Raw genomic sequence first — 288,358 nt, 5'->3', positions numbered from 1 at the left:
CTTCTCGCTGTAGTACGTGCTCTTGAACTTCAAATACCTCTGCCAGAATTGATGGTTATTTATACTGGTTAGAAGCTCATTTGTGCCAACGTACTGCTTATAGCCACGTACAGAGTTACAGATCCATGGCTTAATAAGGTAGAAAAGGTCTGGTTTGCCATTTTAGAGCTTCATCTTTTTGCTGGGCCGACAGGATTGCAGTGCTCGGCCTGGCCCGCTTCATAATGCGTAGACAGCTCTGCTGCTGCAACTGCCATACCGACGCCTTGGCGCCCGCCGGCTGCTTGTGGCTTCTTCAACCCCTGTGGCAAAACCTCTGTTTTCCACAGAAAAACCCAAGAGACAATGAAGGCAATACAAAAGTGAGAGAAAGGAAGTGGGTCTGAAAGCGAAAAATCTGTACAAAAAACCTTAGGAAATTTATGAAACCGTGAACCGTAGGTGACACACAAGTGCTCAGCCTATCGAATTTGTTTACCGTCAGCCAGAAACCCGAAAACGGACAGCAGGAGGACCCAATCTCAAAAGAAACATGTTCAGAAACTTATTACCCGAAGCTGGTTTCGTCAGAAGTTGAGGAGGGTACAATGTCATACGTTAATCACACATACATAAGCCATAGCTACAATCGATATCAACTGTATCGTTTTCGATATTAAAATATTGGGGTTTGTTAATTATATTAGGATGGCAGATGAGCTTTAATATAAGGTGATAATTCAACAAATAGCAGTGCCGGGGTTTGAGGTCGTTGTAAACATTGAAGGCAAGGTGGGAACGGCCATATTGTTTAAGGAAGGCATCTCTAGTACCCCCAAATCTTTGTTACTAAACTGATGTGGCAGAGCAGTGGAGACTTTCAATACGCAGTTATACATGTACCACTGAGCTCCTATAATAAATGTTACTGGGGGGCTGTCTACAACAGACAGATCGTGGTAATTTTTAGAAGTGTGCATATGACAATGGTTTCTCGGGATTTTATTTTGTCTTGCAAAGAGATGATCAAATCCCCAGTTTTAAGTTCTCTGAGGGGCTAAGAGTTTTAATCCAAGAAGTACAGTGTTACGACACATGGGTGAAAACTCTACATCTACATCTACACATGTACTAGTCTAAAATTGTGAAGTAGATGACAGAGGGTGCTTCGCATGTACCACATGTTATAGTTTCAACCTGGTCAAAATTACTGCTCAAAAGCCCGTGCGAGTGTTGTAATTAGTGTAATTATGTCTTCACAGACCGTACAGGAGCATTACGCGAGGTATCCTTCACTCAAAACTTATTTACAAGCAGTCTCTTTTACTGAAATTTCCCAGTTCCTGTGAATTAACTAACGACTACCACCTGCCTTTCCAACGGCTTAGCATATGTGATCTTTCCATTTCGGGTCCTATCTGATTGTTACACTGTAGTATTTACAGGAACTGATCCATTCTGAATGCGAATTACTGATATTACAGACATAAGATACTAAGTTTCTTTGCCTTACGAAGTACACAATTATACCTTTCTATACATTTAAGCAAGACGCAATATTTTTACTGTTTCAGCTGTTATCAAGATTACTTCTGCAGACTGTTTCAGACGGTCTTTCAATATAGATAACTGCATCATCTGCGAAAAGTTCACGGTTGCTAGTAATATCCTCCGCCAAGTCATTAATGTACAAGAAGTACAACAAAGGTGTCAACATACTTTCCTGGGGCAAGCATGAATTCACTCCTACTTCCGACGATGTCCCTCCGTCCAAGACCACAAGCTAGTTTCTGCCTACATAGAAATCCTCAATCCAGTCAGGAATTACTTTTTATACCTCTTATAACCGCACTTCTGTTAATAAACAGTCGTGTGATACCAAGTCAAAGGCTTTTTGAAAAACAAGAAATACAGCGTGTACCTGACAATCTTGTTCCATGGCTTCAGGATATCATGTGAGAAAAGTGCAAATCCGGTTTCACTTGACGGAGGTTTTCGGAATTCATGATGGCTGGTATGGAGAAGGCATTCTGTTCGATATGCCTGTTTATATTTGAGAATATGTTCTTGGATTCTGCAAGAGATGGACGTCGATGAAATTAGATGGTGATTTTATGGTTCACCTGCCTTAACCTTCTTGTAGACTGTGCTTTTTCCAGTCACTGGACGCAGTTTATTTTCAAGAGTTCTACAGCATATTATGGCTATACTGGGAGCTAGTTCATCCATATATTAAAACGTATTTCTATGCTAATGATCAGGCAGCAAGTACGTTTGGACAGGCTTTACGCGCAGGAATACCTACTACCCAGCTATAGGTAAGCAAAATTCTGTCCCTTATATAGTCGGACCATACTGATTACCACATCCAACTGACACTCGCGCCACAAAAGAGTGTTTAGAGAGACAGAGATATCCGTGGACACTTAATTGTGAGGTCTTGAAAGACATGCATCTTGAGAAACAGATGTTACAGCTCTGGGAAAACCTCTAAAAATATTTAAACAAATATGCCAGTGCCATCTGCTGGTGGATGAAACTAGCCAAATGGAAGATCATCCACCTATTAAAATCGAGCGCTTTGGAGGTGACTCATTGGTAGCGGCGAAGCGGTATTACTCTCTGCCATTACGGTAAATCTATGAAGATCCCATGCTCATAACGACAATGATTTAAATATTCAAAAGATAAAAAGCGGAAATCTTAAGTATAGCGTGAAAGGCTACAAGATTTGTGCACGTTATTGATCGGGCCAATCTTCACATTCAGCTTTTACACGCTAAATCTCGAAGAATCTCAGAGGTCAGCTGTGAGATGTAGAAGACAGTTGCTACATAACACAAGGGCAATAGAGGAGCAGATGATTAAGGTTACCGACTATGGATGTTTTATAACGCATGACTGTGCATTCAATACTGATACGTGGGACATTAAGGAACATAAACAAAAATGTTCAATTGGTATTGTTCCCGTCGTTAAACCAGGAAAAGGCAACACAACTATTATCATCTATAAAACAGATTATGTTAACAGAACTCAGAAATTCTTCAGATACAGTAACATAAAAGAGATAGAATATGACTTTACTTTCAAATATCAATATAAAGTTAGGAAGCTACTTGAAAACTGGAACTTCCTCTTCACACCAATAGAAGCAATGTATTGTATAGTGATAAACCCCTTCAGCACCAAAATTGAGATCACAAACCAAGCTGTCTCGTACATCCCATTATAATTCCGTCAATAGCCGAAGTTATAAGCTCACCAGGAACCTTAATGACATTAACCATAAGACTTAAGTATTTCATAATAACTTCTCTTTCAAAAACAGTTATGAGCTCTTTAATAACATAAACCCAACCCAGCCACAACTAAATTAGCGTCTCTTGAAACAGACAACTAATACAACAACATATCTATCAAAGACACAATAAATTTAATAAGAAACAACATAATAAAAAGCAGAACAATGGTTTAAGTGATAAGCCTTTACTTGCGTGTATGTTATCATAAAAACAAAACTGGGAATGTGAACTGACAATCTAAATGTGCTACTGAGCTCAAAACGACATTACTTACATGGAATTGAAAAGAATCCTGTGTGTGAAAACCGGTCTTATTCATGAACAAATAAATAAGCAAACCAATAATTTCACAGTCAGTAGATTTGGTCAGTGGGAACTGTTTGAAAAGAAACGTAACTGCACAAAAAAGAAAAAACTGTAATGTCGACCTGTATAAGAATGTAAACTGCACTAACATATGGCTCTGGTAAAATAAAGAAACTGGCAGAACCTGCATTGCACAAAGGAAACGAAACATTACGTATTATGTATCTCATCTTAAAAATGGAATACTGGCAGAAACAGTAACACAGCAAGACCCCACCATCTAAAAACTAACTACAGTTGGCCCAGGGAAATTGGATTCATAATCTTGACACAGAATGTCAATGAAACACATGATTCAACCTTTAAGATCTGTAACTTCAGTTAGGTAGGAATTTATAAAAAGTTATAGACTCTAATAAGAAAATTCATTTAATCTAATAACTTTTGTAGTACAGTAAATTAACTCAGAAGATTAATCAACAAAATAATTATCAAAATCTCGACTGTGACGAGAGTGAAGCGGACCAACAATACAAGACAACAAAAATAAAAATAAACTTCGTATCTCACCGAATAATACCTTGTTCCACATTTCAAAGCCTTTTATATGTCCGCATGCTATCCAACCATTGTTCTGAGTCATCATTCCTCCTCGTAATAAATCAGCAACTCTTGTAGTTCCAATAGTGAGTCCATACATTACACTGTACACTCAACAAACTCCCGCCTCCTGCACACAGCAGCTATCCACTACTGACTGTCATAGATTTTACGACTACACAGTGCTGCCCTCGCAGACAGACATACTGTTGGCTAACAACTGTTCCTCTGACAACAATTCTTCAAACATATCATTTTCGTTTACATATATTAACGCATTCAATAACATAATAAACTAGCCATTTTACAATGGTTAGAGAAGAAACTAAGAACTTATAGAGAGTCTGGAGTTAATATCGTCACATAACTACTTCCTGTTTAGTGACAAGTTTTACGTTCAGTAATATGGATAGGCAATGGAAAATATATTTGGCGGCTTGCTAGCGGACATAAGTGTTAACAATGTTTTGAAAACAAGTTTTTTAGATCTCAAACCAAAGTGAAAGATGAAAAGCTGCTTTACTACTAACGCTATGTTGATGACACCATTATCTTGTCTACTGGAACAACAGAAGAAATGGTAAATAATTTTACAAGTTACAAAACAAAACTCAGTTCAGGGTAGACATGAATCATGAGACTGTGTTAACTATCTTGACTTTAAAATCTCAATATAGATCAAAAGTATAATTTTCGGATTTTCAGAAAACTAACAACTACCAGCATTACCATTCGTAACTCTTATTGCTGACATGACCAACATGAAAAGACATTGTTCCTAACGATGCTTAATCTAGTTCTTTATAGTCCAATGAATGCAAGTGAAGGACATAATGAATCAAAAATTATAAAATCATATACCTCCAGTAATGGAGATAATCCTGCTGTAACAGATAGAGTAATGTATAGAACAAAATTAAACAAATTGCTGAACAAACACCCACAAACAATAAAACAACATTTATAAGCCTCTTTAAGACATACAGCATAAGAATAAGCTACTTCAGCTACAATAAAGTACAAAATAAAATCATCCACAGTACCAAAACTACTACGCAATAATATGAAAAGTATGGGTGCGCAATCTCATTTGCAACGGTGTCCAAACTTGTAAAATGGACAAAATTGTAGAATCCTCATAAAAAAATTCAAGTAGCACACACATCAACTCCATGTTAATAATGTGATCAAATCCAGATTTGACACGTTCTGCAAACAGCACAGAATGTAGCTTCCAGATACGTTACCCTTCTAACTTACTTGACCTTGAAGAAATGGAAATTTCGATCAACACAATTATAGCAATAGACCGCCTTCTCACTGACCAGTCTGAAATGGGAAACAAACTTTTCCTTCAGAACTTCGAAGGCTTGTAGCTCAAAGCATGAGTCAGGCAACACACCTTCCCCCCACGAATCCCCCCCCCTTTTGTTCCTCCATTTATATCTTAACTACATTTATATCTATGCTAGTAACCTGCCAGAGAATAAATCTTGTACTATGTAGGTCAATACCCAAACCTCATACTATTAATGTAACTTAATACTCATGACCATAATATTACGTTAGCTGCAATGCACCGAATGTGTGTTTGCCGGAGGAATTCTACGTCACGTTAACATAAGAATAGAAATAAGGCAGCAGCTGAATTTGAAGTTTGGTTTTTAAATTTCATGTTCATTTTTTATATATTTATAAAGAAGTGCAGTTCTCTGAAACGACTGTAGCGCTAATTTTCTGCATTCATATTAACACCAGTTCAGGTCAAAGAATTTACGCATACATCGCTTTTATTGCATGCATTTAAAACCAAATAATAGTCTCTGAGTGAAGAATGTCATATCTTTGACTGATGATCTTTGTAAAATGCTTCAGCTGGATGCTGGCGATTTACAGAGTCAATCGGTACATATTAAAATACATGGAGAAAAGCCATACTGTTGCAGTAAGAAACAGAATTAATTTTTCGCTGCAACTCTCTGTATAAACATTACGCATGGCAATACATTGAAGTCTTTATATCAGTCTCCTTGTCACAGAACCAGTATCCAGCATCACGCTGCGGAAATAAACATGGAACTAATTATCTGTGTCCCTTCCGGCTACGTGTGGGAACCGTGACAGTGTGGAATAATTATTTGTTTGTATTTTCCGCTACCAATCACTTCTATTTATATCATATTTAATTTAACACATTGCAGCATGTTTTGAGCGTTTTCTACTTTTCTTCAGGCGTTTATGCATAAAAAATTGTTATTTAAGAATAAATAGAACTACTGTTCGCTGCTGGAGTGGCTGTTGGGGTATTTAGTGGTAGGAATGGGGGAGGGGAGGGGGCGATAATTTTTGGCTCGAAATTGATACCACATATCTCGCCCAACACAGTTATTCCGCAAACAACATAGAACTTCCATATACTTTACCTTATTACCTTTCTTGACCTCAATGAAGAAAGTGAAATGTTCATTAACACAAATCTATGACCAAACCAACTTCTCCTGAGATGGGGACATCAGTTTCTGGTCAATCACCTTCCTCCACCCTTCCCTCCAAGTACCCACTACAGGAGCGAAAAGTAAACAAAAATTCAGTGTTTTTGTTTTGTTTAAAGGAGTTCATTTTTAAGTAAAAATTTTCTGCATGCTTAAACACCTGAAGATAGGCAGAACACGCTCGAACACGTTACAATACATTAAATTAAACATAAAGAAAAGAAAGGATTGGTAGCAGACAACACGAATGAATAATTAAACGTGTAAATTCCATGTGCACTATCTGAAGATGAGCTCGAAATGTTTCGAAAACTAGTTAATGGAGTAAACGAGTATTTAAAAAGGTGACTTTGTAGTTATGTGTATTTATACATGTATGACTTAGGGTCTTATAGGGGGTAATGGTCGCCTCGTCCGTGGCATTCCATAAGAAATACTTGCCTCCTGAGTTGTTCGAAATGGCGAGCACCTCAGGGAACTCAGTCTTCGTTGGCTGTGTAGGGGTTTGGTGAACCAAGGCGTCTTGAGATGAGGACTGGTGAGCGCCGCCAGCCATCTGTAACCGTAACACTCCCGACAGGATAAGTGTATCTTTGCGAACATAACACACAAAAAAAGAAAAATGTCTTCAGATAAACCACCGAGAACTCAAAATATAAAGTTTATGAGTAACAGGACACTTATTGCGTCCCAAATTTCTTTTCCATTATTAAGATACAGGAAGGGTGCTGCAAAAATGTGTCACCTGTCTCTGTAAACAAAGGATCTGAGTGTGTAGCGCACACACCAAAACCTATTCGGGAACAGTACTGTCACAATGTACTACAAACTGCTTGAATTCACTGGAGAAGTAACGCTCGCCGAACGAGGCATCCCGCCCATCAATGCCACACGATCATCTCATTTTTTTACTACAGAAAGAGTAAAAAGCACACTAGTGTCCAGGTTTTGACAATAGTAGCAGGTCAAATACTTCTTTTTGTTATTTAGACCTTAAAAATAATAAGAGTGAGTTTTAATTAGATGAAATTGATTTATATAAAATAAGGTAGCTCGGATTTTAAGTTTACATGGTTCACATGGCTCTGAGCACTATGGGACTTAACATCTGAGGTCATCAGTCACCTAGAACTTAGAACTACTTAAACCGAGCTAACCTAAGGACACCACGCACATCCATGCCCGAGGCAGGATACGAACCTGCGACCGTAGCCGTAGCGCGGTTCCAAACTGAAGCGCCTAGAGCCGCTCTGCCACACTGGCCGGCGGATTTTAAGTCAGTTACCATATACTACTTGAGTAAATTGATGCTCTAAGCGTTGACTCACTGGGAACTAGCCTGTTTCTTCTCAAAGCTATGGATTTAATCACTTCTTTGTGATCTCGACAGCGCGAGCCCCTTGGCGGCCGCGGCTACAGAATGCTGTCACAGACTTCTTACCTTTCGATATCCATTCATTCTACTTGCTGGACAGGACCCTTATGATGGGCGAATAATCAGTGCGGATATTTGCGAGTGCATCGTTAGCAGTGTATGTAATCACACAAATCTGCAGTCAATGTCCAATCAACAGCTGTATTATCTCGTTTGGAGAGTGTACCATGGATACACAAAACAATAGCTACTGAACGAGGTGCTGAAGCCCCTCATGCTTTGTTTTCATCAAGCTCCGACATGTATTATAGTCCCGTAATACAGCCACCAGCCAGCTCAGTCTAATTCACAGTAAGCTTGTAAACACTGCTCTTGCTGCGAACGTCCCAAACGATGTAATAACTCGGAATCAGCTTTCAACTCATCGAAGTCACGTCGTTTAGGTATTGTTTTTGCAATCCTAACTGTATATTGCTATATTTCTTCAGTTTTACAATCTTCGTTCCACAAGTTATCACAGTTCTAATCGATTTACTATTTGTACATCATTCTTCGCTATACATCGTCTTCGGTTAGTTCCCGAAATATGGCACAACTGCGCCGGAGCACTCACTCTCAGATCACAACATGTATACCGCCCTTCGTGAGCAGCACCAATCGATCAGTTAAACTGGTGAATTACGCTCTGTCTCTTTAGATTAATAAAATTTGTGTTAAAAGTTGGGGGGGAAATTGCAGGAATCGTGTGAATGTGCAATCTAGCAGAAATTTTAGCTCAAACATATGTCTAAGGGATGGTCACACGTCGCTCCATTTATCACCCTTTGGCCAATATGGCTGCAGAATCGTTATTTATGAATTTGCTAGAAATTCACAAATACTGCTACATTTGCAAACAAAATAAAAAATAGGATAGTTAAGTAACTGAAGGAAGCAAGTATTTGTGGTTCAAGCTAAACAAAGTTTATTTGATTAAATGAGGACGTATGGGAAATGCACAGGAAAGGTACCGTAATGGATGAAATAGAGTGCAGACAACTTTTATGGTTTGGATACTTAATTAAAAATGGGACAAGAAAGAATACCTGGAAGTATTATTGAATACAGACCGGTAAGTTGAAGCTAGTGATACATCAAACCTGAAGAAAGCAAACAACCACACCAAGAAATATTCACACGTGGATGCTCAATACAAAGTACGAAAATGCCCCAACATCATCAAAATCGGAAACTAAAGGTCATTAAATGAGTTATAGTCACTGAAGAGTTGTCATAAAAGTGTGTTATAATATCTAGTTCCTCATTAGCACTACTAGTTCAGGAGAAATACATTTTAACAGGCCTTCTTTCACTGTAGCACATCATGGGACACTGTAAAGCGTATCGCTTCAGCTCGTTTCAGTGTAGTAACACAGATCGGAAGTTAAAGTTCTCGCAGTCTGCGAACAGTTTTTGCCTGCGAAAGACGAATTAACACTTTCCACTTGATTTTTTGTCACCCTGTATTGCCACTGCACTCGTAATATTTCCACTGAAAATAACATCTATTACATATAATGAAATTATATCAATACTAATTATGAACTAAACAATAAAACAAAATACACATACATTATACCACTGTACATGTCATGTTTTGTCTTTAATTTCATGTATTTCGTTACTTAGATCCTGTATTTCTTAAAGATGTACTTTCTGAGACATTGGCCCAGCTGAAGTACTGGTTTTCTGGAGCACGTGTTGCAATAGCAAACAGTTTCCCTTCTATCATCTTTTATCTCTCTGTTATTGCAAACAGTACAGTCCTTACTGTTAATCTTTGTATTGGAGCACATGAAGTGTGGTTGCTTTGATAGTCTCTCCTGTTATCGAAAGAAGATGGTCTTCCCCTCTTTCTTTCGTTCGTGTCCGTACATTTTCAACCAGCGTCTTCAGAAATGCTACTCTTTATCTCTCATGACTTGTTCGTATTGTAGCACTTGAAAATGACGCGCCTCTTGAACCCAGCAGTGCTCTCATAAATGCTTATATGCTTTCCTGAAACATAAAATTCTCTGAACTTGTTGTCAAGATATAGCACTATACTTTTCATTTTAGTCCTCCTCCCCGTTGTGAAAGTTCGAGGTTCCAGCTAGAGGTCGTTTTTCAATTGGTCCACTCTGCAACATCCAAAACAACTTAAAATATCTTTCTCTACCATCGCCTTAGGAGTGAACTAGAAACTTGAAAACAAAACAATCCCGGTACGCTTTCGACAATTAAAGCGTTCACTCATAGTTATGTCGCAGACCACTCCAGTACAACAAATACGGCGTCGAGGGCCAGATAGAGTTTAGCACATAGCGTAAAATTTCAAGTCTTTCACACTCTGCGCAGCCGATACGACGCACAAAAACCTCCCTCGGGCGCTGCCTATTGGCGAACTCACTGCCTGAGACTGCGACCGCGACTCAGGCACAAAAGCGTCGCTGACGTCAGACTGACCTGTTCGTTAGAGCGAAAATTACTTTTATTCAAATTTAAAAATAAAAAATTAATATTATAGACGTATAAAAATAGATTTCTCTCCTGCAGTCATTTGTCATATACCTACTACATTATTAATCTACTGGTTCACTTATTATTGGCAGAATACATAAAATACGTATTAAAATATTTAGTCTTTCCGTGTATTAAGACATGGCACTCAGATGTTGTCTTACAACGTCCTATATTTTATTTGTCACCTCGTTTGGGTTCATATAAACTCAGGTTCTCAATCAATTAATTTGTCAAGGAAATTACCGTTCGTGACAATTGATAACACTGATGTAACGTGCATAGTTTTTGGTTTACAAAAACATTCTAAGTGGTGATGGACTCGTCTCATCGCTGTGCTCAGTTTGGTAGCTTGGAAATTACTGTAGCGTCCGTGGATCGTGTGACAACGAATATGAAAGATTTCTACGTAAATATATTTCGAGTATCCTCGACATGATTCCACTTTCTGCTCCATGCGTGCAAATTTTATGTATCTTGGCGGCAAAGAAATCCATCTCGTGTTCAGTGTCTCTCGCGCCTTGCCGTTTAAATGACAGCGAAGAGCCGTGGTTACGTTCCACCCCTTGGCCAGGGCCATCAGCACCCTTCTGAGAGGTGTACACATCGAAAAAGAGCGCTCCTGTGTGCATCCTCAGCATATGTTATGTTACAATCGCTATTAGTTTGTATTCAAGCATAGTATCCAGCGCGTTCGCCAACCACTACAGTTCCTCCGTTTCTGGCGTCCCTTTGGGCCTTGTTCTGCCTGTCACTGTACGACGAAAGTCTGCTGTGGACTGTTCTATTCACCTTCATTGACTGATGATTTATACAGGGTGTCCCTCCTAAGAGTCGCCATAACCATTTTGTCTCGTACTTCGGCAGATGTTTGCAATTTGGTTTTTGCACTGTATAGCTGCAGTCAGCCAAAAAAAAAAAAAAAAAAAAAAACACCTGCTCGTCACGCCTTTCATGCGACGCCCAGTGTCGACGGAAAGCGTTGGTATATTTCTTGTAACCAACGAAATGATTTTTAGAGCGGAATTTTACGTGTCCATTCGATTCAGCGATTCCAAATTAGTCTAGTGCAGGAGTAATGGTTAGTCTTCGTCTTTTACTGTCCCTCTTAATACATATCGATAAACCAAACATCGTACTAGACTAATTTGGGACAGTCCTGTGGACTGGGCTTTGCCGTGCGGAGTGGCCGTGCGGTTTGAGGCGCTATGTAACAGATTGCGCGGCCCCTCCCGCCGGAGGTTCGAATCCTCCCTAGGGCATGTGTGTGTGTGTGTGTGTGTGTGTGTGTGTGTGTGTGTGTGTGTGTGTGTGTTGTTCTTAGTATAAGTTAGTTTAGGTAATGTGTAAGTCTAGGCATCGATGACCTCAGCAGTTTGATCCCTTAGGAGTTCACAAACATTTGAACATTTTTGAATGGGCTTTAAAAATCATTTTGTCTGTAAAGGGATAAAACTGACGCTTTCCGTCGACGCTGGGCGGTGCATGAAAAGCGAGATGCGTAGTATTTGATTGGACTGACTCCAGCTGCACGCTGCAAAACAATGTTTCCGAAAGAGCACACATGTCTCTACCAGAGTCGGAAAAAATGTCAACTTCAACATCACAGAACTGAGCTTTAATAACTGGCTTAAAATTACCCTTTTTACTTGTTCATCTTGTCATAAAAGATATTTTATTACTTGTTCATTATCAAACTGCATGCTCTGAATCAGTAATTGCGGCACCATTTCTGTAATTTAGTTTCGGAATGGGTTGCATCAGAACTAAGTCTGGTTTTCCCTCGATCTGCGCTGCAAAACATCGTCTTCATTTTTTCTCTATCGTAGAGATCTAAGCGATCTACCGTGCACTTGTCGCTCCTTTGAATATCACGTCAAAAACCTTGCTGACAGCCATAGCACGGCCTACATTGGTTAAATCTTCTTAGATCGTTGCGCTCGTTCCACATATATGACACTCAATAACTCCTTTCATCTCGGTGATCATTATGCGATGATTCCAAGTCGCGGTCCCGTGCATCTGCATTGCTAGTTTATGTACGCCGCCGATGACTAGCGAGTGTTACAATACGATCAATAAGCAAGCAGATGTCTTCACTTCCCTTGTACTTTTCTGAGTGAGGGCTAACGTTTCAGGTACTGATAATGGCACTCACTGTATTTAAATGCCAGCTAACTCAGAATCCTTTAGCGAACCGTCAAGGTATACGTTCTGCTCCCAGTATTTTTTGGAGAAATTCGTGGATCATGCCGTCACTGCTGCTGTAATTTGGAAGTGTCAACAACTTTCATTACACAGTGCACTGCTGTTCCAAAGATCAAAATTTATTCCGGAAAGCCGTTCTGAGTTCTTCAAGAGTCTGAAAATCGTCAGCTGCTCTCATTTCCCATGCGTGTGCCCTCTCCGTCAAACAGCTAACACAAATATCAATTTTCCGCTTTCCAGTTTGCAATGGTGAGAATGTTTGCTTCATTTCTCTCTCGAATGAGACTAAATTCAGTACACTGTTCGGTCTCATCTCCTGAAATTTTCTCGTATCACCAGTATTATTAACAACCATATTGGGAACAGCGCTGACTAATTGTCGAAGTCTTTCTTGTACCGAGGTATTAATTTTGTCTTCTAACAGAGCTTCATCTAATTCAGGAGGACAAAGGTTCCCATCCACAACACCTATCATATTTTGTCAACCTCTGTTTTCGAATCTGCTCGTTGTTCTTCTGAACTGGATACTAACTTCACAAGCGACAGCCGATTTCGGAAGAGTTGCCTTTTGTGTTCGAGATTTCCGCTGTATGTTCATTTATTTATTTATTTTTGTTATTTGATTGAGTGAACACTAAGTATGCTATAGATTTTTTCCTTGCTGAGTTGTTATTTGCGCAAGGATGCGTTTAATTTTTTACTACTTAGCAAGAACCTAGTTACATAAATATGAATGATTCTATTTGAATGTTTTTGTAAGCTAGTACCGCGTGTCGTCGAACATCTTCCAAACTCCGAGAAAGTTCTTCCTAAGAAGATTTTCTAACCTTTGGTGTCTTTGACTGTTTTGATTTAACTCCCGTTACAGGTCATGACTGAATTTAGCCTTTTTTTTTGTTGAGAAGTTTGTTTACCAATTTTATGTTCTTCTGGGCGTGCTGCATAGTATATGTCTTTTAAAAACATTGCATTCAATTATACATGCAGTCCAACATTTCTTTCTTGTTATTTATGTGTTATGAGTCATTTTTAATTTGCATAGGTGCGTGTTTCTATCTGCTTTTTGAAAGATATCCCATCTGTAAACGAGTACAAAGGAACACATATGACTAAACACAGGTCATACCGAAATCCATCTGCGAAAATAGATTACAATGACAGCATCCAACGATGCCGTATGGACATGCCAAGATCAGTACCTACATATAAGTAATGATAAACAGTACTGCCTGTAACCTTAAAGTATCGCTGAATTATCTGTCCAACAACCTGTCAGGTAAATACCCATGTAAAAAATATAATCTAACAACCACTTAAAGTAATAAGTCAGATAAGGTGTAAATATATATATAAGACACCCATTTAATAATTACCTATAAAAATAGAAATATTGTAGCACAATTTTGTACCATTTACTTACACATAACCTGATGACGGCATTTCAGTCGAAACAGGCATACTGTAAAATAAATGACATCAAAGTTAGCAGTATGCTTGGAAATGTAAATTATAGTTATACAATTTAGTTTACCAGTTGCTAGATTGTAGTCAATTGCTTCGTATTTCAGAGAAGTGACGAAGATCGCCACTTTTCTAAACGTCGGTTTGACTGCTTTCATTATTGACCTTATTACTCGTTCTCCAACTTCTTGACAACCACACATTACGTTTTCGAACTCCAGAATCCGTGCTCGATTCTACATCTATTGTCTAGCTCAATTACATTGTCCCCGTACAAATTTCACAGTTCACAGTTAATTGTAAACCTCCTATGTAAAGTACGAGTGCGTGTTGAAAAGCAGTGCCTCCGAATTTTTTATGTGAAAACTCTTGAAAATTTATAAATAAAACAATCATTAGTAACATTACACATTTTTATTTTTCACGTCTGCATATTTATCTGTCAACATAGTCACCCTGGTGGAGAACAAATTTCTCCCAACGAGAGACCAGTTTGTTGTTACTGTCACTGTAGAATGTCAGATTTCGTTGACGGTCCCAAAAACCTCCCCTTCGCTTGCACCGCTTCATCTCTTTGATAGTGAAGTCCTCGAAGGTGTTCTTTAAGTCTTGGAAACATGAAAATCGGATGGGGCCAAGTCGGGACTGTACGGAGGATGATCGATGACAGTAAATCCAAGGCGTGGAATTGTTGCAAATGTCGCTGCGCCTGGTATTGTCATACTGAAGTTGAGGGTCCTCCGTATGGGGACGAGCTCTTCGAATTCGAAATTCGATTACATCACGCTGTTTCTCACACACCGACACAGTTATGAAATTACAATGAAATCCAGACCATTAGCCGCTTAGAGGCGTTGATAAATATCAGTGGAGACCACTGAAAATATGTGCCCCGCCCGGGTGTGAACCCTGGATCTCCTGCTTACATGGCAGACGATCTATCTAATTTTTTTTAAACATTTATTTAAGAACAATGTCACATATTCCAAATACATACTAAGTACATGTACTAACCATACGCACATATTACACATGAAATGATTTAAACAAAAACAGTCTGATCATTGCAATTATGCTAATGTTAAAGAAATAAAACAGAACACTATGTTACTGGTTAAATTACCAGAAAGAATTAAATTGAATATCAAGAAAAGTTACTGGTTAAATTACCAGAGAGAATTAAATTGAATATCAGGAAAAGTTTTTTAAAGACTTTCAGACTTCTTCAAACATGAATAAAGAAAAAACTGCACATTGAATTACATGTGCTACAATCTTTACAGAAACAGAAATAACACTTTATGAAGGATATCAGGAAGTTTTTGGGTTAATTTTTAATATATTAATATACACAAGGAAATCGTCTCTGTGAGAGACAGGTTAAGGGAAGAAACTGATCTTTAACCTTCTCAGCTCAGTCAGACTAGCTATGAGTATGAATATTACATTATATAAGATACAATCTTCTGGTTTTAAACAATCGATATAGACATTTCCATAAGAACTGTCAATTTTTGCTTTAATGTTTTGTGTTTTGACACTATTAGACACGAAATCTGACTGTCGCATAAGTTCTATACATTAGCTTATGTTGTTGTTGTGGTCTTCAGTCCTGAGAATGGTTTTATGTAGCTCTCCATGCTACTCTATCCTGTGCAAGCTTCTTCATCTCCCAGTACCTACTGCAACCTACGTCCTTCTGAATCTCCTTAATGTGTTCATCTCTTGGTCTCCCTCTACGATTTTTACCCTCCACGCTGCCCTCCAATGCTAAAATTGTAATCCGCTGATGCCTCAGAACATGTCCTACCAACCGGTCCCTTCTTCTTGTCAAGTTGTGTCACAAACTCTTCTTCTCTCCAATTCTGTTCAATGCCTCCTCATTAGTTACGTGATGTACCCATCTAATCTTCAGCATTCTTCTGTAGCAGCACATTTCGAAAGCTTCTATTCTCTTCTTGTCCAAACTATTTATCGTCCATGTTTCACTTCCATACATAGCTACACTCCGTACAATTACTATGAGAAACGACTTCCTGACACTTACATCTATACTCGATGTTAACAAATTTGTCTTCTTCAGAAACGCGTTCCTTGCCATTGCCAGTCTACGTTTTATATCCTCTCTACTTCGATCATCATCAGTTATTTTGCTCCCCAAATAGCAAAACTCCTTTACTACTTTAAGTGTCTCATTTCCTAATCTAATTCCCTCAGCATCACCCGACGTAATTCGACTACGTTCCACTATCCTCGTTTTGCTTCTGTTGATGTTCATCTTATATCCTCGTTTCAAGACACTGTCCATTTCGCTGAACTACTCTTCCAAGTCCTTTGTTGTCTCCGACAGAATTACAATGTCATCGGCGAACCTCAAAGTTTTTGATTATCACTGTTAGCATTCAACCGCGATTCTTATACATATATTTTAACAACGCGTTTCAAGAGACAATGCTCTCATCATCAGGTTGTAAAGTCTATGTCATGAAATGAAACGGACTAAAAAGACAAAATATCATCACAAATAGTTGGGAAATCCATAGTGTAAAACAGAATTAAAAGTATATTGGACTGTGGGTCCTCGTCTTACATTGAAGTTGTTGACACAAGTCGATGGCTGTCCCATAGCTACCAAATATGCTGTCGCAATGTGCCGGCTCGGGAGCTGTTGTGGACTGACATGCCTAGGTGTTGTGGCGTGGTTACAGCCGTGTGCTTGACGGTAACGTTATGCTATTGGTCGCCTTATTTCCTTATTGCATTGGTCTGCCATCGTTAGCCTCTCGCAACTCCGTCAGTGACATGCTACAAGTTTAAGGTCGCATACCTACCCTAAAATATTTCTAAAAACCCGCTAAAAAATCTCATTTCATTAAAATTATCTTATGTATTTAGAATATTGCTTTGTTTCTTTTCATGGACAGCTATCTCGAATTCCTTTAGTAAATCCAGTTTCCTCCCTTTCTTTCCTACATGCAATATTTCTACGTTGTCTTCTATGCTATTAAGGGGATGGCCTGTTTCATATATATAGTTCGCAACAGCTGATTTGTCATAATTTCCTAACCTGAACGCATCTTTATGTTCTTTATACCGGATCGCGAATGATCTTCCTGTCTGCCCTATATATTTTGCATCACAAGTTCTGCACTGAATCTTATAAACTCCCGATCTTTCAAACTTATTTCTCTTCTCGCCAATATCGTGCTTAAGGCTATACCTCACTAGGTTATTAGTCTGAAAAGCTATTTTAACATCGTGTGGCTTAAAAATATTTGCTATCTTTTGTGAGACTGTTCCGTAGTATGGCATCGTGATAATTATCACTTTCTCTCCATCAGGTTTTCTCTTTTTGCGCTTATTACTTTTCCGTAACAGTTTTTTAATCATATCTATTCTGTAACCGTTATTCATCGCTATTCTCTTAACGGTATTAATTTCAGTCTCCCCATCTTTTTCGCTCATAGGTATATTGACTGCCCTATGCACGAGACTACGGAAAGCAGCTTCTTTATAAGCCTGCGAATGGCATGAATCATTCGGGATCACGGCATCAGTCGTAGTTTGTTTTCTATAAACGGAGAACGCATGTTCGTTGCCCTGCTTTTTTATATTCAGGTCCAGGAACTGTAAAAAATTGTCAATTTCATACTCCACGGTAAATTCTATTTTATTATGTGCGTCGTTGAACTTTTTTACTATTTCCTCAATGTCCTCACGGGAACCATCGACAAGTAGCAGAGTGTCGTCAACATAACGTTTGTAATAAACAATTTTATCCATAATGTTATCGTCAGAATTTAGAATTTTATCTTCAAGGTCGTTGATAAAAATGTCCGCCATAGTTCCTGAAATACTGGACCCCATGGCCAACCCATCGTCCTGAATATAAAATTTGTTATTAAACGTAAAATAATTAAAACTTGTAATGAGCTGTACGAGTTCAATAAATTCAATTCTCTCTTGCGTTGAAATTTTACCGTATTTCAGGAAATTTCTCTTAATGATTTCTATAGTTTCGTTAACCGGAACACTGGAGTATAGGTTCTTTCGTTGGATGTTAAGAACCTATACTCCAGTGTTCCGATAGCAAATATTTTTAAGCCATACGATGTTAAAATAGCTTTTCAGACTAATAACCTAGTGAGGTATAGCCTTAAGCACGATATTGGCGAGAAGAGAAATAAGTTTGAAAGATCGGGAGTTTATAAGATTCAGTGCAGAACTTGTGATGCAAAATATATAGGGCAGACAGGAAGATCATTCGCGATCCGGTATAAAGAACATAAAGATGCGTTCAGGTTAGGAAATTATGACAAATCAGCTGTTGCGAACTATATATATGAAACAGGCCATCCCCTTAATAGCATAGAAGACAACGTAGAAATATAGCATGTAGAAAAGAAAGGGAGGAAACTGGATTAACTAGAGGAATTCGAGATAGCTATCCATGAAAAGAAACAAAGCAATATTCTAAATGCACAAGATAATTTTAAAGAAATGAGATTTTTTAGCGGGATTTTAGAATTATTTTAGGGTAGGTATGCGACCTTAAACTTGTAGCATGTCACTGACGGAGTTGCGAGAGGCTAACGATGGCAGACCAATGCAATAAGGAAATAAGGCGACCAATAGCATAACGTTACCGTCAAGCACACGGCTGTAACCACGCCACAACACCTAGGCACGTCAGTCCACAACAACTCCCGAGCCGGCACATTGCGACAGCATATTTGGTAGCTATGGGACGGCCATCGACTTGTGTCAACAACTTCAATGTAAGACGAGGACCCACAGTCCAATATACTTTTAATTCTGTTTTACTCTATGGATTTCCCAACTATTTGTGATGGTATTTTGTCTTTTTAGTCCGTTTCATTTCATGACATAGACTTTACAACCTGATGATGAGAGCATTGTCTCTTGAAACGCGTTGTTAAAATATATGTATAAGAATCGCGGTTGCATGTTAACAGTGATAACCAGTAGAACGACAACTGCTACCTCGACTCCATAATGGATTATATTAAATCAAAGTTTTTATTTCTACTACATGGATTTTAATACCTACACTGAATTTTTCTTTTGTTTCCTTTACTGCTTGCTCAATATACAGATTGAATAACATCGGGGAGAGGCTACAACCTTGTCTCACTCCCTTCACAACCACTGCTTCCCTTTCATGCCCCTCAACTCCTATAACTGCCATCTGGTTTCTGTACAAATTGTAAGTAGCCTTTCGCTCCCTGTATTTTACCCCTGCCACCTTTAGAATTTGAAGGAGAGTATTCCAGTCAACATTGCCAAAAGCTTTCTCTAAGTCTACAAATGCTAGAAACGTAGGTTTGCCTTTCCTTAATCTTTCTTCTAACACAAGTCGTAAGGTCAGTATTGCCTCACGTGTTCCAACATTTCTACGGAATCCAAACTGATCTTCCCCGAGGTGGGCTTCTACCAGTTTTTCCATTCGTCTGTAAAAAATTCGCGTTAGTATTTTGCCGCTGTGACTTATTAAACTGATAGTTCGGTAATTTTCACATCTGTCAACACCTGCTTTCTTTGGGATTGGAATTATTATATTCTTCTTGAAGTCTGAGGGTATTTCGCCTGTCTCATACATCTTGCTCACCAGATGGTAATGTCAGGACTGACTCTCCCAAGGCCGTCAGTAGTTCTAATGGAATGTTGTCTGCTCCCGGGGCCTTGTTTCGACTCAGGTCTCTCAGTGCTCCGTCAAACTCGTCACGCAGTATCGTATCTCCCATTTCATCTTCATATACATCGTCTTCCATTTCCATAATATTGTCCTCAAGTATATCGCCCTTGTATAGGCCCTCTATATACTTCTTCCACCTTTCTGCTTTCCCTTCTTTGCTTAGAACTGCGTTTCCATCTGAGCTCTTGATATTCATACAAGTGGCTCTATTTTCTCCAAAGGTCTCTTTAATTTTCCTGTAGGCAGTATATATCTTGCCCCTAGTGAGATAAGCCTCTACATCCTTACATTTGTCCTCTAGCCATCCGTGCTTAGCCATTTTGCACTTCATGTCGATCTCATTTTTGAGACGTTTGTATTCCTTTTTGCCTGCTTCATTTACTGCATTTTTATATTTTCTCCTTTCATCAATTAAATTCAATATTTCTTCTGTTACCCAAGGACTTCTACTAGCCTTCGTCTTTTTACCTACTTGATCCTCTGCTGCCTTCACTACTTCATCTCTCAGAGCTACCCATTCTTCTTCTACTGTATTTCTTTCCCCCATTCCTGTCAATTGTTCCCTTATGCTCTCCCTGAAACTCTGTAAAACCTCTGGTTTAGTCAGTTTATCCAGGTCCCATCTCGTTAAATTCCCACTTTTTTGCAGTTTCTTCCGTTTTAATCTACAGTTCATAACCAATAGATTGTGGTCAGAGTCCACATCTGCCCCTGGAAATGTCTTACAATTTAAAACCTGGTTCCTAAATCTCTGTCTTATCATTATATAATCTATCTGATACCTTCTAGTATCCCCAGGATTCTTCCATGTATACAACCTTCTTTTATGATTCTTGAACCAAGTGTTAGCTATGATTAATTCTACCAGTCGGCTTCCTCTTTAATTTCTTATCCCCAATCCATAGTCACCTACTATGTTTCCTTCTTTCCCTTTTCGTACTCTCGAATTCCAGTTACCCATGACTATTATATTTTCGTCTCCCTTCATTACCTGAATAATTTCTTTTATCCCATCATACATTTCATCAATTTCGTCATCATCTGCAGAGCTAGTTGGCATATAAACTTGTACAACTGTAGTAGACGTGGGCTTCGTGTCTGTCTTGGCCACAATAATGCGCTCACTATGCTGTTTGTAGTAGCTTACCCGCACTCCTATTTTTTTTTAATTATTAAACCTACTCCTACATTACCCCTATTTGATTTTGTATTTATAAGTCTTGTTCCTCCTGCCACCTAACTTCAGTAATTCCCACCATATCTGACTTTAACCTATCCATTTCCCTTTTTAAATATTCTAACCTTCCTGCCCGATTAAGGGATCTGACAGTCTACGCTCCGATCCGTAGAACGCCAGTTTTCTTTCCCGTGATAACGACGTGCCCTTGTGTAGTCCCCGCCCGGAGATCCGAATGGGGGACTATTTTACCTCCGGAATATTTTACCCAAGAGGACGCCATCATCATTTAATCATACAGTAAAGCTGCATGCCTTAGGGAAAAATTACGGCTGTAGTTTCTCCTTGCTTTCAGCCGTTCGCAGTACCAGCATAGCAAGACCGTTTTGGTTAGTATTAAAGGCCAGATCAGTCAATCATCCAGACTGTTGCTCCTGCAACTACTGAAAAGGGTGCTGCCCCTCTTCAGGAACCACACGTTTGTCTGGCCTCTCGCGGTACGTCCATCTGTATCGCTGAGGCACGCAAGCCTCCCCACCAACGGCAAGGTCCATGGTTCATAGGGGGGGGGGGGGGGGGTGGCACTTATAAAATTTCAAAAACCACTTTCTGAAGTAGAAAAAGCATACACCAATAATTTACAGTAAAAATTTAAATAATAGGTAACTACAATACGTCACTGTCAACACAGACTTCTTATATTATATTAACCAATGCCCATTCTTTCAAATATAATTTTTAACATATTACCGAACTTTATCTTGTGATTCGAATACGTTCTAATTGTGTGGTAATCACACAAAATGTGTACCCTGAACTCTATGGTGCTGTCGGATCCTAGTTTGTTAATGACGAAATGAACAAAATTTCCCAGCACAGCGTTATTTTTTGCCTCTGGGAAGTAGCGTGCTTCAGGCCTGTGTATCAATGACAGCGATATACTCTAAGGGGATGTCCTTGTAATCCGAACTATTTGCTCTTGGATCCACTTTCAACTATTCACGTAACCGCTGTAAGTGTATCTATGAATTACTGTGTCAACTAGATGGTATTGTTGACTTAAATTTGTTTCACGGAGTCCCATTACGTACAGTCTTTCATTGGTGCTAACTATGTTGTTATCTGTCTTATACAATGGCGTTTTTATATTAGACGCGAGCCCATTAGAACTAATGTTTTTCCAAATCTCTGTCCAATCAATGTTTGTAAACTGTCGTTCCATTTTGCTCCTTTCTTCGCTTTTTTTCGTTCCCGCACTATGGCTCTTGATGTTGAGTGTCGTGACTCTGATTTTGGCACTTACATAACTGAAGTCAACATAGAAAACAATCACATGCTGTAAACGACTGTTGATATTTTGCACGTCAATCGGGGGAAGCAGGCTTCGAGGTTTAATGATCACGAAAAGTTGGCTGGTTTTGTTTCCTCGCGAGTCTCTTATTAAATTAACTTGCCTTTCGATAAAAAGTGCAGAGGCTTTATCCGTTATATCAGTTAATCCTAGTTCACCATATTAGGATCTAAAGTGGTTCTAGTGAAACGTCGAAGAGCGACATGGACAGAGGACTTCCTTGAGGAACACCTCGTTTTATTTGTATTGGCCTGGATTGTTGACAATTCACCGCTGTTTTTGCATTTATTCCAGTTGCTATGTTCTTTATCAACTGTATGACCCTATCGTTGAAACGCATTTTAGCTGGTACTCTGAACACTTCACCTTTCCACAAAAGTTTGTGATATTGGACATTATTCTCCTCGCTATCATTCTCGGTATTGCAAACGGCTGGGTGGTATAATGAGCTTTGGCAAGGATGCATGAGTTGATATACTTTGTTCTTTGAACTTGGTTCATTTACCAACTTAAATTCTCTACAATGGGTCCTTTCACTTTATGCACTGGAACTATCCAATTTAAAGCCATCATTTTCATTGGCGTGCTGTTAGGGTGATCCCAAGTGTTTTATGTTGTGGGACTAATTTTGACCACTCGACGTTGATATTATCAAAACCTCTGAGATTTAACATCTTACTTTTTCTTCGTTTGAATTGGCTCCAAATGCCCTACAGTACGAATCAATCACTGTTGCTAGCCTGGTTACCTCTTCATTATTCTTTATAATGACCCCTATATCGTCAACATAGTCTCTTATAACTGTTTTATTCCCTGATAATGTTAAGCCATTTAAGCTAGCATGGACATGTCGGAGGAAAGGTTCTAGTGAAACGGCGAAGAGCGACATGGACAGAGGACTTCCTTGAGGAACACCTCGTTTTGTTTGTATTGGCCTGGATTGTTGACAATTCACCGCTGTTTTTGCATTTATTCCAGTTGCTATGTTCTTTATGAACTGTATGACCCTATCGTTGAAACGCATTTTTTTCAACGTCTGTAGAAGATATTCATGATTTACTACATCGAAGGATTTATAAAAATCTTAAAAAAATAAAGCACACTTTGTTTCTTACAGAAGTAATTGCAGTGATATCCCTGAATTCTGCTAGATTTTGAAAAACAGTTCTGCCTTGCGCGCAGTTCTGATGTTTACTAATAATCTTATCTTTAAGACATGAAATTCTCTTGTTTACTATTCTAGCTATGAGTTTATAATCAGAATTCAACAGTGAAAATTATTTAAATCTTCGTTTCCATTATTTTTTGGCCCAAGGACAATTTTACTCTCCTTGAACTCGGCTGGAATCATTTTATCCTAAATAACCTCATTTACAATGTCCGTGATTTTCGCACCCACTATTGGCCAGTAACGGATGTAAGACTTTGCTGGCAGACCATACAGTCCTTTTTTTGTTTTTTTTTTTTGTCGTTAGGTGCAAAGAGTCTTATACACGTCCTCTTCACTGACTACCTCGAGAAAATATTCGTTGTCATCTTCTGTCAGCTGTGAGGCTAGGATGTCAACGAATTCTTCCAAGGATGCATCACAACTTTGATTTACAGAATATAGCTCGTAATAATAGCGATAAATTTCGTCCATGATATCCTACTGGAGTCTGAGAATCGTACCGTTTTTTGTTCGAATTTCATCAATAAAACTCCTTGTTCCGTTTTTCGTATGCTTTACTAAATGAAGTTTCGTCATCTGACACCGAATTTGCCTTCGATTTCATTTCCAACACTTCCATTTGATTTCTCTTGATGTTAAGTAATTTGGCTTTGACTTTTTTGATGCCTGCTATCCGATGTGAGGAACCCGCTGAGACCTGATCATATAGATCGCTCAAAACGGAATACTAATATTCGATATTGCATTTCATTTCTCTTGCGCTCTCGGCACTGTATTGAATAAGAACCTTCCTCAACCTTGTCTTTGACATTTTAACCCACCAGTCGATAGCAGTGGCATATCTACTGCGAGCACGTAGGCGTATTGCCCATGCTTCTTTAATCAGGTCTTCCAAATCATGATTTACTAACAAGGAAATGTTCAAATTCCACTGGTTCCTGAATCGGCGAACTGGTTGTCTTGTTAGATTTATGCAAGTTAAGACACTTGAATGATCTGAGAAGTACGTAGGAATGGTGTCTACTTTTGTCACGTAAGTTTCAAGATTTTTAGAAATATATAATCTATCAATCCTGCTACGAGCTGTTGCCGTGAAGTAAGTAAATTCAGCAATGGAGAGGTATTTCATTTCCCATACATTCTTTAATTATAAACCAGTAACTAGTTGTTTTAATTCACTTGAGAAATTAAAAATGGTAACTGATCTTTTCAATTTAAAACACAATTAAAATCACCTCCAAGTAATAACTGTCTTGGATTTTTCCTTAACAAGTACATCAGTTCAACTCTGAAGAAACGTGCCCTGTCAGCTCGGTGAGAGCTTCCTGAAGGGGCATACAAGTTGATGATAGTCACATCATAGATATTTAGCTCTATTCCCCTTCCGGATTCCAGTCGATTAAACCTCACTTACTGGACTCCCGTCCCTCACCAAAACAACAGTTTCAACACTTGTTTCGTGAGACACATTAATGTAATTGACATAATCGGTAATAACTAAATCCGACATTAGAACTTCTTGTAAAAGGGAAATATCAGACGCGGATTCGTACAAAAGCGCCTTAAGTGCCGATAATTTCAAACCGGACGTAATTTTATTTATGTTTATAGTGGTGACAGAATAAGACTGCGTCATTGCGCTGCCACTGTGTTAGTTGTTCTGATGAACTAATTTAGTTTCATGTGGTTCAGGGTTCAGTTAAACTATTAACAGTTTTCTCGGAAGACTGAAAGTGAAATGACACTTCAATCAGTTTATTATTTATTATCCCGTTTTTTTTCTGCTTCTGAGTTTTCTCTTGTACCGCTTGCAGACTGATTTCCTTGTAAACTTTATGATTTTTCCTCCTGTGATTCGTGTAGGACCGTTTCGTACCGAACATTCTTTGGGCTTGGGTCGCCCTTTCCGGATTTTCCCTTCCCTTGGTTACGAGCTACATTCACACTTGGTTGCGGTTTTATTTGACTTCGCGGCTCCTCTGGAGCACCAGCAGACGCTGTCGCTTTTTCTGTTGCTGGCGCCTGCCCTGCGGTGTTGCCGTGATTTCATTTTGGGCACCACTTCCTTGTCCTTTATTAATATCACTTACTTCCTGATCGAGGAAAACAAATGAAGACTGCAGTTTTGCAACCTCTCCATGAATTTGTTTACTAACAGATAGGTGCTGATCTTTGCAATCAGCTAATTCAGCTGTTGCATCTTGCAAATTAATATGACTACACTCCCTTCATTTTCTGGTACCGCATATTTATTATCTTTCTGTTCATCAGTTTCCATTCGCATTCTGCCTTCCGGTTCCTCTGCCTCATCATCGTTCTGTTTTTGCTTACGAACTGAGGGAGTTGTACATGACAGCTCGTCTTCTGAACAACTATCACTTGTCTCCAGAGGTCGTTTTTTCGGTTACATTTCAGTTTCACGGGTTGTGGTAACAGGGTTTTCCTTTGTTGTTAACGGGGGAAATCGATTGTTATCATGAAGAAGGACATCAACTCCAGCTGCGTTAACAAATGGGTCAAATGGCTCTGAGCACTATGGGACTTAACTTCTGAGGTCATCAGTCCCCTAGAACTTAGAACTACTTAAACCTAACTAACCTAAGGACATCACACACATCCATGCCCGAGCCAGGATTCGAATCTGAGACCGTAGCGGTCGCGCGGTTCCAGACTGTAGCGCCTAGAACCGCTCGGCCACTCTGGCCGGCTGCGTTAACATCCTCAACCAGTAGACCTGGGCTATTCTTTGGTAACAGATCATTTAAAGTAAGTTTCTGATGCTGTATCAAATTACTTTTAAGATCAACAGTTCGCCGCGGACATTCCTGTTCGAAGTGGCCGGTTTCGTTACATATATGACATGTAGCTTCCTGACCTGTATAAACAATTTGCGTCTTATACCCACAAACAGTTATGTGAGACCGAATATCAAAAATGTTCAAATGCATGTGAATACCTAAGGGACCAAACTGCTGAGGTCATCGGTCCCTAGACTTACACACTAATTAAACGAACTTATGCTAAGAATACCACACAAACCAGTGCCAGAGGGAGGACTCGAACCCCCGGCGGGAGGGGCCGCGCAGTCCGTGACATGGCGTTCTAAACCACGTAGCCACTCCGCGCGGCAGACGAAATATCTGTCTTAACTTCCATCTCTACACAGCAGACCCCGTTGAAATATTGCAGTTCAAAGCGAGGCGACCATCTTTTATTTGCAATTGATTTAACGTCCGCGTAGTGTGAAAGAGCTTCCTTAATCTTATCATTTTCAGTTTCAATGGGAAGATTCAAGACAGGAACGGTTTTGCAGTCAATGTCAGCTTTATAGATGGAAGCCTTACTTTTATAACCATTTCTGTGCACAAAATCTACTTCATAGCCCCACTTTCGTAACACTTTATCAACAGTCACAGCACTGAATAACTTGACAAAAACACAGTATTTTTCTTGATCCATTTGCCAGGTATGGACGGTTTCAGAATTGAGACCAGTTACCTGTGTAATCCAGTCATCTATTTCCAGGGATGTCGGCTGAACAGGGCGCTTTTCCTTGTCAAAAGAAAATGCCAGAATATTTTTCCTGAGGTTTGTAGCCATGGTTAATCCAGCGACGCAATTTCGGTTAAACAACCGAAATTCGAATTAGCAGCAGCACGACCAGAAGGAGCGAGTAGATCACAAGGAATATGAACGAACACGTAGATTAACGGACGGTCAGCACTCGGTGAAGCGCAACTACAGCGATGTAAACACGGAAGTGCAGCGCAGCAGTAAACAACGTCCACTCGCTGGCGCGGCTGAAACGGAACTAAGCCATCGAGGACACAGTGGATATTGCGACTGCAGAAGTTATGTGTGGCACGCTCCACGTGAAACCCACATTTCCAACTTACTGTCCACAAACTACATTTGAAGTGTCCCTTCTCACTATACTCATTAATTGTGGCAGTCAATCTACCGATTCCCCTCAGAGTTTGAGCAAGGTGTGTGCAATAGCACTGAAGAAGACCATTGGCCGAAAAGCCTTTATCTACACTCCTGGAAATTGAAATAAGAACACCGTGAATTCATTGTCCCAGGAAGGGGAAACTTTATTGACACATTCCTGGGGTCAGATACATCACATGATCACACTGACAGAACCACAGGCACATAGACACAGGCAACAGAGCATGCACAATGTCGGCACTAGTACAGTGTATATCCACCTTTCGCAGCAATGCAGGCTGCTATTCTCCCATGGAGACGATCGTAGAGATGCTGGATGTAGTCCTGTGGAACGGCTTGCCATGCCATTTCCACCTGGCGCCTCAGTTGGACCAGCGTTCGTGCTGGACGTGCAGACCGCGTGAGACGACTCTTCATCCAGTCCCAAACATGCTCAATGGGGGACAGATCCGGAGATCTTGCTGGCCAGGGTAGTTGACTTACACCTTCTAGAGCACGTTGGGTGGCACGGGATACATGCGGACGTGCATTGTCCTGTTGGAACAGCAAGTTCCCTTGCCGGTCTAGGAATGGTAGAACGATGGGTTCGATGACGGTTTGGATGTACCGTGCACTATTCAGTGTCCCCTCGACGATCACCAGTGGTGTACGGCCAGTGTAGGAGATCGCTCCCCACACCATGATGCCGGGTGTTGGCCCTGTGTGCCTCGGTCGTATGCAGTCCTGATTGTGGCGCTCACCTGCACGGCGCCAAACACGCATACGACCATCATTGGCACCAAGGCAGAAGCGACTCTCATCGCTGAAGACGACACGTCTCCATTCGTCCCTCCATTCACGCCTGTCGCGACACCACTGGAGGCGGGCTGCACGATGTTGGGGCGTGAGCGGAAGACGGCCTAACGGTGTGCGGGACCGTAGCCCAGCTTCATGGAGACGGTTGCGAATGGTCCTCGCCGATACCCCAGGAGCAACAGCGCCCTAATTTGCTGGGAAGTGGCGGTGCGGTCCCCTACGGCACTGCGTAGGATCCTACGGCCTTGGCGTGCATCCGTGCGTCGCTGCGGTCCGGTCCCAGGTCGACGGGCAGGTGCACCTTCCGCCGACCACTGGCGAGAACATCGATGCACTGTGGAGACCTCACGCCCCACGTGTTGAGCAATTCGGCGGTACGTCCACCCGGCCTCCCGCATGCCCACTATACGCCCTCGCTCAAAGTCCGTCAACTGCACATACGGTTCACGTCCACGCTGTCGCGGCATGCTACCAGTGTTAAAGACTGCGATGGATCTCCGTATGCCACGGTAAACTGGCTGACACTGACGGCGGCGGTGCACAAATGCTGCGCAGCTAGCGCCATTCGACGGCCAACACCGCGGTTCCTGGTGTGTCCGCTGTGCCGTGCGTGTGATCATTGCTTGTACAGCCCTCTCGCAGTGTCCGGAGCAAGTGTGGTGGGTCTGACACACCGGTGTCAATGTGTTCTTTTTTCCATTTCCAGGAGTATATATGAAGATGGTATCAGTTCGTTCAGACATGTGCGAAAGAACTGATACCATCTTCATATATGCATACCGACATAGTTACGTTAAACACCGCCTTGTTACACGCTACAATTCGGAGAGTTTTAGTGGCAGAGGGCTGTAAATACGTAGATGTGAGGAATGAAGATGTAGAATGTTAACGTTTGTTTAATTAAAAGAACTATAAGAGTTTTCACATAAGAAATTTGGAGAGACTACTTCTCGACACGCCATCGTCGTTCGCCTGAAAAAGATGGGCTGATATTCTGACACCAGATAATGTTCAGCTCCATCGGCCGTATCGGAAGATCGTAAGTTGTGGTTGTCTCACTGTCGTAATATGCAATGTCCCTGATTTATACGGTCGTTGCTCGCCGTCTTGTGGTCCTCTTCCTTTCCACTTGTCCTAAGGAGCGGAGCATTATGTATAGGGGGATTGAATTTAATTTTCTTAAGTTGGGGTTCCGATAACTACCATGCATTTATTGTAACTGGTAGCGTTCTCCTCTGTAATCAAATTTAAGAGAACGCTATATGCCGCTGTCTTTCTATCTGATCAACAGTTAAACTCAAAAATTGAATCGTTTTGCGTTACCTACCACTATGTTAGAAAACTTTCATACAGTCTGTAGACGAATCCTCATTCGTAAGGCTGTGATAGCATAATGACTGCTGGTATTACAAGAAATATTATAATGCAGGAAAATATGTTTATGTGAAACAGTGACAGGAGACAGCATATAAATAGTCTTCTTCAAATATTTAGCTCTGATGGGAAAGATGCCGAGCACAAATGGGTAAAACTCAGAGGCGTTTTATAATACGCCTTAGACAAGAACGTGCCGAGAAAAGTTGTGAGAGATGGGAAAAACCCACTGCGGTTCAATAGCCGTGTTAGAAAGTTACTGCTAAAGCAAAGAGAGCTAAATCTCCGACTTAAGCGAAGTCAAAGCTGGCGGGCAAACAGAAGTTAAATGAAGCCAGAAGCATTCACCGAATTTCGAGCAAAATGTTGCCAAACAATATGACTAAAAGTCCCGAGAAGCGTTGTTCTTACCTGAAGTCAGTAAGCGGCTCGAAAAAATCTATTCAGTCGCTTGGTGACCATAAGAGCACTGAAACAGAAGACGACAAAGAGAATACCAAAATACTGTATATGATCTCCAGAAATTCTTTCACTGCGGAAGACCGTCCTGTGGTTCCTTCTTTCAATTATCGCCCGAATACGAAAAATCAGTTATTAAGATAAGCGATCATGGAAAGGCTACTGGGCCCGATAAGGTACCTGGGAGTTTCTGCAGAGATTATGCGAAAGAACTTGCTTCCCCTGTAGCAGTAGTTTATCCTAGGCCACTGCAGCAACGAAATGTACCTGGTGATTGCGCTGGTCATTCCCGTTTTCGCGAGTAGCCCTTGGAGAGACGCGCATAATTATGGGCCTATATCGATAACGGAAATCTGTTGGAGGCTTATGGAACATGTTTTATCCTCAAGAAAACATAATGGATTCTGCAAGGAGAGTTCTTGCTGAACTCAAACGCTCTGTTCATCCACGAGAGGAGAGCGCCGTAAGCAATGGCCCCCAGGTTGATGCTATCTTCGTTGACTTTAGAAAGACATTCGATACAGATCGTCCGCAGCTCGTGGTTGTGCGGTAGCGTTCTCGCTTCCCGCGCCCGGGTTCCCGGGTTCGATTCCCGGCGGGATCAGGAATTTTCTCTGCCTCGTGATGACTGGGTGTTGTGTGATGTCCTTAGGTTAGTTAGGTTTAAGTAGTTCTAAGTTCTCGGGGACTGATGGCCATAGCTGTTAAGTCCCATAGTGCTCAGAGCCATTTGAACCATTCGATACAGATCAATACTGTTATTTAGTGAACGAAATACGAGCTTACCGAGCTTCGAACCAGATTTGTGGCTGATTTAAGAACTTCGTTTCAGATAGAACTCAACAGGTATTCTTAACGGAGCAATACAAAGCTAATTTTAGGATTACCTCGAGGGAGTGTTATAGCGCCGCTACTAGTTACAATTTATGTTAATAATGTAGTGAGCCGGCCGGAGTGGCCGAGCGGTTAAAGGCGCTACAGTCTGGAACCGCACGACCGCTACGATCGCAGGTTCGAATCCTGCCTCGGGCATGGATGTGTGTGATGTCCTTAGGTTAGTTAGGTTTAAGTAGTTCTACGTTCTAGGGGACTTATGAGCACAGCAGTTGAGTCCCATAGTGCTCAGAACCATTTTTGAATAATGTAGTGAATAACGTTGGAGACCTTCTGCGGCTATTCACGGACGATGCCGCGTCCTTTAGAATGGTTACCACACCTGGGCAGCAAGATCTGCAGAATATCGACTGTTAGTGCAGGGACTGGCAGTTGACCCTGAACGTAAATAAATGTAGCCTAGTGCACATAAATAGGCGAAGAGATTCAATACTGTTCGATTACGTTATTGGCGACAAATCACTGGAAACAGTAACTAGCGTGAACGAACTAGGAGTAACTACTCCGAATGAGCTGAATGGGAATGACGACATGAAACAAACAGTAGGAAAAGTAGATCACAGATTGCAATACATTGGGAGAATCTTAAAGAAATGTAATTCATCCTCGAAGTAAAAGGATTATGAGATACGTTTTCGACCGAATGTTGAGTACTGCTCATCTGTCTGGGACCATTACCAAGAAGGAGTAATTGATGAGATTCAACTAAAAGCGCCGTGTTTCGTCGCGGGACCGTTTTGTCGGCGCGAGAGCGCTACTGAGATGCATATGTTTGCGTGTGTCGTTTATGGACTCTCAACGTTACGGAAATGCTCAACAAATTCCAGCGTCAGGCACTACAAGAACGGCGTTGTGCATCTCGGAGGTTTACTCTTGAAATTTCGAGAGCTTATGTTCCAAGAACAATCGAGCAGCATATTACTTACTCTCATATATGTCTTGCGAAATGATCACGAAGAGAAAATTAGATGTCGTACGGAGCGTTACCGGCAGTTATTTTTCCCACATGCCGTTGTGAATGGAACAGGAAAAGAAGGAGAATATGGTGGCGCTAGAAGATCATTCTTTATAATACAGTGCAGCATTTCTGTGGAAACACCAAAAGAATCCTACTAGATCCGTTAATTTCAGTTTTAAAAGGGGGAAAGTCCCCATTCCACGCACAAGCCCAAGTACTTGTCTCACGAACTACAAGGGAAAGATCTTGGAGCGAATGATCAACGCCACCTGGTCTGGATCTTAGACTCCAGGCAACTCCTTAGTCAGTTTCAGTGTGGATCCATTGATAACGTGACTACTGGAGTCTGATATATAACTGGCTTTCTTACGCAGATGCCACCTAATAAGTATCTTCTTCGACCTTGAGAAGACCTATGACACTACTTGACGTTTGTGATTTTCAGGTGCGTCTTCCACTTTTACTGTGGTCCTTCCTATCTACGCTTTTCTTCGGAGTCAGCAATGTCCTCTGAGACTGTTTTATCCATGAGAATGGTGTCCCTCAAGGTAGCTTTGTAAGTGTGACGCTCTTCCTAATAGCTATTAATTGAATAACATCCATTGTAAGGAGTCCAGTATATTACTTCTTGTTTGTAGACGATTTTTTGATTTTCTGCTGTTATTCATCCTCCCAGGAACTACTGGGCAGTCGCAACTAACCGTTAAAGAGGCTGCAGAAATGCGCAGACAATGGTGGTTTTACATTATCTACCGAAGAAACTGTGTCTTTTTAACCGTTCCAGAAGCTTTCAAATCTTCCAGAAGTTAAAATGAATGACGTCATTAAAGTTTTAAAAATGCGGCGAGGTTCCTGGCCCTCATATTTGACGAGAAATTAAATTCGTTGCCACGCTTGAGAGACCTGAAAGCATGGTCTCTTAAGGAATTCAGTATTTTAAAACTTTTATGCGATCCCAGCTCGAGTACGGTTGCACCGAGTATTGGTCTGCTAGGTCTTATTACCTGAAATTCCTCAACATGGATCAGCAAGAAGGAACAAAGCTGGTCACGTTGGCATGAAACAGGAGACCCGCCACTTAATAGAAGACAGCAATTCGTCACGTGTGGCACACCACTGTTTGCTTCGCCTGGCACCGGCCCCTTCGTCTCCGCCCAGAGTAGCCTCTTCTTCAGAATTATGTTAGAGCAGGGAGACCCTTTGGGATTCGCGCAAAAAGCTACATTTTACAGACTGGTGTGGCAAATATTAGTGTCTTCCGCCGTGGTTGGAACAAATCGACGCCTTGGCTTCTTAAGAAGTCTAGATCTCTTTTAGGTAAGACGAATTTTTAAAAAATGCATCTCATGTCACTCTGAATCAATTTTAGCAATACTCTCCCGAAGCTCCACAAATGTACTCCAGTGATTCCAGTGTACACTGGCAGGTCTAAGCAGGGGGCTGCACTTGGCTGCTCAATGGTTTTCTCTGCCAATATTCTCAGGCTTCCGGCACCAGTTAGAATACCCACCAGTTTGTGGATTGTGAATCGTCAAGACACTTATCCTAACTGTTACTTTGAACGTTTTAGTACGTTACAGAGTGGTAGGCGTATCCTTTTCTGTTTAGAGGTTAGTCAGCCACATGTATATGTTATTACCTTTTGAAACCTTTTCCAAGAGCCTTCCCGTTTATCTGCCGTTTAAGAATTGCTACGTGACAAATTTTTACGGCAATTTTTTTATATATTTGTGTGTGTGATCGCAGGTGAAGTTTTAGGAAATATTTTATACTTTTTCTATAATTTTTTAATATATTTACTGATTTTAACTGCGTTCGTCTTCCCACACTTTGGTATGGGGCTAAACACTTTGATGTTGTGCGTGCAAATCATTCTATCATGGTCATCATCAAAACCTTGCACTCGCCAGAAATTACCTCAGCAGCCAAAGTAGAGCTTCGGTTGCATTCCAGAGATGGATCATGGAAAATTTCGGGACAGCACATTACATATTTGATGACCGCATTTAATTCAGGAGAATTGATGGCAATTGTCAGAGCAGACCATAGAAATAAATCTCCTAGTAAAGATTGGACCTCAGAGGATAATTATAAACAAGTCTCTCACATCTCATGTACACTACCCCACAATGTACAACCAGTAACATTCTCGGAAAGGTGCCACAGTACTCATCTTTAAGCCTCCAAAACGCGGTTTAATGTGGAACTGCACACTTATAGGTTTGTTGAAACCCGTTTCAAGCTTTTCACAGAGAAGTCAAAGTGCCGCGCACAGGGGAGTCAACATTCGACTCAGAGGAGGTAACTGAAACATACTGGGTGCCTATCAGATAAGGGCAATTCCCAAGAGCGCAGAGTACCTTCGGGGATCAGGTACGTGTGTCTTGGACAAGGGACACCTACGCGATCTTGACTTTCCTAGGTTTTCGAATCGCAAAAAACAGAATTGAGCATTCTTATGTCACAGAGTCTGTGAGAGAAATGGATTTCCAGCAGGACCTTAGTACCACTGTGCGGAGGTGCATGACAGGGAGTCACACAAACTTCAAAGTGAACCAAACTCTGACTGCACAAGCGCCACTCTGGAGAGTTTTGAATCAGACTGCCCCTGCAAGCACGTTGTATGCGATCTCCAGGAAAAAGCTAGTCTCATTCAGCTTTATCGGAAATGATATCAAAATGACCTGTAAACATACTTCTTCTGCACATTTGTCAACTGCTGTCGAGTTTTGTGGTCGCGCCGAGTAGAAGTTTCACTCACAGCAATTTCAGCTGTGCCCTTATCTCTGTGCTTAACTATTCCCTCGGAAATCGTGACATATTCGGAGATAAATAATCAAATATTTGTGACATAGCTCAGCGGAAAACCCGGAAGGACACCATTAAAAATATAAATATCATCGTTGCTCGTTTCACTCTTAGGTTCCTGCTTAACCACACCACCAAAATTGGGTCACGTTCGGAATAAAACAGCGAAATATTTGTGACAAGCTAGAAGTCACATGTCCCTGCTGCTCACTTCACTCGCATTAGTTTAATATTTCTTTTAATCAGCGTGAATTAACAAAATCGAACAAACTCATTCCTGAGAGAGAGTGCTCTTATATGTAAATAACATCGAATATTGTATAATATCCTTTTATTACATTAATACAAAAATCTAAGGATCTCCTGAAGGCTTTTACCGCAAATATGTCATTGACTCACGCTTAATTATAAGAAAGTATACCAAGAATCACGTGCTTGTGGTCAATCTTCAATGCACAGTTTCCCTGAAAAGGCGTACTGTCATAACACACAAGTTATAATAAAAAAAGAAATCGAACTTGGCGTCTCCATAGTTCTTCAGCTGTCGACCGCTGCTGGGTTTTATAGAAGACATACCATTTCGACGTTACACCCCACTAGGGAGAAAGTGACAGTGACTTCCCCCCAACAGACACGGAGACAACAGTGAGGAAATTTGCCAGTGTACTAATCAGGATAGCGTTTCAACGAGTGAAGCTGGCAGAAACTGGCTATGCAGACGATACTATTTGTTTGTGCAGCTTAATATGCTAGTCTATTCTGTGCAAGCCGCTTCGTCTTTCAGTTACTGATACAGCCCACATCCATTCCAACCTGCTTGGTGTAGTCATACCTTGGCCTCGCTATACAATTCTTACTAAACCCCCTTCCACCCTGTTCCATATCCCCCCCCCCCCCACCTCGAAACACACACACATATCCCTCTATTAGCAAACTAACGATTCCTTATTCCTTGATGTCTCAGGATGTGTTCTGTTAATCGAGCCATTATTTCAGTCAACCTGCGACATAAATTTTTTCCCCAATTTAATTGAGTAGCTCCCCATTAGTTACTCGATTTCCCTTTTTAACCCTTAGCATTCTTCTGTAGCACTATATTTTAAAAGCTTCTATTATCTTCTTGTCCGAATGTTCCCTTCTTATCTACACTGCGTATTGTTCACGTTTCACTTCTGTACAAGCCTACCCTCGAGACAAATACCTTAAGAAAAGACTTCCTAACGCTTAAATTTATATTCGACTATCTGCAGTGCCCGGAGTTGTGCAGGATGTTTAATATCCGCCCTATGAAGCGATTGGCCCTGTGCTTATAAGTCTTTTTAATTCAATTCTTCAAGAAAATTTTTGCAAAATTCCTATTCCTCTGTATGAATAGATGATTAGTTTCCCCATGTATTGTTTCATTTTGCGATGAATGTCTCTTTATGTTTTAGGAGAACTCGTCTTCCATTACGTCTGCTCAGTTTTCACTGTTTCAAGTAGGACTGTGGTTGAGCACGACTCGAGCTGTTCGAACAGTTTGCGTCAAAGTTCGGGAAATCTCTGGTTCTCTTCGATCTTTTGATCCGTCCGTGATCTAGTGACTTTTTTTGGTACTATATCCACGACCTGCCTTTAGCGTTTGTAGGGCACTGCGGATTTTAATGATGAAAACACGGAATAAAATATCTTTTAGGGATATGTCATTGTAACAACGGCAACTAATCCATAAATAAGAGTTTGCAATCATGCTTCTATCAAATTCTCGAAATTTCTCTCGTACTGCGATCTGATGGTACTACCTCTAAGGCAGATATTGCCGCTGTAATGTATTCTCCAGATGTGAATTGCAGTACGTTTACGACAGTATAGTCCGCCTGGTTAGCTGGGTGGTAACGTGCTCGCCTCCCATGCAAGCGGGCCCAGGTTCGACTCCCAGCTGGGTTTGAGATTTTCTCCGCTCGGGGACCGGGTGTTGTGTTGTCCTCATCAGCATTTCATTCTCATTACCGGCGCGCAGGTCGCCTAATGTGGCGTCGAATGAAATAAGACTTGCACTTGGCGGCCGAACTTCCCCGACTACTGGCCTCCCGGCCAACGATACCATACCTCATTTCCATTTTTTTTTTTACGACGGTATATTTCGCATGTTAAGGATTTAATTTTTCATTAATTTTCTACATTGTTTCATCTGATTGTAGAAATTTGAAGTAAATCGGTCAAGTACTTCTCGAGATGTTTGGTAGCAACGTTTCTCCTTTATATACGTACATCGTACAGTAAAAAATATATATTCTATGTCCACCCAAATATTTATTAGGGGTCGTATAGAAATCTGCCCCCCCCATGAACCATGGACCTTGCCGTTGGTGGGGAGGCTTGCGTGCCTCAGCGATACAGATAGCCGTACCGTAGGTGCAACCACAACGGAGGGGTATCTGTTGAGAGGCCAGACAAACGTGTGGTTCCTGAAGAGGGGCAGCAGCCTTTTCAGTAGTTGCAAGGGCAACAGTCTGGATGATTGACTGATCTGGCCTTGTAACAATAACCAAAACGGCCTTGCTGTGCTGGTACTGCGAACGGCTGAAAGCAAGGGGAAACTACAGCCGTAATTTTTCCCGAGGGCATGCAGCTTTACTGTATGATTACATGATGATGGCGTCCTCTTGGGTAAAATATTCCGGAGGTAAAATAGTCCCCCATTCGGATCTCCGGGCGGGGACTACTCAAGAGGATGTCGTTATCAGGAGAAAGAAAACTGGTGTTCTACGGATCGGAGCGTGGAATGTCAGATCCCTTAATCGGGCAGGTAGGTTAGAAAATTTAAAAAGGGAAATGGATAGGTTGAAGTTAGATATAGTGGGAATTAGTGAAGTTCGGTGGCAGGAGGAACAAGACTTCTGGTCAGGTGACTACAGGGTTATAAACACAAAATCAAATAGGGGGAATGCAGGAGTAGGTTTAATAATGAATAGGAAAATAGGAATGCGGGTAAGCTACTACATACAGCATAGTGAACGCATTATTGTGGCCAAGATAGATACGAAGCCCACACCTACTACAGTAGTACAAGTTTATATGCCAACTAGCTCTGCAGATGACGAAGAAATTGAAGAAATGTATGATGAAATAAAAGAAATTATTCAGATTGTGAAGGGAGACGAAAATTTAATAGTCATGGGTGACTGGAATTCGAGTGTAGGAAAAGGGAGAGAAGGAAACATAGTAGGTGAATATGGATTGGGGGACAGAAATGAAAGAGGAAGCCGCCTGGTAGAATTTTGCACAGAGCACAACATAATCATAACTAACACTTGGTTTAAGAATCATGAAAGAAGGTTGTATACATGGAAGAACCCTGGAGATACTAAAAGGTATCAGATAGATTATATAATGGTAAGACAGAGATTTAGGAACCAGGTTTTAAATTGTAAGACATTTCCAGGGGCAGATGTGGACTCTGACCACAATCTATTGGTTATGACCTGTAGATTAAAACTGAAGAAACTGCAAAAAGGTGGGAATTTAAGGAGATGGGACCTGGATAAACTAAAAGAACCAGAGGTTGTACAGAGATTCAGGGAGAGCATAAGGGAGCAATTGACAGGAATGGGGGAAATAAATACAGTAGAAGAAGAATGGGTAGCTTTGAGGGATGAAGTAGTGAAGGCAGCAGAGGATCAAGTAGGTAAAAAGACGAGGGCTAGTAGAAATCCTTGGGTAACAGAAGAAATATTGAATTTAATTGATGAAAGGAGAAAATATAAAAATGCAGTAAGTGAAACAGGCAAAAAGGAATACAAACGTCTCAAAAATGAGATCGACAGGAAGTGCAAAATGGCTAAGCAGGGATGGCTAGAGGACAAATGTAAGGATGTAGAGGCCTATCTCATTAGGGGTAAGATAGATACCGCCTACAGGAAAATTAAAGAGACCTTCGGAGATAAGAGAACGACTTGTATGAATATCAAGAGCTCAGATGGAAACCCAGTGCTAAGCAAAGAAGGGAAAGCAGAAAGGTGGAAGGAGTATATAGAGGGTCTATACAAGGGCGATGTACTTGAGGACAATATTATGGAAATGGAAGAGGATGTAGATGAAGATGAAATGGGAGATACGATACTGCGTGAAGAGTTTGACAGAGCACTGAAAGACCTGAGTCGAAACAAGGCCCCCGGAGTAGACAATATTCCATTGGAACTACTGACGGCCGTGGGAGAGCCAGTCCTGACAAAACTCTACCATCTGGTGAGCAAGATGTATGAAACAGGCGAAATACCCTCAGACTTCAAGAAGAATATAATAATTCCAATCCCAAAGAAAGCAGGTGTTGACAGATGTGAAAATTACCGAACTATCAGCTTAATAAGTCACAGCTGCAAAATACTAACACGAATTCTTTACAGACGAATGGAAAAACTAGTAGAAGCCAACCTCGGGGAAGATCAGTTTGGATTCCGTAGAAACACTGGAACACGTGAGGCAATACTGACCTTACGACTTATCTTAGAAGAAAGATTAAGGAAAGGCAAACCTACGTTTCTAGCATTTGTAGACTTAGAGAAAGCTTTTGACAATGTTGACTGGAATACTCTCTTTCAAATTCTAAAGGTGGCAGGGGTAAAAAACAGGGAGCGAAAGGCTATTTACAATTTGTACAGAAACCAGATGGCAGTTATAAGAGTCGAGGGACATGAAAGGGAAGCAGTGGTTGGGAAGGGAGTAAGACAGGGTTGTAGCCTCTCCCCGATGTTGTTCAATCTGTATATTGAGCAAGCAGTAAAGGAAACAAAAGAAAAATTCGGAGTAGGTATTAAAATTCATGGAGAAGAAATAAAAACTTTGAGGTTCGCCGATGACATTGTAATTCTGTCAGAGACAGCAAAGGACTTGGAAGAGCAGTTGAATGGAATGGACAGTGTCTTGAAAGGAGGATATAAGATGAACATCAACAAAAGCAAAACAAGGATAATGGAATGTAGTCTAATTAAGTCGGGTGATGCTGAGGGAATTAGATTAGGAAATGAGGCACTTAAAGTAGTAAAGGAGTTTTGCTATTTGGGGAGCAAAATAACTGATGATGGTCGAAGTAGAGAGGATATAAAATGTAGACTGGCAATGGCAAGGAAAGCGTTTCTGAAGAAGAGAAATTTGTTAACATCCAGTATTGATTTAAGTGTCAGGAAGTCATTTCTGAAAGTATTCGTATGGAGTGTAGCCATGTATGGAAGTGAAACATGGACGATAAATAGTTTAGACAAGAAGAGAATAGAAGCTTTCGAAATGTGGTGCTACAGAAGAATGCTGAAGATTAGATGGGTAGATCATGTAACTAATGAGGAAGTATTGAATAGGATTGGGGAGAAGAGAAGTTTGTGGCACAACTTGACCAGAAGAAGGGATCGGTTGGTAGGGCATGTTCTGAGGCATCAAGGGATCACCAATTTAGTATTGGAGGGCAGCGTGGAGGGTAAAAATCGTAGAGGGAGACCACGAGATGAATACACTAAGCAGATTCAGAAGGATGTAGGTTGCAGTAGGTACTGGGAGATGAAAAAGCTTGCACAGGATAGAGTAGCATGGAGAGCTGCATCAAACCAGTCTCACGACTGAAGACCACAACAACAACAACAATAGAAATCTGAAGTAAATTGGCCAAGAATTTGTAGGTTTTTTTTTGTAAGAACGTCTCCCATTTGTATATTACGTACATACATGTTTCAAGTCAGATTACGAATTTTTTTGTAGACAGTGATATTCCTCTCGTCTTGAAGGCAAAGTGTGCAAAAGTTCATCAAGATCGGAATAAAGCTGCAGATTTGTATTACAAGAAAAAAGACACCATTCGTTATATACAGGGTGAATCATCAAAACCTTGGGCCACAAATGTTTCGATAGTCGAAGGAGCCATTGATATGCGGATTTCACAGATTGGAATGATAGGCAGGGGCCCGCATATGCAGCCTACACGTACAGTCTTAAGAGTTTTAGATGTATATTTATTTAAAGAAGATACATATATTTCAGTATAATAATGCCTAGTAACAGTGCCATAATCAAGGGAGAGATACAGTTTCCGAGATATCGTTGTCTGAACATTGCAATCACTAACGGTTGTTTGTTCGTGTTGTAGCACAAGCGAATGTGAATTTCACATGGGTGCGTATGTGCAGCTCTACACAGATATTAATAAGTGTCCGGAGGTGTCGTGTTAATAAACGGGACATTGCCTAAGACAAACGAAATACAAATAGAGGTGAATTCAATACATCTGTGGGGTCTGACAATTAAAGAACCATTGTATCCTCAAAGCCTGTGCTCAAAATGACCACCACGTGCGTTAATACAAGCTTGTCGTCTGTCATGCAACGATTGGTGCACACTTTCTGGTATTTCAGCGGAAGCTGCAGCGCAGGCAGTAGTAATATGCTGTTCCGTACCATCTGTAATTGTTTAAAGAGGTTGACCTCTATTGGGATATCTTTCGACGTACACGGTACATGAATGAACGGAACATTTCCTTCATTCACCATAAACATAAGCATGTTCGCTGTTTTCACAGTGGGAAATACCATCTTCCAAGCATGACCTACTACGTCCAGTATTACACAATGTGTGACGAGGTCATTGCGATACAATTACAGTGTACAAACACAACACAATGTAAATAAATATAACATCGTCAACTAGAATCTAAGGAATAGGATGGAACAAACAGCTTTCGGTGTTTACAATGTTCGCAGTACGATAAATGGTAAACTACTTGCACTAGCTTCCTGCAACAAATACCTTTGACATTCTCATTTACGCTACTTTTTGGACTTTCCTGTCAATAGGCATTGTCCCACATACAAATTTGTAAACTGCACTTTCGTCAACGTCTCAAAATCCGTGTATTGGCTGCAAATACGCGCCCTTGCCTACAGTTCAGGTCTGTTAAAACAGCGTATCGATAGTGCCTTCCATGTTCGAAATATTTGCGGTACTGTTGTTAGGTGATTCACCCTGTATACAGATAGTTGTTAACATATTCCTCTTTTTCAGAAATGATTTTCTTGCTATATCCTCTCTACTTTTGCCTTCATTAGTTATTTTTCTGCCCATGTAGAAAAACTCATCTATTACTTGTAGTATCTCGTTTCTTAATCTGATTCCCTCAGCATTGACCTTCCTCGAGGTCGGATTCCATTAGTTCTGTTATTCTTCTATAAAGAATTCATGTCAGTATTTCGCAACTATGACTTAGGCACTCATCAGGTACACTGAAGCACAGGGAATTCACTTGAGCTCAGTCACATGTCCTCAGCTTCTGAGTAATTCAAAATGCTGCAGCGGCCATTGAGCTCATCTGTGGGTGATACGGGATCAACTGTTGTTCAGGCAAGCTTCACAAAACAGCTGTCTGATTTGTGTTCAGAAATCGTGCAACGCAGCGACTACTAGAGGCAGGACTGTCATCAATCAAGTGTAACACATTCTCTTCCACATCGTGTCTTCTAGCATACATCTCATTGCCAATATCTTCTATTATCACATGGAAGGATCCAATTACTTGTAGGCACCTTTGTGCAGTTGATAAAGTACTATTATGTGGTTGCCGTCGGTGCGAGAACAGCTCAGCATCAGATCGTTGAGTCACTCTTCCATTTGTTACGCCACAAATTAGGAAGGAAGCGGGAGAATAAATTTTCTAAGTTAGAACTGCTGGCGTTACTCAACCACGTGGAACTATCAGCAGCTGCCAGCCGGTAAATGTAAACATTTCGACATTGTTACTCGGTCGTGAAGACAGCAACCTAAACACTGTTTGGCGAGACTGCGAGCGAGCTCAGCAGAAAGTCGTTAGAGGAGTGCAGACCGAACTGCCTTCGCAACATTGTGTAAGAGACACTAGATAGGACGTAACATCGCCTAACAGGGGTTTGACTAAGCAGTAAAGGCACTGTAAGTGCAGCGAAACCGAAGGCCGTTGACGATTCGAGAAGAGCAGAACGGTTTGGTAATTACGAATGAGGTCGTAAAGCTGAGCCTCCCCTCCAGGACATAAATCGCCACCCCCACTAGCATAGAGCACTCGATCAGTAGGATCGATGGCGTTCATGTCGTTCAAACTCGATTATCTGGTTATGGTATGGTAACATCTTGTATGTGGGATTTTTCTGTGTTGGTCTTACACTTGCTGCCTTACTAGAAGATCAGTGATCTGTAGCCACGGATAATGAAGTACAGCATCCTCTACCAAAGTCAGCACAGCAACCAGCACTGATGGTTAGTCCACGGGTCTACCATCTCAGCTCTGGTCCATTGCAGAACCTACCCTTTACTCCAGTCTCGTAGGACTCTGACGGCCTACCGTAAGGACGGGTCAGGTTCAGCATTCAGCACGACGTTACGGCATCTGACATCGTGCTCCACATGTTGTCACAACGGGGAAATGGTATGGAAGAGATTGAGTACTCCCCGAAACAGCGCATAAATCAAACACACACGTCGTAGTCACTACCATCTCCAAGCGGGGCTACCGACGGGCCGTGCCTACCTCGTCAACGGGCGCAAACTGCCGCTCCAGGGTGTCATCGACTCCCACTCCGAGGCGATGCAGCGTTCTCGGCAGCCTTGAGTCCACTGTTGGATTCAGGGGATTCTTCTCCGGATTACGTAGCTACCAGCTGTCTCGGAAGACATTGCAACTACTTGTATTCTAAGTAATATGTGGAACAACTACTTGTATTCTAAGTAATAAGTGGAATAATCTTGAGTACTGTTTTATTACATCTAATGACGCCACACAGGTCCCCGGACTGCCTTCTGACAAAACAGTAGGGGGTTTCCAGCCGGGAAGTGGGCGACTTCTACACAATGAATTCTGTGAGCTCATGCACGAGGTGCATATCGACCAACTCTTCATCCATTTTAACGCACAACGAACACAACCGGAAAATAAAAAAAACTAGACAGAATCGAGCAGTACTGAACGCAATCTTGAAGGTAACGTGGTAAAGAGGGCAGTACTGTTGTCACCATCAGGTACTGTGAGCCAGTGGAAACGAGATACACTACGCATACCGTCGACATTTGCACTGTTGTGCGCGAATTTCAATGCAGTAAAGATACAAAGATATATTGGGGCAAGAAGCCAAACGAAATGCGGTAACTCTGTAAAGAGTTGCCGGATACCATGGGTCTCTTACTCCGAAATACTCAGAAGATATCCGTGAACAAACTCTGAAAATTTTTCGGTGGAGTTGTGGTTAATCCTGTATAAGATTGATCTTCCCACAGTACTGCCTCGTAAAACAGTGCTCTATGCAGATCATACAACACTAACTGTACAAAATGCAGCCCGGAACAACTACAACTTCATGTAGCAACAGAAACAGGCAGTTGCAGCACCTGGTTTAAGGCAAATGCGCTGCAGTTAAATGGTACAAAAACTCAAGATATTTGGTTGGATCCAAACGTACAGAACAATTCTGCAGTTAGCTTCAAAAATTTGTATTTTTTAGGAAAAATAACCGTTTTGCTGTGGTGTGCAATCGGTGTCCAACCAACAACTGATAATCCAAAATTACTTCAAGTAAATCCGATCGTGCATTATGTTTCCCTCCCAAGATAAATTTATTAGAACAAGGTGGTGCAAAGACAAGTGTCTTGTCTCACACGATGGGTGCACGTTGTTTAACATGGGACTCCGCAGTAGACGACCCTTACATATTAGCTCAACGACGTGGGTAATTACGATTGCAGTGAGCACGGGGCCACCGAGAATGAACCGCGAATCAATCGAAACGAGTCGCCTGGTCGGATGTATAGCGTTTTTTCAGGTCCACGGCAGTTTCCAGATACACCGTCATCTGGGCAAACGGCTACTCGAAAACTGCTCCGCGCCACATACACAGGCCAGGGAGATCAGTATTACACAGCTATGGGGACATTCACCTGGGCTTCTATGGGACCTGTGGTAGTAATCGGAGGTACCATGAAGCACGCGCCACAGCATCGTCTGCCACCACTTCGTGGGAAACGAAATATCTCAAGTATAAGCCAATATAAAATAAATAAATAAATAAATAAAATAAAATATTGGTTATTGTATATGTATGATAGTGATTGGTTGTAATTAATATTTGCTTATCTGGAACGTGGACGTTTAATTATTTGGTATCAGACGCTTGACAATGGCTTTTTCGAAAATGCAATGTTATTCGTAGTTGACCGTGAAATGTGATTCAAATAATCGGACTTCGTATTTAAATCGTTTCCAAAGACTGCTGCGGTAGGTGCGGACTCAAATTCTTAATATTAGAATAATTTGGCAGCCATGTCAATACGTCGTGCAGAGGTGACTGTCTACTAAATATAAAAAAGTTTACACAGTTAGTTAAATCAGATATATTCAACGAATAAGCCTACAGTTAAATAATTCAACTTACTTTCAAAAATATAGAATCTTTACAGAGTCGAGTGCCTAGTGAGATTGCAACTCGCAGTGTTCTTATATAACATCAAAAATGGCGGTGTGCCAGTTAATAAAATATGCGTGATTCCGCACCAGTTATTGTACATGACCTACTTCTTCTTAATGAAACATTTGTTGTCGTTCAAATGGCTCGGAGCACTATGGGACTCAACATCTGAGGTCATCAGTCCCCTAGAATTTCGAACTACTTAAACCTAACTAAGCTAAGGATATCACACGCATCCATGACCGAGGCAGGATTCGAACCTGCGACCGTAGCGGTCGCGCGGTTCCAGACTGAAGCGCCTAGAACCGCTCGGCCACAACGGCTGGACGACATACCTCCGGAAAACTATCAAGGACATGTATAACCCATGTCAAGCACAGTCTCCGCGGTACTGTGTTCGGAAGGTAGATCAGTACCCTATCAAGCAGGTGCTCGTTATACACTCCTGGAAATTGAAATAAGAACACCGTGAATTCATTGTCCCAGGAAGGGGAAACTTTATTGACACATTCCTGGGGTCAGATACATCACATGATCACACTGACAGAACCACAGGCACATAGACACAGGCAACAGAGCATGCACAATGTCGGCACTAGTACAGTGTATATCCACCTTTCGCAGCAATGCAGGCTGCTATTCTCCCATGGAGACGATCGTAGAGATGCTGGATGTAGTCCTGTGGAACGGCTTGCCATGCCATTTCCACCTGGCGCCTCAGTTGGACCAGCGTTCGTGCTGGACGTGCAGACCGCGTGAGACGACGCTTCATCCAGTCCCAAACATGCTCAATGGGGGACAGATCCGGAGATCTTGCTGGCCAGGGTAGTTGACTTACACCTTCTAGAGCACGTTGGGTGGCACGGGATACATGCGGACGTGCATTGTCCTGTTGGAACAGCAAGTTCCCTTGCCGGTCTAGGAATGGTAGAACGATGGGTTCGATGACGGTTTGGATGTACCGTGCACTATTCAGTGTCCCCTCGACGATCACCAGTGGTGTACGGCCAGTGTAGGAGATCGCTCCCCACACCATGATGCCGGATGTTGGCCCTGTGTGCCTCGGTCGTATGCAGTCCTGATTGTGGCGCTCACCTGCACGGCGCCAAACACGCATACGACCATCATTGGCACCAAGGCAGAAGCGACTCTCATCGCTGAAGACGACACGTCTCCATTCGTCCCTCCATTCACGCCTGTCGCGACACCACTGGAGGCGGGCTGCACGATGTTGGGGCGTGAGCGGAAGACGGCCTAACGGTGTGCGGGACCGTAGCCCAGCTTCATGGAGACGGTTGCGAATGGTCCTCGCCGATACCCCAGGAGCAACAGTGTCCCTAATTTGCTGGGAAGTGGCGGTGCGGTCCCCTACGGCACTGCGTAGGATCCTACGGTCTTGGCGTGCATCCGTGCGTCGCTGCGGTCCGGTCCCAGGTCGACGGGCACGTGCACCTTCCGCCGATCACTGGCGACAACATCGATGTACTGTGAAGACCTCACGCCCCACGTGTTGATCAATTCGGCGGTACGTCCATGCCCACTATACGCCCTCGCTCAAAGTCCGTCAACTGCACATACGGTTCACGTCCACGCTGTCGCGGCATGCTACCAGTGTTAAAGACTGCGATGGAGCTCCGTATGCCACGGCAAACTGGCTGACACTGACGGCGGCGGTGCACAAATGCTGCGCAGCTAGCGCCATTCGATGGCCAACACCGCGGTTCCTGGTGTGTCCGCTGTGCCGTGCGTGTGATCATTGCTTGTACAGCCCTCTCGCAGTGTCCGGAGCAAGTATGGTGGGTCTGACACACCGGTGTCAATGTGTTCTTTTTTCCATTTCCAGGATTGTATTTTAGCGCTTCAATGAATTTTTATCAGTTAATTGTTATCCATTTTAAGGATGTGAGGTAGCCTTTGTTATGTTTTAACAGTAATAATGGGCAACATTATATTGCTTTATGTTCTACATGGTTGAATTGTGTGCAGGACATGTTACCAATCAGTATTCAGTTTATATCGCTTTGTCATCTTGGCCAATTAGCTGCAGTGTACGAGTATTTACATATAATTTTCGATAGTACCATTAGATTTCTAAGCAACGAATATTGCAATGAATTACATAACGACCCACGAAATTAGTGGCTTTAAACACTCATGTAATTAGCTAAATTATTTTCAGCGACCTCAGAGTTACCATCGTAACACTTGTCACCACCCGGACGTCAGGGCTGGCATTAGAAAATACGCTAGTCTACTCGTGGTTGATGAACCAACAATTTGTTGTCAAAAATACTTACAGGGGGTGTAAAGAAAGGAAACACCGAAAACACAACACATTACCATGCTTAACACAGTGTAATAAAAGCGTAAGCAAACAAAACAGCTTCCAGGTGTCTCTCAGTGGATAAATACAGCTCCTGTATAGTTATCAAGGGAATTTTATACCACTATTCCTGCAAAATAATAGAAAGTTCAGATAACAATTATAGAGGGGGATAACTATTACGCACCCTTCTCTTTAAAGCAGACGACAAAGCGTCAATAATATTGAAATCTAGTGACTGTGATAGTCAGGGGAGATTCGACAATTCATTCACATTCTCGCAAAACCAGTCCTTAGCCGTGTGAACAGACGCTCTGTCGTCTAGGAACACAGCTCGACCACTGGGAAACAAACATTCTACCACGGGTTGAGCCTGATGAGAAGAAACAGTCATATTATCCTTGGCAGTAATGAGACATTTGGGCCAATAGAATACCACGATGTGGCTGCCGAAATCGCCACTGAACCCACGGGGTGTTTACCTCTTCGGACTAAAGCCTGCCAGAGATCGGATACAGTGTGAAAGAAGATTGATACGACCTAATGACTTCCTTCTATTGCCCCATAAACCATTTTTCCTGGCTTCCACACCACAGTTTCTGTTACGGACATTTTTATCATTGATGAGTGGTTTTAGAATTCCAGTTCGCCATAAAATTCCCTGCTTATAGAGCTCCTTCCGTGAGGTTTTGCTGCTGCCAGTGTTCGCGAGTGCGACATTCAGTGCTGCAGTGACTTTTGCAACTGCCGTCTTCTCATTTTTCGTCGCAGTCCTCTTCAGTGAACCTCTGTCACGATCACTCGACACACACTTTCGTCCGAGTTTCAACAATCGTTTACCGTCTTCCTGCATGTGGTATGAATCTTTAATAAGGTGCCTTTCGAAACACCAAACACTTCGGCTACCTTGGTTACGGAAGCACTCACCATACGTCCAACAACAATTTGATCACTTCGAATTCACTTAGCTTCGAAGTAAAGCACTCACAACTACATAGAACACCGACATCTTGAGGTGTAAGGTGTTATGCCGGATATTAGTGTCACTTTTGCACGATATTTCGACAGTCTCAAGTAGCACCTGATGAGAATAACGAGTCACGTTGTCGAAATATCGTGCAAGTACGGCGCTGAATAGTCGGCACCCCAAGATATCCACAGATCGCAGGGAAAATCTGAATAGTTACACAGAAAACTGATCTGACCACGAGGGACACTTGTAATGTATTGAGTATATTGCACAGGTGTCGTTCGTGATCAAATACAACAACGCAAGTTGGAGGCTTGGTTGGCTAGCATTCGCATTTATATTTAAGCACACTTTTATCGCAATGCTCCCATAATTTTGTACAGCCGCTTTAGATTAGTAATGAATGAGTATTCATCGGTGTAGTACTTAAATCCAGGAAAATTTGTTTTATTTTGGCAAAAATGTAGAAACGTGGAACAGTTACCGAGCCATGTATGTGCGTTTATCTTCAGTCTAGGTATTGCGTTGTTCTTTCTTCCACATGAGGTCTATTTTTTCTGAGTGTAACATTTGTAACTGCAATTTGACCTTACTGTTTTGCATTGTACAGAGCTTCTTCTGCTTGGGTATAACAATTCGTACTTTACGAGAGTCAGCATCCTGACATTTCAGTCCCGTACTGGTTAAGCTTTCTGTCTATTCTGCTGACTGTGTCCGACTACATCTCACTGATAACAATATTCACAGATCTACATCTACATCTACGTACATACTCCGCAGTCCACCATACGGTACGTGGCGGAGGGTACCTCGTACCACAACTAGCATCTTCTCACCCTGTTCCACTCCCACACAGAACGAGGAAAAAATGACTGCCTATATGCCTCTGTACGAGCCCTAATCTCTCTTATCTTACCTTTGTGGTCTTTCCGCGAAATGTAGGTTGGTGGCAGTAAAATTGTTCTGCAGTCGACCTCAAATGCTGGTTCTCTAAATTTCCTCAGTAGCAATTCACGAAAAGAACGCCTCCTTTCCTCTAGAGACTCCCACCCGAGTTCCTGAAGCTTTTCCGTAACACTCGCGTGATGATCAAAACCTACCAGTAACAAATCTAGCAGCCCGCCTCTGAATTGCTTCTATGTCCTCCCTCAATCCGACCTGATAGGGATCCCAAACGCTCGAGCAGTACTCAAGAATAGGTCGTATTAGTGTTTTACAAGCGGTCTCCTTTACAGATGAACCACATCTTCCTAAAATTCTACCAATGAACCGAAGACGGCTATCCCCACAACTGCCATTACATGCTTGTCCCACTTCATATCGCTCTGCAATGTTACGCCCAAATATTTAATCGACGTGACTGTGTCAAGCGCTACACTACTAACTGAGTATTCAAACATTACAGGATTCTTTTTCCTATTCATTTGCATTAATTTACATTTATCTATATTTAGAGTTAGCTGCCATTCTTTACACCAATCACAAATCCTGTCCAAGTCATCTTGTATCCTCCTACAGTCACTCAACGACACCTTCCGGTACACCACAGCATCATCAGCAAACAGCCGCACATTGCTATCCACCCTATCCAAAAGATCATTTAAGTAGATAGAAAACAACAGCGGACCTACCACACTTCCCTGGGGCACACCAGATGATACCCTCACCTCCGATGAACACTCACCATCGAGGACAACGTACTGGGTTCTATTACTTAAGAAGTCTTCGAGGCACTCACATACTTGGGAACCTATCCCATATGCTCATACCTTAGTTAGGAGTCTGCAGTGGGGCACCGAGTCAAACGCTTTCCGGAAGTCAAGGAATATGGCATCCGTCTGATACCCTTCATCCATGGTTCGCAAGGTATCATGTGAAAAAAGGGCGAGTTGCGTTTCGCAGGAGCGATGCTTTCTAAAGCTGTGCTGATGCATGGACAGCAACTTCTCTGTCTCGAGGAAATTCATTATATTCGAACTGAGAATATGTTCGAGAATCCCGCAACAAACCGATGTTAAGGATATTGGTCTGTAATTTTGAGGATCCGTCCTTCTACCCTTTTTATATACAGGCGTCACCTGCGCTTTTTTCCAGTCGCTCGGGACTTTACGTTGGGCAAGAGATTCGCGATAAATGCAAGCTAAGTAAGGAGCCAATGCAGTAGAGTACTCCCTGTAAAACCGAATTGGAATCCCATCAGGACCTGGCGATTTATTTATTTTCAACCCATTCAGCTGCATCACAACCCCAGGGATGTCTATCACTATGTCCTCCATACGGGAATCTGTACGAGACTCAAATGGCGGTATGTTTGTACGATCCTCCTGCGTGAAAGATTTCTCAAATGCTAAATTTAAAATTTCAGCTTTCATTTTGCTGTCTTCCGTTGCCAGGCCAAACTGATCAGTGAGTGACTGGATGGAAGCCTTCGACCCGCTTACCGATTTTACGTAAGACCAGAATTCCCTTGGGTTTTCAGCAAGATCTTTTGCTAAGGTATGACGGTGGTAGTGGTTGAATGCTTCGCACATCGCTCTTTTTACAGCAGCGCGAATCTCTACTAACTTTTGCCTGTCCTCATTCTCCCGATCTTCCTTGTACCGCGAGTGCAACTGCCTTTGCTTCCTGAGCATTCTCCGAATTGCGCTGTTAAACCACGATGGGTCTTTTCCGTCCGTAACGCACTTTTTCGGCACACACTTGTCCAATGCGTGATTTACAATGTGTTTAAAATTTTCCCATAATTCTTCCACGTCCATCGTACCGGAAGTAAATGAAGTCGATTCATTTACTAAGTGGGATGCTAACAACTGCTTATCTGCTCTTTCTAGTAAGAACACTCTCCTAGCCTTCTTGACCGACTTTTTAACTTTCGTAACCATAGTCGTAATGACAACATCATGATCACTAATCCCTGTCCCAACACTGACACCGTCAATGAGGTCTGATCTGTTCGTGGCTACCAGATCTAAAATATTTCCATTACGCCTTGTCTGTCGATTTAGCTGCTCAAGACAGTTTTCGGATAATGTGCTCATAAGTAATTCACACGACGGCTTGTCTGTACCACCTGTAATGAATCCATAGACATCCCAGTCTATACTAGGTAGGATGAAGTCGCCTCCGACTGATATAGCATGATTCGGGTACTTCTGCGATACAGAATGTAGACTCCCTTTGAATGATTCTAGAACTGTCACGGTGGAACCTGGTGGCCGGTAATAAAACCCCACAATTGACTTTATTTCCCCTGGCCCTGTTAAACGTGTCCAGATAACACCACAATCACACTCTACTTCGACCTCAGTAGACACAATATTTTTGTCAACTGCAGTGAAGACAGCCGGCCGGGGTCAACTGCAGTGAAGACAGGTTCGAATCCTGCCTCGGGCATGGATGTGTGTGATGTCCTTAGGTTAGTTAGGTTTAAGTAGTTCTAAGTTCTAGGGTTCTAGAGGACTGATGACCTTAGAAGTTAAGTCCCACAGTGCTCAGAGCCATTTATTTATTTATTTTTTTTCAATGAAGAAACCACCTCCTACGGTGTCTAATCTGTCTTTCCGATACACGTGCCAACCCTCACTAAATATTTCAGAACTTCCTGTCTCAGGGTTCAGCCAGGTCTCAGTCCCGAGAGTAATTTGCGCGCCACACGCGTCCTGGAGGGCAGTAAATTCAGGAACTTTATTCCGAAGTCTCTGAAAATTTACTGCTAATATCTTGATAGCTGAAGTGTCTTGATACTGAGCGCGTCCTGATTCCCCTGGCTGCCCGTCGACTGGTGAGTGCTCACCAGGACACCTCGCACTACTGCCTAGCCTAAAAAAAAAAACCGGCCGGCGTGGCCGTGCGGTTCTAGGCGCTACAGTCTGGAGCCGAGCGGCTGCTACGGTCGCAGATTCGAATCCTGCCTCGGGCATGGGTGTGTGTGATGTCCTTAGATTAGTTAGGTTTAAATAGTTCTAGGTTCGGGGGGACTGATGACCTCAGATGTTAAGTCTCATAGTGCTCAGAGCCATTTGAACCATTAAAAAAAAAAAAAAAAAAAAACCTTGTGCACGCCACAAATACTCTGCTACCCCAGTAGCCGCTTCCTTCGTGTAGTGCAACCTTGACCTATCTAGGGGCATCCTACAATTCCCCACCCAATAGTGCAAGTCTAGAAATCTGCAACCCAGACCGTCACATGGTCGACGAAGCCTCTGGTTGAAATCTTCCACTCGGCTCCAAACCAAAGGACCCCGATCCACTCTGGGAACGATGCTGCAAATAGAGAGCCCTGCTAGCACCCCACGTGCGAGGCCAGCGGTCTTCACCAAATCCGCCAGCCGTCTGTACGGACTGAGGATCGCCTCAGAATCCAAGCGACAGGCATCATTGGTGCCGACGTGAGCAACTACTTGCAGACGACTGCACCCCCTACGCTCGACAGCCGCAGGCAAGGCCGCCTCCACATCTAGGATGAGACCCCCCCGGCAGATAAACCGAGTGCACGTTGGATTTCTTTCCAGCCCTGTACGCTATTTCCCTAAGGGGCTCCATCACCCGCCTAACGTTGGAGCTCCCAATAACCAGCAAGCCTTTGCCCCCGTGTGCCTACTCGGGCCCTGCTGAAGGAGTGGCCACCTGTCCACTGACAGGACGAACGGGCGAGGCCAGCCGGACAGCGTCTACATTGACCCTCTTCATCGAGCGACGCGAACGCGTTGCAGTCCGCCACTCTGAGGTGAGGGCGGCCCCAACGCGCCGGGTACACTATAAGGTGCCTCGGCGGCTGAGTCAGCGGACGCAGCAAGCGACACCTGGGGTGTCTCAAGCGACACGCCAGACCCTCCGCCGTCGCTGCACCTCGAGGTTGCAGCCTGAAGGCGGCTGACCGTGGCCAACAGCACGCTCAGCTGCTCGCGAACCGCGGCCGGCTCCTCCTGCGCCCTCACACAGCCTATCCATCCTACTGCTAATATCTAACGACTCCGCGAATTTATACTCTACAGCTATCAACAAACGATACTACTCCCCTCAAATACGAGAATTCGCAAGGAGTTTATGTAATGAAATATGCAAGCGCACAAACACTCGGAAAGAAAATAAGAATCAAACTACAAAACAAATATGAAACCTAAATATGCGACTCGCTACTGCACTGCTGCTGCACTGATACTTCACCAGCGACTGCTCAAGGCTCACTCCAGTGATGACAGTGGCTCAGCAATACTAACATCATAGTCAACTTTCAAAATGTCACAGCACTGTTCGTGTTCTCTGCACAAGTCGATGTAATACTCATATATTCTTACCAGATATTCTTGCTGAAATGGGTTATTTTATGGTTGCAACATATGCCGGAATGCTTTCGCCTACTCTTTCCAGCGTGGTGCTTTGGTACCATTCTCTTTCACGTTGATCGAATTGTTGTCCCATAAATCCTTGAGCCCTAATTGCTAATAATTACACTGAGAAGCATTTAAAATATTTGTGACACAATGCTACTCTCCGACACACACAACATCGATTGTGTGGAAAGCGACGGACAGTCATTATGTGAATCTACAAAGATAAGTTCTTATAACTAGATTAATTTCCAAAACCTACTATTTCCTAAACTTTGCTTTTCATATTTATGAGTATTTTAAAAACATTATTTTCCGGCAAGGTTTCTCCAATGCAATATGCTGAGCTTGTATGAATGTCACAAACAGAATGGATCTCTTCCTACTCGATCCTTTTCGCCTCTGGAACACTGCAAGTTCACAAGAATCATCGTTTACGCCTGTAGGACTATAACCGATTACATTCTTAAGGGACTACGTGAAATGTAAGTAAAGAGTATTGGTAGTGTCAGCAGCGCTATTATTGTAGTTTCACCCGGCTATCAGAAGTACGTATACCGATTTTACTCATACATGGGACATATTTATTACCATAATCAAAACTGTGAAATCATGTGTGTATACGGTTTTGATTTGCATGCTGTAAATTCATTTATTTATACGTAAAAGGCAGAAAAACTGAACTAATCAATTACAGGCAATAATATTTTCATTAACCTTTATGGAAGAGTACCCACGAGTTGAAAGCTTAATTACGCACGCGGAAACAATTTCCTATTTCTGTGTACTCGTAAAATGCCCATCTCTGAAATTAAATACAAACAAGGATAGCAACGTTATGTTTTGCTTCTCTGACGTCTGTTGTAGCTTTATGACGACTTTGCGTACCGCATTGTTCAATAACAGGTATCCGCTTCTAATGTTTCTTTTTTCATTTATATGCTACTTGCGACATTTTAAATACTTCTGACGAATCATAAACAGTACTAAAAGCATCTCTCGTAGGATCTTTGTTACCCTCGGACGTATTACAGAGCATAGACAAGTAGTCTCATAGATTCGTATGCGGCACAGAAAAGTAAAGTAGTGACAACTGAATTTTATCTGAGGGATATACATTTGTTCATACCTGCTTCTTACAGGATCTTTGCTATTTGTCAAGACTGGTAATTGTAAAATACTGCTTAGTGGCTAAACGGCGCAGTTAACTAAAGTTGACTATTTGCAATGAATCTCTGAATCTCCTTTATTTTTTAGAATGTGTCTAGTCTGCCACAACTAAAGAAAAATTTATTCTGTGTGTACGAATGCATGTTGATGCTCCATTATGCTTACATGTTATCAGCAATGTCGAGTAATGTGATTGCTGTGTAAGATAGGGGAATTTTTGGGAGCTTACATGTTATCAGCAATATCGAGTAATGTGATTGCTGTGTAAGATAGGGGAATTTTTGGGAATTAATCTATGAGGAAGCAAATCAAGTTTGCTTTAAATACACACTGTGATGGCAGTGAGCGTTAGTTACCCTTGAGACTGGACATGGTGAGCTGATGTTAGACAAGAATGTCTTTAAGGTGATAAGCACACCATTATCGAGACCTCATTGAGTTTGAACGAGGTCGCATAATAGTGCTACGAGAAGCTGGATGTTCCTTCTGTGATACTGCAGAAAGACTTGGCAGGAATGAGGCACTGTACATTATTGCAGGAAGCGATGGTCACGAGAATGTACGCCCGCAAGAAGACGGGTCTCCGGACGGCCACGTGGTACTACCGAGAGGGAAGACCATCGTGTTCGTCGTATGGCTCTGGCACATCATACTACATCTGCAGTAGTAATCTGAACAGTAGTTGTTACCACAGTGATACAACGAACTGTTGCAAATCGGTTACTCCAAGGACAGGTCTGATTCAGTCACCCTGTAGTGAGCATTCCACTGACCCCAAACCACTACCGTTTCCGACTTCAGTGGTGCCAAGCAAGAGATCATTGGAGGCCAGGGGGAGGGCTGTTGTGTTTCCTGATGACAGCCAGTGATGGCCGTGTGTTGGTTTGGAGGAGGCAAGCTGAGAGCTTGCAACCAACGTGTCTGCGTGCTAGACACACTTCACTTTCACCTGGAGTCATGGTCTGGGATACGATTTCATATGACAGCAGGAGCATCTCGTGGTAATCCAGCGCACACTGACTGCCAGTCCGGTGATTCGACTTGTTGCGCTGCCATTCATGAACACCATTCCAGGGAGTGTGCTTTCCAGCAGGATAAAGCGCACCCGCATACCGCTATTGTAACCCAACATGCTCTAAAGAGTGTAAACATGTCGCCTTGGCCAGCTCGATCACCAGATCTGTCTCCAGTCGAGCACATATGGGATATCATCGGACTATAGCTCCACCGTCATCCGCAAACAGCATCAACCGTCCCTTTATTGACCGACCAGGTGTAACAGGCATTAAACTCGATCCGACAAGCTGACATCCGGTACCTGTACAACACAATACATGCACGTTTGTATGCTTGCATTCAATATACTGACGGTTACACCGGTTATTAATGTACCAGCATTTCACATTTGGAATGGCTTATCTCGCGCTTACATTAATCTCTGATCTTGCTATGTTAATCACTTAAATATTTTACTTACACAAATGCATTCCAGAATTTTCATTACTCTACATTGACTATTTTCTGGTGTTGTGTTTGTTCTTCATCAGTGTATATTATGGTTTTAATGACGATCAAAAAAGTAATGGTTAATTTCACTGAATTATCGAGGTTTTAAAATAATTCAGAACAGCTACATAGAAAGTTTAATGATCGTTTTTATTACAGGATTAAATTAACACAACTCTTTTGTCTGCAGGTTGGAGCAATCGTTGGAGCTGCAAACGGCATGAAGTGAGTGGTTACGACGTTTCTCTTACGACAGTTAGTACTTGTGGTTCTTCTAATTGTTGCCAGAAGAAGTTAATACAGAACATTAGCAGAGATTAGAACAGTCACATAGACAACAGTTTGTATGTAAAGCTCTTGCGCAAAGTGTAAATTGAGTGATGTTCTGTTAATCCGATAACCTTTCAATTAGTTACGGAAAAACTTTATTACACATACAGAAAATTGAGTAGTATGTTGTTTTATAAGCGTTCATTTTACGTAACTAACTTACTAAATAACTGTCATTTATATTAGTCTTGAGACTCGTGCAAAAAATTTCATTGTAATTTCTTAAAATACTTAAGTGACTGAAACGTATTCAGGAGCAACACAACACAAATTCTGGCATTCATTCGATGAGTTATACCCACAACGAAACACTATTATAACTATAAAATTTTATCCGAAATTTCTATCGAGAGTGGCACAACAAGCGGAAAAGTTCTCTTCGCCTGTGCACGGAAAACGGCTAGGCGAAAATTTGTTTCTTCGTATTTTACTTAGGTCTTCATTTTTAATAGACATATTGAGTAAGGTGAAAGAAATGAAACAACACAAATTACGAAATGTTCGCACAGAACACCATCCGATGCATTTTTGGGACTACTGCGATAATCAGGAAATATCCGTCGTATGCAACTATCAAGAAACTGGCCTTAACTGCAGGACAAAGTCCATCCAAGCTTAGAGAGGAAGCAACTGTTGCAGTAACTCAACTAACTATACACAGGTTCGTAGTTTTCCAAGGCCAGTGTCATTTTAGATAAAATAATTTTGGATACTGGGCCGCGTCATTGTAAATACTAAAACAGCTAAACTGCCGATGTTTCGACGGACTTGCTGCGGTCCTCCACCCTGAGGAGGCCCGCTGCAAGTCGGTCGAAACGTTGACAGTTTAGCTGCTTTAGTAGTTACAATATCGCGATTCCAAACACAAAATTATTTTATGTATAAGTAATTCAGACAGACAGTTCGTATCCCTCGGACGATATTGCAGAGACAGATCTGTGCTGTGATATCGCACACGGCAAGAGTTTCTGCTGCTTGATTTCGTACTTACCGTACCCTACCTTGGCTAGCAAGGTCGCCGGATCCCTCCCCAGTTGACAACGTTTGGAGTATTACGGCCGGGGCCCTCCAATCATGTCGGGATTTTGACTATCTAACGCGCCAACTACACAGAATTTGGCACGATATCCCTCAGGAGGACATCCAACAAGGCTATCAATCAATGCCAAGCCGAACAACTGCATGCATAACGGTCAGAGGTGGACCAGCGTGTTATTGACTTGCTCCATTTGTGACGCTCTTTCTCTTGAATAAATCATCCAATTTTTCTGAAAGTGTAATCATTTATTTGTCTGTACATGTACATCATATGCTCTGATTTCTTTCATGGGACGTTCGTTTTCTTTGTACCTGAAGAACTCCGAGAAAATGCCAAAATAGGAGAAAAAGAAGAGCACAACAAAATTCAGTGATAGCTGAAACTGACAGCCTGAAGACTGGAAACTTGACATTAAGAACAAATGTGCGCAAATCAAGGAAGGGTGAGTTTCCTTATTCAGCGACAAGAAAACAAGCAGCATAGCACCTAAAACTGAAGTACAAGCACCGAACACATCAGCAACACAAACCAGCTCTCCACGAACATTCGTTCTGTGCAATGTCAGGGTGCAGGGAAAACACACAATAGAAACACATTCACATAAAACAGAAAAAAACAAGTAATTGTCAAACCTCGGAACTTTATTCCAGTCCGTGTTTTTCATCAATATGTTCAGTCGCCGACAGACAAAATAATTGTCATATAGGTATTGGTAGAAAACAAACTAGAAAGTTTTCTGTGCTGTGTCAGACTGTGTATTGTTTGTAGGAAGAAAACCTGAACATGGTGTGCTTTCCAGTTATTACGTTGGTAAATCATTTTTGTACAAAACTGCAAAATTATTGTGGTAGTTATATCTACGTAAACAACAGAATAAAATTTGTACCTGTTAATTCTCAGAAAGAGCACCATGGGATAGGGACATAGAAATATCACGAATTGAATTAATAAATACAAAGTTCCTGTAAGTTGTATGCAGCCTTTCTGAGTGATATGTGTGTCTTACTAAACAATATTGAATTGACTCTTCAGAAACTAACAAAAAGAAGCAGAAACATAATTATATGTGTTAGTTTCTACTTCTGTCCATACTCTTCTAACCACTGTAAAGAGCGTGATAGAAGATACTTCCAGTGTACCAGTTAATAGGGCTTCTAACGTTCCGTTTACGCATTGGATGCGGGAAGAATGAATGTTCAGACGTATCTCTGCACGCTGTAGTTAGTCCCAAACTGTTCTTGCGATCTACATTTGTATCTGTACTCCACAAATTTCCTTACGGTGTGTGGTGGAGACTACTTTCTGAACCACTGACTCTCCCCTTCTTTCCTGTCCTAGTCACTAATAGTTCGCGGAAAGAACGATTGCCGGTAAGGGTCCGTGTGGGCACTATTTTCTCTAATTTTATATTCATGGTCTTTTTACGAGATACACGTAGGAGGAAGCTATATATTTGTTGACTTTTCTAGAAACGTACGCTCTCGAAACTTTAACAGTAAACCACACCACGTTACGGAACGTCTCTATTGCAGCGTCTACCACTGGAGCTGGTTGGTCATCTCTGTGACGCTTCCGTGCTTAATAAAGGAATCTGTAACGAAACGCGCTGCTCTTCTTTGAATATTTTCTATTTCCTCTATTAATCCTATCTGCTACAGGCCCCATACTGACGAGAAATATTCAAGTATCAGTCGAACGAGAGTTTTTTTAGAGTACATTTCCTGATGATTCTTCCAATGAATCTCCGTCGGGCACCTGCCTGGGCATCAATGTGGCCTTTCCTCATTAAATCGCTCAGTAAGTCTGTTCCTAGATATTTTATGGAAGTAACTGCTTCCAGTGATCGTTCTGCAATCGTTTAATCATACAGTAATGAGTGTTTCTGTCTATGTGTAAGCCATACGTTACGCTTGCTTCTGTTGAGCGTCAGTTGCCACTCACTGCACTAAGCGTCGATTCTTCGCACGTATTCCTGCATTTCGCTATAATTTTCTAGCTTTGAGACATCTCTGTATACAACATCATCCGTGGAAATCCTCATGGAACTTCCGATGGTGTCTACTATATCATTTACGAGTATATGAAACGTAATTGACATATAACACTCATTTGGGGTGTCCGAAGTCACATTTCGTCTGAACACTTCTCTCGATTGAGAATGACATGCTATGTTCAGTTTGCTAGAAACTCTTCGGACCAACTAGAAAGCTGGTGTGATGTTCCTTACGCTTACAATTTTTTGATTAGGAGGCAGTACGTAACTCTGTCAAGTGCCTCCCAGAAGTCAAGGAACACGGCATCTATCTGGGCGCCGGTATCTACCGCTTTCTGGATCTCATCGAAGAACAGAACCGGCTGAGTTGCACACGATAGGTGTTTTCGGATCACACGGAGATTTTTCGGTCTCCGTCAGTGTCAGAAGACGCAAGCATAAACATTCTGCAAAATTCCACAACTGACCGACGTCATAGTTATAGTGACCTATAGTTTGTTGTGTATATTCGACGACTCTTCTTGAAAACGGGAATGACCTGTGCATTTTTCCAATCACAATGAACACTTCTCTACTGTAAAAACCTACGGTACATTGCTGCTATAAAAGGGGCAAGTTCTATTGCATATTACGTGGGTTGGAGCTTTAATAGTGGCAACAATTTTTTTACAGCTCGTACGAAATAGATACGTGGTTCCAAGTTTTGCTGACCTTAAAAGTAGACACTAGCATTGTGTATGACCCTTTGCCAGCGATGTGGAAGTCGTAGGATACTCATAGCAGTGCCAGTTGTGTTGACAGTTCGAGCGGCGCCGTCTATTGCCCGACGAATTTGTAGCAGTTCTGAAGCGAATGCCGTGAAGTGTTTCCTTCAGTTTAGAAATCAAGCTGAACTCACGAGGGCTTAAGTCAGTGGAGTGCAATAGGTGGTGTAGCACTTAGCAGCCCCATCAATCAAACAAATCAGTAACAGTTTGCACTGTACGTGCTTGAGCATTTCTTGCAAAACGATGGTCAGGTCCTGCAGAAAGTGTCATCACTTCTGTCTCTAAGCTGGTCGTAGGTTGTGTTCCAAAAATGAACAGCATAGAGACAGAAGTGATGAGACTTTCTGTAGGACCTGACCATCATTTTGCAGGACAACGCTCAAGCACGTACAGTGCAAGCTGTTACTGATTTGTTTGACTGATGGGGTTGCTAAGTGCTGTACCACCTACTGCACTCCCCTGACTTAAGCCCTCGTAAGTTTAACTCGATTTATAAACTGAAGGAAACACTTCACGGCATTCACTTCAGAACTGCTACAAATTCATCGGGTAATAGACCGCGCTGCTCGAACTGTCAACACAACTGGCACTGCTGAGAGAATCCTACGACTTCCACATCGCTAGCAACGGGCTATACATAATGCTGGTGACTACTTTGAAGGTCATTGAAACTTAGAAACACGTATCTATGTTTTACGAGCTGTAAATAAATAGTTGCCACTATTAAAGTTCCAACCTTCGGGTATAGAAACGCAATGGTATCTCGTCAGGTCCAGTGGCCTTACTTCTGTTGATCGATTTCAGTTACTTTTGCATCCCATGGTCACTTATTTCGATATCAATTATTTTGTCATTCGTGCGTGAGCGTTACCTATGAGTTTGTAGTATTTTCATAGATTAGTCATTTCAAGCTGGTTCTTGAATCTTTGTGAGTAGACTTTCTGGGGGTTGTTTTCATCTGCCTTTAAGAGTCCCCAGTTCAGTTTCTTCAGCACATTCGTGACACTCTCCCACGAGTCAAATATACCCACTGAGGGAGGTGGCGCACTTGTTCTCACACTGGGCTCGCATTTAGCAGAATGACGGTTCAATCGAGCCAGCCATCTAGAGTTAGGTTTTCTGTGATTTCCCTAAATCATTCTGAACAAATGCCGGGATCATTCCTGTGAAATGGTACCTCTGGTTTCCTTTCCCATCCTTTTAACAATCCGAGATAGTGCTCCGTTTTTAATTACCTCGATGTCGACAGGACGCTTAACGAAATCTTCGTTCCTTCCTTCCTTCCTTCTAATAAACCGGTGAACATTTGTGTTGCGCTTCGGTGTGTATGTTCAATATCCCGTATTAGTCGTATTTGGCACGGGTCCCTAACACTTGAGCAGAATTGCAGAATTGGTCGCACGGGTGTTTTGCTAGCAATCAAAATGGTTCAAATGGCTCTGAGCACTATGGGACTTAACTTCTGAGGTCATCAGTCCCCTAGAACTTAGAACTACTTAAACCTAACTAACGTAAGGACATCACACACATCCATGCCCGAGGAAGGATTCGAACCTGCGACGGTGGCGGTCGAGCGGTTCCAGACTGTAGCACCTACAACCGCTCGGCCATTCCGGCCGGCTGTTAGCTATCACTTTTCTAGATTGATTACATCTTCCTAGCATTCTGCCATTGAACCGTAGTCTGCGTCACTTACGACCGAGCCCATGTGGTCGTTCCATTTCATACCCTTACAAACTGTTACACGGAGGTATTTATTGAGTTGACCAATTCCATTTGTGACTCCTTGATGTATACGATACTACACTTTTTGTTTTGCGAAATGCACAATTTATCATTTCTGAACATATAAAGCTAGTAGACAACCTTTGAAGAAAGCTTGAAATGTTATCACGGAACAAATGACTGATTGTGCAGCTTTCATTAGATATGAGTGAATCAGCTGCGAAACGACTGAAATTACTAATAATATCGTCCACAGAGTACACAATGAACAGCAAGCGTACAAACACACTACCTTTGGCACACCTGAGTTACATTTACATCTGTACATGAATGTCCATCCAAGATAACATGCTGCGTCCTCCCTATCAAGAAATCTTCCTCCACTCTCAAATTTCATTAGACACCACATACTATCGTACTTTCGGTAATAGGTGTACTTGTGGTATTGAGTTAAATGCTTTTTAAAAACCGAGTAACTCAGCGACTACCTGACTGCCTTGATCCATGTCTCTCACAATGTCATGTGAGAAAAATGCTGGCTGGGTTTCAAATGATCTATGCTTTCAGAATCCATGCTGGTTGGCATGAAGGTGGTCTTCCTTCTCTACATACCTCATTACATCTGAGCTGATAATACGTCACAAGATTCTTCAATAAATGGATGTCAAGAATTTTGGATGGTAGTTGTGAAGGTCACTTCCGCAACTTTTTTTGCAGATGGATGTGACCTGTACTTTCTTCCAACTACTGGGCATGGTGTTTGTTCGAAGGATTTATTGTTGAAAGAGGGGCTAAGTGAACCACACATTCGGTGAAGAATTGGATAGGCATTCCGTCGAAGCCTGGAGTTTTTTTCTTCAATTTTAGCGATTTCAGTTATTTCTCAACAAAACAGACACTAATATTTATATCACCCATGTCTGAAATGCCGCAAGAATTATACTGTGGCAATACTCCTAAATCTTCCTGTGCAAAGAAACATTTGACAACACAGTAGAGTCTCGTTAATGATTGTCTGGATACTAACTCTGCTACCACTAACAGCCTTTTCATGTGACCGCAGTATCTTTTGGTTTTTGTGAGATATCTGTCGATAATATCCCTCTACGTTAATCGTTGAAGGCTTCATGCATGGTACTCTTTGCGGGCAAAGGCGTTTCATTCTTCTAAAATGGTTCAAATGGCTCTGAGCACTATGGGACTTAACTTCTGAGGTCATCAGTCCCCTAGGACTTAGAACTACTTAAACCTAACTAACCTAAGGACATCACACACATCCATGCCCGAGGCAGGATTCGAACCTGCGACCGTAGAGGTCACGCGGTTCCAGACTGAGGCGCCTAGAACCGCACGGCCACACCGGCCGGCTTCATTCTTCTATTCCCTATCAACAGCCCTATGCTTTGTTTCACGTTTATTATTCAGCAGTATCTGTTTCTTTAGAAGAATCTACAGTGACTGCGTACCATGGGGGTCCTTCCATCATGAACTGTTCTACTATGTACATATCTATCATGTACATGGTCAACTACCCTTCTAAACCTGAGCTAAAGGTTTTCTGCACACTCTTCTCACACACGCGGTTCCAGACTGAAGCGCCTAGAACCGCACGGCCACACCGGCCGGCTTCATTCTTCTATTCCCTATCAACAGCCCTATGCTTTGTTTCACGTTTATTATTCAGCAGTATCTGTTTCTTTAGAAGAATCTACAGTGACTGCGTACCATGGGGGTCCTTCCATCATGAACTGTTCTACTATGTACATATCTATCATGTACATGGTCAACTACCCTTCTAAACCTGAGCTAAAGGTTTTCTGCACACTCTTCTCACACACGCGGTTCCAGACTGAAGCGCCTAGAACCGCACGGCCACACCGGCCGGCTTCATTCTTCTATTCCCTATCAACAGCCCTATGCTTTGTTTCACGTTTATTATTCAGCAGTATCTGTTTCTTTAGAAGAATCTACAGTGACTGCGTACCATGGGGGTCCTTCCATCATGAACTGTTCTACTATGTACATATCTATCATGTACATGGTCAACTACCCTTCTAAACCTGAGCTAAAGGTTTTCTGCACACTCTTCTCACACACGCGGTTCCAGACTGAAGCGCCTAGAACCGCACGGCCACACCGGCCGGCTTCATTCTTCTATTCCCTATCAACAGCCCTATGCTTTGTTTCACGTTTATTATTCAGCAGTATCTGTTTCTTTAGAAGAATCTACAGTGACTGCGTACCATGGGGGTCCTTCCATCATGAACTGTTCTACTATGTACATATCTATCATGTACATGGTCAACTACCCTTCTAAACCTGAGCTAAAGGTTTTCTGCACACTCTTCTCACACACGCGGTTCCAGACTGAAGCGCCTAGAACCGCACGGCCACACCGGCCGGCTTCATTCTTCTATTCCCTATCAACAGCCCTATGCTTTGTTTCACGTTTATTATTCAGCAGTATCTGTTTCTTTAGAAGAATCTACAGTGACTGCGTACCATGGGGGTCCTTCCATCATGAACTGTTCTACTATGTACATATCTATCATGTACATGGTCAACTACCCTTCTAAACCTGAGCTAAAGGTTTTCTGCACACTCTTCTCCACAGCTAAATATTTCCCCGTTGTTTATTGAGATACGACACAACTGCCTCTTTATCTAGTTTGCTAAATATCTACTTGTTTTGGTTGCCATTTTTACTTTGGTAATTATTGCTGGTACAACTTCATCATGGTCACTGACATCAGTTTGAACGTAGGAATCCTCAGTGAGGTCGGTGTAATTGTTTACCTCAGATCCAAATAATTCCATCATTAGCGGGAGTTCTAAATATCTGTTCGAGGTAGTTCTCGCAAAAGGCATTTAGTAATGTTTCGCATTTACATAGGTAGCAGTCTTGCTGTGTAGTGCAGACCCGACCCATTTGGAGGGACCCTACAGTTCTGAACAGTATAGCGCAAATCTAGAAAGTCGCACCTAGCTTGTCAGAGAACATTCGAAGTCTCTGAGACAAGGATTCCACTCGAACCACAACCAGGGGGCCATAATCAGTTTTGGGAACAATGCTGGAAATAATGAGCTTTGTTGAAACTCAGCGAACAAGAGTGGTTTCCTCTACCATCTTTGCTAGACGCTGAAATGATCCAAATATAAACTTGCATCCCAGGCGACAGGCATCGTTTGTTCCAACGCTCACCACAATCCTCAGTTGATTCCACACTATTCCCTCAATTGCTGCCGAAATAGCCAATTCACCATGTTGATTGAGGCTCCCAGGTATACACAACGAGTGCATCTGGTATTTCTTCCAATCTCTTTCTGCCATTTCCGTAAACGGTACCCTTATTTGCCATACGCTTAAACTGCCCATGATTAATAAACCCCTATCCTTTTGCGTTTATCCTCTCTTGGTACAGGTCACAGCAGGTTTCCCAACGGGTGAAGTGAGTCTCATCTGCCGTTTTGGTTACCGTGGAAGACAGCACCTCGAACTTGGTGCAAAACCCTAGGTTCTCCCTGGAGCCTGTCTCCTCTGTACAGGGCGCCTAGCTCTACCACTGGCGCGCTAATCACAGCCAAATGCACGAGCAACGTTACATAACACACTTCCTGTAGAGAAAACACTGTACTAGGGAGAGGATAATACTTAAGTCGCCTTTGGTACCTCTGGTATACGAATCTCGGGACTTCTCACAAATCACCTTTTGCAGCAGGTTTCAATCGCTTGTCAGTAGTCAGGGGAATTATCAGATACTTACGAACGTTGAATAACTCGTCCTGCGCATGACAACAGAATTCACAGTGTAGCTTTATTCTATCTGATGGAACATTTTATGAAAAAAGTGAACAATCAGCCTTATAATAAGCTGGAAATGCTCTATTAGTTTTTGAATCTTTTAAACTAGATTTATTACTAATCCTCTTTAAGAAATGGAATAATAAATACAGAATGTAGGATTTCCATTAAACGAACAAAAAACTCTAGGATAAAAGTAACTATTTTTCTGAAACATTCTCTAGAACATAGTCTCTAGCAATCTCAGAAATAGCGTTAATTTACGATAAACACAGACAATACAAACTGATACGATACGAGGATATTGCAGTGCCTGTATTATTCCAAAATACAATGCAGTCTTCCTTCGGACGTACATGCACGTCTCAAGGAAAACGCCCTGCGGCGACTAAGCCTTATGAAATACATGAAATGTATTCGCAGTTGCGAATATGGACAACCGTCAGCTGTGTAATGGAATGACGACAATGAAAACTTGTGATGGACCTGGGATCTAACCTGAATTTCCAACTTCTCGCGAGCGGTCGTCTTACAATTTTTTTCATTTAATTTATTTTGGTTGTATGTCTGGCTCCTCAGTTGGTACCACGAAGCTAACTGCACCCCGCACCAGTCCTCCACCATTGGCAGTACCGGGAACCGAACACGGGTTCTCCACAAGGCAGCTATATACGCTTACCATTAAGCTATTCCTTTTTTTAGCACGTGTTAGCTACCTCGGCCACTTTTTTAATTTTAACTTTTAATTTTTTTTAAATTTTTTTACGGGAAAGAACGGACACAGTCAACTTCAGGTTGAGTGGAGACAACATGGACAGAGATCGAAACCCGAGGTCTGGCCGCGATGTACCCCACCCGCCCTTCACTCCCCGGCCTGTCACTGAGCTAGTCCCTTCTTTCTTTGGTTTTTTAATGAAAACTTGATACACGTAAACTCCGGGACCCAAAAGAAAACAATTTTTTTCTCTAGGGAGAACACAGTGAGAGAAGGCTCTAGAACAAGGAAAAGGGTAAAAAACAAAGCTATCCAATTCCTTGACGATTAAAGACAGGATGCACGATAACGTGGAAACCCCTACCACTTCCAGTGAGCATTCATCATATATTGGCAAAAAAACACGGGGTCGGAATCGTCACACACGACTACATTGTGGGCGTAGTGTCCGAGGAGCCAAACGACCGATATAGTCTTCGTTCGGGGGAAAACGGAAAGTCCGGATGCAGAAGAAGTTCAACCGAGATAGCAGTTGCAGCTTATCGGGTAAGGAAAGCGAGCTGTCGGCACATCCAGTGCCAGTGGTGTCGTCCACAAGAGACAAGACTGTGTGGTAATGGATCAGGTTGATGATGTGTGTCGCAAAGACCAGTCAGGCTAAGACCAATGTGATGGAGGCTTTAGTTGGTCTGGATAGGATTGTGAATGACCCTGTACCACGATGAGGCGACTTATATCGAGAGGATAGGAAGACTAAGGTGAAACAACACTGTTTTCCAGGTTATCAGGCTCCATTGATAAAATGCCGGCTCCTAGAAATCTTATTACAATATAAAATTCAGTATGCGCCGCAGTTTTCAGTTGACCCGTCAACATCGGCAGGGTGTATCGGACTCGCCTGTCTAAGTCACGTAAATAAGCGATATGTAATACAATGGTAGCGCGAGTACATGTTACGACGGATAAACAATACTGAAGCCTTCACTTTGGTGATGGGAAGTTCCAACACTCCCAGGAGAAGGAGCCTCGCAACCACTTCCTACAAAAGTAGGAAAATATGACTTTTCCAGAGGAAACGACCGGATAATGGCTTCAATTTGCGCACTATCAACGTGGGGAACGAGAATATCTGAGCAACATAGTAAAATGTAGGAATTTAAGATCCGCACTTTGTGAAGAAGACTAAGGTACAGCGTTCGTGTTCACGAATTGCCCCTTGAATTCGATTCGTCACGTTCCGCCAATTGAGTGCAGCTATTTTCATCGGGCAGCGATCCACCGAAATCCCCAACGATTTGTGGCGAGCAACTACCGTTGCCCATGGGATGACAACGTGATGAAAATCCCCGCAGTAGTAACAGGGTACATTTTCATTCATTTATGCGGGCCCCAGAGGAAGAACAAAAGGAATCCGATATATCTTTGAGCAACGATATGTCATCGATATTACGTAGAAATACCATAACATCACCCGCGTACACTTGTACCAGGAAGGTTTATCCTAATATCGTCCAGCCACATAATTAATCAGGAATACTGCGAAAAAGAGGTTCTAGGGACAAGACAAGAAGCGACATGGTGTAGGGTAAAGCCCCGTCGGATGGGGATCTGGGGAGTCAGTTGTCCATTCACTACGAAAGATGCTTGAATACCAGTAAAAAGATTGGATAATACCTGACACGCAGTATGACTGAGACCGGTCACCTTGAGCACATGCATCAAGAAACAGTGAATTAACCTGTCGAATGCCTTATTAAAATCAATAAAAAGCAAGGCTCCGAGACAACGTCCCGACATTCGACTGCAGAAGTCAGAATCGTGCGCCCAGGAACACAACTTTGATGAACAATAGGAATTTTCTCTAACGGTATCAACAAACGGCTATTAAGCACTCAGGCGTCCGTTTTGTAATCGGAATTAAGTAACGTGGTCGGGCGGAATTTATCAGTGTCTTGATGTCCGGTTGTCTTCTATTAGAACGATTTTACCAACTTTGGAAGGGTCAGGAGTCAACCCCCCCCCCCCCCCCCCCCGAATCATCTCATGTATTAGTGACGTAATGGTACTACTTACAAGAGGCCAAAAATGTGCATAAACTGCCTTAGGTATATCGTCGAGTCTCGGTGATTTTTGCGATAGAAATCATCGCAAGTACAGTCACTTACAAATTCATCATTTAATGTGGGAGTTACCACGCAGTCCAGGAGAGGAGTAAATCCATCAGGGCAGTCGTATCAGTAGCAGGGACATCATAAAGGTCGGCAAACTAATTATAGATTGCTCTGGAAACGTCACCTTGGGATGCCAGTACGTGATCATCAGTGTGAGTTACGGACACAATAGATGCTCTTTTTCGAAGCGTTCACAACCGGTAAGGTGATGTAAGGAGATCATTTCATCCTGCAAGAAGGAGCGGGATTTTGATTGTACCCTAAGTCATTTTGTCAGTTGTCTCTTAAAGTGAAGAATCTTCGCCTTACCATGGCTGACATTCATAATCCGTCTGGTACCTTTATAAAGATGTCACAAGACAGAATAATACAGTTACTGGGTCCGACGGAGATTCTTCGCCCTCGCAGCGCCGTAACGCATTAACGCTTTGCGGAACAAAGGTTTTGCGTACCCTGACCACCGTTTCATTGGAGAATGATGAAGTTCCTGCGATCTCAAGCTACGAGCCAAAACCTCTCGAACGATAATCTCGAGGGAAGGAGCCTTTACGAGAGCCGTGCTCAACATCCAGGGGTGGCGATACAGCTTCACTGGTTGCGGCACGTAATTTGATGTCATAGCTACGGCACAGTTCTCAGTGAAACTAGTGGGTATCACATCTACGGCTAACAGTTGTTCACACAAATAATAAGGAAGATAAAAGCGATCGAGTCTGCTGCTGGAAGTAGCTGTAAAATGTGTATATCTGACGAGAGTGGGATGGTGACAGATCCACGCATCGCGCGTTTGCGAAGAGCGCACCGAATCGTGTAGTTCCTTACTGAAATTAAAATTAGGGGTCTGATCCGCAGGACGCCAAACACAATTAAAATCTCCGCGTAACAGAAGTTTCTGCGGAATTTTCCTAAATAAATAAACTATATCCCCTTTATAAAATCAGGCACCATCTGTGGAACGGCCAAATCTTGAAGGGACATAAAGAATAATTAAAGTAATGCTTCAAAAAGTGCAGCTTATTTCTCGGCCTTTACCATAACTTGAAATCAGTTAGTGATATTACCTCTCTGCGAAATAACACAGTATCAGTGATATTAAAAAATGAAGGAAAGCCGGGAATAGAAAAATTGTCAACACTTCTTGCAAAAATATCACGTCTGCACTTTATCGTAAATAAATTGTCGCAGCGATGTAAGTAAGGTCGGAATTAAGTCTGTTCACATTACCGAAACTATGTAGTTTATTGCTTGCAAGTGACATTTAAGGTCGCGTATCACAGTCCATGACAGAGTCAACGGATGAATCTGAATGTAAATAGGCGGAACCCTCTCTGCCACGTTCTGTGTCTTTTTCTTTTTTCGCGATGCTACGCTCTCAGGTTGAAAACGCTGTTGGTTTCAGCTTTGTGTGAAGGCAACTGCAGCATAGGACAAAGTTTTGAGGTCCGGCGGAAACTCAGTTTCAGGTACAGAGGATAGACCCCACCCTTCCATAGGTGGGCGATGCGGCTCCTGGGAATCAACGGACCGAAAACTAACGGTACGTCTTTTGCCGTCACCGCGTGTTCCACTGGCACACTTGTGCCGATCTGGTTCTGATCAGCAGCGGCCTGTGGCAAGTTTTCCCCGTCTGAGGCCACAGAAGATGGGCGGGAATACTTTAGGGACTGTGGGATGCCCGGCAAGTCAATCGATATATTACGGAGCTCCGGAACAGATCTATCGTCATGTGATTCCGAAGAGGCGGTCTCGATTTCGGGAGACATACCGGAGGGGGTGCGGGACGCTTTCAAAGCTTGAACAGCAGCCGATACGTTATCATCTGGTCTGAACTTGGCGAGGGGAGAGGCCTTCTCCAAGGGAATATTTTCAGCAGAGCGAAGAAGTGAACAGGAATCGTCTGACTCTTCACCACCTTTTGAAGTGGAGGTAGTGGCGGCGCGGAAGCCACAGTGGCAAAGCCCCTACGTCAGGTTAACGGCGGAAATGCGCTAGGAACATCGCGCAATGGCACGCGTTGTCCTTCAGAAATTTGGTTAGGCACAATGGCTGACACTTGGAGAACAAGGTCCGCTAAAGTTAGCCTTTTACGTTCTTCATAAGTAGATTTTAGAACTGTGTCACGACACGAGCAATATGTACGGAGGTGTCCATTCTCATTATATATAAATAGTCCATTCTTGTCTTGTGTAAATTATATGTACCCTGCATCCACACACCTTCAAATGAGAGGGGATATTCCATTTGACCATCATGTCCACTGATAGAACTCCACTATAAACTTGAGGTGACCAACGTTCCAGCCGTATGTCCGCAAGCGGAATCAGGACGGTCTTGAGGAGACCGTCATCAGCTATTGGCGGAAGGTATAACATCCTAACATTCGTATACTCCACCTCTGCGGTCTGCAGAATAACCATACTATTAGAGCTTTGGTGTCTCTGGAACCTGTAGCATCACCTGGGATCTCTGATGCCACTGCGCCCTCGGATTCGGACGTCCCTGCCGGTCGTCACTTGCCTGAATGTGATTGGCGAACCGTGGCGGGGGCGCCGATCCCTGGGCGGAAGGCGTAAGTTGGTGCTGGCAGCGAGGCTGTATCCTTACGCCTCCGTAACAGGTTTGAGGTACTGCCAACTACTGAAAGTACTTCTAAGCCAGCAAGGGCGACCTCGCCTGTTGCGGCAGTGGCCGGTCTTCCTGAGAGGTCCGGAGAAGCGCAGAGGGTGGGATTGCTTGTCATTGGGAGCTCCAATGTTAGACAAGTGATGGAGCCCCTTAGGGATATGGCAGCTAAGGACGGGAAGAAAACCAATGTGCACTCCGTGTGCAAATCGGGGAGAGTCATCCAAGATGTGGAAAGGGTCTTTCCGGACGCCATGAAGAGTACAGGGTGCAGCCACCTGCAGGTGGTGGCTCATGTCGGCACTAATGACCTGCGTCGCTACGTATCGGAAGAGATTCTCTCTGGTTTCCGGCGGCTATCTGAGTTGGTGAAGGCTGCCAGTCTTACTATCGAGATGAAGGCAGAGCTCACCACCTGCACTATCGTCGGCAGGACCGATTGCGGACCTTTGGTACAGAGCCGAGTGGAGGGTCTGAATTAGAGGTTCAGACGGTTCTGTGACCGTGTAGGCTGCAGTTTCCTCGACTTGTGCCATAGGGTGGTGGGGTTTCGGGTCCCGCTAATTAGGTCAGGTGTCCACTAACACAGGAGGAGGCTACACGGGTAGCAGGAGCTGTGTGGCGTGGACTGGGCGGTTTTTTAGGTTAGACAGTCTCGGGAAAGATCAAAAAGAACTCCAGTCTCAAAGGGTGCAGGACAAAGAAACGAAGAGAATCGACCAAGCAACAGCTGGTATTGTAGTTGTAAATTGTCGTAGCTGTGTTGGAAAAGTACTAGAGCTTCAAGCACTGATAGAAAGCACTGAAGCTGAAGTCGTTATAGGAACAGAAATCTGGCTAATGCCGGAGATAAATTCTGCCAAAGTTTTTACAGACGCGCAAACCGTGTTCAGAAAGGATAGATTAAATAAAGTAGGTGGTGGTGCGTTTGTGGCTGTTGGTAGTAGTTTATTTTGTAGTGTAGTTGAAATAGATAGTTCCTACGAATTACTATGGGTAGAGGTTATACTCAACAGCCGTACCAGAATAATAATTAGCTCCTTCTACCGAGCCCCCGACTCAGATGATATAATAGTTGAACGGTTCAAAGAAAACTTGAATCTCATTACAAATAAGTACCCCATTCATGCAGCTATAATTGGTGGAGACTTCAATCTAACCTCGGTTTGTTGGCGAAAATACATGTTCAAAGCCGGTGGAAGACAGAAAACATCTTCCGAAATTGTATTAAATGCTTTCTCTGAGAATTACTTTGAACAATTAGTTCATGAGTCCACACGAATTGTAAATGGTTGCGAAAATACACTTGACCACTTAGCCACAAATAATCCTGATCTAATAGAGAGCGTCATGACGGATACAGTGATTAATGAACACAAGGTCATTCTAGAGAGGCTTAAAACCATATCAACCGAAACCACTAAAAATAAACGCAAAATATATCTGTTTAAAACAGCAGATAAAAATTCCTTTGATGCCCTCCTAAGAGAGAGTCTCCATTTCTTCCAAGCTAATTATGTAAGAGTAGAACAGATATGGCTCAAATTCAAAGATACAGTATCGACAGCGATAGATAGTCATACTGCATAAGTTAATAAGAGACGGGACTGATCCACCATGGTACACAAAACTCGTCAGAACACTGTTGCAGAAGCAACGAAAAAAGCATGCCAAATTCAGAAGAACGCAAAATCCCTAAGACTGGCTAAGTTTCACGGAAGCTCGAAATTTAGTGCGGACGTCAATGCGAGATGCTTTTAATAGTTTCCACAATGAAACATTGTCTCAAAATATGGAGGAAAACCCAAATAGATTCTGGTCGTATGTAAAGTACACCAGTGGCAAAAAGCAGTCAATACCGTCACTGCGCGATAGCGATGGAAATGTTACCGATGATGGTGTCACTAAAGCGGGGTTTCTAAATACAGTTTTCCGTAATTCCTTCACGAAAGAAGACGAAGTAAATATTCCAGAATTCGAAACCAGAACAGCTGTTAGCATGAGTGACATAAAAGAAGATATCTTAGGTGTTGCGAAATCACTTAAGAAAGGCAAGTCTTCCGGTATACCAGTCAGGTTCCTTTCAGAGTATGCTGTCACAATAGCGGCTTTCTTAGCAATCATATACAACCGCTCACTTGACGAAAGATCTGTTCCTAAAGACTGGAAAGTAGCATAGCTCACACCAATATTCAAGAAAGGAAGTAGGAGTAACCCATTGAATTACAGACCTATATCACTGACCTGAATTTGCAGTAGGATTTTGGAGCATATACTGTAATCGAACATTATGAATCACCTTGAAGAAAATGTCTTATTGATACATAACCACACGGATTCAGAAAATATCGTTCTTGTGCAACACAAATCTTTATTCCCATGAAGGAATGAGTGCTGTCGATAATGGATCTCAGATCGATGCCATATTCCTAGATTTCCAGAAGGCTTTTGATACAATTCCTCACAAGAACTATTAATCAAATTGCGTGAATATGGAGTATCATCTCAGTTGTTGACTGGATTCGTGATTTCCTCTCAGAGAGGTCACAGTTCGTAGTGATAGACGGTAAATCATTGAGTAGAAAGGAAGTGATATCTGGCGTTCTGCAAGGTAGTGTCATAGGCCCTCTGCTGTTCCTGATTTACATAAACGATCTAGGTGATAACCTGAGCAGCCCCCTTAGATTGTTTGCAGATTACGCTGTAACTTACCGTCTAGTAAAATCATCAGACGATCAATTCCAGTGACAAAATGATCTAGAGAGAATTTCTGTATGGTGCGAAAAGTGGCTATTGGCACTAAACAAAGAAAAGTGCGAGGTCATCCACATGGGTACTAAAATAAATCCGATAAATTTTGGGTATACGATAAGTCGCACAAATCCAAGGGCTGTCAATTCGATTACATACTTAGGAATTGCGAGCTACTTCAATTGGAAAGACCAAATAGATAATATTGTGGGGAAGGCGAAACAAAGACTTCGCTTTGTTGGCAGAACACTTGGAAGATGCGACAAACCCACTAAGGAGACAGCCTACATTACACTTGTCCGTCCTCTGCTGAAATATTTCTGCGCGGTATGGGATCCTTATCAGGTAGGATTGACGGAGGACATCGAAAAATTGCAAAGAAGGGCAGCTCGTTTCGTGTTATTGCGCAATAGGGCTGAGAGTGTTACTGATATGATACGCGAGTTGGGGTGTCAGTCACTGAAACAAAGGCGGTTTTCTTTGCGGTGAGATGTATTTATGAAATTTCAATCACCAACTTTCTCTTCCGAATGCGAAAATATTTTGTTGACACCCACCTACGTAGGGGGAAATGATCATCATAATAAAATAAGGGAAATCAGAGCTCGAACGGAAAGATTTAGGTGTTCCTTTTTCCCACGCGCCATTCGAGAGTGGAATGGTAGAGAAGTAGAATGAAAATGGTTCGATGAACCCTCTGCCAGGCACTTAAGTGTGAATTGCAGAGTAAACATGTAGGTGTAGATGTAGAGACATCGCGGTGAATGAAATGGACTTGTTGTCCGTGACGCAAAAGAAGCCCGTCAACCTCAAGCGGGTATAAAAACTTGACATAAAACACATTTGATTCAGAATCGAAGTAAGCCATGTGAACCTGATCTGAAGTCACCTTGATCGTATCTCGACATAAAACACATAGGATTCAGAATCGAAGTAAGCCATGTGAACCTGATCTGAAGTCACCTTAATCGTATCTACAATCCAATCATCAATTTCTAACGAACTTCGCTGCACATGCCCCGTGGACTTGACGGTGCCTGTGCTAGAAATGTTCCTGGGAGTCATGGACGATATTACGGCGCGAGACAACACCGCGTCAAAATGGAGTTACAAACACGAGACAACGAGAGACAAAGAACGATGCGACGTACGCAACGAATCACACAGCACTGAGGACAAACAAGGAAGCTCTCGCAGCTCTACAATAGAGATGGGAACTGCCAGTACTGTGGTGTCACCGCCAGACACCACACTTGCTAGGTGGTAGCCTTTAAATCGGCCGCGGTCCGTTAGTATACGTCGGACCCGCGTGTCGCCACTATCAGTGATTGCAGACCGAGCGCCGCCACACGGCAGGTCTAGAGAGACTTCCTAGCACTCGCTCCAGTTAGACAGCCGACTTTGCTAGCGATGGTTCACTGACAAATTACGCTCTCATTTGCCGAGACGATAGTTAGTATAGCCTTCAGCTACGTCATTTGCTACGACCTAGCAAGGCGCCATTAACAGTTACTATTGATGCTGTAAAACATGTACCGTCAAGAGCGATGTTCACCAGTTATGGATTAAGGTTAAGTATTCCACCAGCTACGTCCGTTTTTCTAAATTCTAATTTCCTTGTCCTGTTCCAGACCTCACGCCAGCCTGTGTGAGCTAAAACGCGTGCCTTTCGGCTTCCTCTAGTAACCCGGTGTTGGCTCTCCTGCCAACCCACAACACACAGTGTCAAGAATGTGTCGAGAATACCACATTTCACTCGTTACCTGTCACCACAGACGAAGCGGCGTTATTGTGGAGTTGTCAGTGCTAATAAACAAGCAACAGTGCGTGAAACAATCGCAGAAATCAGTTTGGGACGTACGATGGACGTAACCGTTAGAAAAGTGCGGCGAAATGTTTCGTTAATGGGCTATGGCAGCAGGCGACCGAAGTGGCTTTGCTAACAGCACGACATCGTCTGCATCGGCTCTCCTGGGCTCGTGACCATATCGATTGGACCGTAGACGACTGAAAAACCGTCGCCTGCTCAAATGAGCCCCGAATTCAGTTTGTAAGAGCTGACGGTACAGGTCAAGCGTGGCGCAGACTCAAAAAGCCATGGATCCAAGTTGTCAACACGGCACTGTACAAGCTGATGATTGCTCCATAATGGTGTGGGCTGTGTTTACATGGAATGGACTGGGTCCTCTGGTCCAACTGAACCGATCATTGACTGGAAATGGTTCAGTTAGACTACTTGAAGACTATTTGGAGGAAACAAAAATTGAATTTTTATGGATGACAATGAGCCATGTCACCGACTAACAAATGTTCGCGATTTGTTTGAAGAACATTTTGGACGATTGGAGTGAATGATTTTTCACCCAGATCGCCCGAAATGTGTCACATCGAACGTTTATGGGACATAATTGAGAGGTCAGTTCGTGCACAAAATCCTCTACCGGGAACCTATTCGCAGTTACAGACTTTTATAGAGGCAGTGTTGCTCAGTATTTCTACAGGAGACTTCCAACGACTTATTAAGTCCATGCCACACCGAGATGCTGCACTTCGCCGGGCAAAAGGAGGTCCGACACGATATTAGACTTTTGTCATCTCAGAGTACACTCCAGTTGAAAGTATAAGTGAATGTGAAACAATGTGATAATAATAATATGTGCTACAGTAAGTGTAAAAGACTAACCACCGAATTACTAAGAAATGTGTTATGCGCAACACTAGCAACTTCCGAAAACTCTCAATCAGAAATATACTTTTATTCAAGTAGACATACATTGACATTAGGACTGAACTGGTTTTCTTTTTCTTTTTGATTTGTTTTGTGTTGAATGAGGATATTACTCTAGGACTACAGGTTCAAAAATAGCTACAGATACAAGAAGGACTGATAATGAAACAGGTCCAGGCTCGATGGCTATAGTGGAGGACTGTAATTTAGACTACAGTTGAGAAATGTTTTAAGAGGAAGTTGCAGGACAGCATCGACAAATAACTTTGGTAGTAATAAGTTTGTCCATAATTACTCTGACTTTACAGCTGGAGACGAGCTAAGAGATGATGACTGAGAGCGTCGTGTTGCTGCCGCACAATGGTGAGACTGGGTCATTGTTAGATGTGAACTGCTTTGGAGCAGGCAAAGATGTGTTCCTATGCTCGTTGATGAAGCAGTAATTACCATAAATGCAGATAATGTGGTGTGGTTCACACTCTCACTAATCGGTGTTTGGCAGGCCATGGTGTTATGCCAGACAGAGCTGTGGTGTCAGTTCGTGAACTTCGTACAGGCTATTGTTCAAGGGTCTAGAAAGTCTAACTCTGCCATTACTGTTCATATACTCCATCATGGGATTTGTTGTTGGCAATATTGACACAAAGGATAACACTTCCTTAATCATTGTACAAAAGGAGCGCACTATTTGGTACGTTTCGTTTACAATAGGCTTCCAGCAGTACCGAAAGAAGTGAGTGACAAACGCCAAATGTTCGGATATAAATTGAAGGGTTTTCTAGTGGCATATTCCTTCTATTCTGTGGAGGAACACTGTAATTCAGTGCCGACATGGACACACGTAGACACACTGGCCCTGTCCATTCTTTGGACTGTGGGAGGTGAGGTCAGTGGCGGATTGAGGGTTGTCGCATGTGCGTGAGCCCACGTACACACACACACACACACACACACACACACACACACCCTCTCTCTATCTCTCTCTCTCTCTCTCTCTCTCTCTCTCTGTCTCTTCGCTCTCACAATCACAGTCCGGTATTTTACAGCCATAAAAGTGAAACAGCCAATAAGTATGTACCCCAGAGCTCCCATCTTGTTCTCTGTATCCCGCTTGGCATCAAAACACCACAGTCGTTCGATCTTTGCACCCACTTGGTGCAATGCATACTGGACCTTCAAATTAACTTCGATGATGATCTTTCAACGTCTAAATTGTCTGTATTATTTCTCAAAAACTAGTTTTAGTGCGGCTGAAATCAATACATCACCAGTTAGGGTGCAATGATGGGGCGCAGCAAATGCATTGATCGAATACTGCATCTCCAGTACTGGTAGCTCCACAACACTGAATACAGCTTTTGTGTACACTCAGTATAACTTTTCTTCTAGCTGAGAACATTTGGGAATTCAATTCTGACTTTTATTCCCTGGGCAGTTTTGTGTTAAAATATTTCACATCTTATTGCATGTGTGATAACAACTATTCCTCACATTCTAGGGGAATTTTCGTATAGAACTTTACAGTTTCCACAAACTAACTGTCGTTAAATGTACTTATTCTATTAGTGTTGAACTGAGGAAACGGCTTTTCTCTTGAAACTTCGTCTCAGATTAAAACTGTGTGCCGGACCGAGATTCGAACTCGGGACCTTTGCCTTTCACAGGAAAGCTTCTGTAAAGTTTGGAAGGTAGGAGACGAGGTACTGGCAGAAGTAAAGCTGTGAGGAGGGGGCGTGAGTCGTGCTTGGGTAGCTCAGTTGGTAGAGCACTTGCCCGCGAAAGGCAAAGGTCCCGAGTTTGAACCTCGGTCCGGCATATAGTTTTAATCTGCCAGGAAGTTTCATATCAGCGCACACTCCGCTGCAGAGTGAAAATCTCATTCTGGGCTTTTCTCTTACTAGACGCAGAACACTGAGACCACCACATTAGGATACATTTAACCATCCATTTTTAAGGAGATCAAATGAGATTTTTTTATAAACTGTTTTTTTTGTTCATGTTCTAACATACAAATGTTTTTGGATCCATTAATTTCTGTGAGTACTCCAACTTATGGCTATATTTTCATTAGTAGTTACAGTAAACGCTGTTATCTTGTACCCTGCCCAATCATACACAGGTTTATCCATGTACCGTGTTTAAAGTAATGTGTAAGACTTGTTTGCTCATCTGCAATGGAATTTTGTTTTCCTAATAGCAAATTATGTTCTTCCCTCATGGTAACTGTTTTCACCAAATATTCCAGTTTGCATTTTTTGATTGTGACCTCATCTACTGGACTTAAGGGTTGAAGACGTTTCATACATTTCACCTTTAATCAGAAGACATGTAGAATTACGTTATCCACCGCAGCCAGTCCTCATTTGGAAATATCTATACTTGACTGTATTTTATAAAATAATGTCCTGGATTGAGTAAAATAGGTTTCTCCACCTCTACAATGACACTTCAGAATAACATTTATGTCGTCCTTGTTGGAGTCTCTATTAACATTTTTCACATACTTTATAGGTAATTGATTGAAATTATAGACAGATGGAAGGTAGTTCATAATCTTTTGTTGGTCTGGATTGTCTCGAAGTTTCACTTGTACGCCAGTCAATATCCGTGTATGCTTATTACATGACTACACAAATTGCAGAACACTGTTAAACCCAACACCGCAATTGTTCGGTAAACTATCCGATAGTTTACACTACATAGAAGTGAGTGCCACAGGGCATGGTGGAGGACACTGTAATTACTGTTTGCTGCTGTTCAGTACACTTAGGCATTCTTCCACACGGTCAAACCATCCATCCATTCTCTAGTTATCATAGCTTCCAGTCTAATGTCATGATCTGTAGCTAAAGAAGAAGTAAAAGTTCTCTGTAAATGCGTATAAGGGCGCTTTATAAAGTCAGTAATATTTGGTCAATCCTGGGCTTGAGAAATGTAAATTTGTTAAATACATCTTTATTCTACAGTTGGTGCTCATCTTCATTAAGCACCATATTCCAACTATCTTACTGTAGTTCGCAATATCATTGCTGTTTCTTTGGTAGTCTTCTTGCACTGTGTGGTTTGCTCTCAGGTGATCTCGCATTTCCATTTTGTTAAAAATGTCAGGAAAATCGTGCGATACATCCAGTGCCATTAGACAGTAGTCGTATACAAGGGATTCTGTAATATCTCAGGCAGCTCATCCATTAGTACAGCATTTTTAATGTCAGACAAATCCACTTCATGTGGTATAGACAGGATTTTTATATTTGCTCGAAATGGTTTCCAATGCTTCCTTGGTTGTGTTTCTATCACACAATCTTCCGCAAGTAGGACAAATTGCAAAATGGTTCAAATGGCTCTGAGCACTATGGGACTTAACATCTATGGTCATAAGTCCCCTAGAACTTAGAACTACTTAAACCTAACTAACCTAAGGACATCACACAACACCCAGTCATCACGAGACAGAGAAAATCCCTGACCCCGCCGGGAATCGAACCCTGGAACCCGGGCGCGGGAAGCGAGAACGCTACCGCACGACCACGAGCTGCGGACGACCAATTGCAGTTTGGATTTGATGTCTCATTTCGCAGAGATGAATTTGGAGAATCTACCAAGCCGACCGCTGTGGCCGAGCGGTTCTAGGTGCTTCAGTCCGGAACCGCGCTGCTGCTGCGGTCGCAGGTTCGAATCCTGCCTCGGGCATGGATGTGTGTGATGTCTTTAGATTATTTAGGGTTAAGTAGTTCTAAGTCTAGGGGACTGATAACCTCAGATGTTAAGTCCCACAGTGCTTAGAGCCATTTTTGAATCCACCAGACAGATAACTGTTATGATCACCAGGCAACTTTAAACATATGCATCCTGCATCTCTGTAGTGTAAGAAACAAGGCATGTGCAAGTTAGCTCCTGTCGGCGAATCTCGACTTGTCTGAGACCTGGCTGACTAAGCGTATGTACACATCTTAGCAAAACTCCCCTGACATCATATGCATACAGAGAGGAGGAATGTAGAGGGTGTGGAAGAGGAGTCATGTCTCAATGCATGTGGAATGTAAAAATGTCTAATCATGATGTCACTACCGGTTACACCTCCTAAATTTAGAACAAGTTACGAATCGTGTGAGAGCTGGCTGACTAAGTGTAGATACACATGGCAGCTTAGTCCCACCTGACATCACACACATAGAACAAGGATGGAGGGGGAGAGGTGGGACGAGGACCAGATGTGTGAGATATTGGATAGTCTGTGATAAGATGAGTACATGTGATGTGTAAGATGTGTAAAGCTCTCAAATTTGTCGAGGCTTCTCCTATATTTAGAAGGCATAATTGGAAGTGACATTATGATTAGACTTGCTGCCATCTGGGAAAGCGCACTGCTGCAATCTCCAAGTATGTCATATTTCGATGAGTTAACATGCATGCACATACACTTTCTCATACATGTCAAAACTCGTTGAGATTTGTATACGCACATTCAAGGTGTCATGATTTCGATGGAGCTAGATATTGATAAATTTTGGTTTCTTTAAATCGGTTTTGGCGCATACACTGTCAGCTTTTGGTTTTACAGTATGATTTTAAGATCCAGTAGCTGATGCGCACTTTCAGGTTATGGCACATAAACTGTCTTCTTCTGGTGATAAAATACTATTTGGCACCCAGTAGCTGACACTATTGCGAGTAATGAAAGTTACTGTGTCAACTGACCATCGTTCACCCACAATAGTATCCACAATGCATTTAGGCAGTCCTTATGGTCAGGGTGATGGTGACTATCATTGCCTGAACAGAATATACTATGTGTTAGCAACTTTTCGGACAATTTTTTATAATTTTGCGTACCAATGGTGGTTTCCAGGATAATTTGTTACAGATGTGCTGTAACACAGCAACATATGAGGCTATTTCTTACAATTTTGCTGTAACATGATTATGTATGGCGCAGCTCATTACAGTTTGGTTGTAACATGTGAATGTAAGGAGCAGTTTGTTACAATTTTGCTGTGATGTAGAGATGCACGGGGCAGTTTGTTACCACTTTACTGTAACATGACGTACGAGTGAATGTGTTCCAGTTTTATTTGATGCTTACCGGAGTCAAATATAAAACTGGGTAATGTTACAATTTTGCTGTTACCTGGTGATGTATGGGGCGGTTTGTTACAATTTTGCTGTAAAATGATAATTTATGGTGCAAAGTGTTATCTAGTTTTCTAGAGTTCATCGAACCAACTTCGTGCTGTTTCTATACCGTTCTACTTTCGAACAGTGCATGTAAAAAACCAACAGTTAAATATGTCGAAACAAGCTCTGATTTGTCTTGTTTAATTACAGTGATTATTTGTCCCTATGTAGGTGGGAGCTAACAAATTATTTTTACATTGGAAGGAGAAAGTCGGTGATTGAAATTTCATAAGAAGATTCTGGTGCAATGAAAAATGCCTTTGTTTTAATGATTACCACACCAATTTACAAGTCACGTCCGTGGCACTCTCTCCATTATTTCAAGATAAAACAAATTGAGCAGTCCTTCTTTGAAGTTTTTTTTATTCCTCCATCAATCCTATCTGATACAGATCCCATTCCATGCAGAAATACCCAGAAGAGGATGAACAAGCATCATGTAGAGAGTCTCTTAAATAGACCAGTTGCATCTTCTCGATGCTCTGCCAGTAATATCAAAGTCTTTGGTTCACTTTCCCCACATCATTATCTACGTGATCGTTCCAATTTAAATTATTCATAATTGTAAGCCGTTAGTATTTAGTTAGATTCACAGCCTTTAGAATAGTGTGATTTATCATATAACGAAAATATGATGGATTCGTTTCAGTATTCATGTTGATCACTTCACAGTTTCCCTATTTAGAGTCAACTGTCACTTTTCGCACCATTCAGTTATCTTGTCTAATTCATTTTGCAATTGGTTTTGATCGTGTGATGACTTTACAACATGTTAAATGACAGCGTCATCTGCAAACAGTCTAAGAGAAATGCTCAGATTGTCTTCTAAAACGTTTTTTATAGTTTAGGAACAGCAGAGAGCCAAAAACACTTCCTTGGGGAATGCCAGATATCCTTTCTGTTTCAATCCATGACTCTTCGTCAGTTACTTCGATCTGTTACATTTCTGACAGAAAATCTCCAAATCCTGACACAGAACTGAGATGATACTCCATTGGCACTCAATTTGATTAGAAGTAGATTGTCAGGAACGATGTCGAAAGCCTCCTGGAAATCTGAAGATGTGGAATCAATCGAGGTCCCCTGTTGATAGTACTTATTACTTCACTCGAATAAAGTGTGTGATATTTTCCGACTGCATGTTGGCTATTTGTCAATAAATCGTGTTATTTGAGGTAATTTGCAATGTTCTAACACAACATTTGTTTCAGAATCCTACGGAAAATAGACGTTTATAATATGGTTCTGTAATTCAGCAGATTACTCCTATGTTCTTTCTTGAGTATTGCTGTGACCTGTGTAACTTCCAGTCTTGAGGTATCGATACTTTCACTATCGATCAGTTTTATACTATCGCTACCTATGGACTATTGTGACAGCATACTCTGAAAGGAACCTAATTGGTATACAATCTTCACCAGAGGCTTTGCCTTTTATAAGAGAGTCAAGCTACTTCGCAACACAAAGGTTATCTATTCCTTACTCATGTTGGCAATTGTTTTTGCTTTGAATACTGGAATATTTACTTGGTCTTCTTTAGTGAACATGTATTTACATAATTAGATAAAAAATTCCTTGCAATATTTGGTTTCTTCAAAGGATGCTATAATAATCAAAGCATACTCATTGGCAAGTACACCTTAACGTGAAAGTTATATCAGTAGTGCCAACATGTGAGCCATGTGAATATTTTTAAAGCTTATAAAACAGTTAAGTTACAACAGTGGTGTTTAGTATGTGTTGTACTCGAAATCTTTAGATATTTAGAAAAATACTACAGGTAGTTTTATTTTGGTCGTGTTTACATTTTGTATTTGGTCCATTTTAAAGTTATACTTGCATTTTGTCAAAAGTGAGGTATGTGTGTTTCGTGTTGTTATAGAAGAAATCTTTACATATTTTGATAAATGATGCAAAGCATTATATTTTGGTGGAAATATCGTATTTTTAAGAAATCGAACTTTCGTGTCTCTTGTGGAGTCTTGTTCCATCATTGTCTTCGACCATGTTTTGTTTACATACAGTATTTGGTGCATTACGAAGTTATAATTATCTACTGCGGAAACATGTAGTTAAAGTCATATAACGCTTTGAAGATCTCTTCACACTGCTTAATTTTTAGTATGTTTTGTTGTGCTAAATCGTCGGAACATATAATGTTAGTGGATAAACATACTACCGCAGGTGTGCACAGGGTCAAAAGAAATAAGAATTGAGCTCTGATAGCCAGTCAGTAACGTTATTTACATTTACTTAATGCATTAACTTCTTCATCCTAAACTGGTGCTTGGTCAGGTTCGTTTGATACGGAAATAACCTAATTAGAGACTTCACATTCATGTTTTAGGTGTTAAGTGTAACTTGCACATTAATTGCACTCTTAAAGCAAATGAAACATTATTTTAGCAATCATGTGTTTTATACAACAATAATACAGATATTTTGACATCTTAATTACATTGCAATCACCACTATATATGTATTTATGTGTGTGTGTGTGTGTGTGTGTGTGTGTGTGTGTGTGTGTGAGAGAGAGAGAGAGAGAGAGAGAGAGAGAGAGAGAGAGAGAGAGAGATAGAGAGAGAGATAGAGCACCCATTGTGCCTTGCACTGAGTGTGGTACAAAGACCGAATTATGCTCATTGTCAAATATAGCTTAACCTGTAATTATGTCACTAGTGCCAAGTTACACCAGTATTGCCTACATTTTTATGTATTTTTTATAACTAATCGAATATTTTCGTACATGGCTTCCATTTACAAAAAATTCAGATCATTCAAGTACTTTTATACAAAGCCAAGATGGGAGGTCTGGTGCAACGTTGTGACTGGCTGTTTTGCTTTAATGGCTGGTAAACAAGTTACATGTGTCTCCCCCCCCCCCCTTCCCACGCATACACGTGATGCTCTGCCAATTCAAGGTGACCTCCATCATAAGTACCAGGTTTTACTGGTAAGAACTTCTGGGAACCCATGTATGGGGGTTACTATAATTTCAGCTACCTAGTTTCGGCTACTGTTCGAGGTCACGAAAGTACCCACTTGGCATACATGTAGGTCATCTTAAATAGGAGTCTCTTTTAGGACTTTTGACATGTTAGCGAATATGAAAAGCAAATATTCTCACACAAAATCTATTAATTTCTGCATATACATTTACACTTATAATAAACCTTTTTATTGCGTTTCTTTGGCATTGTTTTAATAATATCCAGCTTAATATTTAACTTACAATTTAAATCTACATTGGAATCTTCTAATTCGTGCTCCAGCCAGTGACGTGACAGGTAAAAAGAAGGTATGTTCCAGAATTTAAATATATGTACACCTTTTTTCCAGTATCTTATATGTTTTATGACGTTAACAGTTAGTTCCATTCCTTCGTGCAAATCTTCTATGTGAGAGAAATCGAGGAGTTTAATTTTGCATCTTATTTCCTGCGTAACATTATTGTTATACCGCTCCACATATTCCTTAGTGTGCGCTACCTATTGTTCTGCTAGATATTCGTATGGAATTTCTGTATATAACTTTAAGATTACGACTTTTGCAAATGAATTAACGTTAAATGTTGTTATTCCGTTGGTGTTAAGCTCTCCAAACGGTTGTCCTGTTTCTAGGTGCACAATATCCAGTTCAAAACATTTAGATATAATGTGACCATCGCTATTAAGCAGACTCAGGTGGGAATGGAGCTTTATAAACAGATTTCTTTTACGTTTTCGTTAATGTACTAAACGTGATCGAATCCATCACTTTCGACCGGGACCGGACATATGGCCGCTTACCATTACTATTAACAGCAAATGCAGATAGTTTATATTCCACAGTCATAGCCATATTTCTTCGAAAACTGTGTTTAGGGCAGTTGCACATCTGCAACAGCTTCTTCTTTTTCCAAGGCAGCTTACATTCGTCCTTAGTGGCAGTTGTCTTCAGCATATACTCCAGTTTTCGTTTTCTGAATTAGGTTTATTCTATTTCCAGGTCTTTGGTACCTGGCAAGGATCGAAGTTGATTATATGTCACCAGGCAATATTCTGTGTAATGACGAAGCGCATTTTAGACTAACAGTGCAGTGAATATACAGAACAACCGAATTTGGGGTACTGTTAAAGTGTGTGCTGTGCATGAAGAGCCATTGCACTCGCTGCATGTGGCTGTGGTGTGGATTTACAAGCACGTTTATTCTCGGTTCTTCATTGAAGAGAAGAGACCTAGAGGGCTTGTCAGGTGTACCACAATGTCTTCACGTTATTGAGACTTCCTTGTGCGCGATGTGATTTCTGCTCCGAAAGAGTGGAGCTGTTTTCATACAGGTGGTGCAACACCTCAAGTTGTTTACCTAGCGGAAGATTTGCTTGATGCAACCTTCCACGAACGTCTGACAAGAACACGTTGCTCGATGCCATCCGATCTGCTGCGACCAGCTGTTGATCACGTCCTGTTACGGATGCAGCATCTCTCCGACACCTCCGGTGCTCATTTTGAACAAATTGTGTAAGAGGTAGTTAATAATAAAATCAACACTAGGCCTTTCCCTCTTTTTGAGCCTTTTCTGCCCATGTCCCGTTCCTAACACACCACGTATGGAAACATTCATATTCGTCTTACTTGCATTCACAGAGCCAGATACGCACCTGATTGCTAAAATAGAAACTAAAATTTTTCCAGCGTAAATCGGTTCCACATTAACGCATTAGCATATCAACCAAGTTTCGCTGTCATACGATAATTACAGCCCACATTGGACCTCTGTAAGTAACTGAACTTGAATTATGACTACCTGGTATTTAGATCATTGCAATTATTGCAGTGATATTAGCACTCGGAGGTGCTCCAAACACAAAAGTGCACATAACAATAGCACGAAGTCCATAAGTGTGTTTTCGCAGCATTTTACATCAAGACATGAGAGTTATTTGGACTCCCAAGCAATCAAGAGAGACATCGTTCAATAGAATGGCTTCCTACGTCATACATATGACAAATAGATCTGAATTTTAGAATATAAGTACACGCACACACACACACACACACACACACACACACACACACACACACACACACACACACACACATAAACAAACAAACAAAAAATCAATCAATCTTGAAGTACGAACCTGTGTGTGCATCAGTACTGCCTAGCTGAACTTGTAAAACTATCAGAGCCTTCGTTCAGCTTCTGGTGATGGTACAATACAAATTTTTATAGCTGTATAACGTTAATACAGGATATATTCACCTTCGTAGACTGAGGTGACGCAAGTCATGGGATACCTCCAAATATCGCGTCGGTCCTTCTTTTGGCCGGCATAGCGAAGCAACTCGACTTGGCATGTTCTCTAGATGTCGTTGGAAGACTCCTGTAGAAATATTCAGCCATTATGCCTCTATAGTCGTCCATAACTGCGAAAGTGGTGCCGGTGCAGCATTTTGTGCGCAAACTGACCTCTCGATTATGTCCCATAAATGTTTCATTGGATTCATTTCGGCTGATCGGGGTGGTGAAATCATTCGATTGAGTTGCCCTACCATCACCTCTTACACACTGAAATGGGGAATAATGTGAACAGGTTACGGTTTTACAGTCGTCTAGGGTCCAACAGGTATGCTCGCGAGCCCAGGAAAGACGCTGCAGGCGATGTCGTCCTGTTAGCAAAGGTACTTGTGCCGGTCGTCTGCTGCCATAGCCCATTAACGTCAAATTTCGCTGCACTGTCTTTTAGGATACGTTCGTCGTGCGTCTCACATTGATTTCTGTGATTATTTCACCAAGTGTTGCTTGTTTGTTAGCACTGACAACTCTAAGCAAACGCCGCTGCTCTCGGTCGTCAAGTGAAGGCCAGCGACCACCGTGTTTTCCGTGATGAAATGTGATGCCTAAAATGTAGTACTCTCGGCACAGTCTTGACACTGTGGATGTCTGAATATTGATTTCCCTACCTATTTCCGAAATCCGCGATCAAAGTCCGTTAATTCCCATCGTTCAGCCATGATCACGTTGGAAACCTTTCCAACTGAACCAATTGAGTGAGACTATTACCATCTATATATGTGCATATCGCTATCCCATGATATTTGACACCTCAATGTATATATGACTAACAGATTTGAATGTTAGAAGGAGACAGGTACACACACAGTGCAATAAATTTACGGTATGGGCTCTTGCTTGTGGCAATGCAATTGAATGTCACTAAATGTTAACACTTACCCAAAAAGTGGCGATGTACCAGCTGTCTAGTGATGTCACAGCGATCGTGTTGCAACCTTGCTCCAACGCTGTTCCAACATCACGTGGAGCGTGTTTGTCTCACCCACTGGCAGATATCTGGGGCAGGTGCACTGCAGTCGTTGCCATGGCAGCATTGGCACGTGTTGAGTGGGGCATCTGATATAACCGATACATACAGACAAATGTGTCAGCTTCAGCTTCAGTGCTGTGTACCAGTGTGAAGCACAAAACATTCAACACAGTTGTTAAAATGGCTGAATATTTGTTTTAAGTTATACAATACGGTAGGCAACCATTTTGTTAAATAATATGCAGTTGCATTTGTCCATCACATTTATATACACACTGCACAATGAATGTGTGCCAGTGAAGTACACTCACATGTGGTAAGGCAGTGCGGTGTGATACCCGAACTGCGAACTAGAGTGATTTGCCTGTTGCACCGTTGTTACTTCACTTCAAACTGTACACAGATATACATTCTTCCAATGGACATTAATAAAAAAAAAAGAAAAATGTGGTCACCTTACACACTGACTCACCCTCCTCACTGATAAACGTATCTTTTAATATTAGCTCCAGCATGGATAAAAAGTTATTTTATGAACAAATACAGTACCTTCATTTCATATATTGTAGCATTGACTTAGTCAAAGCACACTACAGCATTTAAAGCTAGTTCTACGGATAAAAGCCGTTCGAATATCGTGCACCACAGCACATGCCTGAATTACGGAAAGAGGGAAATGCAGTCGTCGTATTTACTCTTCGCCCGTCAAGCATGATATACAGTAGTATGAATAGGTTTCCAAATACAAGTTGTGTAGCGGGTCCCACAGCGAAAGCAATTACACCACAGTACTTCTGCATCGATGCATATATGCTTATGAGAAAACATTTGCTCTGGTATCAAACAGCAGAAGCTGTAGCTAGCGGCCTTCCTATGTTAAGTGGAGTTTTCAAATTGCTTCCTACATTAATACCCCGAATACGTCAGTTCATCCTCTGAATTGACGCTGTTTGCAACATGAGGTGAGTTCAACAGAAAGAATAGCTATTTATGTAATAATGTAAGCCCTATCACATAAACTATATATGATCTGGACCTTAATATGAAATCTCTCATCAGAAAGCATTGCTTGGGAAGGGCCACACATGCATAGATAATGAATTCTTGTATGTAATCTTTTAATCATCCATGACACTCCCAGCAGTGAGACGTTATTTTTTACCACTTAGGTGTAACCCAACCACCAAAAATAACAAAGTTATTCGCATTCAATGGGCTTTCCCCTCGAATAAATTCCGTAATACTAACACTATCATGGTGACCAGGGATTTATAATCAAAACTAGTATATTACGATAACCGTTCTATACGTGTGTTTTGGTGCTCGATGGAAGACAGTCAAAGTAGTTTTCTTGATAATTCTGCCCTAAGCGTTGTATATCTCACACAAACACTACTCTGCTGCCATACCTAATCTGCAATACATTATACACACAGTAAGGTCTATAGCAGTTGACACACAAAATCACAATACCCGATCTATGGAAGGAAGACCTACATCCAAACAAATACCTCACAAAACGTTGTACGGCGCATGGTAGAAGGTATATCGTACTGACTTCTTGTAGACAATTGAGGACCTATGAGTGCAATGCCAAAGGTGGATGTGGTTTACACACACGTGTCAAGGAACACTTACATGCACAAACACCAGTTACATCACATGTTGCAATACTAATTTTTTTATTTAAGCTGGTACAAAAAAAGTAGATCATTCATCTTGGAGAACCATATTAGGCTTTCTCACGTGGTGAAGTACCCTTTAGGTAAGTGTTGGGTGCTACTGGTAGACAACAGGAGGGGAGAGGCATTACCTGCACACGTGTGAACACACCAGCTCACCTAGTCATTAGAGTGATTCTGCAGTTTACGAGAACATTTTATTTGACCTACTGTGGTTCACAGCATATCATTGTTGGCATTCCATCTGCCATTTACTTTGGGATGGTAGTTGAAATAGATGATGTGGTACATTGCAGGAAGGTTCAGCTCATGCAAATAAAATGGTATCACTTGTGTGACAGTCTATTGTACACTGAGAACCGTTTAACCAATAAGTTCAGGCCAGACCCAATTAATATTAATATTTGGTCGAGCAGCGACGCCAGTAGTGATCCTCTTAGTGCCTCGAAAGTAAGTGTCTCTATTGGCACAGCAATTAAATTATGGGATCATATTATAATTCATAATGCGTTATTAAAAAAAACGAAGTGTTGTTCACATCCAGGTGTCATGTCATTCAATATTTTCCACTGGTGACTAGACATGTTCTTTAAGTGAAGGTGCAAGGCATGTTGTCGACAACATTGTGCGAGATACAATCTAATGTTGATTTTACACCCAAGACATAATTTTTGTGAGACGACAGAAAGCTGTCTGCACGAGCAGGTATTTATGGGGGCGTGTACGTTGTTAATGCATGCGAGATCTTTGTGGTGGCTCTCCTTCGAATAGTATCTTCTGCAGCTGAGAAAAAGTAGGCAGCTTGGTCATTTAACAGAAAAATTTTACATTGGATATTTTGGGCTTGAAAGCTATATGCAACTATTAGTAAAAGGAATATCTGGAAGCACTTACCAGGGACAGAATGCTGTGTCCTAGAGTTTCTCGTATCGGTGTGCGGACAATGCGTTCAGTCGAAGAGGCGGAAAAACTGACTATCTGGACCTACCTGTTAGGCGCCCCTCCCACAGAAGGGGCAGGGGTGCAAGAGAAATCTAGGTCTCCTGGCCAACATGTTACAACAGTGTCACAAACGCCCTCTGTGAACAGGGATGGAGGCCACAAAAATTGGTGCGTTTCTGTGTTCGCCATGGACTGGACGTTATCGAGGGAGCCATCAGTTGGTGTCGTCCCTCTGCCTGCAGAGTTTTGGGAAAGCCTCACGTCTTCAAAAAATTGTAGAACGACCGCAACATTTACGGCGGCTCTTAGTATAGCTGGGGCCCCTGGTCAGACGCGTGATAATGTTGAGGCCATCCAGATAATGATCTCCGTGATAAATGTGTTGTTCCTTTAGAGCTATATGGAAACTCAAAACATACTATCTAAAGTGGCCGTGGGAAAAAACAAGTAGGAAACACAACTCTCTTTTCCTCTCTGCACAGGAATTTTTGAGCCAGGGATTGCTTGCTTCTCCTGAAAAGAGAAGAATATTGTCAACTTTGTCTAGTATCGGCCGAGGAATAGAGCAGAAATGTTAGAGAGGAGACCTGGAGCTCGTTGAGTCAGGTGATTGGCACGAAACCCTTGTGGGGATGTCGTGGGAGTGCTTTTGTGGAATTTTCTGAGGTATGATGGAAAATGAGGAGATGAAAAACTTGGTCTTCGGATTCAGACTCCGGTCTGGAGAGTATTCTGATCTTGACTTTTGTTGTGAGTGGGTTGCATTTGGGACACTTGCCCGAAACGTGACTTCGTAGTAGCACTGGTCTTGACTGGGAAGCCTGTGATGAGGACTTTTAGCTGTACAGACAGTTTAGACCTCAGTCATCTCGGACAACTCGCTGTGCCGAGGGCAGTCTTATTCGTGACAGGTCTGCAACGTAGATGTTTAATATCCTTGTGTGCACTGCCGTGTCAGTCAAATTGGCCAACGGTATGACTGGCGCACAAGAGTGCCACTCGCTGGAATCTATTGAGATTTCAGGGCTCCATTAGATCTGCGACTTTGAATATTTCGTCCCCGCGATAGCGAATTACAGGAGCCGCACATAGCTGCTCTGCAGACGTTTGAACCACGACTGTCACCTCAGACAGTGCCACACATCGAGAAAAAGGGTTTTATATTGTTGCTCCGGCTTGTAAGGGCAAACAGTATCACAGTCTTGGCACTTGTTCTCAGCTGCACCAACGTAGTAGAACTCCTGTGTAGAATAAATCCATCAAAGTCTATTCAGTGTTAGATAATTTAGATTGCGTTATCCATGTTTTGAGACAAAGTAAATAGTTCAATCAGACAAATCTTAGTCTTTGCCAATCAGCAGCCAACCATGGGAATGTTAGCTGTTTTTGGCATATTTGTACTTCCATCAGTTCATATTTGTCATTACGCTTACATGCATCTTTGTCCTATTTTTAATCAACAAACTTCTCCCATAACATTTATAAAGGATCAATCCCGTGTTGATATATTGATCACCCATCAACTGTTGACTAGAATAATGACAGAGCCACCACTTTATTAACATTATTTTAGCAATAAAGTTCATTTAAATTCTGATAAATGTGATAACCTCTAATGAAGACTATCAACAGCAAACACAGTCAAAGGGCAAAATCAGTTTTAGCAGACATATGCATCAGGTAGTCAAGTGGAAGGCTTAATAGCTAAAGTGACTGCTGTGATTGCGAACACTCATAGTCGCCTGTCGCCTTCCAAAACATACCGCAAGTACAGTGTAGTCTTGCAAGGTACACTACTGTCCATTAAAATTGCTACACCATGAAGATGGCGTGCTACAGACGCGAAATTTAACCGACAGAAGAAGATGCTGTGATATGCAAATGATTAGCTTCTCAGAGCATTCACACAAGGTTGGTGCCGGTGGCGACACATACAACGTGCTGACATGAAGAAAGTTTCCAGCCGATTTCTCATACACAAACAGCAGTTGACCGGTGTTGCCTGGTGGAACGTTGTTGTGATGCCTCGTGTAAGGAGGATAAATGCGTACTATCACGATTCCGACTTTGATAAAGATCGGATTGTAGCATATCGCGATAGCGGTTTATCGTATCGCGACACTGCTGCTCGCATTGGTCGAGATCCAATGAATATTAGCAGAATATGGAATCGATGGGTTCAGGAGGGTAATACGGAACGCCGTGCTGGATCCCAACGGCCTCGTATCTTTAGCAGTCAAGATGGCAGGCATCTTGTCCGCATGGCTGTAATGGATCGTGCAGCCACGTCTCGATCCCTGAGTCAACAGATGGGGACGTTAGCAAGACAACAACCATCTGCACGAACAGTTCGACGACGTTTGCAGCAGCATGGACTATCAGCTCGGAGACCATGCTTGCGGTTACCCTTGACGCTGTATCACAGACAGGAGCGCCTGCGATGGTGTACTCAACGACGAACCTGGGTGCACGAATAGCAAAACGTCATTTTTTCGGATGAATCCAGGTTCTGTTTACAGCATCATGATGGTCGTATCCGTGTTTGGCGACATCGCAGTGAACGCACATTGGAAGCGTGTATTCGTCATCGCCATACTGGCGTATCACCCGCCGTGGTGGTATGGGGTGCCATTGGTTACACGTCTCGGTCACCTCTTGTTCGCATTGACGGCACTTTGAACAGTGGACGTTACATTTCAGATGTGTTACGACCCGTGGCTCTACCCTTCATTCGATCCCTGCGAAACCCTACATTTCAGCAGGATAATGCACGACTGCATGTTGCAGGTCCTGTACGGGCCTTTCTGCATACAGAAAATGTTCTACTGCTGCCCTGGCCAGCACGCTCTCCAGATCTCTCAACAATTGTAAACGTCTGGTCAATGGTGGCCATGCAACTGGCTCGTCACAATACGCCAGTATTTACTCTTGATGAACTGTGGTATCGTGTTGAAGCTGCATGGGCAGCTGTACCTGTACACGCCATCCAAGCGCTGTTTGAATCAATGCCCAGGCGTATCAAGGCCGTTATTACGGCCAGACGTGGTTGCTCTGGGTACTGGTATCTCCGGATATATGTACCCAAATTGCGTGCAAATGTAATCACAAGTCAGTTCTAGTATAATATATTTATCCAATGAATATCCGTTTATCATATGCATTTCTTCTTGGTGTAGCAATTTTAGTGGCAAGTAGTGTATTATAGAACATAGCTCAAGTCATAGCAGCCAATGGATGGGATTATACAGATAATGAAATTAGTGTGTATAGAAACCAATTATTTGGTAAACATGGACTTAAGGCAGGTGGTTCTGATGGAGAAAAAACGAGCATTTATTAAAAAGGTCTGGATACATGAGAAAATGTAATAAATTATTATGTTTTTTTTAAAGTTACGCTACATGTATAATTTCCTTCGCTTAAAAATAATGTGGTTTGTTGGTTGATTTGGGGGAGGGGGCCAAACAGCGAGGTCATGGGTCCCATCAAATTAGGGAAGGATGGGGAACTATCTTGGCACTTGCCCTTTCAAAGGAACCATCCCAGCATTTTTCTGAAGCGATTTAGGGAACTCAAGGAAACTTAAATTAGGATGGGTGGACGCGGCTTTGAACCGTCCTCCTCCAGAACGCAAGTCTAGAGTGGTAACCACAGCACCATCTCGCTCGGTAAGGAATGTGGTTTTTACGCTGTGATTTATGACTGTCGTATGAACTATCCAAGTGTGACTGTGTGTGGTCTAAATGTATTGCTGACTTGAGCGATGTGCATGATGAAGCTGTAATATATCAATATTGTTTCTGGAAGTTGTAAAATATTTTTATTATTATGATTCCCCTAGGAATAGAATCATTTTTTCACAATACATATTATAAAATGACGGTAATTCTTATAAAAATTCTCTGACTATAAACGAAACAGGTCTATGCAATAAAGCACACGAGGAAAGTGAATGTATTTCCATTCTAGATGCACTTTCGCAGACATCCACAACGCTGTTATACCCTCTGAAGTTCCAAGATGATAACAATTTCAGCCATGTGCTCATGGTATCACATATTGTTGTAAGTTTAATCCAATCGTTTTGAGCTGTATTCTTAGTATTAACATTCAACTTCCCAATTCGATCTACAATCCTTAGGTATGCTGCGTGGAGCTTTGGATTTGTGGATGGGTGTTCTGTATAATGTCGTTAGATTCCACACTTGTAACGATACACTGATGACTTATCTGCAGTCAAAATCTGTTCTGCGTCGTAGGCAATAGACCATCAACCATCACCATAGGTACTCTCCTACATATTATAATTATGGTTCTTGCTGTGTGTGTCTCTTCATTTACATGGAAAGAACAGTTGCCATAAACCTGTATGTGAACTCTAAAGTGTCGCTGTAGATATTTCGAAAGACTGGAATAAAGTAACATATTGCCCATGGCATGCAATCTCGAAGGTACAACACCTCCAGCTGTACCGAGATTTAACGTCTGCAGTGACAGCAGCCAACATCACATCCGTGCCTCGAAGATGCCAACAGTGGAGGACAGTTATCTGGAAGACAGACGGCAACGCTCTGACCGCCTACCAGGAGGCAACCCACGTGCTGCTAGAGACAGGGCGCCGCACATAACTGTTCTCTGCCTCAGTGCACGTGATCAAAAATAGGTCCAGCTCTATCCTAGCACTGCGTCGTATTTAGGGCAGAAATCGGGTCAGACCAGACCAGTTCACTCTGAGTGAGTTTACTCGACCAGGCACTGATTCCAGAAGACTTTCATCAATCAGGATTCTCACTTGGGAGGCCCCCCCCCCCCATGAAATGGCTGCCATTCGCGTCTGACTTCACGACCTTCGGAACTGCCAACTGTGGACTTACAGCGTTCGTGGCCTCCTCGCTGAAGAAGGTGGGGCACACTAGCGGACTTGTAAATGTATTCGTGTTTAACTTTCAAACTTCTACACACCAGACAGACAATTTTGGTCCGTAAGTGATTCATACATTGTTCATTCCGTTTTTACTGTAACATTAAGTGTCTTACAGGAATGTGACTCTTATAAATTGAGCATCTAATGAATTTAGACTCAGTGAAAGTCTAAGCGGCTTCCAGCTGCAACAAATATTGTTGTTATATTTCGAGAAGTGACTTATTTTATATTTATTTCAATCCACGCTAGAGTACACATGACATTAATCTTCATCATTGGTATCTGGAATATTTTTGTGCCACCATTAGTGGACATATAAGTTGGCGACAATGTTTTGTGTTCGTGTCAGGTTCACATGTGTGCTCTGGTCCATGTATTAAGTGTTTGTTTGTGGTATCCACGTTGTTCAATTATTGCCGCCAGGATATTTTCTGTGCCACTGTCGGTGGACATGTCACTTCACTTGTATCGCCTACCAATGAGGCTTGTTACCGACCATCCTGCAATATTTTCGCGCCGACTAAAACGATCGAAGGTCTTTAACTCATCATGTCATTGAACTAATCCACTGGCGAGTATGCCAATCTACTGCAAGTTAATCTCTGTGAAGGAGAACAACAATAGATGTATTCCACCTGTCAGCATCGGAATGGTTATGGGTTAGAAAAAGCTCATTTTTACTCGACGTTGTTGTAGAGAAGCAAGGTGTCTGAGGGAGTATACAAAGGGCGTTACACACGGGTGGGCAGATTCGTCCTGGCAATTGGAAGCATCCGTCTGTATACTGTGATACTCCCACGCAGCCTTTAGTATTCTTAGATTTATTGTGATCGTGAAAATGAATTTCCCATATTCTTAACATTGCTTTTTCTCGAACCCTGCACGGGAGGAACGAATGTCGGTAAGCTTCGAGTCTCTCTCTCTTTCTCTCTCTAATTTTATCGTGACTATTTTGCGAAATATATGTACGTGCTGGAGGAAGAATAGGGAAAACAACACACTACCACGCGTAATATGGTGTAAGAAAACCACTGGCACTCAAAACAAGGATAGGAAGAGGTCCTCCAGGTATTTCAAATGAATGTTATACCATTGATCCTAAAGGTGACGATGATGTAGATCGAGAACGCGCACTCTTCTCTCCAAAGTAGATCTCAAAGGCTCAGTAATATTAAACCCTGGTGACTACGATGGGGAAGAAATACTGCGCCATATTAGCAGAATTTTTTGCGGAGGCGATGGACATACAACATAGATAAACAATCCTCTCACTACAGACCACTGAACTAGAATGGAGAGCACATTGCCTGAAAGCAGTGGAGTCCCTTCATTCTCTCAACAACATGAAGTGTAGACAACAAATAACGGTGCTCTCGCAATCGAATTTTAAAAATTGTAATTGGTGAACGGCTTAGGGGCCGAGCTTGCATGCTATTAGCTGAGACGTAACTGCCCTGGGGCTGCACAGCGACTGGCATATAGCATCATGACGTCGACGTAATGCGATTGGCCGACCTCCTCTCCCACTCCCCCTCCTTCCCTTCCCTCCAACTCCCTGGGGGGACTTAGACATGTGTTACCGGTGATCTTGAACATGAGATTCACAATTGTCAGCTGTAATATGACACCAAGTTCACTTAAGAGTATCTCGTTTTCTCCATGACACAATACTCCTGCGTGGTTATTGGAACCGACTGCTCCTATCAGTATGTTCCAACGCTGTCGGTAACGTTCTGCATGGTAAGTAATAATATGGTTCATTCTTACTTAATATTGTACCCAATATTTTATTTAGGCATAAGCACAAGTAGAACATGGAGCGTCAACTGATGAATCCTCTACCCAAGAGATATCAGAAATACTATATTATCAAGCATCGCGCACAGTGATGCTGTTGTCGCATTTACTTTCACAATGACGCCTAGAGATACACTTGGTATGCAGTTGTTATAAAATCATGTCAGCTTCCAAAACCCATGCTGTAACAGTATAGTGACAAGTAACTGTTACGACGGATGTCAGGTCTAATACAAATGTACAATTAATTTTCAAACGCAGCCTGACGGGTGATGGCTTTTACGTATAGCGCTTGATATCTGGCGACAATCCACGTAGGATAAATGGACATAGTAACTGGCAACCACAGTACTACAGCAGGGCTTAACAACTGGCCGGTTTTGAGCGCGAGTACTCGCGTCTGCTCAGGCACGTGCTCGCGAGCAGTTACAAGATCACGGAGTAGGGAGGGAGGCGAAATGCGCGCCCACGTTTGAATAGGACCGCAGCGTGCCCATTGAATTCGCGCCGACTGTGTAACGTTTAAAGTACTACGATTAGCTCTAACAGTCACTTCGCTGTTTAAGAATCATGTCAAGTCGCCGTTGTGTAGCCCCAACCATGCTTTCGCAGTTCAACCCCCATTGGGAGGAATTGTATCTGTTTACAGAAAAAGACGGTGTTGCAAAATGTTTAGTATGTCACAAAACGCTGAATTCTTTTAGGAAATTTAATTTGCAGCTACATTATATGTCGTATCACGCGAAAGACTACGGAAGTGGAAAATGTGACGGACCAGATCGTGCACAGGATGTTATTAAACTTAAAAGGAAGCTATCCGAAGAAGATCTGGAGTGCCGGCCGAGGTGGCCGAGCGGTTCTAGGCGCTACAGTCTGGACCCGCGCGACCGCTACGGTCGCAGGTTCGAATCCTGCCTCGGGCATGGATGTGTGTGATGTCCTTAGGTTTAAGTAGTTCTAAGTTCTAGGGGACTGATGACCTTAGAAGTTAAGTCCCATAGTGCTCAGAGCCATTTGAACCATTTGAAGATCTGGACGACGAAGAAAAATCAACTGAGGCAGCTCTCAGAGTGAGTTACAAAATTTCTTTGCTTTTAGCAAAATTCCTGCGCCCCTTCACTGATGGCGACTTAATAAAAGAATGTTTGGTAGTTGTAGCGGAACATTTGTGTCCATCTCAAGTTGAACAGTTTCGCATTGTGCCATTATCTAACATGACCATTATGCGTCGCATACAGGACATGGCAGACGACGTCCAGAGCCAGCATGGAAATATCTGTAAAGATTTTATGGCGTATTCTCTAGCTCTGGACGAAAGTGTTGATATCACTGGAACAGCGCAGCTTGCCATATTTATTAGAGGTGCTAATAGAGATCTTCAGTTGAGGGAGGAGCTCCTCGATGTAGTAGCCATGAAGAACACTGCAACCGGAGGTGATATTTTAAGTAGTGTTGAGGAAAGTGCTGAAAATATACGATTGTCGTGGAATTCTTTAGTTTCAGTGTCTACCGACGGTGCACCAGCGATGACAGGGAAAAAATTAGGTTTCGTTGCGCTGTTGAAGGAGAAAATGCAAAAACTGACCGTGCCGAATGAAGTAAGGGGCGTTCATTGTGTGGTCCACCAGGAAAACTTATGTGCAAACAGTATCACTCTAAAAAATGTGATGAGTGTTGTTGTTCGTACAACCAATTATATAAGGAAGCATGGGCTACAACACAGGCAGTTTAAAAGCTTTCTTGAGGATGTAGAAAGCCAGTATAGTAGCCTGCCTTATTACAGCGAGGTCCGCTGACTTAGTCGTGGCGAATTATTAAATAGATTTCTTTGCCTATTAGATGAGATAAATATGTTCATGGAAATAAATAACATGTGTGTTCCTGAATTGAAAGAGCCTTCATGGAAATGTGATCTCGCGTTCTTAGCAGCTTTAAATAGCCATCTGAATGCTTTGAACATTTCACTACAAGGTAAAGATCTGCTAATTACTCATTTCATAGATCGAATACGAGCTTTTAAAATGAAATTGACACTTTGGGTGAGTCAGCTGGAAACAGGAAATCTAGCTCATTTTCCTAAATTATCATCCATGCAAGATTTTCACAAAGACTGTGAACGTTATTCATTAGTTTAGTTGCCCTTAAGGAATAATTTTATGAACGCTTCCAAGATCTGACAGCACTAGATCTGTTCTCCTCTCCATATTCAGCGAATATTGAAGAGATTCGTCCTGAGCTGCAACTAGAAATTATTGACCTGCAGCGTGACAGAGAATACAGAGACAAATTTCAGAACAAGAAAAACATTTTGGAATTCTACAGACGCTTCCCTCAGGATAGATTTCCTCGTTTGCACAAACTGGCGGCTACAATAATATCAATGTTCGGTTCCACGTATGTTTTTGAACAACTGTCCTCTGCAATGAAATGTAACAAGAAGCGCCTGAGAAACGCATTGTCTGATCGAAATTTAAACTACACACTGCGCCTACAATGAACAAGAACAATTACTCCGAACATAGACGCAATTGTAAAGGAAAAAAAGTACGAGATAACCGAGAATCCCACACTTCAGTGACACCTTTTATTGTGTAACAGCTCACACATTAATACGAATGTAGAGGCATACACTAAACTAATAAAATTATGTGGCACGTGTACATTCTCCTTCATTTGTTTCATTTGTCGCAGTGATAATTTGTGAGTGATATCCCTGCAGGTGGCCGCGGAGTTACATTGACTGGCGGCAGCTGTTGTGTGCCCCACGTGACTCTCCCCACTGTCCGCTCTGGTCTGGTAGTGGGGGTAGCGTGCTCGCGCTGCTCCGTGCTCGCGCCTTGCTGGTCACAGCTTGCTCCGCGAGCACGATGTTGTGAAGCCCTGTACTACAGCTTCAGTAAGTACATAGTAATAGAAGCTACTCAAGTATACATTACGCTGGCACGTGTTTGATGAGTGACAGGTCAGGAGATGGTAAATACGTATATCCTAAACCGTTCGTGGGAATCGCCCTTTGCCACCACCTTTGAGAATGTGGACGCCATCTTTCTGAAATAAAGGTCTAGAGTACTGCTCCACAATGTGACAGTATCAAATACTTTACATGCTGGTGAAACCTAAAATAATATGGCCAGCTTTGGATGTGTGTGTGTACAGCATGAACCGTTAATTTGCACGGCACCTCCATCATCTTAATACAGTGATGTGATGGTCATTCTGTTCCACAAAAAAGAAAAAGTCGTCGCTGAACAGCACATCGCTGAACAGCACGAATCAACACTTCGTTGGGGGGCCCGGTCCACCACTCATTGTAGCAACGTCCACAGATTCGTTGCTGTTGAAAAGGCTACTATAGATACAGAATCTGTTCTGCAACATAGTAAGAGACTTAGCAGTGTGAGTGGCTATTAAATTTAACAGTTACTTTGGCTACTGTGAGTAAATCAAACAAGTTTTAGACTGTTGGTATGATTTGGGAATCTGCACCTCGATTCTGAACACTTCTATTTATACACAGTCCACTCACCACTCACCATAATATGACCACCACCTATGCTCGACGTCAACTTGCGCTAACCACACACAAACGGCAGACGGCCGCACTAGCAGTGAAGGGCATATAAAGCGTGTCGGGTTTCGCGTAGAACAGTGGGGCACGGAGCGATTTATCTGGCGTCCAGAAGGGCATGGTTATTGGCTTTCGAGTCAAGGGTGGAAGTATTTACGAAACGGCTAAGTTCATGAACTCTCCACTTGTCGCCGTGCATGGCAAAATTGCTCGACCCAAAACCGGCATCAAGACAACTGTGGTGCACCACGGGCCATAGATGACAGGGGTGAACGACAGCTGCGGAGATGTGTACGGGCGAATAGACGTGCAACTGGTGAACAACTGACTGTCCAGATGAAACAATGGGCTGCCAAGAGTGTCTCTTAAACGACCTTTCAGAGAAAGTTGCTGCATATGGGCCTTCGCAGCAGGCATCTGATTCATGCACCCGCGTTGACACTCATTCATTGGCCACGAAGGATGGAATTTTCACGTCCATAGCGGAACTGGACGTCTACTGTGTGGTGAAAGGTAGCCTTTTCAGATGAGTCACGTTTTATGTTCCATCGGACAGAAGGCCGTTTCTGAAAGAAAATACCCTGCAACAATCGTCAGAAGGGTCTAGGGAGAAGGAGAGAGTGTTATGATCTGGTGAATGTTTTCGCGGCGTTCCCTGGGTGATCTCGTCATTCCGAGAAGCACCATGGATCTACACAACTATTCATCTATCCTTGGGGACCATATTCAGGCTTTTGGCAAGTGGTCAGATTAATGTGATTGGACAGTGTAAAACGTGCGTGGGTAAAAATACTGGGATGTTATACACGCAGATATGTTTCATACTCGATTGAGACTGGACTGACAAGGGATATAGAACATTACAACAACGGGTCAGACTGCTGATCGCATGATTATTGAAATCGTAGTGGAATTTCTCAGAAAAGTTGCAAGTATGAAGTGGCAAACATACGAAAGGTGTAGACCGATTTCCTAGCAAAAAAGTAACTAAGAAGATTAAAACACTGGTTTTTACTTCAAATTCTAGGAATAGCTTGCAACCTCGCAAAGAGTAGTCCTGACCATTTTTTATTTTTTTAATGGTGTGTGAGGAACCCATAATAAATGAAATATACTCCGCGCTGTGATTTGAAGTTCATCTGTGAAGGTTGTGGTACTCGAAACAACATTATTCATTGAAACTGCTGCGTGTCTCCTGATTTTACGCAACGATTACGTCACATCACAGTTTGCCCGACGAACGATAGGGTGCTTTAACAAATCTACAGTTTACGTTCTCTGGTACTAATTTTATATGGTCGTCTCATTTAAAGTCACTTCTTAGGCATCATCATCAACCACATCAACGTTTATTATCCGTGAAGACGTGATTGAAGAAACTACAGCACGCACAGAAGCATTTAAACAGATATTCCATAGGCGATCGGAACGGCGAGAAATCCTAATATGTGGCACCGTCCTCAGTGCTCACTGCCATTTAATTCTCAGTAGGTTGCAGAGTAGATATATAGTTGTTAACGTAGACATCATCGTCAGTAAACTGACATCCACTGATAGGTAAAGGCGTCTTCTGAAATTTTCTATGCACTGTAGTCGTCAATTAAACGCATTCACATTCCTCCTACATATTATCTAATGTTATCTATCCACCTTCAGTTATGTCACCGTCTTGGTTTTATCGTACCCTATGAAATCGAAAGAACACATTACTTGGCCCATGTAGCTCCATTAACCTGGCTATATCCCCTGGTTACTACCATTTTATTTTATTTACTGTCGTAATCACATTTTCCGCTCCAGTTTGATCCTTTACACATTTGTTCGCTTTCCCGCCTCTCCTAGTAATACCCAACAAGTCTGTGTCAGTTGCTACTGAGCAACCCCCAGTTTTTGAACCGTTTCTTCTTTAAAAGTCTATGTAACATTATCATTTGTCAAACGTAGTAATGCATAATGTACAGTAACGCGGAAACGAAGAGGAGAAGAGATGGTGGAAGCTGGTGGAGGAATAGTCTTCTGGGAGGTCTTTGATGAGCTATGATGTTGTTGCACAAACAATAGCATATAAATATCCTTTGTCCCTTGCACAATGATTTCCGACTTTTGTATGAAAGCCATATTATTGTAATAATAATCCACAAAAGCTGTTTTTTTTTTTTATTTTTTTACTTGTGTTTACCGCTTTCGAAAGATGGCTCATTCTCAAGCGTTATCTAAATACGATTGATCTATTATCAGCATATGCACGGTGGCACGCTTAACTTTGCCACCTCATATGTTTCTGAAATGAAGGAAAATGTGAAAAATACAACAGACCAAGGATGAAATTGTATCAGGGTCATACAAACTTGGCAGGAATGCTCAATCCTTACAAGTAAACAAACATTAATTTCAGCACAAAGCTACGTTTCTTTAAACGGCACATGTATGCTTTTTTCTTTCAAAATGAAAAGTAGATGTACAGTTAGTGACAGAAGGCTTGGTTTCACAGCTGTAAACCTTATATCTTCTGGAATACTTAGACTTTAAATAATGGAAACGGTGCAACAGTTGCTGCTGTAATGCTGAAATGCGGTTTGCCTGCACTGTCCTAAAGCCTGCTATAGGCAACCCTTGCTCTGCGCATTACGCCCAAAACTGTAGCGCCTTTGCCATCCTTTGAAGTCTACCTATGTTAGAAGGTATGAGGTTTAGAAAAATGGAAACAAGTCTGCCGTCATTAACTGTACCGCCAGTTGCCGTCTCCGTAGAAAAAGATACATGTGCCAATTAAAGAAAGAACGTATGTTTGTATTAAAGTGACGTTCGATTACATTTATGAACTGTGCATTCCTGCCCTTCGTGTGAGCCTCTGACATAGGTGCATCCCTGGCAACTAAATTTTTCACATTTCGTTTCGTTTCGGAAATATATGACGTGGCAGACTTAGGTGGAACTCCCTGTAAATATATACTATATACATATAGAAAATTAGATGTCTGTGTGTGTGTGTGTGTGTGTGTGTGTGTGTTGGGTCTGTGTTCCACACTCCTCCTACATCCTTAGGTCGATTTATACCAAATTCGCTGCACATACTATATACTATCTGACAAAAAGCGCTGCAGGAGTAAGGAACATCTAGCACCCATAGGGTTCATAGTGAAAAGGGTTGATAATCCCATACATCTTAGTTATCTTTCATGAGAGGCATATTACATGCACAGTACAAGAACACGTTCCAGGAGGTATATGTGCGGATTGACACGGCAGAGCAGAGAAAGAGATATGAGGAGCTTGACAGAAAGAGAGGGGGGGGGGGGGGATTAGGAACTAGATACACAGAGAGTGAGGAGCAGAATATGGACAGACACAGGTGGAAGGATGACATGGAAAGAGAGAGGGAGAAGGAGGGGAGTGGTAGGAGGCAGGTTGAAGATGGGGAGGGGAACTGGGCAGGTGCAAAAGGAAGAGAGCGGAAGACGGGATGAACAGAGTGAGGGGGACGACGATATGGTCAAGGACAGGGGAGGAGTAGACTGATAAAGAGTCAAGAGGAGGGCAAGGTGTAGGAGACAGGTGGAAGATGGAGATGGGTAGACGACAGGTGCAAAATAAGAGGAGGAAGTATGAGATGGACAAGGGAGGAAGAAATGGGCCAAGAGAGGGGGAAGAGGAGATGGTCATAGAGAGGAGAGGAGCAGATGGATAGAGAGGCAGGGAGGAGGAGATGAACAGAGACAGAGTGAGGAGTAGGATATGAACTGAGATAAGGGGAGGAGGGAATGGGCACAGAGAGTGGAGGAGCAGATGGGCAGAGAGATGGGGGCGGGCTGAGGATGAGATGGAACGAGATAGGGGAGGACGAGATGGGAAGAGATAGTGGGAGGAGAAGGTGGAAAGAGATATGGGGGAAGAAGGAAATGGATAGAGAGAGGGAGGAGAAGGAGGAGGAGGTGGACAGAAAGAAGGGGAGGTGAAGATGAGTGCAATATATGAGCTATTTGCATCTGCTGGTAAAGCTGCAGGTGAAAGGCTGTATATATAAATGTATGTTTAACTCCGTCATTGCCGGTCCCAAGCCCGGATCCTCATCTTACAAGTGATGAGGGAGGAGGAGGGGGAGGAGTAACAACCTCGTAAAAAAACCTGGGTCCATCTGGCTCCGGATGGTAGCACCCTGTGAGGGCCCCTGCCTAGGGTTACGGGTGAAAACCGGTCAACGGTCTCATAGGCGGATGAGGAATTTTTAACTCCCAACGGCTGAGAGAGCGGAGGAACCAAAAATCTATAACTGCAAGCGTCTGTACCCAGATTGGGCGGCTTGTGGGCAGCGTCTGTTCCTCATGTTAGAGGCGGCTGTTTAAAGAAAACCTTCTAACGCTAACAACGTTAGTCGTATTCCTGGTAGGTTACGCAAGTAATCTCCCCAACTTTGAAGAATTTCAACAGTTACAATCTTAACGCATGATGGAAATGTCTTTCAATAACGAAACTACCCCAGGTGGCCAATCCACCGTCGGCAACGACGCAAGCAGACCCATGGATTCTGGGGAGTCTCCAACACCATGCAAATCCAACAAGATTAAACCCAGAAAAATTTTCAACATAGCAACTCTCAACATAAACTCCCTTCTCAAAGTGGGAAAACTTAAGCACCTTACAGACCAGTTACACACGGAAGACATACAAATTGTGGCGCTACAAGAAACTCGCTTCACTGATGAAAACACATTTGAATCAAACAAATTCAGAATATTTAAAGGAAAACCTGGAAGAATTGTAATGAAGAAATGCCCTCGGCTTGGCACAGCTTTTGCTGTAAACACAAAAATTCTGAACTCTGTCGAACATTTTTGGTCAACATCATCGAGAACATCTTTCCTCACTTTTCGATGTGCAAATAAAAAATACACATTAATCAATGTTCACGCTCCCACAAATGACAAAAATAATGCTAAAAATAGGGAAGAAACAGATAAATTCTGGGAAAACCTTAAGGATCATATATCAGAAATCCCAGAAAACAATGCAAAAATACTTCTAGGAGATTTTAACGCTCAGATTGGAAAAGAAAAGAAATTCCGCGATATTGTCGGCAACTTTCCCGCACACAAACGAACCAACAAAAATGGAGAAAGGTTAATTATGCTTTGTAGGCAGTTTAAACTCAAGCTAATGTCAACACATTTTAAACATCTTCCCAGAAAACAAAAAACCTGGGTATCTCCGATAAAGAGTATCGGAGAATTTCAAATAGATCACGTTGCCATTTCCTCCAAATGTGAAAAAGAAATATTGAACACACGTGTCCGAAAATCTCTAAACCTCGACTCCGATCACTATCTCACGAAAATAAAAACTAAACTGATCCCACAACACAAACAGAAAAGCAGAAACGGTGAATATAAAAACAGAAATAAAATAAATTTTGATCTTACAACCCTGAGAAATTACAACCTTAAGGACAACTCTAACCTCAAGGATTTTCAGAAAAAACTAAAGACATTCTCCCCTTCACAAAACCTCCAAGAATTTAAGAACAACTTGATTGAGGCAACAGAAACAACCTTTCCAAAAAGAGCAAACCGAGACACCCGTGGTGGGAAGGCAACTGTAATGAAGTTCTGCATGAAAGACTTAAAGCCTGGAAAAAGTGGAACTCACATAAAACTGAAAACAACTTTGATGAATTTAAGCAAGCCAGAAAGAATGCCTCGAAAACTATTCGCAACACCAAGAGACAATATGAAAAACAACAACTGGACTAAATCGAAGAGAATTTCAAGAAACGCAACACGGCAGCTTGGTACAAAACATTCAACCAGAAACTCTGAGGATACCAGTCCCCTTGCTTAAACCTTATGAGAAATAATAAGACTCTCGCCACCAACAATACTGAAAACTGTGAAATCCTGGCTGAATATTTTGAGACACTCCTAAACTGCCAAACACCCATCCAGACTCTCAGTTTTACGCAACCAGAAACATTACCAACACATTCAACACCTCCGACACGAAAGGAAATCACAAACATAATCAAAAATCTCAAAAACAGGAAAGCATGTGGAGAAGACACAATTACAGCAGAAATGCTCAAGCTTGGGGCAAAAACATCAGTAGAAGCACTACACAAAGAACTTGAACAAGTATGGGAAACCAAGAAAATCCCAAGTCACTGGAAAACTGCCCTAATTCACCCTTTGTTTAAAAAAGGTGACAAAAGGGATGTTAACAACTATGGTGGAATATCGCTTCTTCCAGTCCCATACAAAACTCTATCAAAAGCCCTGCTCAATCGTGTATCACCAATTATGAACTATTTATCTACAAGGAGCAAGAAATATTTCATAACATTCATTGATTTCATAAAAGCTTATGACTCAATCGATAGGGACACACTCATCAAAACACTTCGAGAATATGAAATAGATGAAACAACAATTACCATAATCAAAGAAACATTAACAAATACAAAATCAAAAGTAAAATTCCAAGGAGAAATTTCACGGCATTTCGAGGTCAAAACCAGCGTCAGGCAAGGAGATGCGCTGTCCCCGGTACTCTTCAACTGCGTTCTGGATAAAGTCATAGCAGAATGGAGAAAACTCACGCAAAAACATGGAGTTGATAAAGTCCAAATTGGAGGGAAGTGCTACAAAGCCATTGAAACCGACTGTTTTGCCTTCGCTGACGATCTCGCCTGTTTAGCTTACACACAAAAAGACACAATAATACAAATAGAATTACTTAAAGAAACTGCTGAAAAAGCAGGCTTGCAAATTTCATTTGAAAAGACAGAAATCATTACAAATATCAAAAATCCACCAAAGAAAATAACTACGAAATATGGGAAAATACAGGTATCTAAACATTTTAAATATCTTGGTGAACTAATTCAGCCTGTGGCAAAAGGTCATCCAGCCTGCAGGGCTAGAATACAAAAAACTAGAGACAGCAACTCACTACTGCAGACAAATGTATTCAAAAAAATGTATATCCAAAAACATTAAACTCAGACACTACCAGTCTGTCATTAGACCGCAGATACTATATGCATCAGAAACACTGGCAAATTTTACATACACAGAACAGATAGAAAATCGTGAAAGAAGAATTGTGAAGACAATTCTTGGACACAGGAAAATAACAGATGATCAAGGCAAGTCTGTATACAGATTAAAAAGCAACAAAGAAGTGTATACGAAGTGCAGCAAAATTACAGACGAAATTAGAAAAAGAAGATGGTCCTTTTATGCTCACATCATGAGGATGAACCCGAATAGGCTTACAAAACAAATATTTTCGTACATCGCAAATCTAATAAAATAAAAATTTATGGTTTATCAACACAGAAAGAGATCTAAAAGAAATGGACATAGATCAGGAAACAATATTTAACAGAAATCTTTTTAGGAACAAACTGAATTCATTCACGGGTTTCGGTGTGAAAATTAAGAAGACTTGTGGAACTAAATGGTCTGAAGAGAGAAAAGCCGCCTTCAGCGCGAGAATGAAAGAAGTGTGGACTGAGAGAAAGAAGACTTCCCATAAGCGCAAGAAATAACTGTTTTCACGGTCTTTAACGGCCAAATTTGTATAATAATAATAATACATGTATGTTTTGGATTATGTGTGTGTGTGTGTATATATACACTGCTGGAAAAAAATTAGTACACCTGGAAAGAAGACACCGATTTTGATCCGATGACAGAGTATGACTCATGACAAATAGTAAATGTATTGATAAAGATTTCCACGTCGTCCACCAACGGCTAGCGTAGTCGCGCAGCTACCAGAGCACCTTCTATATCTGCCCTTTAATGGGGAATGCTCACAGCCAGAAGGCTCAGCGTGGTGCTGACGTGTGAAGTAAGTAGGCAATCATACCACTCATGCTTTCTATAGCTATTTGAGCGAAATTAAAAGGAGTCAAATTGTGGCATTCCGAGTGGCGGGATGCTCCTTTCAGAGAATTGCTGCACAAGTAGGACGTGCTGTGTCAGTTATGCAACGATGCTTGTATCAGCGGTCACGTGAACATTCTCACATCTGTAGACGCGTTTCTGGAGGTCCACACAGCGCTGACGTCTGCCAGGATCCTCGTATTTTGAGGGCAACAATGACAGATCGTACAGATACCACAGTACAGATAGGAAGGCTTTTGAATCCAGGTATGTCAGCAAGAATTTTTGTGAACCGGTTTTAGGAGTGGAACTAAGGGCACACACATCCCTAGGCCGTCTTCCACTCACATCACGGCATCGACGTGCACGGTTCGACTGGTGCCGTCAGAGGATCGATCACTTGGAAGATGGAATGACGCATCGTGGGCGCCAGCGATGAAAGCAGATTCTGCCCGAATGCAGGCGATGGTCGTTTGTGCGTACGACGTAGACCTGGTGAACACTGTCTCGTAGAGTGCATTCATTCAAGACACATTGGCCCCATCTCAGGCCTTGTGGTCTGGGTAGCGCTAAGTTACAACTCTTATCCACCTTTGATGTTTCTGGAGGGGAAGGTAACCTGCTAACTCGAAAACCAACGCTCCATACATGCAGAATTTTATTAGAGCCGTTCTTTTGCCGTTCTTGCAACAAGAAGGTGATGTGTTATTCCAACAGGATAACGCTCACCCACGCAACACCCACGAAACTCAGTGTGCTCTGCAACACGTCCAGCAACTTTCCTGGCCAGCACGATCTCCGGACTTGTCTCCAGTTGAACACGTGTAGGATATGATGGGACGAGAAGTTACTTACGTGGCTCGTCAACCAACAACTCTTACATAATTACGTGAACAGGGCGAGCAGGCGTGGCATAACGAATCCAAGGACAGTATTCGCCATCTGTATTATCGACCGGATGCCAGAGTCAGATCCTGTATTAGTGTTTCACCATGGGTTAATACATCTGGTACTGCAGAATAGCTTGTTCTATTGATCTGTAAGTGTATATCAAATCCTGACGGTGGTACAAATTTTAATTCGTTGCTTCAGTCTACGTGATTATCACAGACAAAGGTGAGACTCAATATATCTCAGGAAGGTCAAATGTATATGATTGGTGTTCATTCTACTACAGTTAGCGCTTAAGTGGTGGCAAAGGGTACTTTGAAATTAAATGGAACAATACATTGTTCAGCATCTGTGCGCAAATCAGCAAGGGTTTGGAAAGCAACACTTGTGCGAAACTCATCTTCCCTCATCGCGCACGATATCCCGTGGACCATGGATTAAGACCAACAAACAGATGATTCCGGAAACCGTTTGACACACTGTCCCACTGCAGACTCTTAACGACGTTTGGAGCATATAGAAGTCGTTGCCAGATATAAGACGGCGTTGCTGATAAATAATTCCGCAGAATTTTTAATGAGAACACTCTTAAAGCTTTTTAAATAAAGAAAACGTTGTTAGCATTCTATATATTCATTTTTCGTGTCTACATATTAATTTCCCAATGTAGTCAACCTGGCGATGAACATATTTCTCCCGACGACATACTAGGTTGTCGATACAGTCACTGAAGAAATTTTGGTTTTGTTGACGGAGACACAACCTCATCTATGCTAGCATGCTTCATCATAAAAGTGAAGGCCTGGAAGGTTTTCTTTAAGTTTTGGAAACAGATTAAAATCGGATTGGGCTAAGTCGGGACTGTTTGAAAGATGATCGATGACAGTGTAGCAAAGGTGTCGGATTGTTGCACATATCGCAGCGCTCACGCATGGTCTGGCATTGTCATGCTGAGGAAGAGACTGCTCCATGAGTGGACGAACTCGTCGAATTCGAAAATCGGTTACAGCACACTGTTTCTCAAGCACCGACAACTTACGTTATACACCGCCATGTTACACGCTGCAATCCGGAGCCCTCTAGCAGCAGCTAGCTGCAAATATGTAAACATAAAGACTAAATATGCAGAATGTTAATGACAATTGTTTTATTTAAAAATCTTTAAGAGTTTTACACAAAAGAATTCGGAGGCATTACTTTTCAGTACACCGTCGTATGCGTGGATTGAAGACTTCTTTGAAATACGAGTAGAACCCAGTATGTTGACCTCGACGGCGATTTTTAGAGACAAGGGTATTCTCAGGAGAGCTCCAGAAAAGTGTGAGAGTGCCACTCTTGTTCTCTACAAACACAAATGATCTGACGGATTAATGAAGCAGCAACCTGCGACTGTTTGCTGATGATGCTGTAGTGTATGGGGAAGTGTCGCCGTTGAGATAGGAGGATATAGGATGACTTACAAAATATTTCTATTTGGTGTGACGAATGGGAGGTTACTCTAAATGTAAAGTAGGAAAATAGAATGTACATATACAGTATTAGCGGTTTGGTGTTTGACACAGCCATATCGATTAAATATCTAGGGATAATGCTGCGTAGAGAGATGAAATGTAACGATAACATAGGGACAGCACTAGAATGGTGGATAGTCGACTTCGGTGTTTTGAGAGACTTTAGCTCATCTAAAAAGGAGATCTCCACCTATTCTTGAGTACAAATCGAATATTGGGGATCCCCACCACGTCGGATTAGAAAATAATACAGGGTGCTACAAAAAGGTACGGCCAAACTTTCAGGAAACATTCCTCACAGACAAATAAAGAAAAGATGTTATGTGGACATGTGACCGGAAACGCTTAATTTCCATGTTAGAGCTCATTTTAGTTTCGTCAGTATGTAGTGTACTTCCTCGATTCACCGCCAGTTGGCCCAATTGAAGGAAGGAAATGTTGACTTCGGTGCTTGTGTTGACATGCGACTCATTGCTCTACAGTACTAGCATCAAGCACATCACTACGTAGCATCAAGAGGTTAGTGTTCATCACGAACGTGGTTTTGCAGTCAGTGCAATGTTTCCAAATGCGGAGTTGGCAGATGCCCATTTGATGTATGGATTAGCACAGGGCAATAGCCGTGGCGCGGTACGTTTGTATCGAGACAGATTTCCAGAACGAAGGTGCCCGTCAGGAAGACGTTCGAAGAAATTGATCGGCGTCTTAGGGAGCACGGAACATTCCAGCCTATGACTCGCGACTGGGGAAGACCTAGAACGACTAGGACACCTACAATGGACGAGGCAATTCTTCGTGCAGTTGACGATAACCCCAATGTCAGCGCCAGAGAAGTTGCTGCTGTACAAAGTAACGTTAACCACGTCACTGTATGGAGAGTGCTACAGGAGAACCAGTTGTTTCCGTACCATGTACAGCGTGTGCAGGCACTATCAGCAGCTGATTGGCCTCCACGGGTGCACTTATGCGAATGGTTCATCCAACAATGTGTCAATCCTCATTTCAGTGCAAATGTTCTCTTTACGGATGAGGCTTCATTCCAACGTCATCAAATTGTAAATTTTCACAATCAACATGTGTGGGCTGACGAGAATCCGCACGCAATTGTGCAACCACGTCATCAACACAGATTTTCTGTGAACGTTTGGGCAGGCATTGTTGGTGATGTCTTGATTGGGCCCCATGTTCTTCCACCTATGCTCAATGGAGCACGTTATCATGATTTCATAGGGATACTCTACCTGTGCTGCTAGAACATTGCCTTTACAAGTACGACACAACATGTGGTTCATGCAAGATGGAGATCCTGCACATTTCAGTCGAAGTGTTCGTACGCTTCTCAACAACAGCTTCGGTGACCGATGGATTGGTAGAGGCGGACCAATTCCATGGCCTCCACGCTCTCCAGACCTCAACCCTCTTGACTTTCATTTATGGGGGCATTTGAAAGCTCTTGTCTACGCAACCCCTGTACCAAATGTAGAGACTCTTCGTGCTCGTATTGTTGACGGCTGTGATACAATACGGCATTCTCCAGGGCGCTAGGGATTCCATGCGACGGAGGGTGGATGCAAGTATCCTCGTTAACGGAGGGCATTTTGAACATTTCCTGTTACAAAGTGTTTGAAGTCACGCTGGTACGTTCTGTTGCTGTGTGTTTCCATTCCATGATTAATGTGATTTGAATAGAAGTAATAAAATGAGCTCTAACATGGAAAGTAAGCATTTCCGGACACATGTCCACTTAAGATATTTTCTTTCTTTGTGTGTGAGGAATGTTTCCTGAAAGTTTGGCCGTACCTTTTTGTAACACCCTGTATATCGAAGAAGTTCAGAAATATGCTGCTAGATTTGTTACCGGTAGATTCGATCATGACGCGTGATGCTTTGTGAACTCAAAACAGAATCCCTGGAGGGAATAGGACATTCTTTTCGTGAAACACTATTGAGAAAGCTTAGAGATCGGAATTTTCGGCTGACTACAGAACGATTGTACTTCAGCCATCGTAAATTACTCGTAAGAGCAGTGGAGAAAAAATAGGAGAAATTAGGGCTCGCACAGAAGCGGATAGACAGTCGTTTTTCCAACGCTCGATTTGCGAATGGAACAGGAAAGGGAATGGCTAGTAGTGGTGCAAGGTACCATCGGCCATGCACCGCATGGTGACTTGCTGAATGTGTATATAGATGTAGGTCTAGATTAAAATACACATACATTTCACGGAAAAACTAGACACGGCACGCTGTTATTCTACTGTTAGTCGCCACAAAAAGTAATCCATTAAACCGAGTTGAGAGGATGGAGTACAAAATGAGGGAAGGTAATGACGAGACGGGATCATATATTGTGAAAAATCTGCTTACGTGTTGGCGAGGTGGCATCGCTCGAGACTAGCTGAGAGGTACTGACGAGCTAATCTGTTAACAATGAGCAATTGGCGCTTTATAGCTCCCCGGCAAAATTCGTCTTATGAGCGGCTCTCCTACCACACGACTCAGGATACCAATTCAAGCGGAGATGACTTTAAGGGACAACCCCTTACTGTTGCCTTTCAGAAGGCAAGGGAAAGCACCTTCCACAGTTGAAAAGAGGCGGCCATGTACTGCCGAAAGCAGCCTTGCGTGCTGTGCATTTGGTGCCGGGTTGTTGGGCAACCGGGTATCCATACGAACAACGGCGTTAATTGTGCCATTTTTACTCAACCAATTCTTTCGAATAAGCTCTCCTGCACTTATTTGCAACATTACAGTTGACTTAAATAAATGTCACATCGATAGCGCACTTAATGCCACGGTTGATTACGTGGGAGGTAGTATAGCTAGATGACTGGATGTTTTGGCAATTTTCATACATGATGATTAATTGGTCAACCGAAGTTTGGTACTTCGGGAGTAAGACATTTTTCATTAATAGTTTCTCCTGAACGGATCCTTTATACACCAGTCATTGATTCCTCCAATTCTCGCACTGATTTGGGAATTTACGTTATTTATGTTTTGTCGTTGTTTCCTTGACACTGTTATTGATTTCTTACTTAATTTTCATCGTATCTTCTCACTTTACCTCGAAAATATTTGTAAACAATTATACAGCGTATTTATATACCTTTTCTGTTACCGTTTTGTAGTCCAGTTCTGATTTTTTTGGGTTCCACTGTACGTGCAATATCACTTGCTGTCTGCAAAAGTACCTCTGTTAAATAATTGTATTTTTCTACATCTGAATCTACATGGGATTTCTGAAAATCCCACCAAAGTACGTGGTAGAGAATTCATCGAACCACTTTCACAATAATTCTCTCGAACAGCACTTGGAAAAACAAACACCTATATCTTTCAGTACGAGCTCGGTTTCCCTTATTTTATTATCATGATCGTTCCTCTCTATGTAGCTCGGCGCCAAAAAATATTTTCGCATTCGGCGGAGAAAGTTGGTGATGGAAATTTCGTGAGAAGATTCCTCCGCAATGAAAAAAGCCTTTGTTTTAATGATGTCCATCGCAAATCCTGTATCATGTCTATGACACTTTCTCCCCTATTTCGCGATAATACAAAACGTGCTGCTCTTCTTTGAACTTTCTCGATGTACTCAGCTAATCCTATCTGGTAAGGATCCCAGACCGCGCAGCAGTACTCCAAAAGAGGACGGATAAGTGTAGTGTAGCCAGTCTCTTTAGTAGATCTGTTACATTTTCTAAGTGTTTTGCCAATAAAACTTAGTCTTTAAATTGACTTCCCTACAACATTTTCTGTGTATTCTTTCCAATTTAAATTGTTGGTAATTGTACAACATTTTCTCTGTATTCTTTCCAATTTAAATTGTTGGTAATTGTAATTCCTAGGTATTTAGTTGAATTCATGGCCTTTAGATTAGACTAATTTGTTGTGTGACCGAAGTTTAGGTCATCCACTCATGTGGATGACCTAACACTTTTCATTATTTAGGGTCAATTGCGAATTTTCTCACCATTCAGATATCTTTTCTAAATTGTTTTTGAATTTGTTTTGATTTTATGATGAGTTTACTAGACGGTAATGACAGCATCATCTGCAAACAACCTAAGACGGCTCCTCAGATTGTCTCCTCAATCGTTTATGTAGATAAAGAACAGCAGGGGGTCTATAACACTATCTTTGGGAACACCAGAAATCACTTTAGTTTTGCTCGATGACTTTACATCAATTACTTCGAACTGTGACCTCTTTGACCGAATATCACGAATCCAATCACATAACTGAGACGATATTCTACAAGCATGCAATTTCACTACAAGCCGCTTGTGTGGTACAGAGTCAAGACCCTTTTGGAAATCTAGAAATACAGAATCAATTTGAAATCCCTTGTCACTAGAGCTCAACACTTCGTGTATTTAAAGACATAGTTGTGCTTCAAAAGAACGATATTTTCTAAATCCGTTTTGACTGTGTGTCAATCGACCGTTCTGTTAGAGGTAATTCATAATGTTCGATCACAATATACGTTCCAGAATCCTTCTGCATATCGACGTTGATGATATGAGACTGTAATTTAGTGGATTACTCCTACTACCTTTCTTGAATATTGGTGTGACCTGTGCAACTTCCCAGTGCAAAAACAGACATAATGTCTGATGGGATACCGCAATCACTGGTTGTGCAATGTTACTTATAATCCGTCTTGATTGCAAAAATGTATATTAACATGACCGGTTTCGGTTCCTCTAGAACCATCTTCAGGTCTGAAAATCCAATGATACTAATTTACTATTTCACAAATGCAAATCTATTTCATCCCATCCGACCAACATCAAATGTACCAGAACCACGGAAGCAGACCATGGAGGAAAACGAGTCTGCACCAGAGCCATGGATATAGAAATCACCCTTTGTTTTCGATCGTGCAAAAATGATAATTTTATTGTGTATTTTAATTTTGACCAGTACAGATTTTAACCTTTACAACTACAGATTTCAACTGAGTATTTTTAGAGATAAAAGCAAATTAGAAAAATCTGCTTAATGCAGTATGTGCATTTGTAATGTAACAAATGTACCAGAAGTCACCTGTCGGTAAGAGATTTATAATTAATATAAATGACGTGCATTCTGCGAACCAATTTAATGTGACGCAGCATGTGAAGGTTGCTGTGTGTGGACGGGTTACTCCTGTAACCGAAATTCTAGGTTCTTTCAGGTACATTTGATGTTGATCGGATAGGGTGAAATAGGTTTGCATTTGTGAAATAGTAAATTAGTATCATTGTCATATCAGATCTGAAGATGGTTCTAGAGGAACCGAAACCGGTCATGTGAATAAACACTTCTGGAATAAAGACGGATTATAAGTAACAACTTCCCAGTCCTTGGGTAGAGATTTTCGTCGAGCGAGCGCTTGTATATGATTGTTAAGAGTGGAACTATTGCATTAGCATCCTCTGAAAAGTACCTAATTGGTATACAGTCTGAACCAGAAGACTTACTTTTATTAAGTGATTTAAGTTGCTTCACTACTCCGAAGACATCTAATTCACAGTTGCTCATGTTGGCAGCTGTTCTTGATTCGCATTCAGGAATATTTACTTCACCTTATTTGGTGAAGGAATTTAGAAAGGCTGTGTTTAGTAACTCTCCTTTCGCAGCACTGTCGTCGATAATACTTCCATTGCTATCACGCAGAGAAGGCATTGACTGTGTCTTGCCGCTAGCATACTTTACATACGGCGAGAATCTCTTCGGATTTTCTGCCAGGTTTCGAGATAAAGTTTAGTTGTGGGAACCAATACAAGAATCTGGCATTGATGTTCGCGCTCAATTTCGAGCTTCTGTAAGAGATGGCCAATCTTGGGATTTTGCGCTCGTTTATATTTGGCATGCTTTTTTCGTTGTTCCTGATACAGTGTTCTGACCCGTTTTGTATACCAAGCGGAATCTTTCGTCGAGCGATAATCGATAATTTATGAGATACTGGACTTGTGTTATGTAATCTATAATATCGCATGATTATTAGTTAAATTCTCATAATCACATATGACATCCTACCTGATTGTCCTCTTTCTTTCTAGTTTTATATCTGGTTTTACACTAAGCCTTAAAAATCTAAGAGCACTAAAAATTTTAAAATGGTTTAGGACTGTCGCATCCTGTGCAGCTTCTTTATCGGTAATAAAATTTATGGTTTCATTTTTAATTTCATTTTTTTCTTATCAAAATTTGTTTGAGCTTATTTTCTTCCAGAAGCATATACTATTTCTCGCTATCAATTCAATTGAGTTATCTTCTGCAGTTTCTTAGCATTAAACACAAATATTTGAACGATGTGGCGCGCTCCAGGAGATTCCCATTTATCTGTGACCAGATAGTATCGGCCTCTTCCTTTTCGCTAGGAAAGTTTTCCTACATTAATACACATTTAAGGAGATTGCCATTTACTGCAACAGATGCAAGTAGTGAAAGTGTCGTTCTGCATTTCCTTGCGATTATGAAAGGTTTCCTGTAGACAATAGCAATGTTAAAGAACAGTCTGATAATGCTACCTGTTGGTTTGTGTCTCGGGATCTTCGGCCGACATTTGTTTAACGATTTTTCTCATGTGTCACCATTACGAGTGGCTGGCTGTGTCAAACGCTCTCCCACCATTACCGATAGCGGACTGGAGTCGAGCCAGTTTCTTGATGAAGTATTTCGGAAGACAGGCGGCAGTCATGACACCTGGTAATCCTAAGGTGTGGTACGGATACCTCGAGGACACCTTCGTCGTGTGGTGGCATGGTTGGGAACAGCTCGGAGACCTCCTACGTTACCGGAAGAGTCTCCATGGCAACAAAATCTACTGTGGAGGTAGAAAAGATCAACAGCTACCTTTTCTAGATATGCTGGTTACGAGGAACTGTGGTAACCTGTGACATAGCACGTATCGGAAGCCGACGCACACGGAACGGTAAATCCACAAATTGTCAAATCATCACACTATCCAGAAAATGGGAATAATTAATACACTTGTAACGCGCGTGAGACGAATATGTCAGCCGCAGCATCTCGTACCCTAGATGCGACGCCTGGAACGCGTCCCGAGGAGCAATGGGTACTCCTCCAGTTGCGTAAGAAATGCTATAAAACGTAACATTCGGCGAAGTCGCTCGTCGGAGGAAGAACTGTCAGGTACTGCTTTCTTGACATACATTCCAATACCGACGGACAGAATGGGTCGTATATTGCGCAACCACAGCGTAAAGACTATTTACAAATCGATCGAAAATATCAAAGAGTGTCTCAGATCGGAAAAAACAAAAGGTACCCACTCGTAATGTCGAAAATATACCATGTACATGTGGAAAATTCTATGTTGGAATGAGTGAACGATCCCTCAGTACCAGGATCACCGAACATAAATTGTACTGTAGAATGGGACAAGTAGAAATATCGGCCATGACGGACCATGTAATGTGTGGGACCGGCCACACAACAAAATACTCCGACGCGCAAGTTCCCACTGTGGGGATGGGAAACCATAGAACGTCATTGCAGTAATATTCCAAGAAAGAAGAAAGCCTCAAGGTAAACAGATCTTCGACTCCAGCCCGGCACCAGCAGTGGAAGTTGAACCATCGACAATAACAGCCACTCGTACTGACGAAACGCCAGGAAAATTGTTAAACAAAGTCTGTCGAAAATCCCGACACTGAAGCAAACAGGCAATTCGTCAATAAGCGGCCGCGAAAGTCTCAACAATTTTGTAATGCGATAACTTAGCTGACTCCACCTGATAAATTATTTATGTATACTGAGAACACTAGCTGTCGTGTCATTCATCCCTAGGACACACCTACTGTCATTTTCGTCTCTGGTTCACATTCGCCGAACAGTGCAACGTACTGAGCTCTACATGTGAAAAACTTTTGCTGTTTATTATATCTCTGTCAATACTCCCCGTATCACCGTTTCTTGGTTGTTGTTCGACAACAGAATATAGTGTTGAGACCTCCTGGAGTCCACGAAGATAGAGTCTCTAGGTTCCCCTATATCTGTTATTTGCAAGAGACTAGGACAGGGGCGTTAAATGCTAAGCGTTCTTCTTCCTTCCTACAGTCACAGACACGGCTGCCAGGTGGTACATCTGGCTCGAGTTCCATGCACTTTCATTTTATCGTTGCCGCGCGCCTCCGCTTCCAATATCACAAAAAGCACTCCAGCGCCAAGCACTCTCTGACGCGCCACTTGCGTTTCCGCAACTCACTCCACTTCCGAGACAGCGCGCAATGCTTGCGTACTCGTTAGGCTGTGTTCAGCGTCTTGTTACATTGTGATACGCAGATTCGTTTACACCCTTAGCTGAATTTGTTGTAAGTGGCGAGAGCCATCATCGGCTACATACCCGACGTGAAGAAGTAGCTTATACGTGTTGCATTGGTTAAGACATGTTTTCGCAGGTTCCCAGTAGTTTCGTCCGAAACACTGCTATTGGCACCGCTTAATTGTCTCCAACAATGGATGCTGCGTGCCTAGAATTAACTATTTTGAAATTTTCTAATCATCGAAATGAGTGAATTTTCTTTAATATGTACGTAAAAGAACAGAGGTGCGTAATAGACTAACAATCAAAGACGAGAATATTACGTAAAAATATTCGTTCCAGACATCCTGCATATACTTTTAGAGATTAACTGATTTCGGATAAATATAATTCCGTTTGTGGTATATATTGTAGCTAATAAGATACTTGATCATTTAACGGAGAAACCGCTGCCTTATAACAGCCAGTGTGCTGGATTTACAACCGTTTGTCTCGTACACTGGCTAGCCTTAAGTTGTTCCGCACACCTGTATAGTCAAATGTCAGCACATTCCTGTCTCTGCCTGAGAAACATCATTATCCAGCAGTTACTGTGAGAACGCAGAACATACACATGGAGCAGGCGAATTTCCTTCCGTAGGGTAACAGTTGTTTGCGGACAGAAGAAAGACTTCTGAGCGCAGAATTAAAATAGAGTAATTGGATGATGGCTCATCATCAGTAGAAAAAGAAACAAAAGATTATGAATCATAATCATCATCACTGTTCTGCTGAAAGGCAACTTTCCGCTTGGTAACTCTCCATACCGTCCTGTGTTCTGCCATCCTCTTAAGCTCCACTTAGTTTCCTCTTCCCTTTATGTCATCTATCGTCTTGTACCTCCTCCTTCCTCTCAATTTCCTCCCACAAACTAGGCCTTCCAAAGCGTCTGTTAGCAAGCACTCTTTTCTCAATGGATGTCCAATCCAGTTCTTATTTCTTTCTCTTATAACCTGCAGCAGTCTTCTCTTCTTTCCACCCATCCAAACACTCTGTAGTTACATACTTGTTAAGGCCTTTGTGGCAACTTATTGAGAAACCGCCTGCTGGCTTCTCGATGACGTTTGTTTGCTGATTTTTCTGACGCTTCGCCAGCACGAGTAGCTGGCATTTTAAAGCTTCACCCTCCACTGCTGATAGTGGACTGGAGTCGAACTCATGGCATGAGATTACGTTTAACTGAAGCGTCAACGTCCAAGGGATTTTCCATGATCATTAGTCATTACCGCTGCGGTTCTCCCCTTGTTACCTTCAATGGTCGTTCACTCCACTCATTCCCGGATCTACCATATTTCCCAACCAGGACAAAAACTTGATAATGACGCCCCCTCAAAAAATTGAGACAGGACTTTCAAATTTTTAAAAAATAAGTTCATTTTGTAGAGCACATCTTTCTGAAGATGTTTTATATATGAAACATATATGTTAGAGGAAATGTAAGACAAGTTATTTGGTCTTAAATGTGCCGAAGTGCAGTGCCACGCCTCTTCACACAGCGGTCTCCTATCGCACGTCAGCGTATTTCGCTCTGTGGAATTCAAACGTGTATCTTTTATAAAGTAAACTATCAACACTATATTCAGGACAGTTAAAATTAAAATGCTCCCAGTCAGCCGGTTTGACATCCGACCTTCCCAAAAAAAATTCACAATTAATACTGTGTGGGATTATTTGTTACCGGGAGAATAACAACTCTTCAGAAAATTTACACGCTTTATTGATTGTTGGCTAATAACTTTCTCTTTCGTGTGACATAAAATTAAATATAGGAAACATAAAATTAGTAAAGACAAGTAACAAGCAAGGAGTTTCTTCAGACTTAGGTCCCAGCAATTTTTCTCTCTAATCTTGCTACAGCTTTACATGGTGTGCTTTCCTCTCTGTGAAAGAATCTATTACCTCATCAAAGTTCGTCAAACGTTTTGCTACATGAAAAATCAGAATGTCGTTGTCTAATACTGAAAAATCTATTAATACGAATAGTACCCAAGATTCGTGTGGTTTCTCGATTTCATTACGTATATTTTGTCACTGTCTGCTAGATAAAACGAAGTGGGATTTTCTAATATTGCAGCAGTCGTAACACATGCCAAATGAGTGACACTGGTTTGGCACCAATGGTCATTTTTATCTACCTCATTTACGTAAGTAGGGCGACAGAATATAATTCACGAAATACCAATATGAAATGCCTATTAGGCCTATTACAAGCAAAACGTTTTACGTTAGGAAATAGTTTCACATTTAGTTCATGCGCTCCAGTTTCTCAAGTACGAGATCGAAAAGTAGCATTACCTAACTTTTATCTAAATTTGGGATCGTCATGTCCTTCCATATTATTTTTGTGATGTCCGCGTTTCTTCTCCCTCCTCGTTTTAACAAACAATGTTGTCATCACTAATTCTGCAACTATTCCTGCCATTGTCAAAACTTATTTTCCTGTTAACTCCGTCAGAATCACCAGTTTAGTTATCCCTCGTTTATTCATCGGTTGGACATTGTTACGTGTTCGTACAAAGTGTTTTCCGCATTATTCCGAGAATAGAACTTAACCGGCTGCTAACTGGGACTGTATAACTGGCCCTTAGTAGTGTACCAGTCTGGTTAAAATTTCATTTTCTTGGATACACAGAGAACATTGATATGTAATCTTTCTGCCCTGTTATTTCTGTTAGTCGCTTATTTCCATTCTTGTAGTCTGAATCTGTGGATTTCGCTAATAATTATAACAACGCTGATTATTCGCGTATCCAGTCAACCACATAAACAAACAGCGATTGGCAGTCACCCTTTCGGGTTTATTCGGCTCAACTCTTATAGCCCCGTCCACTTTTGACTGCGGGAAATTTTTTTATTTCTAGATGCGACGGGGATTTCCTTGGCTGAGACATCACGTACATTAAGCATGCATTCAAAAGTCAACTTACGATTCGTTCAGATATCAACTTTTAACGTGTTCAGAAATGTTCAAAAACCAACTGCGATGCGTTTCAAAATCACATGAGTGATCGATAGACCGATGTGCGCTGGATGGTAGGCGCTTTGTGATATAAGATTTTTTTCGTCAAGAATATGAATTTGGCGCCCCCTGAAATTGTCACCCGGGGCAGATAACCCTATTCCCTCTTCCGCCCCCCCCCCCCTAGATCCGGGCCTGACTGCACCGTTTGGATCCAGGGTCTGTTCCCCTTGAGGCTTTCCTTTTTCTTGTTGAAGATATTGTCATGTTTACGTACTTCTATAGCTTTCCTGAGCAAGAGAGTGTGATAGCCCTTCCATTCAGCAAGAACTTCCGTATCAGTGAATTTTACTATGTGGTAAGTCTCACTCAGTGCGTGCTCTGCCATGGCCGATTTCTCCACCTGCCGCAAGCTGCATTTCCGCTTATGTTCGGTGATGTGGTGTTGACTGATCGTCCAGTCATTCCAACATAGACTTTTCCACATGTATATGGTATGTGGTATATTACGAGATTCCAAGTGGGCCCCCTTTCCCCTTTGCCGATCTGTGATACTCTTTCATCTTCTTTATCTGTTTATAAATAGTTCTCACATCGTGTTTGTGCAATATATGGCCGAGTCTGTCCATTACTCTGGGAATGTGTGGTGGAAGGGTGTACCCGACATTTATTTTTCGATATGTCACTTCGCGAAGTGTTTAACTCTGTGACACTACTTATGTAACTGTTAGATTACCCATTGCTCAGCAGAACGCTTTCCAGGTGTTGCATCTCACGTCTGAGCTGCACCTCGCATATTCGTCTCGTTCACGTCACTATCGTATTAATCGTGCCTCTTTTCTGGCTCGGCTGGTGATTTGACATTTTGTGCAGGTATCTGTCCGTGTGTGCCGTATCTGTCCGTGTGTGCCATGCATTCCCAGAGTGATGGACATAGTCGGCCGTATATTGTCCAAACACGGTGTTAAATCTGTGTATAAACCGACAAAGAAGATCAAAGAGTGTCTCAGATCAGCAAAGGAGAAAACGGACCCACCGGCAATGTCGGAAATATTCGGCATATCATGTACATGTGGAAAAGTCTAATTTGGAATGACTGGACGATTATTCAACACCACGATCACCGGACATAAGCTGCATTGCAGACTGGGACAAGTGGAGAAATCGGCTGTGGTGGAGCACGCGCTATGTGAAACCGGCCACATAGTACAATTCGCCGACACGGAAGTTCTTGCTGTAGAGAAAAGCTATCACAGCCGCTTGTTCAGGGAAGCTATAGAAATACAGTATGTTCGACAAGAAAGAAGAAAGCTTCATGGTGAAAGGACTCTGGATTTCTGGGGTGCAACTATTAGAGGGAGCAAGGGGAGAACCGCGGCGGTAACGTGCACGGAATAGCCCTTGGAAGTTGGCGCGCCAGATACATACAATCTGTGGCTGTGAGCTCGACTCGAGTCCACTATCAACAGTGGAGGGTGAAACTTTGCTGGTGAAAAGTAGAAAAATCTTCAAATGGCTCTCAGCACTGTGGGACTTAACATCTGAGATCATCAGTCCCATAGAACTTAGAGCTACTTAAACCTAACTAACCTTAGGACATCACACACATCAATGCCCGAGGCAGAATTCGAACCTGCGACCGTAGCAGTCGCGCGGTTCCGGACTGAAGCGCCTAGAACCGATCGGCCACACCGGCCGGCGAAAATCTTCAAACAAACGTCGTTCGGGGTATCGGAGACAGAAGTGACCAGGAAATTTTGTCACTCTTTCGTTATTCACTCTTTTCATCGAGCTTATCCTCTCTATTCTCCTCTACATCCACATCCTCTCGTCTCATTGTCCGTGTTTCTGCCTCCCCCCCCCCCCCCCCCGCCCCCACCCTCTTGCCGCCCAACCGCCCAATGTGCCATAACACAGTCAAAACGTCTGCCAAGCCTTTTCCTCAGATTTGTATCTAGTTTACCACATAATAATCTCATATTTATATTGAACGCCTCCTTCGGTACAGTAATGCGAGTTTTCGCATCCTGATGATATCTCAAGTCTTCAGTTATTGTCCTTCCAAATTATTTAAATGCTCTTACTTGGCTCGTAATAACTTGTCATGTCTTAATATTTTCCAATCTTCTTCATGGTCCGATCACGGTACTCTTCATTTTGGCTGCATTGATTGTCTTTCCCTATTCATCACAAGCTTCATTTAGTTCTTTTATCACTTTATTTTCTGTTCGTTCACTTTCTGCCACTAATATCATGTTGTTAGCAAATTGTACGCATTCTATTGTCTTCCCACCAAATCATACTCCTCTTCTCCATCAAAGTATTACCCAATAATCTCTTACACGTATCAGCTGAACAACAAAGGGAGAGGCAACGAGCATGTTTAACGCCCCTTCCAATGTTGCTTCCGTCTGAAACTTCATTTGCAATCCACATTCTTAATTTCTGTTGTAAATATAGGTTCTATCAGTCGTTTCTCTTTCCAGTCTACTCCTTCCCTCTTCAAAATATCCATCAGCTTGTTCTACTGAGCTTTCTCGAAAGTTTTATCCAAATCAATAAAGACAGCATAAATTTCTGTTCATTTCTCAATATCTTTATCCTATGGTTTTTAACAGACCAGTAGCATTTCTTGTATCTCTTCCTCTTCTGAATCCTAACTGTTCCTCCACAATATATCTATCCAACATGCCGTATAGCTTTTATTCCGTACCCTCAGCAATGCTTTAGTTGCTGGAGATATTAGGCTGTGAGTTTTGTATTATTTTTCTCAAGTGATATCATTACCGTTGCAAGAAAGACATCAGGTGTTACCCCTTTGTCGTACATCTCATTATACAGATGGACTATTTCTGTCCTTCCCCTGTTCCTGTTCCTAAACTCTTCATAAATTCGGCTGGCGAGTAATCGATTCCACACGGCTTCCAATTCTTCAGCTCTTTCAGGGCCTTTTCTGCTTCTGCTTCCACGATGCTGTTTGATAGCTTATAAAAAGTACCTTCCTATTGATGTTGGTATTAAAAATCACCTTGAAAATCACGTGTGGGTGGTGTGCGGTGTGCCACCATTCGGGGCCACATGAGACGACGCACGGGAGTCGGATTCCTGAGGATCGGACTCAATTGTATGCCCACCTATACAGAATTGAGTTATCGCTAGTTCCTGCAAACCCGTTAATGTGAATGCCGCGAAGGTTGCTTCGCATCTAAGGAAATACTCCTTCCTGCGTATTTAGAGCTGCATTCCTCTACACAATTTAAAAAATTCCTCGTCCATTTTTAATGATCGCACCCGTCAAAGGAATTAAATAGTGGAAGATCTAACTCTTCCTTTTTTGTGAGTTGTAGTACTGTACTAGCTGTGGAATGACGAAGACACAAGAGATATAAATGCAGATGTTAGTCAAGCCTGCCAGTTGAGCTGTTGTATTTGATCACGTATGGCACCTGTGCAATGTCCTCAATACATTTCAGGTGTCAATCAGTGTGTGTAGCTGCGAGTGCATTACGTCGGAGATAAGTGAATTCGAACGTGGGGAAGTTGTTGATGCTCGTGTGGTGGGTGTTTGCGTAACGAAGTGGGTCGAAGTGTTTGGTGTTTCAAGAGGAACCGTATTGAAGATATATACCGCACATAGGGAAAGCAATATACGTCATCCGCTAAGTTCAAAATGGTTCAAATGGCTCTAAGCACTATGAGACTTAACATCTGAGATCATCAGTCCCCTAGACCTAGAACTTCTTAAACCTAACTAACCTAAGGACATCACACACACCCATGCCCGAGACAGGATTCGAACCTACGACCGTAGCAGTAGCGCGGTTCCGGACTGAAGCGCCTAGAACCGCTCGGTCAAAGCGGCCGGCCACCACGTAAGTCACAGCGCGAACGAAAATGTATGTTGCGTAACCACGACGAACGGTCATTGAAGAGGATTGTGACGAAAAATAAGATTACGATAGCTGCAAAAATCACTGCAGAACTGAATGTCGTACTTGCGAACCCTGTCGGCACAAATTAATACGAATGGGGCTCCAGAAAGTGCGAATTGCAGGGCGAAATGGAATTCTAAAACCGGTCATCAGTTGTGCTAATACCTGTAACAAGAAAACGTGACACCGAAGCCATAAACTCAGAGCAGTGGAAGAAAGTTATTCTGTTTCCAAGTTCTGCTCGCGTTTACGTCTCAAGAGTGAATCATAGCGAGGGATCGGTGATGATATGCGCAGCCGTATCGTGGTATTCAACGGGCCCCATTGTCACTCTACAAGGTCACATTACTGCCAACTATTAAATGACCATTTTGGCTGATCATGTCTACCCATGGTACGGTGTTTGTCCTCAGCCAAGATGCTGTGTTCCAAGACGATAGGGCTCCTGTTCACACAGCTTGCGTCGTCCAGGAATAGTCCCGTGAGCACGAGGGTGAATTATCGCATTCCCCGTGGCCACCGTAGTCACCGGATCTCAACGTTATTGAGCTTTTGTGGTCTACGTTGGAGTGAATGGTGCGTGATCGCTACCCACCTCCATTATCGTTATTTGAAATTTTAGCTATTTTTCAGGCAGAGTGGTATAAGATTGGCTTGAAAACATACAAGACCTGTCTTTATACATTCCAAGATGACTTGAAGCTGCTTTGAGTACAAACGGGTTTCCCACACCGCATTAGGTACGGTAATGGGTTATGATTGTGATGTTTCCATATATTTGTCCAACGCTGGCATGTATATGCAGTGGAGTAACAATCCGTTGTGATATGGATGGTACAACTTACGAGTTCTTCACTGACAAATTTTGTTACGGTCGTAAATCTGTGTGTCATTAGTTTTATCAGCGATAATTGGGAGCATATCTTTGCCATATTGTCTTTTCAAACTCACAGGAAAATGGTTCAAATGGCTCTGAGCACTATGGGACTTAACTTCTGAGGTCATCAGTCAATTAGAACTTATAACTACTGAAACCTAAGTAACCTAAGGACATCACACACATCCATACCCGACGCAGGATTCGAACCTGCGACCGTAGCGGTCGCGCGGTTCCAGACTGTAGTGGCTAGAGCCGCTCGGCCACCCCGGCCGGCCTAAACTCACAGATGGACGCTAACGTACAAGTGTTTTCACTGATGTGCGAGGATAGGGCTGAGGATAATTCATACGTTTGACGTAGCCAGCATAAAGTAAACTTCCATAGTGAATTATTTACTTGCATTTGTGCTTTTCTTTCACCTTACGAGATTAGAATAAACTCTTACATACAAACAGACATCCTTAACGAGTTAACATTGAAATATATCGCTTGACAAGAAGTTGATGCAACGAGTAGGGTAGTAGGAAACGAAATGAAACATCGGCGGTTGAGAGGCTATGTGACATCATTTCAGCGATTGCAAAATATTTTCAAATTTAGAAAGAACTTGGCAGTATGTGCACTGTATGAGTTGCACCCCTCTGACATGGATGCATGCACAGATTCGGTTGAGAAAGGTGTGACACAGCCTTTGTGTCCCTTCCTGAGGCAAGCTGGCCCACAACTGTTGTAACGGATCCTTGATAAGCTGGGTACTGTAACAAATATGTAGATCGACCTGATCCAACACATGTTCTGTCGATGACAGATCTGAGGATACTGCTGGCCTTGGAAGTGCCTCAGCATAACGCAGACAGTTCTTAGAGAGATGTGCTATTTGCAAACGAGCATTGTCCTTTTGAAAAATGGCATCTCGATACTGTAGCATGAGAGAAAACATAAGAGCATGTGTGTGCCATACCGTTGTGTATTCACAGTTCCTCAATCGCTACCAGCTGTGAGCTGAAGTCATAATAGATGGATCCTCACACTATGACGTCACGAGTAACACGGCTGTGCCCCTGCAAAACATTGTAAGAATGAGACCTCTCCGCAAGTCGCTTCCATACTCAGCGACGATGGTCTTCCGGGTTAATGCAGCGCCGAAATTCCTCGCTGAACAATCAGCAGCCCATGTTTCATAGTTGCAGCATCACACCAAATGTTGCCGTTTGTGTGGTGGTGTAAGCGGTAGCCCGAGCATGGGACGGTAACTCCCTAGTCCAACTGCTGCTAGTCTCCGACCGATGGTGCGGGATGCCACAGAATGTTGCAGGTAGTCCATCACTTGTTGTCGGATGTCAGTCGGAGATGTGAAGGAGTTGCAATGTGCTTGGTGCACTATGCGGTAATCCTCCCTTGTGGTGGTCAGACCGAAAATCTGACGACGAGTATGCCTTCCCTCAAATGCCTTCCCAAGCAGTCCAACATCGAGCCACTATCGCATTCGAGTGCCGCGCAATTCTGGATGTTGTACAATTCGACCAACGAACCAAACAGGTACAGACAATTAGCGTCCTTTCACACTTTGTGAGGTGCTGATAACGCTGTCTCAGACGAAGACACAACGTCTCCGAGCGAGTCCTTCACAGAGATTACGGAACATCTGACGCTTTTTACCCCCCTCATGTGCCCTGCCAGGCCTGGTAGCATCAAATTTGAGCGTCAGAAGAAGCGAATAAAAAGAGACCTTTGCATGTTCAGCACCAAAGGCTAGAGAGTCTAAAAGTTGATAGAGATCTGAAGTATCGATTGCCTAATGGGAGTACAAAAACTCTCATTGTTGCTATACAAGATCAGTTCTTAAGTACGAAGAAATAAAGGAAATGAAGTACTGAAAACCACTCAGTTAGACAGAAGTCGAGTTCACGCAGTAGACTATGGAACTACCGATCTCCCTTTCTTATTGAAGAATGAATACCTCAGAGTGCGCAATAAGGTGTACTCACGACTTCAGTGGCAAGGATACAGATATCGCAAACAAGTAATCCTGTCACACATCTAAAACGGTCGCAACAGCTAGACTAACATCGTCCTGTCCGATCAGTAAATACATAGCGAACGAACGGTAACAGCAAACGATAGAAATGTCATTGTACGTTGGCCAGATACAAGACCATGCCTCTTAAACAATTTCTCATTCCCTAACGATTGGGGGGGGGGGAGGAGGGGGGTTGGGTTGTTTGGGGGAGGAGACCAGACAGCGGTCTCATTGGATTACGGAAGGACGGGGAAGGAAGTCGGCCATGCCCTTTCAAAGGAACTATCCCGGCATTTGCCTGGAGCGATTTAGACAAATTACGGAAAACCTAAATCAGGATGGCCGGACCGGGGTTGAACCGTCGTCCTCCCGAATTCGAGTCCAGTGTGCTAGCCACTGCGCCACCTCGCTCGGTCCCCGAATGATGGGAACATTAATGATAATGTTGTTAAGAAGAAATTGAAATATATTGTTTTCAGCATCGAGGTCAGTCAAAAGTTCAACGTGGAAACTAACGTCGCCCCCGTCACCATTGGTGCTCTGATATCAATACCACATAACGTGAAGAGCGCTCTTTCTTAAATGGGAGGCAGTGATACAGTGTTAACTTCCTTGCTCCGTCACATACAAGTCTCCTTGTTAGTCCAACTTGACGTGACTCCCACACGCTTCAACTGGACTATAATAAACAAAAGCTGTTCTGTGATCAACATAGTTTATCAGTATCATAAGAATGTATCAAAGTCTACCAACTTACCAAGACCAAGGAGTCATCAGCGTGGTCGTTTCACTGCACCCTCACCCCCACTTCCACCACCACCACCACCACCACCACCACCACCACCACCACCATGTTTTTAACGCACAATTCGGAAATACTAGTAATAACTGATGTTCAAACACCGGTCCAACCATTCTGACGTAGGTCCCGTGTGGGTCTACTAGACCACTTCTGTCTGATGCCAGAGCAGCTGGAAGGTAACTCTGGTCGGACTATTTAAGTGGTTGAGAATGTTGGCAAAATTTGGTGTACTAACAACATTTATTTTCCCAAACAAGACATAAATTATACTAAACAAGTTATAGATTGAATACCCTAAACAACTAACAGGTGCTTCAATACTACACTTTGTGGATCTTGGGTGGCAAAGACAGCTTAACTAGGTGATCAGTGAGGCAAGTACTCTGGCCCTAAAAATGTGGATAACGCAAGCTGAGCAGACTTTGATTGATCAAATCTACTGAAGTTTCTCTACATAGGTGCAGCTGAGAGCAAGTGGCGACTGACATCTGTATGCCCTGACAATGGTGGAGCGGCAGTACGTTACTCGTGTGGCGACGTGGCGAGATGTGTGCAGCAGAGGAGGTGAGATGTGAATCAATCGCGGCCACGAAAGAAATGCAAAAATCTCACGGTCTAGCGATCACACAGATAGATCGCAATTTACTCTCTACAAGAGACCTGAAATCACGGTAGATTTCAGTGTGTGACACACCCATTCGCTGGCCGCACCAAGGACCAATTTGGCTCAGTTATACGACAGAGCGCACAAAGATACCAAACGTCAAAACTGGTAAACCAAAAGACGAATAAGTGTGCCCTCAGCAAACGAGTAGTCCGAGACGTTTGAGGTCACACTGTCGGTACAGTAAGGACTTCACCACAGGCTCCCCAGCTTAAACTACTCAAAAGTGAAGTCAGTCTCAGGACAGGTCCCAAGTACCAACCACACACGCCAGAGCTTCGACCAGAAGTGCTTAACAGACCAATGCCCCACATCCAAGTGCTTCACACCTCTCCAGCAAAAAAATCCTTTTTCACGCAAAGAGCACGAACGACACCACCTTCAGCCCGTCTTGAGCCAATCACAAGGCTCTAGAGGCGCTAAATCTCCCCTCCCAGCACAAACTCATGTCGAACGAGGGCCAGAGTTAAGAAGCCTGTGTCTCTGAAAAAAAAAGAAACCACCAATTACTGGCTTTTTTAAGTTTTTGCAGAGGAGGAAGAGATGATTGTTTCCGAAGTCATGTCTCTTCCCACAGCAACAAGCAAACAGATACAATCTCAAAGATCTTTACCTAAATCGACTGTGCCTTGGAGCTTGTTAGTCCTAGCTATAAGGTGTAACAAAGATTGTATCTCTAAACGTTTCTCAGACGTCGGAGTTTTCTTACGCAACCGAGGTGGCCAAGGGAAGTGGTTCTCTGGCCTATTGGCACTATTGGTGAACATGAAAACATGTGTATTTTTATCACACATGGCTCTGCACACAATGCCTGGTTTATGACTCCACTGTGTAGACACGTTCTTTTAGACCGTTTCCCCAGCCCAGGCTTCTGCTGGCTCCATGGCAGGTATCGTTGCTTTCAACTCACACAAACCGTTTCTACAGGCTAAGAATCATAAAAATACCTCATGCTTTTAATGCCCTACCAGGCTCCATCAACATCTGCTCAGGTTGTTCACTTTCTAGAGTCTTACTCAAAGTGCATCAGGTTGTAATAAAATCTTTAATAATTTTCCGTATGCGAAACGTAGCTCAGAGAGTAACTTGTCCTCTCTCACAGTTTCTTAATAAAAGTAATATCTGGATTCCTTCCCCATGTTCCTGTGTCCAAAGTTGTGAACGAAGCTCTCTATCCTTATCCAACTGCCTTCATTTGTCATTGTCTATTGACTCATATCTGATTGCCATTGGCAATCAATAATTAATCAATTAAAATTTACTACAAATAGTTAACATCATGCTCTATGGCTCATTAGCACGATAAATCATAATGATATGGAACAATATTTTCACAATACAAATCATTCTGCAAATGTGGCTTAATGCTAACCTTTTTCTTTTTTTATCTTAAAGAATAAAACTAATATGAGTTGTTAATTAATGCTTATCGGCTTTTACACATTACAATAATAGAGGTTTTTCTGCGGAAAAGAACGACTTGTCAAGGAGAAACTTTTTCAGTTTGTTTTCAGTTTTATTGTTCTGTCTCTCTGACATTTATATCACTGGGAAAGTAATCAAAAATTGGTTGCAGCACTGTTCACCCCTCTTTGTACGAAAGACAACCTTATTGCGCATTATTGTATGTTATATTTTCTACTGGTACATCATTGCTCCCTTTGAACAGCAGCGGTTTACTTACAACAGACTTTAAGAGGGGATAAATATACTTATCAGTAGCATAGTAGTAAATATCCCTAACTCCTTAAACTGATGTATACAAGATGACTGAGCCTGAGTGCCACATATTAATCTTACAGCTCATTTCTGACTAAAGACGACTTTATTTCTGGAAGATGAGTTACCCCAAACCGTAACTCTATATGACATTACTGAATGAAAACATACAAAATACCTCAACTACTTGTTTATCTCTCCCAAAGATTTGCAATGAGTCTAAGTGCAAATATTGTTGAACTAAGTTGTTTTAGGAGTTCCAAAATACGCCATTTCAGGTTTAAATTCTCACAAATATGGACGCCTAAGCAGTCTGAAGCTTCCTCTATTTTTAGTGTTGCATTGCCATGTATTACTATTGTAATTGTTACGGTACTTATAGATATGCAGCATTGAATAAGCAGTGAGTCTATAAAATTGAGAGTGAGACCATTCGCAGAAAATCATTCAATTATTCCTTTAAGAATATTGTCTACCATTTATTCTGTTGTTGTATAAGTAGGCTTGGACTGATTAGAATACCAGTGTCATCTGCAAAAAGAACTAATTCTGCCTGCTGTACGACAGTACGCAAAAACGTAATGCCTCCGAATCGTTTATGTGAAAACTCTTAAACCTTTGTAAATAAAACAAACTTTATTAACATTCTACATGTTTATACTTCATGCCTACCTGTTTACATCACAACATAGTCACCCTGGAGCGAACATATTTCTCCCAATGAGAGAGATTTGTTGATGCAGTCACTACGGAATGTTTGACTTAGTTGACAGAGCCACACCTTCACCTCTCTTGCGCTACTTCAGCACTGTGAGGGTGAAGTCCTCGAACGTGTTATTAATGTTTTTAAAACAGATGAGAATCGGATGGTGTCAAGTAGGAACTGTATGGAGGATGATCGAACACAGTAAATCCACAGCATCGGAATGTTGCAGATGTCGCAGCGTGTATGGTTTGGCATTGTCATGCTGAAGGAGAGGCTACTCCATGTATGGACTAACGCTTCGGATGTGAATCTCGGTTAAAGCATGCTCTTTGTCACGAACCGACATATTTACGTTACACACCACCATAATACACGCTACAATTCGAAGCCCTTTAGTGGCAGAGGGTTTGCAGCATGCCCTCGTATATTACACAGAAGATCGTTTACGTACATCTTTTACGTACTGAGCTTTTGGGGATCCCAAACGTGATTTGTCCTCAGTCAAAAGAATCACCCCTGATTTCGTTGGTTGAAGTACAGCTTTCTGCGTTATCTTGGTCAGAAATGACAATAAGTTGGTTGGCAATACTATCAATCCCATAAAACCACAGTTTATCTACGAGAATATTCTGATTCACATAGTCCCATGCCTTCGGTAAATCGCAGAAAATAACAACCGCTGCTGTTTTGTTATTTAATGCTTGTAAAATTTTGTGAGTCAATGTGCAAATGCGATTCTCAGTAGGGAAACTTTACAGAAATCGAAATTGTGATTGACTGATGGTATTATTGTTGCTCAGGTGGGATGCGATTCTCAGTAGGGCAACTTTACAGAAATTGAAATTGTGATTGACTGACGGTATTATTGTTGCTCAGGTGGGACACTCTTCTAGAATATATCAGCTTCTAAAAAATTTTGGAAAATGGTCAGTAGTGAAACAGATCGGTAGTTACTAACATCTCTTCTATCACCTATCTTAAAGAGGTTTTTGGCGATTGTATTTTTCAGTCGCTCTGGAAAAATGCCTTGAGTTATTGATGCATTATACATTTCAGAGAAGACAGGGCTTATTGTATGGGAACGAATCTTTAGTACTCTATTGGAAACACCATCAAAACCTGATAAGCTTTTAATTTTGAGAGAATATATGATTTGCTTGGTTTCAGAAGGTGAAATTACGGATACATTCGTACGATCGAATTTTATAAGAGTTCCTTTTTCAACATTTTGCCACGATTTTTCTCTAGAATTGTTTGTCCCTGTATTTTGAACTATGTTTAATAAATGATTATTAAACATATTTGCTATCTGTGAATCATCATTTATAGCCCTTCCATTTAATTCACTAGTGATGTTAACATGTTCTGTGTCTGGTTATCCTGTTTATCGTTTCACTGCGTTCTTTATAGCTGTACGTCTGCTGCCAGAATTATTGATTTCTGACATTACGTGCATGTTCCTCGATTTTTAGCTTTTGTTAGCAAATTTAGTAGGTTTTATATGTGCAAGCACTGCTGGATCACTGCTCTTTCGCCAACAGATACATTTCCCTTTTCCTTTCACAAACTACTTTAATCTGACAAACTGCCTATTGGCTTCTGTCTCGGGTTCTTCGGCCGACGTTCATCTAATGATTATAGTGACGTTTCGCCAGCACGAGTGGCTGGCATTGTCAAAGCTTCACCCTCCATTGCCGGTGGTGAATGGGTGAAGCTCTGACGATGCCAGCCACTCGTGCTGGCGAAACGTCAGTAAAATCATTAGATGAACGTCGGCCGAAGACCCCGAGACAGAAGCCAATAGGCAGTTTGTCAACACGAAAGCCTTAACAATTTTGTACTAATTTAATCTGTCTAGTGATCCACGGTTTTTTAAACGGCTCTTTAATATCCTTTCTGATTAGCTTATGTGGAAATCTATTTTTAAAATAGTTTTATGAATTTAACATGGAATGGGTTAAATTTTATGCCAGCATTTGGTTCATTACAAAATACATACCAGGTCATGTATTGTACACTGTTCTAGTATACAATGATGAGCCAAAACATTATGACCACCTGCTAAAAAGTGTCTTGGTCCACCTCTGTAACGCAATTCAGCAGTGATTCTGCGTGGCATGGATTCAAAACGTACTTGATAGCTTTCCACAGATTTATGGCACCAGATGCCAAACTGCGGATCACACACTTCCCGTAATTTACGGGTGGTCGGTTTGTGGGCGCCGAGCTGGCGCCCATAGCGTCCCAGTTGGGTTTCACCAGATTCAGATAAACCGAATTTGAGGGCCAAGATATCAACGAGAGTTCACTATCATGCTCCTCAAACCATTGCTGCACAATTCTGGCCTTGTGACACAGACAGTTATCCTGCTGGAATTTACTATCGCCGTTGGGGAAGACCTCAAGCATGAGTTGCAGGTGGTCCCTAATAATGTTCATGTGGTCCACAGCTGTCATGGTGCCTTCGATTAATACTGCAGGTCCCATCGACGCCCAGGTGAATGTCTCCCCTAACATAATACTGTTCCCACCGGTCTGCGTCCATGACGAGCTGCATGTTTCGAGCACCCGTTCGCCTGGATGACAGCGTATCTGGACACGACCATGAACCTGGTTTAACAATAAACGGGACTCATCTGACCAGGGGACACATTCCATTGATCCGCGATCCAATCTCGATGATACAATGCCCACTGTCATCATAATTGACGATGTTGTTGGATCAAAATGGGAATACGTAGAGATCCTCTGCTGCGTGTGAGGTAACGGGCGAGTTGTGGCGCCCTGAAAATATTCTAAGTTCGGAGTTGGCGTGACTGCGCTGGGGCCTATCGGCGGGCCGCGGCTCTTCGGCGGCCGCACGGTGCCGGACATTAGCCAGTGGCCAGGCCGAGCTCGTGGCTGGGAATTCCATGTGATGCTGTGTCGACGAAAGAGACATGCCGGGAGTGTCAAAGATGGCGGACTTTGTAAATCCTTAACGGCAGACATTTCGCAGTTCATATAGAAAGTAATAGTAGCCAGAGAAATCATGACACCTTAAAAATAAACATGTACATTACCATTATTTGCACGACGATTCTGATGGTGTAATCTGATTTTCAATATCTTTATTAGTTTAAAGTTTAGTATCTGACTGTAAATTATACAAGTAACACCCAGCAACGAATTTCCAAAATCTAAACGGCTCATCCAGTTTTGTCTATCGATGTGTCTTTACGAAGCTATTGGTGTAAACCTAAATTGGTATAAATTACAAGCATGTAACTTGAATAGTACATGAGTTATTGGAGGTCAAAGTGGCCGATTACTATCGATCGCGTCAGGCCATAAGTATTCCACAGTGACACGAAAAAACGGTAGCAGGGTGCTTATAAATATATTTATTCATATATGTCTTTGTTCATATCCGATATATGCTCTTCATGAAGAAATTAGTCAATTATTTACTGTGTTTTAGAAAGTACAGAGACATTACGCTACTGGACTACTTTTGCTTGCTATTCCTTTGATAAATGTCTATTTAATTTGTTTATGTATTTAATACTGTGTGTTACAGCCTATTTATGGTCTAACAGTAGGAATATTTATTTAATTTCGACTTAGTTAAATGTAAGTCCAGTATTTCGAATGTGTTTCAATATTTTTGTGAGTGTACATTGGCTTGGAGACATGGATGGGAGCGCTCTGGCCAATCACAGCGCTCGTTACTACGGTAGGCGACTGCCGAATTGAATGGAAGGAGTTCTGAACAGGATGGCTCGAGGGACAGTCGCACAGGTGACGGGGAGTCCTAGACGGGACGGCACAGGACACGGGATGTGCTGGACGCGACGGCGCGACGTACGGTCGCAGGAGAGACTTGGAGAGTATGGAGCGGTTTGCGCGTGGTCGCAGCATATAGAAATACTTCGGAGTGTCGACTTGAGCACTTGTGAGATTTTCGTGGCTTCTACAGTGAAGACGTAGTGTGCGTTTAGATGTGAATATCTCGCGAGCTATGTCGTTGTTCATAACTAATTACGTGCAGTAGGAATCTATTGTTTCCCTGTTATTCAACTTATATATTATTTAATTGCTGGACCATCGACACCAATAAGTGTTTTGCAGAAATATTCTACATTCTCAAAAGTACTCCTACTGTCATACTCATCATTTAAAGTCGTTAAGAGAGTACCTGCAGATTTTATTTAATTGCAATCTTTTATTTATAAACTTCTACGTTACATTCGCAATTGCCGAGTGATAGGAACCTTCGACCATTCGATTTGTGTGTATATTCATATTGTATACTCTACAGTCAGCAGTATTTGGCTTGTAATGCGGCAACTACGTATCCCAGCCCAAAGACAACGAAACCAGGCGAAACGTTTAATATTTCAACTCGGAGTCTGAGTGCACGTAGTTGAGGGCTACCATATGACATTTTTCTATTAGAAATCCCGCATACAGAACTCCATTTTCAACACTGTCCTCTGAACGGTGTTCTCCAAAACACTTGTGCATGCGCTAGCATTGTACTGTGTCGTTAAATCTGCCACAAATCGCCGCCTATCCTGCAACAATATGGCTTTTGTCAAAGTCACTTAAGTCGGCGGATTTCCTCATTTGCGCCACTTGTCGTTACGAGAATGATTCCCCGTTCGTCTCTGCTCGGCTCGCATACTTCTCTTACCTCGTCACGTGCCCTCAGTACCATCAGGCAGCATACAACATCATGGTGGGCAGTGGTCATAACGTTTTGGCTGTTCAGTGTATTTGTTCTGGAATCATTACTTATTCCAACTGATTTCCACTTAGGAGTTAAGTAGTTCAAAAATGGCTCTGAGCACTATGGGACTTAACTGCTGAGATCATCAGTCCCCTAGAACTTAGAACTACTTAAACCTAACTAACCTAAGGACATCACACACATCCATGCCCGAGGCAGGATTCGAACCTGCGACCGTAGCGGTCGCGCGGTTACAGACTGTAGCGCCTAGAACCGCTCGGCCACTCCGGCCGGCGATTAAGTAGTGTGTAAGTTTAGGGATGGATGGGCTCAGCAGTTTGGTCCCATAACCTTACCACAAATTTCCATTTCCAAAGAAAACGTTATCAGTTATCGTCCTACTGTTCTTATCGACCGGTTTGGAAAATTAATTACGCATATCAAGTTGTAAGATCCAAATAAAATTTTCGGATCCTTTTCCTATCAGAATCCATTAAAAATTATACATCAAAATCAACATTGACTATTAACTGCTTTCTTCTGTTTGAGAGATAGCACAAATAATACATGTAACAACTTCCTCTTTTCTCATCTTAGTTATATATGTGTAAGAATCTAGAGTGTAATTTTTTATAATTAACTTCCCCAAGGCTGTGGCTCTGTTTACTTATTGTTTGAGTTCTGTTTGACGCAATAACAATAGCTCACATAAGACTGCAGATTGTAGAGGAAACAGAGATGCACACAGCAGAAAATTGTTACACGCAGAGGAAGATTGATGATGATGATAACGATGATTTCGGCGGATTTCCTCATTTGCGCCACTTGTGATCACGACAATGATTCCCCATTCGTCTCTGCTCCGCTCACATACTTCTCTTACCGCGTCACGTGCCCTCAGCACCACCAGGCAGTATTTCTGTCAGTGCATCGACGACTTCATCTCCCTCTGAAAATTCACCAAAAAGTCTGCTGTTTATTTCGGCAAGTGGAAAATCATGTGACAAATAAAATGGTTTCATGCAGCGCATTCAGTGTGATCGCAGCCACTACCCAATTTAGAAACTCAGTCTTATAATATATCGTTGTGAAAGCTCGTCTCTTCTTGTACCGAAATCGTAAGTCGCCTGGTACGTAGCCAGTGACTCGGATAGCAAGACTATTTACTCAGTCTCACAAATAGCAGAGCCACATATACACAGCAGGCAGTGAGCACACCACATTAGGAAAGACACACGTCCTCCTTCGCCACGTCACGTCATATGGCATGGTCCCGCGGTCTCCAGAGCTGCCCACACGGCAAGAAGCAGCCAGTGTCGTATTCACTCTACATGCTGAAAATATATACACACCGAATATCCTCTGGTCGAGGAGCTACGCTGTTAGCTCGGACTATAATTGATGTTTGACACTGGGTGAATTTTTTTTTATAGCAATACGACCGACTTTTGTTTTATTCACGGACTTGCAGTAATTCACACAGTTCACTCTTTGCGAAGCCGCAGCCAGCGAGAATTTTGCGTGGTGCTCAGAACTTCCACCCTATCCCGAAATTGCGTTTTTGTTTAAATGAAGGGAATGGATGCACTTTTCCATCGGTGATGACGAGGTAACGTATCCATGGTGTTGCATGAGAGATCGTTGGTTCCTGAGATTCCTCAGATCTCAGGAGCTGAAAGGAAGAATGACACCAACAATAGCTTGTCAAGCAACATCATCTCATCACTTTGCGAACAGAAAGTCCAGCGTCGGCCTCAGCGGTTCCAGCCATTCTCGTGATCGCGCATTTCCTGCTTACAAGGATCACTAGTTGTGTATTTCCGATGGCTACGCTACCACCTCTCAGCATTTAAGGTTAACGATCCTGAAATTCAAAATTATCACATTTTCCCTGGTTCTTTCAAGATATGTTGTATTTGCTTCGTATGCTGCATCCGTAGGACGACCTGGGTAGACTGTCGCTTCCTAGAATGTGTGAACTGTTGTTAGCCACGTTCAGAATTGTACCGGGAACGGAACGTGCAATTAAAAGGATTAATTAGATGAATGCGTGGTGTCTGTCCTTTTGGAAATGTCCGAAAGATCAGACAACAAGTAGAATCCGCAACTGTTATACATTATACACTCCTGGAAATTGAAATGAGAACACCGTGAATTCATTGTTCCAGGAAGGGGAAACTTTATTGACACATTCCTGGGGTCAGATACATCACATGATCACACTGACAGAATCACAGGCACATAGACACAGGCAACAGAGCATGCACAATGTCGGCACTAGTACAGTGTATATACACCTTTCGCAGCAATGCAGGCTGCTATTCTCCCACGGAGACGATCGTAGAGATGCTGGATGTAGTCCTGTGGAACAGCTTGCCATGCCATTTCCACCTGGCGCCTCAGTTGGACCAGCGTTCGTGCTGGACGTGCAGACCGCGTGAGACGACGCTTCATCCAGTCCCAAACATGCTCAATGGGGGACAGATCCGGAGATCTTGCTGGCCAGGGTAGTTGACTTACACCTTCTAGAGCACGTTGGGTGGCACGGGATACATGCGGACGTGTATTGTCCTGTTGGAACAGCAAGTTCCCTTGCCGGTCTAGGAATGGTAGAACGATGGGTTCGATGACGGTTTGGATGTACCGTGCACTATTCAGTGTCCCCTCGTCGATCACCAGTGGTGTACGGCCAGTGTAGGAGATCGCTCCCCACACCATCGTGCCGGGTGTTGGCCCTGTGTGCCTCGGTCGTATGCAGTCCTGATTGTGGCGCTCACCTGCACGGCGCCAAACACGCATACGACCATCATTGGCACCAAGGCAGAAGCGACTCTCATCTCTGAAGACGACACGTCTCCATTCGTCCCTCCATTCACGCCTGTCGCGACACCACTGGAGGCGGGCTGCACGATGTTGGGGCGTGAGCGGAAGACGGCCTAACGGTGTGCGGGACCGTAGCCCAGCTTCATGGAGACGGTTGCGAATGGTCCTCGCCGATACCCCAGGAGCAACAGTGTCCCTAATTTGCTGGGAAGTGGCGGTGCGGTCCCCTACGGCACTGCGTAGGATCCTACGGTCTTGGCGTGCATCCGTGCGTCGCTGCGGTCCGGTCCCAGGTCGACGGGCACGTGCACCTTCCGCCGACCACTGGCGACAACATCGATGTTCTGTGGAGACCTCACGCCCCACGTGTTGAGCAATTGGGCGGTACGTCCACCCGGCCTCCCGCATGCCCACTATACGCCCTCGCTCAAAGTCCGTCAACTGCACATACGGTTCACGTCCACGCTGTCGCGGCATGCTACCAGTGTTAAAGACTGCGGTGGAGCTCCGTATGCCACGGCAAACTGGCTGACACTGACGGCGGCGGTGCACAAATGCTGCGCAGCTAGCGCCATTCGACGGCCAACACCGCGGTTCCTGGTGTGTCCGCTGTGCCGTGCGTGTGATCATTGCTTGTACAGCCCTCTCGCAGTGTCCGGAGCAAGTATGGTGGGTCTGACACACCGGTGTCAATGTGTTCTTTTTTCCATTTCCAGGAGTGTATGTAACCTGAAGTTGGAGAGGGGAAGAACGGAGGGGAAAGGGATGGGATCACTGCTGACAGCTGCATCGGACCGTTATATGGAGTCAGCTGCGATGAATGAAAATGTGCACCGGACCGGGAGTCGAACCCGGTATTTCCTGCTTACTAGGCAGGTACGTTAACCAATGAGCCATGCGGCAGATAGTGTTGTCAGAACTGTGCAGACTATCTCTCCACGCCTCACGGCTGATTCACATTCCCATCGATTGCCACATATCCGCAATCCCCAGTCCTTGACCATTTCCTCCACATTCACTCTCTGAGATTCCCAAAGGAGGTCGGAAGTATTTGTGCATCTGCACTGTAGAAGATGGATCCATTACCCATTAACACGTACAAAAAAAAACAGACTCCATGCATTAATATAATCTGATGGACCTAGCTGGGCAATGGATCCACCTTCTTCAGTGTAGATCCACAAATACATCCGACCTCCTTTGGGAATCTCAGACAGTGAATGTGGAGGAAATGGATAGGGACTGCGGATAGGTGGCGCTCGATGGGAATGTGGATCGGCCGTGAGGCGTGCCGAGGTAGTCCACGCAGGTGTGATAACATTGTGTCCCGGCTGGAGCAGTGGTTAACGCACCTGCCTAGTAAGCAGGAAATCTGAGGTTCGAATCCTGGTCCTTTACACATTTCTAATCGTGGACGCTGATTCCACGTAATGCCTCAATGAAGCTGACAGCAGTGATACCCCTCCCCCTGTTTTCTCTCCGTTTCTCCCATCTCCGCCTTCAATTTACATATAAAATGGTTACGTCGACGTTGAAGCTTCGTATTTATGAATGAAACATGTAATGTTGTTACGCAGTCTCTCTATTCGAAACTGTGTTCTTCGTTATGCCTCAGTGCCTCTGACAGAGAGGTTCGCACACTGGCTTTAAAAATATCTGATCCATCTCTAGAAGAAATCTTCTAGGTTGCATGGAACTTCGAATTACCACAGGAAACTGAACGCAATTGGCAAAGCTACTCTGCAGTTTCGGCCTACTCACTGAGTTCAGCAGCGATAGACAAACAACTGTTTCTCTCGGCTAAAGTGCAGCCGACAGCATTTACTATAGGCCGATTAAAGTTACTTGACAGTTGACGTCTATCACTTGCCGCTACAGTGTTGCCACATCGGCTGACGTTCGGTTAAGGCCGACATGCAAACACCGCGGGTCACTTAACACTGTTAATGTTGTAAACAGCATGTTGGAAACAGCCGTCGTCAGGTACGGCGAGAATTCGAGATTCTCTGCGCACAGCTGATTTTAAATGAGCAGAGACGGAACTGTGGCAGACAATGCGCGTTTTGTAGCCCTAAGTTTACACTAATGTCCTTACACAACCACAAACTCTTGATGTGCAATGTATCCGAGAAGACAGCGGTCAGAAAAACTATTAATCGCACTCGCTTTGTTCACAGCTATTAAAGCTGATCTCTACAAGCAAGCTAAAGACAGAAACATTTCAATTTCAGCACTAAAACCGAACTTTCATCGGTTGACAGGACTCGGTTACAGGTTATAGAAAACACACGCAGATTCCAAAACGAAAAAAGAATTATTAGAAGAAAAAATAAGAGCAAATAAAAAACCAATACGATGACGAAAATGATACTATGAAAGATTAAAAATAGAAAAAATTACTTTTAAGCAAATTCATTGAAAATAACAATAGTCATTATCATAAAAACGTAAAAATAAAAATAATTAACATTGCGTGCTGATGGGATTCGAACGTACGAACTTCAATTGAGTGCTACCAGTTATCTAATGAAGGATACTATTTTTTGCTTCCATCTTCAGTCTCGTATTTTCGCAATGTTGCTTGTACATTAGAATGTGATCCAAAGTGACTCTCAGATACTTTTGATGGGGCACATTTACTGACAGCATCCCTTGCCATGTGATGTTAAGCTGGCAACTTTTCTGATTGTGCTTAACGCACGCAGTTGGGTTTGGATGAAATTGATTGTTAGAGTAATAAAGACACTAATCCCACAATGCGTCTGTCATGTGGGCCTAAACCTCTTAACAAGATTTCCCTTGACTTGCATCACCAGCATAAAGGGCTCTCCTTGTGTTCGCCGTGAGAGGTTGGTTATTGGTATGGATGTTAAATAACTGTGAATGAACATTCCCTTGTGTTAAGCCTGTTCTTTGACGTATCCACTGACTACACTAATCCTGAAACTCCACATCAGATCTTCTGCAATTGAGTAAACGTTCAATAAATTTCATAGATCCGTAAACGGCGGTTATTCCATAGACCTGTGACAATGCACGGTGCCTCAGAATATCAAAAGCTGCCGTTAGATAGACAAAGCTACTTCTGTAGTTTTCCAGTTTTCAAAGCCATCTTCAATAAACTGAATTAAATTGAGGATCTGAGATACGCAGTTTTTTCCTGGGCCGAATGCTGCATGATACTTTATCAGAAGAGGCTCTAAAATGTAAATTAAATGATTTAGCAACATTCACTCGAAGATTTTGAGCAGATGGCTAACAGAAATATCAGACATTAGTTTTCTGACTTACCTGGTGATTTTATAGGTTTTACATCAGAAATCACACGTAATATCCCCCAGGTTTTGGGGAAATGATAGGCTTTTGTACTCTCTCTCTTGATCACTGAAGTGTGTGATCTGTTCCATTTTGATATCACTACTCGTGATGTCTTGTCAGCCTTACAACTATTCATGATTGCATTAAGCTTTTCCATGCAAAAATGTGTGCAAGTTCTCTAGTCTCTAGTATGAGGGTTACCCAGAAAGTAATGCACAGCATTTTTTTCTTCAACATTTCCTTATTGAACATAATGAGAAATACACACATGAACGAATGGTGTTTTATCTACACATCCTATTCTTTTACGTTATCTCCATCCCATTCTATGGACTTCCTCCAGCGCGAAACAAGGGCGTGTATTTCCTGTCGGCACCAATCCTTGCCTGGTGGCGGAGCCAGTGCGAATCACCTCCTCATCGTCCTCAAAATGTCTTCCACGAATGGCATCCTTTGATGGCCCAAATAAGTGGAAGTCCGAGGGGGCTATGTCAGGGCTGTAGGGGGGACGTTGTAATACTGTCCAACCCTGTTTTGCATGTGTTCAGCAGTCCTCAGACCTGTGTGGGCCAAGAGTTATCGTGTTGCAGCAAAACATATTCTGTGTTGTTGTGGCGCTGAAGTCACTGGAAGCGAATCTGGAGTTTTGTTAATGTGTTGACATATGCTTCTGAATTAATGATACCGCTTCTTGGTATCACATCAATGAGAATCACACCTTCACAGTTTCAGAACATGGTGATCATGACCTTACCGGAGGAAGCGGTTGCTTTGAATTTTTTCTTCTGCGGGGAGTGGGAATGGAGCCATTCCATCGACTGTCATTTTGTTTCGGGCTCAAAATGATGAACCCAGATTTCATCACCTGTCACAAACCGGGACGAGAAGGCCTCCCCATCAGCCTCAAAACATTGCAACAAATCAAAACAATAGTTTTTTCTGTGCGATTTTCAATCCACCGTTAGATACTGTGGGACCCATCTAGCACAGACTTTTGAATATCCAAGAGTTTGGCTAATTGCATCCACACTTCCTTTGCTGATTAACAGATGCAGCGCCAACTGCCGAGTCATAACGTGTCTGTCCTCGCGAATGACATCAGCTCGCTGCAACACGTCAGGTGTGACAGCCGTGAATGATCTCCCCAACAGCTGCAAATCGTGGAGCTCCGACGAACAGCTTTTAATGACCTCATCCTACGTGCCCAGCGACTAACTGCTGTCGACAGCAGATGTTCCATAGTCTTTGAACAAGCGTTTGTGAATACTCCCCAGAGTTTCTTTCTCTGCAGTGAGGAATTCAATGGCGACTCGTTGGTTGTAACGTATATCACCGACAGACATCATTCTTAAACTGTCTTATCTGTTGAAAGTCACGGAAACTTGGCACGCTCACACAGGAGGCTTCAAATAATATATGCGTAACGTTTCGCATTCGTAGCATTGTTTTCGACTGAGGAAGAAAATTCAGTGCGTTACTTTATGAGCAACCTGTCTGAGGTATCGACAGACATACACCCTCCATCCAAAAAGTTCTGAGACTGATTTTATTCCTGGAGTATAAGTGACGGTAGCGCAGTATCTTCGGTATCAGGTTGAACTAATAACTGTAAACAACAGATGTGCATTCGGCCAGTCAGTTGTGAGCGGGTAAATAGTGGACATGTTGTCATTGTATGTCAACGTTGTTATGTCACAAACTGCAATGGAGTATCTTATCTAAATCGAGTGTTTAAGACGTTCTCCAGTATTTTTGCAAGAATAGGAAAGTGTGTATAAATTTTGCGCACCTTGACTTCCGAACGAAAACAACGACGTGTGGACGTCCCTTACGACGTGATTGAAATGCAACATGCGGAAAATTCATTTCTGGAAAAAATCATCACGAGTGAGTAGACTTGGTGTGACCAATACAATACAGTCACAAAAGACAGAAAGTACAGAAATTCACACGAAGAGTCAATGCTTTGATGTTATAACCGACATCCAAGTCAAAGGCAAGCACGAGTTGAACATCATCTCAAAGAAGGACTTTCCAGGCGGTTTTACATTATTCTTTGAGCGCCCTGTGCGTTTTACTCAAGTGGGGGAGACTATGTAGAACACCTCCATCTTAATGTTTTTAGCTCTTATTAATCCAGTCTGGAACATTTTTTGACTGACGAGGTAATAAAGTATAGAACTTCTCAAAGTGACAAGTATCGCTCATATTCTTGTCAAAGGTATTAACTTTTCAATTAAGTAAACTCACACTTCTTGCGTGCTATATGATGGCGTCCAAGACTTGGACACGGCACTTGGGAGGTCGTTCGGGTTCGCATTACTAGGGAGCGAGAGAAATAATAGCCTTGATGTAAAGAAAGTTCCCTGTTGTTCTCTCTGTTTCTGGCATATGGCAGTTAAGTGTCCCTTTTTCAGACACAAGCAACTACTTCCTGCCTTCGTGTCACAACTTCCTTGGAAGTAAATTTCAGCTCTAGGATTGTCGGTTATTTTAGGGATATAGGAAGGTTGTGTTATGTACCAAGGTTAGATCAATTTGCTACTACGGAGGCGCACATGAGATAGATCCTGTGCAGACTGCTGTAGTCCTCTCTAAAGGGGATGGACCACTTCAGTCATGTAAATGTGTCATGGTGTGCACCGGATTTAATCAGACATGCATCAGCACAGGACCTGAAGTGTCAGCAGTACTAGAGGGTCCGATCCTTGCAATTACTGCATCCCATACCGGTATGCAAAAGAAAATCGTTGTGAAACAACAGCCTTTACATTACCGGAATTTTGCAAAGCTTAATCAGAATTTACTTGGCCACCGATGGTACGGATCTACATTACAGCTGAAATTAAATCTTAAGCTTCGCACCATTCTGTTTAGCCTGACAATTTTTCACTACACTTAATGGAAATACTAGAACAACTGAAATAAAAAACACTAGCAAAAGACACAGTCAGTCCTCTATATTATCGTACACACCACAGATGAATAACACCTCAGTATTTGCCTGGGAGGCATACCCTGTCGAATCGTCGACAAACTTGTTCAGTTTGTCTTACGATTATGTATATATATTCCAACCACCGATGACAATGCAGTCTGTCTAATTCGCCTACCTTGTGGAAACATTATCCTACTGGATTCTCAGCTGTGTGTGAGAAACTAGTCCCGCAACAACTATTCTGCGCTGTTACATCTCACCAATATGGGAATGACAGATGAGCTCATGTCTATTGTCCGACAGTACTGCCTTCGCATGTACAGGGCGACGTAACAGAACAATTCATCTTGTTATACGGGACCAAGGCAGCAGTGTTTACATCCCGATAGTCTTCCTCGCCGTGTCAGTCCTCAATGTGAAGCTTCATCGCAAATCAGCTGACCTTGAGCGCCACCCCTGTCGGCTACATGGCTAGCCTTCGGCGCGTGCACTAATGAGTTTACCGACCGCGGCGCAGGCCAAACTTCCTGGACAAACGGGCTTTCACATAAATGGACTGTGATATACTGCACCACTACCGTACGTCGCCTATCGGATACTGCAAGCAACTCGTCTCTCTTCCTAGTTTGGCAGACACATTTTACACGCTGTAGATGGCGTTTTGCTCCACCAGAGTGGCAGAGGCAGTTACTGACGGAGGCTGACTGGCATTGTGTTTCCGCTGTCTTCTAGAATTCGCACAACCTGAGGCCTGAACCATCATTACTTGATTCTGGAGTTGCCCAGTCAGCTGTTTCCATAGTACTTGCTACTCTGAGGAGGTGTACTGGGGTGTTACAAATGGTGACCTCCAGTCTGACAATTATTTCCAGTAGCCTTTCCTTGAGATGACTGGGAAACAGAAACAGATACAAAGACAGCAACAGTCTTGTAGAAGGGGTACGCAAAACCATGGAAATACCACAAACACAACATGTTATAATGTTTCATACACTGTCGGAAAACCATTGACCTTCAAAAGCATCTAGTCGTCTCGGAATGGATAAATCAGCTCCTCTATGGTTCTCAAAGGAATCTTATACCATACTGTCTGCAAAATAGTGGCAAGATCAAATAAAGATGATGGAGTGGCTGTCGATCACCCACCCTTCTCTCCAAAGTAGACCACAAAAGTTCAATACTATTTCGTTCTGATGACTGTGGTGGCCATGGGAAACACAACACTTCATCCTCGTGTTCACAAAACCAGTCCTGGATGATGGGAGATGTGTAAACACAGGACATGTCGTCTTGGAACACAGGATCACCACTGGGGAACATACATTGAACTCTTGGTATAGACCTGACCAGCCAAAATTGTCACATAATCCTTGGTAGTAATGAGGACGGGCCCAGTCACCATGGGGCCCAAGGAATACCACAATATCACTGCCCAAATAATCATCAAATCCCCGCCTTGTTTCAGTCTTGGGATATAGAGTCCGTCTGAAATAGGAAACAGTGTGAAGCAAGACCCATCCGACCAAATGGCACTCTTCCATTGCTCCACAGTCCAGGTTTTATGAATTTGGCCCCAGTTTCTCCTGTTATGGGCATTAGCATCACTGATGAGTGGTTCTGAAATTCCAGATCGATCTGCAATTTCCCGATTATGGAACTCCCTTCATGCTGTTTTGTTACTGATAGGGTTCGCGAGTGCAACATTCAGTACTGCAGTGACTTCTGCAGCTTTCGTCCTCTTATTTTTCGTCACAATCCTCTTCAGTGTTCTTCTGTGACGATCATTCAACACACACTTTCATCCACGTTGTGACTTAGCGGATGATGTTTACCTTCTTTCCACGTATGCAGTAATTTGGTGACTCTTGAAACACTAAACACTTCGGCTACCTTGGTTATGGAAGCGACTACCATACAGCCACCAACAATATGGTCAAGTTCGATTCACTAAACTCCGACATAATGCATTCACAACTACACAGAACATTGTTCTGACCACTGCTGGCCATTCCAACGTTTTGCATAGGTTCTGTTTCTGGTCAAATACAACAGCGCTACCTGCAAGATTGGCTGCATTTGTTTTCGTGCATGCATTTCTCACAGAATTTCCAAATTTTCAGCCTTGTACGTTTTGAAGTCTCCAAATCACAGCTCGGTGTTTTACTGTAACAAAAATGAAACATCCAGTCACACAGATTTATATCCCAAGAAATGTAATCTGGGAAAGTTGTGTTCCATCAAAACCCAGTCTTTTCACGAGTGATTTGTTTCCTTTGCGTCATATGGTTTATTCAATTACGTACATGGATGGCTATTTGGTTTTCTGTACTCCGTACTGTAGAACCTTACTCTTTCCGCAGTTGATGGCAAGTAATCTTCCAGCCGATATGACCTTGGGTTTGTTTCCTAAAATGCTCGAATTTTGAATATCTTTGTAAACAATTCGCGTTGAAGACTTTTTCGATAATTGTATTGTATTTGCTAATTCTAACAAAATCGTCGACTGGGAATTTAGCTGTATGTGGATCTATCATGTTGACATTATTGTACATAGTAGACAAAAAGGCTATTATCGTTCACATTAACAGTATTCATATCAATTGTTCTGCGCTTTGTGTAGTTGTACTGTGTTACTAGATCTTGCACCATTTCATCAGTCTGACAGAATATTATGCTGTGAAACGTTTAAACATCATAACTTTAGGAGTTATATTGAATCACTCCACAAGTGAAACTTTTTAAGTAGATAACAACAAGTAGTAATTAATCTTCTGTTTTATGTTCGAAAAATGAGTGAAGTTAAATTCCTTAAGTAAGTTCGTTTGTAAATGATTGACACTCTATTTAATTCATCTTTACGTTTTTCTAAGTACACCTCCAACCTTGGTACCCACTTTTGTCTCCACATGTATTCCGATTATACGAGTGTTATGTGGAAGGTAAGGTTAGAATCGCCGTATCTAGAGACCGTACCTAATTGAATGACGCGCGAACGTTGAACGCGCATGCATACCGACTGCCGGTATGCCTTGCTCTTCAAACGACACCATTTGCATTGCCATTGTCGCAGTTTTCTGTTTACTGCGTCATTCCAAAATATTTAAAGCAGTTGATCAGCCTACCGACTGCCGATTGTGAAATACATTCTGCAGTTCGGGTTTTGACAGCAAGGAAAGTTGCAGCAGCCGTAACTCATTGACAGATAAATGAGGAATGAGGTGTATGGTCGCAATGCGATGAAAGCTTCCAAGGACGTATGGAAAAATGTCCGTGACAGAACCGTGATCAGGCCGCCCAATAACGATCTCAGAAGATTTGTTCAAAGACGTAGACGAAAAGATTCATGAAGACCGGCGATTGAGAATTTCAACTTTAGCATTGGAATTTTCGAATTCGGTTAAAACTGCTTTGCACAAAATTGTCTCTGAAATGTTGCAAGCTCGCAAATTGTGCGCACATTGGATTGCCAAGTTGCTTACTGAGAAACACAAAACGGAAAGAATGGCTTATGCTCTTCATTTTTTAGCCAATAACATAAGGAAAGTGATTAACTTTTCAGTCAACAGAATGGTGTCACTTGACACCACCAGTGAAAGTCAAGGCCAAGCAGACAATCTCAACAAGCAAGATTATGGTAGTCGTGTTTTGGGATAGGCATGGAGCTTTGTTAGTCGGGTTGATGGAGCGAGGGACAACAGTACACTCAGCCACTTACTGCGCCTCCTTGACTACACTTCAACGAGAAATATAGAATGAATGATGTGGCCTCCTCATGCCCGGAGGTTTATTGCTGCATGACAATTCCATAGCCCATTTGGCCAGTCGCACTAAAAATGTAATTAGATCTTTTGGATGGCAACAGACTGTCCACCCACAGTACAATACAGACTTACCGCCGAGCGCTTTTCATTTGATCCGGTACCTAAAGGAGTTTCTCGGGGCGGCCGCTTCCCAACAGATGAGCTGAAAGAAGCAGTTAAAAACTGGTTATCCTCACAGGCGATAGACGTCTATGATTCTGGGATACAAAAGCTTGTAGAAAGCTATGACAAATATTTAAACAAATACGGAAACTATGTAGAAAAACATGTAAGGAATTAAATAGGAACAGATTTTTGAAAAAGCCTGTGATGGTTTATGTTTTATAAGAAATTAGATCTTACTTTCGGAATAACCTTCGTATATCGACTACTGTTAGTAGATATTTATACCCGAAATTATATTCGAAATATGAAAGCAGGTGAATTAAAACAGCCTGATGAAACTTGTCAATTCCCTTCATTATAACGGTTCTCCTTGGCTAAATTTTGCATGCTGAGTGATGCAGCTCTTAAGCTAGTTCAACATGCATGCTTATTATAATGAGGAAAATGATTAGTAATGTCACTAAAAAGAGCCAGGGCTCGAGGGAATGAGGCGTCAGCAATTGAATATTTCTTTACACGTATCACAGAAAAAGTACTCTAAATAGAAATTGTATTATAAAAACATTACACCATATTGGAATTGCTTTGTCTATTGAAAAACACAGAAAGAAAGGCATTGGTGTCGAATGAGAAATCTCTCAAGTGGCATTGGCACCACTACTGATCGAACAACACATTTAACTTAGCAGTCACTAGCTCATATCTGTCAATACCAGTTTTCATTCTTAGTGCAAGTAGGGAGGGGTCCAACATGTCCATAACCCACTTCATTTTGTCGAAACCCTTCATGGGCACACACAACGTTGGTTATATAACTGAGCGTAAATATTCAGTGCTGTGTCCAATGGTATACCAACTGTGCCAGTACTGTGACGTTTATGATTTTGCGTTAATCACTTTGCTGATATTGTATCTAGTAAAGATAGGGCTTTGAGCAATGTAAAATGAAATCACCAGAATCAACTACACTACTATGAGCACCACAAAACATCTGAAAAGTAAATTCCTTTTGGAGCAAACCGATCTTCTATGTTGTGGAATTCTTGTCGATCAGTGAGACAGTATACATATCATGTTTCTAGGGAAAAAGGTAGCAACGAATAACCGCACAAAAAAATAGGGAATCAGAATCCTTTAAGAAGCATGAGTGAACTTTCCCCTACCTTTAGTAAGATGTCTGTCTCCTGCAGTGCACACACAGCAGCGGTGAGAGGTGAACTGAGAGAAGAGTCTAGTCTCAAGTTAGACATGGATTCCAGATATTCATGCAATCAAGAAATTGCGAGAAATGCTTTACCAGCAGATGTTACGCCTTCCTTTTCTAGGAATGAATATATGTTAATGAAGTTTCGTGGGTTCTGCAAATGCTGACAAAGCAGTACAGATCTACTATACGTGAATATTGCAATCCCGTCTTTTAGGAATATGTGTGTATCTTAATGCAGCTCTGTAAGTTCGGTGAAAGCTGATAGAGACTTAAAGATGTTCTGGCAACAACTACAGAACAGACTTGGCAACCTATTGCGGGGCTTGCATGTCTACCAAGTCCTGCCGAATGCTACAACAGTGCTGGCAGACCATGACGCAACACCACTGTTGTGCCCTGTGCTTCTGTGACTTGGCAGTGAAAACCAGTGAGTGGCCAGGGCAGAAGAAAAATGTTACCATGGCCTATTGCAAGAATCCGTAGTGAAGGGAAGGAGGTGGAACCTAATAGGGCATACTTTCACAAGAAGACAAGCAGACACAGCCAGCCCAGCGAGAACTGCAGTCGGGGCAGTAACACCACTGACATTGCAGAGGCACGGGAGGAGACTACAGCTAAGGCGACCTGGATTTAAACGAGCTCCAGGCTCAGTCGTGTGTTACTTCCTTGTTCAACGTGATGAGGGCTGGTGGCTTGGCAGATCCATAGTGACCTAGACACCATAAATACTGCCTGTTTCAGTCATGTAGTGTCTGTCAGTACCTGGAGACAGACGGGAGAGATACCCCAGGCCTATCATCTAACCGAAGTGGGTCGTCCAACATCTATCGTCTTCAGTAGCTGCATAACTACGGGCTGTGCCTATGCCTGAGGGCTGGAACTGGAGCCTTCCAGCCAGTGGAATATCCGCTGCTTCGTGCCTGCAGAAGAATAGCTGCTCAGCTACAGCTTACATTGTGCAGGAACTCTCTATTTCTGCCGGCTTGCCCCTGTCATCAACTCTCATTGCTCATTACGTTGGGGCCCTAGGTTCAGTTCTGTCTATGCGCTCGAGTGCTTTCCACACTGAGTTGGACAGCTTCACCAGCCAGTGTGACTGACTGCAGACTCTGACATAGCAGTATGGTGCCCACCAACGTGGGATATCTGACGCTACGCTTCCCTGATGCTATAGTGCTGAGGCAGGACTCTGCTCTGCTGCTTATTGCTGTGAGCTGTACATGCAGATGACGTCCATATGCTGAGTTCAGCATAATCATCACGCTCCAGGGCCAAAGACTGACCCTAGCAGCAACACAACTGCTGTACCTGGTGGAACAATAAATGATTTTGAGATTTACTAGCAGACATTCACTTGGTTCCTAACCCATGACTTAGTTAATCAACTCATACCATGACCACATCTGTAGTGGGATACGTAATTATACCGGCCTTCCTGAAAATTCATTACAACTGGTCTTAGAAGTGCTCCAGCCATTACAAGTGGTGACAGAAATTGCTTTTAACAGCAAAAGTCAGAAGCGACCAACTGGATTTGAGACAACGTCGACAGCCACGATGTACACCATCATCAGTACCACAGTGGGGTGAGTGGAGGAACTGTTTTCTGGTTATTTTACACAATGGTAAGGCATTTAATCTCCTAACATATTTCCAGTTCTTGTCCGTGAGAGCAGTGGGTGACATAAAATCAGACGATGTGCAAGGAAAATTTTGGAAGTGATTTGCGCCACTTCATACCCACGTAGTGTGGGCTGTAGCTTATTGTGAACCAAGGGGCATGGCTAAACCTCAAACATATAGCTTACTCTGAAATATTTAAAGTGTTAAGCATGAGCAGCTACTAAGGCGAAGAACCTGAGTTGTTGAAAGAAGTATTATATATCAGTGTCCCTCTTATCGCCATATTTTGTTCTCCCGTTTTGACGTTGCGTGTTAGATAGTGGTTGCATAACAGCAGGGTCAAAAACACGAGTGTTTGCCAGTCAGGAAGCTATTGAATTTTCGGTAGAACAGGTAGTTTAGTTGAAAGCAGTTAATACTGAACAGCAGAAAAATTTAATTGCTGTAAGGGAGTACAGAACCTCGTCCAGTTTGACTGCACCACCTTAGATTCAGATACTGCTGGGTTAGTAATCCTTTTTTTGGCAAGAAAGGCAGAACAGTTGCAGATTCTACCACGAAGACTTAAATGGAGTGTCGCAAAGGTATAATTAATCTGTTGAGAATTTTGAAAATGTGATACTGAGGACCAATGTGAGTACCCGTCAGTTATCGAATAACGACGAAATGAGTTGAATCAATGTACAGAAAATGGAACATAGGGCATTAGACGTATTCTTCACGGGACTTCTTCCTGATGAGTCAAGACATACGTATGCATAAATTCCAAAGGACCTGGCTGACGTTATTTGCATAGCCACAGCACTGTAGGAAATAGATGCGGTGATGAAACTCCATAACAGAAGAAATAGCTTCTCTACTGGTGTGAAGCGCTAGTGCTGTGGACGCTCAGGTCACATGCAAAAAGAGTATCGCTAACCAAAATGTAAAAAGTGTGGGCAAGTGGCACACAGGAAGTGAAATTGCAGAGGTAAGGGATGCAACGGAAAGCAGCAAAATGAGAGTAATCACCAGTTAAACAACACCAAGGGCCTCAGTCCACCGAACAGTCGTCCCAGTAAGTTTTGAAGTTACATAAACGTATGCAGATAAGGAATGTTGCTTTATTAGTGAGAAGATGATGGAGAACAAAGATGTTTATTAGACATGGGTTTTTCGTGTCTGTGTCGTGTCAGGACCTCTTGGGGAAGAGTCATTTAAACCCTCCACATTACAAGATAAGTAGAGTGGGGAATAATTTTGTATGATCGCTAGGTTAAGGGACATTAAGTTTTCAGACTGTAGCAAAGTGATTCTGGGTAATTATGGAAGTTATACACCATGTAGATGAGGCGTACTGCGCGATCCTAGTGGAGTTGCACTTAACCAAAACTACGGTTTGATAGTTTTGGTACATTATATAAATGACACAGCAAATGGAAGGGTTACCAGTAGTGTTGGTAGCACTTGTAGGCGAAGAAACATAAATGAATGTATCTGAGAGAAACTGGGAGCCGACGATTTCTCTTTGTTTTTGTTTGTTTGTTTTCCACATAATGAGAAATGCACGTCACTCAGTGTTAGTCCATTGTATACTTTATATAGTTACAAAATGTCAGTTGCATTTTGTAAGTAATAAAAATTAGTTGATCACACAACTTATGCACTTTTATGCAACCAAAGCAGTTACTTTTGATGCTAGTTCAGTTAACATGCACAAACATAAAAAATCTATATAATTATTATTGTTAGTTTGTACCAAATGGAATGTTCTTTATAATGTTATTATTGATAAATCTGAAAGTTGTGTATCATTAACAGAAGCATGTTTTATACAAGCATGACAACGTATTGAAGCGATGCTTGGTATGTTTCTGTTTTTCGTTTTTTTTAATTTAACTTTTTTTTTGGGAATTGTGTTTTCTAGCGCTACGTGATAAATCTGTATTGCGTTTTTTATTTTTTCTACAGTATCCCTCTGTTTCACGTCACAAAGGAACGTTTTTCGGATAAAACATTAATTAAACGTTGATGATTTCAATTTTGATATTAACAGTGTTTACTTTTAAATAGCAGCGAGGAGGATAACTATGTACAACAAAAATATTCCTTAGTTGATATATATATATATATATATATATATATATATATATATATATATATATATATATATCCTCACTCAGTTTCTAGGGAGTTCACCGTTTCCAGTTTCTAGGGAAATGTACATAAGACACTGGTCGCATATGCATACCAAGTGATCGAAATATGCTAATGCCCGATAGGTATGCAACACACATAACATACAAGTAATATGGTTACGATCTTAACTTACAAAGGCTACTAGGAAATCCACCGTTGTCTGCAGTACTTACGAGTGTTGTCCTCATCATTTCATCATAATCCTCGTTATTCGTGACAGTGTCTAGATTGGACTGTGAAAAAAAATTGGACTGTGAAAAAATTGGGACCTTTTACGGGCGCTGATGACCACGCAGTTGAGATTCCCACAAACCAAACATCATCATCATACATCATCCTCATCACTACTTATGAGGGTCTACGGTAGCCTACAGTAGTAATACAACTCTACATTCTAGGGTTAGATATTTGGTACAGCCGTTATGCTAAGGTTAAACTTGGGCAAAGGATTGTTAGGATTCAGGTAACATTGTTCCATCTGAGAGAAAATACTGACAGTAACTTACTGCTGGAAGGTTCATCCGTCATGAAAGACAAGCTGAGTAAGCTGTATGCAAAGTTACTAAGGTACAATTCACGTGATAAAGTATAAGATACAGGAGAACTATCTTGGGTGAATGTGGAATTGCAGCTACATGTAAACATGTTACAAGTGAGAGAACTACTGAGAAAAATGAATTAGATATAGCATGATGGTTTGTGATGTATACATATAGGAGATAGATAGAAAATGAGTAGTGCCTCTCAGTGGAAATAATTTTTGCACTGACGACATGAGTTTTTCGAAGAGTTTATTGGTCGCCAATTTAGATGTTCTAGATGAAGAAGATTTAGGCAGGACATGTTCAGGACCTAGTCATGAGCTATCCACCAGTATAACAGCATTACATACAAAAGTGGAACATTTAGAAGGAGCAGAAAAAGTAGGAATGGAGGAATTGGCGTTGGAATTTGATGACCTATTTAATACTCATGGGCCAATACCAGTAACCCTGAAGACACAGCACAGGATTACAAGTGGAAATGAGTCACCAGTGTACGATAATCAATCTAGGATGCCCTGTCATTGAAGAATTCATTAACAGCAACTGTGCGATGACATTACTGAGGAAAGTGCTAGCTTAGGGGGTATACCTGTCGTCATAGTGTCTAAAAGATATTCAGGTAGGACAAAGAAATATCGATTCACTTGTAATTGCAGATATCTCAGTGAAAGTATGATTACAGATGCAGATCCAGTACCAAATACCATAGAAACCCTAAACAACTTGCGACAACATTGATATTTTTCCATAATCGACTTCAAAAGTGAGTATCCTCAAATGGAAGTAATTCCAGATTATCAATCAAAAATTTCATTTACAGTTCCTTCAGGATTACCAAATCAGTGAATGCAATTTGACCTGAGAAATGCAATAACCTTTTCACCAGTTGTTGAACGAAGTTTTGAGATGGTTAAAAAGGAAACAATGTATGTTGTATCAGGATGATATAATTGTATTTACAAAATTTGTGAAGGAATATGTGCTACCGTTGAGAGACGTTTTTAAAAGATTGCGTTCAGTACTTCAAATATCTGCACTTGGTATGTCTGCCCATGACATAATTTTCAGTACTTTTTCATTAGAATTTCCCACAAAGAAATCACAACTGTCTACGTATTAAAACATCAAACATTTTAATTTATCTGAATTGAAGTGAACGCATAAAAAATAGTTTGAGGGACTTCTTCTATTTCCTTTTTAGACATAACGATAAACGTCATGGATTTATAAATAAATTTACTCAAGTATTTAACAAATTTGCTCTCCTTTAGAGTGGAAAAGTAAGGATGAAATGTGCGCCTTCTCTAACTGAAGAACTTAAACAGCTCACGGATCTCAGAGGCACTGCATATCAGGCATAAAAACTATGCCCTATGCCTGAAAATCATATCGCTCACAAGCAGAAACAGAACGCAGTCAGTCAAGGTACGAAAAATGCTTAACTGAGGCATATCTATATATTATTTAACAAAAGAAAGTGGCAAGCTGTACTATGGAAAAACCCTTGTTGTCATAGAATATGCAAAGTAAAAGCTGCAGCTAATAGCTTTGTTATAGTCGAAGAACTTAGCTGGTACTTAACATTACCTACCAGCCACAACTGAATCACATTTGTAACAGTGACTCTTCAGTTACTTCATGGGGGTAAACGACTGTAACCAGGAAAATTCTATCTAAAGCATGTCACTTAAAATACTGCCAAAAAACAAAAAACCCATCCCGTCTATCAGATCTGCATCTGCTGGACACAATGGGATCACAGTCCAAATGATGAAGCTAATTGTTTTGCTTACTACTGCGCACTATAACAGATATCGTCATCCACTCCTGAACCACAAGTGTTTTCCCTGAGGCCTGGGAACAGAGTCTTATTAAGCCACTACTAAACCGGACATTGATGCAGCGCCCTCTGATTACCGGCTTATTAGAATTCTTCCTGTGCTGTCGAAGGTTTTAGACTAATCAGTCCGTGACCAGTAAACAAAGTACGTAATTACAAACAACCTACTAGACAAATACCAATCAGGTTTCCCCAAATATCGCAGTGCAGCATCTACCTTAATAAAGAAAAGAGATGACCTGATGTTGGTCATGGATGCACAAGAGGTGACTAGCATGTGCTTCTTAGACTTACGCAAGGCCTCTGACACTGCTGAAATCGGCATTTTACTTGCGAAACTTAACATCCTAAATTTTGCACCAGGTGCAGCGAAGTAGTTTTTCTCATACCTGACGTCTCGCCAGCAATGCATCATGTCCAGCACCATGAAGCCTCAATGGAGGCGGGTAGTGTCAGACATTCTCCAGGGTTCAGTATTCTTTTCATTGCATGTCAATGATGTGTCACAAGTTTTGTCCTACTGCAAATACCACATGTATGCTGATGACCTCCATTTGTATCTAAGTGCAAAACCGATAAACCAAAAGATAACAATCGAGAATCTTATTACAGACCTGCGTGCACTACTGGCACTATGATCACAGAACATGGGATTAAAGCTAAACCCATCCAAAACCCAAGTGCCACTGACTGGTCATCCTATGTTCATTAGCCACAAATATCAGGAATCCCTACTATGTGTAGCCATAGATGGGAGAAATATCAACTTCTGTCCCTCAGCCAAGAGCCTAGGGGTTATAGTAGGTGAAAATCTAAGTTGGACTGAGCATGTAACTGCAGTGTGTAAGAAGGCATCAGCATCTCTCCAAGGTCTACAAAAATATAAGAAGCTGTTCCCTCTTTACCTAAAAAAAAATTGAGCTTATACTTCCGGTCATTGACTATAGCGATGTTATCCTACATGATTTTCTCAGGAAACATCACGCTGCATGGAACTGGTTGTGAATACCTGTGTTCGTTGTATCTGTGATGATAGACCCTTTGATCATATTTCACCATCATATGCACAGCTATCCTGGCTGCGTGCACACATGTGCAGAGATTTCCATACTCTCTTCCTTCTCTACTGTCTAATTAACGAACACATTGTGTAACACACCAAAAAACCCGAAAACCCAAATAAGAATGTCATGATAATTTAAAGTAGGGAACAGTGTTATCCTGACAGGTACGACAAATTTGACAATACTATAACACCTTAAAGTTTTGATGAACACCAATTTCAATAATTACTGAGTATGTCATGATATAAAGGTAGAAAGAAAGAAAGGTTATTTTTAATTAGCTATCAAACATCTCAGTAATAACTGCAAATCAGTTCGACGAAAGTTAAGTCCAAAGTAATATGTCGGTCAGAGATAACATTTATTGTGAAAGAGAATTGTAAACGCGGCGAAAAGGAAATTCAATGTGTTTAAAATCCTCGATCATGGAAATGTTAGTCGCTTGCTAACTTGCTTGCTATCAAGTCGTGAGAGAGCACCGTTTGTCATAGTACTACAAACGGAACGCTACGAGATTGTTTCTATTCAAGAAAAAGTACTATTGCGTGATAGAGATGCGCGGACTTTGTTCTCAGTTATTCTGACTTGAGAACTTGAACTGAAGTGATATTCTGATAGTGTACCACGAGTTAATGAACTTTAATTATTGGAGATATTATTGTTGGACTCAACCTTCATCAAAGTGAACAGTTACAACGAAGAATGGACATAGTACCGAAGACTGCAATACCTGATTAGCCTTCAGTAGGAAACATTAATACGAACACACGAAGATAATACAAATATGCCGATTGTAAAAGTTGTCGTAACTGTCACGATCACAGAACTGAAAAGAATCGTAATTGATCTGATCCATCGGTGTGCGTGTGGTGTGATGATTATAAACTAACTGCTAAGAAGGAACAATAAAAATTGTTCTTCAGTAATGGAAGTAATGGAAGTGTTGGCTCCATCATTAATGGAACTGTTTGATAGTTGATGATTAAAATTAATTAACTGTGAACATTTTAATGGAAAGGGTGACTTGATGAACATTGATCATTGAGAGTTTTGCCGAAATAATATTACGACGCACGAAAGCAAGATGGCATTATAGATTACCTTTGGATTTACGTCGTGTAGTAGTGAACAATTCTGCCTAGCAACGTAACAACACCTACTGATACTGCACCGCAAATGAATTTTCCCTCCATTCAGTGGTGTGAAACGACGCCGGTGTAAATGATTCACTCAATACTGCAATAGCTAACTAACCGGGCATAGTAAATCATCATAAAACCATAACAGACAATTGAAATCAGCAGTTCGCATAACTGAGAAGACTGTGCGAACTCGCAAACGGACTTTCAAACATTACGCGAGGAATAATTTTCTTTAGAGATTTTCAGGTGCTGTCCCACGTTATCCGACGGGAACAATCATCACTGCGCGTCGCGTCTGCATTCCACCGACCGAGCTGCAGCAGTAGCGGCTCAACATCAACAGCGACAACAAAAGGGGAGAGGGGACGTAACAGTTGCCTCATACCTCTCCTTTTACTTAACGTTCTTGTCTGAACAACATAGCAGAAACACCCATTCCATCACAGAAAATTTTTTTGTGTCTCACTCCATTGTTCAGACACTTTCATGGAGTCCTTCTCAGTAGCAGGAAAATGACTGTGGAATAATCTCGCACATTATATTAAAGAACTGAATAACATCCTCAGCTACAGAAGACAGTTAGTGAGATATCTATTGAAGAAACAGTATTGATTACCATTGTCCCTCTATGCATTTGTTACTCCTGTAAAAATTTCTTTCCAACAAGATCGTCCTAATTTCCCAGTGTTCTTAGATGGTGCACTCTTCTTAAATTTCCTTTCCCTAGAACCCACGGTGTCAGAAAACATCTATTCTGCACACCTATAAATTATTTTTCTATCTATCACCATCACTACTGCTATTTTTGTCATTATTATTATTATTACCATTATCATTATCATAAAGAGGTACTGTATGTGCGAAATTCTGTTTGGATGTAAGAGAGGGCCTGATGGTCCAAATAAAATCAGATTAAATAAATAAATATTACTATTATTGATTTAAGCCTACTAAGGAGCGCTTGTGACTAGTTCATCTTCGATGCTCTCTTGTGTTCCCAATATCTCTTGAGCCCTGCTGATAATTTCTCCGTCCGCAGCTCGTGGTCGTGCGGTAGCGTTCTCGCTTCCCACGCCCGGGTTCCCGGGTTCGATTCCCGGCGGGGCCTGGGATTTTATCTGCCTGGTGATGACTGGGTGTTGTGTGATGTTCTTAGGTTAGTTAGGTTTAAGTAGTTCGAAGTTCTAGGGGACTGATGACCATAGATGTTAAGTCCCATAGTGCTCAGAGCCATTTGAACCATTTGATAATTTCTCCTTCCTCTCCTATGAAAGGGGCTTCCGACGTTCAGGGACTCTAGGTGGTGGGGTCCAAGACTACACCATAGCGCAAAATTTGGAACGATCTTCTACCTCAAGAGCGTAGATCACAGCCGAATCCAAGTCCTTTAGTATTTCATTAAGCCACAGGCTTCCAGTCTGGTAGTTTTTAATCAATGAGAAGATCATCTTGGTAAGCCTATCGTTGTTAATTCGTTGTAGGTGCCCAAAGAACTTGAGCCCCCTACGTCGCATACTGGTTTTGGCTGATTCTGACTGTTGATACAGTTCAGACTTAGACTTCAATCGGTACGTTCCATCTGGGAGCAATCTCGTGCCATGAGATTTTCTCAGAATACGTCTTGCAGGTTTCTCCAGGTCATCCATCGTTCCTTTTCTGTTCATCAAGAGGGTCTCTGCGTCATACAGAAACTGTGGTCTGACAGCAGTTCTGTAATGACAGGCCTCAGAATTCTTCGAAATGCACTTCTTGTTGTATAGATTGTGGGACAGGTGGTATGATGCGTTGAGTTTGTTACGCCTTTCTAAGAGGAGGTGCCGTCTCTGCCATTGGGGTGAACCCATTCACCAAGGTAATGAAAGCGATTGACCATCCCAATCGTTACATGTATAGTCATATAGTCGTCAAAGGGGTACTACTGGAGTGCCGGTTCTCAAAGTATTTGGTATTGTCGTACGATATTTGTAACCCAGACTTCACCACTATCTCTTGCAGGGCTTGGGCAGGAATGACAGCATCCTTAGAGTTGTTGCTTAAGCTTGCAATGTCATCTGTGAAAGCAAGGCACCTTATACCGATTCTTCTGGTCCCGGTTCCAATGGTAACTAGTTTGATTCCTAGATTCCTTAACGTACTTTCACAGGTTTTGATGACTTTATTAAGCACCAGGTTAAACAGAATGGGTGATAGACCACCACCCTGTCGTACTCCCATTTTGATGTTGAAACTCCGAGATAGTTGTCGTCTGAACTTCACCTTAGAGGTTGTATTCGTGAGGGTCTGTTTGATGAGGGTGTGTGTGTTGTAATCCACACCTCGTTCTTGGAATACTAAGAAGAGTGTTTGGCAGCCGATGGAATCACAAGCTTTCATAAAGTCGACGAAAACGGTGATGTTCGTACTCATTTTTTGTTTTCATTGGAGAATAGTTTTCAGATTGAAGATCTGTTCGTTACAGGACCTTCCACGTCGAAATCCCCCTTCATCACATTGACTTTCTATATTGTCAAGTAAAATGTTGGACAGTACTTTTTAATCTATTGGCAACAGAGAAATCCACTGGTAATTGTTGACATCGCTGCGATCGCCTTTCTGATGTAAAGAGTATATCATAGCTGATTTCCAGTCATCAGTGATTCTTCCAGTCTCCCAACAGTCGACCAAGATCCGGTATAGGGCCTCTGTGATTGTATTTCCACCTGCTTTCAGAGTTTCTGCAATGATGCCATCTTCCTCGGGTGCTTTGTAGTTCTTGAGACGGTTGATGGCATTAGCAACTTGCTGTATTGTTGGTGTGTTAGATGTTAGGTGTATCTCTTGAGGATCTTCAAGAGGCAGTATTTCTGTGGGCTCTTCACAATTAAGCAACTGCTTAAAATAGTTTGCCAAAAGTTCCACATTCTCTCGGATATTAATGACCAGCTCCCCGGCAGTATTCTTACAGTGAAGGTTCAAATGGCTCTGAGCACTGTGGGACTTAACATCTGTGGTCATCAGTCCCCTAGAACTTAGAACTACTTAAACCTAACTAACCTAAGGACATCACACACATCCATGCCCGAGGCAGGATTCGAACCTGCGACCGTAGCATTACAGTGAAGGCATTGTGGTTTATACCCTGAGAGTTCCTCTTTGAAGGCCCGATAAAATTTTCTGGTGTTGTACGTTTTAAATTCTTCATCCAAATTTTCCAGTCTTGATCTATTGTAAGATGTCTTCACACGCCTGATGGTCTTGCTTGTCAGTTTCCGCACCATTGTGAAATTCTCCCAGTCTTCTTGTTGTTTAGTCGAGTTCCACAGGCTGTGGCACGCTCAACTGCAAGCTCACATTCAGAATTCCACCATCTATTACGCCGCTTGCTTCGAGGTTGTCCGAGTTTATTGGTCGCCTCGCTTACAATGGACCTCTGTTGGTTCCAGTCTTTCATTTCTTGTTGCATGATGGCAGTTTTAAGACGTTCTTTATTCTCTGTAGCGAATTGTGGATCAATCCTTGGTAGAATTGGGCAGGAGGTATCTTTCGATTAGGTAGTAATCTGGTCTTTATTTGTGTGAATAAATGGTCACAGTCAACATTCCAACCTTTGCGTAATCTGACATTCATGACCTCTTTCCTACTCTTTACACTGATTGCAACATGATCGACTTGAAATGATCCAATAGCAGCGTTTGGTGACTGCCAAGTGGTCTGGTATCGTACCTTCCAGGGGGACATGCTCTTCAACTGATACAACCTACACAGTTCAATTAAGCGTTTGCCGTTAGAATTTGTTCGCGTGTATGCTGTGTAAGGCCCCAGTATATCATGGTACTGTCGTTCTTTCCCCAGTTGAACGTTGAAGTCACCTACCAGTAGCTTGACGAGGTGATCGAGGATCTTCCTGATCTCGTCTTCTGGCATCTGCCAGAAACTTTGGGCCTTTTCAGGTTTCTTATTGTTGTCATCATTAACTAGAGCATGTACATTTACAATAAAGTATCCCTTGTTGCCGCAACTTAGGGATAACACAGAAATGCGTTCGCTACCTGATGTGAATCCGATGACAGAGTCTATCATATCACAACTTATTAAAAACGCTGTTCCAAAAACGCTTTATCTATGTGTGTTCTTAGACGATGGCTTCCCTTTAAACATTCTATAACTTTCCGACTCAAAAGCTATATCGTTATTGAAATTTTGCCTTTATTCAGAATATCATTCAATTACTTGAGTTTTCCGGTTTTGCAGAGGGTTCGAATATTGATAGTTCCAAAGTGTGTGATAGTTTTGGGTCTCAGTCGGTTGGTGGTTTTAGGGAACTCCGGCTTTCCCCGCACGATGAGGTCGGGCTCCCCAGAATCCGAAGGCCTGAATGCGCCACCGTTGGTGACAGGAGATTGTATACTCCCTGGGGTAGTGACATCTGCGTCGTTGTTCATCATCGTGTGTGAACTAGTAAAGGGATTCACTAGGGGTGAAGGCTGAAAGCCTTCAGGTTTGGTTACACCGAATCTTATTCAGGAGCTTTGATTACAATGGGGTCGCCATTCCCAAAGGCATTTTAGAGCTACTGCTAGCAATTATTCAGGCCGCCCCGTACATGGGAAACAGATGCCCTTGCAGCCGGCCATTACGTGGAGAACAGACGTTGCTGATGTCTAGTGCGCTCATACTATTCCCTGAGTACTGGGCTGCTTCTTCCGCAATCTCCACCGTTCCGAAGTCCATCTTCTCCGCAGTAGATTCCGTTGAGGTCTTCACTCGCAGCTGTGAGCTGGGACTCTTTGCCACCTTCTTGGCTGTTGGGAGCTTCCCACCATTCCTTCTCCATCCTCGGAGCCGCAGGACGTCTTATAGGGGATGTCCTCTTCTTTGTTGTGGACTATTCTTAGCTTCCCCTCACCTCCGACCAGCCTGCAAGTTAGCGAACTAGCTTTCCCTGTCGGCCTTCTGGCTCATTAAGTACTAAGCCACCCCACCAGCGTCAAGGTGATGGTCCTTGCGGTGGCTAGATAAATATATTAAGTAAATAAATAAATATTTTGTTCTAATGGAAGTGCATTACTTTGGTTGCGTAATTAACAAGAATGGAGTAACAACAGATCCAAGGTTAGTGAATGAAGTACAATGCTTTTCAGCATTTAAAATGAGTGTAGAATTGAAGTCGTTCTGGAACTGACCAAATACTATAGGAAGTTGGTAATTGGATTCACAAATATAGCACCAACACTCACACATTTTTTTTTAAAAAAAGGGCATGAAGTACAACTGGACATCTGAGAGTGAAATTTTAAAAATTAAAAGAAATATTAAAATTTAGTCCCATGTTCACCTTCCCAGATTGTAACAAGGAATTCATTTTACCATTTGATGTTATCAATTGTGCAAGGATTGGGTTGTGTTTTGTGCCAGAAAGTGCATGGTAACGAAGATCCAGTCGCTTACACACCATTGCAGCTGAATGCAGGTGAAAGAAACTACTCCACCACAGAGAAAGAGATGTTAAGTTTTAGTTCGCCATTCACGATGTGGTGTCATGTGGGACTACAAGACTTTAGCCTTGTGTGGTAGTGCCTGTCATAGTACAGGAAGAAGTACTAAAGTAAGTGCATGATCATGTGTTGCTCTGTCATGGGGAGCACAGAACCACAGACCAAAGAATAGCTGAACGTGGGCGATGGAAAATGCAGAATCAAGACGCAGAAAAGTATGTGAAAACTGTGTGCCATGTGCACAATGTGCAGATTTACGTCATCAACGCGTGCCGATAAAGAGGGTGCCACATCCTACTAAGCCTCATGAGATGACTGGAAAGGATACTTTGGAACCTCGCAGCCAGACAACAGTGGGAACTGCTACATTCTGGCTATTACATATCATTTCTCACACTATGTATCAATTGTCGCTATTCTGAATCAAGAAGGCATCTTGGTAGTATACACAATGGCGAATTCGTTGCATAAGTTCGGTGTTGGAGAGACAATTACCATGGATCAGGGTACTAACTTTATGTTCGAATTGTTGAAACAGTTATGTTACTTGTCACGTATTCATAAAATAAGAACAAGCCCGTTATATCCCGAAGATAATGGAAGGACAGAAAAGGTAAATGGGGCGATAGGTAAGATGCTAAGCTGTTATGTGAATAGCCATAATAATTACTGGGATACTTTATTGCTGTTTGCAGAGGTAGCTTATAATTTGAAGACCCATGAGAGCACTGGCCTGCTACTGTATGAGGTGGTGCATGATTAGAAAATGCCTTAGCCATTTCAGGCAACCAAACCGAGGTGATGAAAAATGGTGGACATGTACGAAATATCATGAAGAACTTGAAAGAAATGTGAAAAAGGGTACAAAATGCTAATACCAAGACATTAGAGTAACAAGGCAGATTGGTTCAACGCAGTGAAAAGTTACCAGAATATAGTGTAGGCCAGTGGATGATGCTGACAAACCCATATAACCCAAAGGGTAAAGCGAAAAGTTTGTCACCCAGTACAAAGGTCTGAATCAGGTTACTGAAATGATTTCACCAGTAAAAGTTTAGTTGCAATTACTCTCACCGTTGTATATGTTGGGTGTATTCGTTTTTTAGGAGATACCCCAGATTCATTTTGCCTGTGATGTCACCACTCTCTCACAAGGAGAGAGGGAGTACGACGAAAAAGTGGAAACTATACAGATTTGGACAAACCACGCACACGATACCATCCGCATTAAGATCGTGGAAGGAGAAGTAATACAGCGAGATGTTTCAGTTTTGTGTGTAGTTATAATGTCACAGTAGCTAGGATTGTCGGATGATTGGAGTAGAATTTCTTGTATATGTTATGGGAACATAGTTACAGGCGTTATTTGAAGCTGACAGAGAATGTACTTAATCTCTCGCCTCTCTTCAGTATACTCTTTATGAACGGTTTTGTTTGCGTTTTATTTTTCATGTCTATGAGTTTTATTTATGCTCTTCATTTGCGGACTCTTTACTATGTTTCATGTGTTCATTATCGTGATTAATTGTAGGAGTACGTTTTTCCGCAATGGAATGTTGAATGGATTACGTTGTACACTCTCTGATCTTATCCTGTTCTACGGCGCATAGGAGATTATGATTTAGTGGCTTTAAGAAATATTTGTGACGGCTTCTAAGAGATTTTCACGTTTTTCAGCAGTCTGAGGATCTCTAAATGATGACTGGAGATACCAGTGGTTATACGTGGAGGAGAGTGTATGTGGCTTATGCGAAGCATTACTGACAGTGGTAATTTGTTATGTGTATATTGTCAGAATATCGGTTATTTGTCTTTTAGTGTAGGAAATTAAGGTTTGTTTTGTGGACAGTATACTTGGAAAGGATGTTTGATGGTTCTTTTGTTGCAAATAATGGTGTATGAAGGGCATATCGTAATCAGAGCAGCATAGTAGGGAAAGTAAAAGTGAATATCTTGTGTAATGGCCAACTTAGGTCATTCAGACTGCTACAAATGTAGGTGAGGTAGATTTATTCTTAGGAGGATGAAAGTGGGAAATCTTGCCATTGCAAACCCAATTTCAGAGCGCAGGAAAGCAGTGGATATATTCCATTTAGCAATCACTAGTAGTTCTAGCGAACTATTATTGGCAGGGTCGACTTAAGAGTATGGAACAATTGAAGCTGTGAGGTTGTGGCATATTAATAAATGACATTGATTTATTACATATTCGGACCAACTTTTCACATTCTGACCATCTTAATAGGCGCTACAATGGAGCTTTAGAATGTCCTTTGTTATACTGGTCGGATAAACCTCTAGATGTGTTCCCAGTCCGAAACCCAACCTACCGCAATGGTAGCTCGAAACCTCTTTTTCTTAACTCTCTAGACAAGTTAACAGCATCCAAGAGAGGACGTATTAGTGTGGAGCAAACGCCTTAGCACAGGCACCAATGTCATTGTGATCACCACTGCGAAGCGGTGGCAATGTGTGTTTAAACCTCCTATACAATCGTGGTTCTGATAGTTGTTTGTGCATTCTATATCCATCTCAGATGGAAAAATACTCACCCACATGAACTCCCTGAATACCAAAATTAATTATCATAAGGAAAACCATGACTGGAATACACATATATGTAAAAATGTAAGATGTGATTGCAAGCTGTTCTCAACGGTGTTGCGGTCTGCAATACAATGAACTGGATCTACCAAAGCGAGAAGTCGTGATGTGCCTTGGCTTATCTCCCTAAGCAGTTTGTGGCCGGATCATCAATAAAATGTCGCCACAAGCTGTTGCAAGAACCCTTCGCGAAAGAAGAAGTTGGAAGCTATCAGGGTGTTCTTTCACGAAAACCTACAAGCGAACTCTGCGAGCCTAGCAAGAATCGCTGCCAGACTGGTAACATCTCCGACATCACGGAAGCAGAGAAGCAGAATGTAGACACGGCGACCTAGATTTCAACACGCTACAGGCCTAGCACTGAGCAACGAATACTACCTTGTTCTATGTGTCGAGGACTGCTGACTTGGAAAAACCGTGGCGGATCAAGCCGCCATAAATACTGTCCATTTCGTTTACGTAGCGTTGTAATATTTCTGGTACTAAATGTAACTGGGTTTTCTCTTTTGATGCTAGTGAATTGTCAGGATGAGCATTACTGAAAAGGGCATTTGATTCTAAAGCATTATGTCAGGGTGAAAATACTAAATAAATTAATTTTTCTCTCTTAACAACATGTGGGCAGGGTGGGTTCTTCCTTGGCTCGGGTATGAGGTCGAATGAAACAGCATTTTTGCATCAGATAACTTTTATTGAAAGTTTTGTACAACTGTTTCTTACTGGATGTTCTGGCTCGGGGAGCGGCAACTGTGTCGTTTGCGAAGCCTTCTGCTGCGGCAGCGGCGGCGGCGGCGGCGGCGGCGTCTGATTACGCGTAGTGGTGTGTATCTCGTGTCGCCGTCTCGCCCAGTTGACTGGAGACGCGCCTCGTGCGGTGGCCCGTTTAATTACTGAGAGCGAAGTCGTGCATCGGATGAAGATACCTTGGATGTGGCGTCCCAGTGTTTCTCTTCTCTAAGCAGCCGCATGAGTTGTGCGTCGGCTAGCGGAGCGGCGTGGCGGGGGAAGGCCAGTGTCCCGGACTCAAACAATGGACTCCCGCTTGCTAGTCTTCGGCTGTCAGATCTTCATCCCAGCTCACAGGTGACTGCTGATGTGAGGCCGTCTCCTTCCCGTTCTCACGAGTCACCCGGGTACGTAAAAATCAGACTTCCAATACCTTTTGACTTCTGTCTTCTGGCGCCGAGGCTGCTGCTTGCTATTCCATTACAGCGGCGGACTTGGTGCGTCTGTGTATTCATGTAGTCTCTTCTTGCATGACGGTCTTCAGCACCGAAACTGACTAAAACTACTGCTACGCTTCTTCACTTCTTCGTCTTCTTCATCTCTCGTCTGTCGGGCCCACTGCGTCTCGCGTATTTATTCACTTCAGTTTACTGGAGGTGAACGACTTCACGGTCATTGCCGCTTCTGTCACGTTGAGAAGCTTCTCGAAGAATCTTCTTAACGTCGGTCATTGGCTCTTGGAATGTAGGCGAGGGCCTTTGACCACATGTGACGACTGAGAAACACGTGAGCCGGTCATTGCCTCTTCTGTCACGTTGAGAAGCTTCTCGAAGAGTCTTCTTAACGTCTGTCATTGGCTCTTGGCATGTGGGCGAGGGCCTTTGATCACATGTGGCGACTGAGAAACACATGAGCCGGTCATTTCCTCTTCTGTCACGTTGAAAAGCTTCTCGAAGAATCTTCTTAACATCGGTCATTGGCTCTCGGAATGTAGGCGAGGGCCTTTGCTCACATGCGACAACTGAGAAACACGTGAGCCGGTCAGGCGATCCCCTGACGGCTGAATCGACAGCGCCCACTTATGTGGAACTTGCTGACTTCACGGTCATTGTTTCTTCTGCTCTGCTGTTCTGCCTGCTGTTTGCCAGTATGTAACTAAACTAAACCAATTTTTTCATTTATATTCTAATTTCTACTTCACTCTGATTTCACTAATTTATTTACTTAAGTACCACTCAACAGTGTCTCTCGGTGCATGCAACCGGATACGAGAGGTATTTTACACTCATCACTGACTTGAAGTGACTCATATAACAGCTACCACCAAATGCCGCATTTCATAGTTGCACAAATAGTTGCAGCGCCTAGGCCTGATGCCCATGGAAGTTGAACTGGTGCACTCCAGCCAGAGAACTATCTGCTGGCCTACTTCTACCACCATCAGAGTGCCTACGTGGATGCAGGTCCATGGTTCAAATGGTTCAAATGGCTCTGAGCACTATGGGACTCAACATCTTAGGTCATCAGTCCCCTAGAACTTAGAACTACTTAAACCTAACTAACCTAAGGACATCACACACACCCATGCCCGAGGCAGGATTCGAACCTGCGACCGTAGCAGTCCCACGGTTCCGGACTGCAGCGCCAGAACCGCTAGACCACCGCGGCCGGCGCAGGTCCATGGTTCGCACCTGTTACTGACTAGCTGCCGAGCTGCCTGATAGACTGTGCGGGCACACTTTAGTATTCCTGGCTTGCTCCTGCGTGCCACTGTCACTGCCGCCTACGCTGGAGTTCTAAGTTGAACTCTGTGTGCTTTCTGCTCTGAGATGTACAACCATAGCAACCAAAGTGACTGACTGCAGACTAAAGTAGCAGCGTGGTGCCAGCCAACCCATAGAACCTGATGTTGTGCTTTCTCACCACTGTAGTTCTGCTGGTGGGACTCTCCAACAGTGGACTGTTTGCTGCTGTAAGATGGACACGCCAGCGAAGGCTGTGTGCTCTGTTGACCACTCTCACTACACTTCGACCCTGGAAGCTGACTGCAACAACACTTCCGCTGTATGTGATGGAGTCCATACATATTATAGAAATGTATGTACGTATATAGTTTCCACATCTCCTAAACCACTGGATCGATTTCAACCAAACTTGATAGACATATCACTTACAGTCTGACAAGAAATAGTGTTGGTGCAAGAGCCACCCACCTCTCAAAGGGGTATGGGTGGGAGTGAAAAAGGCGCGTACATCACGATGCACAAATAGCCAGACGATATTCATCAGGTATTTGAGCATAAGAGAACTTTATGACTTGCAACCAACTTTTCACGTAGTTTCAAACCTTCAAATGACTTTTTCTCCCTGACACCCCTAACAAGGAAAAACGTTTATGGTTTATAACATTTTCATTTCTCAGGCAGTAAAACTGTCCCATCAGGCATGACGTTTTAACTTCTTACTTATTTACTACTAATTCTATTTGCAACACACTTTGCAGAGAGTATTCACATATACCACTAAATGTACCTGCAAAAATATATCATTGTGCACCACATAGTTCAGGAGATATAAAGTCAGAAACATTCAGCTACCTGAAAACGACACTGCAGGGCAAAATTTGCTGGAGATACAGGTCTAATGTTGTTGTTGCGGACTTCAGTACGAAGACTGGTTTGATGCAGCTCTCCATGCTACTGTACCCTGTGCAAGCCTCTTCATCTCTGAATTACTGCTGCGACATACATCCTTCTGAATCTGTTTATTGTATTCGTCTCTTAGTCCCCCTCTACAATTTTTGTTCCCCACCCCCACGCTTCCCACCAGCACTAAATTGGTGGTCCCTTGATGTCTCAGAATGTGTCCTACCAACCGATCTCTTCTTTTAGTCACTTTGTGCCACAGATTTCCTTTCTTTCCAGTTCTATTCAGTACCTCCTGATTATTTACGTGATCTACCCATCTAACCTTTAGCATTCTTCTGTAGCAGCACATTTTAAAAACTTCTCTTCTCCTCTCGCCTAAACTTTTTACCGTCCATTTTTCACTTCCGTACATGGGTAACTCCATACATATACTTTCACAAAAGACTTCCTGACAAATTTATGCTCTCTTCTTCAGAGAAGCTTTCCTTGCCATTGCCAGTCTACATTTTATATCCTCTCTACTTCTATCATCATCAGTTATTTTTCTGCTCAAATAGCAAAACTCATCTACTGCTTTAAGTATCTCATTTCCTAATCTGATGTCCTCAGTATCACCTGAATTAATTCGACTACATTTCATTATCCTCGTTTTGTTTTTGTTGATGTCCATCTTACATCCTTCTTTCAAGGCACTGTCCATACTGTTGAACTGCTCTTTCAAGTCTTTTACTGTCTCTGAGAGAATTACAACATCATCGGCAATCCTCAAAGTTTCTATTTCTTCTCGATGGACTTTAAATCTTATTCAAAATTTTTCTTTTCTTTGGTTTACTGCTTGCTTAATATACAGATTGGATAACATCGGGGATAGGTTACAACCCTGTCTCAGTCCCTTCTCAACCACTGCTGCTATTCCATAACCATCGACTCTTATAACTGCCATCTGGTTTTTATACAAATAGACTTCCACTCCCTGTATTTTACGCCTGCCATCTTTAGAATTAGACAGAGAGTATTGCAGTCAACATTGCCAAAAGCCTTCTACAAGTCTACATATGCTATAGATGTAGGTTTGCCTTTTCTTGATCTATCTTCTAGGAGAAGCGTAGGGTCAGTATTGCCTCACGTGTTCCTATATTGCTCTGAAATTCAAACTTATCTTCCACGAGGTCGGCTTCTATCAGTTTTTCCATTCTTCTGTAAAGAATTCCTGGTAGTATTTTACAGCTATGACTTATTAAACTGATAGTTCGGTAGTTTTCACACGTATCAGCACCTTCTTTCTTTCGAATTGGCACTGTTATATTCTTCTTCAAGTCTGAGGGTATGTCGTTTGTCTCGTACATATAGCTCACCAGATGGAAGACTTTTGTGATGGCCGGCTCTACCAAGGCTGCCAGTAGTTCTAACGGAATGTTGTCCACTTCCAGGGGCTTATCTCATGTTAGGTCTTTCTGTGCTCTGTCAGATTCTTCACGCAGTATCATATCTCCCACCTCATCTTCACCTACGTCCTCTTCCATTTCGGTGATAATGCCCTCAAGTACATCTCCTTTGTATAGACCCTCCATATACTCCTTTCCCTTCTTTGCTTAGGACTGGTTTTCCATCTGAGTTCTTGATACTCATATAGGTGGTTACCTTTTATCCAAAAGTCTATTTCATTTTCCTGTAGGCGGTATCTATCTTTCCGCTAGTGATATACGTTTCTAAAGCGTTACATTTGTCCTCAAGCCATTCCTGCTTAGCCAATTTGCACTTCCTGTCAGTCTCATTTTTAGACGTTTGTTTTCCCTTTCCCCTGCTTCGCACTTTTATATTTTCTCCTTTCATAAATTAAATTCAGTATCTCCTGTGTTACTCAAGGATTTGTATTAGCCCTCGTCTTTTTACCTAATTGCGAGGTGGTGCAGTGGTTAGCATACTGGACTCGCATTCGGGAGGACGACGGTTCAAACCCGCGTCCGGCCATCCTGATCTAGGTTTCCCAAGATTTCCCTAAATCTCTTCAAGAAAACGCCGGGATAGTTCCTTTGAAAGGGCACGGCCGGTTTCCTTCCCCATCCTTCCCTAATCCGATGGGACCGATGACCTCGCTGTTTGGTCCCCTTCCCCAAACCAACTAACCTAACCGATCCTCTATTGCCTTCACTGTTTCATCTCTGAATGTTATCCATTCTTCTTCAACTGTATTTCTTTATCCTATTCCTGACAGTCGTTCCCTAACCTCCCACCTGAAACACTTTACAGCCTGTGCTTGTTTCAGTTTATCCAGGTCCTGTATCATTAAATATGCATCTCCTTAATATGCACACAACTGTATTTAATGATGTGAAATGTATGTGTCATATATATGACATGTACGTGGGCGAAACATGAGTAAAAAGCCCTTCCTAGATCTCTGGATCGAATTTAACCAACTGCGGTACAAATATTACTGACTATTTGAGGAGAAATACTTTGTGGTAAGAACCACCAACCTCCTATTGAGATGGGGCTGATAGCATGGTGAGAGAAAGAGGAGGAAGGGATGGACAGACAGAGAGAGGAAAGGAGGAGTTTGACACAGATAGAGGAGAGGCGGAGATGTACAGGGAGGGGGAACTGAATAGAAGAGGAAGAGGACGAGATAGACAGAAAGATGAAAGAATAGAAGGCGGCCAGAGAAGAGAAAGAGGAGGAGATGGATAGGGAGGGGGGAGAGGAGGAGATGTAAAGACAAAGAAAAGTGGAGAAGATGGGGAGAGAGAGATGGTCAGGAGAAAATTGACACACAGAGGGGGAGGCGGAAATTGACAGAAAAAGGAAAGAGCAGGAGATGGAAGAAGATGGGAGAGGAAGAGATGGACAGAGAGAGGGGCAGAAGGGGATTGACAAAGAGCACAGGTGAAAGAGATGAACAGAGAAAGGGGGGGAGAGCAAGAGATGGACAGATAGACGGTGGTGGTGATGGAAGAAGGGAGGGGGAAGAAGAAGATGGACTGAAGGAAACTAGAATCAATTGATACCAAAATTAATGAAATTTCTACTTTTAGACTTATTAGTGGACATCTTGCTACCTCCAGACCCGCTGCTTGCTAATCGTCTCACATTACCACACCAGCAGTGGGATACCTAAGTACAGCAGGCATTCTTACAACCTAGAATACCACATTCTGACGTAGTGATGGGCTAGGTTTTCACATGTTGTAGCACAACGCCACCCTACCTTAGTCACCTACAGGATCAGGAACGGGCTCCTGTCGCAACATAGCTCGGCAGAGCACCTTAAAATACTTGCTACTCAGCACTTAATAGCACTTTATATTATGATTGGTTCTGGGACTTCTGACTGTAACCGACAGTGACACAGTCTTCACGCCATCCGTCGCTCCACTGTGGGGCCAAGGAGCCTTAACATCACCTAGCAGGGTCATCTGCTAACCGCTGCTCTACAAGCTGCTACTAGACGTAACGTATCTGTCTCTGTAGCCGGTGCCGCCGAATGAAGACCTTCTCTAGCGAACTGTAGGGAACTCTGAGCGTCCTGGGCTGGGCGCAGGGCATCTGCGCGTCTGACTTGCTGTTCACGGCCACCGGTGGTTAAGCTCACTGGCTGCCAGGGACACCTTCCTTGTGTCAGCACGTTCCCTCGCCTACCACAGCTATTCCACTGAGGCAGCACCGAGCCGCTTAGCGTACACATACACTGCCGCAGTATCAGTCACGCTGCTACGAGTTAAGATGCTCCCTGTAAGGCCACAAACGCTACTAACACGCTGACAACGAGCTCTGTACGGAAGTGTTGCAGAATAAAGGATATTAATATTGATTAAGTTCCCCTGATTCCGCGCTCGTCTTGGTACTTACGACAGTTCCCAAATACGCCATTCTATGGCAGAAGCGACCATCCTGCCTGACAGTACTGTCCACATTGCCAATACCATTACACGGCTGTTCCATTAAAGGCTTGCGCGAACATCATCATTGTTTAAAAATATACTCTTGGATTATGTACAACTTCAAGGGAATGGGGAATAGTTTTTGAAGAAACTGAAAACTACAGGGTGTGGAGAGAGCAAAACACATCCAGAAACCGGGTAGTTTGCAACAGGGAGAGAAATATCGAATCGATCGAGAGCGTTGAATAACAACGACGTTTGCCTCATTTGTGGTGGCTGATTTGGAGACAAGTGTGGCATAATTCCTACCATTGCATTTCATATCCATCAGAGTATCTGAAAATGGTGAAGTTATCACGATATAGTGTGGATGGGTCAATATTATAGACATAATCAATTTGAAATGAAACTAGCTGTTCAAAATATTTGCAGATGTTGGAAAAGAAGTAAATAATGGGAACTGAATCCCTTGAAAACAATATTGTTCCATAATTTCAGTGCCTTCCATATATACAGTGTTTCTTTTTTCACATAACAGCATTAAATTTCTTATACCTACATGGGTGCTACTTGTTAACCAGTTGCTTGAGGGCATCATTTTCATAACGGAACCATGAATAACTAGACAATATGGTATTTCATTTCTTGGGAATTGCGTTCTTATTAGCATTTCAGTTCTCATGTGAATCAGAGACAATTTCAGTATTTCTTCATCTTGACACGAAAAATCGATGAACTGTATGGGACACTTCTGGGACTCTGTACGAGTCATGAATGGATATCTCCTCATTCCACCATTTAGTCCTATCTCTTCATAATATAGTGCCGGGAAACTACAGAACATTTCATACACTTGCACAGCATTCTTCTTGCTAAAATTGACTGAACAGCTCTCTTCAGGATATTTAGACGAATTATGATATATCGTACTGTCCGTTTTATTTATTGCGTCGAATATGTTGCGATCGTTGGAAATCATATTCTGGTTTTATTGAAAAACTTAAATTATGTATCTTTCTGTTTCTAGACCAGTTTCTAGATTTAATTTGATGTGTCCAGGTACTAATGTCTGGTGCAACACTTTCAACTGCAACCTAATGGAAGAATACTAGTCTCAGAATTAGATAATTTTTTAAGATGCACTCTAGTTATGTTTGCTTATTCTCGGACACTAGACTTTCTGACATTTCCCAGGACATTTTTCCGAGCACATTTTTCAAACTGAAGTCTGCTTCATCTGCGATTATATAATAAGTGCCCTATGTGCTGGGAATAAGTACAAGTTCCTGGCGAATGTTTAAAATAATTTCTCTGTAATACTCTGCGAATCCCAGTATCATACTGAGCGAGATGCAGAAGCTGAAATGTCCATAATTATCAACAAATTGTTTTAATTCATCTCTTGGTCCCCAACCACGTTTCTGTAATGCAACTACATTACTTGACGTGAAATATTCACATCCTTTCATTAGCGCTGCAATTCCTGAATTAGGTGCATGATCAATATTTTGGTTACTTGAGCGATACTGAATTTCTGAAAATAAGTGAGGTTCACAATTTTTATTTAAGTCAATGTCAGCAGCTTTCAGTACTCCTGCTTCATCGAGAAGTCTTCCTTCAGTATACAGAGGAACATTGCAAGGCAGTAGATAAGTGTTTTAATCTTATATCACAATTGATACGAAACTGTTTGTGAAGAAAAACTGGTTGCAGAATCAGATTTTCACTCTGCAGCGGAGTGTGCCCTGATATGAAACTTCCTGGCAAATGAAAACTGTGTGCCGGACCGAGACTCGAACTCAAAACCTTTGCCTTTCGAGGGAAAGTGCACTTGCCCGCGAAAGGCCAAGGTCCCGAGTTCGAGTCTCGGTCCGGCACACAGTTTTAATCTGCCAGGAAGTTTCGAAAACTGGTTAATCAGATGCTTTGCACCTACGATATTCGAAGTGAGTAGTGAAGTCTTTCACGGGACTTTTTTCTCACATGCAATATGTTACTCATCCTCATCTTCATTCAACAAAATGTCGAACGATAGCTCACAGAGAATGTTATTAGTATTTATAGCACTGTGTATGCTTGTGATGATAGTATTTGTTGACAATAAGGAGTTAGTACATTTTTCACATCATGTTCCTTTCGCGTTTCAGACATAAGATGTTGCCCATACACAACACTCATTACGTTCCCTAATAGAACGTTTCCTAAAAGAACAGTTACTTATTATGTATAAAAATTAACAAGCTTTCTGTCTTCATCTTCTGTTGATATTTCGAAAGAGTGTCTTGCCACTACTGGAATATAAATTTTGGTGACTCCAGTGTCACATCCATGTGGTACAGCAGGCCAGAAATGATGTAACGTCTGTGTAGGAGAAGCGTTACCGAATGAACCTCCAGAAATGTTACAGTCAGCGCATTGGAAGTTAATATTCCGAACATTTACTGGTTTTTCTGCTTTCGTTAACCTTTCTTTTTCAGTTACGTTATTATCAATTCCTAAAATTGACCCTATATTATTATACAGCTTAATATCAACATTACCCTTCACCTCGCTTTGTTTGAGCGATTTATTGTAACTGATGTTCACTTTTACGATGATTTTTTTTCTTCTTCTCCGCAGCATCTTCATACTCATTCCTGATGTTGAATGACTCTGTATCCCTCAACATGGCAGATAGAATTTCATGGAATTCATAATACCTACGTTTTACAGTAACTCTGCCCATAATTTCCTGGTCACTTATCTAATTATAAAAGTAGAAGTTATTATTTCTCCACGTAATTTTCGGTACGGAGTTGTAGGTAAACACGTTGAGTACGGCTATTTCGTACGTGGGATGAGACAAATTTAGTATGTGTTTAAAGTCAACAATTATAATCCCGTTTCTACCCATAGAGTTAAACGTCACACAGTGTTCAACGGCATCCATTGTGAAGCTATCAGTATGTGCTAAAAGACTTGATAATTTATCTACAATTCAGGAACTTTAAACAAAGGTGGCCGCATGTCTGACTTTTAAGGTGATTCAGACGTGTTGTGGTAATACTTTATTGCATAGATTTTGAAATACCACATACAAAGCCGAGAAGAGCCCTCATTGGTACAACGTCATTACTGACATACACATATAGTAATGATACGGGAATCAGTATGCATAATAAAGTGGTTGTACGACCCATGGATTTTAAGGTGCTGGAGAGAGCTGAATTCATGTGATAATCCCAACATAATATAGCGAGAGGTAGCGATCGAGATACAAAGGGACGTGGTTATGACGACGACTAACCACAAGGCGAGGGTGTTATCTCATGGCTACAGAGCCTCGTAGACGCTCTCACCAATTAAAAACGGTGGCGCCTACATGCAAACGACCCTACTATTCCCTGCTCAAAGTAATGAACAGACAAACTGAAATATGGCTCAAGCGCAAATGCCAACAGTATATAGCGATCACGTTGGATTCGCCTTGCTGGTACCGTTGGTCCAAAGAGATACTGGCAAGCTGTGCTCTAAGATTTTAAGAGTTCGGAACGTCCACGCACTGGTAAGCTTCTGACCTTAAAAATGCTGCTTCTAAGCACTACTGAGAGAGACAAAGGTCAAGGACTTCCTGCTTGTACTTACAGAAGAGGCAACGTCTTTTGTCCACAGACGTTTCCCATCCTGTCTTGATTCCAACCATCGAAACATAATCGTTTTAGTAGTACTGTGCCTCCTCGAGGAAGAAGAAGAACAAGAGATGTTCGAATTTTTCTCTAAATTAAACTGTTGCTGCCATGATGAACAAATAATTAAATCCTCTCCAAATGATCGCTTCCGAATTCAGATTCGAGAATATTGTTCCTCTGTATGTCAGGAATTTTTCTTTTACCATCTGTGTGTTCTCTTTGAATTTTCAGTCAGGTTTAAATTTGTGATTAATGTTGGGGGAACTTCGAAATGCATCTTGTGGGGTCACACGTGCGCGTCCCGACATTGGACAAGCGTTGTTGTCACTGCGGCGTTAAAACTTAATGACCGTAATCGGTGCTTGCCTGATAAGGCCCGTTGTACATAGTTGTTGTTAGGACATGTGCACGGTGGTAGACGATCTATTGCAAAAAGCCACACTTTGGCTTCGGGTCGTTCACTAGACGAATCCCCAATCAAATTCTAGAATTAATTCGAGAGCACTGACGCCACATGTCGTGAATTAGATTCCAATACATGGGATCAGTCTACAGACCCGACCTGATCTTTCAAGTTGCAAAGTTTTGTTTCATTGTACTTCACCCTGTCTGTTAACACATTCAGTTATTGGATAGCATTCCATAATTTCTCTGAGCCGGTTTCATATGTTATGTCAACATTATTAATACCTTTGGGTAGATTATCAAGAGCGTTCATCAATATAACCTATGCTGTTTCGGTTTTCATGTCGACATATATGAAGAAACTTTTTTCGCCATGATGGATCCCTGTATTACAGAGGATGTATCCTGCGTACAGACGTGTCCATTGTGTAATGGTATAATTAACATAGAATGAGGAACTTATACAGGAGAAGAACTACATCTGAATCTTTAGAAAACAAAAACACCCTATGTGTGTTGAATAATCACATCTTAAGGATGTACAGGTGTCACCTGCCTCTAGGATGTGAAAATCGTTCGTTAATTATGCCTTAAGCATGTGTTCGCCTCTGAGGAAAGGATGCCATCCAGTTTCTGTTGTAGTGTTACCAGGTGGTGAGACACCTGTAATTATAAGTTGTGCAGAAGCTCATTCCTCTGAAAAGGGAGACATCCGACTCCTGTTGTAGCGTCAGAAAGTTTTGTGCGGGGCGTCTTCATCCCCCCAGTCTAGGGGGAAGACGAGGAGGAGGAAGAAGAGAAGGAGGGTGTCGTATGTCTCGTCTGGGGCGTCTTCAGACAGCACTTGCGTTCCCTGGATTCCTGCAGACTGAATGAGCTGATACAATGGTGCACTTTGGCCTTGCGTGTATATACCGCCTACATTACGGTACGTTTGTCTGTGTGTATGTGATTTGATAATGTTCCATATTGAGCAATTCGTTTGGAGTGCATCTGTTTCGACTTCCATTCAGTTTTCGTGTTCTAGCAGCAATCAAAAATCCTTACTGGTTGTGATTCCAACCGGCACAGATGTTTTTAAATTCTTTTAACGTCATGTCAGTTACTACATGCACATGATAAATTATTTTAAATACATATTAACTTGTTGGAATGCAATTATGGCGTTCGCATTATCTCGAAGCAACTGTTTCGGACCGAGCGGTGTGACGCAGTGGTTAGCACACTGGACTCGCATTCGGGAGGACGACGGTTCAATCCCGCGCCCGGCCATCCTGATTTAGGTTTTCCGTGATTTCCCTAAATCTCTCCAGGCAAATACCGGGATGGTTCCTCTGAATGGGCACCGCCGACGTCCTTCCACGTGCTTCCCTAATCCGATGAGACCGATTACCTCGCTGTTTGGTCACTTCCCCCAAACAACCCCAACCCAACTGTTTTGGAATCTGTGAGTAGGCTTGTGATATACTGGGTGTCCCATCTAAATCTGCTAACTCACACATTTCCTGAAAGAAACAAAATGTGAAAATGCAATTGCTCAGCGATGCAACAATGTCGGGGGCTTATACAGTAGGAAGGAATGTTTAATCCATAAATTTCAACGAACCCCAATTTCAACAGAAAGTGTTTTTAAATGGCACATGTATGTTTTTTCTACAGAAATGAAAAATAGAGGTACAATTAGTGACGACAGACTTAGTTTCAGTATTCTAAGCCTCATACAGTATGAAATATTAGACTTCAATGGATGGCAACGAAGCAGCGGTTCTTGCCGCAATGCGTAGAACTGTTGCCTGCACCGTCCTGCAGCCTGCTCTGAGGGGCTCACAATATGGGAAGGAATGCACACTCCATAAAAGTACACAAACATCACTTTCAGCACAGAGTTACGTTTATTTAAATGACACACGTATGTTTTTTGTAGGGAAATGAAAAGTAGAGGTAAATTTAGTGAAGAGACATGGTTCTAGTGTCCTAAACACAATTATTAGTGGCATATAGCCCACAGAAACTTCAAGGTTGTTCTTGTCATACGGCTCAGAGAACGTACTCACCAATAACCGGTAACGTCACATCCGATGAACCTTGGTCACCTCAACAGATTTTCGAAGTGCCCACCGTTTGCATCGATACGATTGTGGGGACGGTGAACACGTGAGCGTTGCACTGATTGTAGTGTTTCCAGAGATATCGCCACACACATGTCGGTAATATGTTGTTGCACATCCTCTGGTGTCGTTGGGAGTACGTGGTGCATACATTCTTTCACTGTGCCTCAGAGAAAGAAGTTTAGTGGCGTCACGACGGGCAACCAGGCTGGCCAGCTAACAGGATTTCCCGGTCCCATCCACCTATTTAGAAACATCGCATACACTACTTCCCAGGAAACAAGTGCGTAGTGTGCGGGGCATCCGTCATGCTGAGACTACTTTAATAGACGCGTCTCCAATCTCACGTCCTCCAGAAGAAGGGGTAGAGTGTCTTACAGAACCAATGCATATCGCTGTCTGGTTAATGTTCTCTGATAAAAATAAAGAGTTAAAATACGGATACCAATCATGCCGCACCAAACATTGACTCCCCACTGTCTTTGATGAGCCACCACGCGACGCCAGTGGGGAGTTTACATGGACCAGTGGTGCATGTTCTGCAGATGCACATTACATGACGGTAAACAACGTATCAAGTAAGAAGTCAGGTTGATCATGCAACTGCTGAAGTGCAAAACGACAGACTTCAGTGTAATATTCAAAGTTATTCTCGTACAGTTCTTGTTAGACTGAGATATGACATGGATGAAACGTATGCCTATACAAAAATCTGCGCACAGTACTACGGCTTATTCCAGAACCGTGTACAATCTCTTGTGCACTCAGCTCAGAATTGTGAGCTACAGCAGGCAGAAAAACAATATCGTTGTCATTGTTAGTTGCTGTGTCTGTACGCTGACGCATTCTGGGTGCTCGGCTGCCTGTTTTCATGAGACTTGTGTAGATGTTGGGAACTGTACAATTTGAAGGGCGCCGACAATCTCGGTAGCGTTCAGCATACACTGCTACAGGTGCGGTTGCGTTTCTGTGACACTCTTCGTAAATTAACACCATATCTAGCATTTCTTCATTGCTAAAAATTCATATGGCTCCAAGCACCATGGCACTTAACATCTTAGGTCATGAGTCCCCTAGACTTAGAACTACTTAAACCTAACTAAGCTAAGGACTTTACACACAGTCATGCCCGAGGCAGGATTCGAACCTGCGACCGAAGCAGCAGCGCGGTTCCCGACTGAAGCGCCTAGAACCGCTCGGCCACAGCAGCCGGCTCATTACTAAAGACCAGTATGTCCGCTAGGAGACCGAAAATGTCACAAGCATCATCCAAAACAGGAAAAGCACTATCCGAAACGTACATTAAATGGCGTCACAGTGTATTTTCCTGTTTGATACCAACAGCAGTACGGCAGGCACAAGCAGGAGACACTAATAGACTCAACAGTGTCGACAGAACGTGCTTACTAATAATGGTCTGTTTACAACAGGCTGCAGGACAGTGAACGCAACACTTGTCCTGCGTATTTCGGCAGAAACCGCGACTCCGTTGCCATTTTTTAAAGTACAATATTTCACAATGTATGAGGCTTAGAACAGTGAAACCAAGTCTGTCACCACTAATTGTATCTCATGTTTTCATTTCAGTAGAAAAAAACTTACATATGTCATTTAAAAATAAACCTAACTTTGTGTTGAAGGTCGTGTTCTTTGAACTTTATGAGTTTTGGATTCCTACCCAATGTGTGAGCCTCCGAACAGATATATCCCTGACAAATTGCATGTTTCACCTTTTCTTTCTTTTCGCTTTACCTTATCAGGGGAAAGGGGGTGGGGGGTGGGGAGGAGGCTGATGGAGAATCACCAGTACCAACTATTTTATATATTAAATCTTGACTACCTGACAAATGATTTGCAGTAGTTGATGCTTGGGCAAAAATAATATTTTTAAGAATACATACACATGTTCGAAACCAGTCCTTGAGGATGTTTGAGTAGTGTCAAAGCTACATTCGTATTACCACAGTTTGGAGGACCAATCACAATAGGTCTTGGGGAATCTGCTTGTAATTCGCCATTTCGCTTTCTTGTCGGTGTTGCATGTGCAGCATCACCACTACAGGGTCAATCAGACACGATGATGAAACTGCTGTGGTCAGGCTGCTGCATCGTCTTTCTCATTACAGTAAATGTATCAACAAATGAATAATCAAATAATCAATGGGCTTTTACGCATGTCGGTAACAAAAATCATGATGTTCTTTATATATATATATATATATATATATATATATATATATTGTAATACTTAGACACACACACAATATATATAAATATATTGTGTGTGTGTGTCTAAGTATTACAATATATATATATATATATACATATATATAAGTGTCTAAGTATTACAATGTACACTGAGGTGGAAAAAAGTCAAGGGATGCCTCCTAATAGTGTCGTCGGCCCTCTTTTGCCCGGCGTAGTGCGGCAACTAGACGTGGCATCGACGCAACAAGTCGTAGGAAGCCCCTGCAGAAATATTGAGCTATGCTGCCTCTGTAACCGTCCGTAATTTTGTGGACGAACTGACCTCTCGATTGTGTCCCATAAACAATTGATTGGATTAATGTCGGGCGACCTGGGTGGCCAGACCATTCTCCCCAATTCTCCAGAATGTTCTTAAAACCGATCACAAACAATTGTGGCCCGGTGATATGGCGCATTGTCATCCATAAAAATTCTATCGTTGTTTGAGAATACGAAGCTCATGAATGGCTGTAAATGGCCTCCAAGTAGACGAACATCCAGAGCACCCAGTCCATTCCATGTAAACACAGCCCACACCATCATAAAGCCATCACCAGCTTGTGCAGTGCCTTATTGACAACATGAGTTCATTGCTTCTTGGGGTCTGCGCCACACTCGAACCTTGCCATCAGCTCTTACCTACTGAAAGAGGGACTCATCTGATCAGGTCAGAGTTTTACAGTCGTCTAGGGTCCAACTAATACGATCACGAGTCCCGGAGAGATGCTGCAGGCAATGGCGTGCTGTTTGCTGTCATAGCACATTAACGCCAAATTTCATCGCTCTGTCCTAAAGGATACGTTAGCCGTAGGTTCTACACTGATTTGTGCTGTTGCTTGTCTGTTAGCACTAACAACTCTTAGCAGACACCACTACTCTTGGTCGTTAAGTGAAGGCCGTCGGCCACTACGTAGCCCGTGGTGAGAAGTAATGTCTGAAATGTGGTATTCTCGCCACACTCTTGACATTGTGGACCTCGGAATACTGAATTCTCCAACGATTTCCGAAAGGGAATATTCCATTCGCGTACCTCCAAGTACCATTCCGAGTTCAGAGTCTGATAATTCCCTTCGTGCAGCTATAATCTCGTCAGAAACCTTTTCACACGAATCACCTAGTACAACTGACGGCTCCACCAATGTACTGCCCTTTCGTACCATGTGTAAGCGATATTACCGCCATCTATACGTGTGCATATTGCCATCCCACAACTTTTGTCACCTCAGTGTAGAGGTACATGAATACGACTACAATTTTAATTCCTCATTTGGTGTATGAGGAACTAGCTACAAAATATTTACAGCAAAATACACGCGTATGTAAGCCATGGGGGATGACAAATTAATACTTGGCATCATTCCTTTCCTTAAACATAGATGCCTTTATCTATGGAACGTAACTATGATGTAATTTCAAATTAAATTTGAAGAAATTTAACATTTGAATTAACTTTTATTCTGACAATTACTGCACAACCCCAAAATCATATTATTTAAATTAACTATCTGGATAGCTGTACATGTCAAAGTGCCGCTTCCAAGATAGGAATGTGCGTCAGTCCATCTCGAATTTTCCCGGTGGTCTAACGACGAGGCAAGTGTGTAGGCCAGCTTACATGTGGTTTTTAGTCGGCTTCCCACACCCCACTAGGTGAGTACCAGTCTGATATCCAAGTCCCACCTCAGTTACACAGTTCACCATCATTTAGAAAACTGTCGTTCACTTTCACTTAATAACACAAACCGTAGACAGATGAGGTACACGAATTCCATCCCAGAGGGTAATGGGGTGGAGACAGGAAGGTCATTAGCCACCCCTAAAATAAGCATGATAAACTCGTCAATAACCATTCCAACCCTGTCGATTCTGGAGAAAGGCAAATGGCACAGAAAGAATCAAATCGCCTAATTTGGGCTCATATAAATAGATACACGAACAGTGTTACACATTATCATGGTTCAGTTCTCATATTCGGTAGGCTTGAAGTTGCTTCAGACAGACTATGTATACAAGCACAACACGTATCAGAGTAGTGGGTGATGAATCCTTCTGTTGGAGTATCCTGACTAGCAGAGTCCATGAGAATACCACAAACATTTTAATAGAACCAATACCAGTACGGTTGCAAAACAAATACTTTTATCAACTGCACGTAGGACAGCATAGCTCACATTCACCAGGTTCTTAAAAATATTTGTAACATTTATTGAGCTTTCAGTCATGATTACTTTATTGTCATTCGAAATATCTTGCAAACTGTAGTGAGCATCTGACGACAAGAGAAAATATGGATCGATATATGAGACTAAGGAACTTTTCCGTGTGACAGTTTGTACATTTACAATTTAGGGAGCTCCTTCATTTAATTGACATACAAGAGACTATGAAACGATATACCTTGATTGGCTACTTAGGTATGGTATGAGCACCAGAACTTATAAATTCAGTATTATTTAGTAATTAAACAAGACGATACATAAGAATTTGCATAAAGCTGAACTCTCTCTTCTTAATGTACTAATCAGAAAGAAAATGGGGCAGTCAAATGAAAACGAGAAACATGGAGAAAAGAAAGTAAGCTGTTCGTTATTTCAAAAGTAATCGCCGTAACTGTTAAAGCATTTATCTCACAGTCAGTCAATACACTCAGTCTTCATGGAAAAATTTTAGTTGTTGCCTACGGAACCATGACTTTACCCAGACGTGCACCTGACCTCCTGAAGAAAATCAACTACCCCGAATGTCTTTTCAGGGCTACAGAAATGTGGAACTCCCATGGCGAGTGATCGGTACTGTACGGAGGAAATTATAGGTTTCCCTGATAAACTTCTACAGCTTAGTCTAAACAGCCTTTAAGACTTGTGGGCTCACCCACATGTTTTGAGTATGGTGCAGAAGTTTCGCTGGGAAGTCCTTACGCATACTCCATGTACTACCGATCTCTTCTCATGCGATTTTCATACTTTTGGTGCCCTGATGAAAGACGTGAGTGGTCATTAATTTCCTTCGGACAGAGCTGCATGCCTGGGTACAGTCATGGTTCCATAGGGAACGGCAAACATTTTTCCATGAAGGCACTGACCGTCTTGTCGCACATTGGGCTAAATGTATTAAGGGTCATGGCGATTACTTTTGAAGTAATAAATATTTTACATATCTTTATTCCATTATCTCGTTTTCATCTGATTGCCCTTACGAAAATAATTTGACGATAAGATCTGAGAAACAAGAAAACTTCGTGTCATAGTGCGTTGTTGGTTTGTCATGAACGATGCCCCACAAAAGTGATCAGAGTTGACAACAATGGTAGAGTGTGATCCTTGCCAGCAGTCACTGATTTTGCGTGTTAGGGCCGGTCTGCGAGCAAAACAGACTAGTTTCATATTAAGAAACTTTTTTGTTATTCGTTTGTGCATATTAGTAACATATATGGAGTATCTTGCGTGTGGACTGCATATCGTTGATCGAAATGGGTACACGACTTAGTACAAACGTGTTTTTGTTATTTTACTCAACGAATAAAAAAAGTGGTATCCCTTTTGAAATTTTGATTACATCAATTAATAGCCAGAATATCCGAGTCACATGTTATATCAATCCATTTTAGCCAGCGGTGCCTGGTCAAGATACGACGCATTCCTTTCACTACTCTTGGACAACAGCTTCGAGTGAAGACGCTAGGTCAGTACAGTTTACAGAACGTTCATCCACACGAGCACTCTGCAGTTCACACTTACGTGCTCGGCATTGGGTTCATCTAACCACTTTCCAACTATTTGTTTATCGTTCCACTCTCTAATAGTATACGTGAAAAAAGAACACCTAAATCTTTCCTTACGAGCTGAGGTTTCTCTTACTTTATTACGATGGTCATTCCTCACTGTGCGAGTTGGAACCAAAAAAATATTTTTGGGTTCGGGGCAGAAAGTTGGTGATTGAAATTTCGTAAAAAGATGTCGCCGCAGTGAAAAACACTTTTGTTTTAATGACTGCCACCAAAACTCACGTATCATATCGGTGCCTTTCTCTCTCTCTCTCTCTCTGTCTGCCTCAGTAAAAACTGATCAGCTCTTCTTTGAACATTTTCGATTTCCTCCGTCAGTCCTATTTGGTAAGTATCCCACACTGCGCAATAATACTGCTACACAGAACGGACCTTCACAGTGTAGGCAGTCTCTTTTAGTTGTTTTGGCATGTTCTGTGTGTTCTGCAAATAAAACGCAGTCTTTTTTCCTCCTTCCCCATAGTATATTATATGTGATATTTCCGAATCAAATTGTTCGTAGCTGTAATCTATAGGCCTTTAGTTGAATTAACAACACTTAAATTTGTGTGATTTAGGGTGTGCCCGAAATTTAACGGATTCTGTTTAGTACTCAGGTGGAGAATCTCCCTCTTTTTATTTTTTAGAGTTAATTTTCATCTTTCGCGCCGTACTGAATCGTATCTAAATAACTTTGGAATTGGTTTTGAATTTCTGATGACATCACTAGACACTAAACGTTGTCATCATTCGCAAACTATCTAAGAAAGCGGTTACAGTTTGTCTCCTAAACCGTTTACACAGATTGGGAACAGTAGAGGGCCTATGACCCTTCCTTGGAAAAGGACAGGTGTCTCATCTGTTTCACTCAATGACTTTACGTCAGTTACTACGAACCATGACTTTGCTGACAGGAAAACAGTAGCCTAACTGTGGCAATGCTCCATACTTATGCTATTTGATTAGAAGCCACTTGTGAGGACCGGTGTCAGAAGCCTTCTGGAAATTTAGAGACGTGGGATCGATTTCAGATCCCTTGTCCATAGCACCGAGCGAGATGGCGCTGTGGGTAGCACATTAGACTCGATTTCGGGAGAACGACAGAGCAAATCACCGTCCGGATCTCCAGAGTTTGTTTTTCCCTGATTTCGCAAAATTGTTCCAGGAAAAAGTCGGACTGGTTCCTCTGAAAGGGGACCGCCGACTCTCTTCCCCGTCTTTTCGTGATCCGAGCTTGTGCTCTGCCTCTAATGATCTCTCTGTCGAGGGAACGCTAAAATCTAGCTTTGCTTGAATCCTTTCCTATCGATTGCACTCATTTGCATGAATAAAGAATCAGTTGTATTTGTCAAGAACGATATTTTCTGAATTCGTGCTATGTGCAGACACATCGTTTTCTTCGAGATATTTCATTATGATCCAACATAGTATACGATCCAAAGTCCTACTGTAAATTGTTGTCAGTATTATTTGTCTGTAATTCAGCAAGTTACTTCTACATCCTTTCTTGTGTATTGGCGTGATCTGTGCAGCTTTCCATACCTTATGTACAGACCTTCCGTCGAGCAAGTGCTTGCTCACTATTTGATCAATAGTAATGCGGAATTGACCACTAGATGTCACGAGAGACGGATCCACCAGTGTAAAACAAGGCAGGGAGTATGGCATTAGAGTAGCAGCAACAGAGGACTGGTTCGTTGAGGATAGCTCAGTGAGTTCGAACGTGGAATTGTCACTGGATGTTGCCTGCTTAACAAATCCATCAGGAACGTTACAACCGTTATAAAGCTGCCCAAGTCGACTTTTAGTAATGTGATTGTGAAGTGAAAATGAGGAGGATAAACCAAAGCTAATCCAAGACCAGGCAGACTTCATGTACTGACGTTTAGGCACCGTCGAGCATTGTGGAGGGTTGTTGTAAAATCTCGATTAAAATTAGCGGAAGGAATCACACGTGAGTTTCAAAGTTATGCCGGCAGTCCAGCTGGCGCAATGGTTGTACACAGTGAGTCAAAGGGGGTCAAATGATAGAGGAGATCCTCATAAGCCACATATTTCTGTAGTCAGTGCAAAGCGACGCTAGAAATGGTGTAAAGAGCGACGTCACTGAACAATGGATGACGGGAAAGAGTGATCCGACGTGATGAGCCATGCTATACCCCGTGTTGGATGGAGGGATTGGATGTGGGCAATGCGTGGTAAACGTTACCTACCATCACGTATATTGCCAAAACTTAAGTACAGAGAAGGTGGTGTTACGATATGGGAATGGTTTTCGTGTTTAAGGTGTAGCCCCCATATCGCGCTTAAGAAAACACTACATTTGGACGAATAAGAAAATATTTTACACCGTTGGGTACTGTACACAGTTCAGCTCGGATACCAGGATTTTTTGTATGACAATGCACCCTGGACGGGAATGGACTGACCAGAGCAGATTCCCGACGTGAAGCTAATAGAACATCTCTGAGATAATTTATAACGTCGACTTCGCTCCAGCATCCAGTGTCCAACACCTTCTCTGGTTCCTGCTCTTCAGAAATAACAGGCCGCCAATCCTCCACAGACGTTCAGCCACTTCATTGAAAGTGTCCCCACATGAGTTATATCCGTCATAAAGTCGAAGGTTTGACACTCCCCATATTAATGTCCACTAATGGCTGTCTGGACAACATCTGATCAAACATTCTATATGATTGGTAAATATAGAGCTATAGAGCTATTACATGAGCTTTCTTCTTTGCTTCTACCACAGTGTCATAACCTGTTTTGCGTAACATGGAGGAGGGGGAATCTCTACTTAATTTGCTGAGTATAAATCTCTCAATTTATGTCAGTGCTGTTTGTTTGAATTTAAGCCGCATCTGAGCTATGCTTACGTAATTAGTTTACTATCTCCTGGGAAGGCGTCAAGTGAATTTTTTTCTTTTTTAAACAGACACATTTTTGTGTTTATTTCTGGCGGATTTGGATGTTACAGTATTTGGTATCGCTACAGCTACCTTGTGGTCACTAATACCTGTGTCAGTCATGATGCTACCTACTTGCTCAGGATTATCCGTTGCTAAGAGGTCTAGTATGTTATCACAATCGATTACAATTTGAATGGGCTCCTGTAAGAATGGTTAAAAATAATTTTCTAAGAAAGCATTTAATATAATTTCGGACTGTGCCTTATACCTACCAACGAGTTCAGTTAAGTACTTTCGCCAATATATCGAGGGTAGACTGAAGTCACCGGCAGCTACAATTGTATGAGTCCGGTATTTACTCTAAATGAGACACAAATTTTCTTTTAACCTTTCAGTATTTATATCATCTGAGTCGGGGATCAGTATATTAATTTAAACTGTTGGTCAGGTATAACCTATACCCATAGTAACTCACAGCAATTATCTACTACTATATCACTACAAGATAAACCACTTCTAACAGCAACAAAGACGCCACCACAAAATGATTTTTTTCCATCTTTTCTGAACACTGTTAGGTTCTTAGTAAAACTTCGGCTGAACGCATCTCCAGTTTTAGCCAGCTATCAGTACCTTTAACGATTTCAACTTCAGTCCTTTCTATTAGCGCTTGGAGCTCTGATTCTTTCCCAACACAGCTACAACAGTTTAAAACTATAAGCCCGATGTTTCCTAAGCTACCGTCTTTCTATGTGTGACCTACACCAATTGGGACTGAACCACTGTTAGCACTTTCTTCAGAACCTCTAACCTTAAAAGAAACACCCAGCCAACTACACACAGCCACAACTACCCATGTTGATGCTTCCTGTGTGCGTTAAACCTTTGATCTATTAAGCAGATCCCAACTCGTCTCCACCCTCTGGCGCAAGTCAAGGAATCTGCAGCCTACACGATCACAGAACCGTCTGAGCCTCTGATTCAGACCCTCTGCTCGGATCTGTTACAAAGGTCTGTAATCGGTCCTGTTAACGATGATACAGATAGTGAACTCTCCCTTCATCTTGCAAGCAAGACTGTCGACCTTTACCACCTCTAATACCCCCAGAAACATGAAATAACCTCTTCCAGTTCAACACTACACACGTAACTAGTACACCCAATTAGAACACAGCACTACACACGAATATTTGGGAGTCAGCCGTGATCGAACACTATCTTACACAACCTACTGAATGGACATCAAAAGAAATTCAGATGGTTCAAATGGCTCTGATCACTATGGGACTTAATATCTGATGTCAGCCCGCATCTCGTGGTCGTGCGGTAGCGTTCTCGCTTCCCACGCCCGGGTTCCCGGGTTCGATTCCCGGCGGGGTCAGGGATTTTCTCTGCCTCGTGATGGCTGGGTGTTGTGTGATGTCCTTAGGTTAGTTAGGTTTAAGTAGTTCTAAGTTCTAGGGGACTGATGACCATAGATGTTAAGTCCCATAGTGCTCAGAGCCATTTGAACCATTTTATCTGAGGTCATCAGTCCCCTAGAACTTAGAAATACTTAAACCTAACTAACCTAAGGACATCAGACACATCCATGCCCGAGGCAGGATTCGAACCTGCGACCGTAGCGGTCATGCGGTTCCAGACTGAAGCGCCTAGAACCGCTCGGCCACATCGGCCGGCCTTAAAAGAAATTACGTCCTCCGGAAACTAGCTGGTACAACATGAGGGGCACAGCCTCACCAGCCTTAGCTTTCTGTTACTCAGCAGCAGAATTAGATTTTTCTGTCTGATACAGCTCCAGTCATGCGGACAGGTTGACGTTGCCCTAAACGAGACTTGCATAATCATCACAGGCTGCCTGAGATGAACTCCACTCCAAAAGGTGTACTGTCTAACAAGTATCCCACCCTCGTGTATCCACCGCCCGACTAGAACGAAATAAAGAAATAAATCTATAGAACCATTCTCTGTATGAGTATTCACTGGCAACTGCCCGACTCAGATCAGAAGTTTCCTCTTTACTACAGATACCGTCAATAGACAACCTTCAGCATTCAGAATAAATTTCTGACGTTACCGAGACTGCAGCATCACACGACATGAGTTCGCTCATCAGGCTATGACCTGCAGTCGGCAGGTGTCAGACCCGCCTGAAGATGTGGGGATTTTCTTGTGACCTCGCCCTGTGCGAATGCGGAGAAGAGCAAACCATGGATCATATCCTCATCTGTTAATTGTGTCCAACTACACGATCACTAAAAGAACTGATGCCAGCATCCCACGATGCCAGAGAGGTGGCTAATTATTAGTTACACAGCATTTAAAATGCCTATTTTTATGTAAAATCTGTTTGTTGAAAACTATTACTCTTTATAGTACCAGGCTGAAATTATCTATGTATTGTGTTGATTATATGATATATATGTTTTCTGACACAGTTAAATAAACCACGTTCTTACCGCAAAATCGCAGGTTCTCAAAAATTAACAATGGACTGGACTTGTGTTCTGATGCCATGACCACAACAACACGTTTGCTACCGCTATCGTGATAATAAAAAAAGCTTTATCGTCGTGTTGCACAAAGTTTGGGGCATGATGAGCGGTAGAGATGATTCAGATAGTGGGTAACCGACGGAATCTTGTGACATTCCGATGAGTGAAGACGTCTGCTATATTTCTGCAAACGTTCCAACTAGGGTATAAGTGTCTGACACCGCTTTTTTCACCCCTCTGGTTCAGAGTTACATGACTTCAACCCATCCAGTTTCTGATTGATGACGAGTGAAGATGCAGGAGAGGCAATCACTAAATCAGTTCCAGTCAATGAAGGAGTGGAAAAACCGTAATATTCAAAACTGATTATATACATGGACCATATTTTATAGTTGTAAAACAAACTATACACAACAAGTAGATTTCAGCTGTTCATTCCTCATGCCGGATACAGTGCCTTCTGTACACTTCATCATGATCAGCGTCACAGTAGAACATCTGAAGACCGAACTAATGCCAACACCAGCAGCAGACACAATAGCAAGCAGTGAGAGCTGTCGCCCCTCTTTATATAGGGCATAGAACGTTTTACGACCATGGTGAGAGGAGGGTAGACTGGAATAGTTGAAGAACACGGATTACTGCATGTAAGCTATTCCCTCCATAATCTTGGAAAATGAAAAAAAAATCCTCCCAAATAATGGAAATTTACAAAACCTCTCTGGGATTCAAATGCAGTAAGTTTAGAGCACAATAACGGAAGTGAGGACACTCAACTTAGAATCGTCATCTTCAATCTCGTCAGAGGTGGAGCAATGGGGTAGGTAGGAGGTGAGGGTTCAAGAACAGCTTTAACGCATCTTATAATATTTCCTTCCGTCAAGACGCAATTACAGACGCGACGAGGTGGATAGGAGATGAGGGTTGAAGACCAGGTTTAACGCATCTTATAATATTTCCTTCCATCAAGACGCAATTACAGGCGTGACGGCTACTGAACTACATCCGCCATCTCGAATGTCTTCAGAGAACAGGGTACATGCAGGGGACATGCCAATACTTCATTTACCTTGCAGTAACCAGCCTGCCACCCAGATCAATGAGTTAATTGGACCCTGTAAGCATAAGCTAGCATGATACGGATTAATTGTTCTAGAACCTCAAATCTCCATGCACATTTTATTAACTAAGAATGTACTGCTCTGGTGTGGAAAACACAAGAGATTCGTGACATTCTGCCGAACCTTCTAACGCAACCTCAACACTACTGATGGTGTTGTCCGCAGCGTCGTAGCCAGTTCTCTCTTGTTACCAGTAGCTTCTGGACAGCTGCTGTGTCTTGATGGCCGAGTCCTACGGTCTCTCACAAGACGATCTGAATTTGAGATTACTGACTGAGGTGGAATAGACGTTTTGTTCAATAGCAGAAAAGAATATCTGGCGATTTGTTCTTACAATACATTTTCAATTTCGCCGGTAGCTATGACATTATTTATATCAGATAATTGATTGAGTTTAGAGATCTCTGGCGTTTCCAATTCAGATTTAGAATTATGACTGTGAATCTGAGCTTATGAAACTATTATGAAAACCGACTGTCACAATACTCGAGTCTGTCGGCGCTACAGTTATTTAGAGAGGAAAAGAAAGGTGCTTACAACTACGTAAAGCATTGCAGGGGATACCGAGACAAGTAGTTTACTACGAGAAATCTGTGGCCTACGAGGTCAGTCAATACTGAAAATCACAGGGGAAGAGTGACCTAGGGATAAGCGCGAGCCGGCCGCTGGGGGCCGAGCGGTTCTAGGCGCTTCAGTCTGGAATTGCACCACCGCTACGGTCGCAAGTTCGAATCCTGCCTCGGGCATGGATGTGTCTGATGTCCTTAGGTTAGTTAGGTTTAAGTATTTAGAAGTTCTAGGGGACTGATGACCTCAGATGTTAAGTCCCATAGTGCTCAGAGCCACTTGAACCATTTGATAAGCGTGATGCACCGTGCGAGACGGGAGAATTATTTGAAACAATGTATGATTTCTCATGAACACTAAGTGAAAACAAATATTCAATCTTGTAGATAGTTTATAGATTGTTATGGATGGAGCGACTACGACACAAACGTCTTTGCGACTGGACAAGTTAACGTGTAAACTGCGACAGACACAAAGTTCTAATTGTGCAAAATACAATGCCAATTATTCCATTGTGTGTAAATCTGCTTACAACTAACTCGAAACAGTCCTCAGTCCTATACAAATATACCAATTAAAGTGCAAAGTGCAATGTAACGAGCCCTTGACTGGAGAGAATGCCATGCCACATGTGGGCCGCCAGTTCATGTAGTATCAACCACGTGCCGTTTCAGAAATTAAGTTTAATAAGGTCTACTTAATTAGCTGACGAACTGGTCAACCTAGACTGGGTATAAGGTTACCACGGAGTAAGCCAATATAGCCAATATTACACTAAGTGGTGGTGTTCCATTGAGTGAAGGATGTACGGTGCCACTCCTGCTTCAGCCGCCATGCCCAGAGACTAAGCGATGGGTGTTGTCGTTGCTGTGAGGAGCGGTTACATGCTGACCCTATTGGGTGCTGACTTTGACGGCTGACGACTCAAGTGTATGACTTTGTGATATGTCATCGGAGATGGACAGTGGCTATCTGTGGCTCATTAAAAGGCACGATGGAGCCATTGGGCAGTAATGGGTGGATTATTCTAAGCACAGTCCTCACTTCAGGCCTGCATTATTGTACTTCTGTTCATTTGCCAGAGCTTGTAGTCTTCTGCTAATATCAAATTATTATCGGTTTTACTTACGATATCTGCCTTTATCTTTCTATCAATGCTCTTCCCGCACGACAAACTGTCATTTATCGTGGTTTCCGTGGCCGCTCTATCTTCACCTTAACCAATTTCGTAAAAACTATGTAGGCATTCTGCTCTTAATCATGTGAAGTGAATCCTTGAACCACGCTGTCAAGATATCCGAAATTGCTTTTAAAATACTTTGCGCTGTGGCCGAGCGGTTCTAGGCGCTTCAGCCTGGAACCGCGCGACCGCTACGGTCGCAGATTCGAATCCTACCTCGGGCATGGAGGTGTGTGATGTCCTTAGGTTAGTTAGGTTTAAGTAGTTTTAAGTTATAGGGGACTGATGACCTCTGATGTTAAGTCCCATAGTGCTCAGAGCCATTTGAACCGTTTTTTTTAAAAATACTTTGTAAATACTGGTCCAGTTTGAGCAGCCTTTACAAGCGTTTTCCTGTCAGAGTGGCGATCTTCGTTTTAGTGGGTTCTAACACTGTTAGTAGCCTCAAGATTACAGATGTTTTACAGTATGGTTCTGTTGGGTATTCGAAACGAGTTCATTCTGGCGTTTGCGCACCTGTTTCAGCTTACACCTTGGTACAATGTCTGCGTGTACACTTAATAGGAATCCACACTCTTCGCAGTGATTTTCTTGCCGCTTTTATTTCAACTACTGCACATATCCCTAATGAAGCAAACGTTTAAACACCATCCGACCTCTGTACTCTGCGTTAATTTTATGGATGTCAGTTTTTACTTGTTAGGATTTGTTTTAAGCTGTAAATTTAAGAACATCAGCAACGATAAATTACATGGATCAGAAAAAGAAAAGATGTATATGAACGCAGCAGTGTGTACATAACACAGTGTTCAAAAGGAAGCACGGCAGATTAGTGTTGAACGTCCCATCGACATCCAGTGAAACGTTTCTGATATCCTCTCCTCATCATATTAATTCTTAAACTGAATTTAACGATTTGTGGCAGACGATCACAACAAGAACGCATCGGCCAATTCTGATGCCGCAACACAGATAATATACGAGTCTTTTGGCAATATGCAGAGGATGATTTCTGTCACTTATCACACCTCGCCAGGATAGTTTCGAAAAGTCGGAAATAATTAATGAAATATTCTTCAAGCCGACAAAATTCCACACTAAATTACAAGTCGCGAACAACAGGTCATCAGCGACGTCAATACCACAACACTTGATCAGTTAACAGCTTGATGGTACATCACGATCAACCTACTTTCATATTCGGTATTGATGAGCCGCAGACGTCATAAACTCTGTTCATTAACTACTTGCGTCTAAATCTCACCAGTTTGTCACCAACACAAATATGCTCAAAACACATTCATTAAGTTCATTGCTTGGACGCTTTACTTCGGCCACGTTACTAGCCCGTATGAGCATCAGCAAAGCTTACTGTCCAATCAAGACGTAGCGCCTCTTCATCCACGTCCGCTGAGAGTCACCTGTCTCTTACAATGGCGTGTCGCCTCACTCCTCACGATTTTTGACAGTAGTAACGTCGTACTCTATGATTTATTAAATATTAATTCTGCTTGTAATTATGTCATACTATGCCATTGACTGAAATGGAGACAAACTCTAAATGTTACTTTAATAAATACTACAAATTCTCTGCTGTCTACAATAACAAAATTTAAGGTGGCCTTTTTCGCCCTTGGGCTGGGCCTACTTATGGACTTGTCTATAGGATACAAAGATAAGGAGTGTGCGCCCTGGGAAACTACGGCTCCTTTTTATTTCAGTGGTACTGTGTCTGCTCCTCTACTTTCTAGGCCAACCTGGCTTATCCCTCCGTGCCGACTTGCAATATTGGGGTCTCCGACCTCTTATCCCCAAACGCGCTATCCTGCCTCCTCCTTCTTCAGACGGTGGCGAGTATATTCTGGCGGGTTTGCTGAATTAACACTCAAACACTGCAACTATATATAATCCGATCACTATTCTGTTTTCGCCATTCATATTATAATAAAATACTACACCAACTAACATGTTTTCAAGCTAATTAATTTTCTTAATTGTGATGATTGATTGTTTAATTCGTTTAATTATCAACTTGAGCGCGTGCAGCACACTGCCATGTCTAACGTGATGATTGCAAATGAATCACAAGTTAGGATAGTTTCAGAAATGGGAAATTAAGTCACCAGTGCCCTTTCAAAGGAACCATACCTACAGCTGCCTGTAGCGATTGAGGAAAATGACAGATTGGTCGAATGTGAATACAACCATCATCCTCCTGAATGTGAATCCCGTGCCCCAACTACTGTACCACCTTGCTCCGTCACAGTATCCAAATGTGTGCATTATCGAGTGCTGAAAACGAGAGAAATATTAAAACAGAAGCGGAGAAGAAGCCAGTGAAAAAAGTGAGGATTCTTATGAAATGTACACGCAGGCAGCATATCAAAATGTAAGCAGGAAGGAAACCACAAAGAAATACCATGTGTAGACGAACAGTCACATTATCAGTAAACTGTTTTTGACTCTCTAATACAGCCAAATAATAAAATACTTGTAACTTTCTGACCACTGACATGTTTTAACTAAAAAAGCCAAATGCGAATGATGATTGGAGAATGCATTCACTATATGCGTAAACAGCATCAATTTTGATAAGGAAAATGAAGTGTGCATGTAAAAATGTTGAAATTGATTTAAACTATAAGTATTATATGAAGATATGGTCTAATATAAAGTACAGAGGGAAAAATTTTTGGGGCTCTCTATAACATACTGGAACGTACAATAACACTTGCACTTTATTTCTATTCTGTATGACTCAAGAGCTGAGGCTAAGCTCTTGGCATCAGATGGATAGACTAGAAATAGAGCACAACTGCGTCACTTGTTCAGTCTAATCAGCGGTCTCGCGAGGAAGTGATTTATGTATTCTGTTGGAAATTTTTTCGATGCTCCAAAGGGAAATTTTCAGCTCTGGAGTAGTCGTGGGAAATAGCAACGCATCTTATAAGCGAACTATTGACGGTTTCATAATATAGTGTTCGGTGACACGATGGGACTGACATTCGACTGATAACGTCACATTGTAGTGTGTCACTCAGCTATTGAAAAGTTTCAGAACGAGAATTGTCATCCAAAGAAACAAAAATAATCATAAAAGGCACAGCAGTCGTATGCACCAAATGCAGTTCGCCAAAAAACATGTAACCACCCCATTCAGAGCCCAGGAGCTACAATGATTCTCCGATAAATGTCTCCGAAGGCCACGTTCTTAACGAGACACGCACTTCGAATTTCGTACCTGGATGAAGCCTCCAGAAAAGTCGATGAAGCAGAATTTCTGCAGATATCGTGTGTTATGCTCATGTTTATACACCATGCAGTAGTTCAGTAGCATTCTACTACATACTCCGTTCGTATGTGGGTAAGTATAACGTCCGTCTATCGCGGAAACTGTTTGCAAGCTGTCATATTCTGATAACTTTTACATACATTGAGGTGACAAAAGTCGAGGGATAGCTCCTAATATCGTGTCGGACCTCCTTTAGCCTGGCGTAGTGCAACAATTCTACGTGGCATGGACTCAAAAAGTCATTGAAATTTCCATAAATGATCGACTGGATTCATGTCGGGAGATCTGAATGGCCAAACTCTTTCCACATCCCAGAGACTCGTCTCCAAGCGATCCATGGAAAACGACAAATATAATGTAATGTAAAAAACTGTTCGCTCGAATTGTCCAGAATATTCTTCAAACCAGTCGCGAACAATTGTGGCTCGGTGACATGGCGCGTAGTCATCCATAAAAATTCCATCGTTGTTTGGGAACACGAAATCCACGAATGGCTGCAAATGGTCTCCAACCAGATGAACATCCAGAGGACCTAGTCCATTCCATGTAAACATAGCCCACACCATTACAGAACCCCCAATAGCTTGAACAGTGTCTTGTGGAAAATATGGGTCCATGGCTTCGTGGGGTCTGCGCCACCCTAACCCTACCATCAGCTCTTACCAACTGAAATCGGGACTCACCTCTCCAGGCAACAGTTTTCCAGTCGTCTTGGGTCCAACCGAAATAGTCACGAACCCAGGAGAGGCGATGCAGGCGATGTCGTGCTGTCAGCAAAGGCACTGACGTCGATCGTATGCTGCCATAGCTCATTAACCAAAATTTCGCGGCACTGACCTAACGAATACATTCGTCGAATGCTCCACACTGATTTCTGCGCTTATCTCAGGAAGTCTTGCTTGTCTGTTAGCAGTAACACCTCTACGCAAAAGGCGTTGCTCTCGGTTGTAAAGTACAGGCCGTAGACCACTGCGTTGTCCGTGATGTTAAGTAATGCGTGAAGTTCAGTATTCTTGGCACACTCTTGACATTTTTTGTCTCGGAACACTGAACGCAGTAACGATTTCCGAAAGGGAATGTTCCATGCGTCTAACTAGCATTCAGCAGTCAAAGTCTGTTAACCTCGGTAGTTCAGCCATAATCACATCGGAAAGCTTTTCAGATGAATCATCTGAATAAAAATGATAGCTCCGCTAATGCGCCGCCCCTTCATACCTTGCGTGCGTGGATACTAACGCCATGTGTATGTGTCCATATCGCTATCCTATGACTTTCATCACCTCTGTGTTTTCCAGATTCTGCAACAGCCAATGTAAGGCCTTGAAAACGCAATTTCTTAAGCTCTAGTAGTTCTCCGGTCCCCCGCCTGGTTCTGTACTGAACCGCTCAGCGTGTGACATACTCTAGCCTCCATGTCTACCTCAACAGTTTTGTCTCTTGGTGTAACTAGTACTATCTTCATATAAACCCAAAAGAAACAAAGATAATAACTGTAGGAATAGATAACGATACATCCCACTCACGAAATCTTCGCCTAATAATCCACAACAGTACAATACACTTCACCAAACACTACGTTTTCCATGACTAACACAACAAACTTGCCACCCACTACTAATCAACCAAAAGAAAGATCATAATAGACTAAAACTACTAATGATCGAAAATATGAACTACATCTCATAACCACCTCAAACTTCTCATCCTCACCTTCGAAAGTGAGGCATCCAAGGTTCTAGCTCGCCTTCCAAGTCGTGGAATACCATGCAGTCAGCTTTGCTTTGCGTACCAGACTACTTTTATCTAGTCATAGTCTGTAATAGTTCATAAAATTCACATCTACTCTAAAGCCTATTATACCTCCACCTGTCGTATTTTCCCTTGAAGCCTAACATTCCATTCTATCTGTATTTCCATGTTTGTATTAGTGCAGTCAGTGTATAGTACCCCCCTTACATCTCCAATCACTCCACATCCTCTATCAGTGTAAATTTAAGCACAACTCTCTCTCTCTCTCTCTCTCTCTCTCTCTCTCTCTCTCTCTCTCTCTCAGACAATGAGATAATCGCTGCTAACTGCCCATCCCGTCAACTGTAAATTGCTTCACATATTCTATGCCAAAATGAAGACTCTGAACCACCTTCTCGGTGCTTTACGGAAGTTATACCAAGTTGCCAGTCCCTACATATCAAATATCAATGCTTACTGATGCAGCTGTTTTTGCCTACACGATCCAGTACCATTCCCCTCCCCCTCCCCCCAAATTCTATTATGTTAACAACTCTTTGTTGAGATCCTTGGTTCGGCTATCAGTGCCTTGATCGATCCAATATCTCACAAATTTCCATTCACCTCAATGACTTTCTTCCAACTAGGGTGACACCTTTTGCTAAACATTTATCCTTACGTTCCTCCAGCTTTCTTGGCTACAGATACTCCTGCACCAGACGTGGGAAGTATGTAGGTAAGGTCACGTAACGCGGAATGCCGCATCTTCAATAACCAGTAGTGAAACGTAAACAGTGTTTAAATTCTACTGTGAACGCATCACTCGTGACTGTATATTATTTTCAAGACTAGCGGTATCAATGACAATTCTGCGGTTTATTGTTTCTGTAGTTTACAAACCCGTACTTTACCCACACTAATCATACAATGCCTCGTACTGCCTGAAATATTCGTTTACGATTACTATCTCCACTCTCAAATATTTAGTTTAATATGGTTTCCCATTTGCATTATTCTATTTCAGACAAACTAACCAGGGAACCATGAACATAGACGATATTAGAAAATAGCCGATTCCACGAACCAGTATTTGACGGAAGATTTAAGGAAGAAAGGAAGCTTAGTATTTAACGTTTCGTCGACAATGAGATCATTAGAGACGAAGAACAAGCCGGGATTAGAGAATTATTGTGGAAAGAAACCGCTGTGTCCTTTCAAAACAATCATCCCGGTATTTTCCTAATTCTGGATGGCCGGACGTGGATTGAAACCATCGTAGTGGTCCTCGTATTCTGTCTCTATTATTTCTGGGTTATAAAAATTGAACTGTTCCTAATGCTTTGAACTTAGTTTCTGCACATATGGCGGGAAAGGTGCTCAGTTATAACGTGGGTCAAAGAAAGGCGGTGCTCGAACGATTTCAGATATCTATTTATGTATAAATATGTGCACATACAAAGTAAAATAAAATTATTAAGAAGATGTACCAAACTAGGACGTTCGAGAGTTTAAAATTTCACTTAGCGTATGGACAATATCAACTATCTTATCTGTTAAAGAGGAAACTACGATTGGTTAAGCCCATATGTTAGTGTGGGAACTACAAATGAAACTGTTATTTTGGTTTTGATTAGCTGACAGCAGAACACCAATAAAACTGTCGAAATGCTTGCTGTGTTATAGGTCAGTTTGTCCGTTGATTGGCGAATGTAGGAGATTTTTAAAATGACTAAAAATTTCGATATTTTCCTGAATATTCTTTTTCTTCCCCCTGTAGTCATGATGCCATTTTGGGAGATTGTCGTAAATATTTAGGGTCCTAAGTTTTTTGTGTTAGCTCTGCGGAGCTCCATGTTCAACAATGAGCGCTGAACGGTGTGCTCCTACACAATTCTATTTGCGTCAGTAATGTGCTGATATCTGCCACAGATCGCCACCTATTCTGCTTTACAGAGCAGACAAGCCTACGACCCCCACGTCCTGTAATAATGTGTGTGTGAATTCCTAAGGGACCAAACTGCTGAGGTCATCGGTCCCTAGACTTACACACTACTTAAACTTACCCATGCCCGAGGGATGACTCGAACCTCCGGCGGGAGAGGCAGCGCAATCCGTGACATGGCGCGGCCACTCCGCACGGCTTGTAATAATGTGTGGACGTCTAACATCTTGTCGCTGACTGGTTGTTTCACCGCTCTTAAATCACTTTTTATATATGCTAACGGCAGGAGCACGAGACCAGCACGTGACATCCAAATTTATATATTCCTGATATATTTAATGGCTCTGTTCTATTGGTGGCTTACAATATTTTTAATATTGTTTACCATAATACTGGAGAACTGCGGAAATATGCCTCGGTGCGAAGTGAACCTTGAGTGACGAGCGGTAGGCGGTAACGTAGAAGAGTGGCGCCAGCCACGTTTGTGTTTAAACCGAGTTTATTGGAAATATGGGGTAGCCAGCTACGGTAAGCCCGAGCCGCAGGGCGAGACATGTTGCCGCTTGATCTTCACCGCTCAACGCACACCGCAGACATTAATTTTGGCTTATCTCTCAGAGTCTTTCGCAGTTACTTAGATGCTCTCGTTCAGTGAAAGTGACAAAGACGAGACAACTGAAAGTCCTTGAGTGTTTGGCTTCGATCTCGGAATTTCAATGTGGCCATGTTTATGGACTGCCAGATATATTAGTTTCAAAGATAGTATTGTGAGAAAGAAATTGTTGAAAGAAATAGGAAATACGAGAAACCTGTCAGGTAAGATAAATTTATTTCGTGAAAGTTCTTTCATTTGCTAGTGAACATATTTTGTTGTTGTTATTACCTCACAGAGTTGGACAAGGTGTAGTTCAAATAATTGCTAGTAGAAATATTATCGTAGCGTTACAAAAGAATAATGACCTTTGATTAAAATAGGTCATAAATTTATTCCTTTTTTGTATTATTTCCGCGTTTGGCCTTCGATGTTTACCTTGAATGGTATCCGATGGACTTCCCAATTAATTCGTGATCTCTTCACTGAAAAGTGATATATAGTGTACATCGTTAATGATAATACAGGGGAATACACAGTCAGTTTGTAAAACTTGTTTACTTTTGAAACGTTTGGTACTTCTAAATATATTCCTAAAAATTGTCATTTCATCTGTAAAATCCCAAAACCACAGCCAATGATTTTTCTACCTTTTGATAGATTTGTATGAAAATTTTCTTGATACGCCGCTATACGTTTTGCTGAAAATGGACGCAGAAGGTATGGCTTCAGTGGGAGGCTTCCTCTCCAATGTAAACGGATGGTAGTGAAAAATTGCTATTAAGTAATATTTTCTGGGAAGATTCAATAAATTCGTCGTTTTCTAGTCATCTAAACTATTCACTGGCCACAAAAATTTCCCCATCACTTTATTTTCCTTTAGCGCCTACAAAAATAGCCAAAACATTTTATCGGAGTCAGGAACACCCTCTACAACTACGGAGAGGTATTTCAGATAATTCAAACAATCCACTAGTGGTGGACAGTTAAGTTCCCATTGGCGTCCACCTATTGCTCCGGCGCAGTTCGGAAATTTCCATATCAGAAAATATTTTTCTGCTACATTCTTGAGGTGTTTTCTTCGGTGAGTGTCTGCATTACTTCACGTCCAAACTCCAGCACAATAGTTGAATATGTATCATAAACTATCAAGATAACAGAAAGTCTTTCAAGTCTACATTCAACTTCTTGTCGTCTGAAGCTTGCTCCTACTGCCAAAAGCCTGAAAGGAAAGAGAGCAAAATATTTCTGTGTGAAATAATTTAATTAATATAGTTAATATTAATTAAAAATGTGTAACTAACGAAATAAATAGCATTGTATTTATGATGTAAATACTCAATGGAACATGTTTGTGACATATTATCAATGTAAGGACCAATGCTGTTTACTTATGTATTTCAATTATAAACAATTAAAAATAGCAGAAACATAATATTTTGGATGTAGTCAAATTTCTCTTAAATAGCGTATTTTTCCTTCACGAGGTATATTTTCTTTGTTCTAGGGGACGAATGTAGAAAGAAATGGAAAAACCTGTGTGTTGCATACATCCTTCCTTCTGAGGATGACTTTTAGTGGAGGAGGCTTTGAAGGATACTATTGAAGGTGAACAATATAGTATGTAGAACAGTGAATTTATAACAGTAATCGGTGGTACAGTGTACTTGATCAGATGTAAAGTGACAATTAAGAATAGCCATAAAGACTGCAGTGTAAAATATGAACTATATCACCTTGTTTAATAGTGAACCTGCAGAGTAGAAACTGTGAAAGTGACTTTGACAAATCTCTTTATGATGTAGAACTACCCAACACTTATCGTTTCGAGTAAAACATTCCACACACAACATTCGTTAATACCAGACATTTCAGATGCCACGGAAGACACCGCTCATGGTGCACGTTGCACAGATTCATACATATGACCATGTGTCAGACGTAACTGTACCAGTGAAAGTCACCTCACTGCATTGGCAGGCACTATACCTATCGATAGTAATGAAGAATTGTCAAGTGAGAGTACTTTAGCAAAATGTTACTGATCATAGAAGCTGTGTGAAGAGGTTCGACAGAGTACCCTGGGATCAATAGAAAATTTCATTAACTGAAATAAACAAGAATTTCGTCAATATCATGCTGAATCCCAGAAAGATCTTAAAGGAAATTAAAATTCAGTTTAAAAAAATAAAACTTCTGCTGAAAGTAAACTTAAGAAAAGCAAGTGAAATATAAATTTTAAAAATGATTAATCTAAACAAATGGGATAGGCTTACAAACCTAAGACGTACTTAGTTTGATGGGAGGCAAAAAATTAAGAGATTCATGCTATGTCACGAACAGTATCTCTTAAAAATTTATGATTAATTAAAACAAATGCGCTTCAAGTAACCGTTTTAGAAGTTAGTGGTGTCAGTTAACTAAGAAGTAAAAGTCAACTGAGAATTGTCAGGTTTTGCGTAAGCGGCAGTTCTTCAAAGTTTGCAGAGTTCCCTGTGACCTAAAGATGAGCAGAGATCTGTTGAAAATTAAATTTAATGAGAATGCAAGCAAACTGCATTTTGATCTGAGAGACTTTCATGGTAAAATTAAAAGCAGATCGGTGGAGGACGTAGCTTTGATGGCTATTTTTGTCAAACACGTACAAATAGCAATACAGGGCAAACCGAAAAGAGCATCGTTATACAAATAAGCTACCAAAAATTTACCCAAAACCAGTGCAGGATCACGCATATCACGTCACATGGAAAGGTAGATCGTGACAGGAGAGTTGGATGTTAGGTTCTGATGTGGCCCAGCTAGGGAATCACTCAAAGAAGGTACAACTCAAAGAATACGGTACCAGTCAAGGTACAGTTCTTGAGTCTATCAAGGAGACAAAGACAAAAACGACCCAATAAAATGACATTGGCTACATGAGAACTTGGCCAATCATGAATATGAAGCTAACATGGACATTATAAATACCGGTAACATGGTTACAAATGGTTCAAATGGCTCTGAGCACTATGGGACTTAACTGCTGTGGTCATCAGTCCCCTAGAACTTAGAACTACTTAAACCTAACTAACCTAAGGACATCACACAACACCCAGTCATCACGAGGCAGAGAAAATCCCTGACCCCGCCGGGAATCGAACCCGGGAAACCGGGCGTGGGAAGCGAGAACGCTACCGCACGACCACGAGCTGCGGACGTAACATGGTTACAGTAAGGAAGTCTACTGACAAGAAAGAGGTGAGCCAGAATCTGGAGTCAGACAGGAGTAAGGTCTCTTACTATATAACGAAACTACAAACGCGAAACAAACTATAAATCAAATTTATGATGATGTGATACCTGACGATGAGAGTATGGATACATTTTATGATCTGATCCACTAAATGAGATTGCAAATAGAAAATGCGGAAAGTGAAGACAGTAACGAAGGAAAGGAAGAGAACATAGTATTATTAGAAGAAATACGATGAATGTAATGTATTTTTCATTAAAGCTGATGAGATAAGAACTAACTCAGACAACGTACAAGATCGAAAAAAAGTTGGGGATACACAGTTATTGTAATAGTCGACAATGAGGCCTCAGGGGTTTTGCAACTGTACAAAATAGGTATCTGACGAGAACAAAGTCCTGAGTTAGTTGTTCACATTTCTTTCACTTCGTTTTATGTATGACCAAGCATTCTCCAACTATTCTGTCAATCTTTAAAGCTTAAAGCTAAACTTTCTCTAATTATCTTTAGCAAAACCATTCCTGAGACTCGTGACGAAGTACTGGAAATAACGACTATCACGTAAAACAAGAGACAAGACAATACATATCTTTATAGCTACAAAGGGGTGTGTAAAATTAAGGTTCATGTTCGGGTAGGGTGCACCGCGAAAACGTACAACATGCTTTACCATACTTTCAACAAAACAATATTTAAGAATACGTTATTATGTTATGAAGGCATAACATTCACCAAAGGTGTCTGGGCACACAAAAGTAAACATGATAGTATTTCTGATTAAAAATTATGAGACAAAAGAACAATCAATGATAGGTGACTAACATGATGAACGAATATCTATAGTTATGTTAATCAGTTAAGGACGATAAGTTCTGACAGGAAACTAGCTGGAACAGGCAGCTCAAATTATTAAAATATGTAAAAGTATGTAAAGAAGACCGAAGAATGTAAGAGAATATTGAAAAATGTAGGCAAGTGGTTAAGGCTAACTTTCTATTAACGAAAGGTATTGGCGAGGCAAGCAGCAAGGCGACCAGCTTACTAAAAAATTATTTAGTATGCGACGTAATTCTGCCATAAGTGATGTGAAGAAGGAAAGTAATGAGTAACACATAAGCTGGTATGCACTAAAATAGGAGCCTAATATAGGACTTTTCTTCTTTCAACACAAGGCATAAACACAGGACAGAATAATGAAGACAAAGCATATCATCATATTATCGTTGGTTAACCTAATAATAATAGCATAAAGACAAAGATATTGTGTAACAAAACAAAGGTAAGTACCTGGCAGAAAGTCTTTAACATACCACGAAAATAAACTACCACCCTCATGTTGAGCGAAGAAATTGAGAAAGAGATACACTCACCTTGCATTGAATTTAGTGTTAAAAACGGATTGGAAAAGTTAAATCGAATGTAATGAGATAGAATATGCAGTGTTGAATCGAACTTAATAAGACAGGGTAGGAACTGATCAACAGATGAACAATGTTGGCAGTGGAATGAGAACTTCCAGACCTAAGGTAGGACGTTGCATTCAAGAGGAGCGTACACCTAATGAAATAAAGATTAAAGAAGCCTCTTTACAGTGAGCAGCAATTGTAATAAGGAATTATGCAGTCATGTTTTTCAAAAGGGTAAGTGTAAAGTGGTGGTGTGTATGAACCAAGCTTTATGCTGTCAGAGACAAGAGCAAGAAACTGTGGTAACAGGTTGGCATATTTATAGGCCCAGCACTATGGTACAATGCAAAAATGATTTCACAGCAGTTATTCAACCCTCGCCTCAAGGTGAGTTTCACAAAAATATATTGGTCAAAAGCACATGTAGATATCCAAAGACGGAAGCAGTACAATACTTAGTCATAATTTTAAGAAAATTTAACGACGTCTAAGAGCACTGCCAACGCTGTTAATGGAGAACTAGAATATTTAATGAATCTGTATTTCTCTTTCAGGATTATTAAGCAATTACCTGTCTCTAATTGATAAATATCTGTCACATGTAATAATTTTAAATGACATATTTGGGAAGAGGGAGAGAGAGAAAGAGCAGAGAGCTGATTCGCTGAAATGAGAAAACGGTATCAATAATGTCATAATACCAATAACAACCTACCCCTGGCTGTAAGTAGAAAACAGCTGTCTCCTATCAGTAAAAATAACTGTCAACTGTGGAAGAAAATAAGTGCCAAAAGATGGAAGCAAGTTTCTACGTGTTATTATTCATGTATTCAATAAATGTTCATATTGAAAGGATAGCAACTGCTGAGGAAAGTGAGAGAAGTGATAATAGATAAAGTTAACTGGGACAGCAATGAACCTAGAAAAGACAGGGGAATAACAGTACATTAGGGTATCTTAGAATTAATAACTAGAACATTTAGTAGTATATAGTGAATTTAATGATTTATATGTCAAGTACAACAATAAAAATCACTAATTTTTCACATTTTTTAGGGAAAATATTCCCAGATGTTAATGCAATGTGAACAAATTACCAAGATCGGGCTTAAACATTTTTAGCAAAAATTAAGCTTATGTTTGGAAACAAACCATAACAAACGAACAATTAGCCAAGAGACCTTCTGCGGAGACAAGTCTGCATGAAGACAGGATAGCTGTTGTGAACCTGTGAAACATCTTCAACTATAGTAAAATACACTCCTGGAAATTGAAATAAGAACACCGTGAATTCATTGTCCCAGGAAGGGGAAACTTTATTGACACATTCCTGGGGTCAGATACATCACATGATCACACTGACAGAACCACAGGCACATAGACACAGGCAACAGAGCATGCACAATGTCGGCACTAGTACAGTGTATATCCACCTTTCGCAGCAATGCAGGCTGCTATTCTCCCATGGAGACGATCGTAGAGATGCTGGATGTAGTCCTGTGGAACGGCTTGCCATGCCATTTCCACCTGGCGCCTCAGTTGGACCAGCGTTCGTGCTGGACGTGCAGACCGCGTGAGACGACGCTTCATCCAGTCCCAAACATGCTCAATGGGGGACAGATCCGGAGATCTTGCTGGCCAGGGTAGTTGACTTACACCTTCTAGAGCACGTTGGGTGGCACGGGATACATGCGGACGTGCATTGTCCTGTTGGAACAGCAAGTTCCCTTGCCGGTCTAGGAATGGTAGAACGATGGGTTCGATGACGGTTTGGATGTACCGTGCACTATTCAGTGTCCCCTCGACGATCACCAGTGGTGTACGGCCAGTGTAGGAGATCGCTCCCCACACCATGATGCCGGGTGTTGGCCCTATGTGCCTCGGTCGTATGCAGTCCTGATTGTGGCGCTCACCTGCACGGCGCCAAACACGCATACGACCATCATTGGCACCAAGGCAGAAGCGACTCTCATCGCTGAAGACGACACGTCTCCATTCGTCCCTCCATTCACGCCTGTCGCGACACCACTGGAGGCGGGCTTCACGGTGTTGGGGCGTGAGCGGAAGACGGCCTAACGGTGTGTGGGACCGTAGCCCAGCTTCATGGAGACGGTTGCGAATGGTCCTCGCCGATACCCCAGGAGCAACAGTGTCCCTAATTTGCTGGGAAGTGGCGGTGCGGTCCCCTACGGCACTGCGTAGGATCCTACGGTCTTGGCGTGCATCCGTGCGTCGCTGCGGTCCGGTCCCAGGTCGACGGGCACGTGCACCTTCCGCCGACCACTGGCGACAACATCGATGTTCTGTGGAGACCTCACGCCCCACGTGTTGAGCAATTGGGCGGTACGTCCACCCGGCCTCCCGCATGCCCACTATACGCCCTCGCTCAAAGTCCGTCAACTGCACATACGGTTCACGTCCACGCTGTCGCGGCATGCTACCAGTGTTAAAGACTGCGATGGAGCTCCGTATGCCACGGCAAAGTGGCTGACACTGACGGCGGCGGTGCACAAATGCTGCGCAGCTAGCGCCATTCGACGGCCAACACCGCGGTTCCTGGTGTGTCCGCTGTGCCGTGCGTGTGATCATTGCTTGTACAGCCCTCTCGCAGTGTCCGGAGCAAATATGGTGGGTCTGACACACCGGTGTCAATGTGTTCTTTTTTCCATTTCCGGGAGTGTATTATTAGAATTCAATCAGTTGTTCACTGTGTTTAGAATTCGCTGCTCTCTTGCACCAACCTAGGCTGTTGCTCATTCAGCTGCGTATTGGATTTGGCTGACTTCTGCCTAGTCAGCTCAGTGTTTGCACACCCATGAGAAGACGTTAGCGACTGTTCCGCTATGTTGGGTTGCCGGCATGCAGGTGCAGCTGCTGCCTAGCATGAAGTGATCTTGACCTGGTTGTTGGAGTGTCCTCGGTCACACTTCGATTCTAAGATGACCTCCGATGCCCCATCAGCAATGCTCCTGGTGTTGGTAGTCATTTGGCAAAATGATCTCCTCCCTACCAGCCTGGTGGATTTCAATGCCTTCCTGCTGGTTTCCAGGGTGGAGTTCAGTGCTGCAACACTCTGCACTGTTGTGTTGTTGGAAGACAGTTTCTGCATCACTAGATGGTAGGCAGCGAGCAGCATGAAGTTCACCAGGTGAAGACTTTCGTCTTGAATACATCGTCAGCTAGTTCATAGACTGGGCTGGAGCTAGTGCAAGGCTATGATGTGAGACTTGGTTCATAATGACTGCACGTGCCCTCCTTATTCTGCCATATTCACGTAACAGGTTGCTAACTCCTGTATCAGGTAATTGTTACATGGTCTTCTGTAAGAAATGAGGTTTCTTACACCAGGTCTTACATGCTAATTAATATGCTTGTCTCACTTCCCTTGGATTTATGTCGCAGTCTTCTTTCTGCTAATGTGTATTCTCAATCGGGAGATGAGTAACCTGACCCACTGGCGACATACCAGCACGCTTCCTACTTCAGCCTCTGTCTCTGACTTAACTGAGCATTACCTTTAGGAATGTGAACGAGTTTTAATAAAATTTCTAGTCACCTACTACTTACTATACTGTGCCGCAAAACATCCCTCCTCTTTAAGAAATTCGTCTAGAATTTTCCCTTTTTCACTTATTTTTAATTAGTCTACATCTGCTTGTATTTAAAAACCTACTGTAATCTGTTAATCTGTTTTATGGGTTGCTTCTCAACTTAAGTCTAGAATCTTAGTTAGCTTAATTAATCTACTTTGCCTTTATGTCCTGGTTACACACATTATTTGCACTTTCCACTTCCATTACTTATTACTATTTCATATGCATTTCATATGCACCCCCCCCCCACCCCCCCCCAAGAACCATGGACCTTGCCGTTGGTGGGGAGGCTTGCGTGCCTCAGCGATACAGATGCCGTACCGTAGGTGAAACCACAACGGAAGGGTATCTGTTGAGAGGCCAAACAAACGTGTGGTTCCTGAAGAGGGGTAGCAGCCTTTTCAATAGTTGCAGGGGCAACAGTCTGGATGATTGACTGATCCGGCCTTGTAACACTAACCAAAACGGCCATGCTGTGCTGGTGCTGCGAACGGCTGAAAGCAAGGGGAAACTACAGCCGTAATTTTTCCCGAGGGCATGAAACTTTACTGTATGGTTAAATGATGATGGCGTCCTCTTAGGTAAAATATTCCGGAGATAAAATAGTCCCCCATTCGGATCTCCGGGCGGGGACTACTCAAGAGGACGTCGTTATCAGGAGAAAGAGAACTGGCGTTTTACGGATCGGAGCGTGGAATATCAGATCCCTTAATCGAGCAGGTAGGTTAGAAAATTTGAAAAGGGAAATGGATAGGTTAAAGTTAGATACAGTGAGAATTAGTGAAGTTCCGTGGCAGGAGAAACAAGACTTTTGCTCAGGCGAATACAGGGTTATAAATACAAAACCAAATAGGGGTAATGCAGGAGTCGGTTTAATAATGAATAAAAAAAAATTGGAGTGCGGGTAAGCTACTTCAAACAGCATAGTGAACGCGTTATTGTGGCCAAGATAGACACGAAGCCCACGTCTACTACAGTAGTACAAGTTTATATGCCAACTAGCTCTGCGGATGACGAAGAAATTGAAGAAATGTGTGATGAAATAAAAGAAATTATTCAGATAGTGAAGGGAGATGAAAATTTAATAGTCATGGGTGACTCTAATTCGGTAGTAGGAAAAGAGAGAGAAGAAAACTTAGTAGGTGAACATGGATTGGGACTAAGAAATGAAAGAAGAAGCCGCCTGATAGAATTTGGCACAGAGCACAACTTAATCATAGCTAACACTTGGTTCAAGAATCATAAAAGAAGGTTGTATACATGGAAGAAGCCTGGAGATAGTGAAAGGTTTCAGATAGATTATATAATGGTAAGACAGAGATTTAGGAACCAGGTTTTAAATTGTAAGACATTTCCAGGGAAAGATGTGGACCTGACCACAATCTATTGGTTATGAACTGTAGATTAAAACTGAAGAAACTGCAAAGAGGTGGGAATTTAAGTAGATTGGACCTGGATAAACGGACTAAACCAGAGGTTGTACAGAGTTTCAGGGAGAGCATAAGGGAACAATTTACAGGAATGGAGGAAAGAAATACAGTAGAAGAAGAATGGGTAGCCTTGAGAGATGAAGTAGTGAAGGCAGCAGAGGATCTAGTAGGTAAAAAGACGAGGGCTAGTAGAAATGCTTGGGTAACAGAAGAAATATTGAGTTTAATTGATGAAAGGAGAAAATATAAAAATGCAGTAAATGAAGCAGGCAAAAAGGAATACAAACGTCTCAAAAATGAGATCAACAGGAAGTGCAAAATGGCTAAGCAGGGATGGCTAGATGACAAATGTAAGGATGTAGAGGCTTATCTCACTAGGGGTAAGATAGATACTGCTTACAGGAAAATTAAAAAGACCTTTGGAGAAAAGAGAACCACTTATATGAATATCAAGAGCTCAGATGGAAACCCAGTTATGCCGGCCGAAGTGGCCGCGCGGTTCTGGCGCTGCAGTCTGGAACCGAGAGACCGCTACGGTCGCAGGTTCGAATCCTGCCTCGGGCATGGATGTGTGTGATGTCCTTAGGTTAGTTAGGTTTAACTAGTTCTAAGTTCTAGGGGACTAATGACCTCAGCAGTTGAGTCCCATAGTGCTCTAATTATGCCACCAAATCCTCATAGCGTAACTTCTGTTGAGCATTCACCTCTAACAATTGTGACACTTGCTCCTTCACAGCGGTTGTACTATCACTAGTAGTACCCGACCTTGTGCGAAGCATTTTGTGCAATTTGCTACTACCTCATATTTAAACTGAAATATTTGCGTAAAACAGAGCAACATATACCAAACAAGAAAGACACGACTTACAATGTACGAAACTAGATTCAATAACTTCTTTTGCCTGATCATCGCCCAGCGACACTCAATACACTAGTGTGCTGCATGATCATACCATCTAGAAGTAGAAAAATAGTGGTACAAACTAGTGGATGGTTCGCCATGAGCCACTAAATTACAAGTAGCATATCTCACTTGTATCGAATGTGTTTCTCTACAGTTTCCTTTGAATTCCGATAGTTTTCACAAAAAAGGTACTTTGAACTTAGAATGCCAGTCAGTTCGCGGAAACTCTGCCATATCACAAACGAAAGTAAAAAAAAAAAAAAGAGGTCTTTTGTGTTTATTGTGTTACGGCTACTGCTGCTATGTGCAGCCCACGGCCTCCGAATTCCAGGTGTGGGATTCAAACACTTCCGATGCAAAATCCTGTGATCACGGCGTCTAAGTGCACACTTCTGCTCCAATTTACAGAGGTTGTGAGAGGAGACACCTCTGCATGAAATGAGAATAGCTCTTGGGAAACTGAAGTATCTTCGACGCTAATGAAACATAATTGCAGTTCAGTCATCTAGTCACTGCATTCACAATTCGTTGTTCTCCGGTACCAGCCTCAGATATATTAGCGACTCTGACATTGCGATAGATTCCCAGCAAGCAAGCACGGCCATTGCCAAGGACAAAGTGATCCTGTACTGGCTGTTGAAGTGTTCCAAATTCTACAATGATACTTGATGGCCCATCAGCGATGTACCTGTTGTCGATAGTCCTGTGGCCAGATGATCTCCTCCTTACAGCCCTGGTAGGTTTTAGCACCCAGAATCGAATCAGTGTTGAGCGCAAACGTGGACCCCAAGAGGCCCTAATGCTGGCTTCCAAGTTGGAGTTCACCGCTGGTAGCACTCTGCGATGAGGTGTTGTTGCTAGGCAGTCAGTTCCTCCATCAGAAGACGGCAGGCGGCGTGCAGCATGAAGTTCGCCAGATGAAGACCATCATCTGTAGTACATCATGGGCTAGTTCATAGACAGTGCTGGAGCATCCAGGACATACATTTACTACAGAGTCGTAATCAGAGAAATGAGTGCTATTACTGTGAATGCCATCGATCCCAGTGACCTACTGATGAGAACTGGAAAACTGGAGTATTTACAGGGAGCAAGGATGAGGTTATGATGCAGGGCTTCGTTTGTAATGGCCGTACGTGTCCTCCTTATTCTGCAATATTCACTTAACAGTTTGTTAATTTCTGTATGAAGCCTTCACGACATTTTTTTGTGTAAGAGATAGAGTATCCTGCAACATGTCATACAAGCTAACGAATATCCTTGTCGCAATACCAGTGGTTTTCTGTCTCAGTTTTCTTTCTGCTGAATGCATATTCTCACTCGGCAGATGGTGTCGTAATGTGTAGAAGGGCTAATCCACTTGGAACATCCCAGCACACTTCCTGCTTCATCCTCTTTCTATAGTTTAACTGGATACTGCTTATGGCAATGCGTATGAGTTTTAATAAAAAATTGTAATTTCCTACTCATTACTATTCTGTGCTGCAAGATTTTTGCACAGTTGTTATTGCCTTTGAGAGTTTGCCACTTTGAAAATGAAACTAAGGTAGGGAATGAGTAACATTTATGTTAAACTGATATCGAGTAAATCGAAATATGGAGCAATATAACACAACCGCTACTTTCTGGGTGTAGGGCAGTGGTGACATTGTGGTGACCAGTTACAACATCACGACCCATCTGGAAACAGCATCCTCCCTTACTATTGGCTCGACCATAGAAAGTAGGACGAAATTTTCCGGGCTCTGACTGGTTGCAACCCTCGAAACAGAAGCTCTCTTCTGGCCGCAAGGCGAGTCGAGTGATGGTGGCCCCAGCGCGCAGTCGCATATGTAACATCATAAGAGAAAAAGCTCCTTATTAACGTTGGGTGACGATGGATAAGGTGGACGGTCACGCAAGCTATGGCTAAGGCCGATTGTTAACAAATATTACATTACTGAAATTATACGGCTATGGCCAAAATGAGTGGTCGCAAGTGTTCAGTCACAAATTAGTTATTTTGTAAAATTGGGTTGCAGTTATTTCAGAAACACTCAAGCACGAGCCAGCGTTAATCTGTTATTATAATTCATGGGTGTTAAGTATCACATTCACATTCACATTCAACTGATTTTTAAAATTTTTGAGCTTTGGGAACAATATTTTTTATTTCGTATTCTGTAATCACTTTCAGTTTGTGTAAATATTTAGCGACATACTGTACTGGAAGCTGACTTTACTTGGTCATAATTTCGGTGCTTGAGTGAGGAACGTAGCTAAGGCTATAAATGCAAATACTAATAGCAACCGTATTTTCACTTATCAGGAAAGACATCACGCCAATGTTACATTACAGATGTTAAAAACTGTGCCATTTAAAGATAGAGCTACCGTCTTACTGTCTCAAAACACAAATCAACGATTGAAATTGATTCGTGCAGTCACACACATTGTTGATAGTCACAGGAAGGTCTACAGCAGAATGCTCTCGTCTGCAAGTGCGTATAAAATGTTAAGCTGTCGCCTTAATATGATCATAATCTAATTTAGCTCCCAATGGGAAAATCTATCATGGACAACAACCACGTATCAGTTATTAGCCGTGGCTATGTTTTGATACAGCTATGCAAATGCCGATAAGACTAACTAACAGTCAAGAGACTTCTAATTGAATTTTCAGAGGGAAACTTGGTTGTGCAACAAGTGCTTTGATCACTACTGGACCAATGTTTACATATAACAGATAATGATTGAGGTGGCAGGGTAAGCTTGCTGACATTCTTGAGCATCGTGAGTGCAAGGAAAACTCTGCTCTCTGTGTACTGAATTAATCTAAGTACTTACTTTACTAGCCATTTATCAGAAGTCTTTCAGTTTATTAGCTACATTTAATGTAATTACCATGTTTTCAATAACTTACACTAACATTAATGATTTTTAAATTCACGAAATACCGATTCCTGGTGTACCTACTGTTAATACCGCTATTAAATTCCTCTATGTACATGATACAGAACTGGCGTGCTAGGAGAGACGTACAGTCATGCTGCAAATACCTGTGACGAACAGCTATGCACTCGCTACCAATCTGTAGGCTTAAGGGTTTGGGAACAGTCATTAGTCACTGCTACTCGGTTTTGAATCACGAGTATGAAACATCCCCCATTGGCTGCTTACATTCTAGTACGTAGCAGGCAGACTCTGTTTCAGCATCTCGAGAGAACAGACACCTCTACTGACACGGTGATTCTACCTGGACACGTAGGCCACAATTTACTGTAAAACTTAAAGAATATTAAAGGAAATTTTGAACTTACGTAAATAACACAGACTCACCGGACGACCTGGAGATTCCACAGTAGACCTTGGAGATAACTGCAAAAGAGCAGCGCAGGAGCCATACGTTTCCAAGGTGTATGGCCTGTTTTGGACCGTGGAGTACTCAATGAGAGAATCATAGTTGTGGCGACCGGCATACATATGCAGTCCATCGTCACAGCCTGTCCTTGAAGCATACTCTAAAACTCCGCAGCTATGTCCAGTAGGATTGTTATGGAACCAATGCCCAGTATTCTTCGAAAGCTTAACAAAACGCGTTCCAAAACGTGTTAGACCCGTCGTACCTGCGCCTTATGACATCATGTTCAAGCGGAACCTTAGCTGGCGCATGTGTAATATGCAAAAGGAAAGAAAAACAAGATTAGAGTCTACAGTCTCGTTTACGACGGCCTCATTTGAGTAGCTTCATAAGCTTAGACAGCTTAAAGATGAGGCAGGAAATAAACCACGGAGTTTCTAAACGAACGTTCGCCGTATTCACTTTAAATAACTCAGAGGCACGACAGAAAATTAGTTCTGGGAAGCTAAACGGGATTAGGACCTTGTTCGTCCTGAATGCGACTCTAATCTGAAAACCAATCTCTCACATTGCTTAATTAGAGAATGTTATAGGGTTGGGTAGATTTCTAGCCTTCAATCAGTGAGAGGCGGAGTGAAACTGACGTCATAGCTGTTCTGTTAAGATTTAGCATTGATCACTTTTAACACAGGAAACCTCTAGGTGGCTAAGTTACTCTGCTTATTTGAGGCTGTTTTTCTCTCTTCCTGTTTATCTATCGGTCCATCCTACCACATAGCCAGTAGATCCAGGAGACGGTCTTTCTTGGTTCATATCTCACTTCCTTACGCGTACCTCATTGAAATAATAAAAATTAACACGATGCTCTTCAAACCATGGACCTACGAAAACAACACGTTTCTCACTGACCGTAAAATTCTTCCTTTAATGCAGGAATATAACCACTGAATCACGTTCAGAAACTTCAAACGGTTTCAACATCTGGCACCAATCGAAGAAACGCCTGCGTGGAGGGCGAGTTGGGCAACTGAGAGCAGCTCCGTCCCTTATTGGGACGTAACTGCAAAATTGTAGTTACTCACCACTGTCGCTTACGTGTATACGACTGTTACGTAGACGCAAAATGTGAGGTGAGTACAGTCGTTCGTCATACAGTAATCACAGTAAACGTGATTTTGATAAATTCAGGTAATTTACTGTGTCAGAGGATACCATCAACCTCGTGAAGAACGTGACTTCTTCTTTCGTACTGTGTCATGTCTTTTCTTACTTAGAACAAATATTTTATAGCTTTAAAACTATTGTTCATAGTAGAATTACTATCAGAAAACACTGTTTAGAGTCCGCAGCTCGTGGTCGTGCGGTAGCGTTCTCGCTACCCGCGCCCGGGTTCCCGGATTCTATTCCCGGCGGGGTCAGGGATTTTCTCTGCCTTGTGATGACTGGATGTTGTGTGATGTCCTTAGGTTAGTTAGGTTTAAGTAGTTCTAAGTTCTAGGGGACTGATGACCATAGATGTTAAGTCCCATAGTGCTCAGAGCCATTTGAACCAACCATTTTTTGAACACTGTTTCGAAATATAAAGGAAAATATCTCATATGTTGTAAATGGGATTTAGACCACTACATTAATGAAAGCTCATAGCCTTCGACTCTAGTTGGTATTCATTAAGAACATAGTAATTGAAAACTCGAAACATTTCAGTCTTAACCGACCACTTATAAAATTGCAACAGCATTTACGTAGCTTATGTAATCAGATATCAAATTTGGCTTGTTACGTACTATGCCCCAACAGAACAAATCAGTCCTGTCACGGAAAAGCCACGTATAACACTTCCGTCTGCTACTACTGTACCATAACCTCAATGCCAGAAACAGGTCGTGACATAAAACTATTTTGTAAAAGTAATTGTGGTACAAAGCAACAGAGCAGTGTTACCCTCTGAGAGGAATTTTGTTATGTTGACCGTGTTGTACCTAACGGAGGTGGGTTATCGGAAATGAAAGTCAGAATTACGTAAATATTTGAACAGTACGAACAAAATTTTGTCTATCTGTACTGTTCAACAGAGAAAGAAAACGGTCGCCAGCCTAACTAGGCAAGAGAATGATTAACATTCTTGTTTAAGAAAATAGTTATCAGTAACTATAACGGATCCACCCAACTTATACTTTGTCACACGCGAGTGCAGTGAACTATTACATATACATATGTTTACGGTAAGATTGGAACTAACAGAGCAGCAGAAACAATTTCCAAATTATAACAGCTACCGAAACACACTATTACTTTCAGGGCTTACACAAAGTGAATGATCTTTATAACATTACTATTAATATGCAATTCTAATACACCAGAGAGACAAACTCTTAGCAAACATGAGTATATAACGTTTCACAACTGCAGCTTTCTCACTTTTACTACATCGAAACACAATGTTGACAAAATTGCAAGAAACAGACTCACATTTTAGAATTTACTACAGACAACTATGTGATCATTTGCTTTATAAACTTCAGTCTTAAGAAATTTTAATTTGAAGTTGGCAACAACACATTAATAAGCAGTTTTACTAGGAAAATTATTTCAGCAAGCATCATTAACTTTAACTCACTCTCTTGCCACATTAACTTTAACTTTCTCTTTACTATGTTCAAGGGGCATCAATTAGAAAACTGGGTTTTAATGTACTTTCAGTAAGGACACTCGGTAATCACTTTAGTTCAAACGGAGAGGACCCTGAGAGGTGTTATGATGAGGAGAAAAATCAAGGTAGGTACATAAATTCAGATATAAATTACCTTATATTTGAGCACATTAGCACATCCATTAAGCTGATGCTTCACTGTACATCATTATAGTATTACGTTACAGTGATTGCGCAACGTGGTGGCAACTGCATGTTGGTAGGTGGATTCGCAGGAAGAATTGCTGGACTCTGGCCCTTCTTGGTGGCGATGATGAATACCAAATCCATAATCGTTCCAGCTATTTATCCATCCATCCGAGGCATTGGAAAGTAGCAGAAAAAGCCTCTTTCGGAAGCAGAACAATATGCATCTTTTACATGGCAGTACACAGACTCGTAGCTCGTCTCCGACTCGTAGCTCGCCTCAGACTGACTATCAGTTCTACCTTTTCCACCTAGGCCAACCACAATTTGCGCGCGCTACACAGTTCCGTTCCCGAGGGGAACCACTACACCATTTACATACAAACTAACTAAGAACCCTAAGTGAGGATCAGCAATTTACATAACAGTACCCAAATACATTAAATAAAACAAAACATTTACACATATTAACATCTCTACAAAAAATTATTCACACAAAATTACAATTATATACATTAAGTTTTGTTCCCTCCAAATGGGACAAAGCATTTAAACGACTACATGGAACCAAACCATGACATCAAAGTTTATGCAAAGAAAGAAATATACAGTTTTATGTTATCGATTCAATCACACACATTTACAGAAGCTCAGCGATGTAACATTAAATGAAACAAAAGCAAAATAAATCAGTAGAGCATTAGAGCTATGGTGTTACACACTGTTGTGTTTTGCTTTGACGCAACAGCACAGAGAGTCGCGCTAACATTAGTGCGCCCAGCAACAAAACTGAAGACGGGACATGTTTTTTCATGTTGTTAAAATGCTTCAGGCTTAAAACAACAGTTGCACGTATATTTTGAAAATGCGTGACAGGGTAAAAAAATGATAAAAGTAACATGTAAGATACAAGATAATATTCCCTTTTGGTCTTGGTACATCTCTCCATGACTTCCCTATTTTTTTCCTCTCTTATGCAATTAGTTAGGCACTTTCTGTAAGTGTGCTGGTACGATGGGTTTCTTCAATGAATTCCTTCAATCTATGCATAACATTTTCCAAGGGAAGATGTTTCACATTTTACAAACACCAAGAAAAGTTTTTAATAACCCCGGTTCCCAGAACTCCTGAAGATGGACGTTGACTGTGGATATTGTATCACAGACACAGTCTCTTTGACTGTTCAGAGATGTCACCAAACCAGCCCAAAGAAGTAAACAACCATGCATGAGGAGCGCCTATTAGACGGAGAGGTCCGACAGCCGATCATTTACAGTCATCCCACCAGGAACGAGAGACACGGCTCGTCTTGTCTGTAGTTCAACCATGCCTAGACGGTCAATACCGCGGTTCGATCGCGTCCGCATTGTTACTTTGTGCCAAGAATGGCTCTCAACAAGGGAAGTGTCCAGGCGTCTCTGAGTTAACCAAAGCGATGTTGTTCGGACATGGAAGAGATACAGAGAGACAGGAACTGTCGATGCCATACCTCGCTCAGGCCGCCCATGGGCTACTGCTGCGGTGGATGACCGCTACCTACGGATTATGGCTCGGAGGAACCCTGACAGTAACGCCACCATGTTGAGTAACGCTTTTCGTGCAGCCACAGGACGTCGTGTCACGACTCAAACTGTGCGTAATAGGCAGCATGATTCGCAACGTCGCCCACGACGTCCATGGCGAGGTCCATTTTTCCAACCACGACACCATGCAGCGCGGTACAGATCCCAACAACATGCCGAATGGACCGCTCAGGATTGGCATCACATTCTCTTCACCTATGAGTGTCGCATAACCCTTCAACCAGACAATCGTCGGAGACGTGTTTGGAGGCAACCCGGTCAGGCTGAACGCCTTCGATAAACTGTCCAGCGAGCGCAGCAAGTGGAGGTTGCCTGCTGTTTTAGGGTGGCATTATGTGGGGCCGACGTACGCCGCTGGTGGTCATGGAAGCCGCCGTAACGGCTGTACGATACGAGAATGCCATCCTCCGACCAATAGTGTCAACCATATCGGCAGCATATTTTCGAGGCATTCGTCTTCATGGACGACAATTCGCGCCCCCATCGTGCACATATTGTGAAGGACTTCCTTCAGGATAACGACATCGCTAAACTAGAGTGGCCAGCATGTTCTCCAGACGTGAACCCTATCGAACATGCAAGGGATAGATTGGAAAAGGCTGTTTATGGACGACGTGATCCACCAACCACTCTGAGGGATCTGTGCCGAATGGCCCTTGAGGAGTGGGTTAATCTGTACCAACAGTGCTTTAATGAACTTATGGATCGTATGCCACGATGAATACAGGCATGCTTCGACCACCACCTCTTAAGGTCTCGCTGTATGGTGGTACAGCATGCAATGTGTGGTTTTCATGAGCAGTAAGAAGGGCGGAAATGATGTTTATGTAGATCTCTATTCCAATTTTCTGTACAGGTTCCGGAACTCTCGGAAGCGAGGAGATGTGTGTATTTTGTAAGTTGCCGTTTGACCGAGAATCCGTATTGCTGTTGCATTCTTCGTCTTTCGGTGTCTGAGTTTTTCCGGTGCAATAAATTAAGTAACATTTAATGCGTTGGATGATGTTTCATGCCGGCCACGGTGGCCGTGCGGTTCTGGCGCTGCAGTCCGGAACCGCGGGACTGCTACGGTCGCAGGTTCCAACCCTGCCTCGGGCATGGGTGTGTGTGATGTCCTTAGGTTAGTTAGGTTTAAGTAGTTCTAAGTTCTAGGGGACTTATGACCTAAGATGTTGAGTCCCATAGTGCTCAGAGCCATTTTGATGTTTCATCTAACTTCATCAGGCGTACCACACACGTGTTTGTGGTGTAGTTGGCGTTTCCATATGTGATCTGTGGATCAATATACCTACACAACAGCACTGTCCACAGATATCACTGTGCGTCATATTGATCTTTTGGCGTTCTCCTTTGGTAGCTATTTTGTCACATACATTCAGGTATCAGTTAGATTAGACGGAAATGGAGTAATGTTTACTGTGGATATTTTGCCATACAAGATTCCATCTTATCTGCAGATTTTTCATTTCAGCTATATTACATTCTTGATTGCGTGTCAGGTGTAGGTACATATATTTTCTAAAATATTTTAGGAAAGTGTTCCCACTCGAAATAAAATACTCTCAGGTGGAGTCTGATGATGGAGTAGCTTCCAGACTCATCGACAGTCCAGACCTATGTCGTTTCTTTGCCGTTACTAAACGCTGAATTGGGTACAGGCATTGACTGAACATTTGCTTCAAAATGCGGTTAATTAGTAAAGTTCAACATTTTGCTTTTATGTTTATTAAGACGAGTACTGTTTTTCCCATAGCCATTGCGAGGGCATCGAATTTGATTTTCAGAAATCTTATTTCGGACTAAAAACAGACGAAAAAGGAAGGAAGATCAGTGTTTAAGGTGGAAGTTTCTGTTACCGTGTAGCATAATCCGCTGAATGAGGTTATTACTACATGTACTGAATGTCGCTTCTAAGAGTCGTCAGGCGTTTGGCAGATGTTTGCAGATTCATTTTTGCTGTGTGTAGCTGGAGTCAGCCCTAACAAATACCGCTCAGAAGTTCATTTAAACGACACTACTTGTCAGCGGAAAGTATCGATTTGTTTCCTGTTAAAAAGAAAATTATTTTTAAAGCGAAATTTTACTTGCCCATTCGTTAGAGCGGTGCCACTTTTGTCTATTACGACTATTACGTTATTAGGGTGAGCGAAATAGATTAACAGGGACAGTAAAATACAAAGAAAAACTCTCCAGCAGCAATTGAGCAGCGCTGCTGCATGGCGGTAGTAGTTCGCGTGTGGCTGGGTCACACACTCAATCGCTGCTGGAATACCTGTTATTCTTCGTGTTTTAGTGTCCCTGTTAATATATACTCGTCAATCTAATATCGTGATCGACTAATATGGGACCGTTATGTCGATGAGCAACTAAAATTCCTCTTTAAAAATGATCTTGTTTGTAACTGGAAAAAAAACGTCACTTTTCGTTGACAATGGGCATAGAAAGCAACATGTCATGAGCAGTATTTGTTTCGGTTGACTTCATTTAGAAATTCAAAAATGAAGTTGGAGGTATCTCGTGATACACAACAGAAATTGCACCTTGCGACTCTTACGACAGACATCACGCGTATCGTCTGCGTAAGTCCTGCATGTTACATTCATGCATTCAATTTCAAAGCCGTGTGTCGTATCTTTACAATATTATCTTAAGAAGTTCCATTGATAAGCCAAACAACGTCATAGACAGTGGCTATTCCTGTGCGACAAATTTGTCAGTCGCAAAGGCTTTGTGCCAGTGTTCCTTTATAAGGGCTGTAGATGACGCATTTTTCAAAAGTTCTTGTATTAAATGCATGAATCCGTTTCCACATCCACTTTGTCGAATTACTTGGACCTCATAAATGTGGCTAATTCGATCGAAGTCCTTATCAAAATATAAAACCAGTGCTGCCATGTGTTTGACATATTCCTGGTCGCATTGCAGATGATGTGCCTGATTTCACATGCCGCTGACAATATATTGCCATCAGTTAATGCGCTGTTCTATAACGTATGTGAAGATCCGTCTACAGCCTCATTCAGTCTGAGTTTGACAGCACGGGGATAATTTTATAATATCCTTTGAGGAGTGATGAGTGTTATGTCCTCCATCTCCTCGCTGTGCTTCTTCAGGATCAAACAGATCACGCCCTCCTCGAGCCCTCCGTTTCCCATTTGTAATTCGTCAATTGTGTCAACTCACAAGCGAGTATATTCTAGTAGCGTTCATAAAACTCTACGCACAGTTCACAAGGGCCTGATGATTTTCCTTTTGCCGTCTTTTTGAGTTCATCCGCAGTAAAGGGACGTCCAAACGTTATCTTGGTGGTTAGAACCCTGATGTCGTCTGTGAATCGCTCTCTTCTTCTTTCAAGGTCCTGATGGCACGGAAAAGTCACTTTTTCTTCACTTGCAGGGTGTTTTGCATTTGACCTTATTATCGTCCCTTCCATTTGTTTCCTTCTAATGCATGTTACCTTTGCTACGTATCTTTTGACGTTGATGTAAATGTTTATTTTTCTCATTGCTGTTTTCTTCTGGACTATTGTACTCGTATTTTGCTCTCCATAGTTTGGGTTGTAGCAGTTAGATTCAATAATTCATGGTATTTGGATAGTGACTTTTCTTTGCCATGCCTGTATTATTTCTTCTTTCCAACTGTCATCATTCAGTAGGTTTGGATTGATTTATCAGTATCATTTAGTGGGCCACGTCTTCTAGCTCCCCATGTTGATGTATGTCTGGTATGTACAGCGAACGGATATTACTAGTAGGATGCTACAGTTATCACCTTTTATTGTAAGATCTTGGGAAACATAAATTCATTGCATTCTGTTTAGTGAGTTAGCATTTATATATGTGATGTCTACAATACCACCACATATCTTCCCCCTCGTGTCTGTAAGTACGAGCCCTTGTTCAAGACTTTCCAATTCAGTAAGCCATGGCCTACTAAAGGGATAAAAATATCTTCTAAACAGAAAAAAATGTATCTTTAGCTAGTAATGATCCAGAAACAGTCAAACATTATAAAACGTAGTGCAGTATATTAAGAAATGTTATTAAAAATACTCGAAGTATGTGCATTATGTCTGAGATCAGCACCACTGATAATAAAAATAAAACAATATGGAATACTGTTAAAAGGGAAACAGGGCAACTGAGAGCATAGGGAAACTGTATTTCTATCAAAATCAAAGAAAAATTTGTTAACAAAAAGTCAGAAATAGAAAATGTTTTGATAATCATCTTTTAAGTGATGTAGAGAAAATAGGATCCAGCTGTTCATTAGAAATCAGGGCTGCGTAAGGAAGAAGCAATACCTATGCAATTTTATAGAACTGAAATTGAACCCACCTCTTTTACCGATATTAGAAAAATAATAACTTCACTCAAAAGGTAAAGTTTGCTTGGAATTGATGGCATTTCCACAGAGTACTAACAGCTTGTTCCCAACAGATAAGTAGTAGCACACTGAATCAGGACATTTTTCCAGATAGACTGAAACAGGCTATTGTTAAACCATGCCATAAAAAAGGTGATAGCCTGATGCTAACCATTACTGCCCAGTCACACTTCTGACAGCTTTATCCTAAATTCTTGTAAAAGTAATGTATTCAAGAGTAGCTTCACATATTTGTAAAAATGAGGTACTAACTAACTGTCAATTTGGCTTTCAGAAAGGCTTTTCAAAAGAAAATGCTGTATATGCTTTCACTAGTTAAATTTTAAATTCCCTGAATAACCTTATATCACTCATTGGAATTTTTTGTGATCTCTCAAAGGATTTTCACGGTGTGAATCATGGAATTTTCCTAGATAAGCTAAAGTATTGTGGTATGAATGGGACAGTGCACAAATGGTTTAATTCAGAATCAACTGGAAGAATGCAGGAGGCTGAAATTCACAGTACAGATAGTCTGCAAAAATCAGCAGAGTCCTTTAACTAGGGAGGTATCGAGAATAGTGTCCTGCGGTGTCCATTCTTGGGTCCCTTATTGTTTTAATATATATTAAAGACTTGCCACTCTATATTCATGAAGATACAAGGCTAATTATTTTTGCTGATGATACAAGTATAGTAATCACACCAAACAGACAAGAATTATTGGAGGAAGTTGTAAATAATGTCCTTCAGAAAAGTAAGTGGTTTTCTGCATATGGACTCTTACTAAATTTTGAGAAAACACGTTATATACAGTTCTGTACAGTAAATGGCATAACATAATTGATAAATATAGACCCTTAACATAAGTCTCCTGCTAAGGCAGGATATTTAAAATCTCTGGATGTGTGCATTGATGAGAACTTGAACGGAAAGAAATAAGTCGATGATATGCTGAAACCTCTAGGTTCAGCTACTTATGCTATTAGAATTATTGCAAATTTTGGTGATAAACATGTCAGTAAATTAGCCTACTATGACTATATTTATTCACTGCCTTCATAAGGCATCATATGTTGGGGTAATTCGTCGTTAAGAGAAACCGTATTCAGTGCACAAAAGCGTGTAATCAGAATAATAGCTGGAGCCCACCCAGTATCGCCTCGAAGTTGTTTATTTAAGAAACTTTATCTTCGCAATACGTATATTCACTTACGAAATTTGTTATTAATAACCCATCCCAATTCAAAAATAACAGCAAAGTGCATATGTACAACACTGGAGGAAAGAATGTTCTTCACTATTCTGGGTTAAATCTGATTTTGGCACAGAAAGTGGTGCACTACGCTGCCTCAGAAATATTTGGTCATTTACCAAATGGCATTAAAAAACTGACAGGTAGCCAACCAGCATTTAAAAAGGAATTAAAAGAATTTGCAAATGACAACTCTTTCAACTCAACAATTGAATTTTTAATGTGAAGTAGTAGTAATACAAAAAAGGTTGTATCGTGTAAAGAACACTTGTGTTAAACTGATACTTTCCACATCATTACGAAACGTCGTATTCATGATCTATGTAAGTAGTATTAATGTAGTGTAACGTGTCTTGAGTCATGTGTTTCCTTCACAGAACACAGCTGACTCCTCCGAGAACTAAACGGCTTACATGATTGTTAAACTATGCGAAAATTTCGGTCTTGAAGAAGTTTGCTTGGCGTTTTAGGTTGTCTTCTCAGAGGTGCGTATATATTCACAACCTGCAAACCATGAGGATTGACAGTAATTAGTCTTTCACTTATAAGACGTCTTATATTATTGTATGGAACACTATCATGGATTAAAATAGTAGTTCCATTTTCATTTTCCTTGCTGAGATTAAAAACTTCACTAAGTTCTCCTACATCAAAAATATTCAGTTAGGATTCCTTGACTGTGCATGTACATAAAATATACTAATTTCCGTCCCATTCGGACAATTAATTCATGGTGTATCTTTCTCTTTGTCTTAAAGTGTATATAAGCAGACAAACAAATAATTACAATTACAGAAAAATTGGATGTTTTATTCAAGAGAATCAGCTTTACAAATTCAGCAAGTCAATAGCTGGTTGGTCCATCTCTGGCCCTTATGCAAAAAGTTACTCGCCTTGACACTGACTAGCAGACTTTTTGTATGTCCGCCTGAGGAATATTGTGCAAGATTCAGTCCAAAAGGTGCTTTAGATTTAAAAATACAGAGCTGGTCGGAGGGCCGTTCTCATAATGCTACAAACGTGCTCAACTGGGGAGAGATCCAGCTACCTTGTTGGCCAAGGTAGTGGTTGGCAAGCACGGAGACAAACAGTTGAAACTCTCTGTGTGCGGGTGGGCATTAATTTGTTGAAATGTAAGCCTAGCATGGTTTTTCACGAAGGGCAACAAAACAGGATGTAGAATATAGGCGACATACCGTTGTCCTGTAAGGGCACCGCAGATGACAACCACAGGGGTCCTCCTACGAAAAGAAATGGCACTCCAGGCCATTACACCTGGTTGTGGAGTCGTACGACAGTCAGGTTGATATCCCACCGCTGTCCAAAGCGTCTCCAGACACGTCTTCGGCCTGGAATCTCATTAGCTGAAGTAGAAATGTCTTCACTAGTAAGTCCTGCTTCGAATTGAGCCCCGATGACCAGCGAAAATGTGTCTGGAGACGCTCCAGACTGCTGTGGGATTCCATCGTGAATGTCGCCCGCCATACGGCCGAACATCCAGGATTGTTAGTCTGAGGTCTATTTCATAGCGTAGCAGGACCACTTTGGTTGTCATCAGTGGCACTCTTACAGCTATAGCACTGCGGTACAACGACGGTATTGTTCGCCCCGTTTATGGCCCTTTATTGCAAGCCATCCTGGGCATACATACAAGAAGATATTGCCCGGCCGCAAACGGTGAGAGTTTCTACTGCTTTTCTTCGTCCTTGTGAGACTCTACATTGTCCAGTAAGGTCCGCCGGATCTCTCCCCAGTTGAGAAAGTTTGGAGCGTTACAGGCTGGGCCCTCCAATAAGCTCGAGGTTTTGATGACCTAAGGCGACGATTGGACAGAATCTGTCACCGTCAGCAGGACGTCCAACAACTGTATCAGTCAGTGCCTAGACGAATAACTGCTTCTACCATATAATGGCCAGAGGTAGACCAACGCTTTATTGACTTCCTCAGTTTGTGGCGCTCTTTCTCTTGAATAAATCACTAAAGTGTTCTGAAATGGTAATCATTTATTTGTCTGGACATGTACATTAAATCTTCCGATTTCCATCCCATTCGGCTAATCCCTTCGTGGTACGTCGTCTTTCTTATCTTAGTGTACTCGTCACATCTACCGAATACCATCCCATTCGGATAATTCCTTCATGGTGCATCGTTGTTTCCCTTAGAGTACATACAGTTTCATCTGCTACCTTAGGAAATCCGATAAGCAATCGAATGTGTAAAGTTTTGTATATCTGAAAACATTAGGTATTTCCTGTCTTTCCATTGAGTTGAAGTCTCATACGGATTATAAGAAAAGTTTTTCAGCCGTCAGTAATTAACCTCAAAGACGCCTTCACTTTTTCTCTTGTAATTCATAAAAATGACTATGGCAACGTGAAATGTGTGCAACCAGCACCGGGCTCGTAATGGACCGGATGTTATATTTCAACACATTCGTAAAAGTTTGTAGTTGAGAATCGGCAAACATCGATATAAGAATCTTGTTTCGCGTATCCCTGACGTACATAATTTTTAAAATCTGTTAATAAATAATTTGTTTCATGTTTGCAGATCGCTTTTCACATTTGGTATCAGGAAAGGTGTAAATGCAGATAACACGTAGTTTCGTCTTCCTAGGGCGTAGCACATCATACCACAACGTTGCATAACAACACATGTAGCGACATGAGTATTGTTTCAGCCGACTGCCTGAAAGAATTTTCGCTATTAGAATCCAGTACATTATACTGGACGTTGAATGTTAAACAGAATCGAAGTAACACAGTGTGGCCTCAAGAAGGTGTAAGTGAATCATTAATATTCTCCATATACGTAAACAATTTCTCAGATAGGGTCAGCAGCACTTTCACATTATTCGCTGACCTTGTGTAATTAATGACAACTTTTTTTGTATGTGGGTAATGTTAACAACAAAGAGAAAAAACACTGCAGTTTCCAATTACAAGTTTAAAGATTTTTATGTGATAGTAAGAAGCAACATGGAATGTGAAAAATATGTAAAATTCATGGGTTTGCGGACGAATGGAAGGCTTAGATTTGTTGGAAGGTTACAGGAAAGCAAACTGTATGCTTAAAGGGAAACACGCATAAGACGCTAGTGTGATCGGTTGCAGAATAATGGTCCACAATTGGGAGTCCATATTAAGCAGGCAATATACTTGGAACAAATTAAACTACCCACTGCCAGAATCATAACAGCGTTTGCACAATCCACACAAAACCGCAGAAGAATTTCTCAAGGAACTTAGTGAGAATCTTGGGAAAAAGGCGACTTTGCTCTTACAAAACACTTTCAGGTCAATTTAGAGAACCGGTATTCGAGAAAAATGTGTGATAACCCTGCTAGTTCCATTGTATCTCTCCTAAGATAAATGCACATGCCGAGTTACACACACCGATAAATTTCCCTTGTTTAATATGCAAACGAAATAGGACGGAAGATCGTTGATATTTGTACGAAGTATCCACTTCCTTACAGTTGACTGTGACTTGCCGATAATATAAGTAGAATTGGCAGTAATAAATAAGAACACTGTGACTTTCTTTAACTTCTCTTCATGAGGTACCACAATACGCTTTAAAGCAGAACAGGAGTCACGTGTCAGCACAAATGCCTAATTCAGCTCTGTCAAAGGTAGAGTGCATTTTTAAACTTCATTATTCCTGTAAATGAAATTCAGAGAGCGTATCGTCTGATGTATTTCAAGTAAGTGTAATAGAACCGGTAGCATGCGTACGCTATATTTTAATGAAATGGACAACCTTCTAGCCCTTTAAACCTATTCACAGACGAAGCAGTTGTGTACAGGGAGGTCATAAGTTGTGAAATTGTTATGGAGTGCGAAAGACTTGAGGATGCTTGCTGCAACGATTGGCAGCTGGAAGCATAGGTAAGTGTTATATAATGCGCTTTAGAAAGAGAGGGCCAGATATCGTTTGACTACACGATCGCCGGTCTTACACTGACTCGGCAGCAAAGCCCTTGTTCGACAGTTCGGTGACTGCTGTTTGGCGGTGTGGAACACTTACCAGTTAGTATACGAAAGATTCAAAGAAGAGTTACACATTTCGTCACGTGTTGTCTTAGTTGGACAGTGTCCCAGAAATGTTTAGCAAACTCTAACGAAACACGTTACAAGAAAGGAACCGTGCAAATGGGAATTAAGACAGTCCTCGTTTCAGTACGATTCAAGGAACGTATCACTTCCATAAACGTTCATATTGCTTAATGAAGTAAAATGAAAGAAAAATAGATAAATTAGTTTCTCTTGTGCACGCTAGGTGAACGGAAGGCCAAGGCAGTAGAAATAATTTAATGATCTATATCATCACGTACCTTCTCTCACACATCGTATGTAGTTCTAAATCGAACTACTAGCTTCAGTTATGCCTCTGTAGCGTCGGAAAGATGGATACTGGCTAGTGGTTGCTGTAATCTCGACTAAATCTTCAGCGTATCTCCAGATTCCTTCCTAGTCAGGGCTGCAGACGCTCATTCTGCAATGAAGTAGTTCCTTGAAATTCTCTTGAATGTCCCCCACACAACTGTAAACAGCATTTGAGCTCTTTTCCTCCATCGAATACTCGTCGATATTTAACTCAAATTACGTGAAAGACTGCGTAGTATTTCGAGGATTGTGTGCTTGCAAGCCTCAGCGACACAATGCGTTTTCCATGACTACAGAGCACCTGTCTTTGTTTCACCGAAGAACAACCTATCTCCCATGTCATTAGTTTTTGTGTACTCAAACTACCAAAAAAGTAACTGAAATTGTTGAAAGTGTTTTGTCTAAAATTTTGTCTTCAAACGTATTGCTGTAGTTCATTGTACAATGTGATTGCTGGCACAATTAGAAGTTTTGGAAAATAACGGGCAACTTCACGTACGAATATTGTGTATCATATTTCTCACCTTTAAACTCTCATCGGAAATATGAAACAACGGGCTTGTTAAAGAAACGATTATGTAAACATAAAAGAAAGCACATAGACTAATGCATTTGTAAGCGTGTATGTCTCTACTAAAACATTGTTCAACTGAAGTTTCACGCAAGTATTAGGTAACAAGGGGACAAGAATAACGTACGGAAATGTGAATGTCGTTTAATGTAAGTAATGCTAGTACGTAATATGCAGAGTGCAAGGGAAGCTTTGCGATATGGATACTTTCTCAAAATAATTACAACTTCAAGCAATATGTTTGCTCATCATTCGAAAGAGGTCAACGGAATGACTTGTTAAATGTCTTCTGGAAGCTCGCCTTATTCATTGTCCCACGACTGCAGGAGAAGCGTCGACCATTTCCACAGTTTTCACTCGTGGAATAAAAGGAAAGCCCCATTACGCAAGGACAGAGTTATAACGAGGATGTTCAAAAACTTCACAGTTTATGCTTAGTCGTCCTTTCCGTGCCAAAGCAATGAACAGCAAGGATTGGAGGGTTGGCGATCGAACTTTCACCCGTTTGCGACTTAAGACACATAGGTATGGGTATCATAAATACGCATCAACAAAGCTTGTGTATAATACCGTAAACTTGATATTAGAAATCATATGATATAGGATCTACATGCAATAAAACCAATCAGTCGTGTATATCTTCCTTTCGGTACGTATGCAAATTAGAAATACTACAAATAGAGCGAAGTCGCCATAAGTATGACTTATACCCTGTGAAAGTAACGTGTTTATCAAAGGTGGCTTGGCGATACATTTGATGAAGATTATTATTTAAGTTATATAAAGCTGTAACAGCCATTGTGTACACCATAGATAAAACGCACTTGGAGTTAGGCATGCCATGTTATGTAGAGACAGGACGTGGAATGAAAACATACGCTCAGTTGTAAATGAAGCAAATGGAAAGTTTTATTTCTGAGTTACTGTGAGATAGCAGCTTAATAATGATACAGAAGACTGGTAACGTTCACAGCGGTATGTTTCTCATGTGTGTGACATTAAAAGGGAAGTTGAGCGTGTGCAAATGCGGTGTTGCGAATTGTCTTTTGCTTTGTTTCAGTGCTGAGAGAATATAACAGAAATTGTGATTATGTTTTCCTCCAGACACTATGAAAGCCGCTGTGTAATTCAAACGAATTTTCTTAGAAAACTTCTAGAACCTCTTTCCCGAGTGGGAACCACGAATATGCTTCAACTTCCTTTGCATCGACCTCGCAAAAATCGGGAGAATTAAATATGACTGATCAGAGGTCACACAAAAACAATCAAGCAATGGTTTCTTCCATGCTTCACCAGTGAACAACCACTTGGAAACTTAATATATTATTTATTAAAAAGTACTGCCGTCGGTGTGCAGCATCATCGCTGTTACTGTTCTACTCAAAATGTGAAAAACGTATAAATGAGAAATAATATAAAAACATTTGCGCTTATTGTGTAATTTTTAGGATTTACGATGAACTCATAAATTCACTTCACGTCGAGCAGATGGATAACATAGAAATGCATACCGAGCATTTACAAAGCACCTGACAAGGTTGTTCTTTCCCGTCTTTTCTAAGTTTAAAAAGAGCATTGAATGGTGACCTGTTAAAGACTGCAGATTTATGGCTGGAAAATACTTTTTTTAGAAAAAAAGAACGATACTGTATATAAAGAGACAACTACAATATAGAGACAACTACAATATACTTAATACCTACCTTATTTGCTGTTAAAGATTTGCTCGTGTGGTTTCAGCAAGATTTAAAGAGTAAGTATAACTACAGCATATTGTGCAAGATGTTAACTGAACATCGGTGAAGACAACGAAAGCGTACTTTCACACTGAGCAGCCTTTGCATACGGTAATTTTCCCCTGACGACCGTAACGATATTCTTCCCTACGGCACACCTATAGCGGAGCAACTTTGTCCTACTGGGCCAGCGCAGTCAGGGGTCGTTCCTACTTGTAATTAAGTTACGTGACGACCGGGTTAACCTTGTTCTCAACTTTGGTGGAGCCTGGTGATGGGGGGAGGAAGGGTTGGGAAATGGGGGCAGAGGGCAGAGAACTGCGCCAATAGCAACACATTGAGTTTCATGTAAAGCAGCTTTACAGATCAAATACAAAATGGCCTTTCTGTAGTATTACATTCGTTGCAGATATCTTTTCAGTTTCGCCATGAAGCTGTTCCTAACAAGACGAAACTAAATGATATTGATGGACTGGATGCTGGCTTTCGGCACGAAGCTGTATAATCCATTTTGTAGGATTGATCGTAGTCTTTTGTGATTATTCATGTGAATTTAATCTCCTGAACGTCAAGTACCTATTTTCAAACAATGGTGAATCTGGAACGGAATAATAAGAACATAAAACAGAGTAGATAGCTCCTTACCACATTGAAGAAGTTTTGAGTGGCAAATTGAGACATTTAAAGTACATTTACTTATACTTAAACTACACTTAACATTAAACTACGCTGTCGGACAGAATTATTTCCACATGCAGAAAAACAAATACATTCATAACGCACGACTTACTCCATACACCACAGTCGTTTGTGGACGGAAAGTCCAGTTTTAAATGAACTTTAATGGTGTTTATCTGCCGCTCAACGCATTAAACCCAATTTGAACCACTTACGTTTTTTACATTAAGGATGTAAAAACTATTATTTAAGTTGTTCTTTCATATGACTTCCATTTTTATTTTCCGACCTGCTGTAACATACACAATTTGAACACTTGTCCAGTAATTTTATGACAAGAAGAGACTGAGAAAAATTGGAGAGAATATCTGCCACATGTAAAATATGCCTCTAGTTTCCTCATTTCATCAACTTACTCAGCAGTTCATGGCTTCAAAAATACATGAGAGTGGTTTAACCTTCACACATTGTCTGATACGTTTGACTGCAAGCGAACGAAAATCGTTATCTCATGTATTCTTCTTTAAGTGGATAGACATTCATAAAGCAACAAAACGATTTGAGGAAATGAGGTGAATGGAATTAAAGTGAATGGAGCTGTATTGCCTAATGTTTTTATAGGGATGTTTGACGCTTACTCTAGAAGTTCAAGATTTTTTTACTCAGAAAAAGCATTAAGGAACAGCCAAATTCTTAAATGCTGAAAGGCAAATACAGGTTTCGTGCTTTACTCTGTGCATTTCACCCCCCTGGTAATTCAGTTTTCATCTTGAAAGACTATAATACTAACGAAATTTAAATGTCGATAAATTTGCCAGTTGATTAGGTTTCAGAGCAACATCACCTTTGAAAATTTCTCTTGGAACGTGGGAGTACGACATCTATGGGACTTCTGGCTCACTTTGTTCACAAGTCATAAAGTTTTAATTTGCTTTCACCGGTTGATCCATATCATTGACATCAAAATCCAAGATAGCAAATACCATACCTCCTCTTATATGCACGACATATAATGCCCTTTTTACTCGTATCTATGACTTGACAAGCCATGCCCACTTCCCTACAACAGCAAGAGGCAGCTAAGCAGACCTCACATCTCTGTAGGACACAGATTTTGGGTTAAGATTCTATTTTCAGTTATTTACAGCGTGCTTAATGATTCAATACAATCGTGCATACTAAGACACAGCAGAACAAAACGAGTAGCCCGAAGCCTGCCATAAGAAGATAATGCGCCCATCTGGAGGCTATCTCTAGACATTGCCCTTGTGGTACGTGCACAGATGATAAAGTGAAGCACTTCCACACAAACATTTTGCAAGTTCCCTGGAAAGCTCTGCAACTGAATGATCGTAAACTTCGAGGAATAATACTATTGAACGGGCATTATTCCATTATTTTGTGAATTACTGCCTGTGAGTTTCGACTGTTTCATATTATAGCAAATTGCTACTTCCGAAAAATTGCAACACTGTAAAATTAATATGGGATGTGTCTGCCTATAGCCTTTATGACGGCTTGAATTACACTGGGAAGACTTTTAGTGGTGAAACATCTGAATGTCTATGGAGAAATGGCAGTTCACTCTTCCCCAATGGCCGAATCCAACGATTGATGCTCATTAATGGAGTGAAGCTGGCGTTTCAACTCATTCCAGAGGGTTCCATCTGGTTCAGGTTGGGACTCGGGGTACATCAGTCCATTTCAGGAATGTTATTGCACCCAAACCATGGTCTCACAGATGCAACTTTGTCTTAGGGAGTATTGTCCTGTTGACAAAAGCAATCATCGTCTCCGAACTGTTCCTGTACTGTATGCAATACGCAATGCTGTAAAATGCCTTGATATCCTACCGCATTTAGCTTTTTATTAATGAAATAAGGAGACCACGCCCTAACCACGAGAAGCAGCTCCATTCCATTACTCCATCACCTCCATACCACACTGTTACTAAGTATCTTTCACCATTCCAAAATACTTGTTTCCAGTCAACCACTGTAAAGTGGCGTCGCTCGTTTCATCATCTATAGAGTCGCTTAGCACTGACTAGAGAAATGTGTATGGCTGCTCGACTACAGCATTCCGTCATTTTTAGAGTTATTTTGCTAATTGGAGTCTCATGATGCACACATTTCCTTCTAAAGCTTGGTTACGATTAATCTGATTTTCCGTGTGCTATGAGGTAATTTTAAAAATTCAGCTGCCTTTGCAATCGATAAATATCCAGCAGCAACCTGTTTTACCTTTACCAAATCTTCTGCATCCCATTTTGTACCCTTTTAAAACACAAAAAACGGATGAGGTTAGTTTACAGGATGACCACCAGATGGATTTATTCTAAAACCATGTGACACAAAGTAGGGCTTACCTTTGGTTCCAATTCATTTCCACTCTTTAATCTGATATGTAGTGTGCCACTCGACGATTTAAATTTGGACAATCAAACCTGTGATGTCACACTTAACAAACTGTAAATTTTCTAGGTCCGTAATACGTTGCAGTTTTACAATAGTAGTGTTTAGCGATGCAACTCCTATCGAGCTAGATAAGGTCACATAATAGCACAGATCTTGCTCATATGTTTTAAAACGGAAAGTGTGAAAATTTCCAGACACATCAGCTAAAAGCAAGACATCCATTTTCAAATATATGTTGCAGTAATTTCCTAATGTATTGCATTCAGAGAAAGTCCACACTTTGGATTCTCTTGGGAAATCCAATTCTTTGACGGTTGTTTCACCAATAAACAAGTTTTTGAATGCTTCATTGAGCGGTACATTTTGTTACCATAAAACGGATTCATCAGTTATATGCTAATCAGGTAACATGCATTTTTATTGATCAAATTAAACTGTTCGCTGAAGGGGAAATACTCTCTTGTTATTTCCAACTCCTCAGACATATTTTTATACAGAGCACACCAGAATGTCGACAGAATCTATAAATCGAAGTTTTATGTTGTTACGGTAGCCCACTGCAACAGATTTAGTGAAAACCGAAATTTTATGTTGTTACGATAGCCCACTGCAATAGATGTAGTGAATACTTTTTTCCTGTGTTTGTACAATCACAGAAGCGTAGCTCGGCTTTATTTTAGTCGTTTTCCTCCAATCGGTCAAGTAGGTCCATAACGATAAAATGTGCATCGTAATTTGTCAGACTGTGAAACACAACACACAGTGTAAAAATTAGTAAGTAATTTAAATTACATCAGTCACGTGCAGCAATACGGAATCTGCAAATAAAATGGCAGAGATCTCTGTGTTTTACTTCAATGTGCTTGAACAGTTTCTTGCAGATGCGAGAAATTTCCCCAATACAGAACGTCTTTCCTCTTTTGCTCTAATAATCATCTGATTGTTCAGCAAAACGTAATTCTGTATGCGCTCTGCAAGCTGATGCTGCTGTTTACTAAACTGTTCTGTGCAATCTGCTCCTTGGTAAAATTGAAAATAAAAATTTTTGTTACTATGATCGTAGTGCACAAGAAATTCAATACTATAATGTTTATGCTTATGAATGTTTTTACTAACATCTGCTTGCATCAAGCATTACATATTTACAACCATAACAAATTGTGCGTTAACTGTTTATTATACGAGTCACATTTTGCAAACTTTTACTCCACTTTGAGCATGCTAGTTGTGACTGGTTTTAATTGCGAAGTATAAACTAAATATACAGCCAACATCTCTTTAGAATGGAAATATCATAAATAGGATCTCACAGAGTTCAACTGAATGATGATGAGCAGTAATGCAACTACGTGATAACCTTGAAAGGTTGATTTTATGTACTGAAATTGGCACATTTCTGTGTTTGCAACAGACAGCATTAAGAGATTCACATGTTAGTTACAATTATGATTTTTCTAGACTTGCAATCGAACCATATGAAACACATTTCTTTCGTTTTCGTAAGTCCCACCTACAATAATCCACTTGTGCCCAGAGTACTGAATACCATACATATTAACAGAAACATTTATGTTGTTTTCTTAAATATTTCTACAAGTCTCAGTTCATTATAAAATGAAAAATTCTCAAAGTCTAATACATGTCAGTAAGGAAAACAACTACTCATATGGTTTTACATTATTATTTGCTTGGTACAAACTAGCTATATTCGACCGGTAAGTGCAATAATCATCGTTCTTTGAATCAACATTTAACATAGCTTCTTTGTTTGCAATAATTTTTGGTAATTTTACGTTGCCAAATAAATCCCTTTACTTGTATTAAAGTTAAAGCTTAATTTCATAATTTCTTTCAATGCCCACCTGATACTAAAAACTGGAAAAGTATCCAGCTTTTTAAGAGTCAGTTAGTGGTACTGGTTAAATACCATTTACCGGTGTCATCAGACAGTGATAGCGGCATATTCTCAATGTTTTTACGTCACTCGATTGGGGCAATAGGAATTTATGAACTACTGAGAACTTTCGTAACAGGCCGAAACAGCTCGCACACTCTTTCAGTGAGAAATCGGAGACATGCAACGAGAAAACGCTTGGAACCTTTAAGCCCATTACAACTGGCTCTTATTCCAGCACATATTCAATCTTTAAAAGTTGAATCTACGCAAACTCGTCCTACAGAATTACTAATATAACTCCCTATCCCTTCTTTTCATAATTTCCCATGTTACCTTCACAGGGCAAATATACAACAGGGAACTGCATATGACTCTGGCAAGTTTTTATGCCGTAACTAATAGTAAAAAAAATCAATATATAACACATTCACCATTATTTTATATTCGGTTACGGATAAACATCAAAATAAATGGTTAAAAATGGCGCCATACGTCACCATTGTTGCAAATATTGGGTTTTGGTGCCTTCCTTACTGATAAGCAAAGTTTAAGCTTTGTAAAGCCATATTGCAACTGTATTACGATGTCAGCATGGATATTATGATGCACCAGTTGTACAATGCATTTTTCAGCGTGAGTATTTTTAATGTGCCCAATGGCACAATAATTTTAACACACGTAATACTAGTTGCATAACATAGTCAGATGTCCACTACACTGGGTGTCTGTCAGAGTCGTCAGGAGCATTCACTCTGGTGTTTACTCAGATACATGTAATTTATTTTCTCCAATGAGTAGAAGGATTCAGCCAAAACAAATTCTGCTCTTCGCGTTTTAATGTAACATCCAGGTCAATGGAAAGCATCAATTTGTTTCCTGTTACAAACAAAATTATTTTTATACCTGGATTTTATGGGCCCATTCGATACAGCGATCCCAAATTAGTCTAGAGCGATATTCATTTTACCAATAGCTATTAACTAAGACAGAAAAGTACGAAGAATAACCAGTACTGCAGTAGCCCCTGAGTAGCGCTGCTGCATGACAGTAGCAGTCAGCATGGACCAGTGCTACATATGAGTTGCATTTGGAGTAGTGGTTATTCTTTGTGTTTTAGCGACCCTGTTAATACATTTCAATCAAATGAATATCACACTATACTTAGTTGTGGCACCTGTATCGAATGAGCACGCAAAATTTCTCTTTAAAAATTACTTTGTCTATAACGGGAATCAAACTGACGCTTTCTGCTGACACTGAACTTCGCATGGAACTTATGATGAGCAATATTTGTTTGGGCCGACTCCATCTACACACTGTAGAAACGAAGTTCCAAATTTCTGCTGAAACATTTGAGAAAATTAGCAAAGACACCGTGGATATGCTTAGTATGTGAAACAGTCTTCTTCTTCTTTCCCTTTTCCCATGTCTGTGTAAGGTCAGTGGTTGATAAGGGTTTTGGTAATGCGGGATGGGTACTGGTGGAAAGGTGCCTTTCCTGACACCACCACTCGTCCTCCCCCTCCACCTAAAAGGAGTTTGTGGACTTAGTCTGTCTGTGCCTCGAGTAAATGTCATATTAAACAGTTGAGAATATTTTTTAAGCGTTTGCATAAAATGTAGCTGATGTAGAACAAGGATATCAGTCCAGTATTTACCTGCCCAGTTGCGGGAAAACACTTAAACATAATATCCTGGCCAGTACGCTTGACCTGTGTCGTTAAGCCACTAGGCATATGTCGTCAAGGTTTTTCAAATTACATAAATCATATATTTGGGCCACAGGTGGGTCATTATCTCCATCCTGATATGTGCTATTATAAGTAAGTGTGTGCAAAATGAGCAATGCTCCCAAATCTTTGCTTGCATGATCAGTACTAGAGGATCAAACATGACTGGGATAGCTCTTCTCCTGTGCTAACGTCAGGATGTTATTTAACTAATTTAGGAAATGGTGGTGACCTGCTTGCTATCAGCAAGCCTTCCACTCTCGAATGCTTATACAGCTACATACCTTCCTAGGTGGCTGTCAGATGAGTGGTGGCCTACAATTGTATCAAAATAAATAAAACTAACTAAATGTGTGTTAAATCTTATGGGGTTTGACTGTTAAGGTCATCAGTCCATAAGCTTACACACTACTTAACCTAAATTATCCTAAGGACTAACGCATACCCATGCCCGAGGGAGGACCCGATACTCCGCTGGGACCAGCGGCACAGTCTATGACTGCAGCGTCTCAGATCTCTCTGCTATTCCCGCGCGGCAAAATAACAAAGTGATTGGTAGTGGAAGTGGTAGACTCACTATAAACAATTCAGCTGCAAATTAGGGAATGTTGTTAGCCGTGTCTATTCTCCTGTTCATCATTGTCATATCACCATATTTCACAAGTGGAAGTTACCATGGTATATTGTGCTTGACAGGTTGTTCATCTGCGCTGTAAATTTACTCAACACGGTAGATTGTGAATAGACAAAGATGAAAGTATGGAGAGCTGTGACGCTGCAGTTAAAGCAAACTGTACCAATTTGACCCATGTTACAGCAAAACTATAATAAACTGGTGCATTTTACAGCAAAACTGTAGTACACTCACCCATTTTATAGAGAAACTGTAACAAATTGCCTTCTGTGTTATAGAAAAAGTGTACCAAACTAACCTGTGTTGCAGAAAACTGTAATAAATTGACTCATACTACAATAAAACTGCCAAAAATTGTCTTCCATGTTACAACAAAACTGTAAGAAATTGGCGTGTTACAACAAAACCTTAACGAAATGTGCTTTATATGCCAGTGAAACTGTAACACATTGCGAACATTGTAACAAAACTGTAACATTCATGTTACAGTACACTCTAAGAAAATGTCCAAAACACAGCATAACTGTAACAAATTGTTCTTTTTAGAGTGAAACTGTAACAAATTGTCCCAAGTTACAGCAGGACTGTGACAAATTGCCCTTCATGATGTAGCAGAACGGTAATAATTTATCGATGTTAAATGAAACTATGACAAGTTGTTCTGGTTACAGTACAAGTGCACAGTATCTGGCATAAACATTTTTTAAGTTACATATGAAACACAGAGAGTTGTGTGTGTGTGTGTGTTTGATGAGCGATGCCAGTTTACGGAAATTAGATCACGTTGCTTATGTATTCTTTTGTTTTGAAGTACTGAGCTACCGACGATTTTTCTAATAAAAGTCAGGCGAAGCTTACACAGTTTTTTTTTATGATGCTACCAAGTCAAGTGATGGTAAGATGCTATTTGATATGGAAATACTGTTCTTCTCCGAACATTGCGCCACTTTTACGGAATTCAGATAAAGTATACGTAATTTGAGAGCTACATTGTAATCGGTTGCTTCATTTCAATATTCTCTAATGTATTGCACTGTGGTTGTATGCAGAGGGGACGGTGAAGGGACAGAAGATTGGGAGAGGAGAGGGAAAGAAGAGGAAGAGGGATGGGGATGCATGATGAGGTCATTAAACGGAGGGGTGATGCCATATGATGACGATGTCATTGACAAGGAGAGCGTGGCTTGTGATGACATGGGTAGTGGAGGTATGGAGCTTCGAGTCCACTTTCAGTTTTAAATTTAAGTGCAAATCTGATGCCGAACGACCATTGAATCCCTAATCGCTCGTCTTCTTGTGATTTCCTGGACTTAGTAATGTTTCGGAATTATAAGACTTTGAAACCGATAAATTATTTTTAGGTATTTTAAGAAAACCATAACATGAGGTGGAATGTAGATTTTGTAAATTATGGATTGTTCCATGGAAAAACCTGAAGAGTGGTAAAAGAAGTTCATGGCACAGAAGCCTCAGCAAATCGTTCACCCACCGCTGCGTGAAATATCTTGTTATCACTGGTATTCCGTTTCTATCGTAAAATTCGATCATGCTGTAGCCATGCCTTCGAGATTTCTTGCCTTAGTTTCTTGCCCTCATCACAGCAGTATATTTATCAATTAAAACAGTGAAATTCCTTTTGTGGTAATCCTTTCCTAAGATATTATTCACAGTTTTGATGAAGGTTAAATTTTGGACTCCTCACTGTTTCACTCACTCCATTGTACTTCCGTATGGGCACATTATAGAATTATAGTATCTTCGTATGAGACAGTGCACCGGAATAGGACACTAATCAATAAAGCTTTCAGCTCTGTTATGTGCCAACCTCTGACAAGTCATGTGGGATTCTTCAGTGATCCTAATAGGTGGCATAATTCTACTTTATGTTCCATATTATACATAATAATTATTACAATTTCTCACATTGAGATACTGTATTTTGAAAATTTACTTATTTATGCGATTCACATTTGCAACGACTTAGTTTCTAAAAATGGTTCAAATGGATCTGAGCTCTAACTAACCTAAGGACATCACACACATCCATGCCCGATGCAGGATTCGAACCTGCGACCGAAGCGCGGTTCCAGACTGAAGCGTGTAGAACCTCTCGGCCACTTCGGCCGGCCCGGGGATAATAAATTCGAGATTCTGTCAAGAGTATGGTTAAAATACTGACACGCTAAACTTTAAAATTAGGGCGATACATGAGTAGAATTGCTGTTCACATCGCCAGCTTACACTAAACGATCTCAGCGAGGGACACAGCTGACTGAGTCAGTTGGGACTGAAAGAAGCTTTCTGCACCGAAACTACAGGGCTATTACAAATGATTGAAGCGATTTCATAAATTCACTGTAGCTCCATTTATTGACATATGGTCACGACACACTACAGATACGTAGAAAAACTCATAAAGTTTTGTTCGGCTGAAGCCACACTTCAGGTTTCTGCTGCCAGAGCGCTCGAGAGCGCAGTGAGACAAAATGGCGACAGGAGCCGAGAAAGCGTATGTCGTGCTTGAAATGCACTCACATCAGTCAGTCATAACAGTGCAACGACACTTCAGGACGAAGTTCAACAAAGATCCACCAACTGCTAACTCCATTCGGCGATGGTATGCGCAGCTTAAAGCTTCTGGATGCCTCTGTAAGGGGAAATCAACGGGTCGGCCTGCAGTGAGCGAAGAACCGGTTGAACGCGTGCGGGCAAGTTTCACGCCTAGCCGCGGAAGTCGACGAATAAAGCAAGCAGGGAGCTAAACGTACCACAGCCGACGGTTTGGAAAATCTTACGGAAAAGGATAAAGCAGAAGCATTTCTTAAACAGGAGATTGGAAAACCGATGGATCGGTCGTGGTGGAGATCATGATCAACAATTCATGTCATGGCCTCCACGCTCTCCCGACTTAACCCCATGCGATTTCTTTCTGTGGGGTTATGTGAAAGATTCAGTGTTTAAACCTCCTCTACCAAGAAACGTGCCAGAACTGCGAGCTCGCATCAACGATGCTTTCGAACTCATTGATGGGGACATGCAGCGCCGAGTGTGGGAGGAACTTGAATATCGGCTTGATGTCTGCCGAATCACTAAAGGGGCACATATCGAACATTTGTGAATGCCTAAAAAAACTTTTTGAGTTTTTGTATGTGTGTGCAAAGCATTGTGAAAATATCTCAAATAATAAAGTTATTGTAGAGCTGTGAAATCGCTTCAATCATTTGTAATAACCCTGTATAGGTGATAGAACTGTGAATGTGCTGAGTTCTTATTCAGTAGCAACAAGTTCTTAAAGCTCTATCTTGCCACCGTAATTTAGGTTCCCCATAAACCTCGTCATTTCATTCTGGTGCTGAAGTGGCTCCTTCAACGATACCTTAGCTGATTTCGTTGTTGCCCTTGTTCAACAATACACGTGCCTTGTCCCCATAAGAACTCACTTCACTTTTCATCAAGAAAGATATTCTAATGTCTGATATCGACGAGAATCAGGGAGAGAAGTTTAGAAGTGTACTTCCACAATACAGGAAAACGTCGACCATGGAAAAGCTGGCGAAGAGCATTTACAGACAGTTAAACTGTGGTGGTACATGGACGATATAGAAAATTAGTTGAAGAGGTTAAGTACGTAATAGAGAGTCTCTGGAAAGAACAAGTGAGGAAACAGCTCTGTGGGAAATTCTAATCAGAAGAAGAAACAGACCGGTGAGAGACGTAAAAAGACAAACAGAAGTAAATTGTTCTAAAGTAGTGGAGAGAGGGTCAGCAGGAGCAGGTAATAATTAAAATACTTTGAACATGTTGCAAAACCTTTTGTGGCATTAATGTACCCATTTTGCCCAGCAGCTCTGTTAATAGACACCGAGCGAGGCGGCGTAATGGTAACTTGCTCGACACGTACTCGCGAGGGCGGTAGTTCAGATTCCTGTCTGGCCATGTAGATTTCAGAATTTCCTTCATTTTCCTAAATGGCTTAAGGTGAATGCCGATAAGGTTCTTTTGAGCGGCCACATTATTCTCTAGTCCGAAACTGTTTCCAGTTTCCGACTTCGAGGAGGCATTAAAGCCTTATCTTTATTCATTAGGTTTTAAGAGTCTTTAAAAAAAAGACGTGGAGATAAAAATAGCTGTACTATCTACAAGTCCAATGATACATTAGCTGAAACAGGACTCACTCTCTGCTGATGTGACATTCTGCCGCACATTCACTTTGAAACATAAAGATTACAAAGCCCCTGATAAAAGGCACCGTTTTTCTGTTAGTAGTCACCAGTAATAATTTATAGGCTGCTGAATCAGTTCTCTGAACTTATTACGTTGCGGTACAGAATTCGAATATCTTGCTAATATAAGGTGTATGGAATGTTGTCATTTGACAGTAGAGCATGAGGTACAGGCAATAAGAAACGCATAATATTCAATGTACTAGATTAAAAATTCCACATTACAGAAAAACTGAAAGGCCTAAGATCAGAATAATTCCTGTGCTGTGATTGCTAATTTCTATGCATAAGACCAGGACCGGCCACGGCGTGCCAAACTTAACGCGTGCAGCGTGTGCGGGCCATGCGCCGGCCAAGGCCCGGCCTGTCACGCGGCTTTGCTCGGTGCTTCTCGAAAGCACCGCAACAGCGCGACATTTCATTTTACACTATTGGTCACTAAAATTGCTACACCAAGAAGAAAAGCAGATGATGAACGGGTATTCATAGGAAAAATATATTATACTAGAACTGACATGTGATTACATTTTCACGCAATTTGGGTGTATAGATCCTGAGAAATCAGTACCCAGAACAACCACCTCTGGCCGTAATAACGGCCTTGATACGCCTGGGCATGGAGTCAAAAAGAGCTTGGATGGCGTGTATAGGTACAGCTGCCCATGCAGCTTCAACACGATACCACAGTTCATCAAGAGTAGTGACTGGCGTAATGTGATGAGCCAATTGCTCTGCCACCATTGACCAAACGCTTTCAATTGGTGAGAGATCTGGAGAATGTGCTGGCCAGGGCAGCAGTCGAACATTTTCTGTATCCAGAAATGGCCTACAGGAATTGCAACATGCGGTCGTGCATTATCCTGCTGAAATATAGGGTTTCGCAAGGATCGAATGAAGGGTAGAGCCACGGGTCGTAACACATCTGAAATGTAACGTCCACTGTTCAAAGTGCCGTTAATGCGAACAAAAGGTGACCGAGACGTGTAACCAATGGCACCCCATACCATCACGCCGGGTGATACGCCAGTATGGCGATGACGAATACACGCTTCCAACGTGCGTTCACCGCGATTTCGCCAATCACGGATGCGATCATCATTATACTGTAAACCAGGGGCGGGCAAACGTTGCACCCGGCTCATGAGCGCACAGCGCTGCACGTGTGCTGCTCGCGTGCAATCTTCGACTGGGGCAGTGGCGACAGCCGGCAGGTTGCGGCAGTGTAGTACCAGGCTAAGCTGCGGACGTTGATGCGTAGCGACCACTACGTATTCAACGTTGTATTTCAAGAACCGGAAAATGCAGAGTGAAACAAGGAAACGGAGAAGTGGAGATTTGCTATCTTTTAAAAAGTAATGGGAGAATCATTTTTTCTTTGTGCAAAAACGTGAAAATTCAAAATATTTAATATGTGGCAGTATTCTCGCTGGTCAGCGGAAGTTTAGTATTGAAGGCCATTATAACAAATTTCACAAGGACGAGTACAATTTATTGTCGGATTCTGAGCGGATGGGGAAATTGACTGAGCTTAAGAAGAGCGATCTGACGATACTAGATGAATCTGTCGTAGTTGCTGTGGTCACGAGAGATCTGCGACTTCCTTTCGTCATGTCTCTCATGTAACTGATTTAACATTTTATGGAGCACCGTTTTCAATTTTTCAGGACGACAACAATAATAGCCCAGCGGTACGAGCTTAATATAGCGAGAGCTGGAAAACCATTTGCTGAATTAGTAAGTGTCGGTTAAGAGCAAACATCAGTGATGAAAATTTAAGTAACTGCTTGCGTTAGTCTGTATGTAGAAATTTTGTTCCACTCCACCTGTGATAATTAAATAAAACGTATCGTAGGTAATAGGTACTCTTTCAAACCACGATATCTTTCAAGCACTACTACTACTAATCTTATTCCTACATTCAATAAAGCAAGCTAGGAAACAAAACGCATTGCAGAGGAAGGAGCGGACAGAAGGTATGGTGGGGAGGGGAGATAAGCGGGTGACCAGCTTGCCCCTATGTGCACGCAGAACACCTGTTAACGGCACGCGTGCAAGTGCACCGCACACGTGCAGGATTCCTGCCCGCCCTTGCTGTAAACAGAACCTGGGTTCTTCCGAAAAAATGACGTTTTGCCATTCGTGCACCCAGGTTCGTCGTTGAGTACACCATCGCAGGCGCTCCTGTCTGTGATGCAGCGTCAAGGGTAACCGCAGCCATTGTCGCCGACCTGATAGTCCATGCTGCTGCAAACGTCGTCGAACTGTTCATGCAGATGGTTGTTGTCTTGCAAACGTCCCCATCTGTTGACTCAGGGATCGGGACGTGGCTGTACGATCCGTTACAACCATGCGGATAAGGTGCCTGTCATCTCGACTGCTGGTGATACGAGGCCGTTGGGATCCAGCACGGCATTCCGTATTACCTTCCTGAACCCAGCGATTCCATATTCTGCTAACAGACATTGGATCTCGACCAACGCGAGCAGCAATGTCACGATACGATAAACCGCAATCGCGATAGGCTACAATCCGACCTTTATCAAAGTCGGAAACGTGATGGTACGCAAAAAATGGCTCTGAGCACTATGGGACTCAACATCTATGGTCATCAGTCCCCTAGAAATTAGAACTACTTAAATCTAACTAACCTAAGAACATCACACAACACACAGTCATCACGAGGCCGAGAAAATCCCTGACCCCGCCGGGAATCGAACCCAGGAACACAGGCGCGGGAAGCGAGAACGCTGCCGCACGACCACGAGCTGCGGACGATGGCACGCATGTCTCCTCCTTACACGAGGCATCACAACAACGTTTCATCAGGCAACGCCGGTCAACTGCTGTTTGTGTATGAGAAATCGGTTGGATACTTTCCTCATGTCAGCACGTGGTAGGTGTCGCCACCGGCGCCAACCTTGTGTGAATGCTCTGAAAAGCTAATCATTTGCATATCACAGCATCTTCTTCCTGTCGGTTAAATTTCGCGTCTGTAGCACGTCATCTTCGTGGTGTAACAATTTTAATGGTCAGTAGTGTAGCATTGCGGTATGGCGTTTGGCAGTCGGCACAGCTCTCTGAGTTCGACAAAATCGTGATATCAGCGTGTTTACCCTTCGCTATTCGTTCGTGGTATGAAGGGCGTTCGCAGATCCAGTGGTTGTTTGCGAAAAAAGGGCGAGTCTAGCGATCTATAGCCACAATCCTTTAAAATGAATGGGAGTGACAGAAGAGAGGGACGTGATTTCTCATTCGCATGAGCTGCGGGTACTGCTTATTTGCTATGAAACCATATTATAGTGCCATGCAGAAGGAATTTAAACTTCTAGATGAGAATGAAAGAGCAAAAAGTTATAACGATCGACAGACGGGATTCATTGTTCTGTACATCAAGAACTTGGTGCTGAATCTGCAGACGTAGTGCACTTGAAGAAATTGCTAGTACAAATAGTAACATTTCTGAATTCACTCCCCTTATGCAATTTTCAGTTGCAACAGATTTCAATTGAAATGAAGGAAGAGTATGGAGACCTCATATATTACCACAAAGTGCGTTGGTGAAATCAAGGGGCATGCCTGGAACGATTTTTCGACTTGAGTCTCGCTATTGTTGAATTGATGAAGGAAATAAGAGTGCAGGAAAGAGAATTAGAACATCCAGTATCCATTGCAGACTTTGCATATTAAGTGGACTTGAGTGCACATTGCCCAAAGTCAGACATTGCAAGGTAACCTCATTCTAATTTGATGGTGATGCATTTAAAAATAAAATCGTGTTGTAGAAGGGACACATTCTGACAAAGGCAGTTCAGTTCCCTAAGCTCTTTGGTGTGAAAGAAAGCGCCAGATTTGAAGAATTGATTGTGGCCTTACAAGAGTTACATGAATTAGTTTTGTAAACGTTTCGAGGACAGTGTCAATCTTACATCTGTATTCGACCTGTTTTCGTGACCATTTGCCGTTTTAGTTGAAAGGGACCCTCACATGTGGAGATGTAACTGACTGATCTGCAAGGTAATTCCAGTTTTAATTACAAATATTTTTACGTTAGAACTGTCCATGGCGTCTACATTGCTTATCTCAGGTAGATTTTCCAAGCGTCCATAATGAGGTTGCAGAAGTGCTACTAAATTTCCATCGACATATTTCTGTGAAAGACCTTCTATAGACTATAAAACTATATGAGTCGCGATTACGTGGCAACTTGAATGCAAAACTCTGTGAAATTGTTTGCGTCTGTACCAGATAAAAATTGTATCTTCAACGTGCCAAAAATAATTAATTAGTACTGAAAACTTGTTGACAAGTATAGCTGTATGCCATTTAAATGTGGCTCGTTCACTGTTTTTCATTCTTCCCCCTCTTCACCCTCAGGCAGTGAGGCGTGGCGGTAGGGAAAACGTGAAGCGAGGCTGAGCGCTTTGGCACTCGAGCCTGGGTATGGCGGGCGAGCCGAAGTTTTGCACACCCCTGCATAAGACGGTCAAATATTGTCATTAATGAAGTAGAAAGTAACTTCTTACTTGCATTCGTTATCTGCCTTCTGCCCCACCTTGTGCAGGCCACTTACTATATGCCGGCCGGTGTAGCCGAGCGGTTCTGGTCGCTACAGTCTGGAACCGCGCGACCTCTACGGTCGCAGGTTCGAATCCTGCCTCGGGCATGGATGTGTGTGATGTCCTTAGGTTAGTTAGGTTTAAGTAGTTCTAAGTTCTAGGGGACTGATGACCTCAGAAGTTAAGTCCCATAGTGCTCAGAGCCATTTGAACCATTTCCTATAAACAGTGGTATTTCAGTCCATAAAGTATTTTAAGTGGTCCCTATGCATGAGAAGGCTCTTATCTGTGTGTGTGTGTGTGTGTGTGTGTGTTTTTGGGCTTATGGACGCTCAACGACGAGATTATCAGCGCCCTTACACACATTAATACAAACGAATTTGGGTAAAATGGTTAAAACTGTTGTCAGAAAGAGAGGAGGAAACCAATAAAATGACACTCATACACTCACTCCCACCTCACTTGCGTTGAACCACATAATCACTCTATCTGATACGCCTTAAGACAACGGAGAAGCGTCGAAGGTGCTATATCTGGGATTTAAACAGAAGTAAAATGACAGAAGACGTAAAGGAAGAAACCGGAAAGTTTGATTTGCTGACCACTTACCCTATAAGTGAGAATTATTTATAAACATGGTCCATTAATCCAAAATAAATAAAAAACAAACACTGTCCAAACAGGCCTTGAAGGCCCAATGGTCCCAAACGGCGGCCGTATCATCCTCAGCCCTTAAGGCGTCGCCGGATGCGGATACGGTGCGGCATGCAGTCAGCACACCACTCTCTTGGCCATTATCAGTTTTCGTGGCCGGTGGCGTTACTGCTCAATCAAGTAGCTCCTCAATTGGCCTCAAAACGGCTGAGTGCATCCCACTTGCCAGCAGCACTCGACAGATTCGGACAATGACATATCCAAATGCTACGCCAGCCTGACAGCGTTTAACTTCGCTGACCTGACGGGAACCGGTGTTACCACCGCGGCAAGGCCGTTGGCCATCCGAAAGAAATAACACACACTAAATTTACCTATGTGCTTACGGCCTGGAGCAGTATCATATGGTGTGGTGAGAAAGATGGGAGCATATATGAAACAGAGAACTGACCGACACCAAGGAATGACTCACGAATTTGTTCATATACACAATAAAGAGCAAAGTAATATTTTATTTGTGGATTCTTCGGTCGCTTCTTGATAGAACAATTCCGTATTGAGAGTTGAATAACATTTAGGCGGTTTTTTGTTCTACTGATTTTTATTTGTACGAACTAGTTTTCGGCTTATTAGGCCATCTTCAGATAACTACTGGTTATTGTTTACAAGGAGCTTGTGCTCTTACGAACCCAACATTCTGGACTAATATTCAACGCACTTACATACGATCTTTAGTTTTGGTATTGTCTTTGTAATTGTCAAACGGGTCTTTTGACTTTTTGTTCTGTAAAACTGTTCTTTAACATAAAAACTAGTTCATGCAAATAAAAATCAGTGGAACAAAAGACCGTCTAAGTGTTATTCAACACTGAAAGTAAAATTATTCACTATGTAACCACATGAGGATAATGATCCAAGCAGAAAAAGCGTGTCGTCATTTCATGGGTATGCCCGAGATTAAAAACCACGTTAAACCGGACGTTAAGCGAATTGGACGAACTTAGCCAGCCACATAAACATATTCAGCATGAAAACTACGTATTATTCGTTTATTAAACTGTTTCAGGCAGTCAATAGTGAGATAAGAATACGTATAGTTCTCCCTACGTGAATTTCACACAATTAGGAAGTCGCGGTATCGAAGTTCACCCTAAATACTTGTTAATCCGCGGTATAAAAGTTCACCATAAATATTAGTTAATCTAGATTCGTACAAGGAGGTGGAAAAATTTGGTAACATAGATTCAGAACAAAACCGAGCCTGCAGAACTCGTGAACGCATGTGATGGTCATGAGGAAGGAAGAAAATTCAGCTATTACAAAGATTCCCAAACTCGGTGGGTAATTATGAATGAACACGTTATTAGGTAAGCTCTAAGGTCCAAGTATCAGATGTATACTGGAAGAGCGTGAGGCTCAGGCCCCACCGAACACCACATGGGAAAAATGCTCAAGTCCCTAACTTGCCACAATTCGGATCCAAAAGGAATTGACAGTACCTTAAATACTGACACTCATAATTACTTCAATTAGTAAAAAGTTCGCGAGGCGGCAGGCAGTTCGGATCAAAACAAAGTGCCCTCGCGGAAATGTTATTACTTGCACACACGGCATAATTAAAGGAAAACGAACTACATAAAAATTCTCTGTAACACCACGTACCAAAAAAAACGCATTAAGCGTTATGATTACTGAAGGATGAGGCATCTAAATATCCGAATCCTATACACGGTTAGAACACGCCCAACTTTTCTCACCGTCGCGGTAGAACCCTCATGATTGCAACGCGAATGGGGGTAACAAAAATGAGGCACTTTACAGCCACTGGTCAACCTAAAAGTGTGAAAAAGAAAACAGGTGTGCTCTATCGATGTGAACAAACCTCACTGTTCTGTTACAACCTCATTTCAAGTTGCCGAACAACGACACCACGCTACCAATATTTCAAAATAACTTCAATCACAAAATGAAGCATCCTTGTTTTCGTATACCGTAAGGGGTACAGGTACTCAAAAACATAATACTGGGCGTGCGTAACAGCTCCTACTCCAAAAGCTCGTTACCATCGGGGAAGGATAGCTTGATGCGTCGATTAATGACACTCTTCATTACGAGAGTCTTATCGTGTGAAACGGTGCTAATCGTCCCGTTTCGAGATCATTTTTGTCAATCTGTTTTTCCCCTTACACGAATTATTACACAGATAACTTACTGCAGAATGAGCTTGACCTGCCGTCAAAACAGCGCTCTTCGGAGTGCTTTTCCCCTTTTTTAGGGCAACGGTTATTCGTATAACCAACTCGTCTAAGGATTGGTCACTTTGACCCCCATGAACGCTAGGAACTACCACGCACTGCTCTACCTCTCTCAGCAGTTCATCAGGCGTACTCAATGGTAGCGATTAAACATATAAATGAATGGTGCTCCTCTATTATACGTGGGTAAAGTAGTCCGCCCGAAAGCAAAAAGGCATACATTTAATCTCTGATTCCGAATACTGTGTTAGCAAGACTATCACTTGTCAATAGAGCAACTTGTCTCGCTAAACCTATCTCACACCGATTCAAAAACCAAGGTAATATAGCGCTGTTTAGAACAGAAATTACAATATTTATCACTTTTGTGTGGTGAGTGTGCTATGGTATACTGCAAGGTTAAAGAGACAGTCAATAGAATCTTACAAGATGTCAGTCAAAGGGAGCCAACTATAGCCTCTATTGCAGTACTTTTTCGCGGTGGTTTTGTGGGTGGTGTTTCCGGGGGAAAAAGAATTGACGAGTGTATGCTGAAGTACCAACCACAACATATTGAGGATGTATTTAACAGCCAACATGCAGGAATTAATTGGAGACAACTGGAGCTCCAATGAGTTATTCGCCAGTGAGAGGGCACCTACCATATGAATGGACTAAAATCTAATCTGTAGGTTAATTTATGACTAATTCACTTCAACCTAAGTCCTACGTTTTATGGATGTTGTTAAAAATGGCCTATGAAATTGTCTTAGTTTTTATATATTAATAACTGTAGGTGAAATACATATCATGTACCACGAATTCAAACTTCTAATGCCACTCTCTTCTTTACAGTAACACCACTATCTCGAAGAATTTCGGCAAAATCATCATATACAAAATGATCCTGGGAAGCCAGCATAATGATATGACCGTAGCGGCTGCTCGCGACAGTCTCTGCGCACATTACAAGTAAGTAGCCATAGCAAGAAGCATCCTGGTAGTTGTGTACCGCCATATCCACAGTGTGGCCACACAGTGCAAAAATGAGCCAATTAAATGTCTATATTAAATAAATAAAACTTCTTTTTTTGCATAATAGTCGTCTGAAACTACTAATAAATAACAGAAGAGCACAATATTCTGACAAAAGTTGCTGTTTTCTGTCATTAACAGATATGATGGCGAAGTACGTAGTGAGACAAAGTTACTTGGAACAATAGGTTTACAGGCGTCCGAGGGTGTTAATTTTGTGTATGTGACTTACACGCTGTCCCAAACCTTTAGGGTCAAATACATACCGTTGACAAACTATCATAAATTGAGTACTTTGAGATAAAGAACTAATTGTCAGCTGTGAATATTTAAGACCTTGTTGACATAAACATCTTACACTTTATAATAGAGAGTTATGTTCATGGTAAATCTTCTAACTGATGATTGCCAGTCTCAACGCATGCACTGAAGATGTGAAATAAAAATATGCCGTCTTCTCTTGGATATCCTTGTTGTCTTTTGTACAATTATAAAGGCTCCTAGGACCCTAAAAATCAATTTCTCTTATGTTTCTATATGGGTATGGTATACAAACAACATATTCCCATAGGAGGAAATATATAGAAGTTAGACCAGACTCCGACGATCTAATAGCATTGTCGAATGTCTTCCGTGAAGTATCACACGCTACCGCTTTTACTGTATCAGACACACAAAACACATACAACCAATTAATACTCTACTGACGGGTATGCAATCGCTCACGCAGACAGAAGACTTTAAATGTTGTGTCTAAGTCAAAATCCAAGAAAGAGAGGTACAGATCCGTAATCTAAATGTCGTCGTAATACATGGCACGGAAAGGCGAGTATTCAGCAGCAAAGTACACACTTCTGAGTGGCGAATGGTGTGTCCGATACTACTCGTAACAGCCAAGCAACCACTCCAGATGTGGGCAGTTCGGATGCCGTAGCTGGGAGGAGTGAGCACGTGCTGAATATTGCATGGTAGCCAGGGCTTTGTATGCTCTGGCGTGGTATCTAGTAGTGTCTATTTGGCCTACAGCGTTGTGGACGAACTGGCACTGCTTTTGAGTCTATTGCGCTGTCACATACAGTGCTCCTCCCCGCTTCAGTCAGTGACTAGAAGCTACACAGCTCTGGAGCGCACAGTCTGTGACAATAAGGTAGACATGATGGCAACGTTCAAGACTGCGGTACCTGTGGCCAGTGCAGGGATCAACTCACTGTCTCCTAGGGCTTATGAGGAGGGAAAGTCTTGGGGGAAAGTCAGCTAGTGCTGGAGGAGGCTGTTCTGGTGCTTGTGCCAGATTTGATATCACTTCCAGCTGGCTTGTCGGGAACGCTGGAGACTCCACGGTAACGTTGGCTGGTACGCTGCAGCGTTGGCGCTGAAGCCGCGACCCATGGAGCTGCCAGCACTGGCCATATAGATATGGGCCCCTCCTGATGAGGTTTCGGAGTGGCTGTAATCTCTGGCTGGTAGTCTTTACAAAATGGATATGGTGATGGCGATGTGGTAGCGCTGCTCACTCGACAATGCAGGGTCGGTCCAAACTGCTGGATTGGGAACAACTTATTAGTGATAGGGTGAGCAATGATGTCATAATAGCCGTGGCTATAAATCATGTGGCACATCTCTGGGGCTGTAGCTGGTGGTGAATCATATGGGGTTTTCCAGTTTCCATAATGGTAATGAATACTGATCAGCTCTTATGGCTGTGGACAATGGTGGGCACTGAACCAGGATTATGGCTGTAACACTTGGTCCAGATGAGGACTCCCACCAGTAGGTGTGGGTGCTGCTGATGAATGGTATGTCACTGGACACTGTGCGGATACAGAGTGAGGAGGCAAAGGATGGTATGCTACTCGTGAATTTAGGGGACCACTTGAGGACTCTCCTCATCTATGATAGTCGATCTTTTGGTACTATAAATGGTAAATTTCGGTTTTGTTAAGGATTTCTGCATGACTTTGGACATCTGCGATTTGAAGGTCAGCACCATCCTCTCTTCGTCTATTTGACTCATGGTGGAATGGCGCTGACTTTAGGTGCTCGATGTCATTTCTCTGTCAGAATTCCCGAAATAACTGAGAAGTGAACTGAGAGTCATCTGCTGACATCATGGTAGCCATGAGGCCTCCTATTGAAAAACGTTCCGTCAATGCGTAAATGGTGGCTTCCGTGGTATTTGACTGCAGATAAGGGCATACATGTAATTTGAAAGTGCATAAGCGACCGTTATGGTACGGAGAAACGGTACTGCTAAGTCCATACGGATCCATTGGTTAGGTGTAGGCCAGGATTGAAGTTCTGGGGTGGTGCCGACTGCTGCTCTGTGCAGGCGGCATATTTGATAATCGTAGCTCCAACATCGGCGTTAATGGCTTACTACTAGGCTCGTCGACAGGCGTGATTCTTCATCTGGGAAGTGCCCCAGCGTCAAGGGTCAAACGAACCCAGGACATGTTCCGTGGGGTTCTCAAGAAAGACGACATAACACTCATCGTCATGAATTGCTGGGAAAATGATACTGTGAATGTCTCATAAGCGATGTCAGAGATGGAAATATGTTTATAAGTGAGTGGTCGCAGAAACTAGCAAAGTGCTGGCCAACCTTGAAGCAACCACTGTCATACTGGCTGCAAAGCAGGATCCTTCAGGTAGCCTGTGCTACCTTGGAGGCCATCAATGGAAAACAGTCGATCAACTGTTTGGTGGTGGTGACGATGTAGAAACATATATTGGAGTGTCTATCAAATTCTGGGTCTGACTCCATTAGGAGTCACGACGCTGCATCTGTGCTGGAGTGCTAATTAATTGCCCCGTAATGGACCTGATAACTGTCAGTACTAAGTAGCAACGTCCAACATTGCAGAGAGAGCCGCTCATTCGAATGGTTTATTCTTGGGGCTGAAAGTAGCTACCACAGGGCTATGATCCGTAAAAATATGAAATATGGATCCATATTAAAATGTATTGAAGTTGAAGACCCTATAGATAAATGTCAGAGCTTTCCGCATAAAATGCAAATACTGTGAATAGCTCCTCTGCGTCGTTATCAACGTTTTGAATGGGAAGGCGATGGGCCATTCTGTGTGTGATTAATCTTTCAGGGAGATGGCAAATGGTTCAAATGGCTCTGAGCACTATGGGACTTAACATCTATGGTCATCAGTCCCCTAGAACTTAGAACTACTTAAACCTAACTAACCTAAGGACAGCACACAACACCCAGCCATCACGAGGCAAAGAAAATCCCTGACCCCGCCGGGACTCGAACCCGGGAACCCGGGCGTGGGAAGCGAGAACGCTAGCGCACGACCACGAGATGCGGGCTTTCAGGGAGAAAACTGTGCTCGTGGCGTAATGTAAAGATGGAAGGAAGGAAGATTAGGATTTAAGGTCACGTCGACATCGAGGTCAATGGAGACGAGGCACAACCTCGGACTGTTTCAAGGAAGAGGAACGAAATCGATCATGCCATTTCAAGGGAACCATCCATGCATTTTCCGGGAGCGATTTAGAGAAATCTCGGAAACCCAAATCTGGATGGCGGGGGCAGGGGACGGACTGGAAGCATTGTCCTCTTAAATGCGAGCCATACAGTTAGCCATCATGTGCTGGGTTGAGGGGGGGGGGAGGGGGTTTTGTCACTTTAGAGTCCATATGAACAGGGTCCTTTTTCCCGTAATTGATTGAGTGGATATGCAGTGATAGCAGCCTGAGGTATAAACTTTGCACTGTAATTTATGTTTTGCAGAAAAATTTCGAGTCTTTTCAGATCAGACAGAAGTAGTAAGTTTGAATTCGGTGCCATATGCTTATCAATCAGACGGATGCTTGATCTGGTCAAAACATGGACGAAATAATCCATCTTGATACGAGATACACTTTTTTAGGTTACAACGAAGTCCAGCTCTAATTAATTTCAGAAATACCTCTCTCATGTTTCGTTGGTGATCCTTTTCAAACACCCATGAGGCAATTCTATCGGCTATGTAGTTAACATAATAAGGAATTGATTGAGCGCAGTATTTGGGTATCGTTGAAACGATGCTAGCGTACTGATTATCACGAAAAACAGTGTCGTATATTGATAACGCATGAACTAAACTTTGATGGCCGTCAACTTCTGTCAGTCATCGGCGAAAGGAATTTGCAAATAGTCATCTGCTGGATTTCGAAAATCCCTCGATCCATGCTAGTTTCCCAAAAAGCTCTTTTGGCTTGGGAATCGGGTATATGTCGCTGCGTGACTAAATAGAGACTACGGACTTTAAATGGCAGCGACGGCACAAATTTCTGTTGAATTTCTTGATGATAATAAAAGACGCGGCCCGCTTAGTATGAGAACCCAACTGCGGGACGCACCGGTGGATTATTTGGCCTAGTTCTGCCTTGATCTCAGATTGTAAAGCAAATCAAATTGCTCATTCTCGGAACCAACTTATGGCTGCTGACCCCTTGAGAGTGATATGGATCGTGTAATCAGTCACAGACCCTATTCCCAAGGAGAACAGGTCCTTGAAGTTATCACACTGGTTTTCCAATTGCCGACATGGTACTGAAGCAGAGGCAACGTTCACTGAATCCTCGACAGTGCAGTCAAAAGCTTCGAAAGTGTCGAGTCAGAAAAAATTGGAAGCATCAAATCAGTCAACTTCAAGGACATGAAGTATGCATGTCACTGTCTTGTATGTAGATTCGGTCACTAATTAAACATTGATGAGAATGTGAATATTCCCACAGGCTACCCGCTTCAGTGACGCTTGCTCTAGCAAAGGAGATCCCATCTGCTTATAGATGCTGAAGTTAATAACCATAGCACTGTTATCCATCTGCAAGGGTATGGGCTGTCCGTAAATCACAAGTTCTGGCTCAACCGAAGCGAGAAAAAACGTATGTTGCTGATGTAGAATGTGTAGGATGAAAGTGGTTAAATGTTAGTGAATCCATTCGCGATACAATGGCCAAACATCTTTCTCTTGACGATAGGAGTGGAACGGTGGTATTTGATACATAATCTGTATAGACTGTGATTACAAAACTTCGCATTTATTGGATGTTGCAGCTGTTCGCGTACAACAGCGTTTTCTTCCATTTGTTTGTATGGACGCTACATCTTTTATTCCACAAAAACAGATACAATCGCTAAATTACTTTTGGTGAAGCACAGAACAAGACGTTCGAAACTGTTGGGTCCAGGTCAAAGAACAACAAAGAGAGGTACTAGTATGTAATCCATATTTCATCATAATACTTCAGCATGGCAAGGCGAGTTGTCAACAGTACAGTACTATGAGAGAGTGGGGGACGTTACTTCCGGTACACCTTATAAAACCCAAGTCACGACCCCTGGTGCGGAAGCAGGCCACACGTGTGGAGTAAGGAAATGTTCTCACTGAAGAGATATGATGTGCAATACAATACGTGATGCAACTCGTGATATGACACAGAGTCAACCCACACTGGCGGAGTGCTTAAAAACGTACTGGTTCACACTGGGACGACAGCGACGTAACACAATACGATTTTCTGTCATATCACTTGTCACAACAGGGAGCGCTGATTACCCCACGTATCTGATGTGCTTCAAAAAATTCTTTGAGGTAAATGAAGCAATGCTACATCTGGCTCTGTAGTTACTCCCTAAGTAAAACTTCTACTTTTTGCGTAAAAAAATTAGAAATCACTGTTTTGGGATTTGTATATGTTCACCGCTATGCAACCTTTCTCATTCGATTTTGAGGAAACTATTTGGAAAGAGGATATGACTGTTTTGCCACTTAGAGTCTGGTATCACAGCTAAGTAATGATACGGTTTTCTTTTCGCTGTTGCCATTAACACAGCTCTAATTTTGCAAAATTTTCAGTAAAAAATGAAGTCGCTGGCCAGTTTACGTTTGATGCATTTTAGTACATACAATGATGCATACCAAATGTAGCACTTCGAAATTCTTTTCAGTGGTGGATGGAGAGCCACAGTCTCTCCAACCTCGAGTATACCTGACATATTTAGATATTGTCCATGATGAGGCTTGCAACGATGCGCCACGCGTGGGGCTATTGCCGCCTGCTGTGTCTTGCTTGCTGTGTCGATCCTGTGGGAAACGAGTGCCGCATGGATAACCACTGTATTGTGCGACTTTTATTGCAACATGTCGTATCGCATATCGTATCGCCTCAGTGAGAACCACACCTTTCAGCCCCTCTTCACCGGTGATGAGGTTGAACTGATGCTAGGTCGAACTGTCGTGCAGTCAGATAGAGAACTTTAGACGAACTGACGCTGCGGCTGAATCTACAGCACAGTCGAACACAGCATCATGGAAGTCGAGAGACATGGTATCAGCACGGATAATCTTTGAACAGGTTACTTTACGTTAAGCGTATGATGCCATGTATGTGACTCACTGTTCTATTATACAAGATGATTCACTGACTAATCCATCATTAATTATAAACAAGTTTCGAGATTCATATGCCGTATACATGATACACTCACTTCCACATTCACCCTTGTAGTGTCATAAGTTAAATAGTAACAGCAAAAACTGAAAACAGCAAATGTTGTTTCAAAAATTACAATATAAAGTATTGTGTTTTTAAACTGGAGATCTAGAAAGGACGGAGAGGCTTCGTCCCGCCGTAGTCATCAGTGGTTCACAACCCCACAACAGGCCACAGCAGTCCACCCGCCCCACCGCCGCCCCACACCGAACCCATTGTTATTGTGCGGTTCGGCCCCCAGTAGTGTCCAGCGTGAGCGTTACAAACATGTTTGTTACAGTTTGAACACTTCATTGATGTCTTGTTGTCACAACCTGCTGGACAGCATTTAAATCTGGCACGTTTGCAATTTTCATTGCCACCACTGGGGCTTGGTGTGATCATGATCATTGGCCAGCGGTTGAATTTTCTCTTGCAAGTGTACATGCCAGTAAACTGATCCGATGTGTCAACTAATCCTTTACTTGCATTGCAGTCCAATATAATTTCTGGTTTCATGTCTTCTCTGTTGGTTATTTCCTCATTTTTGTGCATTGGGCTTATCAGGACGACCTGTTTATTCTTCCTTGGAATGTAAGAGACGACTATAGTACCTATAGTAAAAAAGATTTTGAAGTATGAACATTTTCTTTGTTTCATATATTAGTAGGCAGTTCATGTTTATTTTTTCTCACTGTTCTGAGCATTGTAAGATGTCTTTTGAAAAGTCCTTAGCCCAACGCATACGATGTGAAGAAATTGACACAGGTGACATTTTGTCCTTGAAGCTCACATGTCACATCCTTGACCACCCTCATACCTATGAAATGACACAATTTCAGAGACTTTATTAGTCTTATACAGATATGATTTTTATGTATATAGATTGAAAGGATCGAATGAAAATTTGTACCAAGGCCGCGAAATGAATCCGGATCTCCTGCTTACCAAGCCACTAAGCCACCTTGGCACAGCTGTTCACTTCACTGCACGGATTACTCCGGCATACCTCCATCCTCGATCCAGATTCTCACTGCCCGGCCTCGGTACAAATTTTCACTTGCCACTTCAATCTATACACATAAAAATCATAGCTATATGAGACCAGTAAATTCTCTGAAATTGTGTCATTTTATTTGTATAATTACCTGCACCTGGGTTTCAGGCTGGATCCCCCATTTATGTTCGTTGCTAAATTCTCATTCAAGAACATGGAGAGCCTCAACAATTCTTTTCATGTGTATGGGGGAATTTAAAGTAGACTGGGGCGGCAGTGAGGGTTTGAACTGACGGGGGAGGCGTCCAACGGTGGTATGCAGTTGTGTGAATCGTTGTACCAAGGTGGCGTAATGGTTAACGCACTCGCCTAGTAAACAGGAGACCCAGGTTCAATTCCCGACCTCAGTAAAAATTCTTACTCCCACTTCAGTCTATATACGTAAAAACCCTCATATCTTGACTTTTCTCAAGTGCTTATCCAGGTAATTTTCATGTATAGATTTGTGCCTTCAAAACGTTAGAAGTAACACTATCACACAATGTTCATATTTTTACCCCATATTTTGAGGGTTTGCTATATATATATTGTTTGAATGCACAGCGTCCTCGGAATGCCACCAGTTGTTCACTCACGGTTATGCCAGGATTACACAGTTTTGAAAGTATTTCCGTTCACTTATACTGCAGAACTGTTACAGGTGCCAATTTCTCATTTTCTCTTCATGCTCTTCGATCAGTTTGTCATGGAAAAGTAACACATGTGACATGAGACAGAACCTTTTCAACGGCATTACGGCGGGAAAGATGGCTCTACCTGTTTCTAGATCCCACAGACTTTTGAGTCACAGTATGATTTATAGATAACAGCCAGTAATAACAGGGCAATATATGCTTCAAGTGAAATTTCATTTAATGCTTCCCTGCTATCCCTACAGACTCTTCGAACCTCAATGTTAAGCATTTCCACCACTATAGTTCATCATAACTTCAAAAGATGATTTTATATCACTTACTCTGGCGATAGGATATCTTGTCAGACCATGAGTCAGTTTTATAACGTTTGCACTAGATGCTCTTTCAGTTTGCGGAAAAGCTTCTAAGCCCCACGTGATTCTTTTTGTTTTTAAATTGCATCAGTTGAACAACTTGCACATTCTCATTTGAAGTGTCAGTGTCTGAAATCAGATGAAGGATGAATGTTGTCATCACTGCTATGATTTTCTCCTTCTTTTCCTAGCTGTCAGATGCATTTACTAATGCTTCCAATCGCTCATCCGAAACAACTCGCTTTGTCATCATAGCCACAAAGAACTTACTATGATAGACACATGAACTTCGTCTACGAACAACAGTTTATTAAACGTAACTGTTAGCGATAACGTGCTATAATAATCTGAAAGCAATCAGCGACTTACATTGTTGCCTAGTCCTGGCACATTTCAAGGTTAAGGAATCTGATATTTACTTTGTCATAAGAAACTGTTAAGCATGTACCTCAGGCATGTATAAATAAAACTTGACTACGACATTTATAAATTTTGTAAATTTTTAAGCCCCATGGGTCATATTGAGTCGAGGAACACGAGTGTAACAAATTAAGTTTTAGGAAGGGAGAGAAAACTATTTTTTTGAAATTTGAGCTTTAAGAAATTTAGAATGTTTACAGAAACAAAGTCATCAAGATTGGGGCAATATCATTTAAATATTAAAAAATTAGAGAAAAACAACTTCCTTTTCAGGTTCTATTGACCCATAAACAACAGCAAGGTATACTGAAATCAATATTCTGGATTTTTCAGCTCTGGTAAGTAGTCACAAACTTTACAAAATTTTATGTGACTGAATAATAATGTAGATCTTTAAAAAATTGTTACGTTTCTTCAAAAATAGATACTTTACCCAGATAAATTTTAAGTTACTGTCAGTAAATTTTTACATGGGTGAGTTCAAAGTATTATTTTAAGTTGCCTTTGACAGACTAAATTTTAATGAAGTTTAGTTTTCCATTACTTCAAATGCTGGACCTGTCAAAGTATCTGAACTTATTTGACTACTTCATCACTTTGCTGAGCACCCGAAGACTGTTTAACGCATAAACATTGAGTCCTACCTTTGCAGAGACACTTCTATGACATCTTTTTCCTTGCTGAAGACATTGTTTAGAGGTCACCACTGCTCTCTTAATCGTAGTACATAACATTGCTTTTACTTTTCGTTACTTCATGTTCCACTTCTCACACATTGTTAAAGTCACTTTTCGTTTGCTTCGTGTCCAAAATACTTTATCTCTTATATTAATGACAATCCATCTTCTTGTGTCGTACACATATCTCCTGTAAACTCAGTACTATCTGCTACTATGGTTTCCCACCATATATCCTGTAAAATAAAGATCAGTACATATATTCCCTCGTAAATTTCTTTTACAAATCTTAAATTTACGACAAGAACTACAACAAAAATTGTTTTCAAAAAAAGTGAATTAATAGAGAACCTCATTTACTGGTACTATCAAGTGGTACACAAAATTGAAATTGCTTGAAGCTGTTGCTTTCAAACTGAGTAGCAAACTGCCTTAAAATAGTTATGTTCTTGGTGAAAGACTTCTTTATTCTGGTTTGACTTGTTCAGAATATTAGACAGTGCCCTTTTTCTAGGTAAACAATATTACCTATCAATTATCTTCATCTTTGTATGTTTCCAGCAAAGGCAGATGTACATTATACACATGAAAACAAACGTTCACAGTGTTCTCTCTCATCCTCCCTCTGAATGGCAATACGGTAAAACTTCTTTGTCCTGTCCACCAAGTAACATCCGCTAATAGTGATTTACTATTCTTCCAATATTACTCCAAAAACACACTACCCTCCTTTTTCAACATTCTGGTTACTACTTAAAAAGACTCTTCACCATATTGTCTGAGACCTTCACGGTGTACTTACGAAAATACCCTCATAACCACATTTTATGTACTTGTCACTTGTCGTTCAAGTTCAGACCTTGAAATTCAGGATTCTACTCTAACATCCACTACATATAACCACAAAACATTATACTTCTCAGCTCTAAGTCTTTCTTAAGACCTATTCCACCACAATCAACTTTTCTCTCGAAACATATCCATTACTCCTTTCACAAAATTCCTTTTTCTCAAGACAAATAACGACCTGTAGCTCAATTTCTATCCACACACCCCTTTCCCCCAACAGAGATTAACATTAAAGAAGAAAAATACAGTTGAGAGTGACAGAAAAGAAAATGGAGTAGTATTACCAGTAACTTGGGCACCATGGGTTCTTCAATCACCTGACATTGCAAAGAGTGCACGTCTCCAGGGGCATCTTACCCCATGCTTCTACTCATTGTGCACATAGTTTTTCTATGTGTCTCGTAAAGTACAGAATCCATGACGCAATCGAACTATTTTTACACAAGTCCACACCTACCTACGTCATGTCTGTACTAGAATTATAAAAGATATGATACAACTGAAAACTATTTATTTTGATGGAAAACATTGCTTCATGCTTCACAAATTTATCCAGTTTCCCTGTGGTGACTATTATTTCTATGCCAGGAACAAGCATTAATGGCAACGATTTCGTATCATGTAGAGCATCTACCAGTTTCTGATTCACTGCACATAGATTATTGCCACTTTCAGATAAATAACACAACTCTTCGTTTTGTATAAGAGATTAATAACTGCGGCCCAACTTTCTCCTCACAACTGTTAATCTCAGTTTCTTCCAGTTAATCGTACACAGTTTCCCATCTCCTTAAGTCTTCACTGTGTCTAGAGATTACAGACCAGTTCACACCGTTGCTTTCACTATTTTCTCTCTAAACATTAGTCCTTTTGTCTATTAATGACAAATTGGAACACTTCAATAAATGCACTTTATCCGTCTTTTCCTGGCTCTCCATTACTTCCGCTTCAACATTTCCCTTTACATTATCCTCTTTAATATTTTCACATAGTCACTTAGCTGGAGCACCTTTATCGTCTTTCCCATCCTCCTTAGACTCAAATAAACCATCTTCTAGTTCCTAAAATAATTCTTCAAACTCTCCTCCTTTATGAAATGATAATTAAATCGATACCCTACCTGCAAACAGGCGTTGATATACATCATTGGAGACATGTTGAAAATGTGTGCCCCAACCGGGATTCGTACCCGGGTCTCCTGCTTACATGGCAGACGCTCTGTCCATCTGAACCAGCGAGGGCACAAAGTATAGCGCGCCTGCAGGGACTTATCCTTTGCACGCTTCCCGTGAGACCCTCATTCCCAACATGCTCACACGATTACACTCGTAGTGCGCCTAATAAATGTTTGCCCATCACACTCGTTACTCGTGGCTTTGTCTAGCTGGAGAGGCATAGCACCAAGTACTTACCTCCCTATGTTATTTCGTGATGCACCCTGTGGATTGATATTAGCATTTTGTAGATTATCTGCGGTACGCTGGTTCGTGAAATCACGGTTTGTCTGTTGTTCTTCCTGTATTAATTTTTCCACTCATTTAAGATAATTAATCAATTTTACAATTTCATCGCTAGAGCTACAATGATTTTCCTTTTCTAGTTCATAGGTAGCTTCCCACCTAAGCCCAACATAACTCGCTCATGCTGCAATTTGTTGGTTGAATTGGAGACATTTGTTACGTGCTTTAAATCAAACGTCTTTCCACTTTCCTTTCTAGGACTCAATTTTTCCCTAACCCAGAAACTGCTTTCCTGCTGCATTTGCTTTCGTCGACTCCAGTGTTGACTGAAAAACGTTTCCTTGATTTTTTTTTTCAAAATGTCATATGCCTCAGCTGTAGTAATCTTTCACATCCTCGTTTCTTCCGAAAACTGAAGTAATAAACCTAATATTTTCTCAGTCACCTTATAATCTGGGAAAAATTTTCAAACTCGTTCCAAAATTATTCTGAATGAACTTTACCAGAGGTTGTTGTTGTTGTGGTCTTCAGTCCTGAGACTGGTTTGATACAGCTCTCCATGCTACTCTATCCTGTGCAAGCTTCTTCATCTCTGAGTAACTAATGCAAGCTACATCCTTCTGAATCTGCTTCGTGTATTCATCTCTTTGACTCCCTCTACGACTTTTACCCTCCATGCTGCCCTCCAGTACTAAATTGATGATCCCTTGATGCCTCAGAACATGTCCTACCAACCGATCCCTTCTTCTTGTCAAGTTGTGCCACAAATTCCTCTTCTCCCCAATTCTATTCAATACCTCCTCATTAGTTATGTGATCTACCCATCTAATCTTCAGCATTTTTCTGTAGCACCACATTTCGAAAGCTTCTATTCTCTTCTTGTCAAAACTAGTTATCGTCCATGTTTCACTTCCATACATGCCTACACTCCATACAAATACTTCCAGAAACGACTTCCTGGCACTTAAATCTATACTCGATGTTAACAAATTTCTCTTCTTCAGAAACGCTTTCCTTGCCATTGCCAGTCTACATTTTATATCCTCTTTAATTCGACCACCATCAGTTTTTTTGTTCCCCGAATAGCAAAACTCCTGTACTACTTTAAGTGTCTCATTTCCTAATCTAATTACCTCAGCATCATCCGAATTAATTCGACTACATTCCATTATCCTCGATTTGCTTTTGTTGATGTTCATCTTATATCCTCCTTTCAAGACACTGTCCATTCCGTTCAACTGCTCTTCCAAGTCCATTGCTGTCTCTGACAGAATTAGAATGTCTTCGGCGAACCTCAAAGCTTTTATTTCTTCTCCATGGATTTTAATACCTACTTCTAATTTTTCTTTTGTTTCCTTTACTGCTTGCTCAATATACAGATTGAATAACATCTGGGAGAGGCTACAACCCTGTCTCACTCCCTTCCCAACCACTGCTTCCCTTTCGTGCCCCTCGACTCTTATAACTGCCATCTGGTTTCTGTGCAGATTGTAAATAGCCTTTCGTTCCCTGTATTTTACCCCTGCCAACTTTAGAATTTGAAAGAGAGTATTCCAGTCAACATTGTCAAAAGCTTTCTCTACGTCTACAAATGCTAGGAACGTAGGTTTGCCTTTCCTTAATCTTTCTTCTAAGAAAAGTCGTAAGGTCCGTATTGCCTTACGTGTTCCAATGTTTCTACGGAATCCAAACTGATCTTCCCCTAGGTCCGCTTCTACCAGTTTTTCCATTCGTCTGTAAAGAATTCGCGTTAGTATTTTGTAGCTGTGACTTATTAAACTGATAGTCCGGTAATTTTCACGTCTGTCAACACCTACTTTCTTTCTTCTTGAAGTCTGAGGGTATTTCGCCTGTCTCATACATCTTGCTCACCAGGTGGTAGAATTTTGTCAGGACTGGCTTTCCCAAGGCTAACAGTAGTTCCAATGGAATGTTGTCTACTCCTGGAGCCTTGTTTCAGATCTTTCAGTGCTGTATAAAACTCTTCACGCAGTATCATATCTCCCATTTCATCTTCATCTACATCCTCTTCCTTTTCCGTAATATTGTCCCCAAGTACATCGCCCTTGTAGAGACCCTCTATATACTCCTTCCAACTTTCTGCTTTCCCTTCTTTGCTTAGAACTGGGTTTCCATCTGAGCTCTTGACATTCATAGAAGTGGTTCACTTGTCACCAAAGGTCTCTTTAATTTTCCTGTAGGCAGTATCTATCTTACCCCTAGTGAGATATGCCTCTATATCCTTACATTTGTCCTCTAGGTCATCCCTGCTTAGCCATTTTGCACTTCTTGTCGATCTCATTTTTGAGACGATTGTATTCAGTACTTTAAACATAGCTGCGCTACAGCAACGGTTCCACGTAAAACAAACTAAGAACAGCCGACCAGTTGCAAAGGATAAAGTAATCTTTACCTAGGTTTCAATAGATATAAATCTATCTTCTTCAGAAGACGGCAGTATTATAACAACATGAAGTGATATGTCCTTATCGTTTAGGCAGACATCTGCATAGTTACATTAATCATATAAAATATAGCCCTGACAACAGGGTTTGTCAAACAAATAAAATAGGTACATAGAAGTTGCAGAGCGCCTAAGCGAAGTCGCTTAGGCGCTCTGCAACTTCTATGTACCTATTTTATTTGTTTGACAAACCCTGTTGTCAGGGCTATATTTTATATGATTAATGTAACTATGCAGATGTCTGCCTAAACGATAAGGACATATCACTTCATGTTGTTATAATACTGCCGTCTTCTGAAGAAGATAGATTTATATCTATTGAAACCTAGGTAAAGATTACTTTATCCTTTGCAACTGGTCGGCTGTTCTTAGTTTGTTTTACGATTGTATTCCTTTTTGCCTGCTTCATTTACTGCATTTTTATATTTTCTCCTTTCATCAACTTAATTCAATATTTTTTCTGTTACCCAAGGATTTCTACTAGCCCTAGATGTTTTACCTATTTGATCCTCTGCTGCCTTCACTGTTTTATCCCTCAAAGCTACCCATTCTTTTTCTACTGTATTTCTTTCCCCCATTCTTGTCAATTGTTCCCTTATGCTCTCCCTGAAACTCTGTACAACCTCTGGTTTAGTCAGTTTATCCAGGTCTCATCTGCTTTTGGCAGTTTCTTCCGTTTTTATCTACAGTTCATAACCATTAGTTGTGGTCAGAGTCCACATCTGCCCCTGGAAATGTCATACAATGTAAAGCCTGGTTCCTAAATCTCTGTCTTACCATTATATAATCTATCTGATACCTTCTAGTATCCCCAGGTTCCTTCCAGGTATCAAATTTTTTAAAACTGTGTGTGAGAAATATATGCCACTTTAGGTGACGTAGCTACAAAGTTATGTTCAGACTGGTTTGTGGCTATTCTAACGTTCTTTTCTACATTAGACGACTTACTGTCAAGATCAAGCAGACTTCAACTTGATTTGTTAGATGATATACATTAATTTCCACCTCATCTACACAAGGAGACAGGTTCTTCTCAGTCTGCATGCATTTTCACTTTCAGCAGTTAATTTACACCCTAGAGCTCGTATTTACTTTTACAGACTGATTCGACAGCAGTGAGCTTCGATTCTATTTTTTGTATATTTTGATTTCATACATCTGTCCTCTATTTGCTTTCATGAGCTAACCTTTTAATTACCTACTTTAATTCGCTTTCGACGTTGCCTGGTGAATTTTTAGTTGTTATTTCAACTTGGCAAATTGTTCCCTCGACCTTACAGTCAAAGAGGTGCAAATACTTTTCATAGATTTACTATGAATCAGAAATCGGTGGTTCTATTTTACTGTTAGTTTCAGATTTAAAACTTTTAAATTCACTTGCCAAACTACTTATGTTACCAGACTGTTCTCTGAGTTCGCTAGCCAAGTTACTGATGGTACCCGACTGCTGACTGATGTTTTGTTTGACAACTAAAACATATTTGTTGATGCTAAACATTAATATTACAAATATTTGCCGCATGCGATCGAGTTTATTTCCATCATGCACCAATACTTGTTTTATTTGCTTTACAGGAAATAGAGCAAATTTATCATCAGGTTCCACTGTGTCTCGTTCACTCAGTTAACCATGACATACTGCCATCAAAATTAAAACTGTCGTTTTGATTCAGTGATTCACTGTGTTCTGATTCTACCGTTACTCTCGAAGATAATTGCTGTACATTTATAATAAAAATAGCTTTACGTTCTATTTCCTGTGCACACCTTGGTTCTGGAGTGCTAGTTTGACTCACACTCACGTCACCGTTCTTCGCTACCATGGAATTATCACTTTCTTTCAAACTGAAAATTGTTTTCAACCAGCAACCACCACATTAAATAAATTTGACTTACCTTTCGTTGTCTGTGGCAGAAACTAAATGAGGCCTCCAGTCTGCTTAGAAATAAACGTATTTGTGTTTATATTTTGTAAAAATCAATAACTTGACTGTAGCGGCTGGCGAAAAACGTCAGTATTTGCAATGTGTGTACTCTACACTGTAGTAATTGTAATATATACAGCCTGAAAAAGAAATGCAACACACACAAGCACTGTGTTCAATTGCATCACAGTATGAAACGTGCGTACTGAGGGGTTGTAGTGTTAGTGATCGATTTGTCACGGTCATCGGCGATCAGATGACACTCAGGTGACCTGTCTCTGAACCCTCTGATTTACTGAAGAGTGAAGACAACTTTTTATGAGTTCAAGCTTAGAAAAAGTTCTCCCGCATGTTGTAACATACTACTGAAATGCAAATGGTTGAGAAGTATAGGATTATAAGTGACTCAGCAAGCAATAACTACTTCGAGTTGAGAAATGAACAGTGTTTGCAACAACCATGCCCCACCAACCCGTACTTACTTGTATTGACCAGGGGTCGTATTGTGGGCTTGCGGGAAGCTGGATGGACGTATCGACTGACTGCTGCACACGATGGGCACAATGTATAGGCATTATGTCGCTACTTTCAACGTCGGTGCCCGCCCACATACGTCTGCTGTGATGCTACGTGCTCTTCATGGTATACGACTGCCCTGGCCACCAAGATCCCCTGTTCTCTCGCCAGCTGAACACATATAGGACATGATGAAGTTGAAGTTTCCTCGTTCTTCGGGCCTGTGTGAACCATAGCTGAATTGCATAGAAAGATGCAAGATACCTGGGAAAATTTGTCGCAGGGTGACACTCGGCTTCTTTATCTGAGAGTGCGAGAATACACGGCTGAGTTGCCACCACCGGGGGATAGACAGTGTATTCACGCGACTGTCTGGAAACCTTTTGCTGTGATACATGTGTTCCATTTGACTTGACTTGTTTTCATATATTTCTACAATGGTGAGCTACCAGTCACATCAATTGTCAAGAAAATGAATTTGTCCTTTAGCGTGTTGCATTTTCCCCGGCAGTGAACATACAGGTACCTACTTGAAGTAATAGTAATAGGTGTGCAACTTAGAATACGAATCAGCAGTTAGCACTGCAGGCATCAGGTAGAGTGCCTACAATTAACAAAGAATGGAATAACAAAATTGTATTTTATTTGATGTGTCTCAAAATAAAGATTGTAGAATTATAATGCCAATTCGTAACCTTAGTACGAGGTAGTAATTTTTATAGATGTTATTACAGTACATACTTTCGTGCCCTTATTTTACAGAAATTCGTAGCATCTTCGTTTAAATATATTTCATTCGAAAATTTTCTTCAAATTTATGAAATGGAGAGATTGGTTAGTCGTTCTTAATTCATTGTAGAGTGAAGATAATTTTTTATGAGTTTCAGTTTAGAAAAATTCCTCTCCCATGGTGTGACTACCTACTGTGACATAAATGGTCAAGAGGTATTCGACGATATAGATCATGTACAGGGTCATGATTCACTGAAGTCCCATTTATTTATAAATCTGAATATTTCTTTGGCTGTCCATGTATCAACAACGTTAACGCTCCTATCGGTTGCACTTATATGCCTACGATTCCTTTTCATTTCTTGCAGCATATGGTCTGTAACCTCCACACAATTTTTTTTTTATTTAACTTCCCCACAAAATTTTTTTTAATTTAACCTGCCCACAAAATTCGTTCCCATTTTGTGTAACCTCAAAACAGAAAATATTAACATTAATAATATTCACGTTTAGTGTAACCTCAACAGAAAAATTCCTAAACCTCTCAACAGTAAAAAACGTAATTATGTCGTTCACATTCAGTGTAACGTCCCAACAAACATAACTTCCTGGTAATAATACAATGTAACGAACCTCTCAATTAAATTGTCGCTCACTTATAACTTTTCAATAATTGACTGTGAATCTAACCTGGTAAATTTTGGACGTCAGCAGTGCTGCGTCATGGCCCTGAAAGATCATTCTGAATAAAAAGGAGAAAAGTTCTTACCTCAATGAAGTCGCCGGATAACGCATATATATCTGCTCTTACAATAAATTTTTCTGGCACGGCCCTGTGCAAAGATGGCCGATAGATTTGTCAGTTATGAAAGGAAGTAACTGATTTTTCTTTTGCAACAATCAGGATGATCATGGATTGGAGAGATTAGTAAATTCTTTAAATTGAAATCAATGGTTGTTAAAAATTACATTATGAGAAAGATTATTATTAGGACATTTTTAAAACTTTTACATGGGACTTGAGATAACATTACTACATATGCGCGAGGCTGCTTTTTACCTTATACAATAATACTCAGGCTCCGGCATCGCTGCACCGCGACCGGCCAGCCAACACGATACACCAGACCAGACCAGAGCAGACTGCAGACTAACAACAACTTACTGCTACAGCTACACAGTTCCTACTGCAGTCAACACTGCTCTCTGGTCAGAGATTCTCTTATACCTTGCATATCGCAGGCAGCGCATGAGCAATACATCGAAATTACATCTGCTCGACCTCTTACAGCTCCTTATCAAACTCATTTTAATTATTACCATATTCTCCAGTAATACAGCTAGAGCGTCATAAAAGACTTCAAGCATAAATTTTGTTTCAACAATTTGTGACTTTTTGTCGATTTACTTCATGACCATGTATCGTTATGGCAGTTCTTGTGCAAATCAGACTATGCATTCAAATGTTGGTTGTGGAACTTCTTCTTGAATAGAGGAGCCAGTGTCGTAAGATAATTCGTCACACATTGTCTTGTTTATTCTTCTTCTTTCTCGTTGGTCGATGCTAATGTCCATATCACTGCATTTTTAAGTGCCAAAAGTAACAGGACTGTCAACAGCGTTCCGATACCAAAAACACATTCAGGGTTTTTAGTTTGGCGAGGCCTTTGCCTACAATCAGTTTAGGAGACTGTAGATATTATTTCTGGACTAGATTTGCCTCCTCCATGTGATGTAGGTCAAAAAGGTAAAATCATATGTGGACGGAAGGATCAAGCTTCCTTCTGATCTGGTATTAAGCTTTCCCTCGGATGGATCCGGCGTAACTCACGATTGTTTCCACGTTTACCTTTATGACTGTAACTCAATTGTAATGAGCACTCCAGTGAGTATCAGACGATCGTTTTTAACTTTTTCTTGTTCTATTTTTTCCCCCTAAAACAGCGATCAGACGGGGCAGTTGATGGTACGCGAATTAACGGCCGGCATATCGGGCGAGGCACGTTCTGAAATCGCTGATCGTGCTATAACGTACATATATAGGGTGATTCAGCTGCCCCTACCGCTGTCCTTTGATGCAACCCTCAATGTTATCTCTTGCGTTCACAAACCACGCGAGAGATTTTCATATTCCGTCTCTCGCTTCGCTAAAATCATTACTCCCACAGAAAAAATGAACAGTATCTTTTTTGAAGGAAATTTAATATAATTAATTTTTGAAGTAGATTAAGTTCTCGCTGGTGGCCACCGTTTTCGCGTCATTCAAGAAAAAAGGAAGGAGCGACTTTCAAACACACCTCCTCCCCCACACTCATCCCCCGCCAGGAAGGATTTCTAGAATGTAGTTCATGGCACTCTCTCCTGCCACTGTACAAAAATTTCCGACTACACGATCTCTTCCTGATATTTGATTTTTTTTGTCTCCATCGATTCGGTCATTACGCTACCAGCATAATCGGCTATTTCGTTAACATTATTTAATTTAAACGTGCCCATGAAGATAATGAAAGAAAAACGACTTCTGCGAATGTTCCACTAAAGCAAATTACGTTGACAATTCAGTTCAGACTTGCAAACACTGTAGTTTCGTAGTCAGAAGTCCTGACGAATACAAACATATAATTGTTTATTTTATGCAGTTAAAATTCACAGAATTGTTAGTTAAAATTTACACAAACGTCAGTTTTACGATGTGCAGTTGCTCGACTAGGCTGGTAACATAATAAGGTCATCAATGAAGACCAAAAAAGGTCGAATGTGGGAAATAATTTGTTGAGCCGCAAACTTTTGTACATTGGTAGGAGGGAGTGCCATGAACAACAGACTAGAAATCCTGTCGGTGGGGGCTGAGTGTGGGAGTGCGTCTGAAAGCTTCTCTTGTACGGTTTTCCTGAATATCTCTCGAAATCTATGGCTTGTAGCGAAAACGTATTGCGTTACAAAATTTAACTACGTTGAATTTCCAACAAAAAAGTCGTGCTAATGTTTCTGTAGGACTAATTGTTTGAGCGTAGGGTGCGAGAGAGTACGAAAATCTCACCCGTGTTCTTCGAAGACCAGGTATAACATTGCGGGTGGCTCAAAACGACAGCGGTAGGGACAATCTGAATCAACCTTTATGTATTTGTATATTATATACTATGAAAAACATATACTCTTTCTCCATTGGAACATTAACTAAGGCATCTGTAAAAATCTGAGGTAAACCGGTCAAGCACTTTTCAAGATTTTTGGAAACATCGTTAAACTTTATATATTACTGTAGATCTACATTTTGTTAATTTTAGATTAGTTTTCGGAACATATCCTTTTTGAACATCGTATCACGAAGTTGTATTTGATTTTCAAAGATTTTCCACTGTGCCAGAAAATACGTTCTACACATACAAATAAGATATTGGTGTATTATATCTCTTGAAATTGTCTTTTTGGTAGAACAACAGGAAGATTTCCAAACGACAATCTTTCTAAGCAAAAACTGAGATATCTTAAATAATGCTGTGGATTGTGTGAAATAGTTTCACTGTGAGTCTGTATTAGATTTACGTCCCAAATCATTTTCAAAGCTTTGTTTTTACATCATTACATTATATGAAATTTACGGTACCATTTCTTCGCCCTTTCTTCGGTTATTATATGCCTCTAGTTTGTTTTAAGCCTCCAATGTGTCATGAGAAACAATGCAGGTGGACTATTCCTTTTCGTCGGTAAGATATTGGTGCAATAACAACAGTTGACGCAGAAGTCTTCCAATCGTATCTTGACACTTTATCCAATGTTCTGCACTGTTATGACCTTTTTAAGGTACACAAACCCAATGCTACTGTGCGACGTTGGGCAGTAGTAAGCACGATGGACTCGCAGTCGGTAGTACCACGATACAAATCCGTGTCCGACCATCTTAATTTTGGTTTTCTGTGATTTCCCTATATCGCTCCAGAAAAATGCCAGATGTTTCCTTTAAAAGGGAAGGGCCGCCTTCCTTCCCCATCCTTGAACCAAACCAAGTTCGTGCCCCATCTCTAATGACTTCAGTGTCAACGGACATTAAACACTTACCTTTCTTTCTTCTGAATTTTTGCAATCTCAAAGCTCCATGTAGGATCGAGATCTATACCATCTAACGGGAGGATTACTCAGAGTTAGTCCTAAAATACTTCCAGATGACCGTGCAAGTCCAGCAGCATACTACAAACGTTTTAGGAGATTATAAATCGAAAGTCTGTTGCTGTTAGTCATTAGCAACTATTGAGTTGTTATTTTGTTGACCCATTTTGTGGCACTACAAACTGGAACGAACTGCGTAATTACATTAGTGAGGCACACATATTCGATAGTGTTAGTAGTCTTAGTAAAATGGTGAAAGATGTTGCAGATTAAGAGTTTCTCTTGGCTGCATTCTCATATTTGGCTATTTTCGTTGAGTACTTCTACGTGTCAGCGAGAGAGGCGGAAATACTGGCAAGTGCAGAGTCAGTTGAATTGGGCCGTGTCGGTAGTATTCGTCCTAAGGCTGTCCGCCTACGAAAATTTTTATGTTGCATTCGCTATACTGTACAGTATGTAAAGCTGTGCTCATCTCAGAGGTTGGTGCTGCAGCGCTTTAGTAGGCATGGTGCTATACACTTGCCTTCCTCCCACCTCTGCAACAACTAATACAGCCAGTCAGAGGGGACATACAGCTCTACATGTACTCCGGAATACGGTGGAACTTGACTCGGCATTTATCTCGTTGCTAGAGGTGAAGAAAGCGACAAGTAACATAAAAATTCGTCGGACTGACATGGGACTGAATTACAGACCTTTAGATCCTTAGTCTTTTTTAAGGACCTCTTTCCTCCCTTTCAGCCCTTCCTTTCGGTTACCATTGCTACCTCCTTTGTCCTGGCTTCTAACTTAGTTGTTAGACGCTTGAGCTAGGCTGCTTCTTCCATCCCACCTCAGCAGGGCATACCATTTAGTCTGTGAGTTGTCCCGAACTTCTAATCAGATGCGGTTTATTTTGATGTACCTGCGCAATTTTTAGTTAAGATTCTTAAATTTATTGTGTGTTTCTGTATTTACTAGGTCCAGTCCTGCGTTTTAATGACTATCTAGTGTACATTTCCGCCGTCTTATTTGTGGACAGAGACTCTGATTGTTGCGTTCAGATGCTAGCTGAGTTGGCGACTCTTCGCTCTCAGCTCCAGTTCAGAGGACGTCTCTGACCTGCAAGATCTGGGCAGTCACAGAGGGTGGAATTAATAGACGACGGAACCTCTTATTTTAGGTGCATAATGGTGCCCCTTAGGGATATGGATGCCAAAGAGGCAAGAAGTGCAGTGTGCGCTCTGTATGTGTACTGGGCAGTCATTCCACATGTGGAATGGCTGATTCTGGATGCCATGAAGAGCACACAGTGCAACCAATTGCAGACGGTGGCTCATGTCGCTACTAATGACGTGCGCCACTTTAGATTGGAAGAGATTTTCTCTGGTTTTGGCCGACTATATGCAGTATTAAATACCGCCAGTCTTGGATGCAAGATAAAGGCAGAGCTCACAATCTCTACCATCATCGACAGACCTGACTGTGGGCCTTTGGTACTGAGCAGAGTGGAGTGTCTGAATCAGAGGCTAAGATTAATGTTTTAAACATGGTTGCGTGGTAAACGACCGTTTACAAATTAAAGTTAAAGCAATTTCTTTAACTTTAGAGGTTAAGATGGTTCCGGGGACATGTAGGCTCCAGATTCCTCGATTTGTGCCATAGGGCTGTAGAGGGGCAGTCAGTTTCAAGATCTAAATTCAATGTCACTGAAAAAATAAGAGTTCCGGTGATAAGATAAGAGTTCTGGAGTATCATCTTACACGCGACACAATTACAAGGTCACCCTATAGCCAAAATATCACAATTACATGTTTGTTATCAAGATTTTTCTTTTATCTAGCAACAGATGATGAGTCTGATCTACTATTTGTCTGACATCGTATTTTTGTTGTTGTCTGTCCCAATAAACTCTAAAAAATCCGTTTGACCCTTTTCAACTTCCGTTACTGAATCTAATGAGCTCTTATCTTTTACTTGCCACAATATTACTTTCTGGTTACAGTCAATAATAACGATTTGTTTTTACCAAAAAATGTATTCCCTATATGATGTCTGCACTCAGTTCTGGTACTGCCAAAGACTTAATGCGAATAATTGTCTTTAAAACTTAATGTTTGGTTCTTAATGGTTTGCACACCTTTCAGTTGCTCATAGTGTTTTCACACCAGTTACTTGCATAATTTATACACCTGATTCGTTTTCAATTACTTAAAAAACAGCATTAGATATGACGTTAATTTACACTCAGGTATGTAGCCAAACATGTAAGCAATTGCCACAAATTTCAGTCGCAATTATAGTCTTGAGTCTGAGCTTCCATTTTTCTGTGCTCGTTATTTTACCACAGCAAGCCTTTTGTTACTGTGAGGTCTTTCCATGAAATCTGTCCCACTTTTACAGCTTTCCCCTTATCAGCAGGTTGTTTTCCCCTCCTATCTTCTCCGTGTTTTACGGCTCTTTCTCTCTGGCGAACTATTACATATTAAGTCTAGCTTAATCAACTTCAATTTGCATAACTACTGGATTCGGTTAAGCTGCGGTAACCTCTGCAGACGAATCTTCGTATAAGTACGTTTCCTTATGGCTTTTACTAATATCTTGTTCGCTCTCGTACTCCAACATATCAATATGAGTTCTTCTTTGAATTTGTATGCCTCTTTCTCTAAATTATTTTTTTGTGTTTAAAAACAGTCAGAATCGTACACGTAGTTATCATTTTCAACTTACATGCATAAAATATTCTCACGTGTTGCATTAACGACTGAAAGTGTACTTTCAGACATAATTGTTTCTCTGTCATTGGATACATATTCCAATTTGCTGCCCCTATCCTCTGAATCACACTCATTATTATAGACTTCTTTATTACTATCTTGCAATGGAAATATATATTCCTCATCACTACTGATAACTGAATTGCCCGCATTAATGGATTCTTCGACATACATTTGTAATAACAGTATGCCTTTCTACTGAAACTTCAGGCTCACCTTCACACAGATCCTGTTCTTAAATTCGCATGTCATTATTTGCCTTAAATTCCAATCGATCTTTGATTCTCTGAGCGGTTGCTTATGTGGTCAATTCTATGCCTGTGTGCAATGTTTTCAGTATTATTGTATTCCTAATGTAGCTCCCTGTCTGACCCCAATTTCCATTCTGACAACACTTCGATATCCTCTCCCTCTCCTAATTCTGAAAATACATAGGTTTCCTGTCATTTCTGTGCCAATAACTCCCGTGTCCTATAGCCCCACGACCTGTGAAAAACTAGACTTCCTCATCAGTCTGCACGCAATTACTATTGAAGTTATCATGTCCACAGACAGCAAAACTGCCTCTACAGCGCACTCTCATTACGTTCATTTGCGTTCCATTCCGACCACCTCGTTCAGTTACGTTCAACTGCCTCAAATTTGGTTGACCGCGAGTTTCGTGCTGATTATCCTCATTCTCTAACTTTTCTAATAATTCGTCGTGCATTTTTTGGTTACTTCCGATGTATTTTTTCAAGTCGAATAGGATTTCTTTCCTTAACTGCCACACCGCACTGGAATTGAAAATGAGCATATGGCATCGTTGGCCGGGAGGCCCTATGCGGGGAAGTTCGGCCGCCAAGTGCAAGTCTTATTGCATTCGACGCCACATTGGGCGACTTGCGCGCCGGTGATAAGGATGAAGTGAACTGAGGTGACGAAAGTCATGGAATACCTCCTAATATCGTGTCGGACCTGCTTCTGCCTGGCGTAGAGCAGCAGTTTGACGAGGCATAGATGAACAAGTCGGTGGAAGACCCTCCAGAAATATCGAGCCAAGTTGCTTCTATAGCCTTCCATAATTGCAAAAGTGTTGCTGGTGCAGGATTTTGTGCACGAACTGACCTATCGACTATGTCTCAAAAATTTGCGGGGGGTCTGGGTGGCCAGATCATTCGTTCAAATTGTCCAGGATATTCTTCAAACAAATAGCTAACATGTGGCCAGGGGACATGGAGCAATGCGATGAACAAAAATTCCATCGTTGTTTGGGAACATGAAGTCCATGAATGGCTGCAAATGGCCTCCAAATAGCCGAACATAACCATTTCCAATAATTAATCGGTTCAGTTTGACTAGAGGGGCCAGTCCATTCCATGTAAACACAGCCCACACCATTATGGAGCCACCATAGCATGCGCAGTGTCTTGTTGTAAACTTGTGTCTATGGCTTCGTGGGGTCTGCTCACAATCAAATCCTGCCATCAGCTCTTACCAACTGAAATCGGGACTCATCTGACCATTCCACGATTTTCCAATCGTCTAAGATCCAACCGGTTTGATCACGAGCCCAGGAGAGGCCCACCAGGCATTGTCGTGCCCTTAGCAAAGACACTCTCGTCGGTCGTCTGCTGCCATAGCCCATTAACGCCAGATTTGGCAGCACTGTCTTAATGGATACGTTCGTCGTATGCCCCACATTGATTTCTGCGATTATTTCACGAATCTCGTATTTTCGGCACACTCTTGACACTGTGGATCTCGGAATAATGAAAGCCCTAACGTTTTACGAAATGGAATGTCCCATGCGCCTAGCTCCTACTACCATTCAGCGTTCAAAGTCTGTTAATTCCGTCGTACTGCCATAATCACGTTGGTGAACTTTTCATTTGAATCACCAGAGTACAAAAGGCATGTACGTCAATGTATAACCCTTTAATACCCTGTGTAGGCGATACTACCGCCGTACTACCAGAACCATTAGCATATCGCAGTCCGACGACTTTTGTCACCTCTGTGTATTTTTGATCCTCATCTGCTGCCTTTCAGGTGCTCTAGATTTCAGAACCGGGACTCACAATAATATTGTGTGGGAATAGGGTGACGACGCCACAAATTGTTTTGTTTTTGGATAGACCAAAATTCTTCCTCAGACTTGTCCCTGAATTCTGAAAATATTAAGTTAGTTATGTCTAAATTCAAACACCACCTTTTTGTATTAGCTTCTAGGGCATCAATCACTATGCTGATTTTTTCCCTGTTACTTGTCTCATTCACTATTACTTGTTCACAACTTTTTACAGAATCACAATATTGCCAAACTCCTTGTTCTTTTTTTCTCTTTCTTTTCGGGTTTTACTTTTCTTCCTTACACAACAGTTCAGATTTCTCCTCAATAGGTGGCACACTGCTCAACTTAGTCTGTAACTGTTGCTGCATTGATTGTTTCTGTGGTGTCACCGCCAGACACCACACTTGCTAGGTGGTAGCTTAAATCGGCCGCGGTCCATTTAGTACATGTCGGACCCGCGTGTCGCCACTGTGTGATCGCAGACCGAGCGCCACCACAAGGCAGGTCTCGAGATACGATATAGCACTCGCCCCAGTTGTACGACGACTTTGCTAGCGACTACACTGACGAAGCCTTTCTCTCATTTGCCGAGAGACAGTTAGAATAGCCTTCAGCTAAGTCCATGGCTACGACCTAGCAAGGCGCCATTAGCCTTACATAGTTTGAAAGTTATCGTATGAAATGTCTCATCAAGAATGCTGTATTCACACAAGCAATAAAAGTTAAGTATTCGAGGAGCTGCATACTTTTCTTATTAGCATTCAATACTTACCCTGTTCCAGAATTCGCGCCAGTCGGCGTATGTGTACGTGTGCCTTTCGGCTACCCGTCGCTGTGGACTGGCTACCTTGTCAGTCCACAACAGTTTCATTGCCAATTTCGGTGTCACTACTCCCTAATTGGTCTTGCGTTATGCAAGAACTTACTGGCGTCTGAACATTCGAAAAGGTGGGAAGAGAAATTCCGCCTTATGCAAGACACCTTTTTTCTGTTTCGTTTCACCCAGACATGTTTCAGCACATTTTGTGCTATCTATATTGGGTTAGTTTTTTTATTTTATAACTTACATGATAGTATTGGACATTTATTTTCGTAGCTTTTTATCTGCACAATCTACAACTTCTCAATGTTTTGATATTGTGGTGCTTTCTCATATGTTGTTGGTGAAGTGAATAGGCAGATTTCGTGACCTATGGTTGCTTGACACTGCACTTTCTACGATAACAACACGTAATGGCGGCGAAAACTCTGCCTATGTTTAGAAAAATCGGAGAAAGTGCAGTGTCAAGCGACGATAGGTCACGAAATCTCCCTATTCACTTCGCCAACAACATATGAGGAAGCATAACGATATCAAAACCATGAGAAGTTGTAGATTGTGTAGCAGAATAGCAACAAAAATAAATGTCCAAGCCGGCCGAAGTGGCCGTGGGGTTCTAGGCGCTACAGTCTGGAGCCGAGCGACCGCTCCGGTCGCAGGTTCGAATCCTGTCTCGGGCATGGATGTGTGTGATGTCCTTAGGTTAGTTAGGTTTATTTAGTTCTAAGTTCTAGGCGGCTGATGACCTCAGAAATTAAGTCGCATAGTGCTCAGAGCCATTTGAGCCATAAATGTCCAATTGTATCATTTAAGTTAGAAAATACGAAAATAACCCACTGAAGATAGCACAAAATGTGCTGAAATATGTGAGGGCGAAACAAAACAGAAAAAAGGCATCTTGCATATGGCGGAATTCCTGTTCCAATTTCGTAGCAAGCACGGACATAACAATAACAACTGCAACACCTCAAGATGATTATTCGAAACAGTATTCCTTAATGCTTATATCTCTGCATTTGTTTCTGCAGAAATTTCAGCTCTCTCTCCACTCTGCTGTATTTCGGAGCTGAACTTAATGTTACCAACAAGCTGTGTTTTAATTTCTGATACATCTTTTAACACAGAAACCATAGATTTACTATGCTATGTCATCCTTTCACTTTGTTTAGCAAAAATAGATAGGTTAGTTTCTATTTTGTTTGTAAGATTTGCCTCCAATTGTTTATTGCTATTTTATTATATTAGTCTCCAGTTTATTATCGTCAGCTTTCAACTCCTTTACATAATCTGTCGTATTCTGATACATATTGGAGGGAAGACGGTGGACTACAGGACAGTTTGCAATTTCCGAACGATTAGGAGGAAATGCAGAAAGAGAACCTTTCAGTGATACCGGGTTGAATGTTTGCAGTAGCGTCAAACGCTGTTACAAGGCACCTGCAAGAGGCGCGGAATTTAAGACTCGGTAGGATGCTCACAGCAGGAGACTCAAGGACAATCGGAGGTTTGATTAACAATGATTATTTACAATCAAATATCCGCCCCTGGTAGCTGAGTGGTTAGCGAGACGGAATGTCATGCCTTACGGCCCGGGTTCGATTCCCGGATGGGTCGGATATTTTCTCCGCTCACGGACTTGGTGTTGTGTTGTTCTTATCATCATCATTTCATCTCCATCGACACACATGTCACCGAAGTGGCATCAACTCAAAAGACTTGCACCAGGGGAACGGTTTACCCGATGGGTGGCCCTAGCCACACGGCACTTCCATTTCCTTTTACAATCAAATTAATTATTACACTGAAGGCTAATTATAAACGTTAGCGAAAAACGAAGGGTGCATCTGATTGCACAACAGAAGTCAGTGTCTAAGCCCGTGGAGTATGCGCTGACAGAAGCTGCGAACACCAGCAGCATTTTCAGTTAAAACTCCGAAAGCAGCAATTCACGTGAGGTAAACAGACTTGTTGGAGCGTACCGAGGCTGGCAATGAGCGACACAGTCTTTGCGCCACAATTATGTGGCTGAGAACTCTGTTTGAGTACAAAAACATGGGTTTTTGGAGGATTGTGGCGGCGCAGTATTTTTTCCTTCCCATTGCCGGCCCTCTAATCCATCGGAACCTTACAGTCTTCAGTTAATCTGAAGAGTGGCTCTGCACCTCCAGGGCGCCTCTAGCCAACCACATTCAGGTTGCTCATCTTCTCCTAGTCGGTAGGTAGCGATGTATTTACACTTCACATTAACAAACTCCAAGTTTGGCAGCAACAGCGTTCGGCTGAAAGCTAAACTACACTGACCTTCTTCTCACGACCAGCAACAACAGTTTTTGTTACGTCACTTGGCCGCGCTCCGAGCCCTTTCGTGTGTGGGGACCGCTTTTGTAGCACTCTAACCAGTGTAAACCCACTGACTTCATGGTTCTCAGGGGCAAGTATCAAGCGTGCTGCGTCTGGTAAGATACGGTTTTTTGTGACCTTCTTCTACTATGACGCCTTACAGCAGCGTCTAGACGGTGGATGGAATTACCAGTTATTTCCCTGAAGCGATACTTCTCCCCTGGGACAGCTGCTCAGAGTGCCTACTGCTCGTAGGATACTAGCGTTACTGTTGACCTCCGGTAGCTTAAACGCTACAATTTTTGTCTGCTCTCTGCATGGTGTCTCTGATATCCTATCTTAGATTGCCCCTGCTGTCTTCCAGCAGCTAAGATTAACAATGTACAAGTCATTACGTAGTCAATATTTGACCATTCCTCCAACTGGATGGTGAAATTAGATTTCATTGTTTCCGTCTCACTGGTAAAATGAGTACGAAGATCACCCATATTACTAGTCACTGTGTTCATATTCCTGTTAATGGTGTTCATGTTAACACTAATGTTCCTTATATTGTGTATTATTTCAGTGACGAAAGAATATTGCGCTTCTGCTACACTCTGATCCACATCTTCATTCTTTTGTTCGTAACTTACTGTTTCAGTTTTTTCATTAACTGGATGAGGACTGACTGCTTTTGTTTTTATTTTGACTTAAAACAGACTGTCTCTGGATACTGAGTCCTATACCCCATTTGCGCCTGCGGTTCCGCTGCAGGTGTCAACTTTTGGGTATCACGTGAACCTTTCGTGTTCGTGTGTACACCGTTCACATTTGCTGTGTCACCGTTCGGTTTCATTTTTAATTCTGCTACCGCTTCTTTATCGCGGTTTGAATTTCGGTTTTGATACTCGCTTTCCTGCCTTGCTATTAGGTATATGCACTGTAAAACAATTTTACGCAAAGTTCGAGAATTGCGTTCTCTTATTACTTTGCAAGTTCGCGTCTTTCGACTTTACCAAACTCCACTCTGTAAAATTCTTTCGACTAGTATCAGACCTAATGTTCTATTACACAGTTACGTACCGTGTAGTTATAACTAAACTTTCCCTATTTAACACGTTATAACACGGAAACTAGTTACTGTACGAGTACCAAACCTAGTAGCATTAATGTCCAGAGTATGGGGTGCATGATTTCCACGTGTCACAGTGACACCGTCCAGTTCCTACTACGGCAACCAGGTGCGGTGATGAGTCAGCGAGATTCATAGTCTCACACGCCTGACCAGTCGCAGTGCACTTGTTGACGTGTCAACATGAGTTTCGACAAAAGGAGCAAGGCATTATTGGTGAAGCTCTATTATCAAAACAGCAGTAATGCTGATGCTGCACTTCGAGAATATCGCCGGCTGCAAGGTTTACGAAAGGGCCCTCTTTCTCCAACTGTTGTGCAGAGCATGATGAAGAAGTTCGAATGAACTGGAGAACTGGGCGTCGCTCCTGGAAGAGGCCGACGATCGGTTGCACCACAGGTAGCGTCTTCCAGGGAGGCCAAGTCATGCTAAAGCTACATATAATCGAAGCCTCACAAGTACATATATTTTGTTTCAATTTGTCCTTTATCGGCAACAAATCGCTTGTAACCTAAACTAATTTTTACGTGAGGGTTACTAAAATACTGTTAGTTGTTGTGCGATCTTACGTAATCTTTATCTCGTCTATGAATGTCGTTTAGACATGCCAAGTGTAGCCAAAACTTTTATACTAACCTACGTGGGGCGCTGTTCTGTACCTTAAGCTACTACACTCGGAAACGACGACTTAATCGGCCGAGGGAGCGACCGTGGCTCGCGATATTAACTGCGAAACGTGTTGTAACTTGTGCTCACGCAACAGCCGTAACTCAGGATAACAGATACGTTCTACCAATCAATGGTGCATAAGCAATGTTATCACGTTGGGAAATATATTGATAGTAGCAATTTTAATAAATTTCAAACCATGTGTGTCCTAAAGTGAACTACCATAATAAAAACTACCGACTATTAAATCCCACAATGACTGTTGGATACAAGGGTTCGATCATATATCTGACACACAGCCATAAATACAGTTCACTGCACTTATCGCTGACTACGTTCGTTATTGTTTTTTGATAACTTGATTATATCTATCAGTCAGTCTGTGTGGGAACATAATGAGAGGTGCTTTTAAATCACCTCATGATCACCCCCCCCCCCCTGAACTAAATATTTTGACTATAAATTTACAGTCGTCAAGCTCTCAAGGAGCTAATTTAATATACAGCCTCTGAAATTTACAACGAAGCAGTATTTGATTTTATCAATGTAACTTGTACTTAAACGTGAATAAGGAAGCAAGCAGTATTGTTTCTAACTCCACGCTTAGGTTGCTGTATTTGAAATTTCAGTTGAACAATTATGAAACTTAGTAACTAGAACGTGAGATTTTATGCAATCAAAGTGGCAAAATAGGTGCCCAATGCTTAAATTTGGCTCTGAGTTCTATTTAAATGAATGTGACAGAACTTTCTAATATTTTTGAATATGAGACAGCGTCGTGTTATGCAAGTACGGGCTTTGATATTGTAATTTTAACGAAGGTCATTAATAAAATATATGGCATAGAAACTAGTAATGCGATTTGTGTTGTGTACTACTTCATATACAGCGGTAAAGGGTAGTGGGCTACAGAGTGGTACAGGAGCTGTCGTCGGTGGAGATCTGGGCAGGCGCAGAAAAGATCAGCGAACAAGTAACAGCAAACAGAAGATTTACTTAACTTTTATTTCTTTAAACGTATGAAGGTATATTACAAATCAGGTTGCTAGAAACAGAGTCAAGCTATCACAGTGTCCACAAGCAAAAGTCTCTCTCTACTAAAGCACGAACGATGAAGGCGGAGGTGCGAGCAGGCGGCGTCTGCGTAGCATCACGCTGCAAAAGCGGCTCCAAGCGCGAGTGGGGCTGAGCCGTTGCCACCGGCCCTCCTATAGTGCGGTGGCAGAGGACCTCGAGGTACAGAGCTCCTAGAGGTGTGGCTCAGCAGACACGCACAATTGGGTCCACCAGATCCCGCGCAACTGCTGTCGGCGTAAGATGGAAATTTCCAGTTCCATTGCCACGACGCCCGTGGGTGCTATCAATACATGATACCACAATTTGTAAGTTAAATGAAATTTAGAAATACTGAGAACATAAAATTTATAATGTTCGAGTAAGGTTACTTTCAATGTTTGCGTCAAGACGACTGTTACCCCATTAACGAATCTAATTCTATCAAAGAATACAGATGTTTTGCCTTGTCGTTGGTTTACCGTCGAAATAAGTTGTGGCAAACAATCCTGTACAATTTCATCATCTCTCTGACAAAGT

At 41.8% G+C, this 288,358-nt stretch overlaps 1 long non-coding RNA gene across 1 annotated transcript; it reads left to right on the top strand.

The window, feature by feature from the left end:
* The first annotated feature begins 56,857 nt into the window (after nucleotides 1–56,857).
* LOC126469540 (uncharacterized) lies at nucleotides 56,858–206,184 on the top strand. Its single transcript, XR_007586008.1, has 3 exons — nucleotides 56,858–56,887; nucleotides 100,853–101,029; nucleotides 206,152–206,184. It is a non-coding gene; the product is annotated as an uncharacterized LOC126469540 (long non-coding RNA).
* Nucleotides 206,185–288,358: the final 82,174 nt, after the last annotated feature.

Source organism: Schistocerca serialis, chromosome 3 (genome assembly GCF_023864345.2).
Source record: "Schistocerca serialis cubense isolate TAMUIC-IGC-003099 chromosome 3, iqSchSeri2.2, whole genome shotgun sequence".
NCBI lineage: Eukaryota > Metazoa > Arthropoda > Insecta > Orthoptera > Acrididae > Schistocerca > Schistocerca serialis.
The sequence above is the reverse complement of the archived record's forward strand: the minus strand, read 5'-3'. Positions and strand labels throughout refer to the sequence as shown.